General features: G+C 43.8%; 8 protein-coding genes, 1 long non-coding RNA gene and 50 other non-coding genes across 84 annotated transcripts; 54 read left to right on the top strand and 5 right to left on the bottom strand.

Moving 5' to 3' along the window:
• The first annotated feature begins 30380 nt into the window (after positions 1-30380).
• On the top strand, positions 30381-34887 carry sox1b (SRY-box transcription factor 1b). The gene has a single exon (XM_052057624.1). The coding sequence runs from the start codon at positions 31305-31307 to the stop codon at positions 32319-32321; it is 1017 nt and encodes a 338-aa protein (XP_051913584.1). The 5' UTR covers positions 30381-31304; the 3' UTR covers positions 32322-34887.
• Positions 34888-53559: 18672 nt separating this feature from the next.
• On the bottom strand, positions 53560-86694 carry atp11a (ATPase phospholipid transporting 11A). Of its 10 annotated transcripts, none has more exons than XM_052057578.1 (32): positions 86446-86691; positions 86168-86374; positions 69530-69652; positions 68115-68204; positions 66787-66867; positions 66607-66714; positions 66059-66187; positions 65854-65957; positions 65720-65767; positions 65490-65554; positions 65292-65373; positions 64658-64808; positions 64356-64553; positions 64161-64274; positions 64002-64061; positions 63749-63915; positions 63571-63642; positions 63381-63454; positions 63183-63286; positions 62915-63096; positions 61909-62157; positions 61635-61812; positions 61427-61529; positions 61208-61353; positions 61062-61121; positions 60843-60970; positions 60151-60286; positions 59602-59625; positions 57849-57914; positions 57679-57782; positions 57397-57562; positions 53560-55983 (listed from the first exon to the last, which is right to left on the bottom strand). In XM_052057578.1, exons 2-32 carry the CDS (start codon positions 86210-86212, stop codon positions 55702-55704), a joined length of 3639 nt encoding a protein of 1212 aa, XP_051913538.1. In that variant the 5' UTR covers positions 86213-86374; positions 86446-86691; the 3' UTR covers positions 53560-55701. The 10 variants fall into 10 exon arrangements, 8 of the variants coding, with proteins under 8 accessions (XP_051913538.1, XP_051913540.1, XP_051913539.1 ...); XM_052057583.1 differs by adding an exon at positions 56363-56466 and having other exon boundaries at positions 55826-55983; positions 86168-86691; XM_052057584.1 differs by adding an exon at positions 56632-56721 and having other exon boundaries at positions 55837-55983; positions 86168-86691.
• Positions 86695-88141: 1447 nt separating this feature from the next.
• Positions 88142-106510, top strand: tubgcp3 (tubulin, gamma complex associated protein 3). The gene is made up of 22 exons (XM_052057605.1): positions 88142-88343; positions 88897-89004; positions 89449-89516; positions 98021-98098; positions 98181-98389; positions 99529-99707; positions 99909-100021; positions 101653-101778; positions 101872-101940; positions 102024-102156; positions 102241-102407; positions 102487-102597; positions 102694-102802; positions 103684-103873; positions 103988-104192; positions 104272-104407; positions 104485-104573; positions 104696-104827; positions 104915-105055; positions 105133-105249; positions 105331-105425; positions 105513-106510. The coding sequence occupies exons 1-22, from the start codon at positions 88268-88270 to the stop codon at positions 105577-105579; spliced, it is 2718 nt and encodes a 905-aa protein (XP_051913565.1). The 5' UTR covers positions 88142-88267; the 3' UTR covers positions 105580-106510.
• On the top strand, positions 99783-223161 carry cdadc1 (cytidine and dCMP deaminase domain containing 1). Of its 5 annotated transcripts, none has more exons than XM_052057617.1 (12): positions 99783-99792; positions 218034-218211; positions 218282-218379; positions 218449-218626; positions 218731-219010; positions 219125-219331; positions 219401-219522; positions 220958-221007; positions 221107-221276; positions 221342-221531; positions 222288-222327; positions 222404-223161. In XM_052057617.1, exons 2-12 carry the CDS (start codon positions 218118-218120, stop codon positions 222502-222504), a joined length of 1530 nt encoding a protein of 509 aa, XP_051913577.1. In that variant the 5' UTR covers positions 99783-99792; positions 218034-218117; the 3' UTR covers positions 222505-223161. The 5 variants fall into 5 exon arrangements, with proteins under 5 accessions (XP_051913577.1, XP_051913573.1, XP_051913572.1 ...); XM_052057616.1 differs by lacking the exon at positions 99783-99792 and adding an exon at positions 217645-217791; XM_052057613.1 differs by lacking the exons at positions 99783-99792; positions 218034-218211 and adding an exon at positions 217608-217791 and having other exon boundaries at positions 219125-219265.
• Positions 109799-110768, bottom strand: LOC127595811 (uncharacterized). The gene is made up of 3 exons (XR_007961334.1): positions 110240-110768; positions 109964-110084; positions 109799-109858 (listed from the first exon to the last, which is right to left on the bottom strand). It is a non-coding gene; the product is annotated as an uncharacterized LOC127595811 (long non-coding RNA).
• On the bottom strand, positions 119731-194446 carry LOC127595803 (fibroblast growth factor 14-like). 2 transcript variants are annotated; one of them, XM_052057621.1, is made up of 6 exons: positions 193214-193316; positions 136835-137378; positions 132995-133105; positions 131228-131331; positions 123021-123219; positions 119731-122654 (listed from the first exon to the last, which is right to left on the bottom strand). In XM_052057621.1, exons 2-6 carry the CDS (start codon positions 137025-137027, stop codon positions 122506-122508), a joined length of 756 nt encoding a protein of 251 aa, XP_051913581.1. In that variant the 5' UTR covers positions 137028-137378; positions 193214-193316; the 3' UTR covers positions 119731-122505. The 2 variants fall into 2 exon arrangements, with proteins under 2 accessions (XP_051913581.1, XP_051913580.1); XM_052057620.1 differs by lacking the exon at positions 136835-137378 and having other exon boundaries at positions 193214-194446.
• trnat-ugu (transfer RNA threonine (anticodon UGU)) lies at positions 156260-156332 on the top strand. The gene has a single exon. It is a non-coding gene; the product is annotated as a tRNA-Thr (tRNA).
• On the top strand, positions 156848-156920 carry trnat-agu (transfer RNA threonine (anticodon AGU)). Its single transcript has one exon. It is a non-coding gene; the product is annotated as a tRNA-Thr (tRNA).
• trnat-ugu (transfer RNA threonine (anticodon UGU)) lies at positions 157136-157209 on the top strand. Its single transcript has one exon. It is a non-coding gene; the product is annotated as a tRNA-Thr (tRNA).
• On the top strand, positions 157418-157492 carry trnat-agu (transfer RNA threonine (anticodon AGU)). Its single transcript has one exon. It is a non-coding gene; the product is annotated as a tRNA-Thr (tRNA).
• On the top strand, positions 157711-157783 carry trnat-ugu (transfer RNA threonine (anticodon UGU)). Its single transcript has one exon. It is a non-coding gene; the product is annotated as a tRNA-Thr (tRNA).
• On the top strand, positions 158000-158072 carry trnat-cgu (transfer RNA threonine (anticodon CGU)). The gene has a single exon. It is a non-coding gene; the product is annotated as a tRNA-Thr (tRNA).
• On the top strand, positions 158288-158360 carry trnat-agu (transfer RNA threonine (anticodon AGU)). Its single transcript has one exon. It is a non-coding gene; the product is annotated as a tRNA-Thr (tRNA).
• Positions 158585-158657, top strand: trnat-ugu (transfer RNA threonine (anticodon UGU)). Its single transcript has one exon. It is a non-coding gene; the product is annotated as a tRNA-Thr (tRNA).
• Positions 158882-158954, top strand: trnat-ugu (transfer RNA threonine (anticodon UGU)). Its single transcript has one exon. It is a non-coding gene; the product is annotated as a tRNA-Thr (tRNA).
• trnat-agu (transfer RNA threonine (anticodon AGU)) lies at positions 159176-159249 on the top strand. Its single transcript has one exon. It is a non-coding gene; the product is annotated as a tRNA-Thr (tRNA).
• trnat-ugu (transfer RNA threonine (anticodon UGU)) lies at positions 159469-159541 on the top strand. Its single transcript has one exon. It is a non-coding gene; the product is annotated as a tRNA-Thr (tRNA).
• Positions 159767-159839, top strand: trnat-cgu (transfer RNA threonine (anticodon CGU)). Its single transcript has one exon. It is a non-coding gene; the product is annotated as a tRNA-Thr (tRNA).
• trnat-agu (transfer RNA threonine (anticodon AGU)) lies at positions 160059-160131 on the top strand. The gene has a single exon. It is a non-coding gene; the product is annotated as a tRNA-Thr (tRNA).
• trnap-agg (transfer RNA proline (anticodon AGG)) lies at positions 160635-160707 on the top strand. Its single transcript has one exon. It is a non-coding gene; the product is annotated as a tRNA-Pro (tRNA).
• trnat-agu (transfer RNA threonine (anticodon AGU)) lies at positions 161212-161284 on the top strand. The gene has a single exon. It is a non-coding gene; the product is annotated as a tRNA-Thr (tRNA).
• trnat-ugu (transfer RNA threonine (anticodon UGU)) lies at positions 161510-161582 on the top strand. The gene has a single exon. It is a non-coding gene; the product is annotated as a tRNA-Thr (tRNA).
• On the top strand, positions 161801-161873 carry trnat-ugu (transfer RNA threonine (anticodon UGU)). The gene has a single exon. It is a non-coding gene; the product is annotated as a tRNA-Thr (tRNA).
• Positions 162095-162168, top strand: trnat-agu (transfer RNA threonine (anticodon AGU)). The gene has a single exon. It is a non-coding gene; the product is annotated as a tRNA-Thr (tRNA).
• On the top strand, positions 162388-162460 carry trnat-ugu (transfer RNA threonine (anticodon UGU)). The gene has a single exon. It is a non-coding gene; the product is annotated as a tRNA-Thr (tRNA).
• Positions 162686-162758, top strand: trnat-cgu (transfer RNA threonine (anticodon CGU)). The gene has a single exon. It is a non-coding gene; the product is annotated as a tRNA-Thr (tRNA).
• trnat-agu (transfer RNA threonine (anticodon AGU)) lies at positions 162978-163050 on the top strand. Its single transcript has one exon. It is a non-coding gene; the product is annotated as a tRNA-Thr (tRNA).
• trnat-agu (transfer RNA threonine (anticodon AGU)) lies at positions 163555-163627 on the top strand. The gene has a single exon. It is a non-coding gene; the product is annotated as a tRNA-Thr (tRNA).
• trnat-ugu (transfer RNA threonine (anticodon UGU)) lies at positions 163851-163923 on the top strand. The gene has a single exon. It is a non-coding gene; the product is annotated as a tRNA-Thr (tRNA).
• Positions 164145-164217, top strand: trnat-ugu (transfer RNA threonine (anticodon UGU)). Its single transcript has one exon. It is a non-coding gene; the product is annotated as a tRNA-Thr (tRNA).
• On the top strand, positions 164436-164508 carry trnat-ugu (transfer RNA threonine (anticodon UGU)). Its single transcript has one exon. It is a non-coding gene; the product is annotated as a tRNA-Thr (tRNA).
• Positions 164729-164801, top strand: trnat-agu (transfer RNA threonine (anticodon AGU)). Its single transcript has one exon. It is a non-coding gene; the product is annotated as a tRNA-Thr (tRNA).
• Positions 165304-165376, top strand: trnat-agu (transfer RNA threonine (anticodon AGU)). The gene has a single exon. It is a non-coding gene; the product is annotated as a tRNA-Thr (tRNA).
• Positions 165595-165667, top strand: trnat-ugu (transfer RNA threonine (anticodon UGU)). Its single transcript has one exon. It is a non-coding gene; the product is annotated as a tRNA-Thr (tRNA).
• trnat-ugu (transfer RNA threonine (anticodon UGU)) lies at positions 165886-165958 on the top strand. Its single transcript has one exon. It is a non-coding gene; the product is annotated as a tRNA-Thr (tRNA).
• trnat-ugu (transfer RNA threonine (anticodon UGU)) lies at positions 166177-166249 on the top strand. Its single transcript has one exon. It is a non-coding gene; the product is annotated as a tRNA-Thr (tRNA).
• Positions 166470-166542, top strand: trnat-agu (transfer RNA threonine (anticodon AGU)). The gene has a single exon. It is a non-coding gene; the product is annotated as a tRNA-Thr (tRNA).
• trnat-agu (transfer RNA threonine (anticodon AGU)) lies at positions 167045-167117 on the top strand. Its single transcript has one exon. It is a non-coding gene; the product is annotated as a tRNA-Thr (tRNA).
• On the top strand, positions 167336-167408 carry trnat-ugu (transfer RNA threonine (anticodon UGU)). The gene has a single exon. It is a non-coding gene; the product is annotated as a tRNA-Thr (tRNA).
• Positions 167629-167701, top strand: trnat-agu (transfer RNA threonine (anticodon AGU)). Its single transcript has one exon. It is a non-coding gene; the product is annotated as a tRNA-Thr (tRNA).
• Positions 167922-167995, top strand: trnat-agu (transfer RNA threonine (anticodon AGU)). Its single transcript has one exon. It is a non-coding gene; the product is annotated as a tRNA-Thr (tRNA).
• trnat-agu (transfer RNA threonine (anticodon AGU)) lies at positions 168212-168284 on the top strand. Its single transcript has one exon. It is a non-coding gene; the product is annotated as a tRNA-Thr (tRNA).
• Positions 168506-168578, top strand: trnat-agu (transfer RNA threonine (anticodon AGU)). The gene has a single exon. It is a non-coding gene; the product is annotated as a tRNA-Thr (tRNA).
• On the top strand, positions 170478-170550 carry trnat-ugu (transfer RNA threonine (anticodon UGU)). Its single transcript has one exon. It is a non-coding gene; the product is annotated as a tRNA-Thr (tRNA).
• trnat-ugu (transfer RNA threonine (anticodon UGU)) lies at positions 170771-170843 on the top strand. Its single transcript has one exon. It is a non-coding gene; the product is annotated as a tRNA-Thr (tRNA).
• Positions 171062-171134, top strand: trnat-ugu (transfer RNA threonine (anticodon UGU)). Its single transcript has one exon. It is a non-coding gene; the product is annotated as a tRNA-Thr (tRNA).
• On the top strand, positions 171355-171427 carry trnat-ugu (transfer RNA threonine (anticodon UGU)). The gene has a single exon. It is a non-coding gene; the product is annotated as a tRNA-Thr (tRNA).
• Positions 171646-171718, top strand: trnat-agu (transfer RNA threonine (anticodon AGU)). Its single transcript has one exon. It is a non-coding gene; the product is annotated as a tRNA-Thr (tRNA).
• Positions 171944-172016, top strand: trnat-ugu (transfer RNA threonine (anticodon UGU)). Its single transcript has one exon. It is a non-coding gene; the product is annotated as a tRNA-Thr (tRNA).
• trnat-ugu (transfer RNA threonine (anticodon UGU)) lies at positions 172244-172316 on the top strand. The gene has a single exon. It is a non-coding gene; the product is annotated as a tRNA-Thr (tRNA).
• trnat-agu (transfer RNA threonine (anticodon AGU)) lies at positions 172538-172611 on the top strand. The gene has a single exon. It is a non-coding gene; the product is annotated as a tRNA-Thr (tRNA).
• Positions 172831-172903, top strand: trnat-agu (transfer RNA threonine (anticodon AGU)). The gene has a single exon. It is a non-coding gene; the product is annotated as a tRNA-Thr (tRNA).
• trnat-ugu (transfer RNA threonine (anticodon UGU)) lies at positions 173129-173201 on the top strand. The gene has a single exon. It is a non-coding gene; the product is annotated as a tRNA-Thr (tRNA).
• On the top strand, positions 173420-173492 carry trnat-agu (transfer RNA threonine (anticodon AGU)). Its single transcript has one exon. It is a non-coding gene; the product is annotated as a tRNA-Thr (tRNA).
• Positions 173712-173784, top strand: trnat-ugu (transfer RNA threonine (anticodon UGU)). The gene has a single exon. It is a non-coding gene; the product is annotated as a tRNA-Thr (tRNA).
• On the top strand, positions 173999-174073 carry trnat-ugu (transfer RNA threonine (anticodon UGU)). Its single transcript has one exon. It is a non-coding gene; the product is annotated as a tRNA-Thr (tRNA).
• On the top strand, positions 207410-215751 carry rcbtb1 (regulator of chromosome condensation (RCC1) and BTB (POZ) domain containing protein 1). 2 transcript variants are annotated; one of them, XM_052057618.1, is made up of 12 exons: positions 207410-207569; positions 210306-210481; positions 211305-211455; positions 211776-211942; positions 212015-212173; positions 212240-212347; positions 212426-212568; positions 213410-213600; positions 213671-213797; positions 213937-214088; positions 214167-214297; positions 214486-215751. In XM_052057618.1, exons 2-12 carry the CDS (start codon positions 210356-210358, stop codon positions 214624-214626), a joined length of 1596 nt encoding a protein of 531 aa, XP_051913578.1. In that variant the 5' UTR covers positions 207410-207569; positions 210306-210355; the 3' UTR covers positions 214627-215751. The 2 variants fall into 2 exon arrangements, 1 of the variants encoding a protein (XP_051913578.1); XR_007961332.1 differs by lacking the exon at positions 213937-214088 and having other exon boundaries at positions 214486-214615.
• On the bottom strand, positions 223000-233302 carry cab39l (calcium binding protein 39-like). Its single transcript, XM_052057625.1, has 9 exons — positions 233004-233302; positions 226308-226434; positions 226062-226226; positions 225856-225974; positions 225588-225756; positions 225426-225485; positions 225276-225341; positions 225050-225193; positions 223000-224210 (listed from the first exon to the last, which is right to left on the bottom strand). Exons 2-9 carry the CDS (start codon positions 226407-226409, stop codon positions 224031-224033), a joined length of 1005 nt encoding a protein of 334 aa, XP_051913585.1. The 5' UTR covers positions 226410-226434; positions 233004-233302; the 3' UTR covers positions 223000-224030.
• A 1031-nt stretch (positions 233303-234333) lies between these two features.
• mcf2la (mcf.2 cell line derived transforming sequence-like a) lies at positions 234334-284836 on the bottom strand. Of its 11 annotated transcripts, none has more exons than XM_052057591.1 (33): positions 284669-284836; positions 277172-277298; positions 252998-253078; positions 252385-252499; positions 250983-251073; positions 246514-246627; positions 246284-246400; positions 246020-246169; positions 245694-245818; positions 245502-245616; positions 245299-245418; positions 243540-243731; positions 243282-243473; positions 242971-243124; positions 242849-242901; positions 242688-242767; positions 242498-242564; positions 242295-242410; positions 242139-242208; positions 241958-242050; positions 241226-241318; positions 241013-241138; positions 240714-240935; positions 240552-240644; positions 240010-240088; positions 239878-239941; positions 239696-239796; positions 239427-239519; positions 238229-238303; positions 237075-237184; positions 236526-236638; positions 236350-236453; positions 234334-236246 (listed from the first exon to the last, which is right to left on the bottom strand). In XM_052057591.1, the coding sequence occupies exons 2-33, from the start codon at positions 277236-277238 to the stop codon at positions 236167-236169; spliced, it is 3465 nt and encodes a 1154-aa protein (XP_051913551.1). In that variant the 5' UTR covers positions 277239-277298; positions 284669-284836; the 3' UTR covers positions 234334-236166. The 11 variants fall into 11 exon arrangements, with proteins under 11 accessions (XP_051913551.1, XP_051913556.1, XP_051913547.1 ...); XM_052057596.1 differs by lacking the exons at positions 277172-277298; positions 284669-284836 and adding exons at positions 237442-237510; positions 272410-272639; XM_052057587.1 differs by lacking the exons at positions 277172-277298; positions 284669-284836 and adding an exon at positions 273614-273752.
• Positions 284837-285323: the final 487 nt, after the last annotated feature.

Raw genomic sequence — 285323 nt, 5'->3', positions numbered from 1 at the left:
TCTGAAAAAGGCAGGGCTGGACTGGCACAATCAATCAAGCCATCAATCGAGCAATCAATCATCCTGGGCTTTTTGATTTATACCGGCATATGCCCACAAGCGTGCATAGGTACGCACTCAAATGCCTTTGCATGGTTGGGACAACCACTGTAATGGAGAAGTCATTGTTTGACATATCATCCAAAGTCCGGGTTTGATGAAATAATATGCACAAATATCCAGGACCTTGCTCAACACATCCATAACAACACACTCATAACACAAACAGGGTGGAGTCAAAGTAAAAAGCAACATATTCTCTGAGCATAATTTGCAGGATAATGTCATTTTATTTGCCATTGCTTTCTGTATGTTTTTTAGCAGACTGAGTTTAATGGCCTATTTGTACAAATCTTATCTAAGAGCACAATGACAAAAAAGGCATTTTATTCACAATTCTAAACATTCCTTTTTACTTGGGTTTTTTTCCTGCTTGTTTTGTGAATGTGGGGAGCAAGGTTGTGATTATGTAGGCGTTTTATTTGTGGATAGTATGATAAACAATTACTTCGCAGCTAGGTTGTGTGCTTGCTCTGGTGTGAAAATAGCCGCGAACATTGATATTGATGGCACAAATCAAAGGTTTACTTGTAAAGACAGATACTTATGAAATTTGTGTTTAAATAGGACTCCTGGCCACCATGTAGCTCTGCCGCTGTTGTTGATTGATCTATATTCTAAATGGATTCTCTCTAAATTGTGGGCTAGTCTCTTGGTGTAAAAAAATTATCATAACAGCGCATCAGCCCCAACAGACAGCCTCCCGCCGGGCATCTGTCCTGTAAGACAGCTGGCCAGTCCAGGCCTATAAAAGAGCCATTCATGGAGTATTTTTTTATGTAGCATTTTATGGCGAATCTCTGTAAAACGGCATTGCAAGGTGCACTCATTTCTGCAAGCCTGAATTGAACAGAAACTGCGTAATATGTTCATGTGAATACTGTTTATTTCCCAACGTGGCAATATAAGTTGGTGTGCCCTTATTGTGTTTGTACAGCCAAACACAATAAGCTTCATTTGTTTCCTCGCTTGCTATTATGCAGAATAATGCTCTATTTGATGTCTGCATGTGTTTTATCTTCAAATGAGCCATTTAAATGTCATTACTGCATGTACGTGCGTATGTGTTTTCATCTTCGCTACAAGGGAAGTGACCAACATTCTTATACAGACACTGTAACACTTTTTTTTCATATATAGTAGAATTTTTTTTTCACAATTGAAAATCTGTCTCATTGTTTGTGTCGTGCAAAAAAAAATAAATAAAGAAAGATCATTTATTTTGATATCCCCGCATGTATTCTGGCGGCCGGGTATTCGAGCGCGTCAACCTCACAGTGCAGAGGTCGTGGGTTCAATCCCAGCCTTTCTGTGTGGAGTTTGCATGTTCTCCCCAGGCAGGCCTGCGTGGGTTTTCTCTGGGTGCTCCACTTTCCTCCCACATTCCAAAAACATTCATGGCAGGCTGATTGGACACTCTAAATCCCTCTTCCTCAACTGGCGGACCGCGATCCACGACCGGACCGGCGACCTCCTCTGTCCGGGCCTCCTCTGTCCGGACCCTCGGCAAATTGTATAAAACAATAAATTATAAAGTGATTTTTACGTTATATATTTTCAATTTTTGGACTATAATCTGCGCATTACCCCAATCGCTTGTTAAAATTATTCTTTGCGTGCACTTACAGATGTAATGAAGAGGACCGTAGCAGCGCGACTGTGTGTGTATAATGTTTGACGAACTGGAGACCCTGGCTGAGCAGTGCATGTCGGCGATAACGATGCGCTGATTGGCTCCTCTGAACTTAAGGTGTGACCATACATAAGCGTCACACATTCAAAATGGATGATTGTATCAGGAAACGGACTTATGCGCGACGCCACAGCGTGCTCACAGCTTCAGCACAGGAGAGCCACACATAGACATTAGACAAGACAAATCGCGGGACGTTTCGATTGTGTGCAGTTTTGCTCCCGTCTACCCGGGGATCTTTGCAGCTGTTTAACACCAGAACACCGCAACATGTTAAATGAACATCCCAATGGCGTCCTCAAATAATATTTGCATGCCCCAGACATTGCATTCACCTTTAGTGGAAGAACAGCACTGCACATTCCTGTGCTCCCTTGTGTCAGTATTTAAAATGGTTCTTAACTCCTCTTCTGATATATTTTTCAATGATTTCAGAGGGGATGTGAAAAGGGGAATTGTACAAATGAAAATAACATTTTTGTTTTCATTTTTAGTATTTATTTTGGTAAAATGAGTATTTTGTTTTGCTTTTGTTAAATTAAGGGAAAAAAAGACAACTACTGTTTAACAAAGTTAAAGTAAAAAATGTCTTATTTCCCTAAAAGGGCTATTTCTATTATTAAGCAGGCACAACTTAACAAAATAAAAGAGTTCCTCTGCCTCAACACAATACCTCTCATAATTTGCTGTGTACTGGCAAAGTGAATAATTGTTATTTTCATGCACCCCATTCTTGGTTGGTTGTGAGGAGTGTTGATTTGTATAAGCTTGGCTTGACCATACTAAATGGGCATATAGCCCTGCTCCCCATGACCACCGTGCATGGGACCGGACCTTGGTCTTATAAAAAAAAAAAGTGGACCGACAGCATTTCTAGTTGAGGACCACTGCTCTAAATTGTGCCTTGGAGTGGGTGTGAGCGCGGATGGTTGTCCAAACTGCCACCTTCAGAAGTTCTCCGATGACTCTGCGATTGTTGGCCTCATTACAGAAGGGGACGATCGGGAGTACAGGGGACTGACAAAGGACTTTGTGGACTGGTGCCAGCAGAATCTCCTCCAGATCAACCCTAGGAAAACTAAGGAGTTGGTTGTGGATTTCTGCAGGAAAAAGTCCTCACCAGCACCGATGAACATCCAGGGTATGGACATAGAGAGGGTGACCTCCGACAAGTACCTTGGTGTTCTTCTGAACGACAAACTGGACTGGTCTACAAACACGGACACCCTGATTAGGAAAGGACAGAGCCGACTCTTCCTACTCAGAAAACTGAGGTCTTTTGGGGTTCAGGGGTCACTCCTTAAGAGGTTCTATAACTCGGTGGTGGCCTCGGCCATCCATTATGGCATTGTCTGCTGGTCAGGCAGCATCTCAGCCCGGGACAGGAAGAGACTGGAGCGACTGGTCAGGAAGGCCAGTTCTGTCCTGGGTTGCTCCCTTGACACTCTGGAGGAGGTGGGCAATAGAAGGATGCTAACTAAGCTAAAAGCTATGATGGACAGTCCGTCCCACCCCCTCCAGCCCGCCCTGACAGCACTTGGTAGCTCCTTCAGCCAGAGACTGTTACATCCGCGCTGCAAGAAGGAGAGATACCGACGCTCGTTCCTAACGACTGCTGTCAGGCTGATGAATAAAAAATAACAATCATAATAATAATAATAATTAAATGATGTGAAGGAAAATTGTAAATAGTACTGCGATTTATCCATTTGTGTTCATATTGTATTTAATTGAAAGATGTTTGTTGGTTTTTTTTCTCTTTCTCCTTTCTTCTTTCTCCATACATTCTTGCTGCTGGAGGCTGTAAATTTCCCCAGTGTGGGACGAATAAAGGATATCTTATCTTATCACTGTGTGCCCTGCGATTGGCTGGCAACCGGTTCGCAGTGTCCCCCACCTACTGCCCGAAGAGGGCTATGAGATGCTCCAAGACCCTGTGAGGATTAAGAGGCTCGGAAAATGGATGGATGGTTACATGTGTCCTTCGTAGTAAAAACCTATTACGATTGAAAATAATATTTTTTTGTGTTTGCCAGTTGTACTCAACAAGATTGTTTTGTTTTTTTAACTGTGGTAAGCATATGTTTAAAGAACTATAGTGCTAAAACACATATGCCTTAGCCTGTGTAGGGGATGAATGAGGACGATTTGACGATGCAATTTTTAAAATACACAAAAACATATGAGGTTCACGGCTACGTCTGCGGCGTTTTGAGGGAGAGCTGTGGCAGGACAACTCGTGACTGCTTCCCCATGACAGCACCGTGCTTTCAATGCCTTGAGCATCTGACAGATACTGGCTGTTAAAATCATTGCCATGCTGGTGCAACCTCCCAACTCACCCGACTTGGCTCCGTGTGATATTTCCCTCTTTCCTAAACTCAAGGTGATTATCAAGGTGGCTGAACGACATCAAGATGGCCTCCTTAAAGGAGTGCGCGTGGGACTCAAGGCTGGAAAAGTATTTGAGTCCTGGAGGATTACATTGACTGGAAAAAACTAGTACAGTAATTTGGATTTGAAATACAGGGTGCCCATAAAGCCTGCGTAGTTTTCTGACATAATCACACACACACACACACACACACACACACACACACGCACACACACACACACGCGCACACACACACACACACACACACACACAAACACACACACAGACATAGACACACACACACACACACAAATATGTTTTTTTTTTCTTGTCACAGGTCAACAACAGCATATTTAGCAGTGGCTTCAAATTTGGTCATGTTTGACACCTCAGGCAAACATCCCCATATGCTCCTATTCCATGGCCTGCTTTTGAAACAGATTTCCTTCAAGTGCAGCGGTGTGACCTTGGTGCGGAGAAAGCCGTGACAGTCTCTCTGCCAGAGTGGCAGGCGTGGTTGCAGGGTAGCCTGCCACGCACTCTACTGTATTTCAGGAAATCATTCTCGGCGCATGACAAGGACACTCTCTTTTTACTGACACACGGTAATTTGCTTGTTTCGCAATCCACCATTGAGCTGACGCACTGCCAGTTTGTTTCTCTCTCTCTCTTTGCTTGCTCACTTGTTTGCTCCCTCCCATTGTTGTTGCTGTGTGTGTGGCCTGCTGGCACTGTAGAACATCAGCATTCAACAAATAACCCTTATGACAAACTTTTTCTTGAAATTGACCATACTTTTAATAAAACATGACATAAATATAAATATTGGGACTGGTTGCTGGTGGCAGTGGCAGCGTGGATGTGGGTGTGAAAGGTTGTTTGTCTTTATATGTGCCCTGGGACTGACCAGTTCAGGGTGTCGTCTGCTTTCCACCCGAAGTCAGCTGGGTGGAAGCAACTCCCCGCGACACTCTTTAGGATAAGCGGTGTTGAATATGGATGAATGGATGGATGGGACAGCTGGGAAGCAGCATGGTGTCAAGTGGTTAGCACGTCTGTCTCACGGTTCTGAGGTTTAGGGTTTAAATCCACGACTCTAATGAGGATAAGCATTATAGAAAATGGATGGATGTCACACTGACATGAAGTGAAAAGGGGTGTGGGGGGATTCACTCGAAAACTATGCATTACCTATTTAGACTTGCCTACCCGCCTTAAATCTTTCTTTCTTTATTTATTATTTTATCTGTGTTTTACTATTGGTCTTGGCTGTACAGTGTCCTTGAGTGTTGTGAAAGGCGCTTACAAATGTGATGTATTATTATTATTATTATTATTATTATTATTATTATTATTATTAAATATACATATTATTCAATCTATCTATCAACATCAAGTGAAATTCCTTCTTGCTATGACATATCTTTGTCTGCAAATTGTACATGAATGCAGACACACTTGCATGGGTGTTGTATTCGTGTGTGTGAAAAGAACTTGCCCTGTTCGCCATGGTGACGCCAAACCTCTGTGTTCTCCCGTCTCTACGGCAACTGGGGCCCTGAGTTCCCTCTTGCCGGAGGAGCCATTGAACTCCCCTGGCGAGAGACAATAGACAAGGACCTGGCGCTGCTAATTTCTTATCACCAAATCCCATTAGGCTCCGGCTTTTTTCATTAACGGAAGTAAAGTGAAAAACATCGCTGCTCGTGAACTCGGTCCTGACTGAATGCCTGGCTCATCCAATGCAATAGCATCATTGCATTGCATTTCATGAACAAATAATATGAAAAACCTTGCTCAAAGTACTGCATCGACACAGTGGCACTTGTACTGTCTCAGCCTGGTTTGGACCGTCAGCTAAACTCATCTTCTACACCATGACTCTGAAGACGTTACTGTAGGTCCACAGGTTTAATGATGCATAAAAAGGTTTCCCATAGCAATGAACTGTAACATACAGTCCGAGGCGATATTAATTTCAATTCACACCATGCACAGATATTACAATAAAACAAACGGAATTCACAGTGTATATGAATTGCTTTTCATTCACAACCAACTCAATAAGTTATAAATAATTAATACCATTACCTCAACCGCTATAGTAACAAGAGATCGTTGTGCTAACGCAATTAGCTAGCACTAACATAAATCTTAACATTTTTCCAGTTGCAAACTCTGCTGCTCTTAGTGTAACTTAAATGCAACATATGAACTTCAATTGACTTTAAATTGCGAACAGAACAACACTGTTGGAACTTTACAGGGACATTTTATCATTTAACTTTGGATTCCCAATTTGAAACTATTTCCGTGTGTCTTAATAGTAGGCTTCTGGCGGGATCGCAAATTACAGCATGCAGAACAACTAGTTCGAAAACACTGATTGAAACGATTCAATTTGTAAAAGCTTTTGATGGAACATCCAGGGCAGCCCTTCTCAAAATCTAGCCCCAGAGCCAATTTAATCCATGTCATATTATCAGCTTTCAATTGATAGCATACAAACAGCCGGGTCTTTGGAGGATGCAGAATTGGCTACATTTGTCATGATTCTGTTTGTGAACAACAGGTGGCACTGTAGGGCTCCCCCTGCAGCTGCACACCTGTTGGTCATTATGTAATTAGTGGTATAAAAGGACTCCCAGCCCGAACACTTGGTGTCGGGTCATTGTTGCTATTGCTACTGTCATGTTTGTTTGTTTGCTGTTCCTTTAAGAGGACTCCCGCCCGGCCACTCATTGTCGGGTCATTGTTTGTTTGTGTGTTTGCTTTTGTCAGGTTTGTTTCAGTCATGTTTTGGTTACTGTTACGTTTTAGCTTCAGTCATGTTTTTTGTTTGATACTTTGGACTTTGTTTGTTTAGGATTTAGTTTTCTCTGTGTTTTAATACAATCTTTCAAGTACACCCTGCTCCTCCCTCCTGCCTGCTTTTTGGGGTCCACCACCCCACCTCGCATCGTGACAACATTAGTTCTAGCTTTGCACAACCGACCCGCAGGAATGAATATCTCTTGCTCTGGAGGAAGTCTCCGTCTCCAGAACTCTCCAATAATCTATAAGTACATCTAGCGGAACCTCAAATTCTGGATTTAATTGGTTTCATGAGTCCGCTTGTAACTTGAAACAGTCATAAATTGGGTAATGTTTCCCAGTGCAATAAACAGCAATAGAAATACTGTAATCAGTTCTCGCCACCCAACCCCAGGTTATACTTATGGGTTGTTATTTTATATATATATATATATATATATATATATATATATATATATATATATATATATATATATATATATATATATATATATATTTTAAACCAGACATTGTCAAAGACACCAAGGAACTGTTTTAAATTGTGAAAAAAGAGCTTCATATGTTTTCTTTAAGGTTAATGGCCATGTCTATGTCTATGTCAACAACCCACAGCATGAGAAAGCAAAATAATAATCCATCCATCCATCCATCCATTATCCTTGCACAGGGGTAGGAAACTTCCTTGAGAGCCTATTCTATGCCATTTTCGGGCAGGAGGCTGGGCACACTCTGAAGTGGTTGCCAGCCAATCGCAACGCACACAAAGAAACAACCATTCACACCGAGGGATAATTTTGTGTTCCATGAACCTACCAAGCATGCTTTTGGAATGTGGGAGGAAAGGGGAGTATGTGGAGAAAACCCACGCGAGCACGGGGAGAAGATGCAAACTCCACACAAGAAAGCCAGAGTCTGGAATCGACCCTGTACCTCTGTGCTGTGAGGTGGACATGCTATCCACCGTGCCACCAATAATAATAATAATAATAATAATAAGATAAGATAGGAAATCCTTTATCAGTTTCGCAATAGAGAAATTCCCAATTCACAGCAGCAGCAAAGTTATGAAAGGAAGAAGTAGAAAAATAATAATTAAGATACCGGTGGTACCGGGTTCGATTCCAGCTCCGGCCTCCCTCTGTGGAGTTTTCATGTTCTCCACGGGCCTGCGTGGGTTTTCTCCAGGTACTACGGTTTCCTCCCACGTTCCAAAAACATGCATGGCGGGCTGATTGAACACGCTAAATTGTCCCTAGGTGTGAGTGTGAGTGTGAATGGTTGTTCGTTTCTGTGTGCCCTGCGATTGGCTGGCAACCAGTTCAGGGAATCCCCCGCCTACTGCCCGAAGACGGCTGGGATAGGCTCCAGCAGCCCCCGTGACCCTAGTGAGGATTAAGCGGTGATGAATGAATGAATGAATAATAAAATTAAAAACAACAATAATACTGTACATCCGATTTATCTAGCACTTTTCTGTAACACACTCAAAGCAACGTTAACTTAGCTGTGATTCCTTACTACAGCAGTGGCAAAAAGATTTGATGCTGGTGCTTAAGAAACAATGTTCTTTATAAAAACTAACTAAATAAAGAAATAAAAAAGCTCACAATTACAAAATGAAAGCACGCTGAGCATGTGCGTCAATGCATGGCAGTGAACACCTTCGCGTATTATTATTGGTGCGCTCTGACAGTAGGTGCTTTTGACGTGCACTTGCGAGTACGCTTTTGCGGAGACAGTTCAGTTGTGTGTGCACGCGTGTGCGTATTTACACTTGCTTCTTGACTGACAGACAAAGGCCTAATCGCTCCTCCGCTACGGCAACAAAAAAGCTCGAAAGGAAGTATTGATCCGAAAGCACCGTAATCCCCCTTCAGATAATGCGGCAATTTCATGTAATACCTGCAATAACTCACATTCGTCAGTCAAAGGAGCATCGAGCATCGGATTTTAAAGGCAAGCTCTCTGAATAAAAGGGCTTTGAATTATACCTGTAATAATATTGTGCAGACACACTTTTCTGACGAATGGTCAACCCTTTGGCTTGAAAGATTTCATTTTAAGAATCCAAAAATTGACTTCATTCCGGAACTCTGATGCTTTTCCTTTTGGCTTTCAACCTGCATGCCACGAGCGCCTTGTTTTTAAGAGAAACGGTGCGCATGAAGGAGCAAGAGCTATTCCTTGTTTGCGTTGAGCTTCACATAGAAGCCACGGTAAAGAAACAGCTTTTGGAAAACATCACATCAGAACCCACGTTAGATGAGAGTAGCTGTGAATGTTTTCCGCCCTAAACACATCATTACTGCATTGTGATATTACTGTAGACGTACAGTGTTGTGTTATTTGTGTGTTCAACGATGAGACTTGGTTGAATTTTGACATTAATTTGAATACTCCTGTTTTCACATCACGGCAGCGCAGAGCTTCTGTGTATACTTAAACTGGCCTAGGATAGCCTAGATTTCATATCGCTTCACTTAGGGTAGTAAACAAGTTTGTTCCATATCACAACAGCCCTGTTTGGCTTGAAAAACATCCATGAATTGCAGCTTATTAAAAATATTAATTCCGTGTCTTTTATGGATTCTCTCACTTTTAAATGATCCTGCAGGCCTGATCGAACCTCCTTTGGGAACCGGCCCGCGCCCATAAGTTTGGCAGCCCTGATTTAAAGGGTCAATATCTTGCTAAACCCCACCTCTCTCTATGTTGGTGCCATACGCGTTTTGCAACCCCTTAAAGTCGGTTGCTGCACGCACCGCCCATGAAATAGTTAATAGTAATAATATGGAGAAACATTGTTTGAGGCTTACCTCACCTGACTTTTGAGCCATTGATCCAAAGTCAGGTGGACATTTTTATACAGCATTGATGTACCATACTATTCATCGATGCACATGATAGTGTGTGTAACAAATATGTTTAGTTTTTATCCAACAAAACAACCTGACCGCAACAGAAAGAAACTAATAAAAATAAATACCTTATTCTCCAAAAGGAGATCAAAATGGCAGACAACTTGCGTTGCCCCAGGAACTGCTCCATAATATGCACGTACTTCGACAAGTGAGCCAGGGTGAGGTCTGGTTTGTTTCGTCAGGCAGCATCGTGTCGCTCGACGCACTTCCTTGTAGACACAGTTTGGCGGCGCCGACGCCCCCTGGACTGAGCCGACGAAGTTCATGTATTGTTCATGTGATCGTCTTGAAGCAGTACGCGCACCGACGCGGGGATTTCTCTGTGAGCTCGACGCGTGCGTCGACGCATCGGTGTTGCTGGACCCATCACTACTTCCCGCTATTTTGCTACCACAGACTGACTACCGGATGTCTGGATCTGAAATGCTTTAAATTTAAGTCAAATATAGCAAATCAAGACCGCAATTGACCAAGTTAACACAATCGTGAAAAACCCACAAGATATTGCAAGCTGCCATTACCAGTCCAGAAAGCCCTGCTTTGCTGTGCTCCGGGCTCCTCCGGCATGAAGTTGTATTCGTCTGTGAGTAAAATGGGTTCGCGTGGAAACAGCAGTTAATTAGACGAGGCAAATCTTCTCACCTCGTCGCGTTTGTCAATCATATACCCATCACCGAGTGGGGGTGCGAAGTAGGGTGGCCGGGGAGTGGGCCAGCGGTAGCCGCGGCCACCATTGGTCACCACGTAGCTGCACGTATGTTTCTAAAACGGATTTGGATACACTCTCGTGAGGTCACTGCCATTCAAGTCAAGTCAAGTCAACAGTATTTATAGAGCACTTTCAAACAGCCATCGCTGCATACAAAGTGCTGTACATGGAGCAATTTAACATGCACAATAAACAGTAAGACAAATCGGTAATAAAGGCGGTAGAAAGCACCAAACAGTAAAACCAAGAACAAAACTAAGTCATGCCAAAAGAATGCCAAAGAATACAAGTGAGTTTTGAGGAGGGTTTTGAAGATGGGCAGCGAGGAGGCTTCAGTGGGAGGTCATTCCAGAGAGAGGGACCAGCAACGGAAAAGGCTCGATCCCCTCTGAGCCTCAGTTTGGTTCTTGGTACTTCTAACAAAGACTGGTCCGCAGACCTGAGGCGCCGGGCAGTTGTGTAGGGGCGGATGATCTCAGAGAGGTAAGGTGGCGCGAGATTATTCAGAGATTTGAAAACAAAGAGGAGGATCTTGAAAATAACTCTAAAATGAATGGGGAGCCAGTGAAGGGATGCCAGAGTAGGAGTTATGTGCTCCCTCTTACGAGTACCAGTCAAGAGGCGAGCAGCGGCACTCTGGACCAGCTGAAGGCGCTTAATGGAGGACTGGCTGACTCCAAAGTACAGGGCATTGCAGTAATCGAGCCGGGATGTAACAAAGGCATGAATTACTGTCTCAAAGTGTTCATGTGAGAGGAGAGGTTTTATTTTGGCCAGCTGTCTAAGGTGAAAGAAGCTGGATTTAACAACGGCACCATTCACATTTTCCTTGTCTTCTTTGTCATCATGGATTTTCCTTTTTATAGTGTCCATGTGCAGGGTCACTAGATTTAGCAGTTCACTCGTGGGTAGTTCTACAACCGATGGCCCTGCTACAACCACAAAATTTGGTATTCATCCATCTGGAGTCTTTGAACTGGCATACAGTGTTTATGGTTCTGAGAAGATGAATCTTTTGGCCGCTGTAGGCAGCCAGCTTCCTATTATTTTTCCTCATTCTTTTTAGTTCTCCTGCTCCACTGCCATAGGTGTCCCTAAATGTCCTCAGCGATGAGCATGCTCCTGTACATCCACAGCATGGAGCAATTGGTGGTCTCGCACTTGTTGCAGTGTATGCCTCCTCTCCAGGTGCACTACGTTCAATGCTGTACACACACTTGATATGACTGACAGTGATGGAATGGAACTCATGCTGATATGCTGTAATTGCGGTTCTGTGCTGTAACTGTCAAACACACCGATGCTGGCCTTGTGTCCTTTCGTTTTTATGTGTTTAGGGTTGGGTATGACTTCTTCTTGTGTCAACCAACCTCTTGCTTTTGTTGTTGTTTGTTCTTCGAACAGCAATGTGCCCAATGTCCTCTCCCAACACAAGCCTTGCAGATGTCACGGATGATGGGTTATGTTACAGTTTTGACATATGTGATTCCTCTGTATGGTGTGCTCATTTTCTGAGTTTTCTGATTTAGACAATTCCAAGTTGTGGTTAACTGTGCACTCCCAGCTGATAATGCTTCCTATTTCTTTCAATACTTCTCCCAAGGGGTAGCCTTGGGGTATTCCATACAGGTAGTTTTTCTGTGCAATCTGTGGGGTGCTGGCATTAAGAGTTCAGTGAGGCGTTCATTGCACTCATGTCTCAGTGAATTGACATGACAGCGCCAAAATTCTAGTTCTATTCACAAAATCATCAATGCTGTCATCCAATTTTTTGTCTGAATTGGATCAAGTGGAGTCAATGAATTTTAAAATTCACATTTATCTGAAATCTGGTCTTCAAGAAAAAGTCCACATCTTGTGTGGGTTCTTCTTGTGTGGATGATTGCACTTAAAACAAGTAACTACGAATATACAACAATCACAAGTGCCCTTGGTTGTCTGTTGTTGCTATTTGTTTGTTTATTTTTATTTAACATATTTACAAATTGATGTCTTATGGAATTTTAATGTAAATTTGAGCTGTGCGTGTTCAATGCACTGCGTGTTTGCACTGTGGTTGAGAGAGGAAAATAATTTCATCTGTGCTGTATGTTACACATAGAGCATATTTGACAATAAAAGCGGACTTGACTTCTTGTCCTCATCACTGAGGCCGCCAGCATTCAGTTTCCTCTTCATACTTTCCTAGGTCGTTAAACGTTATAAATTATTCCCTTCTCGTCCAAATAGAGACACATTTCACGCTGTCATGTTCTAGCATCACTCAGATCCACCTCGGACCAATCCATTAGTGCTGCCACCGTGTTATTGGTGAGTTCAATGATGAGACTTGATTGAATGTCGTTGGAACTTTTGTCAAGTCAAGTCAAGTCAACAGTATTTATAGAGCACTTTCAAACAGCCATCGCTGCATACAAAGTGCTGTACATGGAGCGATTTAACATATACAATAAACAGTAAGACGAATCAGTAATAAGTAATAAGTAATAAGACGGTAGAAAGCACCAAGCAGTAAAACCAATAGCAAATCTAAGTCATGCTGAGTCAAACGCCAAAGAATACAAGTGAGTTTTGAGGAGGGCTTTAAAGATGGGCAGCGAGGAGGCTTGCCGAATGTTCAGTAGGAGGTCATTCCAGAGAGATGGACCAGCAACAGAAAAGGCTCGATCCCCTCTGAGCCTCAGTTTAGTTCTTGGTACGTCTAGCAAAGACTGGTCCACAGACCTGAGGCGCCGGGCAGGGGTGTAGGGGCGGATGAGCTCAGAGAGGTAAGGTGGCGCGAGATTATTCAGAGATTTGAAAACAAAGAGGAGGATCTTAGTAAAAAAACCCGAAATGGCAGGAGCGTCGCCGAACACACTGGCGCACAAGCGGCCATCTTGGACTTTTGCTCCTCCTGTTTTCAACAACCACCAGAATAGAGCCGCTGTGTATCCTTACACTGTCCCAGTAGATGGTAAGCTGTATGCATACCACTCCACCTAGGAGGATAAACTAGTTCGTGACCTGTCTCAACATCCATGTTGTTTCTGCCGAGTTGGTCATTATTAGTGGAAGATGTTTGTCTGCGTGTGTGTGTGTGTGTGTGTGTGTGTGTGTGTGTGTGTGTGTGTGTGTGTGTGTGTGTGTGTGCGAGTGCGTGTGTGCATGTGAGACAGCTTTCATGAATTTGCATATCTGCATATTAGCACTGAACCATTCCTTTAATTTCTTATTGTTACTGATAAGCATCAATTCCTCTTGGCCCCTGTGTCGTCCTGTGCGTGTATGTGTGTGTTCACACGCGTGCATGTGTGTGTGTGTGTGTGTACGTTAGTGTCAACCTGGCAATGACAGATGCGTGTTACATGAGGCCCATTGACCGCAAGAGGCTTTAAGACCTCTGCGAACCAATGTCTTCAAAGGCCAGTATATTGATGGGCCCATCTGTCAGTGCAGGGCAACATGATGATTAGCACTGTTGTCTTACTGTGAGAAGTTCATGGTTTGGCAATCCTAAAGGGCACATTTTTGTGAAGGCGACATATTTAATAAGGTGCATATTAACCAACAACAAAATAGGTGCATAATAATAATTTTATAATATGCATTTTATAATATGCATTTTATATATGGCAGCCCGGTAGTCCAGTGGTTAGCACGTTGGCTTCACAGTGCAGTGGTTAGATTTCAGCTCCGGCCTCCCTGTGTGGAGTTTGCATGTTCTCCCTGGGCTTGCGTGGGTTTTCTCCGGGTGCTCCAGTTTCCTCCCACATTCCCAAAACATGCATGGCAGGCTGATTGGACGCTCTAAATTGTCCTTAGGTGTGAGTGTGGGTGTGGATGGTTGTTCATCTCTGTGTGCCCTGCGATTGGATGGCAACTGATTCAGGGTGTCCCCCGCCGACTGCCCGAAGACAGCTGGGATAGGCTCCAGCACCCCCCGCGACCCTAGTGAGGATCAAGCGGTTCGGAAAATGGATGGATGGATTTTATATATATAATATGTCATGCGGCAGTCCGGTGGTCCAGTGGTTAGCACACGTCGAACTTACAGTGCAGATGTACCGGGTTAATTCCAGCTCCGTCCTGCCTGTGTGGAGTTTGTATGTTCTCTTGTCCGTGTGTGGGTTTTCTCCCTCTTCTCCGGTTTCCATTCCAAAACATGCATGGCAGGCTGATTGAACACTTAAAATTGTCCCGGGGTGTGACTGTGAGCGCGGATTGTTGTACGTCACTGTGTGCCCTGCGATTGGCTGGCAACTGGTTCGGGGTGTCCCCTGCCTATTGCCCGAAAATGGCTGGGATAGGTCCAGCATTACTCGCGACCCTTGTGAGGATAAGCTGATCGGAAAATGGATGGATAGAATATGTCATGCCAATACAAAAAGAAATATGGGCATCTGAGGAACTACCTGTCTGCGGTAAATGAAATTAAATATGCTTCACGTTGAAAAATGACAGATTTATGAAAATTCCGCTGACATATTTGAATGAATAGATTTTATAGCTTGTCGTCTTAACTCTGCAACGTTCGAAGTCGGCCAGCGACAAGAGCCCCAGCCATCAAAGTGCCAACTTCGTGACACGCCGAAGAGCCGAGCAAGGAGAAACACAGAGAAAGACAGACACGATACTTCCGTCGATTCAATGTTGCAAGAATTAAATTGTCTCGATGATTGTATAAACTTTCTATCTCCTTTGTAGTACCCGCTCATTGGTGAATGCATTCAACTAAAAAAACGGAACGTAATGGCTGGTACATGTCATGCCCTGCAAATGGGGGGAGCTGTTACAATTGGCTGCGACATTCAACATTCAATCACACAATAGCGCCCAGTGGCGTAAAGGCCGCCTGATGCCCATTTCCGCCAGTGCATCGTCTAGGAAAATTTCAGAAGAAAGTAAATTCCCCCCATCCAGTTAGACTGCGCTGGGCAAGAAAAGAGGGGCCAACGTGTATAATGAGACGTCAAACCGATGAATGCCGGTGTTTTGTTTGCAAATATTGTTTACTCTTGAATTTGATGCCTGCAAGTCATTCCCAAAATGCTGGGACAGGGGCAAGAGAAGACTGGAAAAGTTGAGGAATTCTCAAAAAAAGGACCTTTTGGATTTGTCCCACCATTTTTTTTCACAGTGGAATGGACGTGCAGAACGGCTCGTTCAGAGAAAGATTTTCAGAAATAGGCTGATAACTGAAGATATGGTGTACTGTTCCATCTCAATTATTTCCATACAATTTTTTTTATTTTTACATAATGAACCTCTTTAAGTCGATGGGCCATTTTGCCTGACCACATTCGATATTTGGAGATTCAAATAACCATTTGAAAAATGCTGTTTTAGTTTCAAATTCAATATGTCGAGATATCCTTAAACCGGCCAAAGAATAGCAAATGTGAAAGCACAGAATGCGATTGGAAGAGTGACCTTAATTAATTTTTGAAATCTCAGTGAATGGCCTCGTATGTCTACGGAGCACTGCTAATGTGCGACAGGCCTTTATTCCTCGGGACCTTGGATGAGATGAGAGGGTGAAGGTAGAGACGGCAGCGCAAGATGCGGATGGCGAGATTTTAAAGGCTGTTTTGTGTGTCAGCTGTGGTTCAAGCTGGGGTGCAAAATGGGTATGACAAGAACGTTGTGCGCCTTGACACACACAGAAAGAGAAAGTAAAGCTGGACGATGACATTTTGAGCATCTGAGTCTCACCAAAGTCAAACAGATCACTTTGAGAGAGTGTTCAAAATATGTGGACGATAATATTTGTATTGTTATGGTTTCGGACCAACTCAGAACAGAACCGGATCCCAAAAATGCATACCAGGAATGGATCGGATACAAAAAAACAATTTATGATAACAAAAATGGTCGCTACACTGACATAGTAGAACACAAATCGTTGGGCGCAACGCAGGGTAAAATTAACAAAACGATTAAGGAAAAGATCATGCAAAAGGCAACAGAAAATAATAATGTCCTAAAATGACAAGACAAAGCCAATCCACAGGTAAAACGTAAACGCACCAAGGATAGCAATACAAAAAATTAACATGAGATCACAAGAACAACAAACCAGATATATGACAGGGAAAAGTCCAAAAATCAAGAGCGATGGGAGACTAGAAAATCAGCACTTGCACATGAGATGGGTAAAAGGCGAATATTTCCACAACTGTTGACGGCTAGACACTCTCTTAAAACAGGTGATCAATTATGGCATGATAAGAGACGGGAGGATAAGCCCTCCACTGCCCCCTGCAGTAGACAAAATAAAACAGAACCATCACGCCCTTTGTTTGGTCTAATTACCGGTACTTGAAGAAAGCTTTGCTATTGCCACTGGGAAACTAACACCAAAGCAAACCAAATCCATGTATGGATGTACCAGATGACGGCATGAAATCACAATTGTTGAAATTTCATAACACATTTTTCGCCATAGGTCGGGATTGTATACTGTAGTGGTTATTGCCCTGCCTTGTGGCCACAGCAATCCTTCGAGTCCTGGTCACGTCATGTGCAAAGGGCATTTCTGTCCAGAAATTATTCCTAGACAGAAATAATTTCTTCGGGGCGGTCCAGTCGTTAGCATGTCGACCTCACAGTGCATTCATTCATTCATTCATTTTCCGATCCGCCTATCCTCACAAGGGTAGCGGGGGGTGTGCTGGAGCCTATCCCAGCCGTCTTCGGGCAGTAGGCGGGGGACACCCTAAACTGGTTGCCAGCCAATCGCAGGACCTCACAGTGCAGAGGTTCAATTCCAGCTCCGGTCTCCCTGTGTGGAGTTTGCATGTTTTCCCCGGGCCTGCATGGGTTTTTTCCGGGTACTGCGGTTTCTTTCCAAAAACATGCATGGCGGGCTGCTTGAACACTCTAAGTTGTCCCTGTGGGTGTGAGCGTGAATGGTTGTTCGTCTCTGTGTGCCCTGTGATTGACTGGCAACCGATTCAGGGTGTCCCCCGCCTACTGCCCAGAGATGGCTGCGATAGGCTCCAGCAACCATTGAAAAATCGATGGATGGATTTTTCACCATGAAAAATAATGAATATACCGGTACATGTATTTATGATCCAGTCAAGTTCCAATCTGTCTCCATCATAAAACCTTGATTAAGATATCCTTTATTTGTCCCACACTGGGGAAATTTACAGCCTCCAGCAGCAAGAATGTGGGTAGAAAGAATAAAGAAGAAAAAACAAACAAACACTGTTCATTCATTCATTCATTCATTCACTGTTCAATTAAGTGCAATATAAATACAAAATGGATACATCCCAGTGCTATTTACAATTGTTTCAATTGATTCAATGCACATGCAGAATTTCAAGTAACATTTTAACGTCAAGCCGCTAACTCTCACTACTCTCTAGAGCACAGGTGTCAAACTCAAGGCCCGGGGGCCAGATCTGGCCCGCCAGGTCATTTTATGTGGCCCGCGAAAGCAAATGATGTGTGTCAACTTGGTATAATCTGTACCGAAATGTCAAATTGTAATGTCTAACAAATAACGTTGAGATTTTGCACTCATTTTGTTACCCTGCTTACACTCACTTAAACAATAATCGAACAAACTATTATAATTGACTAGATTGAAAGCTAGTAGTCAATTAAATTTGTTGTGTACAAGGAATAATTTTGTGGTTTCACTGTCATAACGGCCCTGTAAGGGAAGATGTAACTCCAAATTGGCCTGCAACTAAAATGAGTTTGGCACCCCTGCTCTAGAGTTTTCCTGCAGCGCAAGAAAAAGTACAAACATGCATGACAAACACACTTCCATCCCATGGAAGGTTTAGACCTTTTACTGTAGCTGCCTGCGCTTACTTCTTGAATTAAGTTGAATTTGGAGCCGGCACTGCATTCTTCCCACTGTCTCTTCTGCACTCCATGCCGCACTCGTGATCACGCCATTGTCGCCATGTCACCGCTTTTATCTCGTCACCCGGAGCAACCTCTCCATCTTATTGTCCTGCCACCGCTATCTGTCTCTTTGTGGCTCTGATGAGGGTCACGAGGTCAGGCTGGGACGGGGATTGTCATTAGCTGTGTGTGTGTGTGTGTGTGTGTGTGTGTGTGTGTGTGTGTGTGTGTGTGTGTGTGTGTGTGTGTGTGTGTGTGTGTGTGTGCGCACGCAGGTGAATTGTGTACATGTGTAAGCCACACAAGATAACAAGAGTCTTTAATGATCAGTGTGAGGAGATGGGTGCAAACGAGAAGCAACGCTGCTTATATACATACACAGTGTACCCCACCCCCACCAAACACACACACTTCTAAAGCACGCCGTACACACCAGACGGTGCACTTGGAGTCATTTTTCTGGCCATTAAGAAATACTAAATGTCACATTCAATGTATTAACCAGACTGTTGAACATCAGAAAATGAAATATATGTGCCCTAAAATGCATATTATTGGGAATGTCCTGAGGAAACACCAATACTGTATATCCTGTGTGAAGCTGCGCACCATCCATCTATCTATCTATCTATCTATCTATCTATCTATCTATCTATCTATCTATCTATCTATCTATCTATCTATCTATCTATCTATCTATCTATCTATCTATCTATCTATCTATCTATCTATCTATCTATCTATCTATCTATCTATCTATCTATCTATCTATCTATCTATCTATCTATCTATCTATCTATCTATCTATCTATCTATCTATCTATCTATCTATCTATCTATCTATCTATCTATCTATCTATCTATCTATCTATCTATCTATCTATCTATCTATCTATCTGAACAACCGTTTGCAGTGGCATTCCTAAAGTGCATGACAACAGTAACACACACACAGACAGTTCCTGTGTGTTTTTTGCAGACACTCGTTGGACTTTTTCTGCCTTCGTTTGCTTTCCATGCTGACTGGTGCTTCTCTCGCGGGTGCTGTCTCTCCCAATAGTAACAGCAAAAATGCTGACACAGCTCAACTCATAAACAAACACCATCCAGTGGCGTCCCACCTGCCTGCCAGTTTTCCCCTCTTCTGCTGTTCACTCACAGTTGGTTACAAAACGAATCCATCCATCCATTTTGGATAGCACTTGTCCTCATTAAGGCTGCGGAAGAGTTTGTGCCTATTCCTGGTGACTTTTAGGTGGGGTAAACTCTGGATGGATCATAAGCCAATTGGAAGGCGTTGCACACTGGCGGTAACAAGAGACCCGAGGCCAGTGCCGCCACAGGCTAGTTGCCGGGCCTATTTGTTTCGGTGTCGATGCCCTGAGCGTGTGTATTTACATCCCTGTGTGGGCGTCATGTGCATGTGTCGATGCCACTATTTCTTCAGCTTTCTCAGGGTTGCCTCATCACAGTACATTTTTGTGAATGTGTTTGCCAGAGGGGAACAGAATCCATAGCAAAAATGTGCCCTCGCAGCTGGAGTGGGATGGATGAAAGGAATGACAGTCAGTATATCTACATGCATCCAATGATTCTCACCTATCTTACCGAGTGCCAAAGGTTTTTAAGAGTGTCCGCACATAGCAAATGTCTTTTCCATCAGGCCAACGATTTGAATGGTCTGAAACAGTTGTCAAACATGTTCAAATTGTGATGGTGACAAGAAAAACTGTTTAAACAAAACATTCAAACGGTTTGGGAATGTCTGGTGAATGTATTGGCAACTGTTTGCAATTTTGAACCAACCCAGACCAAAAAAAAAAAAGGCAATTGGCCGATGACTCTCATGGTTTCATTTACAGTTCCTGCTGGAGTGGAGGGTGTTCCCTCCAGCGGCGTACCTGTCATGAGTTAATGGACTATGTAAGGACATCCATGCCAACTACTTGCTGTCGGATTATCCGCCTTGCTCACAACTCTCGTACCAAGTGCTAATTCTCGAGACGCTCATGATCTTGTTCGTTCCGCTCTCGTTCATGCCACATTTTATTCCTTATGTACGTAGTGTTAAGTTAGTTATTTATAGTGACTATTTTTGCTTCTAGTAATTGGGTTTCCTTGCCTTTTTATGACTAGAGATGTACATTATTTAGTCATCATTACCATTTGCAAGCTCTTTTTGTTCATTCCGTGATATCCTGGCTCTCTGTACCAGCGACTTAAGTCATGCTTTGTCGGGCCTGTGCTTACTTGTGAATAAACCTGTTTCGTTAAAACTTTGTGACGTTTCTGGGCTTGACGCCTATCCTATCTAGACTACATCCAGATCCTAACAGAGACCAGTTTTGGCTTTATTTCGTTCGAGACACTTGGGATAGGCTCCAGCACAACTGTGAGCCTCGTATGGATAGGTGGTTCAGAGAATAGATGGATGGATGAAATAGTCGTAATACATTTTAGAATTCTTATTTAAGTAAATAAGAAATGCAAAAAATAAAAATGCTAAGGTAAAAAAAAAACGTTTTTTCTTGAAAAAACAAAGTTCCACTCATATTTTAAAGTATATTTCAATTCAGCAAGTGGTGTGTACTGCACCTCCTGCAAGCTAAGGTGACAACAGGTTTCAAACATTGCTGGAAGATGGTTCCTTTTATCTTTCACTTTGAGCAAATGCCTAATTTCTTTACTGTATGAGGAGACTCGTGACCACTGTAACGGTGTGTTTGGGATTTAGTGCATGCAACATTGAAAAATTAACACTCATAGTAAAGTGAAGATTATTCTGCACAAACTGCTGAAAGATTCACAAACTCGCCTGTACAAAACAGAGGGGCGATGCTACAAACTGTTGTGATCACGTCGCACTTCTTCCACGCCTCGTTCTGTCTGAATAGAGAAGGCATAAAAGTCCTTTTCTCTACCCCGCCATGCCAGGCAACTCTCAGCGGCCTCTTTGTTGACACAGCCGCCACAATGGTAGCTAAAGGCCTCCCATTATGACACTAACCCCAGGCCCGGTCGCGGCCTTGCAGGGTGATCCAGTGCACAGCAGCCAGCACTGCCCAAAACCCCCCTTCAACATCAGCTTGCGTGTATAAGACTAAACCCCCTGCCCCCAGCTGCATTGTTCTGCATTATTCTGCCTCGACAATAGGAAATCACACTTTGAAAGTCATTTTCAAAAAGAGGGAAGCCAATCAAAATTTATTGTTTCCCTTTGGCTGAGCGGCCTGCCCCTCCCCAAAGCCCGGGTTTCATTCACAGCCATTATACAGACAAATTAAATAAAAAGCGAGTATGGGGTCGGAAGAGGGCTGAGAGTTTCGCTGACATTCGCCAGAGACATTCAGGCTTGGGAAGATCTCTTTCAAGCAACGGGAGAGGGAAGAATTGAAAGATGCTGATGCAAATAACACGGCACGACCCCTCTTATTGCAGCGGATCATAAGTTAAACTACAGATGTGAAGCAAGAGATTGCAATTTGGTGGACTTCACGCTTAGTCTTTTTCTTTTTTTTTTCCTTCTCCAAAGCTCCAGCAGGTGATAAAAGTATAGTGGAGGCCTGCTGAGAAGTAAGGTACGTTACCCCGAACATACAGAGGCTTCACGTGCGTGTGTGTGTGTGTGTGTGTGTGTGTGTGTGTGTGTGTGTGTGTGTGTGTGTGTGTGTGTGTGTGCGTGTGTGCGTGTGTGCGTGTGTTTTTGTCAGATATTGCTGAAACCTCTTCCGTAATAATCAGCTGTATTTAAATTTTGGTGCACTGTTGGCGTTGCCCCTGCTTTTGCAAAGAACGCTCTCGCAAAAGGACATTTCAACATTGGCTGAAAAGAAAATGTATGGCAGCTAGGACGTTTCATGTGTCAGAATAGCCTGCTGTGTTTTTATAGTTGAAGTCACTCCGTTAACGGCATTTCATATGTTTTGTACAACTGGCTGATTGCTTCTTCACTGATTTGCCTAAACACGACTTGTGCCTGGATTAGATTTTCCTCCTTGTGTCCATCCTGTGTTGATCAAGCCAGTAATTGTATTTATTATCAAATAAGCAGTCCAGTGACATGTTCTATTGGTGTGACCAAGCACACGTGAGACTGAGTGAGTGAGGGAGAAAAAAAAAGGATGGGATGGAGGAAAGGGTAGTTGGAGGGGTGCCGCTCTTTGAAAGCAGGAGGGCTTGGATGAGAGCTTGACCCCATTTAGGATGAGCGAGAGAACTCTGGAGCAATTCAGGGAAGTGGGGGGTAGGGGCTCCTTAGACCTGCACTTAAAGGCCCTCTGCAGGAAGTCCTCATTCTTCCTCCTCTTCAGCAGCAGCGGCAGCAGCACCAAAATGCCTAATTTAGCATGTGGGAGGATGGGAAGGAGGGCGTGAGGGAGGGGGAGTGAAGGGAGGACCCCCATCCTCCCTTAAGTGGTATAATATAAAAACTCAGAGGTAAATGTCAGCAAGAACACAAGAATTAGTGTATATTATCAGTTATTTGTGTGTGCGAACCTTGTTATCCGCTCACTGTGACATCCCCAATGTTACGGATGGAACAAACACCATGCCTCACATCATCACCAAAACCTGAAATAATTACTTATGCTATGAAAGAACTACTACTGTTTGTTTGTTTGGTTGTTTGTTTTACAAGCACTGTTGATACACAGACAGAGCGTTCTACATACAAATAAAATGAACTATCCAAAACCATACTGGTAACTGTTGTCATACTCGACACCATATGTCTCGTTATGAGACAGAACTATTTGAGTTTGAAAGGTAAGGGAAATAATGAAAGCCTTAGTATTAAATTACAGAAAAAAAGAGAAAACTATGTTGTACTGATAAACAACAATGAACAAAACAATGCTTGTCAGCCATTTTAAATCAGCTGCTCTGAAAATCATGTCACTTTATTATATCAGGATTTGTAAAAAGAAAAAACAAAAAGTTGCAAATAGAGGGTACTTTAAAACATCTCCGTATTCTGTTTATTATTATTTTTTAAACAATCTGCTGGAACACTGACATTTTCCAATTGGGTTTCAAGTAAATTATTATATTGTTATCGAATATTCCACTGCATTGAGAATGACTAAACAATTTACAAAACTTTGTAATGTCTTCTTGTGATGCACGAGAAGGGCCATTCCGACGATTGGGTGATATTTGCCTGTGGGAAGACATTCACATAAATGTACTGTGACGAGGTAAACTTGAGTTTTTGCCCAAAGTTAGCTGGAATAGGCCCTAGGACCCCTCGCCCCCCCCCCCCCCCCCCCGTAACCCTGATCAGGGTAAGCGGTGTTGAAAAAGGATGCATGGATGAATTTCATTGCTATCACGATGGATGGTTCCACATCTGTAAAACGAGTCAATATACCCACCAGATATGCCAACTTCAAGGTTCCGCATTCTCTAAGCATGCTCCTTTTTCACTTGGTCTCAATATTACAAGCTGGCTTTGTTATATACCTCTCGGTGCTCACAGACGGCAATCATATTGTCCGACGTTGTTTTTACTTCGCCACGCTGTGTGTGTCTGTTTGTGCTTTGGGATGGAGAGTGTGACATAGTAACTACCGTAATTTCCTGACTACAGAACACAGCTGATTAAAAGATGCAACAGCTAAATTTAGCCATATAAACTAATTTGTACAAACACTAGCTGTTTTATATCAATGGCCACAGGTCTCCGCGTTCTAAATGGGTTTTTTGCAAAGGAAGAGGTCACACAGAGGGATTTTTATTTACCTCAAACACCAATAAGAGCCTCCCCTACCTCCCATAATCAATACCGAACACAGCTAGCTACACTGTAGCATCCGAGAACCTCTCATTCGCTCACGGTCACATTGGGCAAATTCTCCAACAGGCTTTACCACACAGCAGTACAACCTTTGGAAAGCAGTTTGTTACGTGGTGGATATACGGACTTCTATTTTTTTAATGTAACACAGCACATTACATTTTTTACTGCCGTAGGAGTGGAAGACGGCCAGCTTTTCCTTGAGGTGTAATCCGCCGGATGTTGCTGCACCACGTTCGTCCTTGCCCGGTTGGATCGATGGTGCCATTTCATATAACGAAAGCACCAAGCACCATGGGTTAGTTGATTCTGAATTCTCCCGAGGTTGTTCGATTTCCATGGTCCTCCACGTAACTAGCTTGAAGTTCAAACCGCGCTTCATAAGCGTGTCTCTTCATCTTTGCCATTTTCCAGATGTTATTTATAATGCATGTACTATATACTTCATTATATACACCAAGTAGGGGTGTCCTCTTTCACACCCACCCTTCCAACGTTAACATCCGTATGCTGTCTTCTGTTACATCAGCCTTTCCTTCTCATAAGTAGCGTTTCATTGCAACATCAGTCAGTCAAGCGGACCCCTCATCAAAGTCACTTAACAGCACTCAAGATTTTGGAACTTGGCGAATACACAAGGCCACCCGCATTATTAGGCGGCCTGTCCATTTTGGAGAAAATGCAAGACTTTTAAGTGTGTCTTTTGGTTGTGAAAATACGTTATACATAATTCTCTGAAAGCATGTCACTCCATAACCAGACTTGCTGACGTGTCGTCTGTTTACACCATTGACGGGAGTCAGTTGCCTAACAAACAGCAGAGACAGGGGTCACACTGCAAAGCTGGCTGTATTTATGGCACTTGTTCCGTAGGTGGACAAACCATTTTTCGCCTCAAACTCTTCATCCGCGGAACCCAGCAGACTGTGAGAGCAATTATTGAATATACGGTATTGGGAAGCGCAACACCAGAAATGCTCAACTCACAATCAGTCTGACTGTAACATAACACAAATATATAATTTATATCAGAACATACAGTTTAAAATATACACTTCTAAAAGATTTAAGGTATTATATTTCATGTTAAAGACTACATTTTGGAAGCGGGGATGGGCAACAAATGCTATATTTTTGCAGTGTTCAAGGAGTTTAAATTATGACAATATTTTACATGGTTCAGTTATATATGCAGATTAATGTGCATGATACTTTGCTTCATAAAAAATGAATTTTACTGTTCATCTTCTAAAGCACTGCTTGTGTGTGCGTGTGTGTGTGTATGTGTGTGCAATGTCTGCAAGTTTCTCAGGTCCCTCATAGGGACTATCATCGTTGTTAATCCTTTTCTCGCTTGACTAATCTGTTTTCGCTGGTGTTACAAAACACCCGCCCATCAACCCGACAAAAAGCTCCCCGCCTCATCCTCATCACCTTCCCCCTGTGCTGGCCCCCCTCCTTCGCTGCTTACCTCATTCTATCAAGGTTACATCTTCATCGTGCCTCTTCTCTTCTTTCAATAATCTTCTTAGCGGCGTCATGTTTAACTCCTGTAGATGAGAGAATCTGACCAAATAAATACACCGAGTAATAAATAAAATAAATAAAATTTCCACCTGTGATATTTTTGCCAGATACCTTTGTCCTGATGTGATATTGATCAGTGAAAATTAAAAAACAAAACAAAAAAAACCCACCCACATGTGACTATGGTTGTGTATATGCATTGATGAATTACATGTTGATGGGATGTGTGGACTCCCATTGACGATACCAGCCTGGATTGCGTTTTGAGGCTCCCCATACAATATGTTGCATTGTATGACTTATATTAATCCACATAAAGATGGTGGCAGTCAAAGATGACAGACATAAGACGTAGTTGATAATTATGAGGAAAGTGTGGATATAATGAAAGGCGAGGCTCACTCCCTTTGGAGCGGCGAGGCGCAGGCTGACTTAACATTTTCAAACCAAGTTTTGCAATTTTATCCACTGGTAATTCTGAAATTAAAAATATGGTCATGTAATGTTCGAAAACACCATATTTGTGAGAGCGAGCGAGGCAATTGAAACTATGCAATGTCAACAACATGCACAAAAAGTCCATGCGTGACAGCTTAGCTTCAGACTGAATTTAGCAACATTCACATCCAGTACATGGACGAGAAAATCTCCAAGTGTTTCCAAAGCATCGCCCTCTGGCAGACAGACAAACAGCCATTAATGCAAATGCAAAGTGAGAGCTGACGATTCATTGAACATCAATTCGAGGACAAGGTGTGATGATTAAGTTTTGAGTTGTACATGCTTAAAAACTCTCAGTACATGTGGCTTGTTGTGTTAAACAAGCCACGCAGCACAAGATAGGTTGAAAAACACGGATTCATTCAGATGTTCACATTCTAAAAAAATTATTGAAACTGAATTTTTGCTTCGGAACATTGTTGATTTCACACAGTTGACTTAGAAAGGGGAGATTCCCATTGCTACTTCCTCTTGGCTCATTGGAAAGGGAAACCCTTTCAGCTCTGCATTGACCTAAGGATCGGGAGTTTTTAAGCATTTTGTGTCCAGGTCACATGGGGGACATTTTTCCAAGGCTCCCTCATAAACCTAGCACCAAGTCAATGAAACGAAATTGACTTACAGTGACTTTTCCAACTGCTCTAGCGACTGATTTTAGCAAGTTTGATTCCCGCAAGGATGGCACGTTGGCGACTGGTTAGCACAGGGGGCGGCTAAACAAAATGTTGAAAGAGCCATATTGGACAAAAAAAAAATCAAAAAACAAACGTGTCTGGAGCTGCAACAAAATAAAAGCCTTGTAACAAAGTAAACACATGCTATATGTATCTATGTGAGCTATATTATCCTCGCTGCCCATCTTTAAAGCCCTCCTCAAAACTCACTTGTATTCTTTGGCGTTTGACTCAGCATGACTTAGATTTGCTCTTGATTTTACTGCTTGGTGCTTTCTACCGCCTTATTACTTATTACTTATTACTGATTCGTCTTACTGTTTATTGTATATGTTAAATCGCTCCATGTACAGCACTCTGTATGCAGCGATGGCTGTTTGAAAGTGCTCTATAAATACTGTTGACTTGACTTGACTTGACTATATTAGCTTACTATCAAAATGACGTTGGCTACAAATACACAATGAGGATTCCCGATTAAACTTTTTTTTTTTTCCCCTGCAGTGCATCCAGTAGAGCAGGGGGCCCAATCTTCTTTGACCAAAGCTCAAACTTTCGATCAACCAGCCTCCTGCGATCGACCCATGATCGAACACGCCCGCAAAAGCAGGCACTTACACACGCAGGCCATAATGAGCAACAACCATAACGGCAACTAACTTTCTTAACTTTCATAGCTGACGTATACTGTTTTAAAATGCTTCTCTCGGTCCTTCAGATTGCCATTCTTTGCCAGTTCCCTCAGTGAATTGGACATGAAACGCAGTTTCTTCTTACAACAGCCACCTGCCTGGCATCCCGCTCTGCTAATAGAAACGTGTGTCGCAGGCTATGACGCAAATCTTCGTTGACAGAAATGTTCAAATGTAATATTTATTCGACATATTTTTACAGCGTTGGAAAATGTTCAGAATGTTTGTCCTCCAACAGAAACCATATTCAAACAAAAAATTGAATTTCACTCCTCCATCTGTTTCCATTTTGAAACATTTTAAAAAGAGCTGCATGCGGCTCTGGAGTCACGTGTTGCCGACCCCCGGGTTAGCACATCCACCTCACAGTACACATATCCCAAAAGAAATGATCGCAACAGCTCTCCACGGCACAGTGGAGAGCCACGCAACCATCACGAGAAGATCCGTTAATGAAATTTAAACTCCACAGCACTCTGTTTTTGACTGCTATTATGTTTCTTGACACGGGGGCACCATACAGTATGCTGCTGTGACATAAATGACAAATGAGATGCTAGTGTAAAGAAATGCAGCTTACTGCTATTTATAATCAAAAAACTCTACAAAAATTGGTCTTTATCATTTGCTTTCATATTTAATCTCCCTTGACCCTTGTCCGCCGCTACCCTTGTTTATTTTTCAAATGATCATAACACTCAGGATGTTAAAAGCGCCTTTTATTTTGTGCAGCCTACAGCATCTCCCATGTTAAAATGAGTGGATGAAGGACATTGAGGTCAGGGTGCGAACCTCGGTGTGTACGTGCGTGTGTATGCTCTATCAGTGCAGTTGAGCTCCACAAGTTGACAGTTTGCTATGACAGTGAATCACAAACCAACTGGCGGTGTCCTCTAATGCACAGCAGATATTCCTTTGAAGTGTGTGTATGTGGGATTATTATTCGTAACATCTGTTCGATCAGTTAACCCCTTCTAGGACTCAGAAAGCCAACAATCTCACCTCCGTTACACAGAGCCATCTCATGCAAGCGTTAATAAGGAAGTATCCTACTTTTGTAGTTTTGGGTATCTTATACCTGCGAGTGCCTGGCAACCAGTCCAGGGTGTACAGCGCCTCTCGCCCATGGTCAGTTATGATAGGCTTCGTCCAGCACACTCGCAACCCTAGTGAAGATAAGCAGTACAGAAAACGGACAGTTTTGGGCACTTCCGGTAAAAGTCAGACGTATATGTGATACACGAGGTGCACTGCTTTAGCAAATCACAAAAGCATCATGCTATACTGTATGTGAGGTGATTAAGTAGCATTGACACGCAATCAGTCAACCAAAAAGTAGGTTGCAGTTTATGTTTTGCAAAAAACAGCAGAAATGAACTATGGAAACCAGAATCCCGGATTACTTTTTGAAAATGTTGTACCATTTTTCTTTTCTCTGGCCGTAATTTACTTAGTGTTGTTGCTGTTGTCGTTTTTACACAAAGGTATTTTTCCAGCCGCCACCTTTGCAACTCAGCCGTCCAAGATTTGGGGAAATGTTGGAATGCAGATGGCCGAGCAAAACACACAAGAGGAACCATTTTGACGCGACAACACAAATTCACATCATCGGTGCAGTCCCCTGCCTACCGTCATGTGGCCTTCAGCAAAGTCATGAAACACCAGGACACTCAGGACAACTGTCTTCTTCCACCGCGGATGTCTTTTCTGAAATAGAAACATGTTGACAGAATTAAGAAGAAGATGAATAAAAATGACTCAATGTGTGTTGAACGTTTACATTCCCAATCTTATTCAAAGCTTCATGTCTGGTTTAAGCGCATGCGGATGTGCTTTTTCTAATGAGACCGGAACACGTCTGCTGCTGAGAAATGCCACTGGTCATCCATCATTCACAACAAATCAGGATCAGTTTTCAGGAAAAAAGAATCTCAAAGCTTGTGCAATGAATTAACCTTTGTCTAGTTCTTTGTCACAAAGCCAACAACAAAAACAAACACAAAGTGAAAAAAAAATGTGACAAGCTGACGAACAGCGCAGCTCCGACCCAAGCACTCAGCAGCCAGCAGGTGGGAGAGAACGGAGGGAAAGGGAGCGCGGGCAAATGGCAACCAGCATGTTGGAACAGTGTTTCCCAACCTTTCGTGAGTCATGACACATATTGTACAAAATCTCACGGCATACCACTGAGCAAAACGATTTACAAAAAGTGCATATACAGGTCATCTAGTAGAAGAGCATTCGATTGTTATGCTTGTTCCCAAAGGTGGTTGCTGTATGTAACTAAAACAGTTTTCTTGACTTTTATACAAACTATTTTTTTGTCAAAATAATGTACATGAATTAATGTCTCGTGGCAACGTCGCAGGGCCTTCAAAAGGCCTGTAACAGTTCACACATATCATTACATTTATTTTAAGCTTCTTGATATGTTGTTGGTCACTTTGACGCATTTTAAAATCGAGATTTATTTTTCCGGTTCGCTGAATAATAATCATCATCATAATCATAATAATAATTGAATCTGCTTTGTGTTATATTTTGGGTGTGATGAAAAGTAGTCACATTGACCCATCAACATTGTTGGGAAGAAACAAACACTACAAAGGGCTTTAAAAAATGCAGTTATTTCCAACTTTTTAAACAGATGCCAATTATTCCGATGTCAGTGTGTGTGCGTGCGTGCAAGTGCATGTGCGTGTTAAATATCTTTGTGTTTTGTTCACCGCAGAGCACTGGAAGGAAACAAAAGGGCGCTTTGAAAGCCACGCGCACCGCGCCGTCACTCAACCGTCTCCTAGCAACACAAAGCAGAAATGCACCTGTGGCCCTGGATGGAAGAGCAGATCACGGAGCCTGTCGGTTGTCAAAAGCGCCGAGAAATTTCAAACATTCCACTTTCAGCGGTTAATTATTGATTTAAAACGGAAGCCCTAGAATTCTAACTGACAATTTGCAGCATAGAATCGGTGGAACGTTATTGTCTAGTAGAATGCAGCCTGAAATGTTATTTTCGAATGTTTGGGAAAGCCGGACTATTCATGAAAAGTCATTTGTTTTTGTGGGGACGAGATCGATATTCTGCACTTGTCTCGTCATAAATAGGATCGAATAATGCAGGCGTTGATTTTTCATTTACACGGTAAGGGAAATGAAATCCTTAAGAAGCGTGTTTTGGGGTTCCGAATAATCGTGATATTCAAGTTCTAAATTCTCATGGTTTACTGTATGTTTGACACCCACAAACACGCACGTGCGCGCACACGCCCGCTGTGACGTGTACAGAAGCTCGCTCCCGCGCATGCAAATCACGTTCTCCCTGGAGCCTCTCCATTGGCCGCCCGCGCTCATTTAGCGGCTGTCAGCGCGCGGCCCGGGCAAGCCGCGCCAACTTTTGCCAGCGCAGCTCGGAGCAAAGTGGCGCACGCACGCACGCACGCACGCACGCACGCACGCACGCACGCGGGGATCCCAGGCTGCCTTCTTCCGGGACGAATGACAGCAACAAAAAAAAAGGGCAACGCGGGGAAGTGAGGAACAAGTTTGCCTCTGAGACCGCGACCGCTCTATACCACTCTCAGCATCCTCAAGGGAGGGAGGGTGAGGCGGCCTGAATGTTTCTTCGTGTCTGAGTGATTCGGCCGAGACAAGGTGAATGTACAGCATCATGATGGAGACGGACTTGCACTCCCCCGCGGTGCAACAGACCAACCCGTCCAACCCCGGGGGGCACGGCGGCGGCGGCGGCGGCGGCGGCGGCGGCGGAGGCAAACTCCCCCAGGAGCGAATCAAGAGACCCATGAACGCCTTCATGGTGTGGTCGCGTGGCCAGCGACGCAAGATGGCCCAGGAGAACCCCAAGATGCACAACTCGGAGATCAGCAAGCGGTTGGGGGCCGAGTGGAAGGTGATGACCGAGGCCGAGAAGCGGCCCTTCATCGACGAGGCCAAACGGCTGCGGGCCATGCACATGAAGGAGCACCCGGACTACAAGTACCGGCCGCGGAGGAAGACCAAGACCTTGCTCAAGAAGGACAAGTACTCGCTGGCCGGCGGGCTTCTCGGCAACGCGGCGGCGGGCATGGGCGGCGGGCAGCGGCTGGAGAGCCCCGGCGCGGGCGTGTACACGGCGCACGTCAACGGGTGGCCGAACGGCGCGTACTCCGCCGCGGCTGCGGCCGCTCACGCCATGATGCAGGAGGCGCAGCTTGCTTACACGCAACACCCGGGCGCCGGAGCTCACCCGCACCACCACGCGCACCAGCACCCGCATAACCCGCAGCCCGTGCACAGGTACGACGTGAGCGCATTGTCTTACAGCCCCATCTCGAACTCCCAGAGCTACATGAGCGCCTCTCCGCCCGTCTACGGGGGCATCACGGGCTACACGCATCACCAGCACCACAGCGCCGGCGTGTCACCCGTGCCGGGGGCGCTCGGGGGAACTCTGGGGACCTTGGTGAAATCGGAGCCGAGCGCGAGCCCTCCCGTGTCCACGGCGCGCCAGCCGTGCCCCTCGGGGGACCTGCGGGACATGATCAGCATGTACTTGCCCACCGGGGACGCGGCGGCCGACTCGTCCGTGCAGGGGCGCCTGCACGTGCTCCACACGCAGCACTACCAGGGATGCGGCGCCCACGTCAACGGGACGGTTCCCCTCACGCACATTTAAATGTATTGGATCTTTTACAAGCACTCGATCGCAACCAAATACTCCAAGCGGTGGTGGCCCGCTGCCGCTCGCATATAAATTAAGGCGTTTAAAGCCATAAAAATGCAATCACCTTGAACAAAGTTTCAACCCCTCCCCGCTACCCATTCCCAAATGTTTTCTTCCTTTTGTCTGGCCGGGCTTGGCGGAACGCTCACGCTCATTTATTTGAGCTCACGGTAACAGAGGTTGCCAAGTTTTCACACGGTTTCAATTATAGTCCTCCAAGTCTGGTGCATAATTTTTTTTTACGTTTGTGTGGAATTTGGCGCGCTGGAAAAGTTTCCAGACAGCAATATCAATTGATTTTAATTTGTAACCCATCCTGTAAACGCGTGAGTCGGTCGGTGTGATTTGATTTTGCTGTTGTAAGTGTTGTTAACGGTGAATAAATATGCCAACTGAACACGCTTCATGGAACTGGATTGTTAAAAAGAGGAGTAATTCGCTTTCCGTTTTTTTTTATTCACGCCAACATTTTTTTGTGATTGAAGTGGGCTGTCGCCGAACGAAATTGTAAGAGCATTTCAGTCTGCCACGAATACAGAAAAAGTGGTTGCTTTGTATAACGACGCTCCCTCCTTTGATGTCCTGCTATTTATGCTACATATGATTAGTTCTCGATTCGATTTTTCTGTCAGTTTCGTTTACCCTTAGAAGGAAGTGAATTGACTAATTGATTTTCAATTGGAACAGAAATGATTGTTTTATGTGATGCCGCATTATCAGAGCAGTGCTTAAAAAAACGTTTTTTAAGATTTTTTTTTTACACTTGGATCGAGATTTCAAATCTGTATGATCATTTTAATCACGTTTTTGGGTCATTCAGTTATCACACATTCGATGTCTTATTTATCCCTTCATTTGATTCATTTCCAACCGTTTATTTCCCTCCGTTAAAATCACGTTACCTTGCGGAAGAAAAGACACGTGCGAGCCAACACGCTTTCTCATCAAGCTTTGCTCCAACCGCACTTGCGTTCGCTTTCTCATCCCTTCAACCAAACTGTTCGAATGTATTAATGGATTTATTGAAACGCGGAATGATTGTTTTTCAACGGGCAGTGTGAACGGCCTTAGGCCATGCAGCTCGTTTGTCTTTTATTTTGTTGACGTTTGTTCACGTTAAAATGAGCTGGAGCCCTCGCTACCATCTCGATGATGACGTCAGTCATGATTATCCCAATTCCGGAATAAATGCTGCGCGTGTATCCGTTGAACTCTGGTAGAAAACGCTGCCGTTGTCCAATTTGGACTCCCCGCAGGACAGCGTGGCCTGCCAGCATGTTGCTTCGTGAAACAGCAGAGCAGGGTGAGGCAAGTTGAGGAGTGTTTGGTTGCAAAAGGGGATTTGAGTGAGGGCGTTTCAGGCTGTTCTCTGGACTGACATGTCTGATGTTGTTCCCGGGATCAACCACAAATCCACAAAAACCCATATGGAAATAAATGGATATTATTTCAGAAAATTAGGTTCAAGGTATTGATTTATCATTTAGCTGTTCTGCTTGCTCGCATATTTAAGAACGGATTACGTTTTTATTGCATTTTGATGCTGCATGGTTGAGCTCTGTTAATAAATGTGACTGATTCTTTTCTCATTTACTCATTATTCAGGGGATACCTTAGTGTTTGTGCCGTACTTATTGAATGATTATTACTTTTGAAATTAAAAAAAAAATCATACCAAAAGCCATGACTGATTGATTAATTGAAAACTATAAGGTAACTACAGAATTTACATTTCAATAGTTCCAAAGAAATAAATGAAGATCAGTAAATATACCACAAGGCTAAAATACTAAAATACTTGATGCCCATTTTTACATTATTGGCTAATGTGATTGCTTTACTAAAGAGTTCCAGTGTTGGTCCATAAACAAAAATTCTCGCTTCAAAGGCACAGATGAAGAAGAAACTGAGCTGCACCGCCATGCCCAAAATGGCTCAACTTGTGCTTTCCTATTTTATTGCCTCTGTTAAGACAGCACCTTTGTATATAGCAATTAATACCTGAGGCACAACGCCTGCAGCGTTTCAACACAGCAAATCCTGACAATTAATTGTCACAACAGCAATCTAAGGAGAAAATAAGAAGCAGTAGTGTAAAATGTTGCCCCAGAAACTGATATCGGCTGCTTAAGTGCCTACACAGGAAGGCTTTAAAAATTGCAGAAGGTTTGTCAAAATCAGGCTATAAATGCACACTTTTGGCTACGGACGACCATCTTTTTCAGCAGTTGGGAAGAAAATAATTTGGCTCCCTGCACTCTGGTCCTTTGCTGCTCACAATCGTCATCTAATTTTAGAGCGGTCTCATCACTTTGGGGGTCATGGACTTCAGACATGGGCTCTTGCAAGTAAGTCAGCTTGTAGGGTTTGTTTTTTTTTTCCTACTGCTTAAATGTCTTGAATAATGCACTTGTTTGTATGCAATCCACGGACATTTTGCCTCGCATATATAAGCTACTGTAGTCTGGTACCTTTCATACTCGGTGGAAATCGATGACAAAAAGAAGCATTTGATTTAGTGACTTCATTTAAAAGTTGCACCTATTAAATAAGCTTTTCCCCTCAGTGTTCTGGCAAGCATGTTCATGGAATGTGGGCAGAAACTGGAGGACATGGAGAAAACCCATACGGGCCCGGGGAGAACATGCAAACTCCATACAGCTGGAATTGAGCCCGGTACCTCTGCACTGTGAGGTTGACGCGCTAACCATTGGACCACAGGGCAGCCTAATGAATACGTTGGAAAACAAATTTGGATCCCAAATTTCCCCCACAAACCAACATCCAGTGAGGAACTTCAAGCATCCTCTTAATGGGGCCAGAAGGGATGACAACGATGTCATAAAATCAAGAGGTTTTCTGCTGACGTCATGCATCCTACACAGGGTGGGTCACATTAGGACCGTGCTCCTCTGGCATCCCCCTCCACCCCTTCGAAATGCACTCAACACCCCCACCCCATTCCTACATGTTCTTGGTGTCCTAAACATGGATAATTGTCGTCAGTTTATCACGCCCACGCACATCCCCTCTCCCCCCACCCCTTCTCCTCCTACAAAAGCTTTCACCTCCGTCGTTGGACGCCGTCCTGTCACGGGAGATTACGGGGGGCCGATTGCACAAGACCGAATGTGGCGCGGTGAGATTAGCTGGGCCGTCATTGAAAATAGCAACGGGGCAGACAAATTCTTCACGAGGGGGCCTTATCATGCAATTACACGTTGACACGTTTTAACCATTTTCCAGCCTCCTAATCCGAGAGCCCTCCCCGCACACACACACAAACACACACACACACACACACACCACCCGCTTTCAAATGAAGAACTATTGGAGCTACCGGCAGGATGACTCCCGCCGGATGCCTGACTTTCTTTTCTCATGAGCAGACCCCACAAACGCAATTGCTTCGCTCACCGCTGCCCTTAAAAACTGCCTCAGCTAAATGAACGTTTTCAACATGAGGCCCTGATCCGTGTGATGGCAGAGAGGATAAATGAGGGAACATCTTGAATGCACCATGAAAATCACATTCATCTCAATCTATCTCAAACCCAAATTAATAAATCAGTTCAGTCTGTTTTGAGCCGCCACCTTGACTGGGTTGAACCAAGTCACTAAGCATCAAATGGAGTGCAATGCGTGTTGTTCCATGTCTTCCTATTCAATTAGAGCCTTCCATGACAATCAATTAGGGAGCCCCCCCCCCCACCCCCCTAAATCTCCCCAGGGAGCCAATAATCATCATACACCATCTGCTTACATGGGCACTGGGGAGCACCGCTCAGCAGTAACAAATACTGTTGGGCCAACACCATGATGAATCGCAAGAGAATGCTCATTGAGACTGAAAGTAAATGACAGAATGACAACTGAATGACTGAAACCAGTACTAAGGGACAATTGCACGATCCAGTGACTGGTTGTCAATTATTGATTTATTTATTTATTTACTTATTTTAAAAAAGTAAATACACCCAAAATAGCTAAAAGCTATTTTTTTCTAACCCCTTTACCACATGTTAATAGACACGTCAATAACAATACACAAGGACAGATCACGAGGCATCATAGAAACAGAAGAATGAATACTGTGAAAGGCAAAAATAACTACTGAATAAAAAAATAAAACATGCATATTTCATAGTAGTCCCCTTTGTGTTTACATAGTTGGAGATCAACAAACTAGTTCTCTATATTAAATGGATACATGAAATAAATATCCATTCATCCATTATTTGAACTGCTTAATCTTCACAAGGGTGCTTATCCCAGCCGTCTTTGGGCAGTAGGCAGGGGACGCCCTGAACCAGCCAATTCAGGCATATAGAGACAAACAACCATCCACGCCCACACTCACACCTATGGCCAAATTAAAGTGTTCAATCAGTCTGCCATGCATGTTTTTGGAATGTGAGAGAAAACCGGAGTACCTGGAGAAAACCCACGCAGGCCCGGGGAGAACATGCAAACTCCACACAGGCCGGAGCCAGGATTGAACCCTGCACCTCTGCGCTGTGAGGTTGGCGTGCTAACCAGACGAACGTCAGGCCGCAAATTAAATCAACACTCAAATATAAAAAAAATAATCAAATAGGAAATAGATGAAATAAAGCAGGATATGATAGAAACTCTCGGATTGGTTGGTGCATTCTATTGGTTTGATGCTTTGAATGAGAATACGATTTGACTGAATGCTGTTCATCGACTGTCTTTTTCTAGCTGCTCCTCCGGGAGCGGAGGAGTCGAAGTTTATGAAACTGCATCAGTTTTTGTCTACCTCAGGGAGCGGCCATTCCTCCTGTTGCTGTCGACTGAAAATGTTTCTGAATTTGGCCTTGTGACGTTTACAAGTTGAGCTGTGACTAAGCCCTCAGCATTGATCATTTTCAGTTGAAAGTAAGTAGCAAAACGGCCGTCCTCTGAGGTGGACAAAAACAAGTGGATTTTTACAACTTCATCCATTTTCCATAAACAAAATGTTAAGCAGAATACTGTGTTCAGACACGCGGTGCGGCATTGAGCATATTATAAAGAAAAACTGAGGGCTGCTTGGCCCTCTAAGAACGAGCGTATGTATGTATTCAACATCCATCCATTCCAACCGCTTATCCTCACGAGGTCGCGGGCGTTCTAGAACCTATTCAAGCTGTGTTTGTGCAGAAATGTATTTGAAATTTTAGAAAAGGGTCCATACACTTGAAATCTTAAAACCAATGCATTTCTAATTTTTAACCAGGTAAGATTTTTTGCGGGGGCCATTTCTGTCACGTTGCGAGGTGGTAGTGGACCCCAAAAAAGCAGGCAGGAGCAGGGTGTATTTCGAAGAATTGTATTTAAAACAAGAAAACTAAATCCTAAACAAAGTCCAAAGCAACAAACAAACACCATGGCTAAAGCCAAAACTATCAATAACCAAAACGCTACCAGAAAAAACATGACGGCAGCAAAGGAACAGCAAACAAACAAACATGACAGTAGCAATAGCAACAATGACCCGACACCGAGTGTTCGGGCTGGGAGTCCTTTTATACAACTAATTACTAAATGACCAACAGGTGTGCAGCTGCCGGGGGAGCCCTACAGTGCCACCTGTTGGTCCCTAAACTGAATCATGACAATTTCACTTCGACACACCTTACTGTATGTAGCTGATATTGGAGTGAAGACTCATTTTATGGGAAACTCAGACACGTAGCATAATTAAAGATAGAGCTCAATACATGATACCACACTGTACTCACAAAGTGTTTATTTTGGTGACCGAATGATCAGAAGAGTCATTAAACTGAACACCAAATTTACTTTCGGGATCACAAAATTATGCACCGGAAGTTGGTAAACACTCATAACTACTATGACACAACAAGAGAACTGAAACAAGTAGTAAGATGAATCATGAAACGTGTCATTAGCTTTCAACAAAGTCGTTAGAAGGCTATAAGTGTGATCATTGCGGCTAGGCGTCCTGGGAAAGTCCTCCTCTTTGTTGTTCATTTCAAAGGCTGTTGCGAAACAGGTTGCATTTCTGTGAAACGAATGGAAAGCAAATTCTGAAACTTTAACGACATTAATTTGAGTTCATCTATAGCCTGCCATGTTTAAACGATATTCATCCGCTTAAACGGATTCTTTTTCAAAGTCAACACTGTGTTGCAGCCATATTTTGTGTTGTGCTGCGCAGTGGCAGATGCTGACATTTCATCTGCGGTAAATTATTGGAGTGATTTCATGAAGATAGGCTACTTCTTTCAAGGTTTACATTTCTAGTGATTCAGTCGATCAGTTGAATGTCATTTCACTGTGCATGCGTCACGATCATCATGATTCATTTCTGTTGACCGCCTTCAAATAAAAAGTGTTACTGCCACATCATGAGCTCTGCCAGGTCAATTTAGAGCACGAACTCGGCTCCTTCCTTAAGAAAGGTTCAAAGAAACTACAGTACTAAATGAGGAAAATGCAATATTATGGCGGGCGAGCTCAAAGTCACTTCTAAGTGCAGGAACAATTACCCGCAACAACATTTCCCTGATGGCTTAAGACAGCTCCAAGCAAAGCGGTGGGAGTAAAAGAGCTCCAGAGTAAAGAGAAACAGGAAACACTCACATAATTATCACAGCAACTCAGGCTCCGGCTAATCACTGGAGTTAAAAGGTCTCCTGCCAGCCCGGAGGCCAGTGAACCACCACAGTGGCGGGGAAATTGTGTCATTTACAACCTGCAGGTGACACCCGGTTCACGTCTCTGCGACCTCCCATCACTGTGGCCGTCATAAACACAGCTCAATTACTGCCAATCACTGGCAAGTGTCGAAGAATTACTTGGTGTGTGTGTGTGTGTGTGCGTGTGTGTGTGTGTGTTTGTGTGCGTGTGTGTGTGTGTGTGTGTATGTATGTGTGTGTGCGCGTGCGGGTGAATTGTGCAGGTGAATTGTGCATATGTGTAGGCCACATGCTCTCCATTGCAAAGTACAACAACTAAACAACACAAGGAACTTGTAATTGAATGTTGATGAGTGGGCTGAGAACACTGCCATCCAGCTAACTTTACATCAAAGTAAAGTGCTGCAATATCTGACCACATAAGAGAACTTCAAGTCTTAAAATATCCCTGGTTTGGTGTCCAATCAAAAAATCTGATTCTGAAAATGGTGTGCGTGTGTGCGTGTGTGTGTGTGTGTGTGTGTGTGTGTGTGTGTGTCTGCAATTCATTCACTCATAAAATGGCTAGCAGAGGCGATCCACTGTCAGTGTGTGTGAATGTCTGATGAAATTACACAAGTACCATATTTTCAAGGACTTATAAACTGTTTATCTTTAGTGGCAAAACAAAACATTTAGCTCAAATATTGAGCTCCAAATATTACAATCTCCATTGCATATATGGTAGGCAAAAATATCAAACAGTGAAAGCTCCATCTTGAAAAAGTACTGGCCCCACACAGGGTGTGTGTGTGTGTGTGTGTGTGTGTGTGTGTGTGTGTGTGTGTGTGTGTGTGTGTGAGGGAGTATGTGTTTAGGTAAAACAATATACTAATCTCTGGCATGGAGTAGAGGGATTTGCTGTATCAAAAGGAGCGAGAGAGAGGCATGCTTGTTAGTGATAGCTTGGCTAAAGATTCCCACACACACCCACCTCAGTGATCCACTTATGTACTGTCGGCCTGCGAGTCTGTGTGCCTGTTTGTGCGTGTGTATATTCGTGTTTTCTTGAACAAAAAAAAAATGCAACAAAAATATTTTTGTCACGGCAGATTTTTTAACACTTGACTGTATAGGAGACTAAAATCTCTATGAAACAACCTGGTTGAAAATAGCCACCTCTCCGACATGCTTCCATACCTGTGCAGGTATGGAAAACAAATATTAAACATACACACTGCTGAAAGATGGACAGCCAAGAGAATGGCTGTGTGATGAAGAAAGCGGACCGTTGAAAATAAATTCATACATGACAATTTTGATGGAGTTGTGAATGTATGTCACTGCTTCTGATAGTATTGAGGCCAGCAACGAAGGCTTTGAAGGGCCTCACTAAACCCGCCACCCCCACCCCCGTTGAATTGAAGGGATTGTTATTCGTGACAGCCACGTTGTCATCACATCATGTCTTTGCCACAGCATCCAAAGATTCTTAATGCTCTGTTCACTTTTTGGCACTTGTCCTCACACATCTGACGAGACAGATACCATCTATACCGGGGGTCGGCAACACGCGGCTCCAGAGCCACATGCGGCTCTTTAGCGAAATCTAAGGGCTCCCTGGAGCTTTATAAAAAATGTTTGAAAATGGAAAATGATTTTGATAGTAGGCTAATATAGCTTAAGATATAGATACATGTTGCAGCTCCGAAAAAGGAGAGCTGTGGTGTTATTTGTACACTTTATTTTTGCTTTTAAAAGTCTCGACAAACACAGACACGTATGCGTCCGACTCCGTGCCTTCTCTCTTCTCGTTCGACTCAAGAGGTGTTCAAAGACAGCTTCAGAAAGACGGAAATTAATGATCACTTCACTGGCACTAAGAAGAGCGAAAATAATGCACCAAAACAAAAAAAAAACAAGCGTGGAAATTACAAAATAAATTCTATGGGCGTGTTTGTGAACACACAACAAAGGAATGAATAACAAACAATTCTGAGACAGTGCAGTCTCCTCCATACATACAGCATGTGTTTTCTTCATTGTAAGTTTTATAGAAGGCTTTTTTTTTTTTGCGGCTCCAGACATATTTGTTTTTTGTTTTTGTTTTTTTGTCCTATATAGCTCTTTCAACATTTTTCGTTGCCGACCCCTGGTCTATACCGATTATGGTCATACGGAGAAAATGACCATCACTTCAATTACGGGCCTAGATCTCAAACATCCAAAATGGTGAGCAAATACCGATCACATGATCAAAACGTATCCATGACTGCATTCCTGAGGGGACTTGACTAGGAGGGCATGATGTAGCACAGGACTTGACTTGAAATAACCTGTGGGCAAACCCACCTGAGACATGCTTGAGAATTGAAGGTTACAAATTGTTTGTGTGTTTATTGAACATAAAACATATACAGTAATAATTTGACAGAAAAAAAGGTCAATAAAATACCGTTCTACAAAAGAAAGAAATCAGTCTTCATTCAACACAGTTATTATGTTCAAGGGAGTAGGAAGAAGTAAAAAAACGTATCTAGTCCTACCCCGTTATGTGTTTATATCTAATAAATCATTTTTATATCAATCAGAAAAGAAAGAAAGTAAGAAGAAAGAAGTCTCCATTAAGGCTCATACTTTACCCTTAACCGTGATATTTTTACAACTTTTGGTTTGTATTGGGATTATATACATCCACACCCTGGCACTCTTGTGTAAATTTTCTCTTGTATTCAATTCAAATTCTGACATACTTGTGACTTGATCCTATTTCTGGCTCTGGAATGGTCTCGTATGTACTCAGATACATTATTAATAATAACAATATTAATAAGAACAACTTGATCTGATCTTTCATGAAAACTAAAGACAATTTACATCAAAATGTCAAAATTAATAAACAAACAACAACGACACAAGAACAACCATACGAAGTGCTAAAGCCCTTTGTAGTGTCCTATCAGTCAAGATTCGAAACAGTCCAGTGTTGGTGCCTGCCGAATTTCAAAGGGAAGAGTGTTCCATAGGGTAGGGGCTGTGACGCTGAAGGCTGGTTGGCGGCTGAAAAAGAAAACCTAAACGAGTAAGACATGAAAAAAGACATAAAATGACATAACAAATTAAAAGACATAAAATTAAACAAAATTGCATGTAAAAAACAAAGCAGATGATGATAGTGATGATGGATGACGTCAGAAAGGTATGAGGGGGCAAAGTCGTGTTGTGCTTTATGGGTGAGGGGCAGCCGGTTATATTTGATGCTGAATTTGAATTTTGCACTACTTAGGCAGGCAGATGTTGCAACACAAACTTTTTAAGTAGGGAAGAACACGACGAATGATGCAGCACAGTAGGAAGAGGATCGCGCTGCCCAGACACAATGGAAGCATTCGTCCTTTAACTGCTCTGGTGTTATCATCCGACCACAGAGACGCTCCAAACGCTTTAAAAAGCACATTTGAAGATGTATTAGTGCATCCCAGAAACCACTTGCTGCCAATAGGGGGCTGCTTGCTGCGCTTTGTGCATGCCACTTTCGCGCCTGTGTGTGTGTGTGTGTGTGTGTGTGTGTGTGTGTGTGTGTGTGTGTGTGTGTGTGTGTGTGTGTGTGTGTGTGTGTGTGTGTGTGTGTGTGTGTGTGTGTGTGTGTGCGTGCGTGCATGCATGCATGTGTGTGCGTGGTTCCCACCAAATTCTCTTAGTGAGCGTTGCTAAGGTGCTTTAGGCAAGGGATTAGCTGGAGGCTCATCGCACATTCCCTGACTGATAAAAAGGTACAAAGAGGAAGTGCAAGACAAACAGGAAGTTTGAATGAAAGCATAAAAAAAACACAGCAGAGGGCACCAATGCCATCGATAGGACAACGGGAAAAATAGAAGATTGCAATGAGGACAAACGGAAAAACAAAATGAAATTAGGGGCAGAGGTGAGGACAGGGCCGAGGGGCTGAGGAAGAGGAGGTGGGCGAGAGGCAGAACACGATTGCATATGGTTGCATCAGCCTGCTCACCGATGGCGAGATGGAGAGAATAAGCCGCATAATCAAGCGTGGAGGCAGCCGCGAAAAAGTGTCCAGGACGTCACCTTACCACTGTGAATCTTGGAAAGCCTTCAGAGCTGCGCGTCCCAGTTTGTCCAAATGCCAATGACTCAACCGTACACATCCTTGACACCCCTGTTTATTTTTGTCAGCTTTCAATCAACCTGACATACATGCAGATGAACTATTCTTAAAACATGACTCTGATGCAAAATAAAATGAGGAGCTGCTTGTTCACATGAGACAACTATGTGGACTTTCTGTGTGGAGTTTGAGTGTGATCTTGCTGTGTCTGATGCTCAGATCCAACAACATGCTGGCAATTGTTTTCATGAAGGGTCACATGTAGGCTCCATTATTCACAAAATGTGACTTTAGAATGGGAGACTGAATGAGTCACAGGAACCATAGAAATGCATGTCCTGAGAAATGTTTTGATAGATTCACGAATGAAACACCTGTTGTGAATTTTGCTGTTCTGCTCCTAATTCTCAGATGACAGCAGTTTGAGCAACGAATAGAATCGAAGCGTTGGACACGTGCATTTAAGAGTTTAGAGAAGGTCAAACTTATCTTGAAAGATGATCATGGATTTTGGAGTCAAAATTAAATTTCACCCAAAAGTCGAATATATTTTTTGGGAGGAGTGTATATTTAGATCAGCTGATATGAATTGAAAGAGAGAGGAAAGATAAAAGTTCCTTGTTAATTTTAAGTCGGTCTTTAGTTTTTCAATCTGCAATTAGTTGAGTTATTCGTGCTTTCGACATTATGAAAGGAAAATATGAAATGGATGGATGAATGTTTCAACTCTATGGTTGGATATCACTGCCTATGATTCATTTCTGTATCAATAACAAGATGTATTTTCTTCAAATGTTTCTACAATGTAAAGCAAAAGCCATTTATCAAACACACCCACAAAAGCCACCAACTTTTCTGGATCCGACCTCATCTACGATGGACTGATGCAAAGTGGAAAAGTGTTCAAATGTGGTCTAATGAGTTCACATTTCAACATTACAATTGTTTTTTGAAAATTGTGGACATCGTGTCAAAAATGCCCTTTTCAGGCATGCTGGGTATGCATTACATTTATACACGCATAGCAGTTTTTATTTTGAGCCTCTTCAAAATACTAAGAATAGCAAAACTGAAAAATACTGATTTTTAAAAAGGTTTCTTCAATAACTGAACCAAAAAGGTTTGCTGGGTAGTCAGGAGGATCAAGGTGAGATGCTGCAGAAGCTGGCGATAGGCAAGTTTAGCAACGGGCTTGGCTGCCTACAACTGTCTGCGAAACACGGTTTTGTGCTTCATTCGGTAATCAAAGCCTCTTGTGTCTTGCCTCCATGTCAGCAAACAAGATACACTTCTTACAATTATCATTCTCAAGAAGGGATTACGCGGACTAATTACCAGAGGGAAGGCCAGTGAAGCCATGCTTAATGCAAAGCTAACCTAATGTCATCAAGATAGACGAGAATTAAAAGTGCTTGGGTGACTGAGTACACTTTAGACAAGTCTCGCTGGAACTATGTTAAAGCAGAGCATATCTGACATCACAGTGCAGAGGTTCAATTCCGGCTCCGGCCTTCCGGTGTGGATTTTGCATGTTCTCCCCATGCTTGCATGGGTTTTCTGCAGTTCCTCTGGTTTCCTCCCACATTCCAAAAACATTCATGCCAGGTGAATGGAATACTAAATTGTCCCACGGTGTGATTGTGAGTGTGAACCGTTGTTCATCAATGCGTGCCCTGCAGTTGGCTGGCAACTGGTTCAGGGTGTCCCCCCACCTTCTGCCCGAAGACAAGATATATATAAATATATATCTGACATCACAGTGCATATATATATATATATATATATATATATATATATATATATATATATATATATATATATATATATATATATATATATATATATATATATATATATATATATATATATATATATATATATATATATATATATATAAATCCTCGTCTCACCCCTTGGGTGGTGTCTGTCCCTCATTCAGCTCGGGTCCTCTACCAGAGGCCAGGAAGCTTGAGGGTTCTGCGCAGTATCCCTGCTGTTCCCAGCATTGCACATTTGTGGACGGAGATGTTCGATGTTGTTCCCGGGATCTGTTGCAACCACTCATCTAGTTTGGGGGTCACTGCCCCGAGTGCTCCGAGCAGCACAGGCACGACTGTCACCTTTACCTTCCAGGCTCCCTCCAGCTCCTCTCTGAGCCCTTGGTATTTCTCGAGTTTCTCGTGTTCCTTCTTTCTGATGTTTCCATCACTTGGGACCGCAACATCCACTACAACAGCTTTCCTCTGCCCTTTATCTATGATCACGATATCTGGTTGGTTCGCCATTACCATCTTGTCAGTCTGGATCTGGAAGTCCCACAGGATCTTTGCTCTGTTATTCTCCACCACCTTCGGAGGTGTTTTCCATTTTGACCTTGGGGTTTCCAGTCCATACTCCGCACAGATGTTTCGGTAGACTATGCCAGCCACCTGGTTATGGCGTTCATTGTAGGCTTTCCCTGCCAGCATCTTACACCCTGCAGTTATGTGTTGAATTGTCTCAGGTGCCTCTTTGCACAACCTACACCTTGGGTCTTGTCTGGTGTGGTGTGGCTGAGCAGCCAGGATGAGTGCCTCTGTGCTATCCCTCAGGCCAACCCTCTCTAGCCACTGATAGGACTTCTTGAGATCAGCCACTTCGGTTATCGTCCGGTGGTACTTCCCGTGTAGGGGCTTGTCCTCCCATGATGGTCCCTCTTCCAGCTCCTCATCCTCTGTTCCCCATTGTCTAAGACATTCTCTGGGTACGTCATCCGTTGGAGCCTTTTCCTTGATGTAATCATGGAGCTTGGATGTTTCATCCTGGACAGTGGCTCTCACACTTACTAGTCCCCGGCCTCCTTCCTTTCGGCTTGCGTACAGTCTCAGGTTGCTGGATTTGCGATGGAACCCTCCAAGCATGGTTAGATGTTTTCGGGTCTTAATGTCCATGGTCTGAATCTCTTCCTTTGGCCACCTTATTATTCCTGCAGGGTATCTGATCACTGGCAGGGCATAGCTGTTTATTGCCCGGGTCTTATTCGTGCCATTGAGCTGGCTTCGTAGGACTTGCCTCACTCGCTGGAGGTATTTGGCCGTAGCTGCTTTCCTTGTTGCCAGTTCGAGGTTGCCATTGGCTTGTGGTATACCAAGGTACTTGTAGCTGTCCTCAATGTCTGCTATTGTTCCTTCAGGGAGTGAGACCCCTTCAGTGCGTACTACCTTTCCTCTCTTAGTCACCATCCGACCACTTATCTTAGCCGCAATGATGCCTGACATGAGCTTCCATGTTGTGGGGAGTTGGATTGGACTGCACCCTTTGAGGGATCCTTCATGATCAGGATGGTTCGCCCTTCGGTTAGCCATTCTGGGTGAGTCCCATCCCTCAGCAGCTGGTTCATTTGTGCTGCTAGGTGCTCATGGAGTGCTGTGAGTTTCTTTAGCCAGTAGGTGTGGACCATGTCCGGGCCTGGTGCTGTCCAGTTCTTCATATCTGAGACTCTTTCCTGTATGTCTGCCACTGTTATGGTAACTGGGTTCTGTTCAGGGAGGTTGCTGTGCTCCTTTGTCAGGGTCACCAGCCATTGTGCACTGCTGTTATGTGCAACCTCCTTCTCCCATATGCCTTTCCAGTACCTTTCAGTTTCCAGTCTTGGTGTGTCAGCTCTGTTGTTAGGACTCTGCCACTGAGCGTACACTTTCGCAGGTTGTGTTGCGAATAGCCTGTTTATTCGTCTGGCCTCATTCTCTTTCGTGTACCGCTTTAGGCGACTGGACAAGGCTTGGAGCCTTTGTTTGGCAGTTTCGAGTGCTTCAGGTATGGTCATCTGGATGTACCTCTCGGGTATCGGCCTTTTCATCACACCTCTCTGGGCCTGCGTCAATTGACTCACATCTTTCCGGGCCGCCTTGATCTTAGCCTCCAACCGTCTTTTCCATGGTGGGTAACGTATCTCATGGCTTTCATGGTTGCTCTTATAGCCAAGCATCTGAAGGATCACTGATGCTGAAGCGTATATCAGCTCATTTGTTTCTGTGATCGTTACGGTAGGGATCGCCCTCAGTGCTGCATTCACACTTTCCATGAGACTTTCAGATGGTACTTCACATAGCCGTTGTAATCGGTTTCTAGGTTGCCCAGCTTTCATTCTCGCCATGATCTTAGCTTTCAGGTCAGTTGCTGCCTCGCTCAGCATTTCATTCATTGGGGCTGGCCACCCAATCTCTTGTATGACCTCCTCCTCTGACCTGGCAGCCTGGGGCCCTTCACCATGGAACCTGCGTTGTATCTCATCAATCTCAAGTTGTGACAGCAGTTGCCGTTTGTGGATGTTGGAACACTGAGCTACTAGTTGTTTCGTGGTCAACCGTGACTGTGGGTTTCGAAGTAACCATTTAAGCCCACATTCTCCGCATGTAACCCCTCTGACCAGGGTTGCTTGAGTAGTAGCATTCCAACAGAGCCATGTTATCGCATCTCGCCCATCTCCGCTTTGTTCCAGTAGCCCATTTTTCATCAAGGTGCTCTGGTTCCCCAGCACCTGACGCAGACCTTGTTTGGCCGGGCGACGTCTGAGCCGGCATGTCATTCGTTTTATTGTCTCTCATCATTGTATGAGGTAGGCATTAACGTGAAGGATCTTGCACTGGATGGTGTTATGTGCAAATTTTTTGTCCCAAGTGGGATTTGTACCACCGTCTCCCGTATGCCAAACCGATGGCTTACCAACTGAGCTATCCAGCCGCTCCCCCTATCCCTATCTCTCTCTCTCTCTCAATCTCTCTCTCTCTCTCTCTCTCTCTCTCTCTCTCTCTCTCTCTCTCTCTCTCTCTCTCTCTCTCTCGATCTCGATCTCTCTCTCTCTCTCTCTTGCTCTCTCTCTCTCTCTCTCTATCTATCTATATATATATATATATCGCAGTAGCGACTGATGCAGATCAATGTTATGCAGCAATGGCAAAAAAAAGGGACAAGAAGGGCTGGTGGTTATAATTGACTGAAGCTTTGACCTCTCAGACGCCACTGCAGGTTACATTTCTACAATAACAATTGGCCCCCTACTCATGCACCCCTCTCCACTGTCCTCTCCACGCGGCCGCTCGGCCGATAGTTTTGAGGCAAACACTAAAAGCTCTCGCAGAGTGAGTGACAATAGCAAGGCAGGAAAGTGCTCGCTGGATTTCTTCTGTGCCCTCTCTCTTTCTCCACAGGAAGGCATGATGGAAGTCATTAGTGTGGGCCTCCATGTCGCTGCAGAAGCATTAGAGGTGTTCACATGGCAACTTTTACTCCGGTGTAGCGCCGAGGCTGCCCCCCATAGAGCGTTCATACGTACAAAGTTATACCGGTGTAGCAAATTTAACCCTGCTCAGGAGGTGGTTTAAAATTTTACTCCGGAGTAAATTCGAGTTTGCGGGGCAGCACCGATATAAAATGCACAGTCCATCAAGTTTCCTTCCTTACCAGGCACAGTGCCTGGGCTAAGCTTGACCGATATGTTGGGGCGCTTTTCTGTCTTTCTTTCTTTTGTTTTTTTTTAATCACAAAGCGATACATTGCTGAGATTAACTGCAGGCTGACTAACTCTAACCAAAGGTGCATTCCGAAATTCACTCTGACGTCCGTGCACCACTCTGAGAGCGCATGAGTTCGGATAGGCAGGGTGCGGAATAATTTAGTTTAATGTACCGGTAATTATATTGACAGTGTACGTAATGAGCATTTATTTTGAACAGGAATTTGGTGCACCCTACAGCAGATGGCACCTAAGACTGATTCACCTACTGTATACTGGGGGCCAGTCCTGAGGCAGACTCTCAGTAACTCGGTACCAGAGCAGGCTAAATTCATTGTCTCCATGACCAGGGTTACAAGAGTTTCGGATATTGTAGTGAAGATCTGAGAATAAGTGACAGAAAAAAATGCAGACAGGTTAATTTACGAAGCTCAATTTCTAGATGGGGCTTCACCGTAGACTGATTGGCTATAAACTCACACCTGTGGAGGTTACCCTCTGTTATATGATCCGATTGAGGGGATGGGGCAGGAGTGGGTGGGGGTCATCACATTATGTAAAATTTATGTCGAGTTGAATATACTGTATGTGTCGTTTATGTATAACTGTTTACTTAAATTGGTTCTTCATTGCTTGGTTCATTGACGCTTGTTTTATATTTTTTCATCTTGCCTATTACGGTTTTGCCATGCAAAAATGACTGCTGTGAAAATCGACATGACATGCCATTCACAAAGCTATGGTTGGCCTCACATAATTACACGGCACTAGATACATATGTACAAGTACAAAAAAGATTCATGATATTGTCCTATTCAACCGTCAATAAACTAGTACCAAGATGCACACACTGCACGACGGTGCGAATGCACCAGCCGCAACGTGCGGTTGTTAGATTCATCGCATGAAAAGTGATTGCAAGTGAGGTATGTGGCTTGTTTGCCATGGTGACAAAAAGGACGAGATCAACAACTTTTTTTTTATTGTGTTTGTGTCCTTGCCCCCTCATGCGATCTTTTATGTTGATCTTTCATATGTCTTTACAAAGAAGTCAAGAAATTCCGCTCACATTTGCAGAGTCAAAATAGGAATTCTGACAAAGAAAATAAACTATTGATCCTTAGCCATTGTATAACACAAATGTTTCAGTCTTGAACTTTTTGTCCTTTGACTCGACTCATTTGTGGCTTAATGAGAATGTGGTTGCAGCAAAGAAACAAAATGCATTATGATTACCACAACAATCACTTCACGTGATCGACGCAAAGTTAACCTCTGATTATAGTCTCGCAAGAACCTCCAGACTTGCACAAAAATGTGTCTCAAAATATTCACAGCTTATACACACATTGATGAGGCCAAAATACACTACTTTGTGTTTGGCAAGAACCCAACAGAGGGTGCGGCTGTCGAGTGGTGTTGGGACGGACGCCTTTGCTCTAAAAGCAGCATGAATGAATCTTCAGCAATTTTGTCGAGCTTCAAAACAAATGGAAAGAACATACTTTGTACAGAGCTGAGAAAAAGTATTCCTGATTTCACATTTTCTTGCACATTTTGAGAAATATTCCATCAACCTCCTGACTACTACAGTCACATGACATGAGGCAAGACTACCGGTAATACAAGGCAAGGCGTGGTCAATGCAAAATACAGTAGTTCTAACATTAAAAATAATATTCATGTCTCGGAGACTTTGATACAAATATCTTCTCATTGGACTGTATTCAATTAAATATACTGTAGGTTGAACATGATTTGCAAATCGCTGTACTGTATTCTGTTTTTATTGTATACAAGGTATCAGCTTCATTGGAATTGGGTTTGTATATGTAATATAATATACATTACCTACGACCACAGCACAGTGTGTAGATGTGACAAAGTATTTCATCGTCTTTGGGCAGCGAATGCACCCTTATTTTCTGATGGCCGCACACATATTTTCTCTCTTGAAACTATATTGAACCATGTTTTACATTTTCATATGCACTGTACCATGGTTGAAACAACTGAGAGCAGGATGCAAAGCTGACTATCATCATTCATTCATTATCACTCGAACTCACTCGAATTCATACGGCCGCCTCTCCGAATCAAAGGCTTGTCGCCCTCACTCTGCGGCGTTGGAAGGTGTCTCCCGCTGCTGGAGACCTTTCATCCATTGAATGGGACCCGGCAAGCAAGCGGTGCGTGCGCTCGATTGCGATTCTTTTTTTAAACCATCAATCATCAAAAGAAGTATCCATTAGTACGGATGAAATTATAAATATAGTATGGGTCAGTGTTGTTGTCAAAAACTATTGTGTTTATTGTATTTTGTATTTGTACGAATTTGGCAATGGCTGGGGAATGGGCATGTGCGGCATCGCTGTCGGCCAATCAGATAACAGTGACACTTATCCGTAACAGTGCTTTCGAACCACCAACGAGTTGGTTTTGAAAATCGATTCAACCAGAAAGGGAAGGGCCCTTTCGAGCGACGTTTAACACTGTGGTTCGGGTCTTCAGAGCGCACCAAAAACGGCGGTAGGAACTCGGCCCTTTGCCTGGGGACACGGTGTGCCAGTGCTGGCTGGGTTTGGAAACGTATTTTTAAAGGCAAATCAGACATTTTGGAATGGGGTGTATTCATTGGATTAATTATTTTGCAAATGTGGCACTAATTGCGAAAATGCCACTGCGTGACCTGCAGTTGTACCGATAGGTCTGGGAGAAACGCTTTGAGCACATTTCATCGTGAAGAATGTGATTTTAGAATTTCGCTCATGAGGTCTATTCCTGAATGCTACTCTAAGATTCGTTTGAATCATGTCGTCTGAGCCATCAACAGTGAAATGAAAGTAAAGTCCATCGGGACAAAATACGCTGTGAAAGGTCAATCTAATCTTTGTCAGTCACAATTCACGATCTTGCAATAATATACTCTGAACAGTCGATGCAAACCGTGAAGTTTGTTCTTTGAGAGGCTCTCATTATATAAGATAAGCAAAATCCTTTCATTCAGCCAAACAACGGACAGAAGAAGGATGCAGTAGCCTATGTTGATTTATTGGGCGGCCGGATTCTTCATGAACAAACAAACAAAAAATAATAATCAAAGTAAGCCAAAAAATAAGGGTTTCTTATTTTTTTTTGGGGGGGGGGGTTACTCATACTAAATCTGTGCTTCATTTATGGCCATACCTCAAGATATGAATGAATGTTTTTTTAAAGCATGCTCTTCACGTTATCAGAGTCCGCGGTCTATGAAATTATCTGCAGCTTGCATGTGAGAATTCAATGACAACGCTGGAAGAAAAAAAATGTACTGAAGATTGTTCACAATGGACAGCATCCTTAGCTCTCTGCTTCAAGACAGGCTTCAGACTCAGATTTTCTGGGATGGTATCTGAGTCTATTGTGTGTCAAGACAATGATGCATGTTGAAGACATGACAATCTTGAAGTGATGGAGGGGAAAAAAATTTTCTGCACAATTCCCCTTGTTTGAGTGGAGCTGCCAAGGCTGCGGAATGCTGCCAAAGAATAAAGGAGACATTTTCTTCTTGTTGAAAATAAATCTGAAAGGCAAACTTTCACATGAATCAGACTGAAGTTTTTCTTTGCAATGTGTGCCGAACACGTCTCAAGGCAAGTCTCAACTCATCGTTTTCTCAGCGAGGTCACAAGCGATATGAAAGAGGCAAACAATCAGCCGGGCTGCAAAACAATTCAAGGAAAATGGCCACAATTTCACAGATTTTTTTAACACCATTGGCTGCTTCAGTTGGCCAAAATACATCATGTATAGGTGCACTGACTCTGAATATTATGTGCTCTTTACCTACCTCTGTTCAGGTGAAGATGGCACCGTTGTTATGCTAGTCAACGTGTGTTCACCACATCTTTTCAGGAATGTAAACCATAAAATCACCTAGTTTTTTTTTTGGGGGGGGGGGGGGTTGTATGTACAATAGCTCAGCATTAAGTCAGTCGATGTCAATGCCATGCCGTTTTTTTAAGGGTTAATGGGAATAAATGTCTTTGAGTCATCACCATTTCACTTCTGCAGGATGTAAGGCCCCGATCTCCATCTCTCAGTGCTGAACTCTGACCCCAGATCGACCTATTCTTCCATCCTTACTGTTTGCACGACTCCCAGCAGGGAGGAGAGGAGCACAGAGATGGGCTCTGATGATCCAATCAATCCAAGAAAGAACATGGTCACGTTCCTTTTTATTCTTGAGACTTTATTTCAGTACATTTTAGTGTGTGATGTAGTTGTGCATAACTTGAAAACGTTCATATCTGGAAGAGAAACTCTGGGTAAAAGCTTATGTTTAAACAGTACTGTGCTGCACCCTAGTGGAGAACCTGTGAATTGCAGCATGAAAGCACAACAATGATCTTAGTAGTCAAGTCAACAGTATTTATAGAAGGGTGAAGAGTTGCGCCATACCCGTGTCAAATCCGACCTGGCCTGTCCAAATAATTGTTGGTTTGTTGTTACAACTGATAGGGAATCCTGGCGTGATGATTTGCTCATCATTTATGTCAGCATCTTAACACGGTCAGTGGGAGCAAAAGCTATATATGCGGGTCATTTGAAACCAAAGACAAATTTAAGTTTGCTGACTCAAGAACAGCAAGAGAACTTGCAATAATTACAGTTCTCAGATGACTTGATACATTTGTTGTTACAAATGCCACAACGTTCTGCGGTCAACTTATGTTAAAATAAATGGCACATATGGTACTTTATACTTTCAATGTTATCCTTTCAGAAATAGATTTTCTTAATTTATTACTCATCTAAATCATGATAAGGGATCATGAAAAGGCATTCGTATCATAGCATGATGAAGCGAGAATTGAGTTTATATTTTGGGTGACTAGACACCTTAACAATGTTGGACTGACTGAAAGAAAAAAAACTTTGACACCCAAGTTTAGCTGGCCAATTGTGTTTTTTAATTTTTCAAAGGAGCGACACATGGTTGGGCAAGCACCCACAAGTAAATGTTGAGACAACTGTTAGAAGAAGCATACAAAAGACCCCAAATTGGACACAAAAGAACAAAATATTTATTCACTTCTCTGTGTTGTGTATTTGAGTCGACATTTATTGATAATGTCTGTATTGAGCAACACGGGACACTAATTCCACAATGTTTTAAAATAAACACTCAATTTGGAAGCTGTCTGTTTTTGAGACTTTTGGTAGGTGAAGAGTCAGGACAGGTTCAATTGGTGCAATTCTGAATTCCAAATACACAAAAGGCATTGGATTTTTTTATTGTTGTTATTGTTTTGTTTTTTGCAAAAGGCAAATAAAAGACAAAGACAATTTTTCTGCAGTGTCCGTTCACCATTTTTCACTTTTAAAGGTATTCCGCACACACGGTCAAGTGCTTCATCCACCCCAATCCACTTTATTAGTGTCATATCCATACTGTCCTGTGGTCATAAATCAGTTTCAGTACCGGTCTCACTCGTGATACATGAGAATATTAGATACAAAGGTAAACGAACTGCTTCTTTCATTAGCTAGCGGCAACACAATTTCAAATAGTGACGCTCGCGTTAGAAATACATGTACATCATTTAAAAACAAAGTCACAGTTTGTAACATTGGTCGACGGCATTTAAATAAGTCCTGCGGCATATAAAACATAAGAACGATACATACAAATAGGGAAAGTATACGCAAGTTGTCCAACATTTTGTGCAGTTTGTTGTTCGATAGGTTTCCAGTGTTGTTCGGCGCGAGATGCATTTTTACATTCATCCACACGTGGACTCTGCATCGCAGAGATATCAGCTACACAAGGCACCTAACAGGAAGCAGCTACAAAGATCCGAAGCAGTGACAAGGCTGCTGTTCAGAGACAACAGGTAGAGAGAAACATTTCATCTATTTCTTTCAATTCATGTACTGGAGCGGCAGCGACGCGTGAAGATGAGGAGCCGGCAAAAGCGAAACTGGCGGTCACGTGGGATGGACCATATCGGCAGCGTCATCGCCACAGAGGCAACGACTGGAGGAGAGCGTGAAGGACAAGGAGAAAGAAAGAAAACGAGAGGAGGAAGGGGAATATTTTATGAAAAAAAAACCCCTGCTCTTCTGTGACCAAGGTAACACCATAACAGGCATATTGGCCGATTTACAGCACAATAAACCAGCTGTAGCCTCCATGATGTCACTTTGTCATTCTGCACCTCTGGTAAATATGAGCGGTGCAGTATTCACTCCACAACATCAAAGGCAACGAGACAGCGAGCGCAGTCACACAAGTACCACTGCTAGCGGAATATTCTTTGGAAAAAGGGCCACGATCAAAGGTTGACTAGTCAACGGTTGGCAGTATACATGCTATTAGAATGCCTACCACACAAAGGCAAAACGCAATACACACTGAAATATATGCAAGATGCTAGTTAGACTAGGGACACGGCGAAGCCTACAAGTGTAAACACGCAGTCCCCTGCCCTTGAGACACTTTTCTTACAGCGTTGCAGTGTGTCCTATGAAGTGTTTCTGGACAATGTGTTTGCACGCAGAGAGGACCAGTTTGTCCTGTAAAGACACAGAGCACACGGACAGTGAGAAAGAAGGAAGGAAGGAAGGAATGAAGGAGATGTTTGCTCAGGTCATAGGGGCTAGAAGTGCTCTCATGGTCATCATCGTCAAAATTTCAGTCTGCATAGAAGACAATGGCTGGTTAACCATCATAATACAAGAAAATAAAAACCCAACTATATCCCAACAATCCAATTGCACTTCAGAATTAAAGATGATTCCAGTGCTAATGTTGAGCTGCAAAGCTGTGACACTGAGCCCTGATCGGAATGTAGTCCTCTCCATAGTCATCCCACAATGCTTTGTGTCATGCTTGACTGCTGACTTGGCAACAGTCAACCCCTTGCAGTGTGGTGACGCATACCCGCTATTCGCGACATGTTCTGTTACTCCAGCGTAGTGACATCGGAAAATTAGCTTAGCACAGCTCGACTTGGAAATCCTATTTGGTCCATTTGAATAGGATTCAGTTAGTTCTGCTCACGACACTGTTTTATGACAATTCAGAAATTAGACCAAAGTCTCTGGTCCAGCCCGACTGAAGGTTTGGCCCTGCTTTGACGTGCGGTTGACATCGGTGAATCCCAGCAGAGGGGTGAAGGTGCAATAATCTGGGGGCCTCTGCCAGCGTGTCACCATGGCTTTCTTGGTAAAAGGTTCAGACCTTGTAGGGTTAGGCGTGTTCCTGTGGATGCCGGAACCTCGACGGCGGCTGCCAGCATTGGGAGCAGCGTGGATAGATGACAGGGGGGTGAACTCGGAAAGCTGACCCTTGTATACTTTATCGGCATTCTGTGTGGGGATCAAAACGGAGAAAAAAAAATCAATATAAATATGGAAGGTTGCCGAGGAGCTACTGTACACTAACATCCCAGTTGGGTTCAGAGTTTCAAAAGCGTGCCTCGGGCTAAATCCCTCACTGAGCAGTACTTGATGTTTTTACTTTGATTGATCAACTTGGAAATTTCGTGTACTTTTGCAGTGTCCTCATGAACAATGAACCATGCCAATAGAAACCCAAGAGTGGTGAGCCCTGTGGGCGTTTTGGGCGGAAGGAAGCACTCAGTCACCAGAGGGCCCCAGAGATCAAAACATATCAAACCACCGAAACAGCCAACACACATGCACAACCCCCACACCCACATACACACACACACAATAGAAGCTTTACCATGCTGAAGCCCTCTAGGCTTGTGTGACAGCTAGACCACCTAGCAAGGAGTCAGAACTCAGGCAGGCTTCGGCCTCCTCATAAGCTCTACTATCCGTCACATGCTGCATACACGAACACACACCACACACACACAGGTTTATATCAACATGTTTTTTCTCTTCATAGCTGAATCCAGACGCGACTTCTGTTTCATGCAAATGAGCAGAGCAAAAGGAATGTGGTCGGGAAGAGGAAGTGAAGGAAAGGAAACGCAGCGGACGGGTCACCTCAGGGCAGGATTAGAAACTGATTCTGCTGGAGGTCTGAGACAGCATAAAGATGGTGGAAGGCTGAGAGGCTAGGCACCGACGTTTCATCTGCCAGGGGAGCGCAATTGCAGGAGGGAGAAGGAGGAACCAGGAGGTCAGGTAATGAAGAAAGGAAGGGAAGGGCAGAAAGTTCACAGCTCAGAAGATCACTAAGATCTATCCATAGATGTGCAGTATTTTAGTGATCCAGTCATTCAAACTGAAGGTAAAAGTGAGAGAAACATTTTAGGATCATTCAGGTTGAATGAATATTAGCTCGCTTCAAGTCGAGGGAGATGAGAAGGTTTTGATCACAGATCGTATGGAAGAAGCTCACTGCCGCAGCGAGTCAGACGACATTTCTAACTGGCCAATGAATGCGCCGGGGCTGAAAGGATTGGACAAGGTTAAGAAAACAATTTCAAAATCAACACTTTCAGTACCAAATGTCAATCACACCTACAGTGTAAGTGCAAACACAAATTCTATTGCACTGATCTGAAGTGAAGTCACAGAGCAGAGGCAAGCACGCAGACAAAGCTGACTGACTCGCACCCGCGAGAGCAGGAACATAGATACGAATCCTGCATACATCTGCTGAGCCACAGCCACCGATGAGACACAACATTGTCACGGTCTTACCAAACTTGAAAGCGCACAATTAATGCTGGAAGCCAATCTGCTAAATTGGGCAAAAGGAAGGCGTTACTCGCTCGTGACTCGTACAACCAGGGCAGAGCTTACCTGTATACGTTCAGTGGTAGTGGGCCAAAGAGACCTCCAGATGACCTTCTTCAGAACATCTGGCAGAAGACTGGATATAATCAACAGTACTATGCTCAGCCATGCAGGGCCACTAGACAACATCTGCATGAATACATAGTACATCCTTTGGTAGTTGAGGAAGGGCCTGCAGGACACAAGACATTTCGGGACAACCAGTCAATCAGAGAGAACAGCTCTCAACATTACAGAGCAAAATGAGAAGGGGGGTCAATGGGGGTGGTGGGATTGTACAAAGCCTACCAGATGATTCCTCCCCACAGCAGAGAGAACACCACAAAGAAGATAAGCGAGCCCCATATTACAAAGTGGTTGATCCAGGTCCAGTAATGTGTATCAAGGGCCAACTGGAGGCAGGGAAGATATGTCAATGTGTGTGAGCGCGTGTGTGCATTTGTGTGGATATGGGATACCTTGAATGTAACTATGAAGACCAGCACTGTAAAGACCAGCGTCCCAAAGGTCCAGTTTCCAAACATCTGCCGGGAGAAAAACAAAATATTGTAGCCGTTTGCTGTCTCAAATCACTTTAATTCGGCAAAAACAAACGCTGAACGGTAAAACAGACAAGAACATATCAATGATGAATGTGTGCGTAAAATCAACACGCGTCAATCAATCCACAGATGGTCAACAGCGACATGAGGGAGGGACAACATGTTGACACAATGTTGGGTCATGAAATAAGCAACAACCAACAAGAAATAAATAACCCTGCTATATTTTTTGCTTTTTATTGTTTTGTTCTACACAAAGTAAGAAAAAACATTTTGCAAGTCGAATCCATTTCAATTGTCTCATCATAAGCGCTAATGGCCATTAGTGGATGGAATAAAACAAACAACATAAAGGTGCCAAGTGGGCTTTCACACTTCGCTTCCCTGTACTTCATCAGCAACAACAAGAATCCTCCCCCAGTCCTAACATCTTTTTGTTGAGAATGGATGCAGGCAAACAGCTTCTCATTGTCACATGTAAATACCTAATCATATTATGTTCTGTCACACACATACACTGTCAGAAAAAAAGCGTGACATTTATGATACCTTTTAGGGTCCAATGGCTTGTCACTGGGGCAGTACCTTGTAGCATTCACTTCGGTTGTATCTTTTAAACAAGGTTCGTATTGGGACCCTTAAAATTTGTACCGTTTGTGGAGAAATGTGTATCATAGAGTATTTTTTTTTTATCTTAGAGTACATATTTGTACTCATTATAGGCAAAACTGTAACTAAAAGGTACAGTACATCATATTTGGCTGCAAAGGGCGCCGTCTGGATCGAGGATGGACAACATGATAAAAATGATTCCCCTACCAGACCTGATCATTTTCTAGTTGTAATTATGTGCTTTATCCATATCAATTTGTGTAGCACCAGCAACTATTTACCTCTATAAGAGAAGAAAATCACGCTAGCGACAACCCTGTCAACATACAGAAGAAAGGAAAGCATCTACCTTGTATATATCAAGATGTTCACAATCACATGTACAGGTGTAGCACTACATGCTGAGCGCATAGTGAAACACGGGTAGTGAACACGCTTAAGAGAAAATGATTATCCGTATAGCGTACCACAAAGGATCCTGGGAACTGAAGATTGGTAAAAAAAATACTAAAGTACTGTACACAGACAACAATAGGTTTTCTTCGCAAGAACCCTTGTCAGTTCAATGAAGTTTCACATTCCCAGTCTATATGACTACCCTTACTGTTTTTTTTTAAGAGCATTCAATACAACAGTGAGCTCTTTTGAAAGACATCCGTCGAGGCCTTGCACTTGTTTGCACCCTTACATGCGACCATAAATGTAAAGATACGGTCCTTTTACCAATTTGTGAAACTGATTGTCCCTAGGGCTAGGTGAACCCTACAGGGTACATGACAAAAATTTGTACCTTGGAGAACAAAAAGTGGACCACCTACGGTACCCGTTTTTCTGACAGTGTATCCAAATTGTAAAAGGGAGGTTTAGAATAAGAGTAAACATGGGTGTGAGTGAATATGCACCTAGCCTACAGCTGTTGTATCTACAGCAAGCACTGAGAGAAGGGACATGAGATGAGAGGTGAGTGAGCGGGCAATGGTTGGTTCTGTATGAGGCAGTGTGACTGGGTCAGACTGGGGCTCTTGGAGGGCCGACAGTGAGTTGCGGGCACGCTTACCATCTGTGTGTTGGTTGTCATTAGCTGGGAGGAGGAAAAGAGAAGCATAAAGAAAAGGCAACAGAAAGGTAAGAGAAGAGGAAAACGAAGGCCAGCAAAAGAAAATCATAACAGCTAAACCACAGTTTGGCGCCTGGAGGAAAAAAAAAAAAAAAAAAAAAGAACTGATGCAAAGAAAAATAATCAAGAAGCTGACAAAGTTTGAGGACGGTAACATTGGTTACGAATGAAAGGTGGCAGACAGATGGTGGTGACATTTGAGCAGACAGTCTACTCTAAAAACTCTGACATCTAACACCCATCTGGCATGACAGCAAATCTGCAGATGGACATTGAAACCAAGATTAAACTACCGGTAGTCAAGACAACAGACTCAAATTGTTTGTGACTCGTCGCCTGACATTGTACTACCTGCTATTATTCCATCCCCATCCCACTCTGTCTTATTTATTCTTATTATTACTATTATTATTATTGTTGTTTTGGTAACCTCAATGGTAACTTAAACTAGACAAAGCAAGAGTGTTGTTGTGGACACGCTGGTGCTACCTGTCCGTTGCTGGTAAAGGTGGCGTTGTCAAACAGGAAGTAAGCACCAAAGAATATCACAATGGCATCATATACACCTAAGAGAGTCCAATAAATGAAGATGGGCCACCGCAGTAATGAATTCTTGGCAATGTCCCTGTGAAGGTAAGGAAAAACCATGACCATGAGCAAAAACACACCTACCGGTACTCATCAATACTTCATTGACTCCTGATGGAGAAGCTCCAGATCAGGATGTGATGTGTTCATTTGACAGAGTTACTTTTGATTCATCAAATACAGTTCATTCCAGTTTACGGTATTCTTTGGAACAGTTACCGTTGTGTCCGAAATGACCAGACAACGCTTTCAAACGAAGCATTTCAAATATAGTAACTCAAGTGAAATTCAAGAGTAGATTTTCAGACCAAGAAAAAAAGTGGTAGTCACAAATTACAGCCCATTTATGCACAGTATGTGGCTTAAAAGTGGTATTTCCATTCTGGTTTATTTAATTTTAGTGGTGTGTAGATGTAGGCAAAATAATCAAACTATTTTTCACTGTCCAATCACTTCTGGAACTACAGATATTGGTAGCTTTTACTGGTAGTGCATGTATGTGTGTGTGTGTGTGTGTGTGTGTGTTGTAGTCACTCAGAAAACACCCATGTCAGATGAGCACAGTCGGTAAGCCAATTATGGTGAGCTCCAACCTGTATAGGGACGGGTCCTTCTTCAGGATGTCCATGTTGATGTGCTGTTCAATGAGACTGTAGACCAGAATGGGCAGGGAAGTGAAGCTAATGTTGTACAGAGTCAAGTAGGCTGTATCATAGAGTGGCTGAAAATGAGGAGAGACACGATGAGTGAGACATTTGATCATTTGTGGTGTCTTTCTGTGCTTCGCTGTGCTTGTGCGAGTGCATCCCTACCTGTTGTGAGAAACCACAGAAGAACTGGTATAGAAATTGCGGGAAGATGAAACAGACATTCTGCAGGAATAGAAGCATAAACTCGGTCGGTCCATCCCCCACCTTGCATGAAAAGAACACGCCATCCACACTACAGGTACCCATACCTTGTAAAAGAAGTATTGCACAAGTTCAGAGATGCGTATGTAATAATAATGTCCATGGACAAGCAGAATCTTCTTCAGGTGTTTGAATTTGGGAATGGCATAGTCGCTGTTCCTCACTGCTTGACGTCCTTCTTTACCCATGATACCTGAGGGACAAGGCCATTTATGTTGGCCCCTGAACTGATTCTCAATTTTAAATGCTTAAAAAAAAGTGTTCACCTATGCCAACATGAGCTTCGAGGATCATGCTGACATCATTGGCTCCGTCTCCAATGGCAAGTGTGATTGGATGCTCCTTGGAAGTCTTGATCAGCTTCACAATCTAGAAAGGTCAAAAATCAGAATAACGAGTGCAAACCAGTGAGCCTTGCTCTTCTATTTTAGAATATGAAATTGGTCAATTCCGAGGCAGAGGTTGCCTTTGTACCTGCGCTTTCTGAAGCGGCGCCATTCGACAGCAGAGGACAGCACTGCAGTTGCGGCAAATTTCTAGGAAAATCTCTTTGTAGTTTCCGGAGTTTGAGTCCTCCTGGCCTGGCTTCATTACCGTTGAGAGGGTTGCTCCATCGATGATGAGGCCATAGTCCATGTAGTCACCTGATAAACTGCACAGTCACAAGACCGCAAGATCACACTGTGTGCTACCTAAGCGACTTCTGGCTGCAATTCTCCAAAAGCCGCAGACATCTTTCAAAACACACCCAGAAACGTCCCTGCTCATGCCGCCATGCTGCCTGAGGACGGTTCTGCTCAGATCAAATAGGACATCGTGAAGGCTCTGCTCCTCTGTGCGCTTGGTGGTCAGCTCCAGGATCTGCGTGTTGCGGTGGAAGAGCTTGCTGGCATAGCAAGTGGCGGCTGCCGTCTCCATCTTGTCACCTGTCAGCACCCACACCTTCATTCCAGCTTTGTGCAGGGACTCAATGGTGTCTGCCGCTTTTTCTTGGAGTCTGCAAAGGTCAAGTTTGAGGAAGGGTCAAGCAAGTAGCGCATCAAGAGGGTTGACTATTTCATTTGTTATGGCTACACTGAACAAAATTATGAGCCCTTTTGGCAAAGATCGAAACGTTTTTCTACATCCACAAAAGGCCATTTTCCTGAAATATTGTTCCCAAGTCTGTCTAAATCTGTGTTGGTGAGCATTTCTCCTCTGTCGAGATAATCACCTCGCAGGTGTGGCGTATCAAGATGCTGAGTGGACAGCCTGATTATTGCAAAGATGTGCCTTAGGGTGGCCACACACAAAAAAAAGGCCACTCTGAAATGTGCAGTTTAGCATGCTGACACAGATTTGGACAAGTTTGGAGGGAGCGTGCAATTGGCATTCGGACTGGAGGAATGCCCATCAAGAGCGTTTGCCTATGAATTGAATATTCATTTCAAGCCTTCTCCGAAGGCGTTTCAGACAATTTGGCAGTACATCCAACGCAGGCCGTGTGTCTCCGCAGCAGCCCAGAACCTCCACATTCGACCTCTCAGCAATAGGGGGGGCACACTCTGAACTGTTTGCCAGTCAATCGGAAGGGCACGTGTAGACAAGACAGTCATTGACACTCACGATGGGCTTGAATTTAACCTATGGCATGCATGCTTTAGGCTCAGGTGAAGAGAACATTCAAACGCCACACACAGAGTTCAGAGCCACGATTACCAATATTAAATCCCCAAATGAGTTCAGACGAGCCCAAATTGAATGCTGACACCTACCTGTCTTCCACAGCAGTGGCTCCTAGCAGGATGAGGTCTTTCTCAATAATGTCATAAGCCTCCGCCAGACGTTTATCCCTGTCCTGTAGTGCCAACTTGGCTTGACTCAAAAGTAAGCACACCTCCTGGTACTGCGCCGGACTGAGCGGCCGGTATGCCACACAGAGTGTCCGAAGACCCTCCTTGGAAGAAATCCAGTTGGCACGTGATGAATGCAGAGTGGATATAGAGTGCAGTATGTCTTTTGAGTATGCGTGTCTGCTCTCACCACTGCATTGTGCTCCACCCGAGCTCTGACTTGATCCACCTTGCCTGATATAACCCTTGGGAAGATGGAGGAGTCTGCTCCTTTGCAGAAAAGGTACAGTTCACCTGGAGACATGGGCAAATAAACAAAAAAGAAGAAATATATAATATGTACGGTATATAAATCTGATGAGAAACCCAAACAGAAGATCCTTATTACCGGTGCTGGCCCTGACAATGACGCTCATCCTCCTTCTGACAGAGTCAAAGGTCAGAACTTCCAGGAGTTCAAACCTGATTGGGTAACAACATTGCATCCAATTAGCCATTTCATAGATGCAGATTAATAATCCTCTGCATGCAGAGAGATTTAAAAAAAAAAAAAAAAAGTATCAAGGAGGGACACGAACCTCTCAATCTCCTCTTCCCGGTTCAAGATTTCCATGTGACTGTCTTTGAGTCTCAGATACGTGAAGCCAAGTCTTCAGCACAACAAACATATTGCAACACACAAATTTTAAAAGAAGAGTTTTTACGCAAGGTCGCATAAATAATTTTGACCAAACGATTCATGTGCATGTAAGGCACCTCTTCATGCCCTCTACAAGCGCCACCTCATCCGGAGAGGACGAGATGTAGAAGGAAGTGGACTTGCCAAGGTGGATGCCCTGCTTGATGCCATCTACCGTCTCCTCCTCTTTCACTTGCACAGTGTGGCATAAGCACAGCGCACGGAAAAACAACTCCTCGCGCTGCTATTGTTTTGAGAGGCAACACAAGTACTCCCACTTACTTCAAGACAAATACTGCAGACAGACAGTCGATTTGTGTCCTCACTCACCCTGGCCTCAGGACCCGGTGATGTGTCAATCATGTCCATGCTGTCTGCACCAGGCAAAACCTAAATACATGAAAGAATGAATTGAGGCAGTAAGGGATGCCAACATTAATTTCACAATCGTTTGATGACAAAAAGAAAATACAAGAGTTGTATTATCACCTGTCCATTACAAATAGCTTGGGCGACATAAACATGTCCATCCACACAGCACTCGATGAACTCCATGTTGTTCTCTGTCAGCGTTCCTGTCTTATCAGTAAACACATACTCCACCTGGAGAGAAGAATTCAAGGCTACATCGATGAACATGCCAACTGGAGAAATGTTTTCACAAAGGGCAAGACAATGGAGAACCTGTCCCAGCTCTTCATTCAGGTCCGATGTGTTGACCACTGCTCTCTCGCCAAGCTCCTGGTCAAACATCTCATCATCCCACATCATGAAATAGGAGCCCAGGAACTTCTGCATCTCCACAGTGACGTACATGGAAACGGGGATAATGTAGTTGAATAAGACCATGAAGGCCAGGAAGTCTGTGAAGGCTCTGATCACCTGTGGAGGCAAGAGGAGACCGTGAGAAGCGTCAAAAGGAATAGATAACCCTTAAAGATAAAGAAATAACCAGCAGTGTGGAATGCTGCGTTTACCAGACTCACAATGTTTCTCTGCCTCGCTGCCTCAGTTCTCTGATCGTACCAGGGCTCGTCTCTGATGGGGTCAGCCTGCCACGCATATTTTAGCACTGTGTTGACAAAGGCCTTGCTGATGAGAATGCATAGGTAGACCACCAAATAGGCGTTCATTGACCTGCCAATACAAAACCTGTTAAATCCCCATACTAATCCTCTGCACCAAATGTGTTTGGATATTAAAGCCGATGTAAAGGCAACGGTGGATGAGGGGGTTAGCCGAACTGCCTCACAGTTCTGAGGTTTGCCGTTCAAATCCGGTCGCTGGCTTTCTTATGTGGTGAATGCCATGTTTTCCCCGTGCTTGTGTAGATTTCCTCTCATATTCAAAAACACGCCTCAAAAGGTAAATGAAATGTTCTTAATTATCCGTGGGTGTGAATGCGAGTCTCAAGGGTTGTTTGTCAATATGTGGCCCGCCCTCGGCTGGTGACCAGTCCAGGGTGTATCCCGCCAGCGCAACCCTAGTGAGGATAAGCGCCTTGGAAAATGGATGAATAGATGGAACATTCCACTAAATCGGGTTGAAAAATGAAGGCTCCAGATTTCAGTCGGTGTAGTTCCAGAAGTTGTGTGGATAGGAATGGAAAGAAAAGCTTACTTTTCTACTGCTGAGCGTTTCTGAGACTTGGACTGGTAGTTAAGAGCCATCTTTGTTTCCATCCCAGTGTAGATGGCAACTGCTGAAATAAGGAAATGGCAGATATATTGGTTCGATGAGAACCTTCTCTTAAGGGAGTACTGACAAACAACATTAACAAATATGATGGTGAAATCTTCTGCCTTTTTGTTAAATTACCATAAATGCACTCTGTGTTCTTCAGTGTGGCTCCTCTGAGAAGCAGGTTCTCCGATCCCAATGGCCTGTGAACAGTCACAATTGTTATTATGGCCTTTTCAGGTGCATCGGAACTTTGTTATGCGGGAAAAACTTGCAATGTGTATTTATTGTTGTAGCACAACGTTGATTATAAAGCATGCGAGACAGCACTATATCCTGTATGTGAAAGGTACAGATGGTAATATTACCTTGCCACTGGCTCATTGTTCATGTAAATGTTGATGCGACCAACAAACCTACTCAGAAAAATAAATGAATAAGAAGAAATATGTTTGGGAAAATGAATTTCTGGCTGGTGTACGCAGCAGCAGGTTTCACTGACTTGTACAGGTCTGGCTGTGGTTGTTCACATTCGATGGTCGCATGGATTGAATCCACCTCCTTCTCAGCGTTATAAGCTTTGGTGTCCTGCACTGCATAGTATGTCTGTGGAAGAAATACAAAACATTCTCGGCACGGTCAAACACTTGACATGAGATAGGCGGGCCGTGTCAAGTAAACGTCCAGCATAATAAATGCTCACGCACCTTGTGACTGCTCTCGCCATCCAGACTGGCTGTGGTGACATGGCAGGTTCCATCATCCCGGGATGAGGACAAGAGAATGAGATCACAGGGGAACGATTCATCTTCCTTCACAAAGACTATGTCTCCCACCTGAGGCAAATCCAACCAAGAGGTATTTATTATCTCATTCATTTGCAATAGGTCTGAGTGCATTTGTGACCCAAAACCTGAGACACAGTTACGAGGGGGGGTGCAAAAGTACAGTAGGTCCAGTGTACACTTTTTATCATGAAAAAACAGGAGCTTTATCAATGGCCTTGTGAATATAATGGCCATTCATCGGGCCCCTGTAACCGATACAAGATACGATACGAGATAAAGAAGATACGAGATAAAGAAGGAAAACAACTTGGTACAACGCTCACACCTTTGTACAGTACATACTTTTGCACCCCCTTTGTATATGTGTATGAGTCAGAGGGCGAAACCTTAATTTGGTATGAGTCAATAGAATATGCTGTTCGGCGTAAGAGTGACTGATTTGGACACACATATGCACACAAACACACCCGCAGTTTGCGACTCTGCTTGCAGATCACTTTGCCATGTTGCAGTACGTGGACGGGACACTGGTTGACAGCCTTGTCCGCTTTGTGTCTCAGCCAGTCCTCATAACCCTGAGAAATAGAGATGGCGGATGGTGACAAAGGCCATGGCATGGCATGACATCAGGCTTTCGGGCTTCCCACCTGCTTGATAGCTGTAACTGTGATGACAAAGAAGAGCGGCAGTCCACTGGTGACAGGACTGGTGGGTGTGTCAATGATCAACTAAAAAAACAACGGAAAGACATTTCGCAGTATGGAAATCGGCCGCAACAGTGACATTAGCTCAATGACAACAAGCAGTGCCCTTTAGTTCACTTCCATTTTATGATGGGGATGGAATGGCAAGAATGCAATAGGTACATTTTATGACACAAACTTGACAAAGCCAAGAAGAAAAAAAAACATCTCATGTTTGATGACTTTGGTTGCAGTCGGGCAATTACCGGTAATCGAAATTTGAAATATCGCAGAAAAATGATTCATGTGCCAAACGGCTGCGTGTGTGGGCATTTTTCCAATGTTATGTAGGTATCCTGAATGCATGTTCCTTGTGCGGCAAATGTTTGATGTTATATACTACTGACGGCCGTCCCTGAGCATGCTTTACGCTGTTTCATGACACCCCAGTTGGAGTTTACTGTAAAACTAATGACTATAAAAACAAATATCTAGTGGTGTCTATCACTATACTATAAAGACACATTTCCTTCCCAATATGTTACAAAGTAATTATATTAATGGAGCTGGGACAGACGACATTTATTTTTATTTATTCTTTTTTTCTAATTGTAGTTATTTTGATACATTTTTATTTATTATTCATTTATTTTTTTGTTTTTTCTTTCAAGTTACATTTAAAGTTGAGTTTAAAGTTGGAGCAGGACACATTTCCACATGGTATGATATGAAATAGGGCCCCAAGGTCGCATGTTAGCCCAGTAAATAAATAAAAATCTGAACTACAAAATAAGATGAAAATCAAAACAATTAAGAGATAAGGGAGATGCTAATGCACGATAACAATGTGTGGAAAGATGCATTGCGGCAAGGGTGTGGATGCATGAACATGTCAGAGGCCTGAATTCCAAATTATATTTAGAAGATTATCTTGTTCTTGTGTTCAAAGTGCAGGGATGAATGGGTATGAGTCGAGGATGACAGTTTTGCTAGTTGAATGATACGTTTTTTTGAAATCAATAAAGTATCATTTTCCTTCGCCAGTCATTTCAATATCAATTAAAATAATCATGATGATCAGTATTACTTTTCCAATTTTTATGTAGCCTTACTTTGTAATATTCTACAGACGCCTGGTGCCACACTAATATGATGTCATGCAATTTACACAGAGGATGCAGCTATGACCATCATGTCTATACAACCTGATGAGGGTTACTGTCATTGTTCCAAACTGAACCATTGGTGAAAGACCTTGTCATGAAAATGCAATCAAATCAATGTAATGTTACCTGAACCAGAAAGATGATGAGAAAGTAGAAGTTGGCAACTCTCCTGAACTGCTCAAACATATTCTTGGGGATGAAGTTCCAAAATGTGTACTGGGAACACAAAACAGTAGTCAGTTCAGGCATCTGGGACAAATAAAGTAAAATGCAAAACCGTTTAAATGCCGAGAAGTCTTGACGAGTTTTACACCTGTTGCCAACAGCATGGGCAATCCATTAGAATGAGTGAACAATAAAGTTCACTCATTCTAATAGATTGAGTGGATTTGATTAAGATTGTAATCTCTATTGTGTTGACCACAAAATCGGTTGATCCGAAAATATATACCTTGTAACCATTCATTCATTAATCAATAATTATTATTTAGTTTGTTCGTTTGTTTGTTTGTTTCTTTCTTTCTTTATTTATTTATTGCCGTGCTCGCAACCAATGTTCTGGGTTGCCGCGTGCAGCGGGAAGCTTGAACCTCTCTTCTGGCAACAGAAACAGCTATACATGGATTATGCCTAATGTTTTCATTCTTTAAACAGTCAAAATTAAAGTTTTATGTCATGACTGCAAAACGAGACAAACATGTAGGTAGGTGCAACAGGTTACCACTGCACTATGATGGGTAAGGTAGGTTTATTTCATTCATTCCTTTTTACTCATTCAGCTCGGATCACGAGGACAGAAAATTAGCCCCAGAAAGACTCTCCACTTAATCCCATGGCTCAAAAAGATCATTTTAAGAGATATTGCTGCTGCGTGTGGTGTGTTCAGGCTGATCTGGAAGGACATTTGGGTAGCTCCAATCTCAAATTGGGGATATTCAACATGTTGGATTGTTTAGGCCTGAGACTTGACACCGTGTGAGGTGTCCCTCGAGGACAAACAGGCAGCCATTCGGAAAGCGAGTTGGCGAGGAAGCACGGTGAGAAATACAAAATCAAAACAAACATGGCTCCACAGAAAGTCTGTGCTTGCGCTCTCACTCAACACCTCCTTTTCTTTTTATGTTGCTTTTTTTGGGGCTAAAAAACTATTGCCACAATGCCGCCTCTTTGTCCGCCATGCTCGTTTCCTCTGAAGTGAGTTTTAATCTTGAGAAGCTTTGTGTTGGAATATCTGTCAATCCAATCGGTTTGTGTGTTGTACAAATGTTGTACCTAAAAACTGGTATACCCGTGATTTCTATGTGTGTGCGTGCGGTCAGGGTTAGGGGCGATTCCTTGAGTGGTCGATGGAATAGAACAAAGGATAATTAATTCCAAACACATTTGTATGTGACAGCCTTAAGTGCAATCTTCGGCGATCACGCACAACGCACACACCAACAGCACACAATGTCTGTCTCAGTGAGCACGCAATTTAGCGTCTCCCATTTGGCATCTTAAATCGGGTCCTGTGTGACTGGCCCTCTTGTGCTTTCACTGACCTTAGAGGAGACTATCCTGTTGTCTGGAAATCTTTGTTGTATGAAGGCTTCCGCCCCTGGAGGAGGCTTCTTGTGTCCAATGTAGATTGTCCTACTGTCCACCCAGTTCTCCTCACCTACACACTGCAGGGGAATTCATAAAATATACAGATTGTACAGCGCATTCAAAGAAGCTTTATTGTTAAACTTATATTGAGTGTCCCACATATTAAAGCCTGATTTCAACAGCAGGATGTCATGTGACGCCTCACGCTTTTCTGTCAAATAATCAAGATGAAGGAGCTATTTGTCCTCAATGAACAGATATACAGTCGCGTGTGATCAATTCTGGTATGTCGACGATGCCAACTTTCATTCCCGCAGTCACCCACAAACGACAAAGTGTAAAAATTGCAAACGAAACTGCTATTTCTCCCATTTTGACCTCATCTTTGTCTTTTCTTGAGTGGAATCGTTCTCCGGTCCTATTACTAACTTGCACAATGCTAACACAGTTTTTGCCTCACAATGACATTGTTGTACGCACTAACAACTACAGGTGTGCTGGGTGCCGTATACTAACACTGTTCTTCAACCTGAACTATAGAATCAGATGTTAACATGAAAATGGAAAGGTGTATAGACAGCAGCCTTTTATGACCGGATGAATTTTGCTCAACTCAAAATGTGCAGTGTGAATATGGCAAAAATGCTAATAGAATTAATACGGTGGCGGGCATTGTTCCTGTTGCACACCAGTCGAAATAAAGCTGACTAATCGCTCTCTGTCTCACTTCAAATCAATCAATCTTGAACATAAATACTTGTGAATGCTTGTTATGCATGCATGGCTTTTCATTCGCCGTCTTTTTGGGTAAGTGGTTAGCATGTCTCCCGCCTGGTTCAAAGATTTGGGGGTTGAATCTCAGTTCTGGCCTTCCTTGTGCACTATGCATATTCTCTCTGTGCTTCCATGCGCTTTCTGGCCGTACTGTGGCTTCCTCCCCCATTCCAAAAACATGCATGGCAGGTTAATTGAAGACTTATAATTGTCCACAGTTGTGAAAGTGAATTCATTTTTTTCTGAACCTGTCCTGTGACTGACTGCTGAACAGTCCAGAGTGTACCATTGGTGCACCCAGCAGCATACTGGGATATGCTGCTAGGTGCACTCACGACCCTGATATGGAAAAGTGTTTTAGGAAATACATGGATAGATGGGTTTCTTTCATCAAAATAAAATGATTGCAGTTTGTTCAGGGTCAAGGGTCTCCACTTTGCTCGACTCGGCTGTAGCACTTGACTTCATTTTGTACTTATTTATGTTGCTAAGAAAGTTACGTCAAAAATAACATAAGCAAACTCTTAATGTATGCCTGTCGCGTCAAAAATTAGGCAGGTCGCCCGCTGCCGCACCATCATTGTTCCTCATGGACTATGCATAAGCTATTCTACAGCCCTGGAAAGTAGTCACGACAAAATTTATTAATTTTGTCACAATTAGCAAGTAAAATGTCTCCTGAACTGTTTTATTAAACACTGCGTTCGTGGGTGACAGTGACACTTGGACTGATGTACCTTGCTGTGATTTGTGATGACAAGTGATTGATCGTCCAGGTCCACTGCCGTCTTAGGGCTGCATGTGCTTTCCATCATCGGCCTCTCTCTGGAAGGCTCCTAAGGTTATAGTCTCCCCGCTATCGATTGAGTTCAACTTCCACCGGCAGTCAAGCTTTTTGCAGAAAAACCTGTCTGAGTTTAATCTAATCAGATGGCATCCTTACAAAATAAACCTCGTCTTATACTCTGAAAACTGCCAATGTGAGCTGTGATCTTGAGGCTTTGTGTGTAACTGGAGACATTAGGCTATTCTGAACCCTGGTAATCTCTTCGAGTGGCGTTTCATGTTCCAGGACATGGTGGCTTTCAGAAGTTTATTTATAGTTTGAGGGGAAGCGTTTGTGGTCAGGATGGAGGGAAGATGGATGATGGGAGCGTGCAGACTTTATATCTGTCTGCCTCAATCAGTGCCACACATAGGCTTACAAACAAATATCCCACCTAGCGTTGCCTCACTAGTTAGCTATATTTAGATGAGTAAACAAGCTCCACCTATCCTATTGTCTTTACAATTCAGTTTCCTCACATCTTGAATGGCTAGCACTACAAGCAGGACATGGATCCACCCACAATGAGTACACACTTCCTAAAAACTAACTTGATTCGAACAGCTCCAACGCTACCACCAACGTAATATCCAATGAAGCCTATATCTTCATTCTACAAAGCAACACAAAAATATTTTTGGGACAATGCAATGCTTTCAACATGGGAAGAGTTTGGGGGAACTTATTGGGAAGGCCCCTTTTTGCTCCTCTGTGATTGCGGATGCCATTATGGGCATGCTTGGATGAGTTTGTAGTGCTTGAGCCTTGGCCTCAAACTCACAAAACAACTTTGTGATGAACTTGAACAGAGATAGTGAGCAAAAAAAAGAGCCTTTCTGCGGGTCAACATCAGTCAATGCTTGTCAGGGTGACTAAAAATGTGATGCAACATCTTCCCAAAAAGTCTAAGCAGAAGAGTGGAAGTGGTTCTAGGTGTAAAGGTGCGGGCCAACTGGTCACATATTTTCACTTGTTGTACATGTAATCACCAGGTGCCCCAATACGTTGGTCCAAGAAATTTATCAACGATATATGCTAAACCAGGGGGAGGGGACTGCGGTTCCTCGAGTCATTCATTCATCTTCCGTACCGCTTGATCCTCACTAGGGTCGCGGGGGGTGCTGGAGCCCATCCCAGCCGTTTCCGGGCAGTAGGCGGGGGACACCCTGAATCGGTTGCCAGCCAAACGCAGGGCACACATAGACGAACAACCATCCACGCTCACACTCACATCTAGGGACAATTTAGAGTGTTCAATCAGCCTGCCATGCATATTTTTGGAATGTGGGAGGAAACCGGAGCACCCGGAGAAAACCCACGCAGTCCCGGGGAGAACATGCAAACTCCACACAGGGAGGCCGGAGCTGGAATCGAACCCGATACCTCTGCACTGTGAAGCCGACGTGCTAACCACTGGACTACCGGGCCGCCCCTCCTCGAGTCATATCCTGCCTATTTTAGTTCCCTTCTTACTCCAACACACCTGATTCAATTGATCATGATCGTTTCAGGCTTCTCCAGAGCTTGCCGATGAGCTGATTGTTTGAATCAGGTGCGTTGGAGTAGGGAGGGATCTAACGCGGGCAAGATATGGCTCTCGAGTAACTGGAGTTTCCCTACCTCTGCGCTAAGTGACGCACACATTAGGGCTGTGTGACACCTGGCATGTAAAGATAACCCACAGGACACTTGAGTCACATAAACAGATGACAATTGTTTCGACACAGCTTTTGAAGTTGAGTCATTGTTGTCAGCGATAACCTCCATCTTTTATCTCTTTATGTCTCTTGCCAACAGACTGTGACAGAGGCAAAGTCATCTTAGGTAAATGATGGTGGTCTGTTTTGTGTGATATGGCCGGCCACACACACACACACAACACACACACACACATGAATCAGACATGCTATCTGAGTCTGCTCCTTTGTTGTGCGTATTGGACAACAGAGCATGTGCACATGCACAGACACTTAACATCATATCACTCTCAAATAAAGCTGTCTTGGTAAACAAACGAATTTCTGACATTAGCATCGATCTATTCGTCTCTTTGAGATCCGGCAAAGTGTAGGTGAAAATTTTAGCCTAAATGAATGCACTATCCCCCACTCATTAACTCTCGCACACTCGAAAAAGTCATCCAAAACCCAAACGTGGATGTTGACAATAAGATTGTCCCCTCATCATTTATTTATCATTAGTTGAAATTCTCTCAGCTAGTCGATGGTGTGAGCCAAGTCGCCATCACATGCTTGACCTTGTTCTGATATACTGTATGGCAGGGGACCTTTTTGGACCAAAGATCTACTTTTCGATCAACTAACATCCCGGGATCTACCCTTACCGGCACGCGCACACACGCACACACGCACAAACGCGCGCACGCCATGATGAGAAACAGCCTGAAACGGAGGCATGGGACGCACTTTTGCAGCCTGTTAACTATCGTAGCTCACACATACCGTTTTAAAGTGCTTTCCTGGGCCCTCCCAGATTCCTATTCTTTGCTCGTGCCCTCGGTGAATTGTACACGAAGTAAACTCTGAATGAGAATCATGACGATAAAAGATAGAGCGCAACAGCTCTGATCACAAGCTGCAATTGCAAACTGCTGAGCGCTAACAACTTCCGGTGACATAATCACGCGCCACCGTAAATTTAAGATTTACCTGCTTTATTTTATTTTTTTAATGTTTTTTTTTTTGTGAAAATGAGACTGATGATTAGTGTGCAGTGTATATTAACACACAAAATATATTACCAACATGGTCAAAGACACACAAATGGTTGTTTGGTTTTTTTCTCCTCGACACTCCTCGGATCTACTTGGGACCCGTCTTAGATCTACCGGTAGATCAGGATCTACCTAATGGGCACCCCTGCTGTATGGCATTGTCCTAAAATATTAATATACACTTTATTTTTTGGCACTCGGCAATATGAAAATTGAACTGCTGCACTACAAGGCTACAAATATCAGAACCTTGAAACTGCACTTTGAAAAAAAATGTTCCTTGTTTTTATTTAATTACTGAAAATGTCAAACTATTTTTTTACTCCTATTTGGATTATCTTCATTTGTGCAAAAATATGTAAGCTACTTTAAGCTAAGCCTCCCTTTTTGTAGCAACACTACTAGATGCATTCATCATTTAATACGGGTCTGCTAAATGTCACTTCAAAATAAAGTGAGAAGAGGTAAATGTGCTGAGTATGTTGTATAATTGTTAATATAGTCTGTTTATATCACTCAAAATGTGGCACAGTCTATCGTTATCAAGATATAAAAAAGCCCATATTGTGATCGAAGATTTTCATAGAAGAAGAAAAAAACCTTTATTAGTCTCACAATGGAGAAATTCCCAATTCACAGCAGCAAAGTTATGAAAGTATGAAGTAGAACAACAAAATATAGGAGCTGCTGGAAAGGCAGCCACTCTCGGGGCGCCATTTTGAAGTCAAAAATAACACAACACAACACATAGGACACACACACTTGTGCAATCTTCACCACTTTTCTGCATACACTTTGTTGTCTGAAGCAGTTATAGATGAAAGAGGAGAGAATCAAAGTGTCCTTTCACCAGTGGGTCAGAGACGTCATGCTGAAAATGTGCACACGTCTGCTACAAGCTACGTTTTGAAAGCAAACACGAAGCTGTAGCGTCCATTGACGAAAAGAGATTAGTTCACTTCTCCTGTCCCACGTAATCCGCTTCAAACTCCAAGCCGCGACTCCCAGTTCCAACTCCGCATCGGTGCTCCGCGCTAACGCTCCTTTCTTCTTATCATCGGCTCCTCAAGCCTTACATACATCCAGCCGCAGACCGTTCAACAGCACAGATCTCTCCGCTGAACAAAGCGGGGCTGTGAAAAATGCTGCCCATTACAGGTGCAAGACACAAGCGCCCCGGGACTGTCCAGCAACGACAGTCAAATGGTGCCGACATCCTTCCCAGTCAAAAACAATGATGGTATACCCATGCTGCCGAGAAGGCGCAACCACCAAGCACAGTGTCCTCCTTGATGAAGGTCGTGGCCAAAAAATGCTGAAAAAAGTCCACATCAGGTCTACACGACGTAACAACAAACACAAAGTGACAAAACAAACACACACAAAAATGAAAGGCTCATGAGAGCACCTGCCGACGGCTGCCTACTCGGGCGCCATCTTGACTTCAAAGATGCAATGCATGCGCCTGCTGTTTTAAAAACATACACTAGCGTGCATGCCATCGTATTTTCTAAGATAGCATACGTTTTACCATGCCTGCATCCAATAATACAATGTGTCTAGTGAAGTGTTTCTCAACCTTCTTAGAGGTACCGAACCCAACCAGTTCATATGCACATTCACCGAACCCTTCTTTAGTGAAAAATTAATTATTATTTCTTTACAAATTCAAGACATTAAAAAAAACATTTATAAAACGGAGAAAAACAAGTAAATAAAATTACATGGCCAAAGTACAGTTTTTTTTAAATTGAATGACATACTATCATGACAGTCACACGGTGCTGACTGAGCGAACTAAATTTCCCGCAACACTGATTGGACAAGCAATGCAATGTGATCATGTGCAGCTGGTGATGGCCAAGCGGGTGTGTCACAACTAATTGACACGTTGAGTCGGGTGTGTTTTAACCTCCATGGCAGAGGCTCCGTCGAACCCCTGAGACCGATTCACCGAACCCCTAATCGAATCCAGGTTAAGAACCACTGGTCTAGTGTATGTGCTAAATACAGAAACAGCTCCCGTAACTGTCACGATGCCTCTTAATCTGTTGCGCCGTTTGGTTGTGAAAATACGGTACTTCTGCTGTGGGACGAAACACTTTCTGTGAATACCCTTAGTCGGCATACTTGTGACATTGGAGTTGATATAAATAACTAATGCTCCTCCGCTGTGCACATTAACTCCACCTTAAAAGTGCATTTTGCTGCAGAAGCATTATCAGCACAAACTGTCAATAACACTCCGTCCCACACACAAGCAGACCACCTCTGTATTCCCAAACACACATTTCAAATTTCCTCTTTTCAAGAAAACGTGCATCGATGCACGTATATTTCAACAAGTGGCCAAATGATTTTTTTTTTTTTAAGTTTAGTTTTTAATTCATTTTGAAATCAGAAAATAAGAGGAACTACTAGTTTGGCATTTCTTTTGTCTTCAGAAGGTCAAAAAAATAAAATAAAAAGAGTGTCTTGATGACGTTTCATTGACCCTGCACAGACACAATACACACTTGAGGACCACAAAAAATACCTAATATTCATCAGTTTTTCTTCATGATTAACTTGTCCGGTTAAAGTTATTCCAAAGACCATTTTAATTTTTTTTTCTTGAACAGATGGCACACACACACACACACACGCAGATTTGAGGACCCATATAACCCACAATTCTACTGCCCCCCCCCCCCCAAAAAAAAAGCGTGAGAAAGTGGCGTCTCCATTGGGTAACTGCTGCAGATGGCCTTGACAGATTTCTGTCTCCAAAGTAGACAGTATCATGATCTGCAATGTCCTGAGAATAAGGGCGGTAATTGGAATCAACCAGACGGGGCTCATACTTTGGCTCATTGTGCTCAGCGAGCAGGAAGAACTGCTGAGAGTCACATGATTCACCCCCACAACTTAACTTTCTGAGTTTGTCACGTGGGAATACATGTTTGGCTAGGAAGCATTAAGGAACACAGCTGAAAAACAGCAACATCATTTTGGTCTTGGAAAGTTATCTATCACACATGATTTATAATATTATGGAACAATCCTGATACAACTGGAACAAACCCAAAGCATGGATTGGTGTGATTGTCATCATTTAATTAGGATGGTGTCTTTTGTCATAGTCAATGGTAGTGGTTGCCATTAGCGTTTTATACACTTACTTATACATCACTTTCAGTCACAACTTTCACTTCCTACTGTCACTCAATACCTTCTACATCTCTCACAGGAGCCCACGAAAAAGAACCAAAATGTTTTTTTCATCTCCCTCTTTCCCGTTTCCTGTTTCATCTCCCACCAATATATGTGTGTTTCCCCACTTTACAGTGCTCCGCACATTAGTGGAAGCGCTTCACACTCATCCCTAATGTTTGTCCCGTGGGGAGACTTGTGTGTGTAATGGTCTCTATCATATTGTATCGCCAGTAATCACCGGTGCACAATGCAAATGCAAACCAAACAAAAACTTATGGTCAAGACTGCATTTTTGTCAATGAAGTGATCACAAAACATGGAAAAAGTCGATCCAAATTTTTGCTTCCTCTGCTCATCAACTCATGGGCAGAAAGCAAATAAAGCATCCACATTCAGAGAGCCGCCATTTAGGGTATTGCTACCTGATCTTAAAAAACAGGCCTTCATGGCTCATTGATGACCTCCCTCCATCTCTGGCTTATCACCAGTCTATAGTTTTCTGTTTGCCACTCGTACGAGTTGCGGTTCATCATGAGCCACTCAACGCTGCTTCTCAGTTTTGGCCTTAAATACTATTGACCACATGATGATCAACTGAGGAGCTTTGGTCAAATCCTGAAGTCTTGCTTTCAGAAGTCATTCCCTCTTTGTTTCAACTGAATGCTCCATTATCAAGCAGCTCCAAACTTTAATTTCTGTTGTATGTGGCACACACAGCACATTGATATGATTGTTTATTAGCCCTGACATATAATGCTCCAGTTTTGCTCTGGTTCGGCATCAAGTTCTCTCTCCTGTTATCATGTGGTATCCTCCCTCTGCAACCACTGCAGCGAAACTGTATTTGCTTCTACAAATTCATAGCCCACGGGTTTAATCCAGGCCACAATATGAATTTGAAATTGAAAAAAAAGAATATAGTGGAGCAGCTCTGCAGCTTTCAGTTGTTGGAGGAGTTACATCATTCCCAACACTTTGTGTGGCTGTAAATGTGTATGAATGGGTTGCCTGCTCAAAGCAGACCAGGAGAACCTGATACATGCATTTATCTCTGGTTGACTAGAATACTATCCTGGTCACCTGAGTGGACTCCCTCAAAAGAGCGTAAAACAACTGCAACTCCTTCAGAACTAAACATAATACTCCAGTGCTAAAGGCTTCACACTGGCTGCCAGTCAGCTGTTGAGTAGACTTTAGTTCTGCCTAAAAATCATGAAAAGGTTTCAGCCCTGAATACATGAAAAAAAACCAGGGGTTTTCCTGTGTTCAAAATTGCGTCATGGCCGCATCCGGCTAATTTTGGGCCACCCTTGATCATACTAATTGACATCACTAAAAGCGTAAAGCTTCAGCTGTGCTGATTGAGGGATATAGACCTTTTTTTTGGATCCATCACATCGTGTTTATGAAACTAAAAGTTTCCTTTGTGTCAAAGTGACATTTATGATTTTTAGCATTGCAGATACGGAATGCTAAAAATACTCTTTAACTGCCAGCATGTCCATGAATCCTGCTGCCCTTCGGTGTCACCATTGGAGACAAATTCACAAAAGAGAACATTACAGTGTGCTCAGGTTGTTCTTAATTACCCTCTTGACAACCACAGGATGAATAAGGTCTATTTTCCTTCTCATGCATCTTATGTCGCTGTTAATTCAATATTTGCTTGAATGTTTTTTTTTTCTCCATACTGCACTGCTGGAAATTCTATCATGTTATCAGATTGTAAAACGACTGGGAATCTCAAAGGGGAGCATTAGCAGAATGACATCATGTGGTCGTCATGAGGCTAGACACATGACCTGGGCCGAGTTCCACAGTGGAGATTGATTTTACAACTCATGAGTTGCTCGTAAGAGCGTTCCAACACATCCAGCCATGGAGTTTAAAATAAATGGAGTACGAGAAGTGGCTACCGTTTTACACGGCCGCAGTACAAAATCACTTAGCAGCAAACAATAGTAGTCAGGGAATGACTAACAAAATGGGAGAAAAATATAATTGTTTGGGTTTGGTTTGTTGCACCAAAAGCAGGAATTTGGTTCCATCATGACAAAAACTGAACAGTATAAAAAGTAGAGGCCAAGTTCATGACACGTTGGGGGGTGGGGGGGTGGGGGGGGGGGGGGTTGGGTGGAATAAAATTCAGCAGTGGCTGCTTTCTATATCGAAATTACAATCAAACATTAATGCAATGATTATTTATTCATGCTTAATGCTTCATGTAGTGCTGTTAAACAATCATTTGGACACTGAGCAATGCTGCACTTCGTTTCATAATTGATGCTGTCCTCTGTCATCATAGTGTGTTTGTATGGCCTATTTTCCATAACCTGTGTTGGTGAGTTTCCAGTGCCGCCAAGTGCAAAACTTATTGTTTAGGGCCGAACAGCTTCATTGCAATTTGTATGACAGAAATTGCGACTTTGATTCGGTTCGAATTTACTAACCCCCCCCCCCCCCCAAAAAAAAGCTTCAGGGCACTGTTCACCATGTCCATTAATGTTTACAAATATGACAGAAACGTGCATCATACCATCAAAATGTTAAAAGCTATTACTCTTAATTAATGTAAGGAAACTAAAGCAGGTGTCTGAAAAAAATAAATAAATACATAAATAAATTCACCCCCAGTTTGCGAGCAGCAGCTCTGAGCAGCTTTGCACGACCTTGTCATGTATTAGATGCACATGACTGCATCATCTGGAACCGTGATTTCATTCGAAAAACAAGAAATCATGTTCAAAGTCTAAGAAAATGGTGTGCAGAGAGGTGGCCATAAATGTTATTTATTTACCCAAATAATTCAATAAAGGACATTGTAGAAGTCTGATTTTAACACGTGATACCTGATACTTGATATTTTTGCTCTGTCCGAATCTCAGATTAGCCCTCCCTTGTTATCTCAGAGGTCATCAAGGATCACATCATGTCTTCATGTTGGCTGCCGGCCCATGGCTCAATTTTATTACACAACAATCAATGCCGATTTGCGCACAAGTTGCTTTTGGTTGGTGGGGTAGTCTGGGTCACTTCAGCGTACAGCTGCATGCATTCACGCAGCTACTCGAGCTTTCCAAGGTCAGTATGATACTTCGTACGAAAGCTTTTAAGCAAACACATCGAAGAGAGTTAGTGTATGAGTCGGGTGCACAGTCAGCATTTGGGAAGATTGGCTGTATATTATCACTGGGCTTTTATTTACCGTCTGGAACTGGAACTGGGAATGCTTTGTTCTAGCGAGTTGCAGCGCTATCACTACCAATGCCAAGGAGAACATTAAGGTTGGAGAGAGCAACGATATTATGACAGGCCAAGTTCAAACATATCTCTCTCTTTGGAAAAAGGAGGCCATGTGTCATTAACCCTGGCCTATCTATCCTCTTTCTGCTTGTTCTATGGGTTGCAGCATCTTTGAATGCAACTGCGGTGCTTACACAAGCCCTGAACAGCGCACCAGCTCTGCGGCATAACATGAAGTTGAAAGTCCTGACAGTCATGTTGTGGTTGATACAGTATATCCTGCAGGCGTCTTAAAAGTTAAACCAGGGGTGCCAGCCTCAGTCGCACAGCGGGGCCCAAAACACAACTTAGGTTTGGGATGGACAGGATAAATAGTTATTGAACATACTCGAATTTAACATTTTTTTTAACTTACAAATCAATCAAAACCTACAGTCCTATGTTTTTATGATTTTATGTCCTGTTTTTATAAAACATCTCGTTTACAAATTTTTACATTGTATTTTCTTATTGTTTGTACAGTGTCCTTGGGTGGCATGAAAGGCGCTTTTAAATAAAATGCATTATTATTATTATAGTGGTCCTCAACTAGAAAGGCTGTCTAGTTTTTTTTTTTAAATTTATAAGACCAAGGTCCGGTCCCATGCACGGCGGTCATGGGGAGCAGGGCTATATGCCCATTTAGTATGGTCAAGCCAAGCTTATACAAATCAACACTCCTCACAACCAACCAATAATGGGGTGCATGAAAATAACAATTATTCACTTTGCCAGTACACAGCAAATAATAAGAGGTATTGTGTTGAGGCAGAGGAACTCTTTTATTTTGTTAAGTTGTGCCTGCTTAAAAATAGAAATAGCCCTTTTAAGGAAATAAGACATTTTTACTTTAACTTTGTTCAACAGTAGTTTCTTTTTTTCCCTTAATTTAACAAAAGCAAAACAAATCGTCTGTGTGCGGCTCTCCTGTGCTGAAGCTGTGAGCACACTGTGGCGTCGCGCATGCCTCTGTTTCCTAACACAATCACCCATTTTGAATGCGTGACGCTTATGTATGAGCACATTTTAAGTTCAGAGGAGCCAATCAGTGCATCGTATATGCTGACGCTTATGTATGGGCACACCTTAAATTCAGAGGAGCCAATCAGCGCATCGTTATCGCCTACATGCCCTGCTCAGCCTGCTCATCTCCAGTTCGTCAAACATTATACACACACACACAGTCGCGCTGCTGCGTCCTCTGCAATACATCTGTTCGTACACGCAAATAATACAACGGATAATTTTAACAAGCGATCGCGGTAATGCGCAGATTATAGTCCAAAAATATCAAATGTATAATGTAAAAATCACTTTATAATTTATTATTTCATACAATTTGCCAAGGTCCTGTCGTGGATCGCGGTCCGCCAGTTGAGGAAGACGGGTATAGAACATTAATCCAAAATGAGTGAACATAAATTTGAAATATTTTCCTCAGCATTTAAATGTCAAAATAATTTACAAACTCAAATAACATGCTCCAAAAAAAAAGAAAACAATGTGAAGAAAATGTTTGGTTTTTACAAGTTCAAGAGTCTGCCATTTATCAAATATTTTTGCAGATGTGTCTGCATACTGAGCCGGATGTGGCCGGGAGTTTGATGCATAGTGCGACATGCCCAGAACACCTCACCAGGGAGGCGTCCAGAAGGCATCCTAACCACATGCCCAAGCCACCTCATCTGGCTCCTCTCACTGTGAAGGAGCAGCGGTTCAACTTTGAGCCCTTCCCGGGTGACCGAGCTTCTCACCTTATCTCTAAAGGACAGCCTGGACACCCTGTGGAGGGAAATCATTTTGGCCGCTTGTATACGAGAACTCGTTCTTTCAGTCACGACCCACAGCTCGTGACCATAGGTGATGGTAGAGCGACGGATTAATCGAGAGCTTTAGGTTTCGGCTCAGCTCCTTTTTCACCATGACAGACCGATACAAAATCTGCATCACAGCAGGCGCCGCACTGATCCACCTGTCAATCTCTCACTCCCTCCTACCCTCATTCGTGAACAAGACCCCAAGATACTTAAACTCCTCCACTTGAGTTAAGATCTCCTCCTCGACCCAGAGAGGGCACTCCACCCTTTTCCGATACTACGGTCTCTGATTTGGAGCTGATGATTTTCATCCCACCTGCTTCACAATCAGCTGTGAGTCGCTCCAGTGAGATTGTGGCCAACAATATCACATTATCTGCAAAAAGCAGAGATGCAATAATGAGGCCAACAAAACGGATGGCCTCAATGTCTCTGCTGCGGCTCAAAATTCTGTCCACAGAATCGGTGACAAAGGGCAGCTTTGACAGACTCCAACTCTCAATGGAAACAAATCCGATTTACTGCTGGCAATGCAAGCCAAACTGACATCGGTAGTGCAGGGTAGCAAGAGCCAGGATCGAATACCTTCTGCAAGTGCACAAAACACATGTAGACTGGTCAGGCCAACTCTCAGGCAACCTCGAGGACCCTGCTGAGGGTGTAGAGCCGGTGCTCCTCCTGAATCTGAGAGCCATATGCGGTAATATCTCACTTTGCTGATCCGATCAATGAGGTCTTTGATAGATTGCGCAAATTATGACATTACAGTTTATCATTGATTTTGCAAGAAATGCAGTCACACGACACGGTAGGTTGGAGATGACCTGCTTTATTTTCTTTTCTTTTTAAAATACTTTTTGTGAAAGTGAGTCTGAAAGTGAAAGAGAGAATGATTAGGGTGCAGTGTGCATTAACAAACACTGTATTACTAACATGCACAAAGACACAAATGTTTGGTGTGGCACCCCTCGAATTGGTTTGGGACCAGTCCCCGATCTACTGGTTGATCACGATCGACGTAATGGGCACCCCTGGTGTAAATGATGCAGCTCGACTCAGCTGACTTTGACACACACACACAATTGTATGTGTACTCTTTATTTTTATTTCAATAGTGCATAAGTATGAGCAAACACTTATTTGACACTTCATGTTGTCAGTGTAGAAAGAAAAAAAGGGAGAGAAATTAAGAAATTTACGATCAGCATACACTTTCACTTACATCAATTTCTTGGATCATGTATTTCATTTTGCTTCCTCAGTCTTTCATTTTGATCACTTTCACCCTCTCTTCCACCATCAGAGCGCTTCTTGTCTTAGCTGCTTGACATCCAAAGGTCTGTTTTGTAGCCATTTTAGCAATGCAACATCCATGCTCGTCTGAATCCAACAATAACAAATACTTCCTGGACGCGGTGGCTTTTCTTTCCACCATCTCACCGTCTCTAACTCAACCTCCCCTCGATCGCCACCCAAGACAGCGTTGCTCAGCTAATGTCATGCAATGAACTTTTAAGCCAGCCACGGGACGCTTCGTAGTCCTCGATGGCCATAGTTAGCTCTCGAAGGCTAAAAACCTTACGCTAACTAGAGGGCTTCTCTCTCATTAGCGCTCCAGATAGTGTTTGGTTTGGTTTGATTTATTGAACATAAAACATATACAGTAATAATTTGACAGAAAATAAGTTAAATAAAATACTAAAAAAGAAAGAAATCAGTCTTCATTCAACACAGTTACTATGTTCATAGGAGTAGGAAGAAGTAAAAAACGTATCTAGTCCTACCCCATTGTGTGTTTATATCTAATAAATCATTTTTATATCAATCAGAAAAGAAAGAAAGTAAGAAGAAAGAAGTCTCCATTAAGGCTCATACTTTACCATTAACCGTGATATTTTTACAACTTTTGGTTTGTATCGGGATTATATACATCCACACCCTGGCACTCTTGTGTCAGCGTAAGGTTTTTATCCTGATAACAAGTAAAGCATTTTCGAGGAAAATGTAAATGTAAGCGTGTGACGGAAAAGTGGTTAGGACTGCACGACTGTTTGTGTTTTATGTTATGTGTTGTGTTTATTATTTTACTTTATGTTAACTGTTTTGTAAAGCGCTTTGTTACAGCTGCCGCTGTTGTGAAAGCGCTATATAAATCAGAATGTATTGTATTGTATTGTATTGTAACGGTGAACAAGGTCATCAGCAAGGCCTCAAAACTGTTGGACTCTACATTTAAAACCTTTCCAAATAGTCTTGTTAAGACCGTTGCAGCGGAAGATACTGTTGGATAAATGGGAGGAAGTGAGCCGGCGGCATGACTGGACCACAAGTGAATTCATACTTGTCACATTTTATTGTCATTCTGCACCGACAGAGATTACAGTGTACATTACACTTGAGAAGTGATCTTACATAACCATCTTCTACTCTTTTCATTTTAAGAGAGATGACAGCAATTGGAGTTACTGCTTTGTTCTAACAGGGCAGTGAGTGAGCAAGACGTATTGTATTTGTAACTGAATTATAGTAAATGCACACACACACACACACACATACGCACACACACACACACACACACAATTACAAACTGCCCTGATTTCAACAAAACAACTTATTTTGCAGATGAACCTTTTCATATATATGTGGTTCAGGGGATAATTCCTCATTAGCTTGCCCTCTCTCATGTCTTGACTTATATTTCATGAGAGTACACTGCTGACAGAGATAAAAGCTCCTAAACCAAAATAAAATATTCAAATTTCGTATTACTGTACAGACACTGGCATTACAATCAATTTAGCCTAAAGCCACTTTGTCTTGAGCTGTTATCCAGATCAATTGCACCGGCAGACCTCATCAGCATCCCGCAACCAATCAGTCACAGGCGTCTCAGCCTGCATCCTACTACGCAGCTCCATTTCAGATACCCTGCAGCAGGGATTTCATTTTATTGCCCATTAGCAACAGTTGGGAGGGCGGACCAAAGCCTCAGCTGAGCAAGGAGCTCTCTGACTCATATGAGCAGAGCTCGTTCGCGCAACACATTAGAGTGGGGCGTAATGCAAGAGCCATACAGGATGGTGGATCCATTGCAGCCCATCGATTTGGCTAGCACGGGCAAAACAAGTGGATTACATAATTCATGTGACTGTTCCATTTGTAGTCCTTCTCAAATGGGAGATGTCACAAAATATCTGAGACTGGTTTGCATACACTCACTTTTCCGAGAAATAAGAATTTGTTTTGTAATATACTATATATCGAAACAATTTATATTTTCAGAAAAAGGGGATTTATGCTCTAAGAAATGTAATTATTATGGGACTTAATAACTAGAGTATGTCTTGCTTGAGCATGATAACCTGCACTTTGTGACTAGCCGGATGCTTCTCTGAGCAAGTTGTAACTTGTCTAAATATACAGATTAGTTTCTAAAAAGGGTGCATCAACGCACGTGATAACTTATGAGGTGATTATTTCACACAAATGGGAGATTTATGTTTTAAGTGACACACATTTGACATGGATGTGTTTACAATGCAAGCATCTAGACAACCCTCCGCCCCAAGAAAAAAAACATAGTGGAATTGGGCACTTGGATTTGAAGAGTTTGGTTTTCAGGTCCGTGTGCGGCTGCTTGGTCATGACAGTGTTTGTTGAACATCTAATTAAATACCCTATTTACGAATTTAACTTCCGCCAGACTGCAATTCCACTGAACCGAAAACGAATACTGTACTTTCAAGTGACAGAATTAAAAATTTTAGTAGAAAACAAGTCCAGTTTGAGTCGACGACAAAGTTTGCTCCCAGAACAGTTTCCTATATACCTTTTTGTGTCTTTCTTTCTCGAGTGAAACTTAATCCGAAATGAGCGGTAGAAAGTATCAGTGTTGCTCTGTATATGTTCAAGTGCGGTTTAGTTAGTGTGTGTTGAAAGAAACGGCAATACACTGATGGCTTACATATCTGCTGATGAGGGTCCGGAGAGTGCTGAGATCGAGCCCCATCCTGTCCCTCTGTCCAGCCCGTCAAATTCTTTTACTCTTCTTCTTCCCGTCTCGCTCTCCACACGGACGGCGCTAGCTTGTTCATAATTCTCCACCCGGGTCCATTACTTTTCTCTTTTCTCTTCGTCTCGGATTGGAAAAAAAATTCTCAGTGGCGCTCACCTGGAAGGAGGAGAAAGGGTGGCTAAAAGTTGAACTGTAGGGCTGGACGGAGCCAAACGACGTTGTAACACCTCTCTGTTGCTTGCGGACGTTTGCTGTACTTTTCTAATCTCCTTTCCTCGCGCGTTCGACAAAGGAGCTTTCCTCTAATAGGCGTCACGCGCAGCCAGGTGTTTGCGCATGCGCTTTCGCGTGCTGTTGGTGCGGAATTCCGTCCCAGCAAATGACAAAAGTGAACAAATTAAAATAAAACGAAGTACTAAACGAGTGAACAAAAAAGAAGCCCAGCAGTAGTTTTCTTTCTTCACTCGTTGTTTTCAATTATGTTTTTGAACTGGTGAAATAACTTTTGCTCTTTCTGTGCCTCGCTCTTGTGGCCTCTCTCCTCCCTCTACCCCCGTCTCCTTCTCTACTGGCGGAGCCAGTGAGAGGGTGGCTGGTGGTTTTCGGGGTGGTGGGTGCCAGCTCTGTCAACTGCTTAGACCCGTCAGGTGCCACTCGAGATAATTGACATGATAATTGCGCACGTCTTAAAAACTGTTCATTATGCTTCTTTGGCGCCTATATATAAAACTGTTATTTGTCGATTAGCACCCTCTACTGGTTTAAACTTTATACAACTAATTCGCGAACAATTACTTGCACAACATGTCAGCGACTGTAGCTGAAAAGGATGCTCAACTTGACATTAGCAGCGCTCGATTTGAAATGTTAACTAATAAATGGCAGAACATAATTGTGATTCAATGTGAAGGAACAGGCACAACAGAAGATATTTAAAAGATATGTGGCAATTGTATTCGCATTTCACCTCAAATAATTGAACAATTTCAAAACTTGTTTTATGAAAAAATAAGATTGGTCTCAGATTTGGACAAGAATATTGAGTACAATTCATAAACAGAATATGGAAACATACAATGCATTTATTCGGGAATTAAGGAATGCCAGCTTGAGTATAAAACAAATGTCTAACTGGACATCTCATCCCCACCCCACCCCATCAATTTTTATTTATGAAGTGTGGATAACTGTGAGCACAATAACTGCGTGCAAATTCAATACAAATTCAATAATTCAATATAAAAATGTATGTTGACTGTTGATAATGATATTCACAAGTTATTTTTTTGCGGACACATTGAGACAGCCTTCGCCAGTCCAAGGGAAAAATAGTGTAGCTCCGCCTCTGCATCTCTCTCTGTCTTTCAATTCCTTGCCTGCCCAATTTTGCAGTCATTTACCTTCGATTATGACTGACTTCTTTTCAGGGGTTCGGTGAGGCAGTATTGTACTAAACACTATACTGAGCTACTAATTATAACGTAAATTATTTAACGAAATAATGAACAATACAGTAGTTTCAAATACGGAGAGGCAACATGGGTAAGAACATTACTTCGCTGTGCAATTTTAATTTAATGTTTCGAGACGGAAATGTTTTCCCACGTTCGTCCGTCTCGCGTTTCCTGGGAACGCTTTTCGGCGGGTTATGTTAAACAGCAAAGCGTTAAAGTAACTGTCAAGTAAATCAATATCCGGTTAGGCATTTCAATATAAGAGTTTAACCGAACTCTGTAAACGTGACTGTTATGATTGAACGTGCTTGTGAATTTTCTGAATGTTATTATTAAAAACTGTAGTAGTGCTCTATATGTTTAATATTTAATTGAAAAATAATGGTATCTGTGGAAAGTACATAATACTTCTTACTTTGAAGCTCTCGCTCCAAGTGTGGTCGATTTGTTTTAGGTTTTTTTACGTCTTATCGCGAGCTTGATTAACTTTGGCAAAATGGCGTTGCTAGTAATGGGCGGTTGAATGCATTTCTGCGATATACACAGTGACATATATTCGCATTTTACACCATACGGAACGTGAGACTCGGATATAATGGCGACGCTTGATCAAAAATCACCCAACGTGCTTCTCCAGAGCCTCTGCTGTAGAGTTACGGGGAAAAGCGAAGGTACATTGGCACAACTCGAATCAGAACCTCATTCAAATTTATGACTATGTCGCCGCATAACCGAGATGTTCACTTACTCTGAATGTTTGTTTGTAATCTTTGTCAACATTCGGTACATTAATTTGATCGCTTCTCTGTCAGATGACACACTTTCTGACAACATTCTAGTCATTTCCCAATGCATACGTTGGGTGTCCCGTTGTCCGAATGATGAAATACGTCAGAATATTACGGTCACTCATTATTATTAGTGGTAGTAGCATTAGTATTATTTATATGCTACATGTCTTAAGGTGATTATGCGTTTCATAGGTTTTCTTAGTAGGGAAACCCTTAAAATAAATTTAGCCGGTTCCATGCCACGACACCATGGCTTGCATGCAGGCAAGTGGAACGTTTGCATTATTCGAGCAGATCGGCAACTATAAATGTCAATGACATGTAAACATAAACAGGCAAACGATTCCAGCGTTATATTTTCAGGAGCGAACAATGTGACTATACGGTAAAAGTCTTTTGTGACTAATTCGTCACTATTTATTTATCTGGTCAGCTGAAGTTGCCCAACAGTTCCAGTATGCAGTGCGAGTCATTGGCAGTAACTACGCTCCCACTATTGAACGGGATGAATTCCTGGTGACGGAGAAGATCAAGAAGGAATGTAAGTCGAGGTTTCCCCAAAACTATCTGTAAATAACATCACAGCAGTGTTACTCATTTTAGCTTCAGTGTCTAGTCTCTAACGCTGTCAAGTGTTTTTTGAGAAGTACGAAAGCTTTTTATGTTGCACTCTACAGAAAATGCTGAAACACTATCAGAGTAAATTCCCAGCCGTCCCATTAAAGTTGCCTGCGTTGTACCATTAGTTGGAAAACAATCAATCAAAGCTCTCATGTAAAAATAGCACTCCATTTACAGCATGACATGTTTATTGAGCACAGATTGTCTGGCAAACTTTGAGGTGATGTTGTATTGCATGTCGTCACTGGCACTTTCTAAAATTACGCAGAGTTTCAGCAGATTTGTAAATGAAGAACAAAGTGAAACAGCCAGTTTGCAGCCATGTTTACCGCTTCAGTTATTAACTTGTTTTCTTACTCTACAGTGCTGAAGCAGCGACGAGAGGCCGATGCTGCTCTCTTCTCAGAGCTGCATAGAAAACTGCAGACACAGGTTAGTACTGTCTACTGGCACATTCCCATATACCAGCGGTGCTCATTCGGTAGATCCAGATCTACCGGTAGATCTAAGACAGGTCCCAAGTAGATCCGAGGGGTGTCGAGGAGAAAAAAAAACAAACAACCATTTGTGTGTCTTTGTACATGTTAATAATATATATTTTTTGTGGTGATGTACACTGCACCCTAATCATCTTATCAGTCTAATTTTCACCCAAAAATATTTAAAAATAAAATAAAGCAGGTAAAACTAGAATCTATGGTGGCATGTGATTATGTCACCGGAAGTTATTAGCTCTCAGCAGGCTGCAATTACAGCTTGTGATCAGAACTGTTGCGCTCTATCTTTCATCGTCATTATTCTCATTTAGAGTTTGTTTCGTGTACAATTCACAGAGGGCACGAGCAAAGAAGAGGAATCTAGGAGGGCCGAGGGAAGCACTTTAAAACAGTACGTGTGAGCTACGATAGTCAACAGGCTGCAAAAGTGCGTCGCATGCCTCAGTTTCAGGCTGTTTCTTATCAGGGCGTGCATGTGTGTGCGTGTGTGTGTGTACGTGCGCGCGCGCGTGCCGGTAAGGGTAGATCCCGGGAGGTTAGTTGATCGAAAAGTAGATCTTCGATCCAAAAAGTTTGAGCACCCCTGCCATATACTGTACAATCGGGGTGCCACAAGCGATTATTTTGATAGTCACTAAAAGTGGTCAGTATCAATCGACTAATTAGAGCAGGGGTGCCCAACCTTTTTTGACCGAAGATATACAGTAGTTTTTGATCAACCAACCTCCCGCGATTGACCTGCTACCTACCGCACGCGTGCGCATACACTCGCACTTACATATACACTTACACACACATGCAATGATGAGCATCAGCCATAATAATAATAATAATACATTTTATTTATAAGCACCTTTCAAGACACCCAAGGACACTCTTTCGTGGCGTCGATCAGCCAAATCCATGATATCAGTCAGTAATTGAACACGGATTCCAGTTTTCTCCAAGTTGTTGACCATCCTGCTGTGACGCTCCAAACCCGCAACAGTTTGTGGTTGAGCACAGTCTGAGTCTGAGTGTTGGACATCCGCTTTATGCTATCCTTAGACCGGCAGCCTCGTCCAATAGAGCCGCTCCCGTCGGTTGAATTTTCGATAGGTCAGGAAACTGCTCACACCAAACAGCAGCATACCTGTTATCGGAAGGCCGAAAATGTAGATGTCGTCCAAATCCTCAACGGACAGTGTTGACAGGCACACCATTCTCCGCTTCCTCCAAGGATCTAGGGTGTACCCACCAGCAAAAGTCCCCGAAGGGCAAGTAGGCTCCGCACTGCCTGCTCTTCTCATCGAGAAAATGTTGTCGATGGCATCAAGAGACCAGCCAACCAATTCCATGTTTGTTTTTAGGATGAAAATACGACAGGAGGCTAGGAAAAGTCAGACAAAAGACAGCACAAGGACTGAGTGACGAGCAAAGAAGGCTGGGGGTGGGGTGGGGGACAGCGCAGAAAGCAAAAGCGTCCGCCTTCGTCGAGAGCCAAGCAAGAAGCCAAGCAACCATAACGGTCCCTAAGCTGAACGAAACAGAAAATAAAGTAATCACAAGAGTTTGTGGGTTTGTTGAAAGGAAATCATTGCCAACCTTGGTTGAGACCTGACGCGGAGGCATGGGACGCACCTTTGCGGCGTGTTAACTATTGTAGCTCACGTGTACCGTTTTCAAATGGTTCTCTCGGCCCTCCAGATTCCCATTCTTTTCCAGTACCCTCTGTGAATTGTACATGAAACTCTGAATGCGAATAATAACAACAAGAAAAGAGAGAGCGCAACAGCTCTGATCACAAGCTGCAATTGCAGACTGCTGACCACTAACAACTTGCGGTGATGCAGGTCACGGACCAACATACAGTGCCCTCCATAAGTATTGGCACCCCTGGTTGAGATGTGTTTTTTAGCTTCCAATTATTTTATTTTTTTTCTAAATAATATGGGACCTTAATGGAAAAAAAGAGAAAAATCCAACCTTCAATACAAGTGCATTTATTCAGTGGGGAAAAAATCCCACATAAAGAAATAATTATTTGACATCAAATAATGTGTGTCACAATTATTAGCACCCCTGGTGTTAATATTTTGTACAACCCCCTTTTGCCAACAAAACAGCACCTAATCTTCTCCTATAATGTTTCACAAGATGGGAAAAGACAGAAAGAGGGATCTTCAGCCATTCCTCTTTGCAGAATCTCTCTAAATCATCCAGAGACCTGGGTCCTCTCCTCTGTACTCTCCTCTTCAGCTCACCCCACAGGTTCTCAATGGGGTTGAGGTCAGGGGACTGAGATGGCCATGGGAGGAGCTTGATTTTGTGTCTGGTGAACCATTTCTGTGTAGATTTGGCCATATGTTTAGGGTCATTGTCTTGCTGAAAGACCCAGTGACGACCCAGCTTCAGCTTTCGGGCAGAGGGCAACAGATTTTGATTTAAAATGTCCTGGTATTTCAAAGCATTCATGATGCCATGCACCCTAACAAGGTTCCCAGGGCCTTTGGAAGCGAAACAGCCCCACAGCATCACTGACCCACCCCCATACTTCACAGTGGGTATGAGGTGCTTTTCAGCATGCGCATCTTTCGTGGTACGCCAGACCCACTTAGAGTGTTTGTTGCCAAAAAGCTCAATCTTGGTCTCATCTGACCAAAGCACACGGTCCCAGTTGAAGCCCCAATACCGCTTGGCGAACTCCAGACGCTTGCGTTTATGATTGTGAGTGAGGAAAGGTTTTCTCCGTGCATGCCTCCCAAACAGCTTGTTGGCGTGTAGACAGCGCCTGATGGTTGATTTGGAGACTTTGTGACCCCAGGATGCTACCATTTGTTGTAATTCTGTAACAGTGAGCTTTGGAGATCTTTTGATTTCTCTTACCATCCTCCTCACTGTGCGTGGTGGCAAAATAAACTTGGCTCCTCGTCCAGGCTTGTTTACCACTGTTCCAGTTGTTTTGAACTTCTTAATTATTCCTCTCACAGTGGATATGGGCAGCTGCAGTTGAGTGGCAATCTTCTTGTAGCCTCTGCCTGACCTGTGAAGGTCGACGCACATCTGCCTCACTTGTATGCTGTGTTCCTTTGTCTTTCCCATGTTTAAGAGTGGATAAGAGAAATGGCCTCGGTGTCACGTCATATTTATACCCCAGGGAGACAGGAAGTGATGAATTACTAATTAAATGTTCCTACATACTCTGGTAAACTTTGTAAACTACTGTAGAAATGACAGAAATGCTTCAATTATATTTATTTCCTGGGAATTGTTAAGGGTGCCAATAATTGTGGAACAGGTGATTTGATGTCAAATAATTATTTCTTTATGTGGGATTTTTTCCCCACTGAATAAATGCACTTGTATTGAAGGTTGGATTTTTCTCTTTTTTTCCATTAAGGTCCCATATTATTTAGAAAAAAAATAAAATAATTGGAAGCTAAAAAACACATCTCAACCAGGGGTGCCAATAATTATGGAGGGCACTGTAGGTTAAAGGTGACTTTTAAATTAATTTTATTTTGAAAATACCTTTTGAGAAAGGGAGAATGATAGGCTGCTCAGGTTGTTATTTTTTTGTTTGATTGTTTGTATTTCCCCTCTACACCCCTCGCGATCGACTTGGGACCAGTCTGTGAGCTACCGGTCGATCACGATCGACATCTTGGGCACCCCTGGATTAGAGCACAGCCGTCAAACTCAGGTCCTGGAGAGCAGTGTTCAGACTTGTAGGATGCCTTGTAGTCTGAACATGGCATTTTGATGAATATTGCGGATGTAGAAAATGAGTTAAGCAGAAAAATCCACTTGTTTTCGCCCATAATATGGCACAAAGTGTGATTCCCAAGGTCCCAGGTTAAACAGGGACAGTGCTGGGCGATTTGGAAAAAGTCTTCAATCACATTACAGGCCATTTTATATCACCACATACCATGATGTATTTTCAGTTATTCCGTGAATCTTGCTATCGCTAGCTGAGGCGACGGTGTCCCGCCTCAACCTACCGACTACCCAGCTGCAAGTGACATAAGCATTCCAGTGAAACTTGTTGAGACGGTCTTATGATTCTCAGTTTTGCTGCTCTTTGTGTTTTGGCAAGGCTCACAGCAAAAACTGCAATAGTTGTATATTTGAATGCATACCCAGCACGGGTACAGGGCTTTTTATTTTATTTTTTGTAAATAGTTAATAATTATGGAGTTTTTTTATTGTTAATTTATTCCTTCCCAATGCAGTAGAAATTATTTGCATTCACCTTGTTATTTATTGATTATCAGTGACAGTAATTTTGCGTTGTAGGTTTATGGAAATATGGCGAAATGCCTGCAAAACAAACACACTCCCTATTCTAAAACTACAAAAAAAAGCAATTCGAATTATTAATAGATCAAAATATACAGAACCCACAAATCCACTATGTATCAAATTAAATACGATGAAATTTTATGACCTGGTTGACTTTAAAATCACCCAATTAATGTAAAAGGCACACAATAACATGCTCTGCCAAAACATTCTGAAGTTTTTCGAAATTCGAGAAAGCAGCTACTATTTAAGAGGTACCAACTAATTCAAAAAACTCAAAACAAGAACAAACATCAAGCAAAGAAGTGTATCTCTCAAAGGTGTTAATCTGTGGAATAATTTCGAAACGGACCTGAAAATGAGTAAATCGCTTGGTGAGTTCAAAAACAAATTAAAAAAAATAGTACAAACAACCTACATCAATCAGAGTTAAAATGATAAATTCTAAACATTAAATATAATGATAAATCAGAACTAAGTTGATAAATAGAGAAAGGTATTGAAATATCCATTAGGAATACAAGAGAAAATTGACACAAGAGTGCCCGGGTGTGGAACTAAAAGTTGTAAAAATATCACGGTTAAGGGTAAAGTAGGAGCCTTAATGGAGACTTCTTTCTTCTTACTTTTTTTCTTTTCTGATTGATATAAAAATGATTTATTAGATATAAACACATAACGGGGTAGGACTAGATAAGTTTTTTACTTCTTCCTACTCCCTTCAACATAATAACTGTGTTGAATGAAGACTGATTTCTTTCTTTTTACTATTTTATCTACCTTATTTTCTGTCAAATTATTACTGTATACTGTATGTTTTATGTTCAACTAGCTGGTTCGCCGCCCTCCGGGCAGCTCATCAGCTAGTTCCTGCGGAAGGCTGGTAAGGTGGTGGTTCGCCGCCCTCCGGGCGGCTCATCAGCTAGTTCCTGCGGAAGGCTGGTAAGGTGGGCCTTCGGCCCACAAAAGTGTTGTTGCTTGGTTCAACTTTTTGTTCATCTTCATTGCTTATCGCGAAAATAAAGAGATGTTTAGCTCTACTAAATAACTAACAATTTCATTGCAATGCTTGTGGGTAGACAACATTTTTTCGCTAAGATGCCCGCGCGATCGTAGTGAGCCACTGCCTGAGCGGCGCAGTGGCGGCGCGGAGCGGCGCGGTGAAGTAGGTACGTTTTGAAAAGGGACAGACGGAAGGACAGACCGCGTGCGGGACGACGCGCAATATATATATAGATAAACAAACCAAACCAAACCAATGTACGGCAGGGGTGTCCATTACGTCGATCCTGATCGACCGGTAGATAGACAGGTCCCAAGTAGATCCGAGGAGTGTCGAGGAAAAAAAACAAACAAACAACCATTTGTGTGTCTTTGTACATGTTAGTACAGTGCACTCCGCTTAATAGAACACCATTGGGCCGAAGCGCTTCTGTTCTACTAAGCGGAGTTTCTATTAACCGGAGACACTTTATTAGGTACACCTTCAGACACGTCAACGACCAAGTTATGCGCGCAGAAAAACCCCTGCTGACGAGTTAGAAGAGATATTTCGACTGTGGACGTCCATATCTTTAATCAAACAACAAAACAACAACTTTAATCAACTTCAGTCATCTCAAATCACGAGAAAAATTTCGTTACTTTTGTCTGGAAACAGGAGTCCGTAATTTTGCGGTTGACTTCCCTCTCAATGCACTGGATAAGAGGGAAGTCCTGGAAACCGCGGGCGTACCTTCTGAGAATCCGGCAATGCATCGTATCGTCTGAGTATGTCCTTCTTATCCGCAGGTGATAGCCCTCGTCTCTTGAATGAAGTTGAAGCCATTGTGACGTGCGTGTGTCTATGTGTGGAGTGATGCGTGCTACCTGTTACTGTATACGGCTAGAACTACCGCGTTTTCTCGCGATAGTGGTACAGTATCGCGATAGCTACACTTCGAAAACCACTAGTTTACAATGTTCATTGCTTACGGCCTGTTCTATAAAGCGGAGATCTGTTCTACTAAGCGGAGTATCTTTATAGGAAATTGCATTAGGCAAATCCGTTCCAGAGCCTTTTGCTCTATTAAGCGGATTACTCTATTAACCGGTGTTCTATTAAGCGGAGTGCACTGTAATATATTAATGTACACTGCACCCTAATCATCCCATCAGTCTCATTTTCACAAAAAATATATATATATTTAAAAAATAAAATAAAGCAGGTAAATCTTGAATTTACGGTAGCGCGCGATTACGTCACCGGACGTTGTTAGTGCTCAGCAGTCTGCAATTGCAGCTTGTGATCATAGCTGTTGCGCTCTATCTTTTCAGAATCAGAATCATCTTTATTGGCCAAGTATGTAGAACACACAAGGAATTTGTCTCCGGTATAACACGCTGCACTAGTATCATCGTAAACAACAAAATCATTGAACCATTTTAGAGTAACCAGTAGTTTTGTAGTACCATTTTGTAGTACAAGAAGAGTGACTACGTCAGTGACTGTTTAAGGAGATAATGGCTAGGGGGAAGAAGCTGTTATCGTCATTATTCTCATTCAGAGTTTGCTTCGTGTGCAATTCGCAGAGGGCACGGGCAAAGAATAGGAATCTAGGAGGGCCCAGGGAAGCACTTTAAAACGGTACGTGTGAGCTACGATAGTCAACAGGCTGCAAAAGTGCGTCCCATGCCTCCGTTTCAGGCTGTTTCTCATCATGGCGTGCATGTGTGTGTGTGTGTGTGTGCGCGCGTGCGTGCGTGCGCGCGCGCGCGTGCGTCCCGGTAAGGGGAAATCCCGGGTGGTTAGTTGATCGAAAAGTAGATCTTCTGTCCAAAAAGTTTGGGCACCCCTGATGTACGGTGACTGTGTACAAGGGTGACACAAAAAAGCGGAGATTTTTAACAATCCAATAAAACCAAGAGTGATGGAAGAAAAATACTTTATTCATAGTAGTTAAAACCTTAAAACATGCCAATTAAGAAACAATTGTGTCTTCTTTTTTTAATTAGTACATCCTTTAGATTTCGCCCTCCTGTACAAATACAATATTGAATTCTATTGTTAAGCTTCCTCAATGACCGCATTGTAATTTGAAATCTGATTTTCTTAGGTGAACACAAAAGCCTTCCCTAAAAGCCCCCCCGCCCCCACACACACACACACACGCATGCAGGAATGCTGTCGCGCAGCAGGTGTGTCCCGAGAAGAAAGACATCTTTAATACCGCGAGTCGGTCAGCGAGTAAAATGACCAGATTGAAGAAATCACGGGTAATGGACATGCCCAGCTGCAGCAGAAGACGAAAGAATTTGAATTATTTTCATGAGCACTGGTTGCGACCACGGACATGCAGGACACAGCGCAACTGCTCATTTTTATTCGTAGAGTTAGTGCAAACTTTGAGATGTGCGAGGAGCTGGTAGCCCTCCAAAGTTTCAAAGGGACGACGACGAGGGAGGATATTTTCGGCAAAGTGCACCAAACTATGGCAGAGTTAGACCTGGACCGGTCAAAGCTGGCCAGCAACACAACTGACGGGGATCTGAGTATGGTGGGCGCATCTCGGGGTTCTAATAGGACGCATAAACCGGGAGATGGAAGAACGGGGTTTCAAATTCACTGCCTAATTCACCGCAAGCACTGTGCTCCAAATTATTAACTTGGGATTCTGTCATGAAGGTTGTGGTGTCATGCATAAACTTTATCAGAGCAAAGTTGATTATTATTTTTTTCGTAAATTGCGTAATTTATTTCTGGGCTTTTTTCTGTGAAGAACCCAGTGAGGGTTATTTAGTTTTTAGTTATTTCATTAATAGTGTTATTATTTATTTCCTGACTTTTGTTCGGTGAAAAATCCAGAAAAGGTTATTTGATTTTGTGTGGGTTTCTGGAAAACAATACTTTTTTATATTTAGGTACTCTTGCAGTCACACTTTTTCTGTTACAAACCAACCCCGGGCCCCCATCAGAGAAGCGAAAAGTTATGTGACCCTCACCGGAAAAAGGTTGGGGACCAAGTAGTCAGTTTTGTTTGTTGTTGCAGCAAGTTTATAGTTGGTTACTCGCCATTTGACAATCGTTTTGTCCAATTCAGCGGATTAAAGTCTGGGATGATATTGTAACTGTTCATTTGTTCATGCTTTTGAATATTTGTCTGTTATGTTTGACAGGGTGTACTGAAGCATCGCTGGTCTGTTCTCTACTTGCTACTTAGCCTCAATGAAGATCCCCGCAAGCCCTCCGGCAGGGTGCGACTACTTTTCTGGCTACTCTGCTCTTGTTGTTTCCACTGTTCAAGTCGAATAATAACAATACTGTCTCTCCTTCCAGGTTGGAAATTATGGGGCTCTTTTTGCCCAGGCTCTCCCGAGAGATGCCCATTCCACTCCGTTCTACTGCGCCCGGCCCCAGAGTCTGGCCCTTGGCTACGGGGAGAGGAGCAGCGGCTTGTCAGCCAGCATGGCCACCAGTGGGATCTCAAGTCTTGGAGTGTACGCACTTAACGGACCCACGCCAACACCGCAGTCACTTTTGGCCGGGTGAGACTTGTGCAGACAAATAACAGCTTTTTAATTTTTTTTTCATAGACACATGGATTAAAAGCCTTTTGTCATCTCATACTCAGATCACATTGATTTTACACTGGTCAACTTGAGTACAGTGCCGTGTAACGTTATTTGCCCCCCTCTCAAATTCTTTTTGCGCATTTTTCTCTCTTCAATGTTTGAGGAACATCAAACAAATGCAATGATTAGACCCCGGATCGGCAACCCTGGAGCTTTTTCAAAAATGTTTGAAAATGGAAAAAGTTGAGGGAGGAAAATATATTTTTTATTTTCATATGGTTTCTGTAGGAGGACAAATATGACACAAACATTCTTAACGTTTTCTAATGCTGTAAAAATGTATAGAATAAATATTACATTTCAACATTTCTGTCAATGAAGATTTGCATCATAGCCTGTGGCACACGTTTCTATAAGCAGGACTGGATGCCAGGCAGGTGGCTCTTGTTTAATTTTTTTTTTTTTAAACAGCGTTTCATGTCCAATTCCCCGAGGGTATTCATTTTAGCGGCCGTTTGGCTTTTGCTCATAATGGCATTCATGTGTAAGTATATGCGTATGCGAGCATGCGGTAACGGGTCGATCTCGGGAGGCTGGTTGATCGAAAAAGAGATCTTCGCTCAAAAAAGTTGGGCACGCCTGCTCTCCAGGATGCACTGCAGAGAAAAAAAACATTTAATCATGAAGGCTTATTGTGTATTTGTAGTCAACTTAGTCATTTTGATAGTAGGCTAATATAGCTAATATATATACATACAGCATGGGTTGCCTTCATTTTAAGGCTTTTAATTGTTTTGCGGCTCCAGACATATGTTTTTGTTTTTTTTTAGTCCAATATGGCTCTTTCAACATTTTGGGTTGTCGACCCCTGGGTTAGACAGAGACAAGATGAGATGCTCTGGTAGACTACAGAGTTACTTGTGAAGACCAACCAGTAAAAAAACACTCTTTTATGCTGCATGCACTTTTGTGGGATCAGAAGACTATTTCATGGTATTCATCCAAAGTAACAATGAAACAGTTACTGGTTGCTTTTAGCAAGCATTTCCTGAGCTTACCAAGTCTGCAATTGAAACCAAATTAATGGCAACTCTGATATTTGGGCGTTTCAGTCATCCTCCCCAGTCTGCAGCGGGAGTGGCTCCCCCTCCGGGGTCTCGACTGGCCTGGGCTCTTCCTGCAAGCTCTTCCCCCTCCTCAGCTCTGGGCCCCGCCACCATTCGGCCACCCCTTGGACCGTCGCATCCCAACACCAGAGCAGTTCGCCCTCGGCAGGATGGTGATGCCGCTGGTGGGTTCACATATGGGACAATTTGGATTAATTTCAGTGGACTCTGAGGTTGTTTTGTGCAGACAGTTTGATGAAAAGGAACCCGGTAGCCTTGGATGAGGTCTGACTCTGACGTCTCAAGATGGCACATTGAACCGCAACGCAAATGTAAATCCTCTGTGCTTATTGTTTTTTTATTTGGTCATCCTTTGTCTGCTGTAGGCGAGGTGAGCGAGGTGGCACTGGTGCGGGACATCCTCTATGTATTCCAGGGGATCGATGGCAAGTTCATCAAGATGAGCACCCAAGATAATTGTTACAGAATAGACACCAAGGTACTGTAAGTAAGATGAGCACAACACCACGAATCCAAGTGTAGTGCGTCACTGAGGCTGTCCCCACGAAAGTTTTCAATGATTGAAATTCTTTTGAGCAGATTTTGCGGTGTTGACAACCTGCACCCCTTAAAAGCCACACCATCCAGTACATGATTTGAGATGCAGACAATCTGGGTTGACCGTAAAGCAGCAACAGATCAATAGGGAGCTCTTTGGCAAAGAGCCACATTGACCTTGGCCGGTCTCTCCTCTGTGCTCATGGCGTTCATGTACAAACCCAATTCCAATCGATTTGGGACGTTGTGTTAAACATGCATAAAAACAGAATGCAATGATTTGGAAATCATGTTCAACCGAGAATTAATTGGATGCACTACAAAGACAAAATATGTCATGTTCAAACTGATAAATTTTATTATTTTTTTAGCAAGTAATCATTCACATTGAATTTTATTGCTGAAACGAGGTCCAAAGAAAGCTTGGACAGGTTGAAAAAAAGGAATGCTCAACCGGTTTGGACCATCTCACAAGTGAACAAAGGCAGTCAGGTAGGTGCCATGATAAGGTATAAAAGGAGCTTCCCTGAATTGCTCACTCATTCAGAAGCAAAGCCGGGGCGACGTTCAGCTCTTTGTGAGCATTGGCGTGAGAAAATCGTAAAACAGTTGAAGGACAATGTTCCTCGACGTGCAATTACAAGGGATTTAGAGATTTCAACATCAATGTCCATAATAACATCAAAAGGTTTGGAAGATCTGGAAAAATCACGCCATGGAAGCGACAAGGCCAAAAACCAACATTGAATGCCCGTGAACTTAATCCCTCAGGCAGCACTGCAACAAAAACTAACATCAACGCGGACAGAATGTCACCACATGGGCTGATGAAGACTTCAGAAAACTGATATTGCTAAATACAGTTCGGCGCAGCATCCGTAAGTGCAACTTAAAACTCTACTATGCAAACAAAAGTCATTTATCATCAACATGCAGAGGAACTACCATCTTCTCTGTGCCGAGCTCATCTAACATGGACTGATGCACAGTGGAGAAGTGTTGTGTGGGCCAACAAGTCCACATTTGAAATGTTCTATGTGTTATCCTCCAGGCAGAAGGAAAAAGAACCATCCGTGCTCTTATGGACGCAAGGTTCAAAAGCCAGCATCTGAGATGGTGTGGGGCTGTGTTAGTGCCAATGGCATGGGTAACTTACACCACTGTGAAAGTACCAAAATGCTGACTTTGTTGTAAAAGAGTGCAGGTACTTGACTGGCCTGCCTGCAGTCCAGACATGTCTCCCATTGAAAATGTGTGGCGCATTATGAAGCGTACAAAATACGACAACGGAGATCCTGGACTGTTGAACAGCTGAGGCTGGAAATCAAACAAGAATGGGAAAGAATTTAATTTTATCCATTTTAACATTCAATATCTTGGTTTTTTTTTTTTGTTCACGTGTACAATAAAATATAGGTTGAAAATGATTTGCAAATAGTTGTACTGTATTCTGTTTTAATGTTGAACACAACGTGCCACCTTCATTAAAACTGGGTTTGTCAAAGTATAAGATGTGAGCAAGCCATTTTGCGGCATTTATTGTTTTCTGTGTCTCGTGTTGCGCCTCACCAGGTGATGGTGAGCAAATCCCTGAGGGACACCAGCAGTAGACTTTCTGAGCTTGGCTGGCTCCACAATAAAGTCCGCAAGTACACAGACGCCAGGAGCCTCGACCGGGCTTTTGGACTCGTTGGCCAGGTGTGTTTTTGTAATGGTCATCCTTCACTTGCAGTTGACCTCCACACAAACCAAAGCAATTTGTCCAACGTCTTTCCTCCCCCTACGGCCCAGAGCTTCTGTGCATCGCTCCACCAGGAGCTGAAGGAATACTACAGACTCCTGTCTGTCCTCCACTCTCAGGTGTGAAAGCTGATTGGGATGCATATTTAGTGAACACTATTAGCTGACAAGCTGCTGTTTGCTGACCTGAATGTACATTTTAGATGCAGGTAGAGGATGACCAGGGAGTCAACGTGTGCACAGAGAACAATCTGACCCTCAGAAGACTCCTGGTCTGGATGTATGACCCCAAAGTCCGGCTCAAAACACTTGCCGCCCTCGTCGACTTCTGTCAAGGTAGCGTTGGCGTGTGGATTGTGCTGTGACTCGTTCCGATTTGGGTCTTTTTTAGTATGTCAGTTGGCATTGTGTTGGTGTCAGGCCGGAAAGGTGGGGAGCTGGCTTCAGCAGTGCACGCCTATGGGAAGACGGGAGACCCACAGATGAGGGCACTGGTGCAACACATCCTCAGCCTGGTGTCGCACCCCATCCTCAACTTCTTGTATCGGTGGATCTATGATGGAGAACTTGAAGACACTTACCATGAGGTGCATGCAGACACAACTGGAAAAGCAGACCGAGTTGTGCATGAACTAACTGCGCTTTTGTGTGTATGCTTGTTTGTAGTTCTTTGTGGCATCCGATCCAAATGTGAAAACCGATCGCTTGTGGCACGACAAGTATTCTCTCAGGAAGTCAATGATCCCCTCGTTCATCACCATGGACCAGGCTCGTAAGGTATACACACCCGTTGGTTTCAAATCCCCGTGCTGAGTTTTCATCCCCAGGCAGTTGTGTTGTCATCAGTCGCTTTGTCATTGACACCCCCTGCAGGTTCTGCTAATTGGTAAATCCATCAACTTCCTGCACCAGGTTTGTCATGACAGAACGCCACCAGGCAAAATCACACCAGCGTCCAAATCTACAGATACACCCAAAGATGGTAGGAGTTGTTCAGAGATCTTGATATTTATGTGTCGATACATTCCGGTGGGTGTAAACGATATGCTCTTACGGATCAATGTCCTTGCCTTCTCTACCAATGAGGCACACTCGGCTCATGACGCCATCCCAGCGATTTGCAGCTTTTGCCGTCTGTGTTGAAGGGTGTAACGTGTGCCTCACTAGTATTGCAGAACTTTGCCAAGACAAAACTGCTAACAAAAGAAGGGGTAAAACACACAGCAGAACTTTATCTGCTGCTGATGGGTTCTTCTGGTGCCTGTGGCCATCTCACGCAACCACATTAGTGGAGACGATCATGTTCACTTTGGGCTGCCGCTGTTGTGAAAGCGCTATATAAATCAGCATGTATTGTATTGTATTGTATTGAAAAGGTACCACTGTACTGATTACCTGGCTGATCTTCGACCCAGTTTTCTCCAGATTGTCGCTACATTTCTCCATTTTCTGTTATCTCTTCTATTATTTTCTTCTTTTTTCTTTCTTACCGCTATTTTTTGTTTTTCTTCTTCGTGCTACCGCTACTTTTATTTTTATTCTTTGTGACAGGGGTTTACTTTGGCCTGGGGAGATAAATTCAGCATTTGCTTTGATGATATATGGTGCCATCTAGCATCGTGGATGGGTATCATGTTTCGACCCCGAATATAAGACGAACCTTATTTCTTTCTTATTTCAATGCAAAAAACACTGTCTTGTATTCGGGCCAATACGGTACTTCTTTGACAGCGTCAATCAACACTGAGCAATATTCTCCTATTTTGGAGGGCGATCTAATCAGTGACCGCGAGTGAATGTGTGCAACGGTTTGCGCATGTGTTTGAGGCACTGAAAACAACAACCCAGCCTTCTCTCTTGTAGCAGCAGAACTCCTGTCAGACCTGGAGGGGGCATTTCAGGAGAAGATTGACGCCGCCTACTTTGACACCAGTAAATACCTGCTGGATGTCCTCAACCGGAACTACCTGCTGCTGGAGCACCTGCAAGCCATGAGGAGATACCTGCTGTTGGGCCAGGGGGACTTTATCAGACACCTCATGGATTTGCTCAAGTAAGTAGTGCTTGCTTTTTTCCTGCTTCCTCTGAATAATAAAGGAGCCATTAAGTGGGATGAATTTGGACAGCTGCAATTTTTCAAGTTCTTGCATTTCCCCCCGTCCCCCAGACCAGAGCTGGCGAGACCTGCCACCACTTTGTACCAGCACAACCTGACAGGTATCTTAGAGACTGCCGTCAGAGCGACCAACGCCCAGTATGACAACGTGGAGATCCTCAAGCGGCTGGATGTGCGATTGCTGGAGGTGTCTCCTGGCGATACTGGCTGGGATGTATTCAGTCTAGACTACCATGTTGATGGACCAATTGCTACGGTAAACACGTTCACGCGGTTGTTCACAGTTAAGTTGGTTGTGTTTCTGGCTTTTGTGTTCATAAAGCTGTGCACAACAGGTGTTTACTAGGGAATGTATGGGCCATTACCTGCGTGTTTTCAACTTCCTGTGGAGGGCCAAGAGAATGGAGTACATATTAACCGATATCTGGAAAGGACAGATGTGCAACGCCAAGCTGCTCAAAACTATGCCTGGTTTGTAAACACCATAGAAGTGGTTGAATAATTGCATTATTTACGAAGTTGATCTATGGCACTCACTTCCGTTCCAGAGTTGTCGGGCGTGCTGCATCAGTGTCACATCCTGGCGTCCGAGATGGTCCACTTCATCCATCAGATGCAGTACTACATCACCTTTGAGGTCAGGCCCTTAGTGAGGCTATTGCAGTCACGTCATTAAAAGGGTATTTTAAATCAAGATGTACTGAGCTGTGACCGTTATTAATAGGGCGGAGGCTTTCCATTGCAACCTTGTCTTCGTAGGTGCTGGAGTGTTCCTGGGATGAATTATGGAATAAAGTCCAGCAAGCACAGGACCTCGATCACATTATTGCTGCGCATGAAGTCTTCCTCGACACCATCATCTCTCGGTGTCTGCTGGACAGTAACAGCAGGGTAATATATATAATACCGCAGTACTGTATGTGGAATGTGTGACGTTGCTAAAATTAGTCACACTTGATTTCTACCCATCTCTTGAAGTCTCTTCTGAACCAACTGAGGGCCATCTTTGACCAAATTATCGAGTTCCAGAATGCTCAGGACTCCCTGTACCGCTCTGCGCTGGAGGAACTAGCCCTCCAGTTACAGTTTGAGGAGAAGAAGCAGCAGAACGAGGAGGAGGTGAGACGGCCAAGAGAGAGAGAAACCACTGAAAAGCTGCTCCGCGCGCTGACCAGGAACCTTGGTGTGTTTTTCAGGGTCTGTGGAGGGTGACGGCCGAACAGGAAGCGGAGGAGAAGAAGAGGATTCGAGAGTTTCAGGAAACTATACCAAAGATGTGCTCCCAACTCCGGATCCTCACACACTTTTACCAGGTTGCAGGCTTTCCCATATGTTGCTCCCAACTGCTTGTCCGTTCCCTTTGTCATTTTCTCTGTGCCTTCTGCTCTTCTCAGAGTATTGTCCAGCAGTTCCTGGTGCTGCTGACCACCAGCTCAGATGAGAGTCTTCGCTTCCTCAGCTTCAGACTTGACTTCAATGAACACTACAGGTACGGCTGAGCCCATAAATGGACGCAGCACTTCCGCAGACTGAGGAATCAACAACATACGCCTACTACTACCATTTTTGTACTCAGGGCCAGAGAACCAAGGCTGCGAGCATCAATCGGAGGCACACGGGGGCGACGGATGTCCAACGTCTGACCTCCAGTTACTGGAACATTTTGTGTGACATGGCCCACCAGACAACCAGCACGTCATTCCAAGATAATGTCATGCCTTGGTGGAGCTCTCTTGCGGTGCACTCAACCATTTGGATTTAAGTGGAAGCCAACTGATGACAGCTGAGTGCAAGTCAGCTCCCGGAATCTCAAACAGCCTTACTGATGATGAGAACATTTCTTATGCCCCAACACACGTGTCCTGTGTATATGTGCATGTATGTTACATGTATGCCTTATTGTTTCTCAATGTAGTTATTGGAGCGGTTTTGAAGACAAATGTATCAAATCATTTTTGTTACAGTTGTGCATTTTGACAAATCAGGTTGTCGCTGTGGTGACAAGTAGCAGCTTGTTGGTCAGACCTAACAGTGTTGGGTAACACTTCAATACATACTGGAGGTACAGGAGTTGCACTAAGACATTGTCGGGAGTCATCACGACAGACTCCAAACGCCAATGCAATCAGATGTGCTCGGATTGAACGTGAAGAGAGGACCTTCTAGTTCCATTTTGTATGTGCAAACGTGGAGGGAAAATATTGATGAACTCATGTTTGTATGGAATTTTTAAAATATACGTTTATTCCACAATGAATGAAAAGACTACTTTGAGTGTGAGTGTCCTTTGTGGCAATATACCCGGTAAGTTAAAGGTCAGCTAATAATTAACTTTACCTCGGATCAGAAAATTCTCATGTCAAGTTCTGCTTGATTGGTTATCTTAGTTTTTATTTTAATGCCTAAACTCTGGTATTTTAAAACTGATTGGTGCCACGTGTGATAAGTGATGTGGCGCTGAAGTTGGCTGTGCTTTGACTCTGTCCTTTACATTGCACATCATGTAATGTGACCTGAAAACAGAATAGAACTGAAGCAACGCACTGTGCGTTCAATAAAATAATGTGTTTTTTTCTTTGGGCTCTATTCATCATTCCTGGCACCTCACTTGGGACAAAATTAAACATCAGCTTAGGCCGAATCATTAATGATGATATTTTTGTTCATCAGAACAACTGATATAAAATCGATAACATGGATGAAATCTCATGCTTTCCATAACGTGCACATTAATGTATGCCGCGGTGTTCTTCGAGCAACAGTTGCACATCTTACCGAATGTCAATGCTGCACTCAAAACGCCACCAGAGGGAGTTGTGGTTTCTCCTAACCGCCTCACACACATACTCGGCAATAAAAATGAAAACCTGTTGGCCGACTTCTGGCATTCTGTTGGATTTATTATTGTTTAGTAATCATACATTCACGTATTATTCGGTTGATTCTCGTGTCGTCATTTTATGCTCGCAATGAAGAATGCTTCTGCCTGTCAGTATAGTTTGATTTTGCTTGCAAAGAAGAACGCTTATGCTTGCAATCATTAGTTGGCTTTGCCTGCAATGAAGAACGCTTATGCTTTCAATAAAGATTTATCCTTTATTATTTACTCACATCTATAATCATTATATGTTCTTCATTATGTGCTCACTTTTGCTTGCTGTACCGTGTGAGAAGTTAGGGTCGCAACCACCTTTCCGAGGACGTGGCTGGGAAGAGATAACTGTTAAGACTAAACAGCGAGCAAGGCTGAACCGTGAATGGAGACATCAACACCAGCTGCAACGGGATGTTTATGTCTATTTGCACACATGTACGTAAATTGCACTCACATACACACACATAGTCAAACAAGTTCAGTGTGTGTTCAACAGCCCCCACCCTTTAGGTTGGACACACCTATGTAGTAGCTTTTCCCAATAAATGAGGAGGTGAAGGGGGAGATCGTTAGGGTTACGTGTGGAGAACTGAAACCGAACGCTTCTCCTCGTTCCCTCCTGGTACCAGAATCGAGTCTCCTGTCTCCTCCTTTTGGTTATTCTTGAGTGTCAATTTGGACCAACCTGACACATTCCGAAGTGGACTTGGGAGGACACGCACCTTGTGTGGCAATAACGTATGAAGTGAAAAGAATCCGAGCAACATACATTTCGGATAGTTCAGTGGTTGGGTGTTTAAAATCTTTTTTTTTTTTTTAAAGCAACGCCTGAAAATAACGGTGCCGTCAAGTCGACAGCTGATATTTAATGGCATTTTCTGTAGCAGACGTTTTTTTCTGAGAATCTTATCAAACAGGCGTATTGCTCTTTTTGGATGAGCTGACTCGGGCACAACAGTCTCATAGTTTCATACTTTGTAGACAAAAAAAATCTACGCATACAAAATGTCACATTTCGGTTTTTCGGTCTGGGCAGCAGGTGGCAGGAGCGGTCTCCCTAGCACACCTGCTGGCAATCATTAATCAATAGAGACACTATTTAAGGACTCCTACGTTCTACACCGGTTGTGGGAGTATTGTTTATGGCATTGCTCACCTCATTGCTCACCTCATTGCTCATTGACTAGTGGCTTTTGACCTCGTCGTGTTTTCGCGTGTAGTCTCGGTACCAAGTTTGTGTGTAAGTACCATTTTGTTTTGATGATCTGGCTTTTCATGCGTGTACAAAGTGTTACGTTGTTTTTCGTTCGTAATTTGTGGGCTTTACTTTCCTTTTCTTGCTCTTTTGTGCAAGCACCTTTTGTTAGTCGTTTTTGATTTACCTCCTGGTCCTCATTGTGGACCAGCGCTTTATGTTCTCGCTTATTTTCGGTTCGATTTGGACATTAAATTGTCTTTACATCGGAGACCTTGTTTTTGTCTACGTTTTTTGGATCCCCCTCCCCAACTCGGTTTACCCGAGTACGTAACATAAAATGCCACAATTTAGTGAGATGTGTTTAGTAGTGATGGGTCCATGAGGCCTCATGAGGCGTGTCGACACACTGACACACTGTGTTGATACTGTGTCACTGACCACTGCCACCTGCTGGACCTTCAAGATCCCTGCAGCCAACCCACTTAACAGACTGAACTGACAAATTGTTTTGTATATTGAACATATAAAATATACAATTCGGTAATAAATTGGCAAAAGGTGAAGGTAAGATATAAAAAAAGGAAAAGAAAATAGTCATCATCACATATGTGTTCAAAGGAGTAGAAAGAAGCAAAAAACCTACCCCGAGTCCTACCCCTTCTTATACAGTATATGAATTGATCATTTTTCTAAATAGGAAAGAAAGTCTAAATATCAACAAATGCTTTTACCCTTATGTATGCTGTACTAATACATTTTTACATTAGGTTTGTATATACAGTACATACTCTTTAGAGCACATGTATATGTCGATTTTCTCATATTCATAATGGATGCTACATTTCATTAATATATTAAATAATCTCATCAATGTATTTCTGATGTATTGCTATATTTCATGAGTGTATCGAATTTATCAACTTAATTCTGATTTGTGTAGTTGTCTTGTACTACTCTCAAATTCATTTTTAATCTCAGCAAGAGAGTTCCTCATTTTACTGGTCCGTTTCAGAATCATTCCACAGATTTACACCTATTACAGATACACTCCTTTGTGTGATGTTCGTTCGTGTTTTGGATTTTTTTGTATAGATTAGTACCCCCTAAATTATGACAACTTTCTCAAATTTTAAAAAGCTTCTGGATCTTTTGGGAAAGGTTATTATTGTGTGCTTTGTACATTAATTGGCCGATTTTGAAGTCAATCAGGTCATGAGATTTCATTGTTTAATTTGATAAACAGTGGATTTGTGGGTTCCGTCCATTTGGAGCCAGTGATTGTTCCGATTGCTTTGTATTGTAGTTTTAAAAGTGTTTCACTGGCATTTCCCCATATTCCCACACAATAGGTCAAATATGGAAGTAATAAAAGTATAAGGTGTACAAGGATCTCTTATTCAGCACATCCTTAGTTTTTGGGAGGATCCCTATGGTTTGGGATATTTTTCTTTTATTATCTATTATGTAGCTGCCAGTACGGTTTTGCATCTACAACTGTTCCAAAACATTTTCATAAGGTCATTCATCGATTTGATGATGAAGTGTATACAATATCCTTCACATCCATGCATTCATTTTGCAACATTCAATGTGTTCAAATAATGTGAATATCATTTGAATGAAGATGCTTGTGGGCTTTCATTTCACAAATTTTTATTGAGAAAAATACGATGCTCCAATGTTTTAAACTTCAGCCTGTTGCGTCTTTTACAAGCGATTTCTCCTGCTGTGGAGAACACACGCTCACAAGGGACGGATGAGGCTGGCGTACAAAGGAACTCCTTTGGGAGGTGGGAGAGGTTTGGGAAAGAAGTGTGTTGGTCCTTCCAGTACAGCTGCTTCCTGGAACCTTGATTGTCAAACATGGAGTGGAGAGTCAACCAATAATAATTACTGAATGTCAATTAAATCATCAACATAGCAACCGTGAAAAGATGAGTGAACGTTTGTATACCTGGCGTAATACTGGGTGTATCGCGAACTTCATTCTCATGCTTGGCCCGATAATGCCTCAGCATGGTGGAGGTGCTTCTGTTGGTGTATGACAATTCGACCCGGCAAATTCGACATTTCACCTGTAATGAAATGTGAATAAGAACTAAGAGTTACCTTGAAATGTATTCGGATTAGAATGGTACAACACATGTCAATAATCTGAGAGGCACTCGGCGAGTGCCTCTCGCCGAGAGGCTCTCGGCGACAGAAGGCGATTTGAATAAATAAATAATACCTTATTCTCCGGGACATCAAAATGGTCCCACACGGCGGATGATTTGCGTCTCTGCTCCATAATCGGCAAGGAAGGCAAGGCACGAACACGAAGTCTGCACTGACACGAACTTCGACAAGCCAGCGTGAGTGAGGTCTGGCTTGTTTCGGCAAGTGGCATTGTGTCGCCAAACCCACTTCCTTATAAACACTGTGCGGCGGGCTTTTGCTGCGTCAACGCCCTCTGCACTGAGTCGACGCCCCCTGGACTAAGTGGCGCAGCCTGTACTGTGCCAAGCAGCCGATGCAGTCTAAACTGCACCGGTGCAGTTCACGTGTCAATTAGCAGCCTGGACTGTGTCAACGCAGCCGGTGTGTCAATTAGAAGCCTGGACTGTGTCAACGCAGCCGGTGTGTCAATTAGAAGCCTGGACTGTGTCAATGCAGTTCACGTGTCAATCACGTGACGTAATGAAGCAGCACATGCATCGACACGTGGTTTGCTCTGTGAGCCGGCGCATGTGTCAATGCATCGGTGTCGCTGGACCCATCACTATTTAATATAAAAAAATAACACGACATTAAGATAAGTCTTTTCTAAACATTTCCAACATCAATTTGACCAATAACTTGTACACGTATTCAGTAGTTATCCATCTATCCATACTTTTCTGATCCTCTTTATCCTCACAAGGGTTGCTGCGGATCGTGTTGGAGCTGATCCCAGTTGTCTTCGGACACCCTCAAGTGGTTGTCAGCCAATCGCGGCAAAAGTACCGTAATCATTTTTCATTAAATCACCTGTGCCACAATTATTTGCAACCCTGATATCAATACTTTGTACTACGCCCTTATGTTGCCAAAATGGCACCTAGTATTTTACACAAGAAATGATAATACAAAAAGAGGTAACTTCAACCATTCCTCTTTGTCCATTTTTTTCACCAATCTCTCTGAATGATCCAGTGACCGAGGTCCTCTTCTCTGCAGTCTTCTCTTAAGCCAGCTTTTTTTAATGAGGTTGAGGTCTGGGGACTGAGATTGCCATGGGAGGAACTTGATTTTCGATATCCCCCGGCGGTAATTACACCTGCCATCCCTGGGTATGACACAGAGGATATTTGTTGTGTTTGACTTCAAAGAGGATCTCAGGGACAGATCGATGCACACTGTTAATTGGACATTTGTGGGGGTTTTACTGAGGTTAATTCGGTATGTAGACTGAACAGGAGTCAAAAAGCAGAAGTGATAACTGCCTCAGTGTGACATTATGACAATATGGCACAGAAAAACCCGACAATGGTTTCAACAAACGAGGTTCAGTGAACAGAGGACATTGTTGTGTTCTTTCTTATTTCTTTTTTTTTAATCCACACTGTTGCTGTTTATTACACTAAAAAGAAGATGAGTCCAAATGTATGAGTTTCTACAGGTACTCTCCGTGGCACATAGCAAAAACATGCATTTTAGCTTCAGTGACAACTTTTGTTATACATAGCTGATAATGGCTGTCTGTCTGTTCTACGTCTTGCCTGACAACTGTTCCAGGGACTACCCCACCTCTCACCTAAAGTGGAGGGGCACAAGTGGTAGGTAGAAAATGGATGGAACATGGCAGACACTTGCTGTTAGATACAGCTGGTCAAGGTAGATGGCCACCTGTTTTTCAGTTCTGTTTGTGATTTCTTCCTAAACTGGGGTGCACACTTAGCTAATACCCAAACATGTGTGCAATATTGGAGACCTGCCACATGAGAAGGAAAATGTCTCCATGAGTGACTACTCAAGATTGCCAACATTCACCCACAACTGCGAGTCAACTTCGACAGACCAGTTGTTGTAGTACAAACCACTAGAAATTTCAAAGAAGAAAGAATAGAAGTACCGGTAGTTGTCATAGTAGTAGTCAAGCTGCATTGAGGCTTCCACTTTAATGTCCCTTTTCCCTAATAAATAATAGATGAAAGTGCAATGTGAGGGGTTAAACATCCCTCCATCCATTTTCTGCGCTGCTTTTCCTGTTTGGCTCGCAGCTCTCACACACACACACACACACACACACACTCCTCCACAAGAGAGCTGAAGCTAGGATTCAACCCTCCAACCTCTGAACGGTGAGGTGGATGTGCTAATCACCTCTTTCCCACATCGCTGGGGATAAATATGGTGGTTCCAGTTTCCTTGAGCCTCTTGTGCGTGACACACACGCCAAATCAAATGTTTGGTCCCACTGCCAGTTTCCAAGGTCACCAAGCCCCCCCCCCCCCCCCAAAAAAAAACGTGGGGTTTTTATTTGAGTACCTGTATTGGGTATTGATCTTTTTGTCTGGCTGCTTTCCTTCAGTCCATTTCCTCCTTCCTTGCCTGAATAATTGGCACATAGAAACAAAGCAACCAGTTTGTGGTTCGCTGGGAGGGGTGAGGGTGGGGTGTACTTGGAAATAAGGTCTCTCCCGTTCCTTCCGATCACAGTGGCTTCTAAGACACTTCAAACAGAGTGGGAGGAAACGGCTCGATATTGCATTTTTATCAACGAAGCAACAGGCGGCGCCGTTCTGATATGGTCCTTTTGTGCAGGGCTGAAAAGAAATATAATGTCAGATGGATCTCCATATTTACGTCTTTACAATTCATTCATATCTGGTAGATTTCCAGCTTTCACAACAGCAATAGGCTGAAATACGTCATATCATAAAGGCTGGGTATGTAATAGAAAGTCCTTCCAAACAAAGGAATACACTTTGTGTGCGTGTGTGTGAGTGTGTGTGTGTGTGTGTGTGTGTGTGTGTGTGTGTGTGTGTGTGTGTGTGTGTGTGTGTGTGTGTGTGTGTGTGTGTGCGCGCGCGCATGAATTAAATGTCACTTATCACCTGAGAGATAAATGATTGCTGTCTCACCTCCCATCTTCACATTTGTTTTTCTTCATAAGCTTTCCATTCTGAAGGAGAAGAGAGGTGATAGATGTGGGGGGAATGAGGTGAGTGACTGGAGGAGGAGGAGCTGGTGAAGGAATATGGAAAAGTCAATGGACATTTAAAAGGGGGAAGAACATAGACCGGCACGGAAAGAGCGTGTTAAAAGATACCAAGAGGAGCTCTCTCTATATATATACATACATATATACTGTATGTATAAATTACATATCCTGATATGAATTGACTGTCGCCAACATCAAGCTGTATCAACAGAGTTCATAAAGTGTTCAATGTATACCATGCTTTATAATAATACTATAATAATATAATAATAAGTATTATAACAATACTTAACTAGACAGTGCATGCACAGTGCTGCGGGAATTTTAGTTCGCTCAGTAGTCAACGTGAGACTTTGGTGATAGTATGTCCTGCAATTTAAAACAAATGTTTTAACACATGCAATGTCAAGCATAAAAAAAGGGGGTGGACAAATGCGTACAACATGGATTCACATGTATCACGGAACGTGGGACTCAATGTTCTATCTGCATGATTCGTCATGCCAAGTGGAGCAACTCTTGTCTCGCATCGGCAAAACTGAAGGAACACTTTTTTTAACACGTATTTTTCACTCAAGGTTCGGTGCAACTGCATATGAACCTGTTGGGTTCAGTACCTCTAACAATGTTAAGAACCACTGGTGAAAGGGCATGCCCGTGTGTATGTGCATGTGTGTGTGTGTGTGTGTGCTTGACATACAGTACATGGAAGTGTGCCTGTTTTCTTTGATGATAATAATGAAGCAGACAGACTCACCAAGCTTACAACGCCACCTGAAATTCAGAAATAGTGTGTGTGTGGTGGATGAAAGAACAACCTGTTTGAATAAAATAAACCACAAAAATGGTGATAACAAAATGTCATTGTGGCCAGCATGTTAAGGGGGAAAAATGCCCTACACTAGACCACGAGAATAGTTGTGAATGACTTAAAACTGTGTCTTGTCCAGTGAGAAGCAGGTATGTCGCAATGACGTTCAATTCAAAGTCCAGATGAAGAGTCTCTGTAGATTTGGAAAAAGTCTTGTGATGCTCCGTTTTTCCACAGATGGCAGGAGAAGGAAACTCACAGTGTTGATCTTGATGTAGCAAAACACCATATAGGCACAGGTGCAGAGAGACAGCAAGTGCAAAGGGATACATCTTGGCGATGAGGTGATTACCGAGAGAACAACGAGGTAGGGGCGGCAGAGACGGCAACGGATGATCAAGCCACTAAATATTGCTGCAGTGTTGCATGGGAGCATAGAGAACAATTTGCAGCTATGCTTTTCAAACGAAGAGAGATGAGGCCTTTGACTACCGGTACATGTTTTTTTGTTCTTCTCTGCAAAAACAAATAAACCAGATGACATGATTGACCGGTGAGCCCAATTAATTTTCCCATGTGTGTTGAAACCCCAAATGCATCATCATCAGCTTATCTGAATGCATGCAAATGTGTATTGATTTATTTTTTTTACCTGCTGTGATTTGTTGTATGAGCACACTCGTGTATTGACAGGAAATACAAAAATAACTTCAAACAAGTCATGCTTTCTTTCTATAAATCTTTTATTGAATATTGTTCTGATCTGTGTGTATACAATAAGTTGGACACAAACTGTACAATATTTGCATATTATGAATGTTAAAGAGAAAGTTAACCTTACTTGAAAGACAATCAGCACTTGCCACATTTTGCTACCAACTCACTGTAACTGTACAGGATTAACACTGGTGAGCTGCTGGAAATCAGCTTGCTTTTTATTACTGGTGCTGTTAATCTTTACCTGAACCTAAAACAAAAAAGACATTCAAGACAACAAGTAAATACAAAACAAACAAACAAAAAGACATCTGGACTGGTGCAAATCAGTAGCAGAAATGGACTACATCAGGTGTGTGTGCTCTGGGGTCACATACAGTACAGTATGACTTTTCAAAATGGACAGATGAGATGAAAAAAAAAAGGTTGTGTATTTGAAATATTTCATTTGAATAATAAAATACCAAATAATGACCATGTTTTCAACTGATTATTTCTCCAACCATTTTCTATATCGCTTGTCCTCATGAGGGTTGCCGGTGTGCTGGAGACGACACAAGCTGGCTTTGGACAAGAAGCGGGGTTGTTTGGAATGTGGGAGGAAACCGGATTACCCGGAGAAAATCCAAGTGATACCCACAATAAATCAATTAACCAATGATTTAATGAGAGATGTCAATTCAAAAGTGCATAAATATGAATAAATATGACTTGAACCAGGTGGGAAATGAGCTAAATTAATGCAATACGTTTGACAAGAATCCCGATGATGTAAATGCTTAGAAGGCTGGATTAAAATTGGATTTTAGCCACCCATTGGCTGTACGCCGCTTTATATTCATTACATATTTCTGAACAAATGTGTTAGCCCCAACCGCCCCATGTCACTGGGCCTTCGTTACAAAACGTACGAGTGGAAAGAGTGCAAGCAGTGAGGAGTTGGGGAGAAGCGCTCCGGCTAACCTCTTTATAGCCAACACAACAGTGGAGGAAAGGATCGTTGTATGCATGTAGTAAGGCGGTCTTCTGTTCAATGAACAGAGTAAACCTGAAGGAGACAGGCAACATCATGCGCACAGTTCTACCCGTCACATGCCCTTATGTCACTAAAAATGTGCCGGCATTGCTGACCGGCTACGACCGCACGTCCACGCTATAACATATGTCCCTGGTGGCGACACATTTGAATGGAAATTCAAAAGATGCCAGCTTTGTCATGGTCTCTCCTTTTTTTTGTATGTGTGTGTTTGTGTGTGTGTGTGTGTGCACTGAGCATGTTGTCAGTGCTCATAATCGTAGCTTTGATGCTAGGCAGGCTAACGATTCTCACCAAAATTGGGATGTGTGGTTAGCAACCCGGAAGACCCTGTTATATCTGCTTCTTTGGTCCGCCGACCGGGGAATTATTCTTGAATACGTGTGAGAGCTCTTCAAAAGCAGCAATCCCTCAGGTGCTAACGCACTAAGATGAGGATTGATAATTCAGTGCTGAATTGCACCGGGAAGAACATTCCTTCCCAATGAAAAAAAGCGAGTACTGCATGATGACCACAATGTATCCCGCCAGGCATACTTCAATTGAACGTGATACTTTATATGTACCATATGTGTCAGACAAGAAGGGTTTCAATGATAAGGTCAGCTCAAATGAAGATGTGACCTGAACTCCATTTTAAAAAATTAAAAAAGCTTGTTGTTGAGAACTCCGGGACAGTATCATGTCAAGAAGAACACACACAATGCGTGTGATCTCTGTGGTGCAGGATGGACAGCCTTCAGTCCACTATATCTCTCGAATTCCCTTGGTCGGAGGACATGTCGATAGACAAGATTGTCAGGGCTTGTTTTCTGATCGTTTCCTAGCAACCGTTAGAGCGCGACACGAGTGCCACAATACACGGAAAAGATCGACAGTTCATCTACAAGAGACAAGCACAACACTGGCCAACAAACTCATCAAGGGATAGAACATCACTTTGAGAATGTTGAGAGACATGCCTCTCGACCCGAGAGGCATGTGAATATTTGGTCGACAGTGGAACCTCTCAGACGCAGGTCGAATTTAGAGATAATTGCGAAAGTAAGTCTTGCTATGAACGCCGCTCATGTATTTAATGTGCAAATAATGCAAAATACTTTTTATGATTTTTAGAATCGTAAACATTGCTGGGGTAACATGTTTTCAAAATGCAAAGTAAAAAGCAGCACTTTGAATTGTGAAGAATTGAGAGCCATTGTGCTCTTTATACGATATGAATGGATCTGCCATCAATTTCGGTATGCAAGATAGTCGCTGATTGGCTGTTACCTAGCAAAATGCAAAGCGGGAGACACGTACCTACAAATGAACAATGACGCTTTGTCTCGCAGTTGGGAGAAGCCACCGACGGCCATCTTACATTGCCACTCGCTCAGCCCCACCTAACTTGAATACATTGATTTCTGTGTGGCCTTGTCACATTTTCTGTGTCTACGGCGAAAACGCCACCGTGCAAGGCATACGGTTGTACCAATACATCTCAGAGAAGCGCAGCATACATATTTAATCTGTAAAAATATGATTTCAAATGTTCTTCTACAAGTGCTACTCAAAGAGTGATCTGCATCATATTGCCCCAACCAACAACTATGAACCGAAAACAAAGCCAAGCAGGACAAATTCGCTGCGAAATGTAAACCTAGCCTCAGTCAGTCATGATTCACGAGAGTGAGATGATATACACTGAATGGTCGATGCAAACAGTGAAGTTGGTTCTTTGAAAGCATCTCATTAATCCATACCAAGATCCAGTGCAAAACATGCACTGGTAAGTGTTTTCAGCCAATAAATTACATTTAAAAAAAAAAGAATAAAATAATATAAAATAGCCCTGCGATTGGCTGGCAACCGATTCAGGGTTTCCCCCGCCTACTGCCCGAAGACAGCTGGGATAGGCTCCAGCACCCCCCGCGACCCTAGTGAGGATCAAGCGGCTCGGAAGATGAATGAATGAATAATATAAAATAACAGAAGTTGTAAGTACGAGAGGCAACGTACGACGACTGCCCTCTGGATTCAGCCGTGAGGGTTTCATTTAAGGTCCATTCATTTATAAATCCAAGGCCAAAGACCTGTGCAGTCACAATACGGCGACCGCAATCCGACAAACTAAATTACGCCCCGGTAAGAGTCAGACGTGCTCGTTTATTACTTCCATTTTTTTTGTTTGATTCACCTGAAACTAGGAGTGGGTGATATGGGATGAAAAAAAAATCTGGATATACTTTCTAAAAACTTGGCAATATTCTACAAAAATACTGTAAATCTGCACTTGCTTCACAGAACAATTATGACTCAGCAGCGTTTCTGAACATTGTATTTTCAATTGCTTCGTACATCTGCTAAACATTGCACAGCAATAGATGCAGCAACATTTGACAAATAAGAAAGTGAGATTAGGTCCGGGCTATTTGGGTGTTTTCATTCATTTCTGTGACTATTTATGTCACTGAAATGTCTCCTATTTCTCCATACTGACAGGTAGAATCACATTTTGAGCTGCAGTAAGTGCTGGACTACCATTGCCAACTACTACAGCAATTAGAGTGGAAAAAAATCCCCCCAAAAATTTGCGACATGGTGATTCGTGCCACATACGTCACCCGGAATATTTCGTTATTTATTTATTCAACACAGATGGAAAGAGGAATAGAACGCCGATGCTGCATACACATTTGAAGTCACACTAATTTTCTGAAAAAGTTCCTGCACATACTTCACATGGCCGCTAATGTGGCTGTGATGCAAAGAATGAGCGTGTAGGAATTGAATGTTATGCGAATGTTAAACATCCTTGCTTGTGACGTTGCATCATCCTTCAAATGGTTCATGGGTGTGCAGAAGCGTCAGCAAATTGACGATCATTTTTATTCCAGGCAAGGGGCATGGACTTATATCTTGCTTTTAATTTACTCACTGAGACGAGACACGCCTTCATCTTTGAAACAAAAGTTTGGTTCCCTTGGCTGAAAAACGTGAGCTACCCGCTGATTGGCAGAACGAAGACCTTGTACTTCCTGTTCCTTTCCTGCCACTGCACACTGATTCACCGAGTGAGTGTACTGTATTGTGTAATGCATTTCAGAGGATTACAACTACCCGTAACTGAACTTGGAATCTATCTAGTGAGACCAATTATAAATTACCGGGATACTTCTTCTATTATTATCGTTGTTAACACAATGATCGAGTATACTTTAGTACATTTTTTAAAAATCCATTGTGTTCTTGACAATAGGAATGTGTATTGGCAATATAAACTTAACCTTCCCATGAGTGGAATTTAATTTGAGTTTGTTTATAATTTTATTTATGGCATACAGTCTGGGTTTATTTATTTACCCGACCAAACAACAGTTCCACGATGTGTCCTTAAAAAAAAAAAAGATCTTACTTATACAAATATTAATCAAAGGCAGTGATCTCCCACCAAGATTTAACATGATAGCCCACACTATATAGTTAAAGATCCTCCATTACAAGTTACCAGCCGTGTTGCGTGTTTTGCATTTTCGTTTTAAAATGTTTAAATCATGATGAAATCAATTAATCCCTGATTAAAAAGTCATTTAAATTTAGAGTAACTTGTTATTCTACACTTGACGCTACTATTGTCACAAAATCTATTACTTTCAAATGAAAGTAACTATAATCTGAAATGTATGACATTTTTAAAGTAAGATCAGTCTGATCTGAAACGATTTTTGAAATGCAACAGGCCGTGATGAGGAAAACATTTTGCACACCTGTTGGTACTGCTCTCTGAATGGGTGGTGAACTCATGGGATTGCGCGAGCATACCACGCACGCAACCATATCGCCAGCAATCAAATCGCGAGTCTCCTCCCCCGATCTAGATGCCCGGCCGAGTACCAACATTGGCGAGCAGAGGCAATCTGGTCCCACGTGGGCTCCAGATTGATGAAAAATCAAAAGAAGAGTGGTTAAAAGCAATAAAAGAGCCCGGCAGAACTCTGTGCTTTCGTGCGATTGTAAATATTGAACCTCTCTAATTGGTGGCATTCCAAGCAAAATGGCGGAGGAAAAACACTGAACACACCCCACAACACGGGATAACCACCTTGGATAATCTTTTATAGGCGTCCGATAATCAGGGATAGCGGGATCTAAATCAGCCCGAATATCGCTATTGAGTCCATGATTTTGGGTGGACACTATTTACACTTTTCGTGGTCTATTTCTTCTAAAAACTCATATTGAGGCCATTGCTGCTTTTGTAATGAGTGTTTGTGTAATGAAGGCACAGTTATTCCCTTGACGCTCTCTTAATTGCGATCTTGTGTTGAGCAACTACAGACATAGTTACCTTTTTTTCTTCTTTAAAACATGGTGTGCAAACGCAAATAGTACAACCGCGGCCAGAGGGTGTTTCACTTTAGAGGCTCAACTGTACAAATCAGAAAATTTACAACAACTTCTCATTGGGACGACAGCAGAAATACACTTGACACAGTGCAAGATGACACTTTTGAGGTGGCGAGCAGATGAGCCATTGGCGCACAAACAATTGAACAAAATATCGCAGTACGAAAAATGAGGGAACGGCACACCGCATTATCCGCTCAGGTATTTCTGCCTTGGGTGTCGCGACTTTGGCCCGTGGTACTGACGACCTTTTGCCGAGGCCATGTAACTCGTTATACAGCTCTTGTTTCTGTCTTTGTGGCTATCTTCACAGAGTGCCTGTTCCAGTCTGGAGGGAAGAACCAATCCTGGAATGTGTGCCACCAAGGCCGGGGGGTGGGCAAACTTTGGTGCTCAAGGGTCACATTTTGATTTTTAATGGCTAAGACCGTTGCGGATGAGCTATAAAAAAAAAACGACCACCCCTTTTATTCACACATGCGCCGCGCTCTTGCTGTGACTGATCCTCCTTCCTCTTCTCTCCACTGCTTACATCCAACTCTCTAGGTTGTTTTACGCCTGCTCCCTGGATTTGTCTAACATACCTCTATATTATTTCCCCCTTCTCCATTTCATCATAGAACTCCACAGCGCCCCTGGAGTCCTGGAATCCGCCATATATGGCTGCTTTGAGCCACAATGTCTGACCCTGAGACATTTTTTTGGATCCCCTTCTGATAGACGTGCTCATATGAATTGATCATGCTGATCTGTGAGAACTGGTGTGCCCACCCCTGCTCTAATGCTCTACCGCACATCTTTTACACTGGCACAAACACGACAAGGAGTATCACAGTATTTTTACCTTCTAAAAGGGATCGTTTAGAAGCAACTACCAGTTTAGTTCACTGGCGTCTGAACAAAAGGCCCGGTTCTTGAGCAAGGCTTCAAGTCCTGAACAGATTGGAGTCATGTTGATGGTCACAGTGAGGAATCTATTTGGTTTGCTGTCATTGAGCGGACGGTTACCCGCACGAGCTGGTTATGCGATATTCTGATTGAGGCTATATTTGCGGTCAAACCCTCGTAGACTATTTCAAGCCACCGTGTTCAAAAGCATGATCGCATCAATCGACCGGCATGTCACACATCCGCTTCACCTCAGTGACAAAGTGTGGCTTTGACGTGATTTACCCTGTTCACTTCCACCCTTCTGCCTTGAAATTCAAGTTAATGGAAAAGGAGCAGAATGTAATACACCGTCAGAAATGGAAGTCATTTCTGTTCCTCGAGGTACAATCGCTACGCGTGGTGCACAAGACTTTTTGGGATGTGTTATCCTGTTTGGGGTCCAAGCATCGAGGGTACAAAGCCTTCTGTGTGCGCTGAAAAAAAGAAAATCCTTTGGATTTACTTCATTCAAACGTGGAGCACATGATGAAAATGTGGTCAAATTATGTCAAGTTCCCAACAAATGTATTACCGCAGTTGAGCCCATTTTCATCAAGTGCAACCAAAAATCAAGAACTGTTTTTTTTTTTCCAGGATAACTATTTCCCGATCTCTGTGTGGAGCTTTGCGCGTAGAACTTCAGCTACACTTTACATGTCCTTTGCTATTCCACATAAATAATAACTGGGCTTCATTTGTTTTGGGCTCCAAACATGTGAAACCTCTTCAGTTCTTGCTACGTGCCGATGCGAGCAAGGCCAGGCTAGAATTCTTGAATGGCTACACAGGGAAGAGGTGGGTAGCATTCATTAGGTGCTTGGCAGGGAGGTAGCGAGTGAAATCGCATCTGTCTCTGCGCAACCAGCGGGGTTTTTGTGTCCTTAAAACCAACTGGCAACAAAGAAATAAAGAAACATGCCTGACTGTCAAATAAGAACTGAACTGGTGGTGACATACAGAGCGTTGCGTGTCCAATTGGATGCAGCTTCAACACTCCATCATATTTTTTGTCAGGGTGGCTTCAAATCCACGGCGTGGAGCTTGTGTGTGTGTGTGTGTGTGTTTTAAACAAGCGTACCTGCAAACCGAGCAAGATCGGAGAAGGACAAGCAGGCCTCTTACAGGAAAACACCAGCGGAGATGGCACATTTGTATCATGGTGTGTTTGTTTCATTTTCAGAACATCCTTTCTGCCAAGGGGAGCTCACACTCCTGCCACTTCATTTTCTTTGTGTTTGGCCCTCGGCCGCCGACAAGACCTGATCTATCTTATTGTGATCAGCGGGGTGGCGCGTGCTCCCTCACTGCCGACCAGTCTCAGCTTGACTTTGAGTCTCTTTTGTCACCTTGGTTGCAGAATGGCTGGACTTTTCCTGGCCTCTGGTTGCTTGCGGATGGAAAAGGGGAAGCGGGGGTGGGGACGGTGGGCTATGTCTCCTCCTTGTCAGGTTTGCTGACGGGCTTACCGCCGTTCATGACCACTGGCTCGCTGGTTGTGCTTTTGGAAGGCGGGCCCCCGGCGATCTTAGGCGCCGCCTCCCCTACGTCATGCAGTGAAGGCTCTCGGTACATTGCAACTGGAGGGGCGGGTCGGGAAATGGGCGGGGGGATAAGGAGAGGATGGATAACAGATCCGTGACATCAGGGCAAAAGTGAGAGTTAGAGCGACTGATGAAAGAAAAAGAAAAGGAAAAATGGCATTTCATTCAAATCTTCGACAGTACTTCTAAAATCAGTGCTGCTGCTTCATTCACTCCCAAAGACGTTTTTCAACGTCTTTTCAAACTTGGTCTAGAATTGGCTGGTACTGAATGAGTTAAAAAAAAAAAAGCATGTCAAACCATCTGTTAACATTCAGTAACATGGATACACACACATTATTATTAGTAGTAGCATGACTGAAGGCACATTTGTAGCAAAACATGAAGGTGAGTGGGAGTTACCTTCTATAGGTTTAGGCAAGAAATGTGCAGCTGGTTTGGTCTTCTTGACTCTGTTGCCCTTCATGGCCTGCCCTTCCTTGTTGAGGCCAAGGAACCAGGCCCGGCCAGACTCCTTTTGCCTGTACAGCATGGAGCTGTAGATCACATAGTAGTTCTCGAACACAGACTCCTTAAATTTGCACTCCGGGGTGAACATTTCCTGAGGACACAGGCATGAAAAGACTTTGAACAATCGTGTGATGGAAGCACTGTTGTTACTCTTTCCATCATCTCATGAATCCTCGCACAAGATGAAGATGAAGAGAGAAGAAATGTCACATCGTTCCAAAGAGGAATGAACGGGCGCTTGACAAAGAGCGCCTCTCATGAACACGTTCCGCTGTTTCTTGTTTTGACGAGCCGCAGTATTTAATCCGCCAGTCAATAAAGTGTCCACCTTGATTCTTTTAGAAGTCACCGGGCTGCCGCGAGGAGAACAAAATGTGTAAAATTTGGATTTGTGTTCAAACGTTATTATTTGAGACAAAGTTTGACTTTCCTCTTTGTGTCATTCTCTGTACCTCAAGTGACAAAGTTGCTCAGTCGGCCAAAAGCTTTGTTGCATGCCTTGCCTAGCTCCACCCGCATCACCGTAATGAAAGCCGGACTTGTCCTTTGCCTCCGAAAGAGCCGCTTTCTCCCAGAACCGATATTCTGTGTACTGCAATTCCTTAAACTGAACTGGCCTAGACATTTTATGAAGACACCCGGAAAAATGATCAATGTGTAACTTTAACCTAATCATGTACCCTGTAACCTGATAAACTGTCCAATGTTGTAACCGCCGTCCCCGAAAGGGTCAATTGACTCCATCGTGCCCCATCCTACACACCCACATAGTTTTCAGCGAGTCATTCCTTACTGTCACCTTGCTCACAAACAACTAAAAATGGCAATGAGTGTGGAGGGATAACATTCTGGTCCACTTTTCCATCAATGAACTGTCTGCGCAGATTAACATACGAGAGGACTCAAGTACCCCTTCACATGAGGCCCACATAATCCCCGTTGGCTATGTTTGTCTGGGCTTCCTCTTATTGGCTGTTGTGGGCCTCTTGTCAGAGCCACAGACACATTGTCATTCAGCTCAGGTCTGCCGGTCCGAGTCTCATAGCAACATGAGGAAGAGAGGCGACAATGTAGCCGTGGCAACCAACCAGCGCTTGAGAGGGAGGGCTCAATGTGTGTGCATGGAGTGGTTGGTGGTCTGCAAGTGTGAGACGTAAAGAAACGGACACGACGACCACTCGCTAATTTAACATATAATTCTGTCCCATAAAAGATTGCTCTTCCAAAGCACTGCCGTGGCAGTAAGCAGCTGTGAGTACATCCTACTGTATGTACGCGCACTCGCGCGCATCACGCACGCACACACTCACACACTTGTGGCTCCAGGGGATGAATGGAGGGGCGTTCAGGAGCATTTGCTCAGCTATGAAATGTGACAAAATAATTGGTTGGTGACAAAACGAGGCAGGTGATGAAGATCGAATGCTCTATTTATGACACTAGCATGCCGCCACCAATCACGCGTGGGTGACTGCTCGCATTTGAAACCGGCGCAGGATCTTTGGGGCAGCACTGGTTAGGTTGTAATACATATTTAGTCTCGACCTTGGGCCAAGCTTCATTATTCATTTGTTGAAGAAGACAATCTTTTGTGATGCGCGCAGTGCCCGGCTCATGTTTGCGCTGGTCAGGGGGGCCATGCATCATTCAAAGCCACTTTTAGAATAAAAGCTGTTTGACGCTCAAGCTGAAGCCAGGTGAGTCATTTTGGCGGTGCTAGGCTGTGTGGTCCTGTCATCATTTTGAAGGTACCAGAAAGGAAAAAAAGAATGAATGAAAGAGCACAGAGCAGAGTGAAAGTGGGACATGAAGGAAAATGGGGAGAATAAATCACAAAGTCAACAACAGCCTGCTGCTCGGAAAAACAGCAGGAGATTCTCATTCTCTTCTTATCGCGCATTCTTTATCTTGCTACCCCCCCCCCCCCCCCATCACGCTCTTATTTTCTCTCACATTGCACATAGGCGTGCTCTCTGCTATCTTTTGACTTGGACGTGCTCAGTACTTTGCATGCAAGGCTGAGTCCCAGCTGTTCCCGTACATGATCAAATACAAAAAGGGCCATGGATATGACAAGCGTCATGCTTCTTTGGTGCCCCCTTTGTGCAGACAGCACCTTTATCTACAGACCTGGACAGAATTGCTGTTACCATTCGGTTCAAGAAAGACCCATGTAAAAATTGAAGAAAAAAAACGGATAACATCAATGAAACATACTGGAAATTAACAAAGGAATGTCGGAAATTGTTTTTATTTTCGGGGGACAACAGATATATTGATAATAAGTTAAAAAAACATTTAAAAAGAATGAAACTGGCCAGAAAAAAGAGGGTCCTTTTAACGGATATTTTGCTGCACTGCCTTTTCAGGCAATCAGTCCCTGTGAGCAAACTGCTCCGGCCGACTCAGGTATGAAGGGGACCTCTCCAGACTGCTTGTTTCAGCACCTATGTCAAATGTTCATTAGAAATTAGATCAGGACTCTCCAGAACAAGTCAAATATTTTGTTCTGAGCCATTGGAAGTATTTTTCACAGCATTGGAAATATCTGTTGAAGATGCTCAATTTTATTTTGTCAAGTGGCTGCACACAACAGTATAATCATGTTTTTTTTTTTCCAACATATGTTTAGTTGACCTAACAAGTGTATCTGGATCCAGATGATTGTATGTCATGCAACCACTTGATGAAATACAATTGAATAAATTCAGCACACCATTTTTTTCCTCAGTGTGTGTGTGTTTTGCAATTTCAATTTGACTGAATGTTCAGCCCTACTAAAAACAGAGCACAGTTGAATGGCACCAAGAAACGTATCCCTGTACCAAGGCCAAGCGATCCTAATTCGGATTCGTTTACCTTCTAGTCATCTCCTTCTTAGAGAGAGAGGCGTTAATCACTGTTAACGGCCCCTCGCCCCACACTAACCAAATGTTATGTGTGACATGGTTTCATATTTGTTCTGTGACAAGCAGTGATGAAAACGAGCCTGAACTGTGTTTTGCTTCGCCGCAAGGATGAGTGGAATCCACCAACAAACTGTTAAAAGCAGCAAGCTGACGTTCGTGGCGACGTCAACCCGGGCAGCCTTTGAATGACAGAAAGGTCACAAGTTGTCCTTTCCCTGAGAGAGGCGACTGTGAGGGTGGAGAGGCTGAAACCAAACCGGCCGATTCACTGCTTGTGGCCAGATTCGTGCTGGTGACGTCTAGCAGGGGTCCTCCACCACCCAAAATTCGCTTTATGTTTCAGGGCAGAGCTGGAGACGAGATTCGAGAAACTTGGTGCTACTTCCTCCTTTTTCGGGGGCGTGCCCAGGGAACTCGTATAGGAGACATTCGAGCGGGCAAAATGAGCTTGAAGCATTTTCTGATTGCCACCCTCCCCCCAAACCCACCCTCAAATGTTGCAATTACAATTCTTTTTTTGAAGGTCTTACACATTTTTTTTGTACATATGCAAACAATAAATTATCCTGAATTCTCTTTTTTGTGTTCACTATGACAGTTTCACATAATCTGATTACAAGAACCTGTGGCTTTATCACTGCACTAGTTGCCACCCCCCACCTTCTGGAACTCTCTACCGCAACACATCCTCAACTGTACTGACGTCCAATCCTTCAAATAATTTCTTAAAACTCGCCTGTTGCGCAATGCGTTTAACATCTCTTTTATATGTGTTTGTTTTAAATCATATATGCTTGGCTTTAAAGTGTCCATTTCATCCCGTGTTTTAAACTCTTGTCAAGTGTCTTTGAGTCCGATGAAAAGCGCTTTCAAAATAAATGTATCATTATTATGTGTCATGAAACATTAATATGTAGACGTGGACTGCACTTCTTAAGCAATCAATTTACCAGACGCGATAGTAATGAATAAAATATACACAAATAGTCAAACAAATAAAGTCTATCAACCAGTCAAATATTTTTCTTTGTTTTTTTTTTTAATTGCACCCTGTGTGTGTATTCTGGTATATTTCGGCATCAAACTTGAATTCAATTGTTCAGCCCTGCTAAAAATAACACGCACACACGCACACACGCACGCACATTTCCATCCATCCATTTTCTGATCCGCTTATTCTCACAAAGGTCGCGGGGCATATTTGAGCCTATCCCAGCTGTCTTCGGGCAGTAGGCGGGGGACACCCTGAACTGGCCAGCCAATTGCAGGGCACACAGAGACGAACAACAATCCACACTCGCATTCACACCTGTGGACAATTTAGAGCAGAGGTGGGCAAACTACGGCCCGCGGGCCAAATCCGAACCGTTGGTCTTTTTAATCCGGCCCGCTGAAGGTTGGTCCACAATTAAGGTTCGATGTGAATGATTGCATTCATTTCAATTGGACTTGTAATGACAGGCATTTCACCGCCAGGTGGCGCATTGACTTGAAGTTGCAGAACACTGGGGCGGGGGGAATCTTTTCGACCACCTAGGACCTCTGTATCACTCTACTTCAACTGGTCTGATCACAACCCATCTGCAGCAATGCACAGGCTAAAATAGGTCATCAACAACACTGTTGTCATTTTAAAAAAGTATATTAATACAGTACTTTCATGCTTTTGTTCTGTTAATGTCTGATATGGACCGTCAACAAATGCAGTTTTTTTTAATGTACCATAGCTCGTGCTGACCTGGCCCTTCTGTCAAATTTTAAGTCAATGCGGCCCCCGAGCCAAAAGGTTTGCCCACCCCTGATTTAGAGTGCTCCATTAACCTGCCATCCATGTTTTTTTTTCAGTGTATGCAATGTCAATTTGAAAAAAAAAATTGTTCAGCCCTACAATCGAGCTATCGAAACCGCTTTGGCACAATGAGTCTGAAGACTCGGCTTTCAAAAGACAAGCCTTTATTAAAGTATTTTTGAAAGGAAACAAGATTACCCCCAAGATGGGACCAGCTTTTTGGAGAGAAAAAAAACTCCTCTGACATCAGACCTCTGACATGGGCTGTTTTTGAAGGCAGAGCAACTGACAGTAATCAGGAAAACTATAGACTTATTTTGAATTACAATTATAGTATATTGGTTCATGATTTAAAAAATGCATAATCGTTCAGACCCTCATGTTTAAAAACGTGGCTTGCACTCTTTTCCGTTTGTGGGAATTGTTTTTCACCCCGATGTGTGGGCAAGCGCACGCGTTTGTGTATGCGCGTACACTGCTCAGTTTGTGGGTGTGTTTGTTGCCAGTTATTATCACAGCACTAATTACCCAGGGGGATTGTGGGTAAACAAATTGTTCCACAGAAAAAAAGAATCAGTGAGGAGGCAAGACAAAAGGATTGAAGAGGGCTGTTGGAGACAGTTTTTGTGTAATTCCGCTGTCAAATAAACTGGCTCTAAGCGTAGCCTCCTTCGTGGAGGTAAGAACACACCAAAACTTGTGGGTAATTGACTGAATTTGTTTCTGTGAAACGTGCAGTCTTGCTAAAAATGAGATGACAGGCCGCTGATTTAAGATTGTGTCAGAGTGGGTATTTTGTAAGATGACATCACAAGTTGATGACATTTTGGAACACGCAGGAAAAAAAAAAATCACGTTTCAGTCACTATAAGTGTGACACTATAAGTGTCCCTCTCCCTCTCACCTCGCCGGATACTAAAATGACAGCTTTTGGCCGTCTGAGTGCTGCAATCTCAGTGCTCTGAATGGCGACACCAGTGCTCTGGTTTGGTTTTGCACACAAACCTGAAGAAAATATTCCTACACTGTACTCAACAGGAAGTGCATTAAAAAAAGGTTTTTAAAAAAATACAATTAAAAGGCCTAAGAAGTACGTCTGATTACCTTGTGTACCTTGGTTTTGGTGGTTTGTGTTTTTTACACACACACACACACACACACACACACACACATACCCATCCATGCTCTAGACTAGGGGTGTCCAACTCCTGTCCTTGAGAAGCTCTGAGAAGCCTGATGACTTGAATCAGGTGCGTTGGAGGAGGGAGACCTCGAAGACATGCTGGACAGGGGCTCTCGTGGACTGGAGTTGGACACCCCTGCTCTAGACTGCTTACCCTACTATGGATCGCGGATGTGCCGTGGAGCCTATCCCAGCAGTCGTTAGGCGCGGGGCAGCAAATGGGCGACTGGGCACAAATTGATAAATAATAAGCATTCACAGCTCGGGAGAATTTAGAATCTTCATTGAACATTTCGGAATGTGAAAGGGAAAACCCCCAGGCCTGACGTTACTGAGATAAAAAGCAGCAGGATCAGCGCCAGGATAGAAAAGATGGATGAAAGTCAGTCACAAAATGATGGTGTCTGGTCTATGTCAGGCATACTGAGCCCAGCATGACAGAATACACTTCCTTTTGATACATTGTGATTAAAAACAACAACACAATGTGCATGCGGCACGCCAGCGTGTACTTGACACCCATGCACAGTACACACTCCTGTCTACTCCCTGTCTTGCTCACAAGCTAAACTCATCCCCACTTTACGACATGGTCCATAATTATCAGGCTGCAGCTCATTGCATACTGAGCCATCTGTTGGTCACACCCTCAAACACACACACACAAAACCAGATGCTTGGAATCTGGGATCCATGGGACAGTGCGGCCATGTATAACTAAGTTTGCAGCACATCGTTAACAAATTACAAGAAGAGGCTCAAGAATCTCTTGGAGAAACAATAATTGTGGAATTAGGAGTCAAAGAGTGACTCCAGTGCAATGCGGGCTGCAGACTCATTCTAGCCATTGATGAAACTTACCCCGAGAGACGATAATACAAAAAACACCAGTACAGGTATTTAATGGCTAAAAGGGACATGGTGTTGAAAATTAAGGGTTTCATTTATCCCTTGCATGCAAATAGTTGGAGTGTATCAAAAGAAAAAAAGCCAAGTAAATCTTTCATCTGACTTTTTCTAAAAAATATAGATCTCTGAGCAAGCTATTAAAAATGACAGATAATAATTCATTATCTTAATGATGGAGTGTTGCCTCAACAAGCACAAATGTAATCAAATTTGTATGGGTGCTCCCATCATGGGGCCCAGTTGGGGTGATATGGCCAGATTAGTCATCGGTAGCGCCGCACAAGTGTAATTCACTTGCAGTCTGGGTGCAGGGGAGGTTGAACATCTCATGATATGGAGAGAGTCGCAGTCTTGAGGAGTCATCAAATAACATTTTAACAAATAACAAAAGGGATCCGAAAAGGTAGCTACAGTCAATAAAGCAAGGAACTTAATAAGTGGATATAGCGAGGAAACACTCGCTTTATACCATCGCTCCGCCCCGATCGTCATGGTGACAAAAGCCATACTCAGCATTTGCATGAAACAGCAGTGCTACCGCCCTCGAAAGTAACTGATTTCAAATGTGGGGAGAGTGCATTAAATGTGCTGTAATTCTTCATCCTTTGGGGTTTTTGAACAGAACGTCAAGGAACTTTTATAAGGACACCTGGGAATTATTTCCATTTGTAAAAAACATACATATTTACAACAAGGAAACATTTCCACCAAGCAGTGCGCTTAGGTTTAGCTGCCTTGGTGAGAGCATAGCTACTCAATCCAAAGGAAGGCTGTCAAGAAGTTTGCTGCACCATGCAAACTTTGCAAATGAACCACCTCTGCTGGTCCCTTTCGAATTTGTGGGGAATACAGCCACAAAGTGAATCAAACAGAACCCCCAGGCAGAGCGAGACCATGTGAAGTTTAACTAGCATCTCTTCAGCTGGGCATGACAAGCTGTCAACATGCACTGGCCAATTAAATGTCAAGCAATGCTGACATCATCAATCAGAGGCTGTATTTCGGCTGCACACACACACACACACACACACACAACCAAACAAACACACCCCTTTGACGGCGTTCTAAAATTCAACTTGTGTGTGTAAGGAGAGGGGGACTCATCTTCAGTTATTTAAAGGAAGCCCCTATGGGAGCGAAAGATGGTGTGATGCTGCTGAAGAATCAAAATGTCAAAAATGTGTATTCAGGTCAAGCGCTTCTTCTCACCGAGGACAACTTGTCTTTTGCCATGACAGTGTTTTGATACAGTACGTGTCTATATATGTTTATATGTATTGTGTGTCAGCGCACATTGAGGCTCACTCACCGAGGAGTAGAGGTGACCCTCTCCGTTCATGGCGATGTACAGACCGGACTTTACTGATTGGATGGCCACAACTCGAAGTCCCACTGGAATTAAGTTGAACAGAGCTGCAGAAAAAGATGAGACATCGAGAGGTTGTATGTGCCCATGGTGTTTTGAACAGTCAGTTGCCACAAGTAACATGAGACAATAGTCATTGAATAAGTCTTGGAAAATCAATTCCTGAATTTTGCCTTGGCTTGCGTTACCTCTCAGTACGTTCGTGTTGGACAATTCAATGCTTGGCGTAAAGAGCTCTTTTGTCTTCCAGCATGTTTGAGTCCAAAAAGGCAAGCCTGATGGAAGAAGTTGAGAGCCCTGACCTCAACCCCATCAAACACCTTGGACATAGAATAGCCAACATCAGTGACCTGGCAATCCTTTTGCTCGATGATTACACTTTAAAATCTGGCAGAAGAGTGGGAGCTGTTGTCGCTACAAGGGAACTCCATTTTCTTCCGTGTTCGCTTGCCATTAGTCTTCATGCTTTTGTCTTCAGAGTGTATCATTCATGGAGGTGGCTCTCGGTTATGCTGCAAACGGCATGAGTGCATATCATCACAATCACAGCCTATGATGAAAGGCATGACAGCAGCTCTGCCTTTTTTTGCCGTGCGTCTTCCCTCCAATCGAGGCTTGATTACGCGAGGGAAGGCAGAGTCCTCATTAATCAAGACTGCTTCCAAGTGCTTTTCGAATGACTCTCGCAGCCAACACACACAACATTACGCGCTGAGGACAAAAAATTTATGAAATGTGCAAAGGTGATCATCCGTAGCAAAAATGCTTCCAGCTGATTAGAAGAGAAATTTCAAGCTGCGAGTGATCAACGTGCCCTCACACCCCATTTTCCAGGAAATTCTCAACATGAGCATCAAAATTGGATGCAATGCTACAACCACATTAGATGGTGTAGGCAAAAAATGGGCTTGGCAATTTTGCGTTGGCCACTAATCGAGGGTACCCGCTTCCGATTGAGGCTTATTTAATTGGACTAATTCCCAAAGAGTTGAGTTGAGGTATTCACCCAAACGACAGCTTCAAAGAAAAATTGCCAACGTCCAGTTTGTGTTTTGTGCATGGGTTTCTGGAGACTTTTTCATGCATCCCACCATGATAGCCGGGCACCTGACGTTAGTAACACGTCAGGTGCCTGATTTTTTATTTCTTACTTTTCAAGGGATGCAACTAAGACAGCTTTATGTTGCTGTCATGTTGCGGACGCCTAAAAATACACATCACTGGGATGTGCATCCTTTCAAAAGTTGGTGTGTTAAAATACACCAATTTGAAAATGTCGAGGGTCCCAAAAAGCAAAAAGATTTCTCAACAGCCTTTTTCAGGGGACCTCCGTACCGCCTGGTGCTCGGCGCTAATGACATTCCTACGAGTGTCCAAAGCATCACAGTTCTCTCTGCCTACCGACAGACCGACAAAGGCTGAAAGTGAGAGGTGCCTCGCATCCTCTTAATCGACATGCCAAGCCACACTGTATGTGTCCAAATGAATGGGAGGCCTGCAAAAAGCCAAGCAGGTGGACATTTCTATAGAGCTGTACAAGGTTACCACTGCAACAACACGGCATGTTAAAAAAATGACAACAAACGAAAACACTGGAACCAGATTCGTAATTCAACTGGAAGCTTTGTCAGGTCCAATCAAGGAGGTTCCACAAAAACCTGACGCTTGTTGCATCAGCGCAAGTACATGATGAGTGTTGTTTCTACTTACAAGAGTTGGTGCTGTCATCTTTGGTCCCATCCAGACTTCCATCCTGGCCCATCTGGAGATAGAAGCCTTGCCTGCAGAACAACCTGGTCACTATGCCCTTCAGCTGCGGTTCTAGGGGAAACAACAAGGAGGCCGGTTGGGCAAAAATAAAATAAAATAAAATAAGGATGTGTGCAGGGTAAATGCTGGAGAGAAATTAACACCTGTTAGATCCAATAGAGGAGCTACATCAAAAGTTATGTCTATTCAAAAGGCTCAGTTTTGATGGACCCTTGTATGACTTAAAAAATGTATTAGGTTCACAAGTGAGCTGGATCGCATCCTTAGCCCCCTAAACCCCCTAAATCATGCAAACTCCACACAGCAAACCCAAACGTATAAATGCTCAATTTGCATATTGCATCTCTTTGTGTTCGAAACAATGGTCCTCAGTCGGAAAAGGGGTGAATGCCCTCTCCGGGTCGGGGATGAGTTCTTGCCCCAGGTGGAGGAGTTTAAGTATCTCGGGGTCTTGTTCACGGGTGAGGGCAGGAGGGAGCGAAAGATTGACAAGCGGATTGCTCAAGAGTCTGCTGTGATGCGGATTTTGTATCGCTCTGTCATGGTGAAGAAGGAGCTGAGCCAAAAGGCCAAGCTCTCAATTTACCGGTCAATCTACGTTCCTAGTTCCACCTAGGTCATGACCGAAAGAACGAGATCCCGGACATAAGCGGCCGAAATGGGCTTTCTCCACAGGGTGTCCGGGCGCTCCCTTTGAGATAAGATGAGAAGCTACGTCATCCAGGTGGGGCTCAGAGTGGAGCCGCTCCTTCTCCACGTCGAAAGGAGCTGGATGAGGTGGCTGGGGCAGTTGATTAGATTCCTCCTCGATGTCACCCTGGTGAGGTTTTCCGGGCATGTCCCACCAGCAGGAGGCCCCCGGGACAACCCAGGACACGCTGGAGGGACTATGTCTCCCAGCTGGCCTGGGAATGCCTCGGGATCCCCCGGGAAGAGCTGGAACAAGTGAGAGGGAAATCTGGGCTTCCCGTGCTAAAGCTCTTGCCCCCCCGATCTCGTGCAGTACTCACGAGACCGTGACACTGGACTATGTGTTCAGTCAGGAAAGAATTACTTGTAGTTATGAAACATTTCTGACCAGTTTCAACATTTTGTTGAAGGGCCATTTGAGACATAGCCTGAGCACAGCGGCAGCCTCAACACCCTATCCTGAGGGACGTCCCGCAGACAGGAGCAGTCAAGCACATCAAATCCATCGCAGGACTCTCGGACTAATCCTTTCCTGACTGGTCATTGTTCCACTTGGAAAACTTTGATAAGGTTTTCGGATCAAAGGGAGCTAATGTTTCCAATCACACACTCAAAATGGGTATGGACAAACGCCTACAGCCACACCCACGGTTCCAAAGCATGCTGGGAATCCCCTTTGACAGTGTGCCAGAGAGGCAGAGCGTAAAGGAAGAGTAGAGGTGATGCACAGAGACAAAACCCAGGCTGACCCAGTTATAGGAAGAGGGCCCGGGAGTCGGGGGGGGCTCCATCATTGTGAGGTGTGAAGCTTTGCAACAAAGTGTGTGTTGATGTTGCGACACATTACCAGCGCTGCACAGGAGCACCGTCGCAAATGATGACGTACATTAACACAAAATGCTCCGGCATCTTATTTCATTGCTTTGATTGTGATGACGTCTGTCTACAAGGTTTTGAGAGTGAGTAGATTCCCTTGTAATGCTATGATAAAAACAGAAGAGCAAGATCGTGGGCCAAAACAAAAAAAATGTGACAGTTCAGGTGGTGTCATTGAAATAGGTTTCCAATTTTGAAGACAATATGCAACCTTGCACTGCTGTCAAGGTCATGCTTTGAACACAGCTTCCGTTTTTGATGTTTCACTGAACATGCTCCGGTCTGGCCGTCAGGCGAAAACAAGCCCTCCCCAGGCCACAACACAGACTTGTGTAGCCATTTTAGATGAGAGGTATATGGGCTATTCATGAACTCAGTTTAGATTGTCATCATTATTACAGATTGCCCATGGATTGGTAATGCGTGCTTTATAATTGATGCAAACGAGTCAATGACAGTCCAGAGGGGAACAGTACCTAATCATCTGTTGTCCGTTCAATTGTGCAACGTCCATTAAAAGCCTTCATTCTGCAATTCTTTCCACATTCGCCAAGGTGATATTCCCTTTTCTTCCCAGCATCTTGTCTGTTACTAGGGAAATTCCCATCTTTGCGTTTCCATGACAACAGTCTCGTGATGCCACAATGTTCCAGTGGAGAGGTATTCCCCCATCCATACACGCACACACACACACACACACGCACACACACACACACACACGCACACACATACACACACACACACACACACACACACACACACACACACACACACACACACCCACGCACACGCATTACATTTTGTATGAGACGCGTGATCATCAAACCACTTGAGTGCCATTCCACCATCACAAATGAGACCACCACAGATGTCGTGCTGAAAAAAAATGCACCAACATCACCTCCGATATGGCACCAGTGACGCACTCTGTGACTGTCATATGAGAAACGCCAGAACCATCTTTGACTCCAAGACTTGCATGCACACTTGAGAATAACGCAACGGGGTGGAGAGCGCTTCAGTCTGCCATCGACTTTCCATACCTGCACGCATTGATTTTAAGTCAGGGGAATAGTGGACAGAAAGCCCGCCCATCATTGGGAGGACATTTGGATAAGTCAAGGTGATGGAGCTGGCCTGCGATAAATAACAGCACAATATCCATTTTCTAACATTGCTTTATTTTGCAGGTAAAATAAACATGAACTACAGAAAGAGATGCCGGGCAACCCCTGGCTTCTACTGTTATTTCAATGATCTGACATCAACATTAAAATGAAGATACACAAACTACATTTGAGAGCGGTGGTCTCGCCCTTCTCATAACAAGCCAAGTGCGAGTCCATATCTGTTTGAATGTCTCCTTCCGAAAACCCCTGGAAGGCTGCAGGGGATGTTGGCAAGCTTTGTGTGTGTGCTGGGGGTGTTGGCTGGAGGGAGTGATGGAGAGATCTGAGGCAAAGCGAGAGGATTAGCGTGATACCAAATGGAGGCAGGAGGTGGGGATGTAAAGATGTAAGCATGAGAAGGGAGGTTTGAATTAAACGCATGTGGAATCATTGGGAGAATTCCAATGTTAATAATATGCAGTGAGAGAGGGGCCAGAAAAATCGGAAGCTCCAACGCCGACTTAATGAGCTGAGAGAAAACAAATCCCTGTGAGACCCTAATTGTTGCTTTTCTCAAGTCCAAGCTGGACACATGAACATGATACGTCATCTCACCCTCCCCACACACTGCCGAGGTCGCCTTCCCACGAGCTCACCCACTGACTTTCCACACAATTGGTTGGATACGAGCACAAATCACTTAAACGTCAGTATTCAGTCTTTGAGCTCTGCGTGAACAAAAACTAAGCCGAACACATTCCAACCAGAGTTTTGCAAATTGCACATGCACGCATGCCAGAGAGACGAGACAGAGCAATCTGTGGCTTCAATAATGGATGTACTCGGAAACTAGTGAACCATATGGCGCTACAAGACCTGACAGTGCACGTGCGCGCGGTTCTGCGTCCACGACAGAGAGGAAAGGGTCGAAGCTGTCGGTCTGGCTTCAAGCAAAAACTAAAGTGTGCGAGATTTCGTCTCCCAATGCGTGCATGTATGCCAGGCGAAACGCGTAAAGGTACATTTGCGCGCCTCTGTCTGCCGAGCCGCGTGTGCGTGTGATACGCGTACGTGTCTGCGTGCATATAAGTGTGTCCGCGCACACCTTGTCTCCGTAGCCTCCTCTTCTTCAAGCCAAATATTCGGACTTTAGAGAAGATGTCGACCAGGTTCGCGTTGCACAACCCCTGCTTCTTGCTGGGGCTCTTCCGCCGCCGGTGAGTGGTCGGTCGGTGGGCGTGTTGCTCCCTCGCCTGCCGCTTCTGGCGGATCAAACCGCTGGCGATAGCCGCTGCCATGTCCCCGCCGAGACAGCCTACACAAAAGCAGAGGCGTCTCCGCCCGCGTCTCCGGTCTCGTCACTCGCCTTCTCCGGATCGGGGGCTCGGATCCTAGACGATGCCGCACCCCACAGTCGCGGCGGCTCTGCCGGCTACAACGGCCCCATCACTTCAGAGTCCGAGCAATTCACGCCGCTGCGCGTCACGGCCACGGGCCATTGGCTTCAAACGCACAGCGGTTTACCTGTCCGTCACGTCCCGCCGCCCCGCCTGTCAGCAGCGCTCTATGAATGGCACCTGCATGCGCCTCATCGAGGTGCCTTGCCGGTGCTCCTCCCCATGGCCGACACCCGAGACGAACGCGACCCTCTGAAGGACACAATCGGGAGAGCACTTGCGCGACAAAACGTCCGTTTCTGTTGCGCTGCGAGCGGCGCGCGGCGCGCGTGCAGCTGCGAGCCGTTCCAGGTGTGTAAATTAACGTGAGGCACACACAGTCTCGCCGGAAATCAAGCGCCTGGACTTTCAAAGTTAATCAAATCTCCGCTCGGCAAGTGGATGGGCTTGCGTCTCCGCTCAACCACGCGGGGCTTTACATGCAGGGTACGGGAATACTTTCAGATTAAAACGTTCCGATATCGACGTTAAATTCGTCCTTTCCCATCTGTTGCTTCTAACCCCAAGTTTGAGTCCTGATGTTTTTATAAGAACAACAGTTAGTGTTAGAATACTCCTCGCAGCACGGTGAGCGTTGTGTTTGGCATATCCGCCTCACAGTTCTGAGTTTGGGGGTCTGAGGGCAGCCTCTGGCCTACCACGGTGGAAATTGTATGTTCTGTCTACACTTGCGACGGCGAATACTTTGTGGCTTCCTCCCACATTCCAAAAACATGCTTCTTAGAAACCGTGAAAACTCTCAATTCTTCTTTGGTGAGAATATGATATATGTGAATATGAGAATGAGAATATGTGAATGGTTGATCCAATTGTCTATGTGTGCCCGGATGCGATTAGCTGGCCACCAGTCCAGGGTGTGCTCTTGTCCAAAATCAGCAGGGAAAGGCACCAACCCTCCCGCGATCCTCAATTGAGAATAAGCAGTTTATAAATATATATATATATATTATTCGAGAGCGGCGCTGATTTACCATGAACACACAATGTTTCCTTGAAAATGCAAGACGGGGAATCTGCCAAACGTTTATTTTGAAAGCAATGAAAAGGATGCCATAGTGATTCTCCAGAAGCTGTTTGGAAATTGCTTGGCGATCTGTGAAGTCTCACAGGGTTGCTGAAGCCATGCGCCCAGCGAGCCTGAAAACAGCTCGTCATCGTGGGTGATGTCTTCAAAAAAAACCCCAAATATAAGTATTTTACTGATAGTATAAGCAGTTCAGAAAGTTAATGAATATGCATTATTTGCGTGGCTATTTTTAGCATTTGCACAAAAAAATGCATTTGCACCTCGATTATGGGTTTGTTCAAAAGTCTTCTTCATGTTATTTCCTACAGTCCTCCTACGACTAAAGCTAAAAATGTTGTGGTCTTATTGTCTGTAGCAACACTGAGTAGAGCATCACTTACCAATTGATTCTGAAACTGAGGCCCATTACCCCTTCTGACCAAACTCAGCAAAGTCACAAATATTGGATGTTTTAGGAAGATGACCACGTGGGGTGGGGTGTGCTGTCTCTGGAACTTGTTTGGGAAATGGTTGAGGCCAACAATCATAACTGTTAAACCTGTTCAATATTTACTATGGCCAATCTGACTCTGTGATTGACGTGAAACGGAATAATGGCCAAACAGGAAGTGAGCTAATAGTCCTGCTGTTGCCAGACAGAAATAGAGAAACAGTTATTCGTATTGAATGTTTGCATAATGTGTCTCACAAAATGACAAGAAGAAGAGGTTGGCACTGTAATGTCATGACCAGAAAGATTAAGTAGCTTCTTCTCTTTCTTTTTCTGATGTTATGAGGCACCATGCTGCCTCCCACAGGTCACCTTTGGTACTATGGCATACATCTGGTTTACAGAAGACTTGTGATTATAGAGATATGGGTGTCATTTAATGAATCAAATTGTAGCTTTCCAGGCCATCACCCCCCTGTTTACACCTCCTGCCAGAAATTCCATCAAGGAGGAGGGAGACTGACAAAGGAGCGAGGCAAGAGGAGTTAGAATTATTTTGGGGTCATGTGATGATCATTCCGCGATGTCGTCATTTCATGGACACTACTAAAGATGATGTCACATCGTGTCAAAAATGCACAAATGCAAGTATGACTATAACCACAAATGCCCACTTTATGCTTCAAGTGGGATTAAGCTCAAATCAAATATCCACACTGACATGGTTCACAACTAAAAACTGCAAAAACAAGCTCAGTCCCAATCGTGTCACTCACACCCCCTCCACTAACGATGCGCACAATTCATATTTGGAATGACTCATAACTAATAATAATAAATAAATAAGAAGTAGATCAGGGGTGCCCAAACTTTTTGGACCGAAGATCTACTTTTCGATCAATCAACCTACCGGGATCGACCCTTACCGCGCACGTGCACGCACGCACACACACACACGCACGCACGCACGCACGTACGCCATGACGAAAACCGCCTAACACGGAGGCATGCAATGCACTTTTGCAGCCTGTTAACTATCGTAGCTCACACGTACCGTTTTAAAGTGCTTCCCTGGGCCCTCTAGATTCCTATTCTTTGCCCGTGCCCTCGGTGAATTGTACACGAAGCAAACTCTGAATGAGAATAATAACGGTAAAAGGTATAGCGCAACAACTCTGATCACAAGCTGCAATTGCAGACTGCTGAGCGCTAATAACTTCCGGTGACGTTGGTCTCACGCCACTGTAGATGAAAGATTTACCTGCTTTATTTTGTTGTATTTTTGTAATTTTTTGTGAAAATGAGACTGATGGGATGATTAGGGTGCAGTGTACATATTACAGTACAGTACAGTGTATATATTACTAACGCGTACAAAGACACACAAATGGTTGTTTTTTTTTTTTTTCTCCTCTACAACCCTCGGTTCTACTTGGGACCAGTCCTAGATCTACGGATCGATCAGGATCGACGTAATGGACACCCCTGCATTAGATTGAATGTGAAAAAAGGAAAGCACCATCGACACATTTTAAAATTATCTTTACGCAGCCAAATGTGTCTAAGAAATAGCATCCTAATTACTGCAGACCCTAGAAACAGATGTGGTTCAGTGTCGTCACCATGGGCCAGTGTAATCAAATCTTTTTGGTAACAAGTACATGCGCCAAATAGAACACTCAACAAAAATATATTCAAACTAAAATAATCATGAAATGGCACAAACATCAATTTCATTTGAAGTCCTGGGTCGTTGACGATCATGCTGGTACACACCCGTTTTCATACGCTACCATTGTGAAGCTTCAGGGATTCCGCAGAGGATACATCAGAGGTGCCTGGATTTAAGCTACCCCGTGGAAGCTCCTCGATGCTAAATTCTTGCACCTCAATGAGCGTTTGAGATGCTACTTAAAACGGGAGCACGAGAACAACTTCCAGGTCCCATTCAATCGTTTGAGGAACTTGTAATGTTGCCATTAAGAGACATGAGATGTGTGGGATCTCGCACTTTAAAAATGGTTGAGGATGTTAAAAATCGTGTGCATTCCTATGCTAAAAACTATATTGATAACCAAAAATGCATGGTCGTAGGTGACCACAATCTATCCCACATGGTTGTTCAATTATTTTCAACTCATCTACACTGTACGGGTAAGCAAGCTCCTCGTTCACTTGTTCACCTGTTACCAAATGCGCCTAGTGACAGTTGCTTGAAAGAAGGTTAAAAATGCAGGCCAAGAGCTGCCATTATACCCGTGTTGTATGTTCCACATACAGTACATTTGACAATAAAGTTTATCCAATCCAATCAAACATATTACTGACGTAACATCATGTAACAGTCACGGTTAAGGGCATAAGTAGCTCCCATTAATGATCTCAATTGGTCAAAGTTTTTCCGCTTCTTGCTGTCTGGTGTTCAGGGTACAGTCATGTCGTCGAACAAACGCTTCAGCACCGTGGACAGCGCGGAACACAAACACAATTTACTTAGAAGGCCACTTGAGAGCGCCAGAGTACATGTAAGCGCGGTGCCAGGCAACGGGGCTTGTCAGCTGGACTGAGAGACCTTTTTCTCTGCTTGCTTTCATGACTGAATAAACCAGTGTCGTCTTGGCTGGAAATGTCTCACGGATGTATGCTGATTTGCGTGATGCCAGTCTATCCTGCAATTAACGTTTCTTTTTTGTTGCTGATACTTTGCCTATTATATCAGAATAGTGGAATGTACGTGTGTGCTTCATCCATGTCACACTCAAAGGGGAATCGTTGCAAACAAACCAAAGCTTTATGTACACTGAAATGCATGCCTCCTGCTACTTTTTAGAGCAAGCCGATTAACGCCAAATGACTAATTCTGCTCTCGGATTCATTTTTCATCCGCAGACATGTCTCATGCAATTTTCACTGACACACACCGAAAGCAGACTACAAAGATGCTCACAAATGAGACACACTCAGTTTTCAATCGTGATAAACGGCTCCAGTTTTCGAATACACTCACACACGTGTCTTGTGATCTCCATCATTCAGAATGGTTCATTTTTGTCTTACGTCAATCAAGATCAGATGGTTATACACTCTCTGACATGTCCTTTTTGTTGTCGTTGTTTGTTTTTGCACTGTTGTAATATATCATAAAAACTAAGATAGGCTAATTTGATTGAGGTCGAATTTATTGTAACAATGCTTATTTGCAATAAATCATTCAGTTGGAAAGCCAGTTTACTGGCCTACTGTTTGGAGGTGGTGCTCGGACAAAAACATGGTTTTGAGGAACGCAACTTTGACGTTGCTTTATCGTACAGGCCTTGTCCAGATTAAGTAAATGTGGCATTCCCATTCTTGAAGCTGACATCAACTGACAGCTGTAGCAAGGCCTCACCTGGCGATACGAGATACTCAAAAATAAATAAATTACAGAACAAGAAAATAACCTGTTGGGCAATAGAAGCAGGGATGTAGAAAAACGCTCTTGTGCACAATGCACATACTCAACTCTGTTGCTCACCCGTCCCTCCTCCCCCAAATCTGCCAATCTCCCAAGGGGTTAAGAAGAAGAGCCTGGTCCAGCACCTGAAGGAGCACTAGCTGCATCTCATAAGTGCTTGAAATTAGCGTGCAACAAGCATTCCCCTATAGAAACAGGGGGAAACAGCGAGGTGATACAATTGGGGCATTTCTGTCACATTGAACCCCCTTATGTGCACCCTCATAAGGGGATATAAAAACATAATCAAATACAGTGGTTGGACGATAGGATCCAAATCTATTCCTTGGGGCAAATTTGAAGGCATGTCTACCACACACCACAAGTGTGTATTATACTTTTATTTAAAAAAAAAAAAAAGAGAGAGCGTAAAGTGAAATCACAAGAACCCATTTTTTTTATCACAGTCCTTCCACAACTCAAACACCTACAAACAGAAGAAAAATTTCAGAGAAAAATTCCTGGCACCATGACTGACTCTCATCCAGCCATCCATTTTCTGACCCGCTTATCTTCACAAGATAAGATAAGATAAGAAAACTTTTATTAGTCTCGCAATGGAGAAATTCCCAATGCACAGCAGCAAAATTATGAAAGGTGTGCCGGAACCTATCCCAGCTGTCTTCACGGCAGTAGATGGGGTCCACCCTGAACCGGTTGCCAGCCAATCGCAGGGCACACAGAGACGAACAACCATCCACGCTCATACTCACACCTAGGGACAATTTAGAGCGTCCAATCAGCCTGCCACACACGTTTTTGGAATGTGGGAAATGCCAACTCCACGCAGGAAGGCCAGAACCGAAATTGAACCCTCTGCACTGTGAGGCCAACGCATTAATCAGTTGACCACCAGGCCGCCCTTATACTATACAGCACTTTTCTACCTCAGGTTTTACACTGTTACCACATTCACCTACTGAGGGACGCAGTATCAGGAGCAATTGGAGATTAAGTATCTTGCCCAAGGACATTTCAGCACGGTTGCAAAGGCAGATTATTGTCAAAGGTGATTTTTTTTTGTCTGATAACAAAGCCTCCTGAATTCTTTTTGTGAGCTCTGAAACGAACTTGTCAAAACTGAGTCCGTTGCCAGCATTTTTCTCTTTGTGATCATGGAAGGCATTGCGACACCCCCTAATACAGCAATGGTTCACCATTATTTGATTTGGCCAGATATATTTGACCATAACTCAGAGGGATTACCATGACAGTGCATCTCTTAAGTTGTAAACAATAGTTCGGAAGCCTCCAAAATGTCACATAGGGCAAAGATGGCAACACAATGCATATTACCTATTTCAGGCCACCTTGGTCTAATATGGAATAAGGAGGAGGAATAACAAATTTTCGGCCCTCCATCTCATGCACCATGGGCCTCTCTTTCTTAAATTCCTGAGCTGAGTTTGGGCGTGCTTGTATTTACAACTTACTGTCTAGTCATGAGGATCACAGCTGTGTTTGAGCCTATGCGGACTGTCTTTGGGCAATGATAAGATTTTAACAACAAAATAAATACTGTTTTCTAATTAAAGTAGTTTAATAGGCAAGTAGGTAGGTAGACCCTAAAACATCCAGCCATCCATTCATTTTCGAATCCGCTTATCCTCACAAGGGTCGCGAGCATCCAGAAAGGCTAGAGCACGGACTCAAACACCCCAAAAACAGTTGAGTCAAAAATAACCGAAAACGATTTTAAAAAAGTGACTGACCAAAGTTTTTGAGTTATACGACCCGAAAAGTGTATAAATGTACTTTATTTGATGAATTGATTTTCAAAGTAGGCGGCCCGGTAGTCCAGCGGTTAGCACATCGGCTTTACAGTGCAGAGGTTGTGGGTTCGATTCCGGCTCCGGCCTCCCTGTGTGGAGTTTGCATGTTCTCCCCGGGCCTGCGTGGCTTTTCTCCGGGTGGTCCGGTTTCCTCCCACATCCCAAAAACATGCATGGCAGGCTGATTGGATGCTCTAAATTGTCCCTAGGTGTGAGTATGAGCGTGGATGGTTGTTTGTCTCTGTGTGCCCTGCGATTGGCTGGCAACCAATTCAGGGTGTCCCCCGCCTGCTGCCTGAAGACGACTGGGATAGGCTACAGCGACCCTAGTGAGGATCAAGTGGTTCGGTAAATGGATGGATTTTCAAAGTACATGACGCTTAATCAATTAATTTTGACACACCCTCGCCCCAAAACTAAATCAGATGACGCTCATGGAAACAAATTGGCAGGGGCTGCTCTGTGCTTTTCATGAATTTTCTTTGAGCCAATGCTGTAGTGTAAATGATTTCACCATTAAAAGTATTAAAATAGAATTAGAGTATTTCCTGTTCCGATACGCAGGCGAGAAGGGAATGGCATCATAGCGCTCTTCTTGCCTACCCACACATTTGTTGTCGGCGCAGGCAGTCGGCACGTTCCCTCACACAACGGACATTGATGTTTGTCTTAATAACAATACAGGCTCCATGGGGTTTTCCCCCCACACATGCTGCCACGAAACTTTTTTTTTTTTATTGACAGAAGATTCAAGTTTACATTTCAGTAACATTTCCTTTGTCAATACAACAACAAATGAAAACAAAACCAAAATATATACACAAACAGATTTTCCAGTTATATACTGTATGTGGATTAAAAAAACATTGACAGACTGCGGTGCAATGTGGCATTGGTGGATGGAGTGAGACATTATGTCCCAGATGTGATCAATTGGATTCAGGTCTGGGGAACGGGAGAGCCAGTCCATAGAATTAATGCCTTCGTCTTGCAGGAGTTGCTGAGACACTCCAGCCACATGCGGTCTACCATTGTCTTGCATTTGAAGGAACTCAGCATATGGCCTCACGAGGGGTCTGAGGATCTCATCTCAGTACCGAATGGCTGTAAGGCTAGCTCTGGTGAGGACATGGAGGGCAGTCCCCCCCCCCCCCCCCCCAAAAGAAATGCAACCCCACACCATGACTGAGCCACTGCCAAACGGGTCATGCTGGATGGAGTATGCTGCAGGCAGCGAAACGTTCTCCACAGCGTCTCCAGACTCTCCCACGTTTGTCGCATGTGCTCAGTGCGAACGTTACAAGCCTCAGCGGGTTGAGGACGTGGCACATGCAGCCCCCGTCTTAAACAGGGAGTCCCCGGCGGGCTTTTCCTTTCACCATGATTGAGGTCACTGAGTTTGGCTCCAATGAATTCATCATAACTGGTCGAATTCTTTACCGATTTTGACACGGATTAATTTGTTCGAAAAATCAGGCATGAAGTTATGATACTAGACACATGGATAATTTTTTAACCTTCATAAATATAAAAGGGAAGACCAAATACTTTTTAAATGTGAAAAAGCATGTCAGATCAGTCAAAATAAATAAATATAACAGCAACCGCAATGAACTTAACCTTGCATTAAATATTCTTTTGTTGTTGTTATTGTTACTGCTACCACATCACTGAAGAGTAGAAGTGATTGAAGTACGCCAAGTTTTTTGTGGAATTGATTGAAGCAAACTTAAAAGTTAAAATGTTTCAATTCAGGTCAAAACTGAAATACGGGCTATTCTTCTAGATAGATGGATAGGTAGATCGATAGATAATTTAATCCCAAGGGAAATTACACATTGGTCTGTTGCAAATTTGCACAAAAAATGTCACATTAAAACCTGTTTTAATCTTCTATTTTAGATTCATATTTTTACATCCATCTCCAGAGGAGTCAGCACCTCGCCAGGCATGAACCTCAGCACACGTCACTGGTAGTTTGATAAATGTGACAAAAGTGAGTAACACCCCCCCCCTCCCCCACCCTCACGAGCTGTGCGGCAGCCAGAGGGGTGTGGTAATAAAGTTGACAAAAACAACAATGCTTTGACATTGATTGATTTGTACGGCCGGAGGTTCGATGCACAATGTTGACATTTTATGAATGAACTATGATGACATCCAGCACACACGCCGGCATTGTCATGTTCCTTATTCGGCAGCAGGTGGCACGCGTTCACTTCTGCCGCCTGCACAGCTGCTTCCTATTTGCCAGTGATTGCACCTGCTATATCTAGGCACTCCGGCGGTGGACCCATTGCCTGAGTATTGCATGCCGTGCCACTGCTATTGCCTATGATTACACATATTGTTCAACACCATTCGTGGTTGGTTATACTATCGTCGTCCCACGGGAAGGATTGTCTTAGCGTACGTGAGTCAGTACTCGTTTAACATATTTTCCTTGCCGTTGTTTTGCAAGCGTTTTCTGTTGTCGCTAGTGATGGGTCCATGAGGCCTCATGAGGTGTGTCGACACAATGACACACTGTGTTGATACTGTACTGATACTGTGTCGCTGACCACTGCCACCTGCTGTACCTTCATAATCCCTGCAGCCAACCCACTTGACAGACTGAACAAACTGATTTGATGATGACGTGTATACAATCTACTACCTCAATCTACCCAATGACTGGTACTGAATGAGTTAAAAGCTCAGTGTAGCCACAAGCGCCATTGTTTATGTTGTTGTTTATGCTGTTTATATTGTTTATTGTTTTTTATACAGTGTAGCTGCTATCCTTTCTTAGCTGTGTGTGTTTAATGCACAGCATGTTTGCATGCATGTATGCACTGAGGATTGAGAGGAAGAAATTTCATCTATGCTGCATATCATACATTAAGCATATTTGACAATAAAGATGACATTGACCCTTGACAATGTAATTCACATCCATGCATTCATATTGTATCATTCAATGTGTTTCATAATGTGAAAATCATGTGAATGAGGATGCTTGTGGGCTTTGTCTTCACAAATTTTGATTTAGAAAAATAAGATGCTCCAGTGTTTTAAATTTTAGTCTGTTGCATTTAATGCATGCTATTTCCTCTGTTGTGTAGAAGACACACACACAATGGAATAAGACATGTCAAAAATCCGAGAGGCACTTGGTGAGACAAGGAGATTTTAATGAATACCTTATTCTCCAAAAGGAGATCAAAATGGCTCTGTGCGGCGGACAATTTGTATTTGTCCGGAAGCTGCTCCATAATATGCACGTACTGTAGCAACGTCACTCGAGTGAAGCGCGTCTCAGCACTCAGCAGTCGATAGGCTGCTGCTCTCAGCTGTGCGCGCGAGCACGTACTTGCGGCGCCGACCCAACCCACGCCACATATTAAGCTTTGAACTACGACAACAGCTAAACTAGCCTAGCCGATGTAATGATGGTCAGCAGACAAGGTTTACGTTTTATGTGACTTTTAATAGCAACGTGGCAGAGTCATCAAACATGCGGTGTGCTCACTCGCAGTCACTTTCTGGAACTCCCCCTTAGAGGCGGGACCTCTCAATCAACTGGAGTATGACGTACAGTACAAACGTTCATAAAACACTTCTCATATAATAATAGCCTATTATATGACAGCCGGCATGACGCTAGAAGTCAGCCGGACACATTTTTTTCTGATAATCAGTGTGTTTTCCGTGTTGCCCAAACATATTTTTATTCGAGCGAGGGTGGGGTCTAGCTTGTTTCGGCAATCGGCATCGTGTCGCCAGACGCACTTCCTTAGGACACACTGTGCGGGCTTTTGCTGCGGCAACGCCCCCTGCACTGAGTCGACGCCCCCTGGATAAAGTGGCGCAGTTTGGACTGTGCCGAGCAGCCGATGCAGTCTAAACTGCACCGGTGCAGTTCATGTGTCACACACGTGATGTAATGAAGCGGCACATGCACCGACACGTGGTTTGCTCTGTGAGCCCGGCGCATGCATCAACGCATCGGTGTCTCTGGACCCATCACTAGTTGTCGCATTTCCTTTTTTCCTGGTGCTCGTTTTTACGAGCACTTTCTGTTGTCGCGTTCCTTATTTCCTGGCTATCGTTCTGTGACCAGCGTTTTCTGTTATTTATTAGGCGGGATTTTTGTTTATAATAAATATTATTGTTTTACAAAGTCCTTGTCGGAGTCTGCTATTTCGGGGATCTGCTTGTTTTTGTCTTCTCCGTTACGTACGAAGCAGTTCCCTTTTCCTGCTTCGTGCCTAACGTGACAGGCATAGCTCAGAATCTGTCCCGCCTCCATCTTGTGCAAATCCACCAAAATCGTACTGCACCACCTGCACCACAACTCGGGCTCGCTTTTAGCAGGTCTAAAATTTCGTCTAATTTCAGGCCTTGTAAAAGAAAACACCCTTGGTCTGCTGCAACGCCCAACATGGGGCAATGCAGGTCTGCCAAATTCTCAAACATGCTCATTGAAAATCAAGATGTGACACATTTTACGTCCGAGTGCACATGCGCTCTCTATGAAAATAGAGCCCTGAGTTATCACAATGTGTATTGTAATATAACGAAGTAAAAATCTATTTTGACCTTATACTTTCACTGCACATGTTAAATGAGTCCTCTTACTTTTACCAGTCCACCAGTTTACCAGTGTTTACTCCGTCAGAGAGAGCATGGTGCTGAAATCAAGCGAGGAATGGGGAGTTCAGACAAGGAGGAGACACCGTTGCATGGGTGTTCCCCACATTGGAGGAGTGTGAGGATAGCCACTGTGAAATGAGCAGGATGAGTCATAATTCACACTCAGACACCCGCCCACACGCACAGCTTCGCACAGGCATGGGGAAGTCCACTGTTACCAGGGTAACAAGTGACAAGTGACGCAGGTGGATCTCTGAGTGAGGGAAGACAGCATTTGCTGAATGCCGAGAAGATGTGCACACACACGCAAAACGAATACGTCACACGCCATTTCAATTCACTAAGTAGTCTGTTTTGCCGCCGCATCTCTCCTCTCTGCCGTGCTTCACCTCCCTCGTTTCCTTTCCTTCCGTCCTGATGTCATCTCCTTTCCTTGTTTTCCCACCCAGCTCCCTTGCCTCCTTTCACCTCACAACATCACCAGCCCTCTAAAGGGAAGTAGAAAGAGAACAGTCAGACTAAATTATTAATGCCATGTTTTTTTCTCCTCTCTATATGTGTCTGTTCTTTGTAGTGTTCTGTCTCCTCCCTTATTCTTTCTGCTCTATATATGCAGGCTTTTCTCACGAATCCCAGATAAAAACTTTACTGCCAAGCAGAGATGGGACCAAATCTCAGATGTGCAAGTTTCAAAATGAATCCCAAGTCGTTCTGTATTGGGCAAGTCTAAGTCACGGGTTTTCTTAATGGCTTTTTCAAACTACACAACTTTTGGCATTCAAGATGGTTGCGCTGTCACACTCCCAGATAAATATCGTTGTTTGTCTTGGATCGGGTCAGACATCACACTACAGACCCCGTCTGATCGTTGCGTGCTTCTCTCAAGAGTTAGTCCAGCAGTGCGGGTCCTTCTGGGAAGCGAGACAAAAAGTCACGTCAACAGAGGCATTATTTGCATGTGCGTTTGTTTTTTTGCTCAGAAAAGGCAACCAAAAAAAAGTAGGGGAGTATGGACGTGTTCCTGGATAGTCGGGGGAGGGTGTTATGGACTGACTGTTCTCCTCTTTCATCTATAACTGCTTCAGACAACAGGAAAGTGGTGAAGAGTGCACAATTGTCTGTGTCTCATGTGTTGTTTTGTATTATTTTGTCTTTTTTTTGGTTAACTTTTCTTTCGATAGCGGCAAGGACACCGCAGCGGCTCCTCTTGTTTTATGTTGAGAGGGCAGAAATCTCAGCTGTGCTGTATGTTACACATACAGTACATTTGACAATAAAGTTTATCCAATCCAATTCAATCCAAAAAGAACTTGAGGGAACAAATTGTTTTCTTTAATGACACCACATTTGCAAATCTGCCACTAGCTTTGCAGTTAGCAAATGTGGCATGAATGTTATGGATACTTTCCAATATTTTCCCCTTTTGTTCAAGTCACTTTTTAAATACCGTATTTTGCGCACGAAAAGCCTAAAAGCCTTCCATTTTCTTAAAAGCTCACAGCGCGCCTTAAAATCCAATGCGCCTTGTGTATGGTCATTACGCTAATATTTCAACCCCAAAATGGCTCCTTGCTAGAGGCATGCTTACAACGCAGAGTTCAAACGTTAAGACAATCGGTTACCCAGTTGAACACGGAAATAGATCAGCGGCAAGAGAGTTCAAAGTGAATGAGTCAATGTTATAACTTGCTGTTGGTTAAGTGAACTGTGTCGCTGCTTTATTCAATAAGTTTTCCTGACATCTGATCGTTCTGTTGGCATTCCCTTGAGCGTAGCTCTGTCTTGTAGATGCATTGTAAATTGTGTCTTATAATGCGGTGGGTCCAATGTATGAAAAAAATATATATAATAGGCCATTCATTGAAGGTGCGGCTCATAAACCATTGCGCTTTTTAGTGTGGAAAATATGGTACTGAACACCAAATTGTGATCTTGTGCACCATGTCCAGTCTCTCGTCATAAGTAGGAAGACACTTCTTCTCTGCGTGACTAACATGGTTTAACGCCTCCGGACGCTTTGTGTCGAAGAGACAAACACTTAGACGAGCTGCATGCGACTACAATCGTGCAGCCCAGTACTGCACTGGTTAGAATCCAGTGAGTTTAAAAAACAAAACGTCTTAAGACAACATTCGGGCAACTAACAAAATTAACTGTAACTATATCTTGAGGTAACTTTTCCGCCATTTTTAGTGATGCCATTTTCGTGTGATCACGTTGCGCACGTCTGTTTTGCACTCCTCTCAGAAAAATTACCTCTGACTTGTTAAAAATGCTTTCCGCGTCTATTTTTAATTATGATGTGCAGTGGAATCTCCTCTGTCACATCGTTTCGGATTGAACCAGTTTCATGCAGTATTTCTACATTTATTGCACGCACAACGGGATAACTCATCTTCGTCCACCCAAAAATTGTTGGAAGCTAGCCGCAATATTTATGTCTGCCTACACAACATAATTTTGAGGTATTTGGGAATGGAGTTTCATCAAATATGTACACTAAAGAAAAGTTGTGTCATCTAAGCGTGAATGACATGAAAGACATGAGAAGCAGAGCAAATGTCCACCGGGATAAGCTTGCGTACATTGCCAGAGATGGTGTGGGAATTTCGGGTAGCCAAACAAACAACAGGCAGACGAAGGGGGTCACTCTGCAGAAATGGCTTTTAAGACACACATCGTTGTTCCCTATGTTATATGGGCTCAAAATGCTTCTCTTTGCTCTTACTTGTCTCGAAACAGTCGCACAACGCTTTGCACAGACACTCAGTCACAGGTCATTCCATTGTAACAATGGAAAAAGTTACTGACAGTTTGAAGCTTTTAAAATATCATAACTTCCTTAATTATTTAGTGATGAACAAAAACCATTCTTGTTTGATGTAAAAAAAAAAGCTCAATTTCACTCGATTGAAAGTTTTTTGGGATTCCAAACTAAGCAAAATAAAAGATTAATCTTTTCTATTGTGTACTTAAATATTCAAAATCCTCCTAATGTTGTTCGCACCCTGTCTACAAGAGGTAAGATCTGAAGCCCAAGCCCAATGCAACCCGACCCAAAATTTGGGTCTAAAATCTCTCTGCTTTTCTCTCTGAAAAGTGCTGCGCTAGTTTATTAAGAATGCACTGCTGCTGTGGTTTATGGCCCAATTTTCAACTTGTCAAAATGACGGATGGCCTTAAATGTTTCCAGTGAACCCTTAAAAAAATGATGTCAATGATGGAAAATTGTCGGTTAATGTACTGTCTGCAGAAACAGAAATATGAAAGATGTAAATGTTTATACAGTCTTGTATAAGTCAGATTTTGTTACAAAAGGGAGGCTTTAATTTATCATAAATCACCCATCCTCCTCCCAAGTACATTTGAATTTTCGGGTTTGCTTCTGGCTCGAGTGTGCAAATCAAGTTAATTGGTCTTGCTCGGGCCAGGTCAGTCTTTCATACCCGCTGGTCGGGTCGGGTCAGGCTGGATTTTTAGACCCGATCTTACCTCTAATTGTGATTTCAATTCTCACTGAGGCCTCATCTCATCGTGTATAACTGAGTTCCAGTGACGTGTGTCAAGAAAGTCTATGTATTTCACAGTGATGATTAAATGTGAAAAACATTACTTCGCTTTATTTTTCGACTGCAAGTCCAGCAATGGACTTGGCTTTTCCCGGAAACGTCTGCTGAGACCAGACTATTTTGAGGCTAGGATTTTTGTAGCATTTGAACAAAAATGCTAACGGCAAGGTAGCATTCAAGGCCTCATAGCTCAGTGGTTAGAGCATCCATCCATCCATCCATCATCTACCGCTTATCCGGGGCCGGGTCGCGGGGGCAACAGCTTTAGCAGGGAAGCCCAGACTTCCCTCTCCCTAGCTACTTCTTCCAGCTCTCCCCGGGGGATCCCGAGTCGTTCCCAGGCCAGCTGGGTGACATAGTCTCTCCAGCGTGTCCTGGGTCTTCCTCTGGGTCTCCTCCCGGTGGGACATGACCGGAACACCTCACCGGGGAGGCGCTCAGGAGGCATCCGAATCAGATGCCCAAGCCACCTCATCTGGCTCCTCTCGATGTGGAGGAGAAGCGGCTCGACTCTGAGCCCCTCCCGGATGACTGAGCTTCTCACCTTATCTCTAAGGGAGAGCCCGGACACCCTGCGGAGAAAACTCATTTCAGCCGCTTGTATCCGGGATCTCGTTCTTTCGGTCACGACCCATAGCTCGTGACCATAGGTGAGGGTTGGGACGTAGATCGACCGGTAAATTGAGAGCTTCGCCTTTTGGCTCAGCTCCTTCTTCACCACGACAGACCGATACAACGTCCGCATCACAGCAGACGCTGCACCGATCCGCCTGTCGATCTCCCGCTCCCTCCTACCCCCACTCGTGAACAAGACCCCAAGATACTTGAACTCCTCCACTTGGGGTAAGATCTCCTCCCCGACCCGGAGGGGGCACTCCACCCTTTTCCGACTGAGGACCATGGTTTCAGATTTGGAGGTGCTGATTTTCATCCCAACCGCTTCACACTCGGCTGCGAAACGCTCCAGTGAGAGTTGGAGAGCCCCGTTTGAAGGAGCCAACAGCACCACATCATCTGCAAAAAGCAGGGATGAAATACTGAGGCCCCCAAAACGGACCCCCTCAATGCTTCGGCTGCGCCTAGAAATTCTGTCCATAAAGGTTATGAACAGAATCGGCGACAAAGGGCAGCCTTGGCGGAGTCCTACCTCCACTGGAAACGATTCCGACTTACTGCCGGCAATGCGAACCAAACTCTGACATCGGTGGTATAGTGACCGAACAGCCCGTATCAGGGGGTTCGGTACCCCATACCCACGAAGCACCCCCCACAGAACTCCCCGAGGGACACGGTCAAACGCCTTCTCCAAGTCCACAAAACACATGTAGACTGGTTGGGCGAATTCCCACATACCCTCAAGGACCCTGCTAAGGGTGTAGAGCTGGTCCACTGTTCCACGGCCGGGACGAAAACCACACTGCTCCTCCTCAATCTGAGGCTCGACTTCCTGACGGACCCTCCTCTCCAGCACCCCTGAATAGACCTTACCAGGGAGGCTGAGGAGTGTGATCCCTCTGTAGTTGGAACACACCCTCCGGTCCCCCTTTTTAAAAAGAGGGACTACCACCCCGGTCTGCCAATCCAGAGGCACTCTCCCTGTTGTCCACGCGATGTTGCAGAGGCGTGTCAACCAGGACAGCCCCACAACATCCAGAGCCTTGAGGAACTCCGGGCGGATCTCATCCACCCCTGGGGCCTTGCCACCGAGGAGCTTTTTAACCACATCGGTGACTTCAACCACAGAGATAGGAGAGCCCACCTCAGAGTCCCCGCGCTCTGCTTCCTCCAAGGAAGGTGTGTTGGTGGAGTTGAGGAGGTCTTCGAAGTACTCTGCCTACCGGTTCACAACGTCCCGAGTCGAAGTCAGCAGCGCCCCATCCCCACTGTACACAGTGTTAGTGGTGCACTGCTTCCCCCTCCTGAGACGTCGGATGGTGGACCAGAATTTCCTCGAAGCCGTCCGGAAGTCGGCTTCCATGGCCTCACCGAACTCTTCCCACGCTCGGGTTTTTGCCTCGGCGACCACCGAAGCCGCGGCCCGCTTGGCCAATCGATACCCGTCAGCTGCCTCTGGGGTCCCACAGGCCATAAAGGCTCGATAGGACTCCTTCTTCAGCTTGACGGCATCCCTTACTGCTGGTGTCCACCAGCGAGTACGGGGGTTGCCGCCACGACAGGCACCAACCACCTTACGGCCACAACTCAGATTGGCCGCCTCAACAATAGAGGCACGGAACACGGTCCACTCGGGCTCAATGTCCCCCGCCTCCCCCGGAACATGGGAAAAGCTCTGTCGGAGGTGGGAGTTGAAACTCCTTCTGACAGGGGATTCCGCCAGACGCTCCCAACAAACCCTCACTATACGTTTGGGTCTGCCAGGACGGACCGGCATCTTCCCCCACCATCGGAGCCTACTCACCACCAGGTGGTGATCAGTTGACAGCTCCGCCCCTCTCTTCACCCGAGTGTCCAGAACATGCGGCCGCAAATCCGATGATACAACAACAAAGTCGATCATCGAACTGCGACCTAGGGTGTCCTGGTGCCAAGTGCACATATGGACACCCTTATGTTTGAACAAGGTGTTCGTTATGGACAATCCGTGACGAGCACAGAAGTCCAATAACAAAACACCACTCGGGTTCAGATCGGGGGGGCCGTTCCTCCCAATCACGCCCCTCCAGGTCTCACTGTCATTGCCCACGTGAGCATTGAAGTCCCCCAGCAGAACAAGGGAGTCCCCAGCAGGAGTACTCTCCAGCACACCCTCCAATGACTCCAAAAAGGGTGGGTATGCTGAGCTGCTGTTTGGTGCATATGCACAAACAACAGTCAGGACCCGTCCCCCCACCCGCAGGCGGAGAGAGGCAATCCTCTCGTCTACCGGTGTGAACCCCAATGTACAGGTACTGAGCCGGGGGGCAATGAGTATGCCCACACCTGCTCTGCGCCTCTCACCGTGAGCAACTCCAGAGTGGAAGAGAGTCCAACCCCTCTCGAGAGAACTGGTACCAGAACCCAGGCTGTGTGTGGAGGCAAATCCGACTATATCCAGTCGAAAATTCTCTGCCTCACACACCAGCTCGGGCTCCTTCCCTGCCAGAGAGGTGACATTCCATGTCCCAAGAGCTAGCTTCTGCAGCCGAGGATCGGACCGCCAGGGTCCCCGCCTTTGGCTGCCGCCCAGCTCACATTGCACCCGACCCCTTTGGCCCCTCTCATGGGTGGTGAGCCCATGGGAAGGGGGACCCACGTTGCCTCTTCGGGCTGTGCCCGGCCGGGCCCCATGGGTGTAGGCCCGGCCACCAGGCGCTTGCCAACGAGCCCCACCTCCAGGCCTGGCTCCAGAGGGGGGCCCCGGTGACCCGCGTCCGGGCAAGGGAAACCTTGGTCCATATATTTTGCTCATCATAAGGGGTCTTTGAGCCGTGCTTTGTCTGGCCCCTCACCTAGAATCTGTTTGCCATGGGTGACCCTGCCAGGGGCATAAAGCCCCAGACAACTTAGCTTCTAGGATCATTGGGACACACAAACCCCTCCACCACGGTAAGGTGACGACTCACGGAGGGGTGGTTAGAGCACTGGTCTAGTAAAGCCGGGGTCGTGAGTTCTATTCTCACTGAGGCCTCATCTCATCGCGGGTTACTGAATTTCTAACAAGTGTGTCAAGCAAGTCTATGTACTTGATGGTGGCGTTCAAATGTGGAGAACGGCACTTTCCCTCATTTTTCGACTGCAGGTCAAGCAACGTACTTGGCTTATCCCAGACAAATCTGCTGAGGATTCGACTATTTTTGAGGCTAGGATTTTGGTAGCATTTGAACAAAAAAGCTAACGGCAAGGTAGCCTGCAAGGCCCCATAGCTCAGTGCTTAGAGCACTGGTCTAGTGAAACCAGTGGTCTTGAGTTCAATTCTCACTGAGTCCTCATTACGTGTTACTGAATTCCTAAAAAGTGTGCCAAGCAAGTCTATGTACTTGACAGTGATGTTCAAATGTGGGGAGCTTTACTTTTCTTCATTTTTCGACTGCAAGTCAAGCAACGGACTTGGCTTATCCCAGACAAATCTGCTGAGGATTCGACTATTTTTGAGGCTAGGATTTTGGTAGCATGTGAACCAAAATGCTAACTGCCAGCTCGTATGAAAGGCCTCATAGCTCAGTGGTTAGAGCACTGGTCTTGTAAACCAGGGGTCGTGAGTTCAATTCTCACTGTGGCCTCATTACATGTTACTGAGTTCCTAACAAGTGTGCCAAGCAAGTCTATGTACTTGACAGCGATGTTCAAATGTGGAGGAGCGTTACTTTTCTTCATTTTTCGACTGCAAGTCAAGCAACGGACTTGGCTTATCCCAGACAAATCTGCTGAGGATTCGACTATTTTTAAGGCTAGGATTTTGGTAGCATTTGAACAAAAATGCTAACGGCAAGGCCGCATGCAAGGCCTCTTAGCTCAGTGTTTAGAGCACTGGTCTAGTGAAACCAGGGGTCTTGAGTTCAATTCTCACTGAGGACTCATTACGTGTTACTGAATTCCTAACAAGTCTGCCAAGCAAGTCTATATACTTGACAGCGATGTTCAAATGTGGGGAGCTTTATTTTTCTTCATTTTTCGACTGCAAGTCAAGCAACGGACTTGGCTTATCCCAGACAAATCTGCTGAGGATTCGACTATTTTTGAGGCTAGGATTTTGGTAGCATGTAAACCAAAATGCTAACGGCAAGGTAGTTTGCAAGGCCTCATAGCTCAGTGGTTAGAGCACTGGTCTAGTAAACCAGTGGTCGTGAGTTCAATTCTCACTAAGGCCTCATCTCATCGCGTATTACTGAATTCCTAAGAAGTGCGTCAAGCAAGTCTATGTACCTGACAGCGATGTTCAAATGTGGAGGAAGTTATTTTTCGAAGGCAAGTCAAGCAACTGACATGGCTTATCCCAGACAAATCTGCTGAGGATTCGACTGTTTTTGAGGCTAGGATTTTGGTAGCATTTGAACTAAAACGCTAACGGCAAGGTAGCATGCAAGGCCTCATAGCTCAGTGGTTAGAGCACAGGTCTTGTAAACCAGGGGTCCTGAGTTCAATTCTCACTGCAGGCCTCATCTCATCCCGTATAACTGAGTTCCTGTGTCAAGTAAGTTTATGTACTTGACAGCGACGTTCGAATGTGGAGGATGTTATTTTTCGAAGGCAAGTCAAGCAACTGACTTGGCTGATCCCAGACAAATCTGCTGAGGATTTTACTATTTTTGAGGCTAGGATTTTGGTAGCATTTGAACAAAAACGCTAACGGCAAGCTAGCATGCAAGACCTCGTAGATCAGTGGTTAGAGCACTGGTCTAGTAAACCAGGGGTAGTGAGTTCAATTCTCACTGAGGCCTCATTACGTGTTACTGAATTCCTAACAACTGTTCCAAGCATGTCTGTTTACTTGACAGTGATTTTCAAATGTGGAGAACGGTACTTTCCTTCATTTTTCGACTGCAGGTCAAACAACGGACTTGGCTTATCCCAGACAAATCTGCTGAACATTCGACAATTTTTGAGGCTAGGATTTTTGTAGCATTTGAACAAAAATGCTAACAGCAAGGTAGCATGCAAGGCCTCATAGCTCAGTGGTCAGAGCACTGGTCTTGTAAACCAGCGGTCCTGAGTTCAATTCTCACTGAGGCCTCATCTCATCGCATATAACTGAGTTCCTATGTCAAGCAAGTTCATGTACTTGACGGCGATGTTCAAATGTGGGGAGTGTTACATTTCTTCATTTCTCGACTGCAAGTCAAGCAACGGACTTGGCTTATCCCAGACAAATCTGCAGAGCATTCGACTATTTTTGAGGCTAGGATTTTGGTAGCATGTGAACAAAAATGCTAACAGACGTAGCTTGCAAGGCCTCGTAGCTCAGTGGTTAGAGCACTGGTCTCGTAAACCAGTGGTCGTGAGTTCGATTCTCACTGAGGCCTCATCTCATCGCGTATAACTGAGTTCCAGTGACATGTGTTAAGCAAGTCGATGTACTTGACAGTGATGTTCAAATGTGGAGGACGTTATTTTTCGAAGGCAAGTCAAGCAACTGACGTGGCTTATCCCAGACAAATCTGCAGAGCATTCGACTATTTTTGAGGCTAGGATTTTGGTAGCATTTGAACAAAAATGCTAACAGCAAGCAAGCATGCAAGGCCTCATAGCTCAGTGGTTAGAGCACTGGTCTAGTAAACCAGGGGTCGTGAGTTCAATTCTCACTGAGGCCTCATCTCATCTTGTGTTACTGAATTCCTAAGAAGTGTGTCAAGCAAGTCTATGTACTTCATGGTGATGTTCAAATGTAGAAGGCATTACTTTTCTTCATTTTTCGACTGCAAGTCAAGCAACGGACTTGGCTTATCCCAGACAAATCTGCTGAGGATTCCACTATTTTGAGGCTAGGATTTTGGTAGCATGTGAACCAAAATGCTAACTGCCAGCTCGTATGAAAGGCCTCATAGCTCAGTGGTTAGAGCACTGGTCTTGTAAACCCGTGGTTGTGAGTTCAATTCTCACTGAGCCCTCATCTCATCGCATATAACTGAGTTCCAGTGACATGTGTCAAGCAAGTTTATGTACTTGACAGTGATGTTCGAATGTGGAGGACGTTACTTTTCTTCATTTTTCGACTGCAAGTCAAGCAATGGACTTGGCTTTTCTCAGGCAAATCTGCTGAGGACGAGACTCGTTTTGAGGCTAGGATTTTGGTAGCATGTGAACAAAAATGCTTAACAGCCATAGTATGCAAGGCCTCATAGCTCAGTGGTTAGACCACTGGTCTTGTAAACCAGGGGTCGTGAGGTCAATTCTCACTGAGGCCTCATTACATGTTACTGAATTCCTAACAAGTGTGCCAAGCAAGTCTATGTACTTGACAGCGATGTTCAAACGTGGGGGAGCGTTACTTTTCTTCATTTTTCGACTGCAAGTCAAGCAACGGACTTGGCTTATCCCAGACAAATCTGCTGAGTATTCGACTATTTTTGAGGCTAGGATTTTGGTAGCATTTGAACAAAAAAGCTAACGGCAAGGTAGCCTGCAAGGCCTCATAGCTCAGTGCTTAGAGCACTGGTCTAGTGAAACCAGTGGTCTTGAGTTCAATTCTCACTGAGGCCTCATTACGTGTTACTGAATTCCTAACAAGTGTGCCAAGCAAGTCTATGTACTTGACAGCGATGTTCAAATGTGGGGAGCTTTACTTTTCTTCATTTTTCGAAGGCAAGTCAAGCAACTGACTTGGCTTATCCCAGACAAATCTGCTGAGGATTCGACTATTTTGAGGCTAGGATTTTGGTAGCATTTGAACAAAAATGCTAACGGCAAGATAGCATGCAAGGCCTCATAGCTCAGTGGTTAGAGCACTGGTCTTGTAAACCCGTGGTTGTGAGTTCAATTCTCACTGATCCCTCATCTCATCGCATATAACTGAGTTCCAGTGACATGTGTCAAGCAAGTTTATGTACTTGACAGTGATGTTCGAATGTGGAGGACGTTACTTTTCTTCATTTTTCGACTGCAAGTCAAGCAACTGACTTGGCTTATCCCAGACAAATCTGCTGAGGATTTTACTATTTTTGAGGCTAGGATTTTGGTAGCATTTGAACAAAAACGCTAACGGCAAGCTAGCATGCAAGGCCTCGTAGATCAGTGGTTAGAGCACTGGTCTCGTAAACCAGGGGTCGTGAGTTCAATTCTCACTGAGGCCTCATTACGTCTTAGTGAATTCCTAATAATTGTTCCAAGCATGTCTGTTTACTTGACAGTGATTTTCAAATGTGGGGAGCGTTACATTTCTTCATTTTTCGACTGCAAGTCAAGCAACGGACTTGGCTTACCACAGACAAATGTGCTGAGGATTTGACTATTTTTGAGGCTAGGATTTTGGTAGCATTTGAACAAAAATGCTAACGGCAAGGTATCCTGCAGGCCTCATAGCTCAGTGGTTAGAGCACTGGTCTAGTAAACCAGGGGTCGTGAGTTCAATTCTCACTGAGGCCTCATTACATGTTACTGAATTCCTAACAAGTGTGCCAAGCAAGTCTATGGACTTGATGGTGGCGTTCAAATGTGGAAGGTGTTATTTTTCGACTGCAAGTCAAGCAACTGACTTGGCTTATCCCAGACAAATCTGCTGAGGATTCGACGATTTTTGAGGCTACGATTTTGGTAGCATTTGAACAAAAAAGCTAACGGCAAGGTAGCTTGCAACGCCTCATAGCTCAGTGCTTAGAGCCCTGGTCTAGTGAAACCAGTGGTCGTGAGTTCAATTCTCACTGAGGCCTCATTACGTGTTAGTGAATTCCTAATAATTGTTCCAAACATGTCTGTTTACTTGACAGTGATTTTCAAATGTGGGGAGCGTTACATTTCTTCATTTTTCGACTGCAAGTCAAGCAACGGACTTGGCTTATCACAGACAAATGTGCTGAGGATTTGACTATTTTTGAGGCTAGGATTTTGGTAGCATTTGAACAAAAATGCTAACGGCAAGGTATCCTGCAGGCCTCATAGCTCAGTGGTTAGAGCACTGGTCTAGGAAACCAGGGGTCGTGAGTTCAATTCTCACTGAGGCCTCATTACATGTTACTGAATTCCTAACAAGTGTGCCAAGCAAGTCTATGTACTTGATGGTGGCGTTCAACTGTGGAAGGTGTTATTTTTCGACTGCAAGTCAAGCAACGGACTTGGCTTATCCCAGACAAATCTGCTGAGGATTCAACGATTTTTGAGGCTACGATTTTGGTAGCATTTGAACAAAAAAGCTAACGGCAAGGTAGCCTGCAAGGCCTCATAGCTCAGTGCTTAGAGCCCTGGTCTAGTGAAACCAGTGGTCTTGAGTTCAATTCTCACTGAGGCCTCATTACATGTTACTGAATTCCTAACAAGTGTGCCAAGCGAGTCTATGTACTTGACAGCGATGTTCAAACGTGGGGGAGCGTTACTTTTCTTCATTTTTCGACTGCAAGTCAAGCAACGGACTTGGCTTATCCCAGACAAATCTGCTGAGGATTCGACTATTTTGAGGCTAGGATTTTGGTAGCATTTGAACAAAAATGCTAACGGCAAGATAGCATGCAAGGCCTCATAGCTCAGTGGTTAGAGCACTGGTCTAGTAAACCAGGGGTTGTGAGTTCAATTCTCACTGAGGCCTCATCTCATCGCGCGTTACTGAATTTCTAACAAGTGCGTCAAGCAAGTCTATGTACTTGATGGTGGCGTTCAAATGTGGAGAACGGTACTTTCCTTCATTTTTCGACTGCAGGTGAAACAACGTACTTGGCTTATCCCAGACAAATCTGCTGAGGACGAGACAATTTTTGAGGCTAGGATTTTGGTAGCATGTGAACCAAAATGCTAACGGCCAGCTAGTATGCAAGGCCTCATAGCTCAGTGGTTAGAGCACTGGTCTTGTAAACCAGGAGTCGTGAGTTCAATTCTCACTGAGGCCCTATTACATGTTATTGAATTCCTAACAAGTGTGTCAAGCAAGTCTGTGTACTTATCAGTATCCTTCAAATGTGGAGAACATCACTATTCTTCATTTTTCGACTGCAAGTCAAGCAATGGACTTGGCTTTTCTCAGGCAAATCTGCTGAGGACTAGACTCGTTTTGAGGCTAGGATTTTGGAAGCATGTGAAGAAAAATGCTAACAGCCATAGTATGCAAGGCCTCATAGCTCAGTGGTTAGACCACTGGTCTTGTAAACCAGGGGTCGTGAGTTCAATTCTCACTGAGGCCTCATTACATGTTACTGAATTCCTAACAAGTGTGCCAAGCGAGTCTATGTACTTGACAGCGATGTTCAAACGTGGGGGAGCGTTACTTTTCTTCATTTTTCGACTGCAAGTCAAGCAACGGACTTGGCTTATCCCAGACAAATCTGCTGAGTATTCGACTATTTTTGAGGCTAGGATTTTGGTAGCATTTGAACAAAAAAGCTAACGGCAAGGTAGCCTGCAAGGCCTCATAGCTCAGTGCTTAGAGCACTGGTCTAGTGAAACCAGTGGTCTTGAGTTCAATTCTCACTGAGGCCTCATTACGTGTTACTGAATTCCTAACAAGTGTGCCAAGCAAGTCTATGTACTTGACAGCGATGTTCAAATGTGGGGAGCTTTACTTTTCTTCATTTTTCGAAGGCAAGTCAAGCAACTGACTTGGCTTATCCCAGACAAATCTGCTGAGGATTCGACTATTTTGAGGCTAGGATTTTGGTGGCATTTGAACAAAAATGCTAACGGCAAGATAGCATGCAAGGCCTCATAGCTCAGTGGTTAGAGCACTGGTCTTGTAAACCAGGGGTCGTGAGTTCAATTCTCACTGAGCCCTCATCTCATCGCATATAACTGAGTTCCAGTGACATGTGTCAAGCAAGTTTATGTACTTGACAGTGATGTTCTTATGTGGAGGACGTTACTTTTCTTCATTTTTCGACTGCAAGTCAAGCAACTGACTTGGCTTATCCCAGACAAATCTGCTGAGGATATTACTATTTTTGAGGCTAGGATTTTGGTAGCATTTGAACAAAAACGCTAACGGCAAGCTAGCATGCAAGGCCTCGTAGATCAGTGGTTAGAGCACTGGTCTCGTAAACCAGGGGTCGTGAGTTCAATTCTCACTGAGGCCTCATTACGTGTTAGTGAATTCCTAATAATTGTTCCAAGCATGTCTGTTTACTTGACAGTGATTTTCAAATGTGGGGAGCGTTACATTTCTTCATTTTTCGACTGCAAGTCAAGCAACGGACTTGGCTTATCACAGACAAATGTGCTGAGGATTTGACTATTTTTGAGGCTAGGATTTTCGTAGCATTTGAACAAAAATGCTAACGGCAAGGTATCCTGCAGGCCTCATAGCTCAGTGGTTAGAGCACTGGTCTAGTAAACCAGGGGTCGTGAGTTCAATTCTCACTGAGGCCTCATTACATGTTACTGAATTCCTAACAAGTGTGCCAAGCAAGTCTATGTACTTGATGGTGGCGTTCAAATGTGGAAGGTGTTATTTTTCGACTGCAAGTCAAGCAACTGACTTGGCTTATCCCAGACAAATCTGCTGAGGATTCGACGATTTTTGAGGCTACGATTTTGGTAGCATTTGAACAAAAAAGCTAACGGCAAGGTAGCCTGCAAGGCCTCATAGCTCAGTGCTTAGAGCCCTGGTCTAGTGAAACCAGTGGTCTTGAGTTCAATTCTCACTGAGGCCTCATTACATGTTACTGAATTCCTAACAAGTGTGCCAAGCGAGTCTATGTACTTGACAGCGATGTTCAAACGTGGGGGAGCGTTACTTTTCTTCATTTTTCGAAGGCAAGTCAAGCAACTGACGTGGCTTATCCCAGACAAATCTGCTGAGGATTCGACTATTTTGAGGCTAGGATTTTGGTAGCATTTGAACAAAAATGCTAACGGCAAGATAGCATGCAAGGCCTCATAGCTCAGTCGTTAGAGCACTGGTCTAGTAAACCAGGGGTTGTGAGTTCAATTCTCACTGAGGCCTCATCTCGTCGCGCGTTACTGAATTTCTAACAAGTGCGTCAAGCAAGTCTATGTACTTGATGGTGGCGTTCAAATGTGGAGAACGGTACTTTCCTTCATTTTTCGACTGCAGGTGAAACAACGTACTTGGCTTATCCCAGACAAATCTGCTGAGGACGAGACTCATTTTGAGGCTAGGATTTTGGTAGCATGTGAACAAAAATGCTAACAGCCATAGTATGCAAGGCCTCATAGCTCAGTGGTTAGAGCACTGGTCTTGTAAACCAGGGGTTGTGAGTTCAATTCTCACTGAGCCCTCATTACATGTTACTGAATTCCTAACAAGTGTGCCAAGCGAGTCTATGTACTTGACAGCGATGTTCAAACGTGGGGGAGCGTTACTTTTCTTCATTTTTCGAAGGCAAGTCAAGCAACTGACTTGGCTTATCCCAGACAAATCTGCTGAGGATTCGACTATTTTTGAGGCTAGGATTTTGGTAGCATGTGAACAAAAATGCGAACAGGCAAATTGCGTGTAAGGCCTCGTAGCTCAGTGGTTAGAGCACTGGTCTTGTAAACCAGGAGTCGTGAGTTCAATTCTCACTGAGGTCCTATTACATGTTATTGAATTTCTAACAAGTGCATCAAGCAAGTCAATGTACTTGATGGTGGTGTTCAAATGTGGAGAATGGTACTTTCCTTCATTTTTCGACTGCAAGTCAAGCAATGGACTTGGCTTTTCTCAGGCAAATCTGCTGAGGACGAGACTCATTTTGAGGCTAGGATTTTGGTAGCATGTGAACAAAAATGCTACCAGCCATAGTATGCAAGGCCTCATAGCTCAGTGGTTAGAGCACTGGTCTTGTAAACCAGGGGTCGTGAGTTCAATTCTCACTGAGGCCTCATTACATGTTACTGAATTCCTAACAAGTGTGCCAAGCGAGTCTATGTACTTGACAGCGATGTTCAAACGTGGGGGAGCGTTACTTGTCTGCATTTTTCGACTGCAAGTCAAGCAACGACCTTGGCTTATCCCAGACAAATCTGCTGAGGATTCGACTGTTTTGAGGCTAGGATTTTGATAGCATTTGAACAAAAACGCTAACGGCAAGCTAGCATGCAAGGCCTCATAGCTCAGTGGTTAGAGCACTGGTCTAGTAAACCAGGGGTGGTGAGTTCAATTCTCACTGAGGCCTCATTAAGTGTTACTGAATTCCTAACAAGTGTGCCAAGCAAGTCTATGTACTTGACAGCGATGTTCAAATGTGGGGAGCTTTATTTTTCTTCATTTTTCGAATGCAAGTCAAGCAACGGACTTGGCTTATCCCAGACAAATCTGCTGAGGATTCGACTATTTTTGAGGCTAGGATTTTGGTAGCATGTGAACCAAAATGCTAACGGCAAGCTAGCAAGCAAGGCCTCGTAGCTCAGTGGTTAGAGCACAGGTCTTGTAAACCAGGGGTCCTGAATTCAATTCTCACTGCAGGCCTCATCTCATCCCGTATAACTGAGTTCCTGTGTCAAGTAAGTTTATGTACTTGACAGCGATGTTCAAATGTGGAGGATGTTATTTTTCGAAGGCAAGTCAAGCAACTGACTTGGCTTATCCCAGACAAATCTGCTGAGGATTTTACTATTTTTGAGGCTAGGATTTTGGTAGCATTTGAACAAAAACGCTAACGGCAAGCTAGCATGCAAGGCCTCGTAGATCAGTGGTTAGAGCACTGGTCTAGTAAACCAGGGGTCGTGAGTTCAATTCTCACTGAGGCCTCATTACGTGTTAGTGAATTCCTAACAAGTGTGTCAAGCAAGCCTGTGTACTTAACAGTATCCTTCAAATGTGGAGAACATCACTATTCTTCATTTTTCGACTGCAAGTCAAGCAATGGACTTGGCTTTTCTCAGGCAAATCTGCTGAGGACGAAACTCATTTTGAGGCTAGGATTTTGGTAGCATGTGAACAAAAATGCTAACAGCCATAGTATGCAAGGCCTCATAGCTCAGTGGTTAGAGCACTGGTCTTGTAAACCAGGGGTCGTGAGTTCAATTCTCACTGAGCCCTCATTACATGTTACTGAATTCCTAACAAGTGTGCCAAGCGAGTCTATGTACTTGACAGCGATGTTCAAATGTGGCAGCTTTACTTTTCTTCATTTTTCGAAGGCAAGTCAAGCAACTGACTTGGCTTATCCCAGACAAATCTGCTGACGATTAGATTATTTTGAGGCTAGGATTTTGGTAGCATTTGAACAAAAATGCTAACGGCAAGATAGCATGCAAGGCCTCATAGCTCAGTGGTTAGAGCACTGGTCTTGTAAACCAGGAGTCGTGAGTTCAATTCTCACTGAGGCCCTATTACATGTTATTGAATTTCTAACAAGTGCGTCAAGCAAGTCAATGTACTTGATGGTGGCGTTCAAATGTGGAGAATGGTAATTTACTTCATTTTTCGACTGCAAGTCAAGCAATGGACTTGGCTTTTCTCAGGCAAATCTGCTGAGGACGAGACTCAGTTTGAGGCTAGGATTTTGGTAGCATGTGAACAAAAATGCTAACAGCCATAGTATGCAAGGCCTCATAGCTCAGTGGTTAGAGCACTGGTCTTGTAAACCAGGGGTCGTGAGTTCAATTCTCACTGAGGCCTCATTACATGTTACTGAATTCCCAGCAAGTGTGCCAAGCGAGTCTATGTACTTGACAGCGATGTTCAAACGTGGGGGAGCGTTACTTTTCTTCATTTTTCGACTGCAAGTCAAGCAACGACCTTGGCTTATCCCAGACAAATCTGCTGAGGATTCGACTATTTTGAGGCTAGGATTTTGATAGCATTTGAACAAAAACGCTAACGGCAAGCTAGCATGCAAGGCCTCATAGCTCAGTGGTTAGAGCACTGGTCTAGTAAACCAGGGGTGGTGAGTTCAATTCTCACTGAGGCCTCATTAAGTGTTACTGAATTCCTAACAAGTGTGCCAAGCAAGTCTATGTACTTGACAGCGATGTTCAAATGTGGGGAGCTTTATTTTTCTTCATTTTTCGACTGCAAGTCAAGCAACGGACTTGGCTTATCCCAGACAAATCTGCTGAGGATTCGACTATTTTTGAGGCTAGGATTTTGGTAGCATGTGAACCAAAATGCTAACGGCAAGCTAGCAAGCAAGGCCTCGTAGCTCAGTGGTTAGAGCACAGGTCTTGTAAACCAGGTGTCCTGAATTCAATTCTCACTGCAGGCCTCATCTCATCCTGTATAACTGAGTTCCTGTGTCAAGTAAGTTTATGTACTTGACAGCGATGTTCAAATGTGGAGGACGTTATTTTTCGAAGGCAAGTCAAGCAACTGACTTGGCTTATCCCAGACAAATCTGCTGAGGATTTTACTATTTTTGAGGCTAGGATTTTGGTAGCATTTGAACAAAAACGCTAACGGCAAGCTAGCATGCAAGGCCTCGTAGATCAGTGGTTAGAGCACTGGTCTAGTAAACCAGGGGTCACGAGTTCAATTCTCACTGAGGCCTCATTACGTGTTAGTGAATTCCTAACAAGTGTGTCAAGCAATTCTGTGTACTTATCAGTATCCTTCAAATGTGGAGAACATCACTATTCTTCATTTTTCGACTGCAAGTCAAGCAATGGACTTGGCTTTTCTCAGGCAAATCTGCTGAGGACGAAACTCATTTTGAGGCTAGGATTTTGGTAGCATGTGAACAAAAATGCTAACAGCCATAGTATGCAAGGCCTCATAGCTCAGTGGTTAGAGCACTGGTCTTGTAAACCAGGGGTCGTGAGTTCAATTCTCACTGAGGCCTCATTACATGTTACTGAATTCCTAACAAGTGTGCCAAGCGAGTCGATGTACTTGACAGCGATGTTCAAACGTGGGGGAGCGTTACTTTTCTTCATTTTTCGACTGCAAGTCAAGCAACGGACTTGGCTTATCCCAGACAAATCTGCTGAGGATTCGACTATTTTGAGGCTAGGATTTTGGTAGCATTTGAACAAAAACGCTAACGGCAAGCTAGCATGCAAGGCCTCGTAGATCAGTGGTTAGAGCACTGGTCTAGTAAACCAGGGGTCGTGAGTTCAATTCTCACTGAGGCCTCATTACGTGTTAGTGAATTCCTAACAACTGTTCCAAGCATGTCTGTTTACTTGACAGTGATTTTCAAATGTGGGGAGCGTTACATTTCTTCATTTTTCGACTGCAAGTCAAGCAACGGACTTGGCTTATCCCAGACAAATCTGCTGAGGATTCGACTATTTTTGAGGCTAGGATTTTGGTAGCATTTGAACAAAAAAGCTAACGGCAAGGTAGCCTGCAAGGCCTCATAGCTCAGTGCTTAGAGCACTGGTCTAGTGAAACCAGTGGTCTTGAGTTCAATTCTCACTGAGGCCTCATTATGTGTTACTGAATTCCTAACAAGTGTGCCAAGCAAGTCTATGTACTTGACAGCGATGTTCAAATGTGGGGAGCTTTACTTTTCATTTTTCGAAGGCAAGTCAAGCAACTGACTTGGCTTATCCCTGACAAATCTGCTGAGGATTCGACTATTTTGAGGCTAGGATTTTGGTAGCATTTGAACAAAAATGCTAACGGCAAGATAGCATGCAAGGCCTCATAGCTCAGTGGTTAGAGCACTGGTCTAGTAAACCAGGGGTTGTGAGTTCAATCCTCACTGAGGCCTCATCTCATTGCGCGTTACTGAATTTCTAACAAGTGTGCCAAGCAAGTCTATGTACTTGACAGCGATGTTCAAATGTGGGGAGCTTTACTTTTCATTTTTCGAAGGCAAGTCAAGCAACTGACTTGGCTTATCCCTGACAAATCTGCTGAGGATTCGACTATTTTGAGGCTAGGATTTTGGTAGCATTTGAACAAAAATGCTAACGGCAAGATAGCATGGAAGGCCTCATAGCTCAGTGGTTAGAGCACTGGTCTAGTAAACCAGGGGTTGTGAGTTCAATTCTCACTGAGGCCTCATCTCATTGCGCGTTACTGAATTTCTAACAAGTGCGTCAAGCAAGTCTATGTACTTGACAGCGATGTTCAAATGTGGAGGAAGTTATTTTTCGAAGGCAAGTCAAGCAACTGACTTGGCTTATCCCAGACAAATCTGCTGAGGATTCGACTATTTTTGAGGCTAGGATTTTGGTAGCATTTGAACAAAAAAGCTAACGGCAAGGTAGCCTGCAAGGTACATAGACTCGCTTGGCACACTTGTTCGGAATTCAGTAACATGTAATGAGGCCTCAGTGAGAATCCTAGCCTCAAAATAGTCGAATCCTCAGCAGTCGAGTCGAGTCGAGTCCTCCACAGGTTTCAAGACGATGCATAGCACGGAGTCAGCCCTGTTACGCGTTTCTAATGACATCCTCCTGGCAAATGACTCTGGAGACCACGTGTGTCTGGTCTTATTGGACTTAACTGCAGCATTTGATACAGTGGATCACAGTATTCTGCTGACTCGTTTGCAGCACTTGGTGGGCATTGGCGGGAGTGCTCTTGATTGGTTTAGGTCCTATCTAGCTGACAGGACCTTTTGTGTCAGCCTTGGCTGCTCTGAATCACGCACTGCTCCCCTGTCATGTGGTGTTCCACAGGGCTCAATTCTGGGGCCTCTGCTGTTCTCGCTGTATCTGCTCCCATTGGGTTCCATCTTAAGGAAACATGGTATTCCTTTCCACTGCTATGCAGATGACTGCCAGATCTGTGTCCCACTGAGCAAGAAAGACACCTTCTCATTAAGGCCACTCCTATCCTGTCTGGAAGAAATCAAAACCTGGATGGCACAAAATTTCTTGAAGTTCAACGAAAAGAAGACAGAGGTGATATTGTTTGGCCCCAGTGGACCTTGTACATTCCATCCTGTAGACTTGGGCCCCCTATCTCCTTATCTGAAATCAACGGTCTCAAACTTGGGACTTAAACTGGACAGTGATTTCAAACTCGATTGGCAAATTGGTGCCGTTGTTAAATCCAGCTTCTTTCACCTTAGACAGCTGGCCAAAATAAAACCTTTCCTCTCACATGAACACTTTGAGAGAGTAATTCATGCCTTTGTCACATCCCGGCTCGATTACTGCAACGCCCTGTACTTTGGAGTCAGCCAGTCCTCCATCAAGCGCATTCAGCTGGTACAGAATGCCGCTGCTCGCCTCTTGACTGGTACTCATAAGAGGGAGCATATAACTCCTACTTTGGCATCCCTTCACTGGCTCCCCATTCATTTTAGAATTATTTTTAAGATCCTCCTCTTTGTTTTCAAATCTCTGAATAATCTCGCGCCACCTTACCTCTCTGAGCTCATACGCCCCTACACCCCTGCCCGGCGCCTCAGGTCTGTGGACCAGTCTTTGCTAGACGGACCAAGAACTAAACTGAGGCTCAGAGGGGATCGAGCCTTTTCTGTTGCTGGTCCATCTCTCTGGAATGACCTCCCACTGAACATTCGGCAAGCCTCCTCGCTGCCCATCTTTAAAGCCCTCCTCAAAACTCACTTGTATTCTTTGGCGTTTGACTCAGCATGACTTAGATTTGCTCTTGATTTTACTGCTTGGTGCTTTCTACCGCCTTATTACTTATTACTTATTACTGATTCGTCTTACTGTTTATTGTATATGTTAAATCGCTCCATGTACAGCACGTTGTATGCAGCGATGGCTGTTTGAAAGTGCTCTATAAATACTGTTGACTTGACTTGACTTGACTTGATGGTGGCGTTCAAATGTGGAGAACGGTACTTTCCTTCATTTTTCGACTGCAGGTCAAACAACGTACTTGGCTTATCCCAGACAAATCTGCTGAGGACGAGACAATTTTTGAGGCTAGGATTTTGGTAGCATGTGAACCAAAATGCTAACGGCCAGCTAGTATGCAAGGCCACATAGCTCAGTGGTTAGAGCACTGGTCTTGTAAACCAGGAGTCGTGAGTTCAATTCTCACTGAGGCCCTATTACATGTTATTGAATTTCTAACAAGTGCGTCAAGCAAGTCAATGTACTTGATGGTGGCGTTCAAATGTGGAGAATGGTACTTTCCTTCATTTTTCGACTGCAAGTCAAGCAATGGACTTGGCTTTTCTCAGGCAAATCTGCTGAGGACGAGACTCATTTTGAGGCTAGGATTTTGGTAGCATGTGAACCAAAATGCTAACGGCCAGCTAGTATGCAAGGCCTCTTAGCTCAGTGGTTAGAGCACTGGTCTTGTAAACCAGGAGTCGTGAGTTCAATTCTCACTGAGGCCCTATTACATGTTATTGAATTCCTAACAAGTGTGTCAAGCAAGTCTGTGTACTTATCAGTATCCTTCAAATGTGGAGAACATCACTATTCTTCATTTTTCGACTGCAAGTCAAGCAATGGACTTGGCTTTTCTCAGGCAAATCTGCTGAGGACGAGACAATTTTTGAGGCTAGGATTTTGGTAGCATGTGAACAAAAATGCTAACAGCTATAGTATGCAAGGCTTAATAGCTCAGTGGTTAGAGCACTGGTCTTGTAAACCAGGGGTCGTGAGTTCAATTCTCACTGAGGCCTCATTACATGTTACTGAATTCCTACCAAGTGTGCCAAGCGAGTCTATGTACTTGACAGCGATGTTCAAACGTGGTGGAGCGTTACTTTTCTTCATTTTTCGACTGCAAGTCAAGCAACGTACTTGGCTTATCCCAGACAAATCTGCTGAGGATTCGACTATTTTGAGGCTAGGATTTTGGTAGCATGTGAACCAAAATGCTAACGGCCAGCTAGTATGCAAGGCCTCATAGCTCAGTGGTTAGAGCACTGGTCTTGTAAACCAGGAGTCGTGAGTTCAATTCTCACTGAGGCCCTGTTACATGTTATTGAATTCCTAACAAGTGTGTCAAGCAAGTCTGTACTTATCAGTATCCTTCAAATGTGGAGAACATCACTATTCTTCATTTTTCGACTGCAAGTCAAGCAACGGACTTGGCTTATCCCAGACAAATCTGCTGAAGATTCGACTATTTTTGAGGCTAGGATTTTGGTAGCATGTGAACCAAAATGCTAACGGCAAGATAGCATGCAAGGCCTCTTAGCTCAGTGATTAGAGCACTGGTCTAGTAAACCAGGGGTCGTGAGTTCAATTCTCACTGAGGCCTCATCTCATCGCGCGTTACTGAATTTCTAACAAGTGCGTCAAGCAAGTCTATGTACTTGATGGTGGCGTTCAAATGTGGAGAACGGTACTTTACTTCATTTTTCGACTGCAGGTGAAACAACGTACTTGGCTTATCCCAGACAAATCTGATGAGGACGAGACAATTTTTGAGGCTAGGATTTTGGTAGCATGTGAACCAAAATGCTAACGGCCAGCTAGTATGCAAGGCCACATAGCTCAGTGGTTAGAGCACTGGTCTTGTAAACCAGGAGTCGTGAGTTCAATTCTCACTGAGGCCCTATTACATGTTATTGAATTCCTAACAATTCAATAACATGTGTCAAGCAATTCTGTGTACTTATCAGTATCCTTCAAATGTGGAGAACATCACTATTCTTCATTTTTCGACTGCAGGTGAAACAACGTACTTGGCTTATCCCAGACAAATCTGATGAGGACGAGACAATTTTTGAGGCTAGGATTTTGGTAGCATGTGAACAAAAATGCTAACAGCCATAGTATGCAAGGCCTCATAGCTCAGTGGTTAGAGCACTGGTCTTGTAAACCAGGGGTCGTGAGTTCAATTCTCACTGAGGTCTCATTACATGTTACTGAATTCCTAACAAGTGTGCCAAGCGAGTCTGTGTACTTGACAGCGATGTTCAAACGTGGGGGAGTGTTACTTTCCTTCATTTTTCGACTGCAAGTCAAGCAACGGACTTGGCTTATCCCAGACAAATCTGCTGAGGATTCGACTATTTTTGAGGCTAGGATTTTGGTAGCATTTGAACAAAAAAGCTAACGGCAAGGTAGCCTGCAAGGCCTCATAGCTCAGTGCTTAGAGCACTGGTCTAGTGATACCAGTGGTCTTGAGTTCAATTCTCACTGAGGCCTCATTACGTGTTACTGAATTCCTAACAAGTGTGCCAAGCAAGTCTATGTACTTGACAGTGATGTTCAAATGTGGGGAGCTTTACTTTTCTTCATTTTTCGAAGGCAAGTCAAGCAACTGACTTGGCTTATCCCAGACAAATCTGATGAGGATTCAACTATTTTGAGGCTAGGATTTTGGTAGCATTTGAACAAAAATGCTAACGGCAAGATAGCATGCAAGGCCTCATTGCTCAGTGGTTAGAGCACTGGTCTAGTAAACCAGGGTTTGAGAGTTCAATTCTCACTGAGGCCTCATCTAATCGCGCGTTACTGAATTTCTAACAAGTGTGTCAAGCAAGTCTATGTACTTGATGGTGGCGTTCAAATGTGGAGAACGGTACTTTCCTTCATTTTTCGACTGCAGGTCAAACAACGGACTTGGCTTATCCCAGACAAATCTGCTGAACATTCGACAATTTTTGAGGCTAGGATTTTTGTAGCATTTGAACAAAAATGCTAACAGCAAGATAGCATGCAAGGCCTCATAGCTCAGTGGTCAGAGCACTGGTCTTGTAAACCAGCGGTCCTGAGTTCAATTCTCACTGAGGCCTCATCTCATCGCGTATAACTGAGTTCCTATGTCAAGCAAGTTTATGTACTTGACGGCGATGTTCAAATGTGGGGAGTGTTACATTTCTTCATTTCTCGACTGCAAGTCAAGCAACGGACTTGGCTTATCCCAGACAAATCTGCAGAGGATTCGACTATTTTTGAGGCTAGGATTTTGGTAGCATTTGAACAAAAACGCTAACGGCAAGCTAGCATGCAAGGCCTCATAGCTCAGTTGTTAGAGCACTGGTCTAGTAAACCAGGCGTCATGAGTTCAATTCTCACTGAGGCCTCATTACTTGTTACTGAATTCCTAACAAGTGTCCCAAGCAAGTCTGTTTACTTGACAGCGATTTTCAAATGTGGGGAGCTTTATTTTTCTTCATTTGTCGACTGCAAGTCAAGCAACGGTCTTGGCTTATCACAGACAAATCTGCTGAGGATTCGACTATTTTGAGGCTAGGATTTTGGTAGCATGTGAACCAAAATGCTAACGGCAAGCTAGCAAGCATGGCCTCGTAGCTCAGTGGTTAGAGCACTGGTATTGTAAACCAGGGGTCGTGAGTTCAATTCTCACTGAGGCCTCATTACATGTTACTGAATTCCTAACAAGTGTGTCAAGCTAGTCTGTTTACTTGACAGTGAAAATTGGAGAACCTTACTTTTGCTTCAACTTTCTACTGCAAGTCAAGCAATGGACTTGGCTTTTCACGGAAAAATCTGCTCAGCACCCGATTCTTTTGAGGCTGTGATTTTGGTAGCACGTTAACAAACATGTTAACGGCCACTGAGTCTGCAAGACCTCATAGCTCAGTGGGTAGAGCACTGGTCTTGTAAACCAGGAGTCGTGAGTTCAATTCTCACTGAGGCCTCATTACACGTAACTGAGTTCCTGTCATCTGTGTCAAGCAAATCTGTGTACTTGTCAGTATGGACTTGGCTTTTCCCGGAAGAGTCTTCTGAGACCAGACTATTTTGAGGCTCTAATTTTCGTAGCACATGAACAAAAATTATAACGGCCAGCTAGCATGCAAGGCCTCATAGCTCAGTGGTCAGAGCACTGGTCTTGTAAACCAGGGTCCATGAGTTGGGCCGGGCTTCTCTCTCGCTGACTTTTTAAAAATAAATATATGTTTCGTGTCGAGGCCATGAATCGTTTTGGCCATGAGAGACCGTGGTTCGCAAAAAAACAGAAGTCGCCTCATCACAACACATACTCTACTAAACTCTTGCAATGACAATTCAAAGAACTCCTTCCTGTCTCTGTCTATTATACACCCGTCATTGTTCTTCTTTGTCTTTCTGCTTCTCCCTCAAAGTGTCACGCTAGATTCTTAAACAAGACTATATAAACATTTACATCTTTTATATTTTTGTTTCTGCAAATGGTACATTAACCTACAATTTTCCATCATTGACACATTTTTTAAAAGAGTTGACGAGAAAAATGTAAGGCCATCCGTCATTTTGATGGGTTGAAAATTGGGCCATATACCACAGCAGCAGTGCGCCCTTAAGAATCTAGCGCGGCACTTTTAAGAGAGAAAAGCTGAGAGACATTTTAGGACCGACCCGGGTCCTAATTCGGGTCGGGTCAGATTACATTTTATTACAAAAGACAGGCTTCAATTTGTTTTCATAAATCACCCCACCCGAGTCCTCACAAATAAAATATGAAATTTGGGGTTTGCTTCGGGCTCGGGCCTGCAAATCAAGTTAATTGGTCGGGCTCGGGCAGGGGTGGGCATTAATCCCCGCGGGCCGGGTTGCGTCAGGCTGGATTTTTTTTAGGCCCAATCTTACCTCTTCTGTCTACCCACAATGAACCCAGTTAGATGAGTTTAATCTAATCAGTTATAAATGTTTGTATCCTTTCTTCCATTATGCTTGAAAGCATCATTAGATCATTGCATCATAAACACACCGGCCTGTGTGCACGCGACATTGAATGCTTCTTTTTGCAAGACTGATGTGATGGCTTCCAACCATGATTTGGGTGTTTCTCCACTCGATATGACATATTGTGTCGTACAGGTGTTAATTCTTCCTTCAAGTTTTTATTGAACACCCACGGGAACATTTCCGTTCCAGGGGACTTCAAAATTTTAGGTTTTTATTGTATTCGGTATTTTCTGTTGCGAAATGGGACAAATACTTTCTGAAACGTCATCTTTCAATGGAGGAGGTACATGTTGTTTTTGAAGAAGTCTTGTGTTGCGCTACTATCTTGATCAGTATTCGATTCACTGCACACATTTTTCGATAAAAACCCTTCTGCAATACTTTTAAGTTTTGCGACGATGTGTTGCCTGTGAAATGTGAGTCATCGAAATAGTCACTTGCCTTACAAAGGCGAAATGAATTATTGAAATAAGCGTTAGATACCACTCTCGATCAGATGATTTAATCCAATGTTGTTGTTAAAATGAAATTTAACCGGAGGAATTTGAAGAGCCAAAGCCCACTTTGACATCATTCAATTACAAAGTAATGTCAACGTCTTAGCTGGATTCCTATTCCACTCCTATCCTGCAGCGCAGCTGGATAGATTTGAGCGCATCTCGTGTGCAGCCCGTCTCACTGCTTGTGAAGAATAGGAAGAACGTATTTCCTAATTATATTATCTTATCTTACAAATTAATTGCCAGATTGTATATTTCTCTGTCATGTAACAAAATGTTTCAAAATGCTGTTTTTATCGAGTTAATTTTGACCCCTTTGGACTTCCATAGAAGAGAAAAAATGTTTAAGGCTATGTCCAAATTCAGAGGCCACATTTCTGGCTGCATGACGTCACTTTTAGCGCAACTGGACCGCATGTGGTGGACAAATTCCCATTAAGCCTGTCACCATAGCGGTGGTTAAGTGGTCCACGGAGGCTACACGAGGAGGAAAATTTGAAGGCAGTGAAGGATCCAGCCTGCAAATTGACTTTCTAGAATTTGCAAAGCAAGTGCGGTCGAGTTGCGCCCGAAGTGACGTCATTCGGACGAAAACGCGGATGCAACCTGTGAATTTGGACACAGCCTTAGTCTCCAAGACGATATGCGCCTTGCAAGATTTGACAGGGACTGCCCCCACTCGTGAAAAAGACCCCAAGATACTTGAACTCCTCCACTTGGGGCAAGATCTCCTCCCCCGACCCGGAGGGGGCACTTCACCCTTTTTCGACTGAGGACCATGGTTTCAGATTTGGAGGTGCTGATCTTCATCCCAACCGCTTCACACTCACGCCCTTATTTCAGGGTCGCACAACTCAAGAGTGTGCAAACATTTCTGAAACGTGAATCGGTGACACACTTAAATTGATGGGAGTTCTGTGCAGCCACAAAGGGCATAATAAATCAATGAGTCAATGATTTTTCAAGATGGTGGGGTGGCCAGTGGTCTTGTATCCCACTTCATTGGATCTGCCCCTGCAATGAGCATCAGCAAAATCACGTCACCACATTTAGCACCATAATGGGAGCAGTCGGTACTCAACTGACCTTGGCATCAAACCTCAGTGAATGATGTCTGATTGCCCAGCATATAAAGTCAGTAAGTACGGTAAGATGGTACAATGAAGGTGAACAACAAAAATGGACTCGTTCAAATGCAATCAAAGCCCACTCCTATTCTTTGCTCAAGGTGGATTCTGAATACCGGTAATTGTATTTACGAACAAAATGCCTGGAAAGTGTTACTTTTTCAGTCATAGTAATTAACTCAAACGTTTCGGAAAAGTAATTCAAAAGTTATGAAAAAATATTTATTAAAAAAAAAAAAAGAGTATGAACCGTGATAAGGTAAAATAGCACTATTACTGGACAGTTGACCTATTTGGTATGTGTCTGTATGTACAGTATAACATCTCAAGATATTGCAGTCCAATTCAACACTATTTCATGCCACAATTCGATAGTACTCATGCAGGTTAATATATGAATGTCAATCAAATCCCAATTTGATTGACTCCCAATATCTTTAGCTTGTCTACCCCACCAAAAAAAACGACAGCTAGACTATATCTGTCTGCTCGAAGTATATTTTCAATAAATCATTTCCTTTTCGTAATTTGCTAAATATGTGATTTGAAAGGGTCTGCGTTGAGTCAATCTGGCCTCACGATGTTTCCATCTTGGCTGAGGACCCTCTCAACTGGACTACCACTGCAACACTTACATTGCAACTCATTGCACATTTCTGTGTGAGTGCTAAAATGTACTTTGAATATATTTATTTCAGTCATTCATTTTTTTAAAATCATGTTCAACCTATGTACTATTTTGAACTTAAAGTTATGGAAATTACATTTATTAACCCAAATTCTTGTTGAAAAGAACTGAAATTGAACCCATTTTAAAACCATTAGTTTTCTTTTCCTGAATTTTAACTCACTGTTTCAATTGGTGGCTTGAGACCTAATGGCTGAATGCCATCAACCCCCGAACTCTGCATCTTAACAAGCGCGCGTTGGTTGACTAACGTGGGCTTGCTGAGGTTAAGCGCAGGTTTAGAAATGTACATAAAGGGTTTAAATTAAACACATGAAAAGACTAACAGTGAATTTGGTCAGGTCACTACTCCTAGATTCAAGTGAAGTCAAGAGTTTTTATCTCCCAAGGCAAGTTTCAATTCATCAAAACTGTGACTCGAGTCAGCACTAGTGACCCTCTCTGCTACCTAGAGATCTCTGATTCAGCTTTTCTAGAGTCCTGAACTCTAAAGCCATTGCTACTGAATCCTGACCCCATTAGCATACCATGTTAAATCCCATCAAATTCTGTATTGAGCACACCAGAATAGACCCTGCACCCACTTAATTAAAAAAGAAAAATGCAAAACTAAAAAATAATTTCCACAGAGCAAGGCGAATATGTCGGTGACTACAGTTTGATGTTTCATTTTTCTGTGTTCCGGCCATTTCCAATGGCCTATCTATGGTGTTTCCCACTGTATACAAACATTAGGCTTGCCACTTAAAAGGATTTCAGAAATTAACAGGAACTGTTTTTCGGGTCTGTTGGATTACTCAATGGGAAACCACAGTAACTAATTTTGGGTTCGGTCAACGTTCATCATGGGAGTCCATTTTTCAATTTTAACTGATATTCATAATCAATTCTGATACTCAATAGTATAATATTTAAAGGTGAAATGTTTGACAACTATGCATTAACAATGAACGTAATTACATCAACAGCTGTGTACTCAAGGTTTATTCAGTAAAATATGTTGTTTAACACTTTTATTGTACTCATGCGGCATCATAAATAACACCATACCACAAAATCAGACTATTTTTTTCCAGTCTCACACTGCAAAGATTAACTTACTGGTAATCATTAATGTACTCATTACTATGAAATACTATGTCCATCGGTAACAACGTCATCTCTGTCCATCATCCAGGTGTTTTCTGGGCATGCGGACGAAAATAGCAACCCAAATGCGCACACAATGTTTCCTGTTCCGACCCACCCCAAGCAAAACGAAAGTCAAATAGAAGAAAATCACGAACAATAATGACAGCGATGATGATGTGCTGAAAGTACTTTGAATGAACATTTATTACAAACAAACAGCTTGGAAAAAGCTCTCATTTGGAAAATTGCTGACTATCTGCCAGACTAAATGCTGCACATTCAAAGAGTACAGAATACATACAAATTCAAGAAAATAAAACGGCTAGCCTTAGTGCAGGAAATAAACAAGTGAAAAGTGCAAAAAGTAACAGATGGGAAAATGCTGCGAGCGCCGCAACAAAATAGGCATATAATAAAACAAGTTTATGGTATGTTGAGGGTGTGGTTGATTAAAAAAGGTCAACATGGAGCTCATCGAAAAATTCAATTCAAGACAAGCTAAGAAAAGAACATGGTCCTGCTTGAATCAAGTAAATTTCTCCAAGCGCTAAGAAAAAAGTCACGGCTTACGGTCCGAACGATGTAGTACATTGGTGATGCACAAATCTTTCGTGAGGGGAAGTTCAATGATGTCCCATACGAGTTCTAATGAGAAATATGCAGAATCAGGCTTCTGCATTACAGTCATCACATAAGTCATCCAGATGATTCTCAGAAAACGGGGAACTTGAGCGGCAAGCGAGAACAGGCGAGTGGGGGAGATCACAGTACGCTTGTATTTCCACAACCATAAGGCGCACTTAAACGTCCCCCCACCCCCACTCCCAACTGGACAGTGCATACACTAGTTTATGCAGATTTTGGAACTCAGTGCATACTCTAGTGTATGCACTGAGTTGTGTCACATTGATGAGCGCGCCGCTTGACTGACTGATAATGAAAATGGCGCCTACGAAGAGACATGCTCACGAAGCACAGTTTAAACTGCAAACTATCAGTTAGTCGGAGGAACATGGGAATCCAGCAGTCGTAAGAGATTTCAAGATCAACGAATCCATGGTGCTCGGTGGTTTCGTTTTATGAACCGCCGCCATTTACGCATCTGGGCAAGGCCAATCGTGACGCAGCAAAATCCAGCGGATTACAAGCCAAAGCTGGCCATCTTCCGCTCCTGCTGCAGTAAAATAAATTGCCAACAAACACGTCCAGCCCAATGGACGAGGTGCTGCTAATTGTCGACATGTGAACCACGTTGCAGAGAAGAGGACCAGCACGGGAGCAATTGGCACAATGGGGCGCGAGAAGTCGGCTCTTACAGTTGAGCTTGGTTGCCACGGTAATGAACGGAAACTGCCACTGGCTGTGAGAAAACATACAGCATATGAATTCCAACCGCCGGACATCGGTGTAAAGAGGGCATTCAAAGTGAAATTGCGAGCAGTGTGTGAACCATGACGAACACAGCCCGAAGTGAGACTGGGAGGCAGCGCCCAGCGAGTTGCGCCACAGTTTGTGAATATATTGTCGATGCTTGAGCCAATGTGTCTGCTTGCTCTGTTGTTGGCGCTTTCACAAAACCCAGCATTATTTCTGAGGAACCGCACGGCAACGAGACTGACTGACAGTGACGCGAACCTGGCGTGAGTACATTGTTAAATACTTCAAAAAGGGAACTCAGTTTGGCTCCCGCTGCCTTTCTCAATTGTCTGAAGTGGCAAAAAAAATATATGGTAATCAAGCCAGTCTTCTGCTCTGTCACGTTGTGCCCGAAGCGATAAAATGATCGCTTCGCGCACAACAAGGTAATGAGGTGGATCCCCGAAATAGCAGACAGAGAAAAGATGGTCCGAGAACAAATGAGTTTTAATACAAACACAAAATACCCGTCCGGGAGCAACAAACAGAAAACGCTGGTCAAAATCAGGACCAGGAATAAAAGGAAGTAACAGAAAACGCTTGCGAGAAAATGGCAAGGAATATAGTTGGTAACAATTAGGAATTGACAATAGTGGATTAAACGACGCGCAATCACAGTCACAAGGCTACACGGCAACGAATAGATTTGGGCAATAATCGAGAGAGTTGGCACGGCGTTGAATACTCCGGCAGTAAGTCAACTGTCCGAGCACAAAGATAAAGCCTGTGTAATCAGTCCTAGATGGGTGACAGGTGTGTCGGCGGTAGGCAGGAAAAGCCTGCCCCCTGCTGGCAAACACGGGACGTGACAGTACCCCCCCCTCAATGGACGCCTCCCGGCGGCCTACCCGGCTTGGTCGGATGAGCTGCGTGGAAGTCGCGCAGAAGGGACGGATCAAGGATCCAGGAGCGGGGCACCCATTGCCGATCCTCAGGCCCGTAGCCCTCCCAGTCGACCAGATACTGGAACCCCTTACCCCTGCGCCGAGAGTCCAGGATGGTACGAACCGTGTACACCGGGTCACCGTCGACGACCCGCGGAGGGGGGGGCGGAGCGGAAGGCGGAGCCAAGGGACTGGAAACCACTGGTTTGAGCAGGGAAACGTGGAACACGGGGTGAACCTTCATGGCGGGCGGCAGCCGGAGCCTGACCGTGACGGGGCTGACGATGGACTCGACCACGAACGGTCCAGTGAATCGGGGCCCCAGTTTCGCGGACGTGCCGGCCAGGCGGAGATCCCTCGTAGCCAGCCACACCTCCTGCCCCACCACGTAAGTAGGTGCCGGGCGCCGACGACGGTCTGCGATCTGCTGGTTCCGGGTCGCCGTGCGGGCCAATGCAGCTCGGGCCTCTTTCCATACGCGGTGGGCTCGCTTGAGGTGATGCTGCACAGACGGGACCTCCACCTGTCCTTCCTGGGACGGGAACAGCGGCGGTTGATACCCGTAGGCCGACATGAAGGGGGACCTACCAGTGGCTGAAGAGACGAGGGTGTTGTGTGCGTACTCCACCCACGGTAGATGGTCGACCCAGGAGGAGGGACTGCGCAGGCATACACAGCGGAGGGCCGCCCCCAGATCCTGGTTGGCACGCTCGGCTTGTCCGTTGGACTGGGGGTGATATCCCGAGGTCAGACTGACCGTGGCCCCGAGGGATCGGCAGAACCGCTTCCATACGCGGGACACGAACTGGGGCCCCCGGTCCGAGACGATGTCCATCGGGATCCCATGGAGACGGAAGACGTGTTGGACTAGGAGGTCGGCGGTCTCCAGTGCAGACGGCAACTTAGACAGCGGAACAAAATGAGCCGCCTTAGAGAACCGGTCCACGATGGTGAGGACGACCGACCGCCCCCGGGATGGAGGAAGGCCCGTGACGAAATCCAGGGCGATGTGTGACCAAGGTCGAGGAGGGATGGGCAATGGCCGGAGCAGTCCTGCCGGAGGCCTATGTGAGACCTTGCCGCAGGCGCAGGCGGAGCAGGCATTGATATAGTCCACCACATCCTTCCGAAGCTCCGGCCACCAGAACCGCTGGGTGACGAGATGCACAGTCCGGTTCACCCCAGGATGGCAGGCCACCTTGGACCCGTGCCCCCACTGCAACACCTCCGAGCGCAGAGGTGGGGGTACAAACAACTTCCCTGCGGGGCATCCAGCCGGGACCTGGACACCATCCAGGGCTTCCTGGACCTTCTGTTCGATCTCCCATCTCAACGCCCCCACGATGCACCGGGTCGGGAGGATGGTCTCTGGTGACCGGTCCCTCTCCACGGGGTCGTGGAGACGGGAAAGGGCATCGGGCTTGGTGTTCTTAGAGCCAGGAGAGTATGTGAGGATGAAATTAAACCGGGTTAAGAATAGTGCCCAACGGGCCTGACGGGGGTTGAGTCTTTTAGCAGAGCGGAGATATTCCAAGTTCTTGTGGTCGGTGTAGACCGTGAACGGTTCCTTAGTCCCCTCGAGCCAGTGGCGCCATTCCTGTAGGGCGACGATTACAGCTAGCAGTTCACGATTGCCCACGTCGTAGTTGGACTCTGCTGTACTGAGTCGACGAGAGAAAAAGGCGCAGGGGTGCAATTTCTGGTCGACCGGGGAACGCTGGGACAGAACGGCCCCGACCCCCGAATCCGAGGCGTCCACCTCTACGATGAACGGGAAGTCCGGGTTAGGATGTTGCAGTACCGGGGGATTTGTGAATGCGGCCTTTAGGCTGGAAAATGCCGACCCCGCAGCCGAATCCCATTTGAATGGGACTTTTGTGGACGTCAGACGGGTCAACGGGAGTACCTTTTGGCTGTAGTTGCGAATAAAACGACGGTAGAAGTTAGCGAACCCCAAGAAGCGTTGCAACTCCTTCCGGTTAGTCGGCGTTGGCCAGTTCGTCACCGCCTCCGTCTTGGTGGGGTCTGCTCTCAGCTTGCCCTGCTCAATTATAAACCCCAGAAAGGAGATGACAGGTACATGGAATTCACACTTCTCTGCCTTGACGAAGAGCTTGTTCTCTAATAAACGCTGCAATACCAGCCTGACGTGTCGCTTGTGTTCTTGCATTGATTGAGAAAAAATTAAAATATCGTCGAGATAGACGAAACAGAAAATGTTCAGCATGTCTCTCAACACGTCGTTGATGAGATTCTGAAAAACGGCGGGGGCATTTGTCAGCCCGAAGGGCATAACCAGATATTCAAAATGGCCGAGCGGGGTCTTAAAAGCAGTCTTCCACTCGTCACCTTTCCGGATGCGAACCAGGTGGTAGGCACTGCGTAAATCTAATTTTGAAAAGACTGTGGCTGACTGTAAAGGGGCGAAGGCGGAGTCTAGCAATGGTAGCGGATACTTATTTTTTACTGTGATGTCGTTCAGACCCCGATAATCCACGCACGGTCGCAGGGATTTGTCCTTCTTTCCAACAAAGAAAAACCCCGCACCTAACGGCGATCGCGATGGTCTAATTAGACCTGCAGCGAGCGAGCTGTTAATGTATTCCGTCAGTGCCTCGCGCTCGGGTTTAGACACCTGATACAGCCGTGAGGTTGGCAACGGAGCGCCCGCCCGCAGGTCTATGGCGCAATCGTAGGGTCGGTGCGGGGGCAAAGAGCGTGCGCGATCCTTGCTGAACACTTGACGCAAGTCATGATAGCAGTCTGGCACTCCGTCAAGGCAGATAGTTTCGGGGATGTCGTCACCGGCGCGTTCGTGCTGCCCTACGGCTGATCCTAGACAACGTTCATAACAGTTCCGGCTCCAACTCTCTATTGCCGGACGCTCCCAGGAAATTACGGGGTTGTGAGTCCTGAGCCAGGGCAAGCCGAGAATAACCGGAGCGTTACGGCACTGCAATAAATCGAACCGTAGATGCTCAACATGGTTACCGGATAATTTTAGTTTTAGTGGTTCTGTTCTTTGCGTCACGACCCCCAGGAGGCGTCCATCGAGATCACAAACCCGCTTTTTATCGGCCAACTTCTCGACATAACAGCCCAGGTCGGCGGCGAAGTCGGTATCCATAAAACAACCATCAGCCCCCGAGTCTATCAGAGCCCTAACCCGCCGCGACCGGGGCCCCTCAAATATCTCCCCCTCGAGTTCCAGTCTCCCGGTGTGTCCCGGCCGGGAGTCAGTTCGCCGAGGCGTGGGGGACTCTGCGCGGGGTCGGGACTCACAGTTTTTGGAGGGCGAGGATGGGGAATGTTCCGGTCGGCTGGGAGCAGCATGAGGTCCTCGTTGACAGCTGTCAGACCGAGCCCGATCGTTGAATCGGCGCCGTCTCTGCTCCGGTCCAACGTTTTCGCCACCCAGCTGCATCGGCTCCTCCCCGCAGTACGTGGCACACCGGGACGGAGAACGATCACCTCCCCGCTCCCGGTTTCTCTCTCTCAGGCGGTTGTCCAATCGCAGGGAGAGCTCGATTAACTCCTCCAGGTTGGAGCTGTGGTCGCGAGTCGCCAGCTCATCCTTGAGTTCGGTGTTTAATCCACGGCGAAACAGTCCGCACAGCGCCCGGTCGCCGTAGCCACTCTGGGCGGCCAGAATCTGGAACTCGATGGAGTAGTCCGCCACCGATCGCCTCCCCTGGTGGAGTTCAAGTAGCCGGCCCTCAGCCTCTCTGCCCCGCACGGGATGGTGGAACACCCGGCGAAACGCCGCCACGAAGCCGTGGAATGAAGACCGGAGGCTCGGCTTCGCGTCGCTTGTCGCCATCGCCCATGACGCCGCCGGACCTGTCAACAGGCTCATAATATATGCCACCTTCGCGGCGTCAGTAGCATAGAGGTAAGGTTGCTGGTCGAAAACGAGCGAGCACTGGTGGAGGAAGTACCCACACTGCCCGTGCTCACCCCCGTAACGTGGGGGGTGTGGAAGCGAAGGCTCCCTCATCATTGTGGGAAATGATGCGGGTGCCTCAGGGGTGGCAGGACGAATCACGGAGGGAGGTGCTCTCCGTTCCTCCACCCGTACAAGACGGGGTTCGAAATCATCGAACCTGTGAGCCAGCATGGAAACCGCGCTGCTGATTTCCGAAATGGCTTGGCCCTGCTGACTTAACTGTTGCTCTCGGCAGGACAGAACGGAAAAAATCTTTTCTAAGTCTGCGGGATCCATGGTGGCCGGAGTATTCTGTCACGTTGTGCCCGAAGCGATAAAATGATCGCTTCGCGCACAACAAGGTAATGAGGTGGATCCCCGAAATAGCAGACAGAGAAAAGATGGTCCGAGAACAAATGAGTTTTAATACAAACACAAAATACCCGTCCGGGAGCAACAAACAGAAAACGCTGGTCAAAATCAGGACCAGGAATAAAAGGAAGTAACAGAAAACGCTTGCGAGAAAATGGCAAGGAATATAGTTGGTAACAATTAGGAATTGACAATAGTGGATTAAACGACGCGCAATCACAGTCACAAGGCTACACGGCAACGAATAGATTTGGGCAATAATCGAGAGAGTTGGCACGGCGTTGAATACTCCGGCAGTAAGTCAACTGTCCGAGCACAAAGATAAAGCCTGTGTAATCAGTCCTAGATGGGTGACAGGTGTGTCGGCGGTAGGCAGGAAAAGCCTGCCCCCTGCTGGCAAACACGGGACGTGACATGCTCAGTGCGACTCATCACTAAAACCTATCAAAGAAGGGGACACTTCAAAGGTACTAAAACATCTCCCCATACACAGAACAGTATTGAGAGAGTGTCCCATCTTCGACATTCCGGCTCCGACCATCAGCCTCGTGCCACATCGCCCGCACCAAAGGAATAACCGGGCAAGTGCAAATGCTGACATTATGAACCCTTTCAGGGACAGCGGTTACTACAGTGGACAGCGTATCATATTATCAGGTAACAGGGCGTATGAAAGTGTTAAACAAGGTCGGCTGGAACTACAACAGTGGCTCAACACACTAATGCAAATGCCCCAGCTAATAATGACCTTTTAATACACAGCTACACGCATGTAGACAGCAAATGTGGGCGTGGACTGCTAAAATTGACATTTTCCTTCTGTGCCTCTAAAATGAAGCTTTTGTGTGTTTTTTTTCTCAAGAAAAGCAACACTCGGTTAACTGGCCTTCAGAAGCATGTTGGAAGTACCTGCTGCATTATTGGATTGTTTTCATGTTCTCAAACAGAACGCTCTCTTGTGGGGGGAATTCAAGTTCATAGGTTTGATATTAACATAGCGGTTAAAAATGTCCCTTGAGAGACGCATAGTTAAGTTTTCCCCCCAAATCCTGAAATTAAAACACTTTTGCTTTCATCTCCAAAATAAGTCTCGTCAGCTCCCTTTTGTTTTGCTTTTTGCTTTTTGCTTTTTAAGAATCTGAATTGAGATTTTTTTGATACCGGAATCAAGAATGAGCCAGAATGGGAACCGGAATCGATGCCTAACACTCGTGACGGCCTTTTGAGTGAGCTGTTCAGATTTTTGAAGAATTGTGACAATCTTTCACTTAAGTTTACAAAGCATTCAAATATTTTCAACATGGGCAGTATTTTGCTCTTATCCCCAGGTTGCTATCATATCTGGAGTCATAATGATTTTCAAAGCATTACGCCATTTGTCCAACAACATGTCAATGATAATTCACAGTTGGACAAGTTTGGAAAAAAGTGCACACCGCACACACAAATAACAGACATAAACACACACATTGTATCCACTTAGCATTTTGTGCGCCTTAAGTTTTCACCTGTTGATACTATCAAGGAAGAGCGTTCTGTTTTGGCGATTCCGTCGTCAGATAGACAAAGGCACCTTTTTCCACCCCACATTAAAAAGAGTCCCTTACCCGGTTCCGTTTGATTTAAAGCAGCCCGTATGCGCCTCTCTGCAACTTTTAGGATGAACTCAAAGTCCATGACTGACACACACAGAGCAACTGACAGCATCATGCTCTTCAAGTCCCGATCGGGGCCTCCCACAAACGCGGTGATGTCGCACACGGCTGTCATCGGGCAAAAGGTGAACGAAGCCTGAGTTCAAGTGTGAGTGATCGACACAGTGTCTGGACAGCCCGGGCCGCCTCCCCACACCTTGACGACATCATCAATCCAACACTTTTCTCCCAGCCAGTTGGTAAGAGACTTGCAAAGTCCTGCATAATAAATAACAATATGGTGTGTTTTATTTCGGGGCCAAAAGCTTCCCACGGTGGCGAGGCATGCAGAGGAGATCGTGATCTGAATGGAGGAGGTGGTTGGATCTGAAAGTACGGGCACGTTTCCCAGCTTCTTATCACCATGTCTGTCAAAACACCTCCTTGTGGAGCCTTTGATGCTTGCCGCTCTTTCAGTTGGCCTTGGAAAAATATCACTCAGCACTCTCTCCTGCTCGGACAGAAACCTTCTCACACACGTGTATGCGGACGACCTTGAAAATGATAGCATCGCCTTGCTTTCATTTACCATCAACGCACTCGGAAAATCCCCTGAGATGAATACTGTCCTTAAAAATTTCTCTAGCAAGGCGCAACTGGTGCCAAGACAAAGAAACAGGATCCATGCACAAGGACTTTAGATCATTATAAACTGAGAGCTTGTACTTTTGGTGGTGTACATAGATGCCCTGGCCTCTGTGTGTGTGTGCGCGTGTGCGTGTGCGTGTGCGTGTGCGCGTGTGTGTGTGTGTGTGTGTGTGTGTGTGTATGTGTGTGTGTGTGTGTGTGTGTGTGTGTGTGTGTGTGTGCGCGCGTGTGCGTGTGCGCGTGTGCGTGTGCGTGTTTGTGTGTGTGTGTGTGATGTATCAGTGGAAGTACAGCCCAGCAAAGTCATGCTGTGTTTTTCTGCAGAGTCAGGCTGCACGGACAAAGTAATGAGCTCACTGACACACACAAACACACACACACACACACACACAGACGCACGCACACACGCTCAGGCTAACACACATGCCCGCCATCTCTTTGGGATTGGAAGAGAGGACACACATCACTATGGTTGTCAGTAGCCTGTCAGCTCAGCACCGCAGCAGCTCCAGCGAAGCTGCAGGGAAAAGCTGCAGCTTTGCCATCTAATCTGATATTTGTCCACATGCAAAGCAAACATGGGGGGAGCGGACTTGGTGAGCGAGCAGCTTTCTGGCTGCAAGAGTCAGAGCTGGCACAAACGGCATTGCTTAACGCGTGAGCATTTGAATAAAATATGAAGCGTGTCGCCTTGATGGCAACTCTCCAGAGAAGGCAAGCGAGCATGTGCACATATACGGCCGTGGGCTATAAAAGGGCGCGTCTCCAATCTAGGTCACGCCACGTGGGACGCATGACACCGACTCTTTCACAATGAATGGCGCCATCACTGGTTAGCCAGGATGACACCAAGTCTTCAAAGTGTAACAAGGCTTCCTCAAACGCACGCCTTTTGTAACCTGAATGGCTGAATCACTGACACCGTGTCACTTTTTTAATGATCACTTGGCACACAGAAAGCAGTCATCCCATTATCTGAAGCACTCATCATCCTCAGGATCACGGCCGAGGATGGAGCCGAGGCCCATTTGCCTGAGGATGGAAAGCACCTATGACATGGCACCGGGTGCCGGTCGTACAGTGATTGCAATTGGGGAATTGAGAAGGAATCTATCCAATGCCAGGTCGGCCATAAACCACGCGTCTTTACAATACTATTCATCCTGATTTATACAGCGCTTTCACACCAGCGGCAGCTGTAATAAAGCCTTCTCGCCTGTACCAGCACAGATTTTGAATAGGAGGAATGTCGGCGCCATTGACTGCCGGTGCTAGGCAGCCTCTGGGAGCTTGGGTTTTTGGTTTAGTTCCAAATTTTAAGTCATGAGCATTGTACACTGATTCAATCAGTACCCTGTTAGATGAGCCGCGCAAATCGCTGGGGACAATCAGTACCTAACTTCCAGATCTAAAGTCAATATCACGTTGAAAAACTTATTCGAAACGGGCCTCATTGGAATTTGTATTTCTCAGGGAAAGTCCACAATTTGGTAGTTGCAGACAGCCTCTGAATTCAATGTGTCACACCTCTTCGGTGGCTATGCGACTTTTCAGCAGTTTTGCTGGTGGGTGTTTCAGAAGTCGAGACGGGAGACATGCCGCGCCTTCAGAAAATAGAATTGACTGAAGCGCTAACGGGAAAACGTAACCTTATTTGCTTCCCAAAATAGGGCTGCTTGGTCACTCAACTGAGTCACGTCCCAACTATTTATATGCTCTTTAGAGCATTACCAAATCAACTTGTCTAACGGCAGTGGTGTTGTTAGGCTGATTCTAGAGGGGCTGAATCCCCCGTAAAATGCTATTAACCCCGCCTCCCCCCCCCCGTCCCCTGCATTTTTATCAATGCATTCATCCATTTTCTACTGCTTATCCGGGGCCGGGTCGCGAGGGCAACAGCTTTAGCAGGGAAGCCCAGACTTCCCTCTCCCAAGTCACTTGCTCCAGTTCTTCCAGGGGGATCCCGAGGCGTTCCCAGGCCACTCGTGATACATAGTCTCTCCAGCGTGTCCTGGGTCGTCCCAGGGGTTTCCTACTGGTGGGGCATTCACAAAACACCTCTCCAAGGCGGCCTCCAGGAGGCATCCCACCTAATCAGATGCCCGACCCACCTCATCTGGCTCCTCTCGACGTGGAGGAGAAGTGGCTCGACTCTGAGCCCCTCCCGGATGACCGAGTGTCATTGTTGCTTTTGCTACTGTCATGTTTGTTTGAGTCATGTTTTGGTTGATGTTATGTTTTATCTTCAGTCATGATTTTGTTTGTTACTTTGGACTTTGTTTGCTTTGGATTTAGTTTTCTGTGTTTTATCAATACACATCTTCAAATACACCCTGCTCCTCTCTCCTGCCTGCTTTTTGGGGTCCAACACCACCATGCAAGGTGACACCGAGCTTCTCACCCTGCATTTTTGGGGTATTTTTATTTTTAACAAATGTATTCATTTGTTTCAAAAATGACCAAACGTTCAACACAACATTTTTGACATCATTGAAGTCAAGATGGTGCCCGAGTAGGCAGCCGTCAGCAAGTGCTCTCATGAGCCTTGCTTTTTTTGTTGTTCTTGTGTTTCTTTTGTCACTTTGTGTTTGTTGTTACGTCATGTGGACTTGATGTGGACCTTTTTCAGCATTTTTTGGCCACGACATTCATCAAGGAGGAGACTCTGTGCTTGGTGGTTGCGCCTTCTCGGCAGCATGGATATACCAGCACTGTTTTTGACTGGAGGAATGTCGGCGCCATTTGACTGTCGTTGCTGGGCAGTCCCGGGGCGCTTGTGTCTTGCGCCTGTAATGGGCAGCATTTTTCACAGACCCGCTTTGTTCAGCGGAGAGATCGGTGCTGTTGAACGGTCTGCGGCTGGATGGATGGAGGTCTTGAGGAGCCGACGATGAGAAGAAAGGAGCGTTGGCTGGATTTGGGTTAGGGTTAGGGTTAGGGTTTAGGGTTAGGGTTAGGGTTAGGGTTAGGGTTAGGCTTGGAGTTTGAAGCGGATTATGTGGGACAGGAGAAGTGAACTAATCTCTTTTCGTCAATGGACGCTACAGCTTTGTGTTTGCTTTCAAAACTTTGCTTGTAGCAGACGTGTGCACATTTTTCAGCATGATGTCTCTGATCCACTCCTCTTTCATCTATAACTGCTTCAGACAACAAAGTGTATGCAGAAAAATGGTGAAGATTGCACGACTGTCTCTGTCCTATGTGTTGTCTTGTGTTATTTTTTGTTATTTTGACTTCAAAATGGCGCCGCGAGGGTGGCTGCCTTTCCAGCAGCTCCTATTTTTTTGTTGTTCTACTTCTTCCTTTTATAACTTTGCTGCTGTGAATCTGGAATTTCTCCATTGCGAGACTAATAAAGGTTTTCTTAATTTGGAGTTCGACTGCCGCAGTCGACCTTCACACAAATGTGCAGGTCAACAAATGCTGAGCAAGCAACACAATCAGATCGCTCTTTGTCAGTTCAGGTTTGCCGCCTGTGATGTTGAGTGTTGGGCAGTGATTTGGAAGCACTGGAAAAGTATGTATTTGACATTTGGATGCCGCCAGACATGGACACAGCATGAATGCCTAAATAAAAATGGATGTTATAAAATGTCCCACTTAGCTTTCTCTCTCTCCAAAGAATCACTGAAGGGATGTTGTAGTCGAGTTTCCTCCCACATTCCAAAAACATGCATGACAGGTTCATGGAGCACTCTAAATAGTTCCTAGGTGTGATTGTTGTTTGTCGATGTGTGCCCAGCGATTGGCTGACATCCAGTTCAGGATGTTCCCTGCCTCTTGCCCAAAGACAGCTGGGATAGGCTCCACCACCCCCCGCGACCCTAGTGAGGATCAAGCGGTTCGGAAGATGAATGAATGAATGAATGAATATTATATATATATATATATATATATATATATATATATATATATATATATATTAGAGCTGTCAAACGATTAAAATATTTAATCTAATTAAATTTGCAACTGTCATAATTAACTCAAATGGACTAAAAAATTAATTGTGATTACTCACACATTTTTTATCATTTCTGAATTTCCTTTTACATTTTTTGTCCTATTTTTCACCCATTTTAATGCTCTCATCAACATGGAATCATGAATCAGTTTTCTATTTGCCAAATGCAAAAATTTACTGAAATAACAATTTTGATTTTCAATTTTACATGAACATTTTTCACTTGGAGCAGTTATTTACACATAATCTCTCACACAATATTACCGTCGATCAACAACAGTGAAAACAATATTTTGTCACACAACAGCTGCTTTAACAGCTTTTTTAATAAAATCAAAACAGAGCAATATAACATTATAAAGTGCACATCTAAGGTAAACTAGTACTCAGCCTATAGTAGATTTAAACCGTGGTTACATACTTCGTTTTTGTCAAGTTTACTTTGAACACAGCCGTCTGTTTCTGTATGTTTGTTGAAGAATAACGAGGCACCGGACACCAGTGTTGATTATGTGCCGCTGTATTCAAAACTGCCCGCCGTACAAAAAAGCACACGCACTTCTCCAGTGCTGCTGGGGCAAACCATTCTGAAAGGGGGAGGGGGAGGGTCACTCCCCCTAACACAGTCAGGCTATGTTGATTGTGTTGGTCCTTCTTGTGCGGAAGTCTCTCTACAGTTTTTGTGTAGACCTCATTTCGAATGACAACACTGGAGACGTTTTATTTTCGCTAGGTCGCTACCACTGTCAGACAAACACAGAGAAGCTCCACCCGCTCTATTTATATGGACGCAGAACACTGTAACCTTCCACACAAAATAGTTCCAAACAAGTAACATCCGCTTGTGACGTGTGCCGCGTTAATCTCGCGAGAAAAAAAATTTAATCCCGTTAAAATTCATTTAAATTAATGCCAATAAAAGCGCACTAAACTGACAGCACTAATATATATATATATATATATATATATATATATATATATATATATATAAAACTTGCATGTTTTGGTATGGGAGAGGAAAACACAGAAAACAAATCCATGCATGCATGTGGAGAACATGCAAACTCCACAAAGGAAGGCCGGAGCCTGGATCCCAACACCCAACCTCACCACTCATCCACTGTGCCTCGGTTATTATTATGTGTTTAAATCGTGTCTTATGTTCAATTATATATATATATATATATATATATATATATATATATATATATATATATATATATATATATATATATATATTATATATATATATATAAATCTTTTAAAAAGTTGACAGCAACACTGTTGGACTCCGTGTAGTCCGCACCCGCACAAGCTCTGATGAGCGCACCATCGCACTGGGAGAAGTTTGTAGTCACACAGAATGGAGAAATAAGCACAAGCAAACACTTCTCGCTCTGCGCAGCTGTGTCTCGCAGGGAGAGTGAAAATAAAGTTAGGTGCCTCTTATTTAGGCAGGTTGGTGGAGCCCGAATGACCGAATTCTAAATTAGATCGTATTTTCTGCAGCATCATTGCCACACATACTTTTTGTGCAAGTGCCACTGTATTAGGTTATCGCACCGCCCCCTCCACACACATATGCGCGCGCGCACACACACACACGCACACGCACACGCGCGCGCACACACGCACACTCACACTCACACACAGTCCTCCATCCTTTGCACTTGCTGCACAACTGCAGAGAAAACATCAGCAACCTGTAGAATAGTTGTAAATGAAACACAAAGTCTCTCTAATTGGCTACGCACGTACACGCACGTACACGCACGCACACGCACGCACGCGCACACGGGCGCACGCGCACCCCGACTCAAACTCACCAGTTGGGTTCTTGGTTTTCTTGAGGCTCCTGCCACAAAGACACTGCAGCATATGCGATCCTTTGCTGAAAATGTTGCTCCAAGTAAACCGCATGGATTTAGCCGAGAAAGGGGAGGAGTAGGAGTAGGAAGGAGAGCAGGAGGTGGGAGACGAGAGGCGCACCGGATGCGGCAGCCTAAATTTCTGCCACCGCATGGGGCCCGGCCCGCCCCCCTGCTTGCATCCCAGCGGGAACGGCCAGCTGTCGGGCTCAGTTCGACTGTGCTTGGCTCCGCCAATTTGCACCATAGAAAGTAATAGAAGAAGCAAAGCCGTGCCGTCACCCGGCGTCTCGCCCGCCTCGACGTATTTCTCCTTGTCGTCGTCCCTGTGCGGCTGGAAAAGAACGAGCTCCGCCTTGGGCTGTTGGAGAGGCCGGTGGTGCTCAGCAGTGGAGCTAGAGGAGGTGGCGGGCAGTGAGGAGGAGCGGTCGCTGCTGCTGCTGCTGCTGCTGCTGCCGCGCTCCCGACGCGGCGTAAAGAGCCCCCGAGCGCTCCTCTTCAAATGGCGTCGTCGTGTGCCGCGCGGCGCGGGGAGAGGAGCGGCAGCGGCGGACAGGCATGCGGCGGCGCTAGTGGGAAGTCGGCGGTACGCGGCAGCTGTCGGCTTCTGCACAAAAAAACATTGCATATTAGTGACGGAGGGATGGCAGGGCTCGCTGCGTCCGGGGGGTGGGGGGTGCGGAGAGGAAGGGCAGGTGGGCGGGATGCAGATCCCCGGTGTCCGTCAGCAAGTCGTTGGCATCTTTGTACCAGTTGAACGGGCAACAACTGCAGCGGGAGGCTGCTTTCCAAAGGCACGCACACGCGCACCCACGCACGCTAGAAGCAGAATCCACCAACGGCAGCGGCAGCAGCTGCGGCCGCGCTGGTCATCCTCCTCTGCTCACTGAGAGCAATCACTGCAGGGAATCTCTGCACTGTCCCACTCTGCGCTCCATCCCCCCCGCAAAAGTCCTCATGAATATTTGATCCGCGTTTCGGCCCCCACTTCTCAATAATCCATAATTCGCTGATACTGGCGCCGCCGCCTGCTCGCTTTTCCTCACATCGGCTGCACGTTGCGGTAGCTGCTGCGATCAAGTGGCCGGGAAGGGAATCCGTGGGCGGCCTCAGCCGCTGCTCTCCAGACAACCGAATCACAGGTGTACCGACCAAGTCGCTTAAAAGCAACCTGTGAAGGCGCGGGAGTGAGCAACCACTACATGATATCCGGCGGTGCACAATCTTCACAATAAAAGACAATTGACGCGCTTATCTTCCCCAGCAGGGGTAGGGAACTTCGGTTCCTCGAGAGCCATATCCTGCCTGTTTTAGATTTCTCCCTGGTCCAACACACCTAATTCAATTGAACGTGATCGTTTCAGGCTTCTACAGAGCTTGATGATGAGATGATCATTTGAATCAAGTGTGTAGGAGTCAGAAGGGATCTAAAACAGGCAGGGTATGGCTCTCAGGGAAGCGGAGTTTCCTACCCTTATATGTTCCGCAGGGGGTGGAGGCACTTAAGTAGATCAGTGACCGTGAATGTTCATAAAACGCCTTGTTGCTATCAATGTGCAGTCTATCCTGTGTGATACACGCATCTGAGGGCCAAGTGATAAAGGTAAGATCAACGGCAACATTTTAAACAAGTCCTATTTAAGTGCACCGTCCACGCGTGCGACAAAACGAAGGAACGAGAAACAGTGCCTTTTTGATTTGCTGCACGTAGATACTTAAATTTTGACTTTGGGTATCGATAGCCTCGTTCAAATTTGGTTTAAATATGAAGAAGACTCAAACAGACATTGACTACTTTATTTATGCTCCTACCAAGCATTTATTTTCAGAATGCAAAATATTTTCATGCAACAATAAAGTTTCAGCTTTTTAATACATGCAACAAACAATCCATCCATCCATTTTCTGAACCGCTTCATCCTCACGAGGGTCGCGGGGCGTGCTGGAGCCTATCCCAGCCGTCTTCGGGCAGTAGGCGGGGGACACCCTGAACCGGTTGCCAGCCAATCGCAGGGCACACAGAGACTAACAACCATCCGTGCTCGCACTCACACTTAGGGCCAAATTAGAGCGTTCAATCAGCCTGCCATCCATGTTTTTGGAACGTGGGAGGAAACCGGAGGACCCGGAGAAAACCCACACACGGACGGGAGAACATGCAAATTCCACACAGGGAGGCTGGAGCCGGGATCGAACCCACAATCTCTGCACTGTGAGGTCGACGCGCTAATCACTGGACAACCAGGCCGCCGAAACAATCGTTTTTTAAATTATTTATACAACACCCAAAGAAAAAAAAAGAGTGGAAATTCAAAATCTGTTGATTTGGGATTAAATTCATGTTGTGCTTCAATGCAGCTTTGACTTTATATATGAAAATGGTATTGTGGTTCCCAGTATTGTTTTGGGGGGTTTTCAGAGGTGGACAGCAATGGCTCGCTGAGTATTTATGGTTGCTGAGCCTTGGGCTAGCCTTATTTCACAACAGTAACCTGTGGCCCTACTTACATAGACAGGTGCCATGGCGCTTGGCAGGCGTACAAACAGATGCATCTTAATTTCTGTGCCAAGGCAAGTCTAGTTGACTGTGTTCAGGATCCCATTGCGCCTCACGGGGCATCACAATTCACGATTCTGAGGTAATATACTCTGCTTGATACAAAAAGTGAAGTTTGTTCTTTGATACATTCTTATTAATCCATAGGGATCCTTGCATAAAATATACTGAAAAGTGATTTCAGCTAACAAAAATCACAAGTTGTCAGTAACAGCATAAGATGACCGTTTTCTGCCTTCATCTGATAGGGGCCTATTGATAGTCCAGTCATATACATCAGAATGAGAATAATCTTTATTGGGCAAGTATGTGGAAACACACAAGGAATTTGTCTCGGGTAGTACATGCTACACTAGTATCAATATCAAGAAATTACGATAAACAACATGACAAATAAGTATCAAATGTTTTTCTGTAATGTAAGGGTACCATCGTGCACTAGTACTACCCAATGGCAGTCATGAGACAATGTACTGATCAATGATGGAATACAACACAAAAACATCTTTTTAGTTGGTGCAGATAACCATTGCACCATTTTAAAGTGACCAGGAACAGTATTTGTAGAACAACTAAGTGTGCAATTCTACAGAAAACGCTTGTGCATGTTAAATTGGTGCTGTTTAATAGAGATCAGTGACAATGTTTCAAGTAAGTACAGAGCTGGAGCTACAATGATTATTGCGGAAATGCCGTTTCGTTTGGAGCCGCCATGACTGCTGTGTAGAAACTTATTAGCCCCCGTGGCAGGCCGTGCTTCCTCAGCAGCCTCAGGAACTACATCCTGTGCTGTGCCTTTTTCAGGATAGAGTTAATGGTGACCTCTCACTTCATGTCCTGGGAGACCGCAATTCCCAGGAACTTGAATGTGTCGACGGTTGACATCGGGCTGTTGAATAGTTTGAAAGCTCAAAACCGACAAAGTACAGACTAGTTCACTGGTAAACAACGCCAGGAAAAAACATAACAAAAAGTCCTCTCAAAGACAGTGCATGATTTAAAAAAGTACCCCCTCCTATAATCCGTTGTGAAATTTGTCACTTGGTTGACATACAGAGCAGCCAGTCATACAACTGTTGCATGCCTCACCACACAGGCGCATATAACAGCACTAAGTGGCAAATCTATCAGTTTTCATTTGTTCCGTCTACTCTAAACTTCATGTAAAAAGGTAAAATGGATTTAAATGGATTAAAAATTAAAAAATTGATAAAAAAATAAAAAATTTAAATGGATTACATGTTCCCGATTCATGAACATGTAATACATTTAAATATTTCCATTTAGAGAATGATCTTTTCCTTTTGCCTGGCCCGATGGTCCAGTGGTTAGCCGCTAACCGTTAGCGCGTCGACCTCACAGTACAGACACACCGGATTCAATTCCAGCTCCGGCTCACTGTGTCGAATCTGCATGTTCTCCCCGGGCCAGTGTGGGTTTTCTCCGGGTATTCCGGTTTCCTCCCACATTCCAAAAACCTAAATGGAAGGTTCATGAAACACTCAAAATTGTCCATAGTTGTGAGTGTGAGTGTGGATGGCTGTTTGTCTGTGTGCCCTGCGCTTGGCTGGCAACCAGTTCAGAGTGTCTTCTGCCTACCGAAGATAGCCAGGATAGGCTCCAGTACGCCCCCGCCACATTTGTCGCGACCTTGTTTTCGAAAGTCCCTTTTCCAACACACCTGATTCAAATGATCATAATTGTTATTAGGCTTTTACAGAGCTTACTGATAAGTTGATCATTTTGATCCTAGTGTTACATCAGGGAGAGACGGAAAACATTCTGGGCTGTGGTTCTCTCAGACCGGAGTGCCGACCCCTGGTGTAGAGGTACACTTGCCTGACTTGTGTGTGGGTTGTGTGAGATCAGTTCCCATTCAGTGATGGTGTAGATGTGGTTGCAAACGGTTGTTCGTCTCTTTATGTGTCCTGCGAGTGACTGTTAACCAATTGTGGGTTTTGTCAGATGGGATAGGCTCCAGCACCCTCTGTGACACTGTTCAGGAGAGCGGTGTTGAAAATGGATGGATATACTGCGTATATTTTCCAATATCATGCAACCCTATTTTAAAGTGATTAGTTATACTGTATGGTATCTTTGAGTATCGTTTCAGTACCTCGAGGACGAGCCAAGTGTCCTATTGTTTGGGAATCAAAATATGAAAACCCTTGTTTGTTTCACTACCTGAAGTCAAACGCACTGTAATAAACACGAAAATGCTGCTTCCACTGTCTTAAAGGAAGTCGCGCACACAATCATCCCCCCGCCCCCACAGAGAGCCCTCAGCAACAAGGTAGTGTAGAGATACTGTACTTCTTTTCCAAAACAGACTTTGTCTCCCCCTAGCGTGGCTATCTGACTCACTGACTTAAAGCAAACAAGAAAAAGGGGTTCATCCTACATATAAATGCAACGTCAGAGTTTCCCCAATACTTCCAAGCCTTAAAAAACAGGCAATTAGTTTTACATGGCATGCAGCTAGCATCAATTCTATGTCTCGGTTGTACCTCCGTTTTGCTTGAGTTTGAGATCCGACTTCAGGAAGCGTGTTGACGACTTGTCTAAATTCTTTTCTGCAAGTTAAACAAGGCAATAGTTGGAGTACAACATACGCTAAGCAGGCTCCATGCCCGTCCCAGTGTAAGAGGAACATTAGTCCTGTTTCACCGCTTTTTTAACTCCGATTTTTCGAAAGCCACTGCTTGCCTGTTTTCGTTGCCTCCGTCCTCCAACACACCAACCAGATTCAAACCATCAGCTCAAAAGCAGCTCTTTTGGTGAGCCCGAAACGATCATGAACAATAATATCTGAGCCCGTGAGCCGCACGCACCTGACTTCGATTACACCCCAATTGTTGCGTTCGTATGACGATCACACCGCCGGCGTTTGGTGACGAAAGTGTGGAGATCTTTATATACATAGTACGACGCGAAGACGCTTTCTCCACGAAGAAAGTGGAACATTTGTGCACAGTTGTGGCTCGCTGCATCGCTGAACACACGCCGCAAATTCATGCCGTCTCCCCAACTCCAATGTTGTAGGTAGGAAACACGCTTCCAAGAATGTAATGCCCATGTGGACAAAACAAAAGTTTGTTTTGTTGTTTATTGAACATAAAACATATACACTAATAATTTGACAGAAAATAGGGTAGATAAAAAAAGTAAAAAGAAAGAAATCAGTCTTCATTCAACACAGTTATTATGTTCAAGGGAATAGGATGAAGTAAAAAAACGTATCTAGTCCTACCCCGTTATGTGTTTATATCTACTAAATCATTTTTATATCAATCAGAAAAGAAAAAGTAAGAAGTCTCCATTAAGGCTCATACTTTACCCTTAACCGTGATATTTTTACGGTTTGGTTTGTATCGGGATTATATACATCCTCACCCTGGCACTCTTGTGTCAATTTTCTCTTGTATTCATAATGGTTATTTAAGATAAGATATCCTTTATTCGTCCCACACTGGGGAAATTTACAGCCTCCAGCAGCAAGAATGTATATAGAAAGAAGAAAGGAGAAAGAGAAAAAAAAACAACAAACATCTTTCAATTAAATACAATATGAACACAAATGGATACATCGCAGTACTATTTACAATTTTCCTTCACATCATTTGATTATTATTATTATGATTGTTATTTTTTATTCATCAGCCTGACAGCAGTCGGTAGGAACGAGCGTCGGTATCTCTCCTTCTTGCAGCGCGGATGTAACAGTCTCTGGCTGAAGGAGCTACCAAGTGCTGTCAGGGCGGGCTGGAGGGGGTGGGAGGGACTGGCCATCATAGCTTTTAGCTTAGTTAGCATCCTTCTGTTGCCCACCTCCTCCAGAGTGTCAAGGGAGCAACCCAGGACAGAACTGGCCTTCCTGACCAGTCGCTCCAGTCTCTTCCTGTCCCGGGCTGAGATGCTGCCTGACCAGCAGACAATGCCATAATGGATGGCCGAGGCCACCACCGAGTTGTAGAACGTCTTAAGGAGTGACCCCTGAACCCCAAAAGACCCCAGTTTCCTGAGTAGGAAGAGTCGGCTCTGTCCTTTCCTAATCAGGGTGTCCGTGTTTGTAGACCAGTCCAGTTTGTCGTTCAGAAGAACACCAAGGTACTTGTAGGAGGTCACCCTCTCTATGTCCATACCCTGGATGTTCATCGGTGCTGGTGAGGACTTTTTCCTGCAGAAATCCACAACCAACTCCTTAGTTTTCCTAAGGTTGATCTGGAGGAGATTCTGCTGGCACCAGTCCACAAAGTCCTTTGTCAGTCCCCTGTACTCCCGATCGTCCCCTTCTGTAATGAGGCCAACAATCGCAGAGTCATCGGAGAACTTCTGAAGGTGGCAGTTTGGAGTGTCGTGTCTGAAGTCCGAGGTGTAGAGGATGAACAGGAATGGAGCCAGAACAGTCCCCTGCGGCGCTCCAGTGCTGCAGAGAAGCCGGTCCGACTCACAGCTCTGCAATCTCACGTACTGCGGCCGATTTGTGAGGTAGTCTATGATCCATGCTGTGAGATGGTGGTCCACTCCGGCGTTCTGCAGTTTGCCTCCCAGCAAATTGGGCTGGATGGTGTTGAAGGCACTGGAGAAATCAAAGAACATGATTCTCACAGTGCTCCCAGCCTTCTCCAAGTGTGACAGCACTGAGTGGAGGAGGTAGATAATGGCGTCTTCCACGCCGATGCCAGGCTGATAGGCAAACTGCAGCGGGTCCAGTGACGGGCTCACCAGTGGTCGAAGGTGGGCGAGGATGAGTCTCTCCAGCGTCTTCATCAGGTGAGACGTCAGCGCCACCGGTCTGTAGCTGTTCAGCTCCTTAGGGTGGGGGGTCTTGGGCACTGGGACCAGGCACGAAGTTTTCCACAGCTGTGGAGCTCTGCTCAGCTTCAGGCTCAGGTTGAAGATGTGCTGGACAATGTTACACAGCTGGTCAGAGCAGGTCCTGAGGAGCCGGGAATTGATCTTGTCCGGACCTGCTGCCTTCCTCACATTCATCTTCCTCAGTTGGTTCCTTACCTGCTCTGTTGTGACGGACAGGCAGGAACCAGGTGACATACTGGGTTGATGAGAGCTGGTCGAAAAAGGAGGGGGAGGAGAAGAAGTCCTCAGTGAGAGAGGTTGAACGGTTGAAAAAATGGTTCAGTCCATCTGCCCAGTCCTTGTCCTTCTCGATCACTGTCTTTGGGCTGTCATGGCCTGAGATGGTTTTCAGGCCCCTCCAGACACCAGTGACATTGCTGGCCTGTAACTGGTCCTCCAATTTCATCCTGTATATCTTCTTCCCCTCCCTGATCTTTCTTCTCAGCCGAATCTGCACGGCCTTCAGCTCCTCTGTTTCTCGACCGAAAAGCTCTCTTCTTCTCCTTCAGCAGGGTCTTTATGTCAGGATTAATCCATGGTTTGTTGTTGGGAAAACACCGCAGAGTTCTGGTGGGTACGGTGTTCTCCTCACAGAAGTTTATATAGTCCGTGATAGTGTCAGTGAGTGCGTCAATGTCCTCCCCATGAACCTCGCTGAAGAGTTCCCACCTGGTTGTCGCGAAGCAGTCCCGCAGAGCATCTTCAGCTTCCGATGACCATTTCTTGACCATTCTGGTCACAGTTGGCTGCCTGTGCACCAGGGGTTTGTACACAGGCTCGAGAAAAACCAAGTTGTGGTCTGCTCTTCCAAGAGGGGGGACGGAGAGGGGTTTATATGCCTCCTTGGTATTGGCATAAAACAAGTCCAAAATATTATTGTCTCTAGTGGCACAAGTTACATACTGCTTGAAGGTTGAAAGGGAGGACGACAGAGAGACATGGTTGAAGTCCCCAGAGATGATCAGCAGGGCGTTGGGGGACTGTGTTTGCAGCCTGCTCACGACAGTCATCAGGGCATCACACGCTGCATCACTATTAGCCGACGGGGGGATGTACACTGTCACGGCTATGACGTGTGAGAATTCCCTCGGGAGATAATGGGGCCTGAGGCTAATGGCTAGCAGCTCAATGTCCCGGCTGCAGAGTTTGTCTTTGATCGTGATATGCCCCGGATTGCACCATTTGTCGTTCACAAAAACAGCAAGTCCCCCACCTTTTCTCTTTCCACTCCCTTCATTCCTGTCCGCACATATGAGTTGGAAGCCTTCCAACTCGACATGTGTGTCCGGAGTGATCGCTGTTAGCCACGACTCTGTGAGTAGCATTAGGCTAGCCTCGCGGTACTCCCTTTGATGTCGCGTTAGCGCCGCCAGCTCATCCATCTTGTTAGGGAGCGATCTTACATTCCCCATGATGACGGACGGGAGGACATGTCTGTACTTTCTCCGCCTTGTGCGGCGGTCCTTCCCGGCTCGACACCCTCGTGTCCTCCTCTTCAACTCTCGTGGGATATCCGGTTTGTCACCGCTGTTAGCCCGCCATGCTAACAGCTGGTCCTTACTGTAAACAATGGAGTTGCGTGTGCTATCTGGATCTCCGTTCACAGGATACGTAAAAAGATTAAAGCAAATAAAGGAGATGAGCATAAATGAAGCTGCCCCTCTTCACCCCCCCCCCCCCCCCCCCCCCCGTGGGTTTGGGGTACAAAACCACGCAAAACAAAATGGGAAGAAGTAATAAAAGTAAAAGGACGAAAAGAAACTCAAACAGGGATATGAGCTGCTGGAGAGGCAGCCACTCAGGGGGCGCCATCATCAAAAAAAAAATCAATACCTTTCTCTATTTATCAACTTAGTTCTGATTTATCATTATATTTAATGTTTAGAATTTATCATTTTAACTCTGATTGATGTAGGTTGTTTGTACTATTTTTTTTTATTTGTTTTTGAACTCAGCAAGCGATTTACTCATTTTTAGGTCTGTTTCGAGATTATTCCACAGATCAACACCTTTGATAGATACACTTCTTTGCTTGATGTTTGTTCTTGTTTTGAGTTTTTTGAATAAGTTGGTACCTCTTAATTCATAGTTGCTTACTCGAATTTCGAAAAACTTCTGAATGTTTTGGCAGAGCAGGTTATTGTGTGCTTTGTACATTAATTGGGTGATTTTAAAGTCAACCAGGTCATAAAATTTAATCGTATTTAATTTGATAAATAGTGGATTTGTGGATATATTTTGATCTATTAATAATTCGAATTGCTTTTTTTGTAGTTAGGGAGTGTGTTTGTTTTGCAGGCATTTCCGCATATTTACACACAGTAGGTCATATATGGTAATAATAATTAAGTGTATAATGTGTACAAAGATCTCTTATTTAGCACTTCCTTGGTTTTGTAGAGGATCCCTACGGTCTTGGCTATTTTTCTTTTTACGTTATCGATATGTGGTTTCCAACATAGTTTTGAGTCTATTACTAATCAGAGAAACTTGGTTTCATACGCTCGTTCTATTTCAATTGAGTTTACCATAATTTTAGCTTGGTGTTTGATTGGTCTTGTGCCAAAAACAATTAACTTCGATTTTTTCAGGTTAAGTGACAATTTATTTCTGTCGAACCAGTTTTTTAATTTGTTTAATTCGTTTTCTACGGTTATCAGGAGCTGTTTCAGATTTATTCCAGAACAGTAGAAAGTTGTATCATCAGCAAATAGGACACATTAAAATAGTTTTGAGACCTTGCAGATATCATTTATATATAAGATGAATAGTTTTGGACCAAGCACTGACCCCTGAGGAACTCCGTGAGTGATTTTCAGTTGATTCGTTTTTTTATTGTTGGGTTGCACGTACTGATATCTGTTTTCTAAATAACTTTTTATCCATTTATAAGCTACACCTCTAATGCCATATCTTTCTAGTTTTTTCAATAATATAGTGTGATCTATTGTGTCAAAAGCTTTTTTTAGATCTAGGAAAACCCCAACAGTAAATTCTTTGTTGTCTATATTAGTGGCTATTGCTTCCACAAACATCATAACTGCCATTGAGGTGGTCCGTTTTTCCCTGAAGCCATATTGATTCTCACTTAACAGCGCATGCTTTTGTATAAAGCTATCAAGTCTGCGCGAAAATAGTTTTTCTAATATTTTTGAAAATTGTGGTAGTAGTGATATTGGTCTATAATTTGTAAACAGATGTTTTTCTCCACTTTTATAGATTGGAATAACTTTAGCAATTTTCATTTTTAATGGAAAGATACCAGCTTTGAATGACAGGTTGCATATGTGCGTGAAAGGTCGCACTACATATTCTATAATCTGCTTGATTATTGTCATATCAATATTAAAGCAATCAGTTGACTTTTTATTTTTAAAAGTTTTTATAATATTTGATACTTCTTGTTTTACAGCCGTAAGGAACATCGTGGAGGAGTTTTTTTCTACGTATCTATCTATTTCAAGCAGGTTTGTTGGATCAGGAATTTGTTTTGCTAGGTTACTGCCGATGTTGACAAAATACTCATTAAATTCAGTTGCTATTTCTGCAGTTTTTTCCAAAATAGTATTTTTACCTTTGATAAAATACTCTGGATAATCAATTTTTTTAGGACTATTTCTGATTACTTGGTTAAGTATTTTCCATATTTCTTGTGTGTTACCTTTATTCTGCTCTAATAGTGCATGATAATGATCTCTTTTACCGGTTCTTATAATATTTACTAGTTTATTTTTTTAGGTCTTATATTTTTTTTCTGCTTCTTCAGTTCTGAATTTTAAAAACAATTTATATAAATTGTTTTTCTTTTTACATGCGTTTTCTATGCCTTTCGTTATCCATGGTTTACTTGGGTCTTTATACTTTTTGGAGACTTTAGTTAATGGAAAATGTTTATCATATAAGGAGATTATGGTAGACTGAAATACTTCAAACGCTGTATTTGGGTCTTTGTTTGAGTAGACCTCGGTCCAGTTTTGTTTTTCTAGGTCTTGCTTAAAGGCATCGATGGAACGTTGGGTTCTTAGTCTTATTTCTGTTATACGAGTTGTTGATTTAGCTTTTCTATCGAAATAATTATGAAAAACTGCAAAAACAGGTAGGTGGTCCCTTATGTAATTAATGAGAAGTCCACTTTCCATTTTATGATCAATCTTATTTATAAATATGTTATCTATTAATGTGGCCGTGTCAACTGTTATTCTGCTAGGTTTCAGGATTACTGGGAAAAAGCTGTTGCTGTACATAGTATTTATGAAGTCAGTTGTTTTTTTGTGTCTATTTGGGTTTAATAAGTCAATGTTAAAGTCACCACATATTATTCGTGTTTTCTTATCGTTGTAGTAACTGAGCATATCTGTTAGTTTTTTATTGAATGTGTCAATACATGTTCCTGGTGTCCTATAGATGCAGCTTATGATGATATTTGATGCCTTTTTATTGTGTATTTCAATGGTTAGACATTCCATTAGGTTTTCTATTGTGTTTGTCAATCTCTCGATTTTACTGCATTTAAGTGCTTTGTCTACATATATTGCAACCGCCCCTCCTTTTTTGTTTTCTCTATAAGTTGCAAACATTTCATAACCTTCTATTTCCATTTCAGTTGTTTTATCTTCATCAAGCCAAGTTTCTGATATGGCAATTATATTAAATTTATTGAATTTAGTCAGGTATTCTTTAATTTTTGTGAAGTTTTTATAGAGACTTCTACTGTTTAAGTGTATTACCGAAAGTGCATTTTCCAATTTTATATTAGTGTTGAATTGTTCATCCAGGTAATAGTCAGAGTTTGTTACCCTTTGTTTGTTGTTGAAGAAGTTATTGTCTGGGTCCAAATTGTTCTCGGGATCGAATGGCTTATAGTCAATATCTTCAAAGGGTTGGAAATTCATGTTTTTGGGATGTGAATTTCCCGCTCTCACGTGGTCGGCGTTGGCTCCCTCACAGCCGTTGTTGGTTCCCTCGCTGTCGTCGCTCGCTCTCTCGCCGTCATCACTGGGTCCCTCGTGGTCGCTGGCTCCCTTGCAGTCGTCGCCGACTCCCTCACGCGCGCTGGCTGGGTGTCTCCCGGCTGCCTCAGGCTCGCTGTCTTCCGGCTCCCTCGCGGTCACTGGCTCGGCTCCCCTGCAGTCGTCGCTGGTTTCCTCTCGGTCGTCTCTGGCTCCCTTGCGGTCGTCGTTGGCTCCCTCACGGTGGTCGCAGGCTGGTTGTCTCCCGGCTTCATCACGGTCGCTGGCTTCCCTGCAGTCGTCGCTGGCTTCCTCGCGGTCATCATTGGCTCCCTCACGGTCGGTCGTCGCTGGCTCCCTCGCGGTCGGTCGGTCTTGAAAAAGTTATTGTCCGGGTCCAAGTTGTTCTCAGGGTCAAACGTCTTGTGGTCAGTAGGGTTGGAAGTCATCAAAGGGTTGGAAGGGTCATCAAAGGATTCGAAGTCCATGTTTTTTGGTATGTGAATTTCCTGCTTCAGTAGGGTCAGATTTTTTATTGTCGGGTGGTAAAAATTTCTCAGTATGCTGCTTGATGGTGTTGAACTCGAGCCTGTTGTGTTGGAGTACTGGTGCGGGGGTGGACAATAAGTTTGTTATGTCTTAAGTAGGCAGTTTCCCCTCTGTCACGTGCAGCTTTTAATTTTGGGAGGAGCTCTTTTCTTTTTTGTCATACAGCATCTGTAAAGTCTTCGTTGATGTAGATGTTGGAGCCTTTTAAGTATTTTGCTTTTTGTAGGATCCTTGATCTGTCCTTGTATCTTAGAAATTTCACCACAACTGGCCTTGGTCGAGGTCTTCCAGGGTCTTGTCTTCCTGTGCGTTGAGCTCTCTCCACCTCAATTTGCCCCTGTATCAGCAGTTTCTCCTTAAGGATTTTTTTGAACTTTTTCCTCTGTTTCAGTCCACGTTTCTCCCGGTTTTTCCTCAATTCCATCAATTACTAAGTTGTTTCTTCTTGACTGTCCTTCCAAGTAGTCCACCTTGTCTGTTAATACAAGCATGACGTCACATACTTTGTAGAATTCTGTTTGCATGTCTTTGGAATGGCCAGTTTGACAGATTAGATTTTTTTAATGTCGTCTACCTATTTTTGGGTAAAGTTGATGCTGGTTTTTATTTCTTGGACTTCCCTGGTAAAGGTGTCAAGTCTTGAGTTTGTTGAGTCTATTATCATCTTGACACATCCTTTGAAATTTTCCTGTTGTTGTTGCAAGAGCGCCGTAAAAAGTTCTTTTTGTTGCTGGAGTAATTCATTTACTTGAGTGAGAGTCAGGGAATCCTCTTCCTGCTTTGTGTCTTGCTTCTGTTTGGGTGGCATTTTGTCGGGTCTCGTTGCTAGCCGGTTGTATGCTAGTTTGTGACGTGTCCAGTAGGCATGCTGCTGGGTGTTTCTAACGTGGCAAGTGGGTTTACCGGCTCCCTCACGCTCGCTGGCGTTTGGTTGGTTGGTCTCTGGTTGTGGGTTCCAGCTGCGTAGCGACTTTTCGCAGTTAGCTTCCGTGCTAACGTCCGCGGTTAGCTTCCGTGCTAGCGTTTCGTCCAGCCCCCTCTTCACGTCGCCAATTTCTACACACGCGCTGCCACCATGTTTCGCTCTGTTCTTTACTTTCAAATGTGGGAACGCTTCACACGAGAGAAATGTTGACTTTACTGTTGCTGCGAGGTAATGTTGACTTTACTGTTGCTGCTCCGCCTTCCGATTCAAATGCGAACGACATCAGGGGTAATGAGGCGTGTGTTTTGGGGAGTCCTGGTACCCGTCCGTTGAAGAAAGGAAAGCCCACGATGACTCACTTCAAATAACTTGAAACTGACCAAATCATGTCAATAAATGGCATACTTAAAAAATAACTACAACTAACAAATGAAAATAAAGCTTCTGCAGCTGTGGTGAAAGCGCTATAAAATAGAGGTGAGTTGAGGATTGCTGCATATCTCTAGTTTCACACAATTAATGACCTGGACAAAAAATATGTACCGTAACTTGATATTGTCCCAAAGGAAATTGCTGAATTCAAATTGTTGCATATCGGAGCCTCCTTTGGCCCACTCTTGAGCAAACTGCTCCAGCTCGGGTTCAAGACTGCATGTTCCATCAATAGATGTCCACTCAGGGGCACACAGTCACCTTTGAAGGGGCAGGTGTTTAATAATAATAATAATAATAATAATAATAATAATCTTTTCCTTTTGGCTTTTCCCTTCAGGGTCGCCACAGCAAAACAGTCGCCTCCATCTAACCCTGTTTTGCGCATCCTTTTCCTTCACACTTGCTCCCTTCATGTCCTCTTTCACGACATCCATAAACCTCCTCTCTGGTCTTCTCGGCCTCCCACTTGACAGTTCAAGACTTAGCATCCTTCTCCCTATATATATATATATATATATATATATATATATATATATATATATATTAAAAAAAACCCTCTCTCCTCTGGACATGCCCAAACCATCTCAGTCTGGCCTCTCTGACTTTCTCTCCAAAACCTCTGACATGAGTTGTCCCTCTGATGTATTCATTCCTGATCCTATCCAACCTGGTCACTCCCAAAGAGAACCTCAACATCTTCATCTCTGCTACCTCCAGCTCCGCCTCCTGTCTTTTCTTCAGTGACACTGTCTCCAGTCCAAACAGCACGGCTGGTCTCACCGCAGTTTTCTCCAACTTTCCTTTCACCTTAGCTGAAACTCTTTGTTGCACACCACACCTGACACTTTTCTCCAGCTGTTCCAGCCTGCCTGTAGACGCTTCTTCACCTCTTTTCCACACTCTCCATTGCTCTGGACAGTTGACCCCAAGTGCTTAAAATCCTCCACATTCTTTATCTCTTTACCCTGTAACTTCACTCTTGTACTTGAGTCCCTCTCATTCACACACATGTACTCGGTCTTGCTGCGACTGACTTTCATTCCTCTCCTTTCCAGGGCAAACCTCCACCTCTCTAGTTTCTCCTCCACCTGTTCCTTACTCTCATTACTAACGTCATCGTCCATGGAGATTCCTGTCAAACCTCGTCTGTCAGCCTGTCCATCACCATAATGAATAAGAAGGGGCTCAGAAATGACCCCTGCTGAAGTCCCACCTCCACCTTGAATTCCTCACTCATACATACAGCACACCTCACCGCTGTCTTAAGTCATCATACATGTTCTGCGTTGCTCTGACGTAACTTCTCTGTCACCCCAGAATTCCTCATACAATACCACATTTCTTCTCTGGGCACCCTGTCATACGCTTTCTCCAGATCTACAAAGACACAATGCAGTTCCCTCTGACCTTCTCTGTACTTCTCCATCAACACCCTTAAAGCAAATACTGCATCTGTCGTACTCTTTTTCTTTTTTTGGGGGGGGGTGCATGAAACCATCCTGCTGCTGACAAATGCTCAGTCCTGCTCTTAGTCTAGCTTCAACTACTCTTTCCCATAGTTTCATTGTATGGCTCATCAACTTTATTCCTCTGTAGTTACGACGACTCTGCCATCTCCCTTGTTCTTAAAAATGGGCGCCAGTACACTTCTCCTCCATTCCTCAGGCATCCTTTCACCATCTAAGATCTTGTTGAATAACCCAGTCAGAAATGCTACAGCCACCTCTCCTAGACACTTCCAAACCTCCATTGGTCAATCATCAGGCCCGAGTGCCTTTCTGCTCACTTCATCCTTGCTAATCTCTGCTACTTACTGGTCCACAACAGTCACCTCTTCTACTCTTTGTTCTTTCTTCATTTTCCTCATTCGTCAACTCTTCAAAGTACTCTTTCCATTTTCCCATCACACTGCTGGCACCTGTCAATACATTTCCATAATCACCGTAACCTGCTGCACATCCTTACCAACTCTGTCTCTCTGTCTCGCCAAGAGGTCACCCATAAGTCAGTCTCTCCCTCCTTGCTGTCCAGCCGAGCATACAAGTCATCGTAGGCCTCCTCTTTGGCCTTTGCCACCTCTACTTTCACCGTGCTCTGCATCTCCCTGTATTCCTGTCTACTCTCTTCAGTCCTCTCAGTATACCACTTCTTATCTAACCTTTTTCTCTACATATATAAATAATCGATGGATGGATGGATGGATGGATGTTTGGAGCTTATGTGGCCACAAAAATGCAGTGAATGTAAGGGGGGAAAGAAGCTTTTGAATCATGTAGAAGGATAGAAGCAATGAGAAGAGCAGCCTGTTTGTTGGCAAAATGGGACTAGGCAGCAGTAGCTTACCTATTTCCAGGATCAAGAACAGATACAGTATTTCTAAAATAACTACACACATCCTGTTTCGTCTGACAGTGTAGAAGCAAACATTGTACTCTAAAGCACCAAAGGAATACTGGTGTGTAACAAGCATGCATGCAATCCATCCATGATCCGAGCTGCTTCTCACAAGAGTTGCGCTGAAGCCTATTCCAGCTGCTGACTTGGGGCAGTAAATGTGTAAGACGCCAAAATGTATGCCAGCCAATCGCAGGGCGCACATAGACAAACTACTACCACTTTAACCGTGAATGCAATACTCCGTATAACTATTTGAGAGTACTGAGTACCTTAACCCCACTGGCATCAATCTTACACCTGTTCTTCATCGCATCAAGTGTGGGCTGGGATGGTTTCACTCATTGTTTTGCCACCTCTCACATCCCACTGTCTCTTTTGAAGCCTCGAGCCTGCGCCTTAGCAACTGCGACGGTGGAGTTTGTCGGCAAGTCATGTTGGACTTTAGCAAGTGGCCTCTGCTCCTGTTGTTGAGCACCGAGGAGCTTGCCACAATCCAACAGGCCTGTGTCTTTGGAGCATCTGCGAATGAGGCCATCTACATCACAAACGACAACAAGGTGCTGCGCGGCCTTCCCTTGTCTTTTATTTGGCTATGTGTGTTGTTCTACCTTTTGTGTTCAAACGACTGCTATTTAAGCGTTATGACTCTAGCACACTCATGCTATTCCTTGGTGTCTAGCGTTTTGCATTGTTTGTTAGCACTGAGCCAGACGGGCTTTCCTAAGGCAAAATTATGCTTGTGGGTGTTTTAAATATATGGATAATAATGTTTAGTTTGACCGTACAGGAAACGGCTTGAAACCCCTTTTAACAATTGTTAATTATTTGCCAGACTGCTGGTTGTGGTTTGTGAGCCGCAAATTTATGAACACAAGTAGAGGTGCAATGATTAAATTCTCAAATAATCTATCATTTGTTTGATAACCAAATTGCAACTTTTTATCGTTTTAAATTGTTCAAGTCTTCAGAATTTCAGCTTCTTAGTAGTAGATATCCAATTCCTGTAGTCCTCCACTGATTGCATTGAATCAAAATAATAATTTATTTTTACTTTGGATCACAATGATCCACGTTTACCTAGTTTCTGGCATGTTATGAACCAAACCAGGAAATGAATCATAATTTTTTTGTGCATTTTCGGCAATGTCAATTTGAAATATTGTCATGTTTTTAAAATGAAGGGACATGTTTGGGTTTTATTAAAAATCGGATTCATCCTTTGTATGACAAAATAATCCACAATCAGTTATTAAAATAGTAATTTGTTGCTGTAATTGCCAGTCAAAGCAAAAAAAAATTGAACGTTGACAGATTATGAAAAAACTCATTTTTAAAATGTATTTTTTAAATTATAATTCATTTAAGTGACATGTCACACAGGTATTTGTGTTCGGCTTGAACTGCAGCAGCTGCCTGGGAACAGGAGATGGTATAAGCACCATTGTGCCAAAGCAACTGAGCTGCTTGGCGGGGAAGAAGGTGGTTAGCCTGAGCTACGGCAGTGGGCCACACATCCTGCTGGCAACAGAGGGTAACCACAAGCTTGTTTCAATGAACCATGTTTGCCCATCCACAACAGTCATTTCAGCATGTATGGGAATACACAAACATCCATAAATTTCATTAGAGGCTTAGTTTGTAGACGGTTGGTAGATGTCGAGGATCCAGATAAAGGTACACTAAGAATTGTCAGAATATCGGCTAGTGCGCTTTGTCAGCTAATGACTGATGGAAAACATTCTGTAGCCTAGCTGAGTATGGTCATCACGGCTTTGCAAAGGCATCAATCGTTATGGTGGCATGAGACTTATTTTTGCATGACACAGCACTTAAAATATGTCATTTTCTTAGATGGGAAGCTATTTGCTTGTGGGCACAATGGTTTCTGCCAGCTGGGGATCGGGACGGCCAACCAGGAGCTGTCCCAGGTGCTGGTCACTGCCAACATTCAGAACAAGAAGGTAAAAGAGGTGGCGTGTGGTGCACATCACTCCATGGTCCTTACACAGGATGGAGAGGTAAAGTTTCCAATAAGACTATTCACGAGTCTCCGCATCTATCATTGAATGTGTCATTTTCCAAAATGATAGGTCTTTGCTTGGGGTTTTAATGACTACGGCCAGGTGGGTTCAGGTTCCGTAGCCGTCCAAGCTTTCCCCTTGAAGGTGGGCGGCTCGTTGCAGGGTAAAACCGTGATGGGTATCACATGTGGACAGTCCTCCTCCATGGCTCTGCTGGACAACGGAGAGGTGAGGCCCCTGTTGTGGAATTGGGCCAAGTCAACATTGCTCTGTAACCATTTTGTTTTGATCTAGATTCATGGGTGGGGCTACAATGGCAACGGGCAGCTGGGTGTAGGCAACAACAGAAACGAGCTGATGCCTCGTCGCCTCTCTGCTCTGCAAGATTCCTCTATAAAGCAGGTATGGATTGTCACCTGCTGCGGTGTAATTCTTCCTCACGGATGCAGACAGCAGCGTTGCAAGTTTTCTCCTCTGTAGGTGGTGTCAGGCTTCGGCCACTCCCTCGCGGTAACGGATAAAGGACTGCTCTTTTCATGGGGCGCAAACACATTCGGCCAGCTGGGAACTGGAGACAAGAACAACTGCTTTAGCCCTGTGCAAGTTATGGCCGATGAAGAGAGGTACATGGAAAAAAAACACGCCAAAATATCCAGTGGAATCTCCATTAAATGAATTATTGGGGAATAACGTACAACCGTGAGAGCATATTATCTGAAATATTTTTTTCCGTGGCCTTGAAACACCGAAAACAGTACAATACAAAGTTATTGTGCCTATAAATACACAAATGGGTATTTATTCTATCCATATCTGGATTGGATCAATTGGATCAAACAATATGAAAAAATTGTTTGATCCAATTGCACTTTGCTGGGGGTTGAGGGAAGGATCACGGTGTGCATCAGTTCACATTTGTGAGCCACCATGTTAGCCCTTCCTTTTTCCGCCTCTGTTAGCATTCGACGCCGTTACGCAAAAAATGTGTGGAAATAACAATGCTGAGCGATGTGTACACTGCTGGCTCCAGTGAAAACAACAGCCATCAAAATGAATAGGAACATAGGCTCCAGTACATGCTCATTTATGATAATGCTAAGCTAATTTCCATGTTTGATGGTGCAGGTTCCTCTGCTTATATGGCCACCTGAGTGCTTTTTTTTTTTTTTTTTTTTTTTTTAATTAGGGTCCAACCACCCAGGCCCGTTTTAATCACTGTTGTTTATTCTTCTAACAAATTATTTGTATTTTGGAGGACCCTCAACATGTTTGAAAAATAAAACTGCATTTTTGGGTTGCATCTATTTGAAGAGTCCCCCACCCCAAAAAATGATTAAAAAATAAATAAATAATTGGCCGAATACCAGCTTCATCAATCAACACAACATTATGTGGACATGTTAAAAAGTCCCATGGACATGGTATTATTGGCACACTTCTCCCAGTGATATTTTTTCATCTCAGGTTTGTAGAGGTGGCAGCATGCCATTCGACCAACATTTCAGCGGCCAAGACGCAGAGTGGCCAGGTGTACATGTGGGGTCAATGTCGGGGTCAAGCAGTTGTCACGCCACGCCTCACCTACTTCACCAACACAGACGATGTGTTTGCCTGTTTCGCTTCACCACCGGTCATGTGGAGACTGGTGTCTGTTGGTGAGGGAAGCACTTCAATGTTTTATTTACAACGGATCCACTAATCAGTGCATGTTTTACGTTGGTCTAGAGCAAAATGACTTCCTGACAGTTGCAGAGGCACTGAGGAAAGAATTTGACAGTCCAGAAACGGCAGACCTCAAGTTTAACGTTGAAGGCAAATGCATCCATGTTCACAAAGCGGTGCTGAAGATCAGGTGTGTGCGTGTGCGTGTGTGTGCGCGCGTGCGCGCATGTGTGCGTGTGTGTGTGTGTGTGAGTGAGAATACAAACAATTATGATATTCATCGCTGTGCAATGCTATCTTTTTGTTACGCACGTTTAAATGTTTTCAAGGTGTGAGCATTTCCGCTCTATGTTCCGCTCCCAGTGGGTGGAAGGTCGTCAGGAAGTGATTGAGATCAACCAATTCTCGTATGCCATCTACCGTTCCTTCCTGCAGTTCCTCTACACAGACACTGTTGACCTTCCACCTGAAGATGCCATTGGTCATCTATTACACGATCAATGTCTGCTCTGCCTGGCCATAGATGTGCATATGCATTGTTTTTGTGCTTGTTCTTCAGGCCTGCTGGACTTGGCCACCTCCTACTGTGAGAACCGCCTAAAGCATCTGTGTCAGCAGATCATCAAAAGAGGAATCACGGTCAAAAATGCCTTCACCCTGTTTTCTGCTGCCAAACGATTTGATGCAGAGGTACAATATACCACGGACATTTCTATTGCTGTTAGTTGATGTGATTCTCTTTAAGAATGACTCTGACAAGCGCCACTTGTATGAATACTTATCCGATTTTGACCAACACAGAAGGCGACACTCTTGTACAGAGAGCTTTATTTGGCTGAGGTGAAGCTCCACAACTCTACTTTGCTCTTCATTTCTAGGACCTGGAGGAGTTTTGCTTCAGATTTTGTATTAACCATCTGACTCAGGTGACTCAGACACCAACCTTCAGTCAAGTTGACGGAAACATGCTGAAAGGGTTCATCATCAGAGCAAGCTATTGTGGAGCCTTCAGGTACTAGGTTGTTCTCCCAGTTGTTTTGTTTTGTTTTTTTAATGCTGGATGAGCCGCCCAGTGGCACTTGAGATGTGTGCAGGACTTTTATGCGGACCACAGTCTGCCAGTCGGACCTTTTGTCTTGGCCAAGAAACCCAAACATTTATTTTACACTTGTGTCAGTGTATGGGATCACTTCTGATATGGGATATGTTTTTAAACTTCGATTTTTAATCAAACATTACGCTGTTTAAAGCATTTAGCCCAGAACACATGACTGCTGTAGTGGAATTTCAATGTTGTTTCTCTTTGCACCAAAATAAGTATTTGATGTATGTTATGAAGCTTTAAACCTCCACTTGGCAAAAATAAGTGACTTTTTTCCCCTAGCTTGTCTTCTGGTAGTTCTTGTCGACCCCAATTTGAGTCAAAATCAAGTCCTCTAATGTTTAAAAGCTGTGAAAGACTATTAGGGTACTGAATGGCAAATACAGGATTAAATCAGTCATTTTTGTAATTTCTATATTTTGAGTAAAAGACTGTTTTGTTGTGATTAAAAATGCATGTTTGAAGGAAAAGTTATGTATTTGAGAAAAGAAAAAGGTTCCTATTTGACAATGGTGAAATTCGTACATTTGATGCATAAACCATGCAAGGGACTTGCTTTGACGACCCCCTGATAGGACAAACTCAAGTTATAATTTTTTAAAGGTACAATATTATGAGTAGTTGGAATTCAAGTAATGCTACATATGAGGAGTAGCAAGGGGAGGCAGTTAGTATTGTGTCTCTACACTGTGGCAGGCAGAACTACATTGGTCTCGCTGTGAGAGCACAAAAGTTTACGTTCTTCTTCTGGACAGATACCTGGCTCGTTGCCTCATAAGCATACTGTTTAACCATACATGTCTACAACTCAGCTAAGTGTCTTCATCTTTTTGGTCGAAAAGGATTTGATCCAGACTGTACCGCAGGTGACAAAATTGGAAAGATTATCCATACCTGAGCATTAAAAAGATTCAAAACATTCATCTGGACTCGGACTTATCAAGGAAGACTTTCTTGACCGGCAATATTTTTTTAATGGGAAGGAGAGCAACGAAAAATAATACAATTTAGAAATAATTTTAATATTAAGCAAACGAGCAAACACATAAAATAGTTTGTTCAGACACTGCAGTTTTGGTGTCGCTGGGCTTTCAAATCTGCCCGCTCAAGTGCTCGCAAACGACTCTGAAGCAGGCGAATACTGATCCCTGAAATTGCTGAAGATGTGAAAAAAGAAGTTGTGGTGTCGGGAGGCAACTTGTTATAGTCGCCATTACTGAACTCTTCTTGCTTTTTTTTTTTAAATAAATCTCAACAGTATTTTTATAGCAACATTGCCACCTAGTGCATGTACTATTAATCTCTATATAAGACTGATTCATGTTTTTGGGACACATAGCATACACTTCAGTCAGACACTTAGAATTTATTTTCCCAAGCCACACAGAGCCGCAACATAAGGATGGAGGAGCCACATGTGGCTCCAGAGCCGCGGGTTGCCGACCAATGCACGAGCTAATATTACACGTACTGTTTGCTATGGGCTGCGATTGGCTGGCAACCGATTCAGGGTGTCCCCCGCCTACTGCTCGAAGACAGCTGGGATAGGCTCCAGCACCCCTCGCGACCCTAGTGAGGATAAAGCGGTGCGGAAAATGGATGGATGGATGTTTGCTATGGGTGTACTCATTGCAAGACATGCCATGGTTTGATGGCAAGCAACAGCCTGTGATTCATTGTTGCAAGCTCATTTGTTAAATACAGGTATTGTTTTTTTGAAGTTATATTTTTGCTATATATGCAATACTTGTAAGTAATAAGAATTACTTTTGGCCTGTTTTGTGAACTTACATCTGTGGCCCTCACATCCAAGTTTAGATGCACACTTACCAATCAATAAAAGTTATAGTGATAACACGCCATTGAAGGTGGACTTTTTGAACCATTACAATACTTTAGGTAACTACCAGCAGTCTTCATCTATTCCATTATGGTCAGTAGTACACTTGGCACTTTAATTTTCCTTTTAGGCCTATTAAATGTGAATAAATTTCTTTAGACTTTCTATTTGGCCACTTGTCCCAGCTTTTTTGAAACATATTGCAGGCATAAAATTCAAACTTAATTATGCAAAAACAAGGTTTATCGGTTTGAACATGAAACATTTTGTCTTTGTAGTCCATCCATTTTCTAATCCGCTTATCCTCACAAGGGTTTCGGATATGCTGGAGCCTATCCCTGCTGTCTTCAGGCAGTTCTTCAGACACCCTGAACTGGTTGCCAGCCAACTACAGGGCACACATTGACGAACAACCATTCACACTCACAATCACAACGACGGACAATTTAGTGTTCCATTCACCTGCTATGCATGTTTCCGAAGAAAACCCTCGCAGGCATAGGGACAACATGCAAACTCCACACAGGAAGGCCGGAGCTGGAATTGAACCCTGCACCTTTGTGCTGTGAGAGGGACGTGCTAACCAGTCGTCTACCGTGGCGCCCTGTCTTTGTAGTTTATTCAGTTAAATATCGGTTGAATGTCATTTTCCAGTTTTTATTTATGTTCAACGCAACATCCCAACTTCATTGCCATTGGCTCTGTAATTATAAACTTAACTTCGGGGCAGAAATTAAACTGAGGTATAAAGAGGTTTAAATTTAATCTGACTTGAATTTAAACGAGGTATCAAGTTTAACAGGATTTCAATTCAAATCGTAATGTCCATCTTGTTTTGAAGTAAAACATTGTTGGTGCAATCCATCCGAAGTGTTGACAGATGATGTGAGCGAAGACATGAGTGGTTGGCGTTGTAAGGAGGATGCAGAAGATGGACTGATAGAAAAGGATGACACGCTCTGGTGATTCCGAGCGGAACTAGCCGAAAGGGAACGAAACGCCATGATCGCGCGCGCACGCGCGCGCGAACACACCGCAGCAGTTTTTTAAGTGATGGGCGTTGACACGCCGACGCGATGACGTCATTCCGTATTTGCGGAAGTCACCCGGTGATCAAGAAACGTATCGGTGTTCTTGTGCAAACGCAGAAAGACCAGAAGCAGTACGTCGTGTTCAACGTCAGATACGAAAAGCCCTCTGTAAGAACGCTCGTCCTGGTCGCGGAGACCGAATTAAACGACGGTGAGCGCTCGAAACGGCCATCGTACGTTATTCCGCCATTTGCCAAGCAAAGTGTTGGCCAGTCTAAGTTAGTGCTAGCAAGAAATACGGACCACGGAGTGCAGCAATTGAGTGAAACTCCGTTTCATGCATGAAACGTGACAGCGACGTGTTTGTAGACGCTTGTTTGGCACTCGGGTACTTTCGAGTGTTTATAACGTTCTTCAACTACGGGACCGCTACGCCTTTCGCTTTCCGTTGAGGTCGAGGAACCCGAGTGGGGAAGTCCGAGGCCCTACTGGTGACGATAGGTACTCCGTGGCCGACTTCTGCGGTACGCTGATTGGATGGAAGAAAGCTGCAGAGAGAGTCCAGCCGAATCAGGCCAGGCATTGCCTCTCACAAGAGACTCCAGCAGTCAGACCATCAGCGTAGTGCAAGGTTGGGCCCGATTGCCAATCGACGAACTAAATAGAGCAGCAATATGTATGATTGTGTTTTTATGGTGCAGGTCTTGGCCCCAGGTTCTCCAAGATCAACCTGTTTAGCTTGTTGAGTTTGTGGCTGGAGCTGTTCCCTCAAGAGCAACCAGAGGACGACGACAATCCGGTTGGTGTAAACATAGCAGCTGATCGTTCACATTTCAGTAGCAGTTTCTTCTGACCCGTGTTGTTCTAGATCCGCAGCGTGGGTCTCGTGGTGGTGCGGGAGAGTAAGGTGGTGGGGCTCCACTACAGTGGTCATGAGCTCCACGCGGGCCAGGCAGCCATAATCCAACACGCTGCCCGCTTGGCCGACTGTCAGCTGTACTTCTCTCGGCGACCATGTGCCACCTGCTTGAAGATGATCATCAATGGTGTGCAGAGCTGTCATTAGTTTGAGTAATTAATCAGGCGTCTTCAGGGTGTCGATTCTGCCGTGATTTAATGTTGACATCAATCCAGTGGATTGTGTTTGCAGCTGGAGTGAGTCAGATCTCCTATTGGCCTGGAGACCCCGAGGTCAGCATGCTGAGATCCGACCCCCGCGCTCCTGCGGGCCACATCTCCGAGGAGGCCACGCTAGACACTGTGGCTACAGAGAAGCTCAAGTCCAACAGCCGCTCGCACATCTGCTTGCTGCTGCAACCCCTGGCAACTGGCATGGTGCAGTTTGTTGGCGAGACGTCCAGGGAGTGTGATTTCATGGCGACGCTGACCGATGATGACCCCGGCCTGAATGCAGAGGAACTCTTCCACAGGTATTTGAACGTGCCTATTTATTTTTTATTTTTTTTATTTTTATTTTTTTGCTGCCATTCAGTTCAGAACGCAGTCCACCTAGAATGACAAGAATGATTTGGGCTGTTCCTCAGTGCACAAGAGAAACACTTTGAAGAGTTCTCCAAATGCTTCCTGATTGAGGACTCCCATCAGCACCAAGAGATTTTGAACCAAATGCATCTGGAGAACTTCAGCGTGGAGCCCTACTTTTCCAACCTCCGACACAACATGAGGCAGGTGGTGAAAGTTCTGGCTGCCGTGGTGGCTGGGGTGCCACAAGAACACTGCGGATTTCACCGGTGAGACTTTCTCTGTAAACCGCCCTTGTATTATTAATTTTTTGAGGAATTTTGGTGTGACTGCTACAGGGAACCTGCGGCCCCTGAGACGTTACTCGGCAGCTCGTCGCCGCCCCCTCATCATGAGGGAGTGTCCCAAGAAGTCGCCCGTCATTGCATCATCCAAGCCAGGCTACTTGCTTACAGAACAGGTCTGCTCAGAGTCGCTACAACTCAACTCTCTGAGCGCCGTAGAAGTGAAATGCCATAAATTGGAATAGCAACGAGCACAATCGATGTCGAATTGCTATCAACTACGTAATGGGAATGGGTGAAGAAAAGTTCTGGCCAACTCTGGTTTCATAATTTAGCTCGGAAAGTAAAGAAAAAAAACCCATTAACTATGACAGTAGATGGCAACTTTGGATGTCTTTGAGATCAGCTCACCATACGTCACAATGTGTAAGCTCCTGAAACATGACGGACCCTTGGAAATGTGATTGTTAACAAGCAGCTTGTGAATGTACAAAGTGTCTGTCAATGTTTAAATCTAGTGCAGAGAGTCACAAGTGAAGAAAAGACGACGGTTATTACTGTATTTGAATTTAGAAGTAGTAACATTGATTGGACGTATGCATACGCGCATGCTACTCACCACTATTAGTAAATAGTGTGCAAACAATTTGTAAAAAAAAAGAAATTGTCAAATGGTGTTACATTGGTGACATTTCTAAATACATTATTCTGCCATCAAAAGCACATGTAATTGTTGGTACTGTATTTTAGGAAAAGCATTGTTCAGATGCGGTGACACTCGAGCAAAAATTATTTGCATCAAAATCACTGTTGTGCATAAAATATATATCTTGAATTGGGAAGAAACAAAATGTTTGTATGATGAAAGAATGGAATTTCATTTTCATTTGACAGTTTTCTGTGTTTACAAAATGCTGCAAATTGGCTGGAACTCGATAATTATTCATTCATTCATTTTCCGATATGCTTTAACCTCACAAGGGTCGCTGGAGCCTATTCCAACTGTCTCCGGGCAGTAGGCGGGGGACACCCTGAAGTGGTTGCCAGCCAATCACAGGGCACATAGAGACGAACAACCATCCGGGCTCACACTCACCTAGGGACAATTTGGAGTGTTCACTAACACATACATGACAATAAAGTTGTATCCAATTCAATAAGCCTGCCATGCATGTTTTTGGAATGTGGGAGGAAACCGGAGAAAACCCACGCAGAACATGCAAACTCCACACAAGGAAGCCGGAACTGGGATCGAACCCACGACCTCTGCTCTGTGAGGTCGACGCGCTAATCACTGGACTGCCGGGCCTCACTCGATTATTTTTTTTGCGACTGGCATTGAAAGAATTACAAATGCGCATGCATTTTTTAACATCTCGAAACTGGTATCTTATTATTTTTGTCAAATTTCCTGAAGGATTAAAGAAAAAAACGCATTACTTTTCTCTCATTTTACAGATTTTTTTTTTTTACTTGTTGAAATTCACACTTGATGGTGGGCAGGCACTTCAGAAAGATTTTTAGACATACAATTGTATTTTCCATAATGCATCCCCTTTAATATTGTTTTCAATTTGTATCCTTTAACCATTTTTCTCTTCATCGTTTCAGAGGACCCTAAAGTCGGTGTCGGCGCCGTTATCTGGGCCAGCAGACGGTTGGTAAGTTCACTTCTTGTCTTTTTGCTGTCGTTTGGACTTTGCCACAGAATTGATCTCACAAGCATGTGCAGAGGAAAAAGGTGTCCCTTCCTGTCCCAGGCTGGCCTGAATGAACTCGGTCGTCTGTCCCTGGTGGGTTGCGGCTACAATGCTTATCCAGCGGGCTCGCAGTACGCAGAGTACCCACTTATGGATGACAAACAGGAGGACCGAAAGCGGCGCAAGTACCGCTACATTATCCACGCTGAGCAGAATGCCCTCACCTTCAGGTATCGACCAGGCGGCGGTCACGTTGCTCCGCTCGACAGCGGTTTGACGGCTCTGCTGTTTCTAGGACTTGTGATATCAACCCGGAGGAACCCGCCATGCTGTTTGTGACCAAGTGTCCGTGTGACGAGTGCATCCCTCTGATTAGAAGTGCAGGCATCACGCACATTTACACCAGCGACCACGACCGTGACAAGAATAAAGGAGACATATCTTACCTCCGATTCAGCAACTTGAAGGGAATCCAAAAGTTCATCGTGAGCAAACTGATCTGTTTTCCTCCTTTTTAAAAAAAAATAATTTTGTTTTGCTCTGCCCCGGATAAGTCCAGAAGCTGAATACTGCCATTTGGCATACTCGGGATTCCCTTAACAATTAAACATTTTCTGTGTATGCCATAAGGGTAAGGCAATTGTCCAGTGACTGTCCCCCGCTTTGAATGCAGAGGAAAACATACGTTTCTTCATATATTTGTTCTTAACCCACGTCCTTGACCTGCATGTTTCCTGTTCATTCATTTGTCATTTTGATTTCCTCAAATTCACAGAGCTGTTTTATTTGAAGTTATTTTTGCTTTTTATATTGCGTCATTGCACAAGAAGTATATTTTTAATGCTGTTAATTGCTACTGTTGGCAGTTTTTTTTTCTTGCATCTGATTGTGAGCGTGGATGGTTGTTCGTCTCTGTGTGCCCTGCGATTGGCTGGCAACTGATCCAGGGTGTCCCCCGCCTACTGCCCGAAGACGGCTGGGATAGGCTCCAGCACCCCCCGCGAGCCTAGTGAGGATTAAGCGGTTCAGAAAATGGATGGATGGATGGATGGATCTCTGCCCTTCTTGAACAGGAAGTCTTTGATTGAGCAGATAGCTAGCTGACAGTTCCCCAAATGTTGGGCAATGTGTTCTTGCATCATAAATGTTCATTCAGTGTTTTATGAAGACTTTTTAGGGCTTGAAAAAATATTGAATTTGTATTGTATTTTATTTGTAAAGCACCTGTCTTGTTTCCACAGTGGCAACGGGACCCCGTTGCATCTCCTTTGACCATCACCAGTAAGCTCCGTCTTGTAAAATGTCAATGATCTGCTTTTAACCCGCCTAACGTCTAATACCGCATCTTGGCTTCCAGATGGTCACAGTAGCAAGCGCAACAGGGAAGAGACGCAGGAGAAGCACAGCATCAAGAAGCTCCGCGACAGCAGATCTAATAACTTGCCCCCCGGCAGCTGAGTGTCAGCCCCCCAAGCAGCGGCACCGCATGTGTGCATTGGAACTGAACCGGCAGCGTAAATCTTCCAAAGATTTGTGTGGACGCCACTTGGATCAGCATCGAGACACGAAAACTGAGCTGACCACACTGAGCTCATAGCTCAGCAGCAGTTAATAGTATATTGAAGATACTGTATAACCCTAATGTGGGTTGTGATTGTCATTATGCAAGTATTGAATTGTTTTATATGCATGTGTGATTCCTAGTTAATGTCCAGGGTGCGTATTTTAATGTTGGTTGTGATTTTTGTCAATTCTGTTTGTAATAAATAGGATATGCACAAATGCGCGTAGCGCCAATGGATGCAGCTTGATTGCACCGCTTTTTGAATTCAGTCAAGAATTCCCAACTTCCACTTGGCTGATAAGAATGCTTTAATCGCGAGGCTTTAGTCACCCTGTTGTGACTTGAAGGCTGCCTGCCTGCCAACCTTGTGACAAATGAAAGTACAACAATTGATTTTCCGTCCTTTTATTCATTCTCGGTAGAGTACACAATGAAGCTGCATCTCGTACGAGATGAAAAGCTAGCAACAAGATCCAGAATGCGGACAAAACTTGGTCAGACATCCACAGGGAAATGAACGACTCATTAAAGCTTAAGTTTTGTGTGCGTGAGATGCAATTTGTCATTTTTAAACCAACTTTTGTGTTGTATGATTTTGCACATTTTGGAGTCCTCGTGGGTTGCCACTCCACTGTAATCCCAAACTGTTGGCCAAAGCAGCTGCATACTGTCTAAACACATCAAAATTCCAGTCCAGAGCAGATTAATTTGACAATTATACTTCCCCTTCAAAGATACAAGTAAACAAAATAGAAAAACACCGCAAACCAAAATGGCACTTCTGAATCTTCCACTCATCTGAATCGGACCCAAACAAAGCAAAGACCACTTGTCACTCGGTCTCTGCACCATAGTATAAATACACAGAACAGCATGAACATTGATTAGCCCAGACAACCATTTATAAAATACAGAAAGTGCTATGAGGTGCAGTGAGAAGAATTTGTTGATAGCCCAATTACACGCCCTTCATTTCGAAATCAAGAGTCATCACTGTTGGCAACATCTGACGTGCGTTTACAGGATCGTGCCCACCGGCTGTTAAAGCAGTGAAACGCATCCTTTACACGGGACATTTGTTCAGTTTTGACTCCGTAACCAAATTTTGGATGACCAACTAAGTGTTATGGGGTGAGGCTAATATTGTGCAGCAATGCCATTCCTGGCATTTCAACTGCTGGTGTTGCCCGCTCAGCCGATCAGATGCTGCCAACCAAATGAGTCGTGGCACTGCTACATTCTAATCACTGAGAAAAAAAACAACAATTATAAAAGGTGAGTGATTGAGAAACTATTCTTGCACACATTTTTTTGTGAAGCAAAAAAAAAATACAAATACCTTTTTTTTTTTTAAATAGCTTGTTTTTTTCCTACAACTTCCTATTGATAAACAATTGAACTAGAGGGCGGAGGGGCTTCTCTAGGACGCTGGTTTCTTAAGATCCCTGATCTGTTTGATAAGGTAGGTTTTCTCATCGTTGAACTGCTCATCGTCCGTACGGTCCTTCTGGAAGTTGCTCAGGAAGTCAATCAATTTGGTCTGGTTCTTGAGCAGAATGTCAACAATGGGCTGTGTCTTGTTGGGGTTGGCCACAAACACCTGAGCATGAGCACAGACGCACACCTTTTGAACACAACTTTTCCCAGAGGACACATGAAGTCTAATGGTCCTGACAAAAAAAAAAAAGACTGGAACTACATCAAGCATGAGTAGTGACCGCATATTCCTCTGTTCCTCAAGCTGGCATCAAACGGGGAACTCGGCAAGTACTTTACAATGAACAGTCTCATGTCTAACTCATTCAGATCTGGTAGCGTTTTATTCTGATGTGGTAGTGCACGTGGCTCGCATGGCCGCCTCACTTCTATGTGTATTTTGTCTGTGTGAGACCCAATTGATGACTACAGCTTGTATTTTGCATTTTATTGCCAATCATATTGCAACAAAGACACCTCGCTGAAATCCACAGGTGGTCAATTAGCGCAGCAAAGCCTCTAATATAACAAAAGCATGATCATCTATCCTGCGATTAGCTGGCAACCGGTTCAGGGTGTCCCCTGCCTACTGCCCTGAGACAGCTGGGATAGGCTCAACAGCACGCCCTGCGAACCATATGAGAGTAAGCGGATTAGAAAACGGATGGATGGATGATCACCACGTCTGTGTCTTATAACTGCTCTTTGTATCTTCCAGATGCCCCACGGTGCTGCTTTGGCTTTTGACCAGTCAGCGTTGAAGAGACTCAAAATCATCTGTAGAGCATATCATACATGTGGTGTGCTGTGTGGGTGGTCTAGAGTACACCGCACACCGTCCGTGCAGTGTGCACGCACTTTTCCCTCATCGAGTGTTCCCTCACATTTTCAAGAATAAGATGTTGAAAATTGGTAAATGTGTGCCGGATTCAGAGGACCACTTCTCCCTGAATAGATCCATACCTTGAAGACATGGAAGGCCTCAAACTGAATGTTGGCACTCTTGTCCCTTAGCAGGTTCATCATCATTTTGAGATTCTCCGGCTTGCTGATGTAGCGCGTCATCACCGTAAAGTTGTGTCGGTCCAGCAATAGCTCGCCCAAAAGCTGCAGGAGAGGCCAGCGCGTCGCATCATGTGACCCGCAGCGGCCACGACTGGCTTGCGCCACCGACGGCTAGTACACCAACCTTGAGCGACTGCCTCTTGGTGACGTAGTTCTCTGAGTGCAGAAGCTTCTCGTAGTCTGCAAACACCTGCAGCGACACAAAAGTTCAACGCAGGTCACATTTAGCGCCAAAACTTTCTCCGCGGAAGGGGACTGGCGCACAATCACCCACCGCATCGTAGTTCTGTTCGAGATACTCCGCTACAAGCACTTTATGCCTCGTCAGGAGATCCTGCGAGCAAAAACGAGACAACAAACGGACTTTGACTTTTGCTCTAAGTGAGCGACTCGACATGAATGCCAGTGAATTGACTTAAGGGAAGGCCTGGGGTACCTTGAAGGTGGCAAAAGCATCAGAGGCAATGTCGAAGGTGGACATCTCGACATAGCTGAAGAATCGATGGAAATGATCCGAATTCAGAACCACCTTGGCAAGCGGCTCGTAGCGGATGCACTCCCTTAGCATGATCCCACAGTTGAGCGCCACCTGGGGTGCCTCGTACCTTGAAAACCAATGTGGACATGAGACCCCGGAGGCTACTCAAGGAAGCCCGGGCTTCGTGTGATTTGTGCGCACATAAGACGGAGTGAGAGTGACCAACCCTTTCAACAGGATAAAGAGAACCTCTTGATGGGAGCAAAAGTACTCCACGGTGGGGCTCCTGGTTCCGATCTGCCTCCTCAAGATGTTATTAAAGATCTGACAGACGTCCTTCTTGCCCTGGGAGCGCATGCATGAAATCAGACTAAAGCGAGCGTCGGTCTATCGCATCATGGGCCGGGAGCCGCGGCCTGCATCTTTTCTCACCTCAAAGTCAATGACCTGCAGGTTTTCCACCAGCGTGATCAGCAGGCCGCTGTTGTAGAGCTCTTGGGCCAACTGGGCCACCGTCTCTGTGTGAGGCTCCTTATCGTTGCTCCCATATAGAATCTCTTTCATGGACACCAGACACTTGGACACCTCCTCAGATGCCTGCAGGACAGAGCAGGAGGTGCTTGAATGGAACTACAAGTGGGAGGGTGGAGCCACACATTCACACTGGCCTGCACCTACCTTGTCTGTTTTTTTGTCCTGTTTAACCAGCACGGCCAAGTTCTCCTTGAGGGTCTTGACGATCTCTACCGGGGTCTTGTGGGATTTACCAAAGAGAGGCATGATGTCCGCACACTCGCCTCAAGTGCTGGGGAAAAGGGGATATAGCTTCCTATCAATGAAGAGCACGTTTTCAACACGCACGAAACGCCATACATGGTGCCTGGAAACAGGACTTGAATCCGTTCCGAGGTCACACTTGGCACTCGAAGCACTCATATCTCAAATCGACATTCTCCCTTGAAATAAATGGAAAGGCCATCTGTTGTTGTTGTTGTTGCAAATAATCACGCGAGTTCCTTCCACCATGACAGTGCGGGACAAAAAATGTTCAGGAGCCTGCTAGAGACCGGCTTTTTTTTTCTTCACAAATGGTTCTGCCTCACTTACCAAAGCTGCATGTTCAGAAAGAAAGGACAATTTACATTCACTAAGAGTGAGAATGGGAATCTGGAGAGCCGAGAGAAGTATTAGAAAAGAGTACACATGAGCTACGGTAGTTAACACGCTGCAAAATGTGTCGCGTGCCTCCGCGTCACATCTTGACGAAGGTAGGCATTGATTTCCTTTTCACAAACTCTCGTGTCAACTTTATTTTTCAGTTTCATTCATCTGATGGCTGTTGCTCATCAGTGCATGCGCGTGTAAGTGCATGCGTGTGTGCGGTGACGGGTCGATCGCGCAAGGGTGGTTGATCGAAAAGTAGGTCTTGAGTCTAAAAAGGTTGGGCAGTCCTGGTCTAGTCGATGTTGTGCTCTGAACATCATTGTGGAATAGTTTAAGTCCAAGTACGATGACAACGGCGTGTGCCTTCTTGTGCCACACGACCATGGATTTTGACACGGCGTTTCAATCATGACCTTTCAGTGTTGTTTGCTGGGGCTGGTGCTCACTGAGGAAGCATCTTGTGTGATCTCACGCATGAGGATAAATTGAAAAGACCTCAAAAGTTTTATTTTACAGCCATGTTTTCTTCCCAGAACATTTCCCGCAAACCAATCAGCCAGTCCCAGTTTCCACAGAGTAGTTTAGCGTGGGTCTTCTGACCTTACATTGCTAAAGCCACTTAAGACTGAACCACTTCCGTTCGCGCGGTGACGAACTGCAACATCAGCCAAAAAGATAAGAGTCAAAGCTAACTCAGCCCTCTGTATGCCGGTTGTCAGGGCGACTGCACAATCCTTCAGCACCGGAGAGATACATTCCAGAACCAACTGAGCAACAAGCTGAGCTTCTGACACACGGCTGCCTTCACAGAAGAGGTCATCATGTAAGCTTGTTAGACTGACATTCCAGCCTCAATGTGTCAGACTGGTCAAGATGTAACGCGTGCCTTTCATGTGAGGAGCCCATGTATGCAACAGAACGCATTTCTCAACATAGTCACGATTCACCTGTTCGCAGTTCTTTGGGCACCAAGCCGATATTATTTATGGAAAAACTCAACTATTTGCAGTTTTGTGCCCAGGCAAAAATTCTAACATAAAGCTTTCAAAAGTTGCCGTTCACACGGCAACTTTTGCTCGGGTGCAGCACCCGGGCTGCTCCTGTAGAGCGTTCACACGTGCAAAGTTACTGGATATAGTCGGACTTGCACTTGGCACCAGGACACCCTAGGCCGCAGTTCGATGATCGACTTTGTAGTTGTATCATCGGATTTGCAGCCGCATGTTCTGGACACTCGGGTGAAGAGAGGGGCGGAGCTGTCAACTGATCACCACCTGGTGGTGAGTAGGCTCCGATGGTGGGGGAAGATGCCGGTCCGTCCTGGCAGACCCAAACGTATAGTGAGGGTTTGTTGGGAGCGTCTGGCGGAATCCCCTGTCAGAAGGAGTTTCAACTCCCACCTCCGACAGAGCTTTTCCCATGTTCCGGGGGAGGCGGGGGACATTGAGCCCGAGTGGACCGTGTTCCGTGCCTCTATTGTTGAGGCGGCCAATCTGAGTTGTGGCCGTAAGGTGGTTGGTGCCTGTCGTGGCGGCAATCCTCGTACTCGCTGGTGGACACCAGCAGTAAGGGATGCCGTCAAGCTGAAGAAGGAGTCCTATCGAGCCTTTATGGCCTGTGGGACCCCAGAGGCAGCTGACGGGTATCGACTGGCCAAGCGGACCGCGGCTTCGGTGGTCGCCGAGGCAAAAACCCGAGCGTGGGAAGAGTTCGGCGAGGCCATGGAAGCCGAATTCCGGACGGCTTCGAGGAAATTCTGGTCCACCATACGACGTCTCAGGAGGGGGAAGCAGTGCACCACTAACACTGTGTACAGTGGGGATGGGGCGCTGCTGACTTCGACTCGGGACGTTGTGAACCGGTGGGCAGAGTACTTCGAAGACCTCCTCAACTCCACCAACACGTCTTCCTTGGAGGAAGCAGAGCCCGGGGGACTCTGAGGTGGGCTCTCCTATCTCTGTGGCTACAGAGGGGTCACACTCCTCAGCCTCCCTGGTAAGGTTTATTCAGGGGTGCTGGAGAGAAGGGTCAGGAAGTCGAGCCTCAGATTGAGGAGGAGCAGTGTGGTTTTCGTCCCGGCCGTGGAACAGTGGACCAGCTCTACACCCTTAGCAGGGTAAACACAACTTGGTTAAACACGCTTCGCTTTAGTCGGCAACTATTTACGTGTGAACGCTCCGCAAAATTTGTTCCGTGTAAGATCCTGTATATCGCAACATAATACGTCGGTACAGCACCGATGCAAATGCATGCCGTGTGAACACCCCTTTTGTCTTTGGAACTATCTTGTGGCAACTTAGTGACAGCGTATTGTGTGACTAGCTCACCCCGTGAACAAGGACATACTTAAGACGGAATTCTTGCTCATGGTCCATCGGTCTTAAGTGTTGGTCAATGTGATCTCCGATCATGACTGGTCTCTTTGACACAATTACTGAACTCGCCCAACCACCCAAAATGCCAAAGTCACCTTAACTCTTCTGTAAAACTTTCCATAAAAGACAGCGAGAGCTGGATGGGGGTGCGTTGTTAAACCAGCGGGGCATGCAAATTGACGGTTCATTTTGTGAATTAAATTGTTGAACATTTAAAATTGTATTTTTTCTTCCAGGATCGTGTTTACGGGAAGCATCATTTTTAAGAAAATAAAAACATTCTCAAAAGGGAGCATTTACCGGTATTCTCACGTTTTGTTTCAATATTTCTGGGGAAATTCATGGCATTTAAAAAAAATGCTGTAAATAAATATGCAATACAAGTTTGGTATCAGCACAGATGAAGCAAATCCCAGAAGGGGGGAAAATGTTTATTTTTAACACTGTCATTTTCATTTGTTTTTCTTCTTTAATAAGCAATTTTAAAAAACTGAAATTGGATTTCTGTCAGGAAAAAAAAATTGATCCACCTAGTCACCAAAAGCCACTCGAAATTCCAAAGAGTAGTGTCACTTCTTTTCTACTCGGGAAATCAGACCAAATATTACGCAATGGACCTCATCTGGTGACGAGTGGGGGGAGCTGCTATGTGTAACTGAAATGAGCCCACATATCTGAAACATTTAGCATTTCATCAGTACTGACCGAAGGACCGTCAATCTGTCACTGACAAGTGCCCATTGTGCAGACGATTTACAAAGGACGGAAAACAAGTACCGACGGACCTCTTTATGACTAACCGATAGACTGGTGAAATTTACACACTGAAGCATGGTTAAAATAACATGACGGACTGACTACTACAGTCTGGTTCGAGTTGAAAAAAAAAAACTGACTGATGAGGATGGATGGATCCCCAGGAAGCTGACGGATGACGTACGACGGACTGGCAAACTCCTGTAAAATGCCCATCTCTGCATTTGGACATACATAAGCCACGTGCAGTCAATATGGACTGGTCATATGTTCAGATTCAAGCATGCACAAACATAATTGTGCTGTCGTCTCAACAGAGAGGGTCAGTTCAGGCACCTCAGCACTGTGGCAGCCAGTATTTATGATGACGCCTCACTTGAGATAGACATTAGTCTAAGCGCAGTGCACCAAATGAGCAGGTACAAGTGAACATCATTTTAAAAAACATCAGCAATAATAAAGAAAAGAGAAGCTTTGTGCCCTTCGAGCAGTCTGCAAGGCAAGCTTTTCTTGAAACGTTGCGGCAGATTTGGGGCAAAACCGGGACAATGAAAGCTTGTAGTGGAGTTACTTTTCTAAACAACACACTATTGTACTGTGCCTGCACCATACAGTCACTTCGACATATTTTTAGTTTGAGGCAGGTATGTGTGAATGGTGACGAAGGGACTGTTCACTCAACGTTGCCAATGCAAACTACCGCAAGCCAGGAACACAGAAGTGGTCGTTTGTTTCACAAAATATGTCAAAGCAGGCTCCTCCGTGCTTACGCAAGACCTCTCAAATTTGCTCAGTTCCTGAGCAATGCTGGAGTGTCATTGAGCATGTCAAAGCTCCCCACTATTTGAACATCTCTCTGCCGAGTCAAGACACCAGGACGTCAACCCTTGAGGCTGGATTAATATCGTATGACAAGTCGTATTTGTCGCTGTCAAGTTTCTCGATTGGGATATGCACCCTGGCAGCGGAATAAGAAAAAAAAAAACCCAGATTGAATCAGATCTCCTCAGATTGGAAGCAGGTCTCTTCCAAACGTGGCTGAACATCCACTAGACTAGGACAATACATATCAGCGTAGATGTACAATCACATATAAATCGTCAATGCCGGCCTCACGTATTTGAAATACACTAATGGATGATGTATACACACAACGTCTTCTGCTCAAACAATGCAAATAAACACATTATGTTAGATAGATGGATTTGCATCATTACATAAGCAAAATTATGCATTGGCGTAAATCAGTGAGAAGAAAGAGACGGAGACTAACGAGGGTCGCAGGTGTGCGGGAGCCTATCCCAGCTGTCACGGGTTGTGCGACAAATCATGATCTTAAAACACCTATGGAGGCGGGGCTTTTCTGCAGCAACGGCTGCAGATGTCTCATAAACAATTGTGTTTATGAGACAAAATTATGCATAAACCACACACACTTGAGGTGTCATTGTCTCCTATTACCCTGACATGGGACCGTCTGGTTGCAGAAAATCAAGCTCGGGGCTGTGGTGAGTCGTCATTTCGTCACTTTGAATCGGCGTTGTATCGTATTTTGAAGGCATTAAACATTACCATAGCGAACAGAGTGTTGCATCCAAATTTAATTTGCTCCTTGTGTTTATTATTATACTGTATTTCGAAAACACCACAGTTTTCATGCAGCTCACGCCATATTATTTTGTTGTATTATTTCCGCCACACCTTATAGGCCGGTCCCTGAAAATATTGTGCGACATAAACTGGTCCGTGGGGCAAAAAAGGTTGGGGACCCCTGCTGTACAGCAGATCGACTCGTCACCGCACACGTGCGCATACGCACACTCTTACACATGCATGCCGTAATGAACAACAGCCATAACGCCCGCAAAGATGAACGACGTACGGGACGCACTTTTGCAGCATGTTAACTATCGTAGCTCACGTGTACCATTTAAAAATGCTTCTCTCTGTCCTCCAGATTCCCATTCTTTGCCTGTGCCCTCGGTGAATTACACATGAAAGACTTTTTCTTTTTTTTTTCTCTCTTTTTTTTACAAGAGCCACCTGCCTGGCATCCAGTCCTGCTAATAGAAACAGGCTATGACGCAAATATTCGTTGACGCAATGTTGACATTTAATATTTATTGGACACATTTTTACATAATCGGAAAACAATAATGTTTGTGTCATGTTTGTCCTCTGACAGAAACCCTATTAAAACAAAAAATATATTTCCCTCCCAAACTAAACCAGACTCCCAAACAATATAAGCAGGAATAAAGAATTGATGGATCAATACTTATGACAATATAATCATGCAGAAATGTAATGTCAACAATTTCAATGGAGCAGTTTTTAACTGTTGCAACGAATGTCCTAAATAAAAAAATGAGGTTAATAACATCAACAATAGAAACTCTTAAGAACAGAGTATTAGTGCACACTGCTAAGTAACAATAGGCTTCACTCGATCTATTTTCTCAAAATTGATTATTGCGAACGGTTGTAATCAGAGGAAGGGTAGTTGTTCACAGTTGCCTTTGACACACCTTGCCTGGGCTCAATTCCCAGCAAATGCCCCATTCATAGTGTACCTGTGACAGCTGATCCCTCTACTCCCTGTGGCGCAGTCAATAAATAGACGGCAAAATAGCACCTTCCGGGTTTTAAGTTGAAAATAACCGGAATCTGCTTTGTTATCATGGTGGTTAACCTCACACCTGACGTCTGAAGTAACCGTAGGGTTGAAAAGGAGCTAAAGAACATAAACAACCGTCGCATTTAAACTAAGATTGGTGTCAATACACTAACAGCGTGTCAATCGGTAATTGTTTATGAGACATTTGGGAAACAGACCGCACATGGACACTGCCAGACAATGTGATTTGACAAGGCTACACCCCTCTCGCCCTGCGGCTGAAGTCGCTTTTTGTCGGACGGATTTCCAAAGCGAATCACAGTTGTCTCCATTGTACCACAAACAGCTGCTGGAAATGAAAGGTCCACATTCACGAGTTGACGAATGACTACACAAAACCAACTGGGGCAATCAAACATACTAACTGCGATTACAAGCAACGATCCTGTAATGGATACTTACGGTGAGAAGATTCTATCTTTGAGCGTCTACACGCTTCTGTCCCGCTTTACAGCCGTCCTGATGAACTTCGGTTTTCACGCCAGGGCTGTTAGTCCACTGGGCCGCCAGCTAAAAAGTGTGAGAAACAATTTAAAATGTGAGTAATTTGTTAGGAAGGCAGTGCAGAATTCCATCTGGTTACGCTCCAGCCTTTTGTCGAGCTAGGAAGGGCAAACTACGCGACTTCCGGTGTCAACCGGTTGAAAGGTTTCATATAAAAGCGAATTTTCAGTCCAAACGCCAACCTTTTACCCAAGTACTGGAAGAGCAAGAACAAATTCGAAGCCATGTGAAACCCAAATATGTTCTGAGCCAATCGTAATATGGAGTATGATTTGATAATATTGTAATACAAAATACTTAAACTGTGGTTGCGCGTCACTTCTGGTTAGATTTCAGATGGCAGCTGTGCCTTCCAACAGCACTAGGTGTCGCGCACTCTATCTCACAGTAAACCGTTTCTAGAGTCGTACCTATTTTATTGTCCCGATTAGTAATCACACATGGGAAATGCAATGTAAAAGGGATTGAGATTTTTTTTTTGTTGCAAACTTTCTTAATTCGTATCCTTCGTGCGCATTTTTTATACGCTACCAAGATGTTTAGGTTCCTCAAAACTAGTTTTAACGCAGTCTAGTTTGAACATCTTTACATAACTGAAACCGTTTATTGGCATTAAGAAATCAAATCACGTGGCGAAAAATACATTTCAGACGCACTTTCGAATATAAGTTATTCTCAGAAGAAATAATGCTGCACGTTATAGAAAACGTGCTCTATCTTGGTGCATTAGTAACGTACGAATAATTAGATGAAGAATTTAACCCAATGCAGTTACATAAATCGTGTATGTTTCTTTGAACATGACCTGATCAAAACAAATCACTTAAATCAATTCCAACCACATGCCTGGCTGTGTCAAGAAATGGGCAAAACACACTGAAAACTCATGACATTCACATTCCTGTGACTCTTCTCACAAAGGTCCGGTTCATTGCTGCCTTCTTGTTTTTGAAAAAAAAAAAAAAAAACCTCCCGGAAATCTGCCTTTAACCTCGTTGGTGCCGATTTCAGTGCTTCTGACGTGTTTTGATTGGCTACTCTTGCATGATGACGAGATCTCACATGATGCGAGATGTCACTTGAATTTATGGGAGAAAAACGTTTTAAAAGGGTCGATTTATGTTTATGAGCCGATATCAGGCTATGAAATGGAAACTTAAATAGATGGATGGATGAGTGTGGTTAATAGGCATGAATGGCTTTTCTCCAGGAAAAAAAGTAAATGAAGTAAAGGAAACCATCTGAGTTTATTAAAGCTGCTTTTGATTTTACATACAATACAGACTTACATATTTACAAATATACAGATATAATAGCTTAATATCAATACCATAATTGGTAGATATACAGTACGAAAATAAAGACTGTGGTTGCTGTAATGTGCAGTGTAAAAAGAAAGTACAAAATATAAACAAAATCTCTCTCCAGCCAGCGTGTTGACAGTACAAATAATTGTGTGACCGTGATCAAACACTAATGACGTGTGCCTGCGTCAGCTTTCATATGAGGGCAGAAAATAAACACTCCAAATACACGACAATGACTGCTGAAATGTTTTCTCGGGGAGAGACTAACAAAAAAATATTCTCTTCATGAATCGCAAGCTGTAGAGAATTAGGTGAGGTATTTGACAGAATACAGTACAAGACAGACATTTCTCTATTAGAATGAGCAAAACACGGTCACAGACACAGTTTGAGATTTGCTGTGCATTTCCACAGGGACAACATGCATTCTGTGCTGGACAACTACATTGGACTGAGGGGGAAAAAATAGCTTCATATGATTTTCAACAAAAACGGTGAGGATTATTTAGAGCGCTGACAAATGTCACACTGAATTGTCACAAGAAAATACACCTGATTCCAAGAAATGAACAGGTGGGGCTAATTTTACTACATCGGTGAGCTGCAATGAATTGAGGCACGCCACATAACATGAATTGTTAACAACCATGTGAGGACAGTAAAAATAGAGGGTTGTAAAAAATGGTTGACCGTATAAAATGAATCATTGTCGATGGTAGCAAAGGTTCCTTTTGTTTCTCACGGCGCTTGCCGAAAGGTGAGGTGCATCATAACCAGCTTCTTCGGACCCATGTTAGTGCCGTTCTTGATGTGACTCTCAAACATAAATTAATATTTTGTTTGCACCTGTCCATCAGCTAGCATATGCCAGGACTGTATCGTCAAGAAAGTAGATGGTTGGGAGGCAGATGGAACAAACAAGCTGAGCCGGTCTTGGTCTAGTTGCTTGGAGACAATTGACTACCGACACATGCCATAGTTGGGCTGGGAGCAGCACAATGGGACAAAGCCTGATTTTATATATTGCCTGTTTGTAAGGGTAAACCGGAAATAGATAAGCAAAATCTGAAACAATTTCTTGAGTGTACTTAAAGAAGCTGTGCATTTCAATTTGGTGTTTTGGGTCTGTGACGCAAGCATGTACAATTTGTTCAGAAAAACATATTTGCGTGTAGATGTGCAGGAATGTGTACACTAAAGATTTAAATCCAAGTGGAGCTGGAATGTAGTCACACCTGCCGGCCCCGTGTTGCCTCAGAGGTTAATCCCGAGCAGCTGAGAGGCGAGCCCGGCGAGCGCTCTCAAAGGAACAAGGTCCACATCCTCTCGGATTACTGGGTGGAAGGTAGAGAGGGGTCTGACCACCAGATGGTGCTGATGAGTCCAGCAGTGTGGCATTCAATATTCATGGCAACAGCTGCACATCTCAGAGAAGCCGATTCGGATTTTAGTTTTGAGGACTCTTCATGCCCTTGAGCTGCAGGGCAGCATATGCTGGTAGCAGCTCCATGCCAGTGGTCACAGTGTTGATCAACACGGGACACTAAATGCCGCTTCTGAACTGTGTTCGCAGTGACTCACTGCCAGAGGTACACCCAAAAAAACTCTCATGCAGACATTCTTGAGATGTGTCCACATTAATGCTACATAGGTGAACACATAGAGACTGTCATTAGCATGTAACACTCAGCTGAAACACTGGTGACGATGGCTGATGTCGCAACACTTGGTTTTCTGTGGTGCTGGTGGAAAGGTCAGGGTTTGATGTCTGAGAAGCTGGTGTAGGTTTCACTGCAGCTGGAGGAAGTGCTAAGATTTCCAGAGACACTGTCATCTGCGGGACAAATTACTCTTGAACTCACAATGCAACGGTCTGGACAAAAATAAACATTCTCACACTTCAATGCACAGCGTGTGAAATGATGACTTAGTCTGACCTGAGCTGCTGAGTGACTGAGATGACTTGGACTCAGCGATTAAGCCAAGCAGGTTTGCATGTGCCATCCAGCCCTCCTTGCTGCTGCGAAGGTTCCTCACAAACCTGCATCACAACACATTTGCTGTGGAGGTTCGAAAAACACACGCTACTCTGCTAGCATAACAAGACTTTTACCACTGGCCCTCCTCTCCCTCTCGGATGAGCTGCACCACATCTCCGCTCTTGACTGACAACTCCTGAGGTCCCGCCTTCTCAGAGTCTGCTACCACTGTGTATCTCCCTGGAATCTAAAAGCCAAACCACTTTGAGTATCACTTGACCTAAAAAACTAATACAGTGGGATCACCCCTGGGGTCATACAATTTGTAGTACAGTACAACCAAAATATTCCAGGAAAACGGAGAATATAATGCTATTAGAATAGCATGAAATAGAACAAGAACTTCATTCATCTGACACGAGTAAGTGACCGCAATTGAACTTTGACAGGGCTAATGCCGTGTCGGATATCCTCCCTCATCACTGCTTTCATCTCATGTTGTAAAAGTTAACCAGTGGAAAAACTGTACCTACACACCCCTGTTCAAATGCCAGGTTTTTGTGACAGACACACACACACACACACACGCACAAATCCATACAAATGTAATGTCGACCGGTGTCCCCACACTGATTTTGTTCAACCAGAGAGTGCCATAGGACAATTGTTTTTGCATATCTCACCAGCTTCTGTACTGCATCATACTCAGTGTCAGAGTTCAAAGGCTCCTCGCCACTGGAGTAGCCATCATTCTCCTCAGAGGCATCCACTGAGAGCGACAATTTGGTCGAGCCTGTAGGAAGACGACATGAGCTTAAGAGGAGTGAATTACGAGGGAAAAAAAAGGCAAATTCAAAGAACTGACAGAATGGCACACAGGAATGAGATGTGTGTGGAGCATTTGTTAGAAGCCAACAGAATGCCTTTTGAAACAAGAGCCGAGAATACGATCCACACTAGACCTCTGAATTTGGGTCACATTTTTATCGAGCAAACTCAAACAACGAGCACAGCAAATCACAGCAAAAGCCCACGAAGGCTGCTCTGTACCTCGCGGCTTGTTCTGTAACAGACTAGAGGCGCTGGCCCATTTGACTTTGCACAGACTGATGTGAGAGGCTGGACAAAGACAAAGAGCCGGCAATAATTAAGAGAGACATTTTCCATGGAAAAGGCACAAACTCCACAAATTGTAAAAGACTCATGACCGGATGAGGATGTTGATGATGATGATGATGATTACGACCTGTGGATAATAGCATTTATAAGTTACTAGCTGGTTCGCCGCCCTCCGGGCGGCTCATCAGCTAGTTCCTGCGGAAGGCTGGTAAGGTGGGCCTTCGGCCCACAAAAGTGTTGTTGCTTGGTTCAACTTTTTGTTCATCTTCATTGCTTATCGCGAAAATAAAGAGATGTTTAGCTCTACTAAATAACTAACAATTTCATTGCAATGCTTGTGGGTAGACAACATTTTTTCGCTAAGATGCCCGCGCGATCGTAGTGAGCCACTGCCTGAGCGGCGCAGTGGCGGCGCGCAGCGGCGCGGTGCAGTAGGTACGTTTTGAAAAGGGACAGACGGAAGGACAGACCGCGTGCGGGACGACGCGCAATATATATATAGATACACATGACAATGTCAATTGTAAGGAGAAGGATCAGCTCCTCGAATAATGGACGGATATCCGTTCCAACATCCCAGCAACTCACTGGGCTTGTCAACGGAACACAAGACGATGACAACACACCGAGGAAGAGGAGCCTGGGATGTTTAAAGCTTGGAAAGACAGATGACAAATGGTAGACTGACACCCTGTTGAATAATGAGACAACATTATACCTTTGGACCCAAATGGAGTCGGGTCGCTCTTGACCAAGTGGCGCTTGGCACTGTGCTCTGGGCTCATGCCCGAGCCTGTCCACACAGGCAAGGAGAGTAAAAAGAAGGAGGGAAAAGGAGAATGAGCATGCAGACAGATAAACACAAAGAAGAATCAAACACTTTCCTCTTGTTTGGCCGCGTGGACTCATGCAATTCTGCATTATGGCCAGGAGAGGGCGGTGTCCACATACGAGCAAGGCATGTACTTTTCCAAAGAGGTCATGCGTGTTTTCGTGTTTGCCACCTTTTTCCAACACACCCGATTCAATGATCAGAAATTATCAGATTACTGCGGAACTTGCCGTTTGTTGCGTTTGCTTTCTAGAAAACGCTGTTCAATCAATTTTAAGTCAATAAAAGTGAGGGTGCGACTGTATCGCACAAGTAGAAAACGGGGCCCATCATTCTGTTGCTTAGGGTGCCTTTCAAATGTGAACGAAATCTGCTCACAAGACTTAGCCGGAAGTTGGCTTCACATATGATGAACTTAATTACATTTTGAAATCACGTGACAGCACTACTTTTAATGCTTTTCAATGACCCGCGGAAAGCCTTTACTAGCCATTTAGGATTTTTTTTTTCATTTATCGACATGCTGGGGAATGTGTATTTTCGATTACGGGAATTTGAATTCAAACCACTGTCAGGCTAAATTGAGTATACAGTTCATTCATTATTATTAGAAACAGATTATATTATTATAAACAGAAGACTGTATCTGAGTATCAAACGTTGATGGACAGCTGCACTGCGTGTCATTTTTTTTTGCGGTCATTTTTCTCACACTTAGTGTTTCATGTACAATCACTGTATCTGTTTTCAAAGGAGCTCCATTTTCCGTTGCTGACTTTCTATTTGCTCTCCGCCTCAGAGCAGTTTCTAGTTGAACTGACAGATAGTAGTAATATTGCATGTTCTGATCCCCTATGAATGTCTCTCTTTCCTCTCAAAACAATAGGAGATGCCTGAGGTGCAGCCGGAAAAAAATGGCACCTTTCGTCAAGACAGACATGCAGTCCATACTTATGGTCTTAAATCTGCTGCCTTTTTTTTAAAGAGTCGAGACAATTTATGTTTTGTGACTTAAGGTTATACAAATAACATTGAATTTTAACAGCCTCTGTAGAAAACGGCCAGTCCCATTTTGTCATGTTACCTTTCGGACTCTTGAGAGTGCTGAAGCCCTGCAAAGTAAAACGCTTTTTAGTCAGTGACGACCTGTCCGCGGTTGGAATTGTCACCGTCTCATCTGGAAGCAATGAGTTGATACGTGGGGGGAAAGAGGGGTCGGTGCCAATCAAAAGGGCACAAAGATGACGACAGATAGACAGATGCGGATGGCGAAGAGAAGATCAGGATTACACATCAGCAAAAGATAATTAAGTAGCATTAAGATGGGACTTTGATGCCTTCAAGAAGAGTCACCTTTGTGTTTGGCCGGCAAAGAGTTGTCGGACACAGCGATCGCCTCCGCCTTCTTTTCCTCCTGCTTTTTTTGGCTCTTTTGACTGTTGCTCCGAAAGGGGCTGTGTTAAGACGGCAACAGAGAGTCACCGGCTCAATAGGAAGGTTTCACAGTGATGGAAAGAGCTGCCCGCACTACCGACCTGAGCGAGACGGAGGAGTTGGTGGTGTGGTTTGGGGAGTCGAAGCTCTTCTGCTGGCTGGCATCTACAAATGTTTGAAGCAAAAGATTATAAAAAGATTGGCGGTGCCACGGAGTCAATTGTTCACGATACCTCTGCAGGCTTTCAGCTGTTGGGTGAGAACTTTGCGGATCTCGTTCACCCACGATGTTTTGATCTCAGGCGTTGGAGCCTAACCAAAAATAACATCTCAACATCAGGGCCGTGTTTGCTTTTCCTGGTGCATTTCCTCCCACTAAACACACCTGGATGGTCATGAATTCATCCATCTGTGGGCATCTCTTATTGATTATTTATGGGTTTGTTTTTTTATTTATTCAAACATTTACTTTTTCTCATGTACAATGTATTGTTCGTTTGGGTTTTCCCCGGTGATGATGCTATAGATCTTTAAACTCCAAAAATACTGTAGTACTGCAGATTACCCAGAGTACCTGAGAATGACACTGAAGCCTGACGTCTTCCCTTTAGTCTCATCTATTTGCAAAAAGTTTTGATTGAAACGATCCATCTGGCGACAACCTGTCATTTTTTTCCCTCACACTGATAAGTGTTACCAATGTGTGGCACATGCGCGTGACCTTAAGTAAAGAAATCTTGTGGGTTTCGGATCCTGATCCAACAATAAAGCTTACCTGGACAATAAAAACTTCCTCTCGTGAATTACACCAAACCTCAAACTTCTTGTTGTCTCCTTTAGCGCTCTCTGTAATTCCCACTGCACTCATCTGATGGAGAAACACAGCAACAATAAGAGCAATATATGCAATTCTGGACTGAACATCGCAGTGGCTCACATTGAGAGAGTGTTTGAAGCTGTAAGATGGAGCTTTTTCATATCCCTCGCCATTCTCCTCCCTCTTCTTGCAAAAGAGCAGGGCCTTCTCATGCAAGAACAGATGCCTCTGCATGGGCTTAAACCTGGCCAGGTCCTTGACCTTGGCATGTCCTTTCTTGTGCTCTGTCCACACGCTAAAGGACCCTTGCATCAACAAACGACCCAGCTCTGAGAGGTTACCCTGAAATAAGAAAAAAAAAGATTGCCTGCCAGTCACAGGTTGCACAGAAAATGAAAGGGAAAAAAATGTCTTCATACCTCATATCCCGTGATGGCAATAAGGTGCATGGAGTCGTTAACAGCTTTCAGGATGCCCAAAATGGAGGTGAGAGCTTCCTGGAGGTCGTCACAGCCATCACAACCTTTACTGTACTTTAATAGCTCCTGCAAACGCAAACGGGGGAAGCATGGCCAGTCTTCTCTGCTTTGCACGTGGACTTCACGCCAACATGCCACGTGAATGCAGCTCACCTTCAGCAGCAGCTGGTACTTGGTGATTCTCTGGACGGGTTTAAGGAGGTAGGAGTCCAATCCAAGTTTATGATCCAACTTCTTCTGACACTCCTGTTGGGGCGCAGGAGGGGGGAGAACTCAATAGGCTTACGGATTTAGCTGACAGACTGACTGACAGACTCCCAGACCAATGAAATTTAGCGCGAGAAGCGATGCCGGAAGCGCAGTTAAAAGAACATGACTGCCTGATGTAATGTTGATTACAGTTTGATTCGACTGGAAAGAAATGACAGACTAATGATGAAGGATGCGAGGGCCCAGGCCACTATCGGATGACTAATGATGGAAGGTCAAAATTCTGTAAAATGCCCACCCGTGATAAATTATGCATTGTTGAGATTATTTAAATAGTTATTTGCTTCTATATTAATTTGTTAAACAAAATAAATAAACACCTACTGTGCGGTGTGGTGTACCCTACTAAGTATTTTGCCATGTCTTAAGGATGACACATTCCACTTTGGTGCAAATTGGGATGGCAAAGTTAGAACATTCTGATCTATTATTGTGTCCACGGACAACAGGGGACACTACCGCCATCTACAGGAACTTTCCAGGGTGTGCTTGTTGCTATTGTAAATACGATTCAACACATTCTGATTTATATAGCGCTTTCACAAGATAGAATGTTGCGTCCGCAACTAAGTCATATTACAATATTAAGCTTTTGTTTCAATCTTTTTGAAGAACCTGGAAGAAGGCGCAATCCGAGCACTGCCGCCATAAACTCTCAGAGCGAGGTTTATTTTGGCAGTAAGCCTCGTAGATCTGTAGGTCCTTCATCTGAGAAGAGAGAACAACCAATTTGCTTTTCTTCAACTATGAACCTTGTCATTGATTTTAAGCGCTTGTTAAAACACAAAGTACTTACTCTTTCTAAGAAGCAGCGACCCACAAGTTCGGGGCAGTTCGTGTAAGCCTCTAGATCCTTCAGAAATGTCCTGAAAATTAAATTCACTCCAGGTTAAGATGTATACAGCAAGTACACAAATGCCAGTGTTCCTCTCAATAGAAGAAAAAAAATTACCTCTTGTGAAACTCGTAGATTTCTGACATGTTCCCAAACAGGATATCCTTCTTATTCAGCAGCATACTGGGAATGAGGTGAGCCATGGAGGGGTTGTCCATCTCTGCCGCATAGCCCTGGGGCGACACAACCGCCGTTGTTCAAACGTATCATCAGTAAATGTGTGGAGACTGCGGTACAGATTAGATCGCAAGGAAACTCACCTCTAAAACGCACAGAAGCTCCTCCACGTATGCTCTCTCGGTCTCCAGCAGTTCATTCATCACGTGACTAGAAGACAAACAGGATTGGGTTTTTTTTTGGTTTTGTTAGTTTTTTTTTAAGACAAACATACTCCAATCGCGTCATCATTAATGAACGAGTGCTTGTAGAAGCTGCAGTGAAGCAACTCACCGTCGCAGCACAGCCAGGTTTTCGTCTTCCTCGGACAAGGAGGCGTGTCTGGTGCCACCATTGGATACGGGAGACTCAACCTGAACAAATACAATTTCTTAGTGCAGTTTGAAAAGTTTCCAACATGTCCCTTTACATCTTGATAGGACAACAGCCTTTACCTTTCTGCAGAGGGCACTATCTGCCGAGTATCTCCTCTCTTTTCTCTGTTGATCTGACACACAGAAAGGTTTTAAGGTTTGAACAAACTTGACCGATGGTGTAGCCTTGCTTCAAAACATACTGGGAGATGCCTGTGGAGACTTGACTTCAGGTCTTGGAGCCACTGGCTGAACTGGTCGTGTCTGTTTAGCGGCAAGTTTTTTCAGGCTGACGCGTCTCTTCTCAAACATCTCCTGGACAGAGCTTTGCTTCTGGAAAACTCTCTCTACCTGGTCCTGATGATGACATACATCAACATATGCCACGATCAGGATAGAGACAATTATTCTTTTTTTTTTATTCAGATTGGTTTCCAAGTTAAACACTTATTCATTTTTTTAGTTGACCATTTGTTTTGAGTGTCACCACATTCAAAATTTTTGACTGACTGACCCTGAGTTGAGTAGTGAGCACCGCTTCATATTGGCAGCAGATGGCGCTGCAGTCAATGACGGTGTGAAGCGGCGCGGTTTCCAGGTATCGTTCCAATTCTTGGAGAGCAGCTTCAGCCCCATCTTGAGACTGACATCGATCCACTGGCTGGCTCGCCAGCAGATAAATCCCCTCTTCGCACCAACGGGTGGCCTGATGAAACAAACCTGTCCAGCGTTCTCACAGAAATACAGCTTGGAAGCCCTGAAGTGAGAGTACCTTCTCCAGGGCATGGTGGAGCTCCATCGCTGTGAGAAGAAAGCTCTTTTTGTCCCTCAGAGTTGAACTGATCTCCTCACACACTGCCCTCAGCTCACAGCACTTCGGCCGAATGGAGTCCTCCGCATAATGAGCGTTCTCCATCAGTCCGTCGCCTTCGCTGGCAAGTGACAGGGCGTAGTCCAGGACGTCCTATTGGAGCAACAGATTAGCGTTTGCCTGCTCTGGGATTGCTCCGGCCACTCCACCTTACTCCCAAGTTTCAAAAAGATGTTTGTTTGGTTCATTGAAGACTCCAAATTCTCCACGGCCGTGAATGTGAACACTGACAGTCTATATGTACCGTATTTTCACCACCATAAAGCCCACTTAAAAGCCTCACATTTTCTGATGGGGTGCGTTATAATGCAGGGGGCTTTATGTATGCACTGAATTCCAAAAATCTGTGAATGTTGTGTGACTTGGATGAGCGCTTCGCTTGACTGACCGATTGGTGTGCCGACAGGCTGCTTATATAGAGGAAAGGCGGACGTGACTGAAGACAGCATGCGGACAATAAAGGGGAAGGGTGGGGGTGAAAGAAGACGCTGAAGACACCTCCTCCCCAGTAGATGTAGATCAGGGGTGTCAAATTCAATTTTGTCTCGGGCCACATTGTAGTTACCGTTTCCCTTGGAGGGCCGTTCTGACTGTGAAACCCTATCAATAAGTCAAGAATAATGGTTTATTTATACTTTTTTATTTATACTTTATTGTTTCAGTAACTCCAATGAAGGGTTTGCTAACAAAATGCTTCCAATAGCTCTCTTTTTTTTTTATTACATAGGAGAATTTTAAATTTGTGAACACATTTTAGCAAACATCATGGAAGTTGACATCTTTGATTTGCTTTCCCAGGCTATGTAAAATGATGTGACGGGCCAGATTTGGCCCCCAGGCCTTGAGTTTGACACCTGTGGTGTAGATAGTGCCGGGATTTGCTTTGTGCAAAACAACGTCACTTTGGCTTCGGACGCCTGAAAACGGCACCTATGAAGAGACACGCCGATGAAGCACATTTTAAACTGCAAGCGATGAGTTACGCAGAAGAACATGGCAATCGAACAGCCGCGGGAGAATTTAAAGATCAATGAATCCATGGTTTGCAAGCGGAGGAAGTAGGAAAACGAGCTTGGCCAAGTCAAGTAGACGAAGGTGAGTTTCCGCGGAAACGAAGCGAGGTGGCCCGAGTTTGAAGACCAACTCGAGTGATGAATTAATGATTCAAAAACAGCCGGGAGAAGCGTCTCTACCGTTACCATTTGACTGGGGGCCGTATCGCTTGCAGAAGAAATGAAAATCGAACATTTGGTCATGAAAATACGGTAACCTGCAATTGACTGGTGACCAGTCCAGCGTATTCTACCCATATCCCGCCAAAAGTCAGCAAGGATAGGATCCCGCATACATGCAAACCTTATGAGGTACAGATAAAATACTTTTGAAAAATGCGTGGCATATAACCATGTACAACATTTCTATTGAGTGTTCAATAATATATGAAGATTCTAAACCCCTCAACTATTGTGTTTGTTGTAACTTGCTTGTCGCACTGAACAGTAAGCTTGATACTGAAAGCCAGAACCAAGTATGGCTTCCACTCAAAACTCAAAAGTCATTTAATTTCACATTGCCCTTTATTCATAAAGCTGCAAAGGGCCACCAGGTTGTTTATAAAAGCGGATTTCGTGTGTGTGTGTGTGTGTGCGCGTGTTCTTACACGGGCCTTTTCCTCATGACTGCTGAGCTCACGGAGGACGTGCTCGGCATGGACAGGATTTACGCTGACCTCTGAGAAACCGCACAACCGTTCCGACGTGGCATCAAGTTGGCAGCGCACCTGTGAGCAATATCACATCATCAAAACATGGTTGTTGAGAACATTTTGTTGCATAGCACAGGCTGGAAATTTTCTGAACTCACTTCACGGAAGTGCTGCTCAAAACTTCGAAGTTGCAAACACTGTTCCAGCTTGGAGCGATGACGTTCCCAGAAATCGTCAAATGCTGTCTCGGTCTCGTCCAGCTGACCCAGAAGTCTGAGGGTGGGATGAGAAACGGGGCAGACAAGAGAATGAACAAGTTCAACATGTACTCACAGTCAAGTTACTCTTACCGCTGCACAGTGGTGAGGTTTTCCAGCTCATCGTGGGTCATTAGGTATTCCGCGTCAGTCCGAAAAGGCTCGTTGATGCACTCCAATAGAAGCGCGCCCTGAGATTGCGACACCTGTAGGTCCTCCTGGAAAAGAAAGTTTTGAAGAGATGAGAAATTTCCCCTGAGTGCATCAACCACATGATAATGACAAAAAGTAGCGTCCAAAAATTTAATTTTTGGAAAAAAATGATCAGCAAAGTGCAAGTCGAAATTAGGGCAGATAATTTTTTTTCTTTCAAAGTAATTATGAGAACATCCACCCATGACAGAGAGTGAGAAAGAGACCTTCATTTTGTCTTTCTTTTGAGAATGCAAGTCCAGCAGGCTAGTGGTGGCCTCAGCATCATTGGGCATTTCCGTTTCTGCAAGCTCGGTGCCAAAGGCCTGCAGAGTGTGAGCCGTCGTCTTCACCATCAGAGCAAACGCTTCAATTGCCTGAATCGGAAATGCAGAAACAGAGACAGACAGATCCAGTGGTACCTAAATAAAGAACAATGTGTTTCCACAACATGGTCACTGAGGAGCGAGTGTGTGTGTGTGCGTGCATACAGTGCGGTGGGAAATCCAGCTTTCATGGCAGTATTCTTGCGTGCCCCCCAATTCCGTGGTTAATTGTCCAGGGTCGATGTAGGCATGGAGCTCGGTCACCGAACTCAGCATGACCACCTGCAAGGACACATAAGAGGCAGAGCAGAGTCAAGCACAACAGACAAATACTGTAGATCCAATTACGAGACAGGAAGTCCCGAGAATGACAATTACAAGGAGGTAAGCCCCACCTTCATTTTGAACTCATCCTTGTTGTACTTGAAGAGGAAGTCTGACAGCGCCCGCTGCAGCAAAGTGGTGGGACGCAACACCAGAACCAAGTTGACAGTTGCTGGGAAGGCGCCCTGGGGGAGCATTATTAGTATCAGGGCTAACAATATATAGTTGTGTGTGTGTGTGTGTGTGTGTGCGTGTGTGTGTGTGTGTGTGTGTGTGATCAAATCACCAGAATGTAGTGCAGGGCTTTTTTCCTCCAAATTGCAGCCTTTGTGATGAGATAATTGCAGTCTACTGTATTGTGATGTTGATTAGAATTCAAAGATATCTTCAGCGCTAATTTTAGATATACAGGTACTTCAGTTCTTTATGCTTTGTGTATTATGACAGAAGAACCTCAGTGACCTTTGATTACAAAACATAGGTCCCTTGTGAATAGTTAAAAAAAAAAAAAAAATTCAACCCTACCATAACTGTAAATGCTCCGAGACAATGATGGCGCATGACCACAACCTTCACCCACATATACAAAAAAATGCAGTTTAATAAAACAGCTTCACTGACACATGTTGTGAGGCGACATTGGGAATAATTTGTCTGGGGGAGACACTGATGGAGGAGGCTATTGCACTGGAGGACTTTCTTTGCTACTATGGCTTCCTCAAAAAAGAAAAAAACCCCATCCTAAATCTATGAAGCTGACCACAAATTGCAGAAAACAGCGATCCTCGTGAGCTACCGCAGGGCACACGTGGCCGCAACTAAGTCAAAAAGATGACATTGCCAAACAGTCATGAAATGCATGCAGTTGCCATGGAAACCAATCTCCTTGGTTGGTCTCCTTGGGGAAAAAGTGCAGGCTGTAAAGGGGGGGGGTGATGGAGAGAGTGAAACACACCACCATTAACAAAAAAAAAAAGGTTTGTTGTCATATTGTAAAGATCAGCTGAGAGTTACAATAACACCTCCACACAATTCACTATGCTGTGCCAGAAAGTGGAATTCATTCAAAATTAAGTCATTCAGAGTGGCCTTGTGGCATTACCATGACAATGCAAATTCTGTCCCGCAACATGCTAATGCAGACACGTACAGTACATCCCTGGATACACACTTTCGCAGCCTAATGATGTGCACGCTCACAAGACACACAATCGCATTACCAGATCAAAGATGCTTCGATAATTTATTCTCAGAATTAGAATAACATTTACGACAGGCCAGGCTGATTGATATTCCCTCAGAGCGGAGAATCAGTGCCGTATTCCAAACAATGTGCTTGTCGCTCTTCGAGGAGCAGGACGGCCACATACTAATTCACAGGCTCTAGGCCCTCTGTCCTTTGTGACAAAGGGGGCTTTAAGCAGTGACAATTTCTAAGCTGCCATATGAAAAATACACCAATATGCACGCTTATTTATTTATTTTCCAATCAGGCATTGGACTTAGACCTTATTCTTCCGCGATTAAATTCTTCATCTTGCCAATACCCTCTAGACAAATAAGAGTCTCCAACTTTGTGGTGACAGTGGGGAAGGCCAACGTTCCCTCTAATTTTCCAGGTGTCTGAGCATTCACACAAACTCTCAGTGTATTCCTTGAACTACATAGACCGTGGTTCATAGGATAAATATAGCTTTCGTTTTTCAGTTTCATGACCACCACCTGGAAAGGAAAGGAAAATGTGAAAAATGGGGCCCGAGAACCTTCTAGAGAACATACTTTTTTTTCCAGACGTGCAAATGTTGCACATTAGCCAGTACTGTTCCATTCAAGTATCAATTGCAGGCCTCCAGACTCCCCTAAATTGTGGCATTTTGACCCAATAGTGGCAACTAAATGTTTCATTAAAATGCTATCGAAATAATGGTCCTATACTCAGAAACACATTCGACTTAAGAATTATCATTTCATTATTATTCCCCAAAGACTATATCGTGGAACAGGGCACACACATTTGTGTTAAATATGTACACAATTAACACTTTGCACACCCTAATTATGAGTGGATGATGTGGCACCATATTTATACAATTTGTATTATGACTTCATACATTTTGCTTAAAATGTCCAGTGAGCAAAATGTTTTCATTTGTCCAAAATCTCTATTCAATTATATTTTCTATTTTGATATATGGGTGCTTTGAATTGCTCTGGAACAAATACACAGCATGTAACTTATGACCTCACGTTTTAGATGCGAGACTTATTTAGCCACCATGTGCATGTCTTGTGTTGCTCACCATGGTCCAAACAATGAGAATCATCTTTATTGGCCAAGTGTGTAGAACACACAAGGAATTTGTCTCTGGTCGTACAAGCTACACTAGTATTATCAATATCAAGCAAATACAATAAATAAGGGCATGACAAGTAAGTATCGAAAGACTTTCCGTAATGTAAGGTCACCATCGTGCAGTAATACCACCCAATGACTGCTGCTCAGGGAGTTTGTGTGAATGCTCAGACACCTGGAAAATTCAAGGGGATGTTGGTTTTATTCCAAGCTTGTGTCGTTTCTTAATTATTTTTTATTTTTAACATATTTTACCAAGTGAGTTATATCTGGGGCGTGGCTTCATCCCCAAAAGAATTGTTTACACTGGCTCATGGTTACCACACTGAAACAATTACGTTTCCAAGATTTGCAGTAAAAATTAGGCTGCTGTTTTCTCAAATGCATTCACATAGTTATAAGTAATTCCAAATATGCAGTGTACGCACACGGGGGGGGGGGGGGGCGTCGAGGAGGAGACGCACTTGGGACATTTCTACCGCCTCCCACCTTTCTCCTTTGTCAATCGCCTCCCTCCTCGATAGAATTTGTGGTTGGAGGTGCTAGCATGTAAATAGAGGATCAAAAACTTTGGAATCTGCAATGAGAATAATGAGATGAGCCCCGGAACTGTTCTTGGAGCTCGCTGCTCATCCAAACTACATGTTCGGGGAAGAAGGACCTCAGTCAGTGGGCAGCCAAGCGCCTTATGTCAGAGCTCCAGCATTCCATCATCCGAGAGGATGATCATCTTCAGACTGATCCACAAATCAGGACTGTGTGGTGTAATGGCCAGACAGAATGCACTCCAGACTATTAGGCGCACGGGAGCGCACTCAGTGCTTGCCCAAATGCACCCACAGGAGTCTCACAAATGAAACAAAGGGTTCTGGTCTGATGAGACAAATATTTTACTCTTTGGTGTAAATGACAGATGTCATGCTTGGTGGAAATCAGGCACCGCTTATTATCTGGCCAATTCCATCCCTACAAGTGATAGATGGTGGTAGCACCGTCATGTTGAAGATTTGTTTTTCGGCGGCACGAACCGGGAGGCAATGCAGCATATGTATAGAGAGAACCAGAATGACAACAAGCTCTCGAGCGCTCTTAACCCTAGCATGGATGGGGCCACGGTTCATCTTTCGGCAGGACGGCATCCCTAAGCACATTATATTGTTAAGATATCAAAGGAGTGGGTTCAGGATGACTGTGAGTCTCTTTGAATGGCCTAGCCAGAGCCCAGATTCAAATCTGTGGGACTGAGCCTCATCCTGCAGCAATCTCCTGCACGCTGATGTGACTGCATGTCCATGAACCACCACTGCCTACACAGATGACAGGCATAATTCATGTCCTCTCACCACTTAGGCTTTATTGGTAAGTATTTTCCTTGAGGATCATCATCATTCATTTCAACAACAAATTAGCAAATTGTGAAAGAAGCGATGAGGCAGGCCAAGGCCATTTGCTTTGTTGCCCCTATCTAGATGTAAACACTGGCCTCTCCTCCTTTATTTCTATCCAGCAGGATAGCAGCAGGTGACCTTCACTGACCTTGAGGAGGGGCTGTTCTCATGGGACAACAAGAGACCTTCACCTTGGCAATAGGTGGCAGTGTTTTGGGCTATTTGATCAAATAGGGAGCTGACAGACTCTTCAGTATACAGTACCTTCAGGTGAAAAAAATCGTATCACCCGCACAACTAAAAAAAACAGTTTATCCATATATACACAAATGTAATGGACCAGTCGGTAATAATTCTCTTGTGTGCAGAAATTGTGCTAGAAGGGAGAACAAGAGCCTGATGATCTTGGTGTTCAATTAGCATAAATTAGCATACATATGCATACACCTAACAAGCTCACCAGTGTTGCACAGGATTAACATATTGACAACAGATGTATGTGCTCTGCTAAAAACGCATCGCCTGATGAGCAAGTGCTGCTTAACGTTGGTTAACAGAGAGATTTCTCTTTCAATTCTCTACTCTGGTGCCCGCTGAAGGTTGGGCACCTGCCGATGAAGTGGGCTAGTAGGCTAAAGGAATGCACCCAGATACAAGAGTCAAGTAAAAAGAGCGATGATTGTGGACGCATGCAGAGACCGACAGCCAAACCAGCATGTTTAGAGTTGCCCTATGGTTTCACACACACACAGAGACACACACACACGCCACATGCTCATGCTTGCAAACAGTGTCTTACTGCGATTCGATGCAGGGTAGACCTTACAGCGGCCCATCGGTCCAGTCGCCTGTCGATGACTAGAATGAATCCTACTCCTGATGTGGCAATGCTGCAAAAGAGAAGAGCATGCTGTTTGTTTGTTTGTTCATTTTTTTTCTTGCATAAAATATCCCTGAGATTTGTATTCAGCACAGTAGTTTATAAATTGTTCATCTCGTCATTTTGACTTTATTTGGGCTTTGTGCGCGCACGCGCGCGTGTGTGTGTGTGTGTGTTGGGAAATGCTTTAAAAGAGCAAAGGTTTTTAATAACTTGCTGCCAGCACTATGTTTGCAATTGGCAGTTTTGTAGTGACGGAGCGCCCCAAAATCACCATGGCAACCTTGGCTCTGCTTTTTTTGCAAATGCAGCAAGATCGGCATCGGTTTCAGGAACAGTGCCATATGCAGAACTCTCATCATGATAATGCAGGTGACAATCTGTGTGAGTGTGTGCGTGTGCATTTATACATGTAGATATACATATACATCTTTTCAGTCGAGGCCTGGCCAGACATTGGCAATCCCGCATGCACAAAAGAGGAAAAACCAAACGACACACAATGTGAACATAAATGAAAATTCTGGGGCCGGGGGGAATGCCCTTACAGGGTGTCTAACAATTTTAAATGAGCACATACATGCATACGAGTTATGGAAATGCTACCTAGCGAATGCAGCAGCGGCAGTAAATCTTCAATCCATCCCAACAATGATAAAAATTCAAACCAGCAAGATGAAATACGATAATCCATATACAGTAATTCCAGTCCTAAAAAATAACAAAAATAATCACCTCTATCATCAATATTCCAATGTTATGACCTGGAAATATTCCTTTATTTTCCATCATTCCATTTTGTCCTGCATCGCTGATTATGTGTTTGCAGCAGATGAAGAGAGGGCACTGTCCTCATCCTTCAAGAGCATCCCCCTTCTCCAACTCCTCCTCTACCAGCAGCACCTCATACTGAGCCAATTAGAGACAAGCTCTGCATCATACTGTTCCCCCACAGCCAATCAGCGCGCGAGAGAGCAGCCAGATTGGCAATTGGGTGCACAGAGCAAGTGGGGGGGAAGGGAGGGACTTGCAGAGGGGTGCAGTATATGAAAAGCGATTGTCGCAAGAAAAAAAAAGACACACAGAAAGGCTGCCATATATATATATATATATATATACACACACACGCGCACGCACGCACACGTTCTATGTTTGTTTCACAAAATTCAGCGTTTTATCTTCCAGGTCTCTTGTCCTTTCGTATGCTTGCGCTAGTATCTATTTTTAAACCAGGAGTGATGTCATCTTTCAGGCAGCACTGTGGTATTGTGCCGTCATCTGTTGGTGTCATACGCTGGTTCCAACAAAAACTGAAACTGACCTGGGCACTGTTGTGAGGTAGTAAAGCACATTTTTGATCTCATCCTCTTCCAGTTCGCAGAAAGTTGGGAATTCTGGGAAGATGACGATGGGGCTGCCATCAGTCCCGCGGCCCCCTATAAACAGAGGTGAACACGGTAAAAGTTATAGTCGCAATGAACCACCCACCGCATAGTGCTGAGGTTTGCTGGACACGATGCTGAGCATTTAGCAGTCAAACAGGAGAGAGCAAATGTACAAGAAATGTGCCCAGCTCTTCCCTATGCATATTTGCAGAATAGAACTAGGCTCAATTGTGAGATTTTAATCTTCTCACCCGTATGTACAATATCACAAGTGTGTACAAAAGTTACATTTCAAAAATCCAAAAAAGGGACAGCGATAAACAAACTGGTGGCTCAAGTTGCACAGCAGATCATCACAGTGATCAATTATTCATTTAGCGTCAACGAAAGAGTCATTATCGTCATGGCAACCCACTGCATAGCCTCATTTTGTGGTCCTTGTGCACACCTTCAGTAGAAATAGTTTGAAGCGTCGTCCAAACAGGAAGACTTGTCTTTATATGCGAAAACATCAATGTACAGCACAGGAGAGCAAGAAAAGATACCCACCTGGTAGGGTGGCAAACTGCTTCTGGAGTTCAGTGCCAATTTGTGCTGCACACAGAGGAAGATCTGTCTGCAAAATTTCATCTGAGAAGAGACATTTATAGAATAGTTTTTAATCAGCATACAACTTGATCGGTTCAACATATCTATCATTACATGTATTCGGCATTATACATAAGCAGTGTGACTAACTGGGAAACATTTTTCACGAATGTGGTAGGCTAATTAATACAATTATAAAATATAAATATGTATAAAATGACAAATAAAGTGGGTCAGTTTAAACACGAAATATCTTGGCTTTGTATTGCATTCAATTATATATATACAGTAGGTTGAACGTGATTTGCAAATCATTGTGTTCTCATTCATTCATTCATCTTCCTAACCGCTTGATCCTCACTAGGGTCGCGGGGGGTGCTGGAGCCTATCCCAGCTGTCTCCGGGCAGCAGGCGGGGGACACCCTGAATCGGTTGCCAGCCAATCGCAGGGCACACAGAGACGAACAACCATTCGCACTCACACTCACACCTAGGGACAATGTAGAGTGTTCAATCAGCCTGCCATGCATATTTTTGGAATGTGGGAGGAAACCGGAGCACCCGGAGAAAACCCACGCAGGCCCGGGGAGAACATGCAAACTCCACACAGGGAGGCCGGAGCTGGAATCGAACCCGGTACCTCTGCACTGTGAAGCCGACGTGCTAACCACTGGACTACCGGGCCGCCCTTCATTGTGTTCTGTTTAACACAATTTACAACTTTACTGGACCAGAGTTTGTATATTGTACTTTTTGTGTGTGTGTGTGCGTGCGTGCATATTCATTTAGAATTTAATGTGTTTACCATGTTAAAAAACAGCTGGGACGGGTGGCAAAAAAGCCTGAGAAAGTTGAGGAATGCTCATCAAACAGCTGTTTGGAACATCCCACAGATGAAGAGACTCACTGGGAACAGGTGGGTGCCACAGTTGGGTACCAAGGAGATTTTCATTGACAAGAAAAAATGGGGCGAGGTTCACCTCTTTGTGAGCAGTCGCGTGAGAAAATAGCCGAACGGTTTAAGGGCAATGTTCTTTAACAATTGCAAGGAATTTAGGGACTTTAAGATGATTGACAAACTATCAGCAGTAGCTTACCAAATCAAGATGAGCAAAGGATGCAGGGGCGCCTTACTGAAGTGGGTGTAAAAATTAAATAAACCTCACCAGGGTCTTGAACATTTTGGCACGGGACCAACCAGTCACCAAAGCCACAGTCTAAGTCACATTGAAAAAAGGGGTTTGATTAAATAGCATCAGCATTAAAGCCGTATTCCATCAGTGCCTGTGTTAAAACATGCATGCTGAAATCTGCAGAACTTGTGTGTCCTGATATTTCTCCATTGTGAGACTATTAAAGGTTTTCTCTTCTTATACGTGGAAAGCTTTTACTAACATTTGTCTGACGAGGACTACTGCGGCAGACAGGATTTAGGAACTATCATCAGATTTGGCCAGCCAGTTGAAACATTTAGTCGAGTTATTTCTTGCATTTTTTGTTGCAATTGATGAGAGCACTAACTTTACGGATGGAGCTCAACTGGCCCTATGTGTGGAGTGAATGAGACATTGGCCATCATTGAAGTGTTGAGAAAGGAAGGGAAGAAGGAAGGAACGGAAGAGCATAGAGGGATGAAAAAAGGAAAGGAAGGAACAGTCATAACATATTGCATCAATATGACCCTGGAAGACAACAGTCAAAGGTTTATTCATTTTGGTTGTATTTGTACAAACACCGAGACCAGATTGTAAATGGTAATCAGTAGAAAGCTTGTCTTGAGAAATCTGCGGTTGCTCGTGATGTTTCGTAAAAGGATGTTTCATTCAAGAATGATATTTTCCTAATGTCTTCCTTTGTACAAAAACAAAGGAAAAATGTGGACATGTTGTTATTGATAGGTAATTGTGGCAGGAATTCACTTTTACATTAGACCTCTCAGATTGAGTGGATCAAAACTGGTCGATATTTTTCATTTTTTGCAAAATCGCTGATTGACTAATAACTGTGCGATCTATCACTGATGTCATTGACTAGTTCCGCGAAATAAGACATGACAGCAAACACCACCTCGTTCACTGCTGCCATACTGTATACGGGAGCCCGACAGCTCATCTCCATTTAGCATCGCCACATGTCATTCATTCATTCATTCATTCATCTTCCGAGCCGCTTGATCCTCACTAGGGTCGCGGGGGGTGCTGGAGCCTCTCCCAGCCATCTTTGGGCAGTAGGCAGGGGACACCCTGAATCGGTTGCCAGCCAATCGCAGGGCACACAGAGACGAACAACCATCCACGCTCACACTCACACCTAGGGACAATTTAGAGTGTTCAATCAGCCTGCCACGCATGTTTTTGGAATGTGGGAGGAAACCGGAGCACCCGGAGAAAACCCACGCAGGCCCGGGGAGAACATGCAAACTCCACACAGGGAGGCCGGAGCTGGAATCGAACCCGGTACCTCTGCACTGTGAAGCCCACGTGCTAACCACTGGACTACTGGGCCGCCCTCGCCACATGTCGTTTGGAAAAATATTTTTGTTAAAATAAAATAAAAATGAAAATTGTTTTGAAAAAACAAACCAAAAACTATAATAGTTTGCCTTTGGCAATTACTACATGATCCTTAGGAGTTGATTTTAAATGGGATTTTATCCTTCCATCCATCCATTTTCTACCGCTTATCCAGGGTCGGGTCACGGGGGCAACAGCTTTAGCAGGGAAGCCCAGAGCTATAAATCCATTAAAAAAAAAAATTAAAAAATGCATGCATAAATAAAATTACTGATTAAATTATAAGAGGCATATAAAATAAGTGGTAATAAACCCACATGCAACACATGACCCACATGCAACACTAGGTAAGAAGTGCTTTCCTCTTTCGGTTCATAAATGGAAAAAAAATATATACAGGATAAAAAATGAAAATAGAACAGTGTATAACCTATATAAAGTATAATAATACTTTTCAACAGGAATTCAAATCCCAAATACATTTTAGAAGCTGGAAATTGTAGAAGTGATGCTATCCACTTCCCGTATTTGATTTGCAGATGGAGGGTTGTTTTAAAAATGTGTTTTTTGTTAATCTTGTACACATGTACATATTTCTTTTAAAAATCACAAAAACTAAACTGGAACTAGAAAAAATAAGCAAATAAAATAAAGCAGCCCTGAAAACTAATTAAAACTAACTCAATTTAAAAAAACAAAACTGAAAACAAAATGAAAAATAATGAATAAATGTCTGGACTTGTTTACTGCTGATGAACCAGGATACAGAAGCAATTGTTTTAGCAATAGCCCTGGCAACCTGAATGACTCGTGATGTTCATGCTTTTGTTTTTCATTCATGTCCAAGAAGGGTATATTGTAAACATGCAAACATTGCATTTAATGCATGTCTTTTTGGTAATACAGTAGATATTTTGGGGGGAGAGGAGTTGGGGGGCTATAGATGATTCTTTTTTTCAATGCATTTTTGCGATAACAAGGATCGACTGTCGAGTATATTTACAAGATGTGCAAATAGATATTTTGCTCCATCTTGATTGACCTGATGTCAGTTTATTTTTGTTGGTTTTTTCCCAAACCTTCTGATTGCTGCTCCACCTCAAAAACCTTGATGACGTAAAGTCTAGATTCTGTTCAACATCTCATTAGGCAGTACGTGACCCCTGAACGATCATGAATTTGACCACCCTGCTCCCCATTAGGGTAGAAAATACCTAAATCATTCTCAACATTACTGCGCATCAAATTGTGCTTCCTCAAGACAGTATGAGATGTGAATTATTTTCAAAATATGTAAATAGAATCATTATTTCTATTTCTTAAGTATTTTGTCATTTTCAGGCAGAATAAGGTTGGCACTGAGATGGTATGAGGGGAGCTTCAGATGACACATTCATTCGCATGAAAGTGCAATCCAAATATTTGTTCATCTTTTTGAGAGGGACTAAGGGAGCTGCCTAACTGACATTTAGAGTTGAGAACAATGAGCAGATACTCAACACGGCCTATTGTTACTCATATAAACCGATACGACAACAACCAGCAATGTTTAGACAAGTTATATGTGAAGACTGTCACCATAACAAATGAGATTGAAATGTCACATAAATAGTTGGACTTAATATTTGAAAAAAATAAAAACATGACGTGGGTGGATAAACACACATTGGAAAATATCCGATACGTATTGGATTTCTATCCACACGGAGCAAAAACCTGATTCCGATCTTGGAGAATCCTTTTACGTGAGTTTTTTTTTTTTTCCCCCCTGTTCACGCTACCATGACGCATATCGCACTCATGCCACTTCAAGGTCAGGTGTGAAGTAAACTTGGCCAACCATCTTTTGAGTAATACTTGGGGCTAAGATTATTTCAAGCATACATTGGTTAGTTTTTTCTTTTTTAACACAACCCAACAAGGTACATAGTTAGAACCACAGCAACGTGCTTCATGATGAAAACGCTTTTGTTCTGCAATCTCCGGCGAATTACGTCATTTACAGAGTGCCGAGTAGCCAGTCAGCCATTGTACTGCATTGCTGTTCGTCCAGTGTCTTTGCCATTGTTAAAGTTATTTGGCGAAATGCCTCGGCCCAGTGTGGCCATGCACTGTTCACAGTGCAGGCAAACGTTTGGTTGTTTGAGTGGCCAAAAGAAAAGAATAGGGCAATGTCAATGGACCAGAAACTTGGAACAATACAGTTTCGTTCTCACAAAGTGAATGTTTCTTGTTGCCATGACACTGCACAGACTTGCAGCAAAAAATGTCAGAAACACTGGGACATGAGTGCGCGCTTTCATGAAGTCGAAACCTGACTAAGAAACGTTCGTTAGTGAGCCACCGACTAAAAAGAGAGGGTGTGTGTACATGAAAGACTGGGGTGGTCCGTATTTGTGGGTAGCAGTGGTCGAGCTACAATCTGAGAGGTCTTTTTATGACCTTCGCGAAACGTCATTTTCAATCGTACGTGGAGGGGGATGCAACTCTGTTGAGTAGTGATCCCCAAACTCATTTTTATAAGCTATTCAATTTCATTTAACTTTTTTTCCTTGTTGGCATGCATCATCATATGATAAGGGGAAGAGGGCATTGTTAATGTACAATGTAAATTGGGATGTGTTATCAGTGACTAACCGTAGGGTGGAGATGCTGCGTCGCTACCACACATGGTGGGGTCCCACATTGTCCGTCAGAAACATACCCCTCGGGCTTATTTGCAGGTGGTCACGGACATGTTCACGATATGATGACAACAACGAGAACTATTCTTCGCGAGCATTACAACTGTCTGGCGACCGTCTGTGCAACTGTTTGCAACCGTTTGCAACACTGAACCTATCCCAACCACAAAGCAACATTCGCTGCATGCTCACTCACACACTTGCACACTTGGCCACTCAAATTTCAATTGTGTCACTTGAAGCACGCAGTGTCCATCCAGCCGTAGACTCAAATTTGCAAACTAACCCTGCACGCAGTGTGCAATTGTGGTGTACTCTGCAAGCAACTCTGTCATCTCTCAGCCCATTGATATCAACATGGAACAAATAGTTCCCACAAGTTCAGCGGTCAATCCAAAGGGGACATTAGTGTAGATTGCACCTTGAAGGATGTATATTTTTTTTCGAGGGCCACAAACCTGCAATCTTTGAACCAACGAGACAAAATAGAGCTAACTACCTGCTCCATCTGTTTTTCTGTCTTTTAGTTTTTTGTAATAAATTATAGATGTGATGAAGCCACTCATTCATCGAAGGAGGAAGTGAAAGGAAAAGTAGGAAAACGTATGGAAGTTGAATTAAACGGTGGTAAGATGGAGACGTGGCACAGCAGCAGCTCCGCTTGGCAGATTTTAAATAGCCCACAAGCATTCCAGCAAAGCCTAGAAGCCTCTAATTTGACCAAAACCAGCCACTCTGCTATAATTATCTACAACTACAGTACATAAAAGTGAAAACCGATCCACAATGAAGAGTTGTTCTCTTTTGTTTTTTTTAACGTGTAAATTCCAAGACAAGCTTTGTATGAATACATGCTTTTGTTGGCTCGTTTCAGCTGCTATCTTGTGCGTCTGACAGACAAAGACTGTGGTAAGTGACGACACGTGCCTTTTATGTCTCTAAACACGTTCCAAGTGCGTGTGCACATGAATTTGTGCTGATCGTTGCTTTGACTCAAGACTTGTCGGTGTTAAGAGTTTGCTTAAGGTTGATTTTAGGCGAAGATTTGGCCCCTCGTTTTGGTGGGACAGCTTACTTGCCTCTCGGAAGTTCAAATACTTTGAGAAGACCAATGTCACTGGGGTCAAATACAGCATTCTGCTGAGGGAATACAGAAGTAAAAGCTCATCGATGCACAGACAAACCTCAGTCAAGCAGGCATCTTTTTTTCCCACAGCTGCTGAACTCTAAAACTGCCCGCTTTCAGTCCAATGAATGACAAACTCTGGCTGCTCTGCTGTGAGTGAAACTCTTTTGAGCGCACACATTCACAGTGGAAGTGGGGCAGGCACAAATGGTGATTATGGGGAGGAGAGAAAAGAATGTCCCTCCACCGTTTTCACACCCTTCCCCCCTAACCGGACACCCGTTCCTCACTTCATTCACGCTTTTTCATTGGCTTAGCATGGAGAAAGAACTCGCACCCTAGCATGGATGAAAAGGACATTTTTAAACGGTATTCTTGATTCTCCTACCTGCAGCATGTCCTGTTTGTCGAAAATTGCCATACCATTCCTATTTTTTTGTCTGGAGACTCTGTGGTATTACGGCTGGTAAAGGGAACGTGAGGAGGAGGAGAGCGTTTGCGGTGTTTGTCTCAATTGACTCAATGTGGCCCAGGAACGCAATGCTTTACACATGCCTACATGTTCAAGGTGTTGGCCTGCTGATTGTCGACACTTGTGATGCGAGACCCCTATGGCTCAACAACCCCATCAAACTTTCCAACACTCGACGAGCACCCTTCCTCACTTGACAAAAACAACACTAAAATCTGTTTCGGCAGTGATTATAAAAAGCTGAGGCTACTTTACGGACCCACCAACGCTTATTATGCGGTTGTGACCCAATGGTAAATCTTTGCGCAATATGGACCATTTGTGCAAGAACCGTTTGCCGTATCTGATAAGAGGGCCAGGCAAATACTTTTAATTACAGCGTCAAACCACAAAGACACACCCGCCCAGCCCTTTGTTCACGGCAGCTTTTATTTTTGCTAAACACACACTGCCAATCCAAACACAGCAAGCAGCTGTTAATCGCTGCGACCGCTGATGGCAAGGTCAAAGTTTCAAGTCCCAGGAAGCTGGAGCGCGTCAACCATCGCGTACGCCTACATAGGCAAGCACAAAATCCTGCTTGGGGGCAATGCAAACAAACAAGAGCATGTCTGTTAGTGGAGTTGACGAGCACGCACCGCAGGGGTCCGCTGATCAAATACCAACAGAGAAATGGACAGTTGCATTTGAACTCGCGTGTGCGCCTGTAGAGATGCCAGAAAATACCCGAAACGGTCCAGCTGTCGTGTGTGTGCACTCTTCTAAGCGAAGCAGAGCTTTATTAGCGGGCATTACGGTGAGGCTTTACCAAAATACCATCTGTCACTGATACACGAACGCACACGCACACACAAAATGCGTGCCAGAAACTGGGTCACCCTGTGATCAGCAATGCGGAAGTGTTGTACATTCCCAATCCCAAAGATGGAATGAGGGATCAGGGAAATTTGCAGCCAAAAAGGTCCGTCACAAAAGGTTTGCTATTTCTAAAACGCATGCTGACTGCCAAGCTGCAAATTTGTTTGTGGTTGACTTGGATAATTTGGCTGCTGGCGCCAAGTGCTTCTTGTCAAACCATTGCAGAGGAGCTTCATTCGCTGACCCATCATTTCGTCATGGCCTTTTCCAAGTGCGATGGGACTTTCTGTTCATCTTCTCATGTACGAAGCATACACTTGCAAGGAAAAAAAAAGTGTCCCTCTACTGTTAAAACAATTGTAAAAGTCAAAATGGTTAGTTATGGTAGGAAGCCAAAAATAACAAATGAGAACGAATTTAAGACAGCAAGACGGACTGGACAAGTGCTGACTTTTGTTTCACGGGGCTGTTCTGAAGTTATTCAAAAGCTAAATCCAAATGGTGCCTTCCGCATGCATCCGACACCATGCAGTGCATGCAGAGCGGTGCGCTGCTAAAGTTAAATGGGTCCCAATCAAAAGGTCAACAATTGCCTGAGGGAGGGAAGGCGATCCAACCAATGAAAGGTTTGTATCTGAATGTGAAATTTATTTTGACTCCATAAATCAGAATTGTGGAGACCATGTTCTTAAAAAAAAAAGAAAAAAAAGAAAAATTCTGAATATATGTAAAGAGTGTGTGTGTGTGTGTGTGTGTGTGTGTGTGTGTGTGTATTGTCAACTATATGCAGTTTTTTTCAATGTCCTGGCTGGCCCGGTCGCTATCGCCCATGAATCAAGGGGGCGGGAGGCCTTGACTGTTTAAGGCGATGCAAAAGGTCACTTTTAGTAAAGAGGCCCCCTGAGGAACAAATCCAGTCCGTTCCAGCCACATAGTTGCTTTTACACTACTATTCCGCCATGCATGCAACAAACAGCGCTCATCTGCCAGACTGCGGTTTGAGAACTTCTAATCTTGACTCGGCAAAACAAAGTGAGCAAGCACATATACCGTACCTTAACTGCCTTTGTGTTTGAGTGAAGACTGTGTGAGGGACAGGCAACCTGCCTGTACACGAAACACACATTTAAAGAATTTGACATTCAAACACTAAAAGTGGCGTTTGAGCTCATGTTGCGCCAAAAGGAAGCACACTAGGTTAATAGGACAAATACACTAATGCCAACTTCAGACTACTACTACCGACGGGCGTTTTGCACACAGATGATTTTGAGTTGTCTGGACGCGTCATAGCGCGTGCAGTCTGACATATTCAACGACTGGTCACACAGCGTCTGGGACGCTACACGACCACCACGACGGAAGTCTGGCATGTCCGAATTTGTTCTTGTCTTGCCGCGTAATGTGTTCAGCTCTTCGGCATTAACCAATAGGAAGACAGTGCCCCACTACTTATGATGTGGGACTGGAACTGGACTTAGCTCGCACAAACAAACAAAAAGGCGGAAAAAGAAATCTTGCAAAGTAGTCGTTACATTTCAACTCAGGTTTCCCAACTGCAAAAATAGTAGCTGATTAGCAAACGTGGTGTCATTAAACAAACTCCTGACCTCAAGTCATTTTTGGAGAATAGCAAGTCGGGGTCATACCATCTTTTTTCCCCCTGCCTTTTCTGAACATTGAAACATCGCACATACACACAATGCTTCCGTCGACATGCCTTTGACAACTGCTTGTCGCGCCTTCCCAACGGACACAATCTTGACAGAAGCACGTGACGATCGGGCACGGTCTGATCACTGATGGACTTGTGGTGTGACATTTCGCCCAGTTTAAGACAGAACAATATTTATCTGGTAGTCTGACAAGGCAACCATCGTGAGTGACAAAAAAGCCGTGTGCTTTGACGAGGCTTTAACGGTACACAGTCCAAGAGACAAATACACAAGTGCACTCCCACCCCTTCATTATGCGCATCTAACCTCAGGCCAAAATGCATGGTTTGTATTATGTAAGGCTGATGGATAGTGATGCTTTCAGAAGGAGAAGAGTCTTGCTACCATTAAACAAAATCAATGTTAACAAAATCACGCCACGTTCTCTCGTTCATGTCATTCATAACAGCGGACGTGCATGCTGCGCTGCACTTCCTTGGGCCTTAAGGGAGCAGCGAGCGGTGATCAGCTGATTCAAGGAAACAATTTCACATGGAACAACATGATCTCATTTGCACATTTAACCCGTTTCCAAATAAATAGTCTTGTTTAACTGTGAAGGCGATACTTCAGTTCCTGTAGAAGCTTTAGCAAGTCCTGTACAACATGGACAAACGATAATGGCAAACAACATTGCCCGGTTGGCAGCAAAATCTCCTCTGTAAGGACTTGGGCTTTGGAACCGCAGGGTCGTGGTTTGAGTGCCGGCAACTAGATTAAAGATAGATGCTCATCTACCCCTGGGCAAGGCAGCATCATAGCCCAGAAGGTCCTCTCTACAAATGTTGAAAATTTCTCATTCCAATTAAGATTAACACAATATTCTGGACTTTGATAAATACACAGTGAAAAACAACTTTTTTTAAAAGGGAGCAACTTGAAAATATAAATAATTTATATTGATGACAACTATGTCAACAAGCAAGTGGTTTGCTCCAATGCAATTTGTTAAGTTGACTTTACTTCCATCTGAGTTGGGGGACAAGACAGGAGACAATTAACTTTGTAAATTATATTTCCAATTTTCACATTAGTAAAAGTTCTTATGAAATATTTTCTTGAATTGCCCGCCGGAAATTTTTAATTGTTGCCTTGAAATTTTGAGTTCAACCAATTGTTTTTTTTTTTTTACAGCGTACCCATTTCCTATCTACTGCATGTCTACATTTTGCCACATTCTTCAGGTTTCATGCAAAGAAAAATCCATTCAAATGAATCAGCTCAGTTTAACCTGAGTCTCAATGGTTGTTTTCTGCTTCAAAATATGACAAGACTGTGACCCTCGCACTCTAATGAACACATTAACTGGAACAATGGAGGCCAGCAAATAAGGAAAGGGAGCCTGCTTAACTCATTTCCTAGCATGTGGGAGCATTTACTATCATTGCAATATTCGTGCTTTGATTTCTTTACTTTATCGCATGCCCTTTTATCAGATGCGAAACTTCAACTACTGGAGGAGGCTTGCACAACCACGGTCCGACTATGCGGAACACCGATGCTGACAAGCGTTGCGCCGAATTGTACCAAAAGAAGTGGTAAAACAACCAACAACGCGTGAAATCTTGAAAAGTCATTTTACCCGTCAGCATCTTCAGTTGCAGCCAAAGCCTGGTGATGTCAAAGCACAGTTGAGATACTCGGTTGACAGCCATGATTGCTGGTACCTATTTGGCCTCCCTCTCCGACGCATGTAAACACAAACGCACGCGCACAAACACACACACAGCCGCATGCTGTCAGAGAACATCCCAGTGGAAGTTTCGCCACTGACAGTCCATTCCTGCACAGCTGAGGACTGAAGCCGCTCACCGAGCTGTCACCCGCACAGCAGTGGCGCATACACGCGCACACACTGTGCGTAGGATCCCCCCTGGTAGGCGGAGCTTTAAAAGTTCCGCCCCCATCTCCCATTTCACACTGTTTCTGCACAAAGTAGCCTCTCTGATGCTTGACAGGCCACACAAGTCTTGAACATCGCACTCGATAGATACCACACACACACGCACACACACACACACACACACACACAATATGTAAACGAAGGCAGCAGGGAGAATCATTGTGCACAAAAGATATGGTAAGAAGCAAACAAGGCTGGAAATCACTTTTTCTTTGAGGAGCAGTTGTGCTATAAATGAGCACCATTCATATTTTTTGCTGTGTAATTCCATGGACCTGAAGCAACGGTTTCATTAAATAATAACAATATGACACCCCTGGTATCCAACCAAAGTACTTTAGGACATGATGCTGCTTTTCCAAGAATTTACATTTTACCATTACCCCTGATATATTTTTTATTTTTATTTTTTTTAAAGAGGCAGTCCTCATTACCCCGAAACCAGACCAGGTTTAGGAAACACCAGCCTACCCCTGGTATTCAATCAATATACCTCTCCACAAATGTATTCTTGTTCCTCTGAAATCTGACATTTTGACCATCAGATTTCATTATTTGCATCCAGGTTCAAAGGATCAAAGGAACACGAGAACACTCCTTTCACACAAATCTGATGTTGCGGTTTGAAACAATAGGCCTCCGAAATATGCAATTTTGACCAATACCCGATTTCAAAGAAAATCATTAAAACCCTTGGGTTCTTCAAATGAAAAAAACCCTAAGTTACGCATTTTACAATTTTTGTAATGATGTATTTTGTGTTGTACAAACATTCTTTTTTTTTTCCAAACACTCAAAATGTTCAGAGGCATCTGTGCTATCCATACATATATAGTTTTTATTAGTTCTTTGGGATTTTTTATTCTTTATTTTTTGCAAAAGGAAAAAAAAAATTGTGTCTGGAGGTCCCAACCAAGCCCTACTAACAATCCCGACCGGACGTGTTCATGTAAAATGCATTGGTTTGAAGCCTCCTGCAAAAAGGCAAACTCATTTGCGATCCTCTGGCGCCACCTAAAAGTTGCACCATTGGAATGACCTCAACCCAACCATGTGGCATGCATACGTCTGTCCAAGCGAAAACAAAGCGATTGACGTAAAAATCGCGTGAAATGCATGTTTACACATTAGGTTTACGGTGCATTCAAAAATATGAATTATAATGGGTCTATGGTGCAAAATATGTAAATTGTGAAGATTACGGAATCAAAACCTTTTTTATTATTGCTGCAATGCCTGAGAATTATCAGCCGTTGACGTCATGAAATTTAGGCCATTTTAGAACCCCCCCCCCATATGTTTCAGCTCTCTCGTGTTTTTCCGAATGCCTTTGCCTTTGATTCAAAGACATAATTTTACATTTATCGCAAGCGGTGGACTACGAGGGTTAAAAAATCAAATGTTGTTATCTCACAACCAGACCAGATCTAGCAAACACTAGACCAACCTTGGTAGAACACCAAAGTACTTTGATCTGATGTTGCATTTTGAAATAAAAGGCCTCCAAAATATGGTATTTTGACCATTACCCCGATTTAGAAATAAAAGAAAAATCCAAATGCCATTGCTCTGCAACCAGAACAGGTTGAGTCTTCTCCTGATATATTCTTCTTAATTTCTTTGCATATTTATCACATACAAAAGTTTCAGTTCATTGAACCAGAAACTACCAAAGGAAATACAAAATGCAATTTCTAAATGCCCATGTAATCTATTTAGACACACAAAAAAACAATCCAAACATATCTGTCCCAATGTGAAAAAGTAATTGGCCCCTAAGTCAAATTGTTAAACTCTTGGCGGCAATAACTGAAATCAAGCATGTGCAATAATTGGTGATGAGTCTTTCACATCACTGTGGGGGAATCTTGGCCAATTCCTCTTCTCAGAATTGCTTCAACTCCACCATATTGGCACTGTTTGTATGTGTACACACACACACAGTGGTACCTCTATTTACGAACGACTCTTCATGAAAATATTCAAGTTACGAAATGCCTCAAGTCAAGTCAAGTCAACAGTATTTATAGAGCACTTTCAAACAGCCATCGCTGCATACAAAGTGCTGTACATGGAGCAATTTAACATGCACAATAAACAGAAAAATATTGCCTCTTGTTACGAAAGAAATTTCAAGATACGAAAGGTAGAAATACAGTATGGGCTGCTACTTGCATCCCAGAGTTTCCTGAACACAACACACTTCTAGCTGCTCTGCCATTGGCTGTTACCGATCATCCTGGCATCCCATTGGCTAAAAGGGACCTTTACCGTATGTGGCTATGTGTGTAGCTCGAGAGACGTGTCAATGCAGCGTCCCCGTCATGCGCCCCTTGGAGCATGAGGCGTTCCGATATGTTTTACGTAAATGTGAATCACCCAGAAAAAGTGTAAATCCAGTTAAAAGCGGACAAAAGCAAACTTCCTTGGATCAGTTCTTTACAAAATGCCAGGCAAAAACAATTTCTGAGAGAGAACATGAAGTAAGGAGAGCAAAAAACGATGAGGACCAGTCAAAAGTTAAATGACCATAATTTTTTTATTCTTAACTCTATTCTTTGTTTTGTTTTGTTTTTTTACATTGTGCACATTTCTCATTTATTGTAACGTGTATTTGTTACAAATTGTGATGTATTTTTATGCTTTATGAAACATTTGTGTCTGAATTTGGGTGGGCTTGGAACTGATTAGGGCATTTACATGGAAAACACTGTACTCACAAAATTTTATAGCTAAGAAATTTCTTCCAGAACATATTAAGTAGAGGTGTCACTGTATACACAAAGTAATCACAAAAAGTTAGGGAAATTTGGCTTTCAGGTGAAATTTCAGGACAAACTTAAAACACATTCAAACTTCTACTGGTGAACTTAACGTGACCTTCTCCAAGTTCCTGAATGCACATGTCTAAAGGTTTCTGTACTTTTTGCACAAGTTTTGTAACGAGGAGCTTAATGGCAAAATTCATAACAGGAGTTTGATCCTTGAATTGAACAATAAATGTTCTGGTTCAATTAGAGCTGCTGTTTAAACAGTCGTCCTCATCATGCTGTTCACATCCTCATCATGTTTTGACAACACGAGACCAAGATGACACCTAAAAATGGATCAAGAGTACCTTAACATTGTGATGTTTCAAACAGGACGTTCTCAGACGGAAGTGGCCACTCACCTTAGCGTGTCACCGGGTGTCATCAGCGGGATACAAAAGAGATACAGAGAGACTGGAAGAGTCACAGAAAGATGTCGAAGTGGACGTCCTTTGGCCACATCCCATACCGATGACCGCTACATCATGAACAAACAATGCCCCGAGAAAGCGGATGATGAACGACACTCAACTCCGGGCACGCTTAAAGGAGGCGAGAGGCACCCAAGTGTCACGTCAGACCATTTGAAACCGTATTCATCACGGTGGTCTATGTGCTGGACAAGCCACAAGGGTACCTGTCCACACCACCGGGCACAGGCGTCATTGTCTTGCATGGGCCAAGGAGCATTTTTGTTACCAGTGGGCCTCAGTGCTCAAACCCAGACTAGCTGAATACGATTATTAATCCAGTGATTGTGCCTCTACGTGAACAACACGGGCCTAATTTCATGTTCATGGACGACAATGCTCCAGCTCATTGAGGTCGCATCATCAGGGAACGGCTGTTGGAGACTGGTGTACCTCAAATGGAATGGTCTGCGCTTTCTCCAGACCTGAATACAATTGAAAACCTGTGGGATCAGCTGAGTCAGCATGTAGAGGCTCGAAACTCCGCACCACAGAACCTCAATGAGCTGAGGGCTGCCCTTCAAGAAATTTGTGATGCCATGCCTCAGCAGACAATAAGACTTGTGAACAGCACGAAACTTCGTCGTCAAGCTGTAATTGATGCTCAAAGGCACATGACGAGTTATTGAGATGAAATTTTTTGTTGAGGTGTACCCTTAATAGTTATTACCTTGTTTCAATGAATTGTTTGAGCTCAGGAAATACACACACACACACACACACACACACACACACACACACGCACACACACACACACACGCACACACACGCACACACACGCACACACACGCGCACACACACACACACACACACACACACACACACTGAGGTTTAGAACCCTTGACCCCTTATTTCACATGGGAAAAATAGCAAAAGCTTATTGCCAAAATGGAACGACCATGATGTACCGCGACGGGTGCATTCAAATAATGTGTGCAGCAGGCCTTGCATCCTTGAAAAATAAATGCACAAAGAACAAACACTAATACAATTATTTACTTTTGTTCCTTCTACAGTATTACGATTCATACCGTCAGACCTTGTGTAGTTCATTTCAAAGAACTTGTTTTCACACTTTGTAGTTTGTACTATTAATTTATTGTTTGCATTATCTTTTATATCCAATACCTTTATTTTTACTACATTCTCATTTGGTTTCAATTATTCATGTCTTGTTATTAGTCCAATTTCAAACGGTAAAAAATAATAGTTGAATTGATGTTTTTGAATGATTAAATAAATGAACATTTATTATGAGAAATAAGGGGGAAAAAGGACCGAAAATCGGGACAAATGGGAACCGTTAGATTCCCAGGAACTGAGAACCGGAACAGAACCGGTTCCAATGTGAATGGTCCCCATCACTAGTAGCATGACGACAACACTTCAAGTCATTAACAGGCACGTTGAATTTTGAATCACTCTGAATAAAATAATGAACATATTCATTCCCATCTTTATGGTTTCGTAATTAAGTTGATTTAGTGCACAACAACCTGGCTGCAAAGACGCAAGACAATAAATCGAGGCTTGACATTTCTACTATATTTCATGTTTGTCACACTGCGATCACTAATTTACAGGGTTTTTTTCAATTATAATACTTACACATAGTATTGTATGATAAATTTTGAGAAATTTGATATGTTTTCACTGAAATGAAGTAACAGTGGATAAATGTGCAGACAGACAGACATGCTTCCACGGGATGTAAGCGAGACGTGTGTGTGTGGCAGACTAGTTAAATTTATTTATATGGGGCACTATCGACTCTTTCCGCTGCTGGTGGATTTAGAGTAAACAGGAAGATGCCAATTGAGAGGCAACTTGAGGCAAAAAGACAAACGAGGCAGAGGATATAGACTCATGACACGTTCATCATCCACTTGCTTTTTATCTCGGCCAAGTGCAGGCCTTGACAGAGCATGCAATGTTTTGTGGTTGTTTGCTATTGTGTTATCACTCAACTGACTACCAAACTGACACACAAAACATTGTGGAATGGTGTGCGCATGTGAAAGAGAGAAACTTTACCAGAAAAGAGTATCTTAGTGTTGATCTGGATCGTGGACATTAAGAGAACCAAAAAGGAGACAAGCAATGGCTTCTCCTTTAGTTGTCCGGCTATTATCCAACACCTGTATACAGATCCCCACCACATTAAATCAGGTTTTCCTTGCCAACATATGCCACCCCTCGACAAAGAATCGTGGAAATCAATGTTTTATATTTTATTATTTCTGCTAAATGTGTTTACTGATTTACTGTATGTCAAAATGAAAAAGCGGAAAAAGGGTCAAAGGTGGTCAAAGACTTTTGCGCCACAGTGGACATAACCGAAGCACATCAGATGAAGTGAAATCATGAATAATAGTGTGATTTATCATGTCAGTTAAAGAGGAAGTGCCCAAAACGAACACACACACACACACACACACACACACACACACACACACACACACACACACGGGATGCTCACACCAGACTCAGAGGACTATGACAGGAAGTTATAAGCAGCTGAGCAACACGTTTTGATTGTCCAAAGCAATGACAATGTTCTCTCGCAGCAACTATAAATATATATTAGAGCTGTCAGTTTAGCGCGTTTTTATTGGCATTAATTTAAATGAATTTTAACGGGAATAAATTTTTTCTCGCGAGATTAACGCGGCACACGTCACAAGCGGATGTTACTTGTTTGGAACTATTTTGTGTGGAAGCTTACAGTGTTCTGCGTCCATATAAATAGAGGGGGTGGAGCTTCTCTGTGTTTGTCTGAAAATGGTAGCGACCTAGGGAAAATAAGTGTTGTCATTCGAAATGAGGTCTACACAAAAACTGTACAGAGACTTCCGCACAGAAGGACCAACACAATCAACATAGCCTGACTGTGTTAGCAGTCAGGGAGAAGTGCGTGGGCTTTTTTGTACGGCGGGCAGTTTTGAATACAGCGGCACATAATGAACACTGGTGTCCGGTGTCTCGTTATTCTTCAACAAACATACAGAAACAGACTGCCGTGTTCACAGTAAACTTGAGAAAAATGAAGTATGTAACCATGGTTTAAATCTACTATAGGCTGAGTACTAGTTTACCTTAGATGTGCACTTTATAATGTTATATTGCTCTGTTTTGATTTTATTTTAAAAAAGCTGTTAAAGCAGCTGTTGTGTGACAAAATATTGTTTTCGCTGTTGTTGATGGACAGTAATATTGTGTGAGAGATTATGTGTGAATAACTGCTCCATGTGAAAAATGTTCATGTAAAATTGAAAATCAAAATTGTTATTTCAGTAAATATTTGCATTTGGCACATAAAAAACTAATTCATGATTCCATGTTGATGAGAGCATTAAAATGGGTGAAAAATAGGACAAAAAATGTAAAAGGAAATTCAGAAACGATAAAAAATGTGTGAGTAATCATGATTAATTTTTTAGTCCATTTGAGTTAATTATGACAGTTGCATTTTTAATTAGATTAAATATTTTAATCGTTTGACTGCTCTAATTATATATATATATATATATATATATATATATATATATATATATATATATATATATATATAATCTAACCAGGCGACTGCACGTCTAAAATAATGAATGTGTACCATTTGAGATTTAAAGAGTAAGAAACAATATATTTTTCCTCTCAAAGTTCAACAGCATGTGTGCAACAAAGTGGAACTGACTTTCAAGCCACTGTGGCAAATCCAGTACAAAGAGGAAAGGAAAGAAGCCAAAAAGACCGGGCCAATATGCCGCTGAACACCGATGCGAGCATGAAACACAATCAAGTGAGGCTTTCCACTCCAAGTTTCAAGTGCCACATTTCAGATTTTCAACTTCCATGCCGTTTCTGAGACAATGTCGACACTTATGGAGTTCATTACCTCCGTTCAGGATGTCTACTCATGTGGACTGCTCTACAGTACATGTTCGGTAAATGTGAACAAAGTATTAGTGGATGAGGCTCACACTTAACAGGCACATGTAAATGCAGGCCCCATAAAAATGGCCTGGAAAGCCATTCAAAAGGTGGCTGGTCTAGGCCACTACACAGTATGGCAGTAACACAGATGAGTCAGAAGCTGTTATCTTAAGGTCAATTTATTACATGCGGTTGATTAACTTTAAATTGATAGCAATAGTAAGGTATGAATGGAAAGAAAAAAAAAATCAGTAAGAGGGAAATAAGTACCGGTAAGCAGCTGTCTGAGTGACAAAGCATGTTGGAGTAGTACTACTGCTCTTGTAAAAACTAAAAATAGACTGATCAGCTCTAAATAAAGACCAAAGGAAATGGATCAGAGTAGCCCGAGCAGGTATCAAGGTCCAAAAATATACGCACCATAACAGGAGCCATCATCGCACACAAACATGTGCGCACAATTTATGCAAATGTGATATTGAACCACCTTGAATAAACACAAGGATGTGCTCTTCTCCCAAGCTGTAAAAATATGGAATGCGATCTGCGGGACTGAAGAAACACCTTGACTAAACAACATATGGCACTTTAATGGCCACAATATAACGCGACAATCATCACGTTGAGATGAATGTTGCGTTATATTGAAGAGGAGCCCTCAGAGTCGCTGACAAGGTTTTTCAGAGTGTCTCACTCAAGCCGGATTATAGTATGTCAATTCCTTTTCAAATTCAATAAGCACATCCTGAAGATCTTTAAACGGGGACAAGCTCCTCCAGCCACGAGGTGACAAATGACATTAAAATGAAGCAATTTACATGGACCAGCTCATAATTGCATCCATGCTTTTAGTTGAAGTCGGCGAAATCAGACAAAGTCAAGCACACACACTTACGACGCAGCTGTTGACAGCACTGGGTGTATCTGTAATAGCTCTCCATCTCTGCCAGTGAGATGCAGCCAAACCGCTCAACTCCATATTCCTTGCCGTCATTCTCCTCTTTGGTCCCCATCTCCACTGCCACAGGGTAATAACCGAGTACCGCCTACCTTATCCTGCACTCCTCAGTGTATTTTATACATCTGGTTGTATCTCCCTCTCCGTACACGTACACCTGTCAACGAGCGTCATCACTCCTCCGTTTTCTGTCCCGCCCCTTTGTTCCGCACATGAGGATCAGACCAACAACTTTTTGAGACATGTGGCATGATTCCAAAACACACATCCTTGATCCCACTTTACATGCTCCCATACGCATGCACGCACACACGCACACACACACACACGCACACACACACACTTGCGAGCACAAGCTGCGGCTTGCACATTGCACAGCCAATGACTTGGATGATTTATTTCCAAGTCTTCCGGCACTTCACTTTCAGAAGTTGAATGAACTTTCAGGGACCTTCGTCCTGCAAGCCCAAAGCATTAGCATTAGCATAGCTCCACAAAGGAGGCCTTAACTACAGAATCAGCCGCCTGCGCTTTCAAAACACAGCAGTGGCCCGAAGGGATCGCACACTGTTTGCTTAGAAAAGCTCAAATACAAAATGTCCTCTGACTTGTCTGGTTTCATGCTCTGCGAGTGAATATGGAACGGTCCTATGTAGCAATTCCATGTCTGTTGTAATCATTTCAAAGAGCGCAAAACCTAATTCATATACCGGTAAATCACTGCTCACCTGTGCTGTCAATCCGTGAATACTTCAGAGTCTTTTTTTGTCCTGCTCCTCCACAGCAAAGACAGGCAGACATGGTCAATTCAAACACACACGCTTGTGCGGCTGTACTGATATTTTGCCGATCTTGTTCTTCTCTTACAGTCAGATTGATTGCTCAACTTGTGATGGCAAGTCAGCTGAGCCACAAATCTGCATTGTGGGTGTACAGAGGCATAAACTCTGTTAGCGATTAGCCACTTGCCAAAGCTAATCAGTTACTAAGGTTAAGCTGCCACATAACACTGCGGTTTCACTCAAAGCTCTATATAAAATATTACACACTGTATATAGCCTAATCTGAAGGTGCTAACTTGTCTAGATGAAAGCAAAATGTGATATGGGCAGTACATGCCAAAGAGAAAACTAACCTGAGGTAGTGTGATGGCCGCAACTGATGACTGATGCGTGCCGGGTGTGTGGGCCAAAAGACAAATTGTGAAGCAGTTGACGCAACAAAGTTTGAACTTCTTGTATCAACTCCACCAGAGACATGGTCCCTGCAGCCACCTCATGTCATATTAATGTGGCTCGGCTGGCCCGATGCTACCCCACTGCTTGCTGTTTGTGCATGTTTGTTTTTCTTAATGTCTGGGCTGCTTTATCAGAGGAAGAGAGAGGAGGGGGGTGTCCCTCTGACATCACTCCCTCCTTTCAACTTAATGTGCTGAATGAATTGCAAACCAAACTTCAGTGTCCACTTATTTACAGCCCACCCTTCTGGGCAGGCCTGAAGATCAACTGGCGCCTTCCGTATTTAAAAAAAATCTGCCTGCTTCCACTCAGTTCCAGTGTGTATATTTACTTACACTTACCTGTGTTCGTCAAACAAACTCCATAATGAAAGTATTAATGCATTTTTAAAAAAGCAATTTTAGCTGTATTAAATCAAAGATGGAGGCATACCGCAACACAGCAGTTTGTCAACACACAATGACAAGCGTATGACTTATATTGTCTCTTACAAACGTGGCCTCGTGTGTGATCAATACACTTGAGTCCCAGCACTGTGAGGAGAGAGGCAGAAGACTGGCCAGCAACCTTCAACATTAAAGCAGCTTCACAACAGTAGCAGTTTAGATTGTGAAGCAGACTCACTAACACAGACCAACAAACTAATGATCAGAGCCCACTCACAGCCGGATACACAGTAAGTAGCCTTGTGCAGCAGCTGCGAGCAAGCGGCACATCATCTAAATGAGCTTCACCTGCTTGAATGACCTGCAGTCACCGCTGCCCATCTTTAAAAATGGTTTTCAAACTCATTTATATTCTTCGGCTTTTGAGTCAGCAGGAGACTTGATTTTTAGTTGGACTGTTTTTGTGTTTTCTATTGTCTTAATTATTAATTTGTTTAATTGTTGTATTAATTCTTTTTGCTCCATGTACAGCACTTTGTATAGAGCCGTGGTTGTTTTAAAGTGCTGTATTCATACAGTTGAGTTGAGAAACCAGCACCGAAAGAAGCCTGTTCAGTGAACAGGCTTCTTGGGTCCATGAGGCCTCGTGAGGCGTGTCGACACAATGACACACTGTGTTGATACTGTACCGATACTGTGTTGCTGACCACTGCCACCTGCTGGACTTTAAAAATCCCTGCAGCCAACCCACTTGACAGACTGAACAAACTGATTTGATGATGACGTGTATACAATGCACCACCTCACTCTACCCAATGACTGGTACTGAATGAGTTAAAAGCTCAGTGTAGCCACAAGCGCCATTGTTTATGTTGTTGTTTATGCTGTTTATATTGTCTATACTGTTCAGATTACATGCCTTTTTTTATATAGTGTAGCTGCTATCCTTTTTTAGCTGCGTGTGTTTAATGCACAGCATGTTTACATGCATGTATGCACTGAGGATTGAGAGGAAGAAATTTCATCTATGCTGCATGTCATACATAAAGCATATTTGACAATAAAGATGACATTGACCCTTGACAATATCATTCACATCCATGCATTCATATTGTATCATTCAATGTGTTTCAATAATGTGAAATTCATGTGAATGAGGATGCTTGTGGGCTTTGTCTTCACAATTTTTGATTTAGAAAAATAAGATGCTCCAGTGTTTTAAATTTCAGTCTGTTGCATTTAATGCATGCTATTTCCTCTGTTGTGTAGAAGACACACACACAATGGAATAAGACATGTCAAAAATCCGGGAGGCACTTGGTGAGACAAGGAGATTTTAATGAATACCTTATTCTCCAAAAGGAGATCAAAATGGCTCTGTGCGGCGGACAATTTGTATTTGTCCGGAAGCTGCTCCATAATATGCACGTACTGTAGCAACGTCACTCGAGTGAAGCGCGTCTCAGCACTCAGCAGTCGATAGGCTGCTGCTCTCAGCTGTGCGCGCGAGCACGTACTTGCGGCGCCGACCCAACCCACGCCACATATTAAGCTTTGAACTACGACAACAGCTAAACTAGCCTAGCCGATGTAATGATGGTCAGCAGACAAGGTTTACGTTTTATGTGACTTTTAATAGCAACGTGGCAGAGTCATCAAACATGCGGTGTGCTCACTCGCAGTCACTTTCTGGAACTCCCCCTTAGAGGCGGGACCTCTCAATCAACTGGAATATGACGTACAGTACAAACGTTCATAAAACACTTCTCATATAATAATAGCCTATTATATGACAGCCGGCATGACGCTAGAAGTCAGCCGGACACATTTTTTCTGATAATCAGTGTGTTTTCCGTGTTGCCCAAACATATATTTTTATTCGAGCGAGGGTGGGGTCTAGCTTGTTTCGGCAATCGGCATCGTGTCGCCAGACGCACTTCCTTAGGACACACTGTGCGGGCTTTTGCTGCGTCAACGCCCCCTGGACTAAGTGCCGCGGCTTGGACTGTGCCAAGCAGCAGATGCAGTCTAAACTGCACCGATGCAGTTTACGTGTCAATTAGCAGCCTGGACTGTGTCAACGCAGCCGATGTGTCAATTAGCAGCCGGGACTGTGTCAACGCAGCCGATGCAGTCTAAACTGCGCCGGTGCAGTTCATGTGTTAATCACGTGACGTAATGAAGCGGCACATGCACCGACACGTGGTTTGCTCTGTGAGCCCGGCGCATGCATCAATGCATCGGTGTCGCTGGACCCATCACTACTGTTCACACTTGCATGTTTGAGCAGCAGAGCAGCCTGTCCCTGTCACTTCTCAACTGTTAGATGGCATTTTTTTTTCCTGACGTTCTTCATTCAAAGTAACACCAGAATGCACATGGAAGCAGCAGAAGGTGCCAAGTGCTAGCTTAATTATGGACAACATTTCAGTTATATGCATAAGTCAAGTGTAAAAGTCAATTCATTGCATAGTTTGGTTGCTTATCACTGGTGACGGGCAGCATCTTTGCATCGCCAAAACCATCATTTTCAGGAAACCGAAAAGTGGCATTTTTGTTGAGCCATTAACGTTACGTTGTCAAGGAGAGCACGCCATTTTCAATTTACAATGATCAATAATTTGTCAAATTAACAGACCCACGTGGCGATATGAAGATCCATCCCACTGGTCATTGTAATTTCAAAAGTTGGGCTTGCCATTGGCCCACTTAACATAACGGACTGTCACGCATCTGTGGCATACTTTCAACAAACTATATCAAGGATCATTAGACATCATATTTCCTACCATGGTAAAAGGGGCTCTTTTTAAGGGTGTATCTGCCTCATGCAGTGGGCCTGCCCAGTTAGCTTTCATTCGAATGACAACCAGTGGGCTGGAGATTACCACCCTGCATTGGACCGTCTCCACTGATGCCTGTGGTCGGTTGTTTTGCTCCTACAAAGCGGAAGTAGAGCCCACGAAGTGGAAAACAGGCAAAATACCTTCAAGGAGAAGGTTGCCTGAAGATGGGACACCTGGTAGAAGTAACCACATCAGCAATAAAAGCGAAGTAATGGTTTCCTACCACTGATTGTTGACAGCACCTCCGGCGTTTGCTCCAACTCGTCTTCCACAGACAGCTTTGCTCCCATCGTGGGGGTGCGAAAAGGTCCTAACCTCGTTGACCGTCTTCCTCACATGCGTCTCACGGCCTGAAAGCAGCAAACCGCAGCGATTGCTATAAACAAGTACAAGAAAACCTCCTTCCTTTCAAGGATGGCATCATTAGCCCCCTTGTTGGTTTTTTCTTGGGTACACCCAAAACAGTAATGGGTCAAAGTGCGCATGTTTAGTCGTGTAATTTATTTTGTGCATACATTGAGGGTGGAACGATACATTGATTTAATCGATGTATTGATGTGTCTGCTCCACGATCTAGCTACAGCCACAGGAAATGGACACATGCACATCAGTGCTGGACACACATGGGCACATCATTTTTATTATTTTGATGTTATTAATTGATTGAACTGAGATAATTAATGAAATGATTTTAGACTCAAAATTGTAGGTGGAAAAGTGCTGTCCAAGTGAAAGGCCCATTTTGCCACCGTTTGAATTCAGCAATCTCAAAAACAGAAGACATTTTACACATCACTTTTATGCACCTTCCAAATAAATTATGGCCGAAAAAGCTATTTTCCTCCCACCAATATCAATCTTCATCATTAGTCAAAATGATTGTTGGATTTGTGTTCAGCAGCATGCATGGACAGAAAATCTACCTGTTACAAAAAAGGGTTGTCATTTGCCCGTCCCTTCTACAGCGGGCCAAACTTCAGTGACATCACCGGGTGAGTTAAACAATAAAATAACGTCTATTGCCACCACTGGTACGTCTAACCGCTAAACGATTAGTCAACGCAATTGCAAATAACCTGCTAAAAGCGTATGAACAGCCTTTTCGAAACCAATCAAGCATGGGTGTCCACACCAGGCACATTGGTACAGCCACCACAACCTGGAGCTGAACATGCTCAAGACTGTAGAGATCGTGGACTTCAGGAAACATCCTTCGCCGCAACTGCCTCTCACACTATCCAACTGCCCTGTGTTAACCGTCGAGACCTTCAAGTTCATTACAATTCCAGTCTCTCAGGAAATTAACTCCAGCCTGAAAAAGGCCCAGCAGAGGATGTAGTGCCTGAGGCTGCTGAAAAAGCACTGCCTGCCACAGGAGCTGCCGAGACCGTTCTACACAGCAGTCATCAAATCAGTCAGACTGTGTGTTCCTCCATCAACGTCTGGTTTGGTGCCGCCACAAAAAGGACAAAATCCGACTGCAACGGACAGTTAGGACTGCAGAAAAATTATCATTGGTTCCGTCTTACCCATTGTCAAGGACTTGCAACAATCAAGACAAGGACCAAGAGCCAAGAAAAAAATCCCACTGCACCCACCCTCATATCCTGTCCTCCACCTCTTCCAGGTATTCCCCTAAAAGTCGCCGCTATCCAACCATGCACACCATGCGACTCAAATCTACAGTGTCTCTTTGCAAATTTTGCACCCCTCCACCTCCGAAGGACAGTATTATTGGACTGATTATTGAGCGACAGCTGTCGACATACTTGAACAATTGTCGATCAATATTCCCCAGCATAAAACATGAGCGCTCAAGGACTTTCTGCATAATGCACACCTAAAGTGTTACTGCAATTACTGCTACTGGTCACTTTAAAATCGTCCAATGCACCATCTGCACAACCGCCATAGTATTGTGTTGCACCACTCATCACTTTCTCTCTGCTCAATGACTCTGCACATTGTTGCAGAGTTTTCAATGGGTGGTACTACTGCACATTAGTACCCTAATATTGCGGAAAGTCTTTCAACACATATATGGCATGTTTTTGCTTATCGTAGTTGCTTGTTCTTGCAATATTAGGACAGCCTATACTACCAGAGACAAATTCCTTGTGTGCTCTACATACATGGCCACTAAAGATGATTCTGATATTTATTTCCAATAAATACAATGCTGACTCCGGGCAGTAGGCGGGGGACACCCTGAATCGGTTGCCAGCCAATCGCAGGGTACACAGAGACGAACAACCATCCACAATTTAGAGTGTTCAATGAGCCTGCCACGCATGTTTTTGGAATGTGGAAGGAAACCGGAGCACCCGGAGAAAACCCACGCAGGCCCGGGGAGAACAAGCAAACTCCACACAGGAAGGCCGGAGCTGGAATCGAACCCGGTACCTCTGCACTGTGAAGCCAACGTGCTAACGACTGGACTACCGCGCCGCCCTAACATATGAACAGAAAACTTTAAAAACATTTAAAAGTAAAAACCTGAAAGTACGACTGTTAAGCATGTCCGCCTCACAATGCAAAAGTACTTCGGACATCCTACGTGGAACTTGCATGTTCTCCCAGTGTCTGCATCGGTTTTCTCCGGGTGTTCTGGCTTCCTCCCACATTCCAAAAACATGCATGATAGGTTGATTGTATGCTCTAAATTCTACCTAGATGTGATCGTAAGCACGAATGGTTATAATACAATACAATACATGCTGATTTATATAGCGCTTGTTCGTCTATGCATGCCCTGCTGGCAACCAGTTCATGGTGTATCCCGCCTACTGCTCAAAGTCATAGTGTGTACTGATGATATGAGCTGGGATGATGCCATGTTTTGTGTACAATCTTAATTAAGTCCTAATTTGACTTGAAGAGAGTTGCTGTTGTTGATGTCCAAAAAGACATTATACAGTGAAACTCCTTTACAATTAAATCGACATGGGCGAAAATACCCCCTAGTGTGAAAATATTTTCATGCATGAAAGTCATTCCCACTTTTCTGCCTCCCCCCACAACTAAGTCCCCCCGTTCCGTTATACGAAATCTTTTTATCTGCTCTTACCTAGCAATGAGATTCACTACAACGAAAGCAAGCCTGCCGCAAAAGTCTAATCCAACCTCAGCATGCCACAGCGACCTCTGCTGCAACCGCAACCACCACACTGGTTTACACATGCGCAGTAGTACAGAAAGTATTTGTTTCAGACACATTACGAACGTTACATTGCTAAAATGGCGACAAAACGGACCTAAAGGTAATAAAAATGAAAGATAGAGGAAGCAAAATAAAAGACATTATGCAAGAAATTGATGTAAGTGAAAGTGAATGCTGATCGTAAATTTCACAATTTCTTTCCCCTTTTTTCCTTTCTATGCTGGCTATATGAAGTGTCAAATAAGTGTATGCTCATACTTATGTACTAGTGGAATAAAAATAAAAAGTACATACCGGTATATAAGTTTTTTGTGTGTGTTCGTGTTTACGTCTGAGAAAAAAAATCTATTCCAGTGAAAAGTACCCCGTTGTGAAAAAATTCATGCTGCAAACATGAATTTGTTGTAGAGGAGTTTCACTGTCACACTTTGAAGAAAAGAGCATGCTATATTTAGTCAGCTTGCTTTATCATGTTCATGAAAGTGAAATTTCATTTAAAACACCGCGATCAGTATGAAAAAATTAATGAATAGTCATTTACAGTGCTTCATGTTAACATTTTGTTGAATGTAACATTTAGCCTATACCAGAAAATTCCAGGAGATATATGTGATATCTCTCTAGCTCCAAACAATTCTTACCAGTGTACAAAGACTGACAAGCAGACATAAAAATTAGGGTTGATATCAATTATAGCATTTTAGCAACAAATGCATCATTCTGCCAATAGGAGAACAAATGCATCATTCTGCCAATAGGAGAACTGGTCATTGTCAGAACAGAACTAACTTCTTGCAGCATGGATAATAATGAAACCTAACAGTTCTGTGTTAAATTCAAAAAGATACGGTGCACAAACTACTTATTTTTTTCTCATCTGATGGTTTGGTGTTTAACGTAAGCTTGTTATGTGCAGTCAACACTTTGATAGTGATACTGATATCGAAGTTATAAAATTGATTGTATTGCTGGTAGATTTTTTTTTACTTTCACTCAAGCTTTATTTTTGAAAACATAATGAAAATAAATTCTCTCTCTCTCTCTCTCTCTCTCACACACACACACACACACACACACACACACACCAGGGTCACTGTGTGCACACTACACTGAGATCCCATTGATGGGCGGACCTACTGTGGAGACAAGACAAAAGCAGGGCAATTTGGTCACTCAATTGAGATTAACAGCAGGCAGACTGTTCCCATTGTGGACGCAGTGGTGTCTATTACTGCAGATGATTAATACAGGCTCGCTTGGTATAGAAAACACTAAAGATCCTAATGTAAATGGTTATTTGCATTTGAATTGACCCATCGTTTAGTTGGATGCATCAATGTTGGAAATAGACCTACTTCATTGTTCAGCTCCTCCGATTATGACATTGAAGTTTAGAGTACTGTTGTCTCAGTCTTGTTGTGGTGGCAAGCATCTAGCTCGTCAGACACTGCACTCCATTAATTAAATACACGTCATGCAACATGCTTTCCACAATCTCAACTTAAGTGTTGCATTGAGGTGACACTGCATTTAGTTTAACAAAGTTAAGCCACACTTGTGCTGGGTACACCCGTGGGAAGCACATGTGCTTCTCTTTCGTTGAACAGGCACCGTAGCGTAACCCGAAGTGTATCAGATCGACATAATTGCCGCATGCCTCACCGGCCAAAAAGGTAGTTTTTTATCAACACTCATCAAAATTAATTTCAACCCATATTTACCGGGTTGGTGGGCCTTAATTCAGACCCCTGGTTTACTGTAATGCGTGACCTCAAATACCGCAAGTCAGACATATAGTACTGTTTGATTACTGAAAAGACAGCTGACTCCCAGCATGCTCGCCACTATCTAGCCTTAGGCTAATACAGGCATAGTCGATGCCGTTTTAGCAAAACTCAGCCAAGCCGTCAACTTTTTCCGGATCATTACATCAAACAGTCTTTGCACACGGTTAGGTGGTGAAAGATGTTTGAATTGTAGGCCTTGTACGTCATTAATACGGTCATTTTATTTAATTATATATATATATATATATATATATATATATATATATATATATATATATATATATATATTAGAGCTGTCAAACGATTAAAATATTTAATCTAATTAAAAATGCAACTGTCATAATTAACTCAAATGAACTAAAAAATTAATTGTGATTACTCACATTTTTTTATCGTTTCTGAATTTCCTTTTACATTTTTTGTCATATTTTTCCGCCATTTTAATGCTCTCATCAACATGGAATCATGAATCAGTTTTCCATGTGCCAAATGCAAATATTTACTGAAATAATAATTTCGATTTTGAATTTTACATGAACATTTTTCACTTGGTGCAGTTATTCACACATAATCTCTCACACAATATTACTGTCCATCAATAACGGTGAAACAAATATTTTGTCACACAACAGCTGCTAACAGCTTTTTTTTATGAAATCAAAACAGAGCAATATAACATTATAAAGTGCACATCTAAGGTACACTAGTACTCAGCCTATAGTGGATTTACTTCATTTTTCTCAAGTTTGCTTTGAACACAGCAGTCTGTTTCTGTATGTTTGTTGAAGAATAACGAGACTCCGGACACCAGTGTTCATTATGTGCCGCTGTATTCGAAACAGCCGGCCTTACAAACAAGCACATGCACATCCCCCGTGCTGCAGGGGCAAACCATTCTGAAAGTGGTGGTGGGGGGGGAACCATTCTGAAAGTGGGGGTGTGGGCACTCCCCCTAACACAGTCAGGCTATGTTGATTGTGTTGGTCCTTCTTGCGCGGAAGTCTCTCTACAGTTTTGTGTAGACCTCATTTCGAATGACTACACTTGGTTCGATGACAACACTGGCGACATTTTATTTTCGCTAGGTCACTACCGTTGTAGAGCACTGTCACTGTCAGACGAACACAGAGAAGCTCCACCCGCTCTATTTATATGGACACGGAACGCTGTAACCTTCCACACAAAATAGTTCCAAACAAGTAACAATCGCGTCAGTGGCATACATCGTATACCTGTATGATACACACAGAGAGAAGAACAGGTAACTTTGGTCTTGTCAGTGGAGCAATATGGTGACTTTTTAAAAGTAAACTTTCCATTCATAAACTCTTTAAGTATCCGTTTTCGGTGTCTCGCGCTGCAGTGGCTGGCAAAACAGGCATGGGGGTGGACTTCTGCAGCGCGCTTGTTGTTTTGTTTCTGGTGTATTTATAGAGCAACGTAACATCCGCATGTGACGTGTGCCGCGTTAATCTCGCGAGTAAAAATTTAATCCCGTTAAAATTCATTTAAATTAATGCCAATAAAAACGCGCTAAACTGACAGCTCTAATATATATATATAATATGTACTACTGTATATGTGTTCGTATCCCTAATTTGTGTTTTATTTACTTTTTGTGGTTGCATTATCATTAGTTGTTGCAGCTGTTGTGAAATGTGTGATATACTGTGAATAAAGTTGTACTGAATTGGAAATTTACATTGGTAGCCTGAAATTTGGCAAAAGGTCAAAGTTCAACAGTGGCTAACATTTGCCCATCTGAACACATCCAAAGAGATTGGAAAATTGATAACATAGGTCATACAGAAAAAAAATAGGAGACAAAAAGTTTAGTTTACAAGTCTTCAAATGGCTTATCCTCCCAATCTAAATATCCAATATGGCTCACAAACAAATTCTGACCACATGATCAAAAACTATTGGAGGACACCACACATACATTTAGAACTCAAAAAGCCTTTTCAATGATAAAACGTCTTTCAACGACCAATAACAGGCTAATTGTCTCGATTAAGCTTTTGCAGCTCTTTATTCCACTTCAAATGCATGGTGCTTTAATTTTTTTTAACTTTCATTTAACCAGGTAAGGCAATTGAGAACCACTTTTCATACAATGACAACCTGGTCAAAATCGAAGTTCCCCTCATGATCTCAATTCAATGTCACCACCAGTCACTTTAGAACTAAATACTGTAGTCAAAACTAAATCCGTTGAATTCTGTTGGATTGGTCAAACACAAACTCATCAATCGTTATCGAAAGGGACTTTTAAACCACCACGTAAATAAACAGACAGTAGAAGAACGAAGCAAGTTGATTATGACACATCGACTAAAGTTTAATTTGGATACACAAGACCCGTCTCACAAGGTTTAATTGGCTGGTCGTACGACGTTTTGTGCTGGTGATTTAGGTGACTGTACGGTGCTTACAGTTTAATGTTGGTGGCACTTTTGCACTATTCCGAGCGAGCAACAGTTACAAAGCACAAAAAATATCACAGTTGTATTAATTTAAATAAACTCCACGCTCCACCCATCATAATTAAAACATTATTAGTTTAACTGGGTTTCTCTCTTTTGACAGTCACCGCGTTAGATTCCTGGTCCCCGGAAAAATAGTGAATCTAAACAAATCTGGTTTTATGTGATGCGCTTTCCTCCGCGCATAAATCAAAAACACCATCCAAGCAATCCGTTATTATTTGATGCTAAAGCAAATCAGTTAACAAAGTACATTGTATAAGTTATATGTCGGGGGAGAGAATTACCTTCAGAGTTTAGAAAACGTTGATGCTCAATGAACAACTATATGATGACATGCTGATAGACGCTTCGACACTTCTATGTCGGTGGTTTGGATGTATTCTCTGAGAAGCGTTTCTGAACAGCTGAAAGAAAAATACTTCATCAAGTGTTCAAGACTGTGTTGTGTTGTGAGCGGTTACTACCCCTAGATGGCAGTAATTTGAGGATACAGTACAGCATTCCGCAGCTGGTTGTTTACAGCACTACGGCACACAGTAGGTGTGCCGCACAAACTTGCCTGATCTACGTCAAGCTTTCCGCCATCTTGTGAGAGTCATTTGTCAACACTGATGTATGCTGCGTTCCATAAAAAGGGAAATCAGACTGATCCGATTGTCACAGTCTCGTTACCTTCACGCAGTCAGTGTAAATCGTGTTGTGTGTACCTGGAAGTTATTTTAACTACGTTAACGAAATTATAAATATAGTGCGTCTTTGTTCATGACCCTGTAAATTATGTTTTCCATTCACGCTATTGTCCACCGTGGTCGTCACCATTGAGCATTGACGACAGATCGAAGCCGGTCGGTGAAATCAGTATCCCTAAAAATTTGCAACTCGGACCCGCGGATTATAGGAACTTTCCAGTGCACTTTTCCTGGTCGGAGGTCTAACTCC

The sequence above is a fragment of the Hippocampus zosterae genome, chromosome 2 (genome assembly GCF_025434085.1).
Source record: "Hippocampus zosterae strain Florida chromosome 2, ASM2543408v3, whole genome shotgun sequence".
In the NCBI taxonomy this organism is placed as follows: Eukaryota; Metazoa; Chordata; class Actinopteri; order Syngnathiformes; family Syngnathidae; genus Hippocampus; species Hippocampus zosterae.
The sequence above is the reverse complement of the archived record's forward strand: the minus strand, read 5'-3'. Positions and strand labels throughout refer to the sequence as shown.

What these genes read in the sequence shown, in the direction of transcription:
- sox1b (XM_052057624.1), top strand. Translation starts at nt 31,305, where the DNA reads ATGTACAGCATCATGATGGAGACGGACTTGCACTCCCCCGCGGTGCAA.
- atp11a (XM_052057576.1), bottom strand. Translation starts at nt 86,212, where the DNA reads ATGGGGCTCGATCTCAGCACTCTCCGGACCCTCATCAGCAGATAT. An exon ending in GGACCCTCATCAGCAGATAT is followed by an intron (nt 69,653 to 86,167) that starts GTAAGCCATCAG and finishes ATTCCCCTGCAG; the next exon opens with TGTGTAGGTGAGGAGAACTG. An exon ending in ATGGCGAGAGCAGTCACAAG is followed by an intron (nt 65,958 to 66,058) that starts GTGCGTGAGCAT and finishes TTTCTTCCACAG; the next exon opens with ACATACTATGCAGTGCAGGA.
- tubgcp3 (XM_052057605.1), top strand. Translation starts at nt 88,268, where the DNA reads ATGGCGACGCTTGATCAAAAATCACCCAACGTGCTTCTCCAGAGCCTC. An exon ending in ATAGAAAACTGCAGACACAG is followed by an intron (nt 89,517 to 98,020) that starts GTTAGTACTGTC and finishes TATGTTTGACAG; the next exon opens with GGTGTACTGAAGCATCGCTG. An exon ending in AGCAGCAGAACGAGGAGGAG is followed by an intron (nt 105,056 to 105,132) that starts GTGAGACGGCCA and finishes TGTGTTTTTCAG; the next exon opens with GGTCTGTGGAGGGTGACGGC.
- LOC127595803 (XM_052057620.1), bottom strand. Translation starts at nt 193,883, where the DNA reads ATGCAATGTTTTTTTGTGCAGAAGCCGACAGCTGCCGCGTACCGCCGA. An exon ending in AGATGACAGCACCAACTCTT is followed by an intron (nt 131,332 to 132,994) that starts GTAAGTAGAAAC and finishes CTTTTTCTGCAG; the next exon opens with CTCTGTTCAACTTAATTCCA. An exon ending in CTTGCCTAAACCTATAGAAG is followed by an intron (nt 122,655 to 123,020) that starts GTAACTCCCACT and finishes CCGCCCCTCCAG; the next exon opens with TTGCAATGTACCGAGAGCCT.
- rcbtb1 (XM_052057618.1), top strand. Translation starts at nt 210,356, where the DNA reads ATGTTGGACTTTAGCAAGTGGCCTCTGCTCCTGTTGTTGAGCACCGAG. An exon ending in CATCCTGCTGGCAACAGAGG is followed by an intron (nt 211,456 to 211,775) that starts GTAACCACAAGC and finishes TCATTTTCTTAG; the next exon opens with ATGGGAAGCTATTTGCTTGT. An exon ending in CTCTGCTGGACAACGGAGAG is followed by an intron (nt 212,174 to 212,239) that starts GTGAGGCCCCTG and finishes GTTTTGATCTAG; the next exon opens with ATTCATGGGTGGGGCTACAA.
- cdadc1 (XM_052057612.1), top strand. Translation starts at nt 217,626, where the DNA reads ATGACGTCATTCCGTATTTGCGGAAGTCACCCGGTGATCAAGAAACGT. An exon ending in CAGAATGCCCTCACCTTCAG is followed by an intron (nt 221,277 to 221,341) that starts GTATCGACCAGG and finishes TGCTGTTTCTAG; the next exon opens with GACTTGTGATATCAACCCGG. An exon ending in AGGGAATCCAAAAGTTCATC is followed by an intron (nt 221,532 to 222,287) that starts GTGAGCAAACTG and finishes TTGTTTCCACAG; the next exon opens with TGGCAACGGGACCCCGTTGC.
- cab39l (XM_052057625.1), bottom strand. Translation starts at nt 226,409, where the DNA reads ATGCCTCTCTTTGGTAAATCCCACAAGACCCCGGTAGAGATCGTCAAG. An exon ending in TGCAGGTCATTGACTTTGAG is followed by an intron (nt 225,975 to 226,061) that starts GTGAGAAAAGAT and finishes ATGCGCTCCCAG; the next exon opens with GGCAAGAAGGACGTCTGTCA. An exon ending in CCAAGAGGCAGTCGCTCAAG is followed by an intron (nt 225,194 to 225,275) that starts GTTGGTGTACTA and finishes CCTCTCCTGCAG; the next exon opens with CTTTTGGGCGAGCTATTGCT.
- mcf2la (XM_052057596.1), bottom strand. Translation starts at nt 272,533, where the DNA reads ATGGGGACCAAAGAGGAGAATGACGGCAAGGAATATGGAGTTGAGCGG. An exon ending in GTCGCTGCTTCTTAGAAAGA is followed by an intron (nt 242,051 to 242,138) that starts GTAAGTACTTTG and finishes CTCTCTTCTCAG; the next exon opens with ATGAAGGACCTACAGATCTA. An exon ending in AACTCCTCCGTCTCGCTCAG is followed by an intron (nt 239,797 to 239,877) that starts GTCGGTAGTGCG and finishes GTCTTAACACAG; the next exon opens with CCCCTTTCGGAGCAACAGTC.